The following is a 288,358-nucleotide window of genomic DNA, read 5'->3' as shown; positions in this document are numbered from 1 at the left end:
TTAAAAAGACCTCACCCAGGGCCCATTTACAATGAAACAAAATTACTTACTTTCCTTTGAGAATGCCAGAGATTTTATTAAAATAATCTATCATGTATCTTTTGAAACATATACTTGTGATTTAAAAACTAACATCTCTCTTGATTTCCACTACCCCCCTCAATTTTGAGGACGTGAGAGACGTCTGGAACCCTAACTCCATAATACTTAACTCAGGTTCTTGGAGTTCCTCAGGATGAAAGAGTGTGGGTGAATGTTTATCCAGTGGGTTCCCTGGGGCTAGGATTGGAAAACTAGAAGGCAAGGTGCTGGATTCTCTCCTGGAAGAGAATTCCGAAGATTTTTAAATTCTTCGTAGTTCCCAAGCCAAGCAGCTTCAGGACATCATTGGTCTCTTGGCCAGTGAGCTCTTAGCTTTCCTCCTGCCTGCCTCCGCCAACTTCTTCTGTGATCTGGGCACAATGGGAGATGATTTCTGTATGTTACTCCTTTTGATTTATATAACATCCCTGCAAGGAAGCCCTCCCAGTTTTGCAGACAAAGAAGAAGGCTCTCAGGAGTCTAGGAGCCAACAAATATAGAGCTGGAATATGAATCTGCTGTGATTGGATCTGAAGTCTAAATTGCTAAGAAGCTGACCCTGGGTGTGGAGCGACCCTACCAAGGTATGTCACCCCAAGAAGATCCAGGCTGGGAGCCCACTGTGTCTTATACCTCTTGCACTTTATAACTGACCAACTTGGCTATCATTTGGCTCTTCCCAAAAAGAACTCATTAATTTCTTAGCAGGCCTCTTCTTGAGTGAGACATATTTTTTACTTCCATATATTTACTTAAAACTTCCAAATATCTATCTCTTGCCTCCCCCACCCAGCTCTCCCATAGTCTTTGTGCTCATTTTCTTCTAAAACACACTGGTCTTGCTCCCTAATGGACTCCTCTGGCCAATGCTTTCTCATTCGTTGCCAGTACTGTCTACCCAGGGGCTCAAGCTAAAGGTTTAAATACCATTCTTGTTCCTTCCCTTTTGCCCACCTCTCTACTCCAAGACGCATCACATAAGTCCTGCCCCTTGAACCCTCCCCCCCTTCCCCCCTTCCCCCCACCCCCAACCCCCCCAGCCGATATGTCTCCATTCTGTCTCCTCCCTTCAATCCAACCACCACTGCCCTGGTTCAAGCCATTATTAAGTTTTTTCTGGACGATCCCAGCAGACAGTCCCTTCCTAAATGAGGGGTCTATTTCTAGTTTTGTGCCCTAGGAGCCATCCTCCCCAACACACCTGTTGGAGACAGATCTAAAAATGCGATCTGATTACATCAATTTGAGTGTAAAACCTTACTTTGCATATAGGATCACCTATAGGAAAAGTTCAAGCTCTTTAATCAGACAGCTGCAGACTTTGGGGCTAGCCCCTGCCTCTCTCAGCAGCATTGCTTCCCTCCACGTGTTGACCAACTTTGTGGTCCACAACATGGCTGTGTTCACAGACTCCCCGTATAAATAATGCAAGTGTTCATTTCTTTGTCCAAGGTAGTCCACTTCCTGGTTTGCCCTGCTCTTGACTCACTGAATTGTTATTTCTTTTTGATTGAAGGATAGTTGATGCAAAATGTTACATTGGTTTCAGGTATACATTGTTTTGACAAATTCTTATCCCTCATTTGAAAGTTATGAGAAATGACTAAAGAAAAAGATTACAACATACAAAAATTAAAATAGCAAAATATACCATTAGCAAAGCTAAGATAGATTGGAAGCTATATTTGCAACATATGTAACAAATTAATAGCCATAATTTATAAAGAGCTCTCTAAAAATCACTTAAAATGACCAAACATAAAAGTGGACAAAGGATATCAATAGATAATTAACAGCTGTAAAAATGCAAATGTTTAGAACCCTTCAAAAATAGTGCCCAGACTTTGTCTAATAGGCCACAAAGAAATGCAAATTAAAATGAGAGTCCATTGTTTTTGTTGTTGTTTGGTTTGGCATTTTGAGGGGGGGGTTGTTTTTTTTTGTTCTTTTGCTTATCAGTTTGGCAAACACTAAAATACTGATAATATTAAGTTAACATGAGCACTGTTGGGGCGCCAGGCTGGCTCAGTTGGTTGAGTGTCCAACTCTTGATTTCAGCTCAGGTCATGATCTCAGGGTGGTAGGATGAATCCCCTGGGCAGGCTCTGCATTTGAGGGGAGCCTGCCTGAGTTTCTCTCTCCCTCTCCTTGTGCCCCCCCAACCCTGCTAAAGCACCCCCTCCATGTTCATGCTCTCTTTGGCTCTAAAATAAATAAATAAATCTTTTAAAAAGCACGGGGAGAGCACTGTTATACACCTGTTTGGAAGGCAATTTGGCAGTGAAGATTTAAATGACTCAGCAGTTCCAGGTCTAGAATTTTCTGTCTGTATGCTCCCACTCCAAATAGGTACAGAGAATGTAAGAACAAATGCCCAAGGGTATTCATTACATCATTGTTTGGTGACATCCAGATGCCTGTCTACAGAAGAAAGGTTATACTATAGAATAATCATCAAAAAGAATAAGGGAGAACTATGTGTCCTGACATGAAAATAAATACATTGTTATCAATAGGTGTATGAGTTACCTATTTCTATACAACAAGCACCCCAAAACATAGCAGCTTAAAATAACATACATTTACTTTAGAGTTTCCATAGGTCAGGAACCCAAGGGTGACTTAGCTGAGTGGTTCTGACTCCACTTTTTTCATGAACAGGACAGGGAAGCTGTCACCTGAGGCTGGAGGTATCCGAAGCTCCACTGGGGCTAAAGGATCAGCTTCCAAAGTCATTCACATGGTTGTTAGCAGGCGTCCACCATGTGGGACCCTACACAGGTTGCCTGAGTGTCTCTATAATATGGCATCTGGCTTCCTCCAGGCTGAGCTGACAGAAAGTTCAAGATGGAAGCTTCAGTCTTTTATAAATTAATCTTAGCAAGCGACGCCATCACTTCTGCTGTCTTATTGGTCACACAGACTGGCCCTGGTGCAACGTAGGAGGCATTGACCAAAGGTGTGACTACGAGGAAGCAGGGATCTTGGAGGCTAACCCACCACAATATGCTTTTTAAAATAGTAAATTATACACAAATAGGTAGATATCCTAATTTTATCATTTTTTAAAAGGGGGATTATTTTTTTTAAAATTTTTTATTTTTTTATAAACATATATTTTTATCCCCAGGGGTACAGGTCTGTGAATCACCAGGTTTACACACTTCACAGCACTCACCAAAGCACATACCCTCCCCAATGTCCATAATCCCACCCCCTTCTCCCAAACCCCCTCCCCCCAGCAACCCTCAGTTTGTTTTGTGAGATTAAGAGTCACTTATGGTTTGTCTCCCTCCCAATTCCATCTTGTTTCATTGATTCTTCTCCTACCCACTTAAGCCCCCATGTTGCATCATCACCACTTCCTCATATCAGGGAGATCATATGATAGTTGTCTTTCTCCGCTTGACTTATTTCGCTAAGCATGATACGCTCTAGTTCCATCCATGTTGTCGCAAATGGCAAGATTTCATTTCTTTTGATGGCTGAATAGTATTCCATTGTGTATATATACCACATCTTCTTGATCCATTCATCTGTTGATGGACATCTAGGTTCTTTCCATAGTTTGGCTATTGTGGACATTGCTGCTATAAATATTCGGGTGCACGTGCCCCTTTGGATCACTACGTTTGTATCTTTAGGGTAAATACCCAGTAGTGCAATCGCTGGGTCATAGGGCAGTTCTATTTTCAACATTTTGAGGAACCTCCATGCTGTTTTCCAGAGTGGCTGCACCAGCTTGCATTCCCACCAACAGTGTAGGAAGGTTCCTAAAAGGGGGATTATTATGTATACATAGATATGTAAGAAGAACTTAAAGGTTTGCACCAGGAGCCAGCTCTGTGTAGTAAAGTTGGTGTGGGGTTGGGGGTGAGGGATCTTGAAGTTAGCATGTTCAGTTACTGTTCTAAAGTTTGTTTCTTTTTACATACTATAATAAGAATGGGTTATGTTTGCAATTAAAAACAATGAAAGAAGACCATATTTCCTTCTCCAGGATGTCTTGAGAAAGCTGATTTTATTGTCCTCTTTGTTGCTCCCCTGTTTCTGACAGGAGGCCCCACTGTAGCATAAGGATCATTGTGTTGCCTCACCTCCACCTGTGAACCCCTAAGAACTGAGATGAGTGCTCATCTTTGAATTCTCCATGGCTAACCACCTGCCTGGCCCCAAATACTCACTGTATGTTTGCCAAATGAACGAACTAAAGGATTTACTTAATGCCATCAATATGTATTAAGTAGCTCCAAAGATAATGGAGCTTGATACCAGTAGGTCAAATAGCTTTTTGACCTTCAGATCTACATTCTTGTTCAATTAACCTTGCTAAACATAGTATTCTTGTTTTTCCCATTTTTCTTTAAGGGCTTATCTAGTAATTGGTGTGGGAGATGGTACTAATTTTTTTAAATGAAAGCCCTAATGGAAAAGAATTATATGCAATAAAGTGGAGAAAATTAATTGTTTCATGCCAATGTAGGTTTCCAGTATTAAGCTAAATTTTCTTGCCTAAATGAGAAGGGTAAGATAGCTGAATCAGCCCCAAATCTTTTACCTAATGTTAGGATCACAAATGGAAGCAATTATATTGCTGGCAGAAATGAATCATTCCAAAACTAGGTCTGTGCAGACAGTTCTTTATTGTGTTCACTTAAGGTGGCTTTTATTGGAATGGTCCCCAGAAGCAGAGATCTGTTATTTGCTGATTTCTTTGAAAAGTTAATCTTCAAGTTTCTTAATAATCTGATTATACTTTGTTTATATGCTTATACTACACACATACATGTAACGTTACTTAAGACCCCATTTCCTAAAGAGAGAACATCACTTGAAAAACAGAGTCCATGAACCAGCCAACAGTGTGTAACCATAGCTGTTAGCAACAAAAACAAAGAATTTCCCAGGGAACTAGAAGCCCGGGGTTTGGTAGATTGCTTTCCAGTGTTATTCCTGGAAAGCTGACACACTGAGCCATTTGCAAACATTTTCTTGAGTGTCCACCTGAGGGGGGCAGGGAGGTGGCCCTACTAGGCCTTGGGCCAGACTGGTTGAAACCTAGATCTCTCCCACTAACATGATCTCCCAGCACATGCAAAGCTGGCCCTGAATAAGGACTGCAGTGATGCTGCTAGTCCCTGATGGAAATTATTTTTCTGCTCTGGTAAAAATAATCGCTGCTTCAGTATTCGGGCTGGAAGTGTCGCAGAGAAAACAAAACAATCACTAAAGAAACGGTTCGTGTATATTAGTTCGTGCAGCAGATAAGGGTTAGGAGGTTGGGATCCCCCTGGGAGTGGGTGGCTAGGAAAAGTGAACGGAAGGGAGCGGTGGTGCGCAGCAATTTCAAGCTCTCTTCCTCGCTCCCAAACCCTGGCCAAGTCCATAATTTTAAAGCAACGCGAAAACTGAATGTGTCTGGCTTTTAGCTGCGTCCTCGGCTGAGCGAACCCCTTTGCTGAGTTGCCGCGTCCGGGCTTTACTTTCCAGGGAACGAAATTCAGACCGAAGGGTCACAGAAGCTTTGTGCACGCAGAAAATAAGAATTTACTTTTTCTTTTAGCCAGATGCAGGTGAACAGCTCTCAAGTGCAGGGGCTCCGGGGGGTAAGAGTTAGGCTTTGCTCCCCAAAGCCGCCAACGACAGCCCGGCAGGCTGCGGTCGGTTCCAGAGGTTCCAGAGAAAGCTACACCTAGTCTCGGCGCGGTCTTGCCTGGGAGTTCCTGCCCACGCTACGCCCTCCCCCAGCCCTCCCGGCAACGCACCCCCCTGCAAGTCTTAGCGTGGCCAGTCGCTCCCCGCCCACCTCTGGGGCACTGTCGCCCCCGCGATCCATCAGATCAGTGGAAGGTTCTCCCTCCAGAGACTTTAGCTTTTGCTTTTATGCTTATTTCACATCCTTACCCCACTTGGAACGTGTGTCCCAGGCTCCGCAGTCCGGCAGGGCCACAGAGCCCCCACCCCCGAAACTCCCCCAGAGCCACGCGAGTCATCCCAGTTGCCTCCCTGAAAAGCGCACGGACTGGGGAGCATGTTGCCCGCGACAGGGAAGAGGCCAGCCTTGGCGTCCTAAAGCACGCCGGGGAGGCGTCCTGGGGCTGTTGGTTTCTCCAATATGAGGGCGCGGGCGCCCAAGCATCAGGAAGCCCCGCAGCCCTCTGGCACCGACTTTTCCCCCTCTCCGATCGGGCAGCTGGACAAGGTCCTGCGGCTGTGCCAGTAGGGGCGGCGGACAGAAAAGCCTCTGAAGCTCCAGAAGGGAGGGGCAAGGTTGGGGCGGAGGGTGCTGTCACTTGTTGCCGCTATAAGCTCGACCCTGGAGCGCTGCTGTTTCCACAACCTTTAGCTGTGCCCGGGATCCCCCACCCCGCTCTCCTGGGCTCGGAGCTGGAAGGAAGAGGCCAGCGCGAGCGGCTGACATTGCGGTAGGAGAGGGGAGGGCGCCCGGAGAGCCCGCCTGGATGGGCGCTGGGGTGCGGGAGAGGTGCGAGTGGGGTTCCGCTAGCTGCAGCTGCCCGGGCTTCCAGGTGCACAGCGTCCGCCCTGCCTGGGAAACCGCGCGGGACGCAACCCATCGCAGCTCGTCACATACTTACAAATCGCTGTCGCTAGGTTTCCCGCCACTCCTCTCAGACCAGCCCCCCCGCCCCGCCACTTTTCGGAGTCCCCCGCCCTCATCACTGCCTCCCGGGAGCTGCGGGGCAGTCGGACGCGGAGCCGCGGAGCCGCGAGGACGCCTGGCTGGAGGTGCCCTCTGCAGCGAGCCGGCGCCCCTTGCCCTTCGCCGCGGGGTTGGGCGGTCACCCCCGCCGCCCTCGCTCTGCCGCTCGCGGCTCTCTTCCCCGCTCCCCTCCCGCAGGTCCCGGAGCTCCGCCACCACCGGGTGCGGCGCGGCAGGCGCGATGCGGCATCTGTGCCGGGGCCGCGTGCTGGGCATCTCGGTGGCTATCGCGCATGGGGTCTTCTCGGGCTCCCTCAACATCTTGCTCAAGTTCCTCATCAGCCGCTACCAGTTCTCCTTCCTGACCCTGGTGCAGTGCCTGACCAGCTCCACCGCGGCGCTGAGCCTGGAGCTGCTGCGGCGCCTGGGGCTCATCGCCGTGCCCCCCTTCGGCCTGAGCCTGGCGCGCTCCTTCGCGGGGGTCGCAGTGCTCTCCACGCTGCAGTCCAGCCTCACGCTCTGGTCCCTACGCGGCCTCAGCCTGCCCATGTACGTGGTCTTCAAGCGCTGCCTGCCCCTGGTCACCATGCTCATCGGCGTTCTGGTGCTCAAGAACGGCGCGCCCTCGCCCGGGGTGCTCGCGGCCGTGCTCATCACCACCTGCGGCGCCGCCCTGGCAGGTGAGCGGGACCCGCGCCCACCCCCGACCCAACCTACCCCACCCGACAGAGATGGCGGGGATCACTTAGTGCAAGGCCCTCACTTCCAGATGGAAGGCAGAGAAAGGCTTGAATGAGAGTGCTCGGCTCGCTAACGGGACTTCTGAGACCAAGCCGAGCCTTCCCCAGCACTCCGACCTCCTCCTTCAGAGCGCACCCCTCCCCCCAGTCCAGGCTTCCGACCCCCGCCCCTGCCTAAACCGGCATCTCCCTCTCCGCCTTCCCTTCCCTCCCTCCCCCAATCTCCCCTCTCCTCCACCCTATCTCCCTTGCTCCCTCCAGGAGGGGTGGGGGAGCCTCCAGAGCCTGGGAACTGGAGCCCCCAGGCTGAGTCGGAAGAAGGGGGGCCGTGAACTTCCCTGGGTCACGCGGTGCTGGAGTGATGGGGGACGAGGGACAATGGAAACCAAGCCTGAGCCGCGGAGGCTAATTTGGGGGTCTCTGGCGCCGCGTGAGGTGCTGAGAAGGCGGATTGAGCCCCACTTGAGAGCTGAGCTTGCAGGACTGAACCCAAAGGGAGCCGGCGGGAATGGGAGAAGGGTCGAAAGAGAGAGAGAGAGAGAGAGAGAGAGAGAGAGAGGTTCGCTCGGCGCCCAGCCCGCCCCGGGGTTAGAAGAGACTAGCTGGGGTTCCCTCTTCTTCCGGAACACCACGGAGAAGGCCAGGGTACCACGAGCCTGGGTGACCTCCATGCCTACCCCGGGGGCACTTATGCTCTCCCGGGCCTTTCTCTTGGACAGAACTAGACAGGGTGCCCCAGGATATGGCCCGGAAGGCGCCACCGATTATACCTGGAACTGGGCATTGGCTGAACTTGGCTCTTTTTATACCCGTGGGCAGAGCTGGGACGCGAACCCTGTCTACTTCCCAACCCTACGCGTCGTCCCAGTAATACCCACCCTCGCCAACCCGCTGTCTTCTCTTTTTCCTTCCTGCCCTGGCTCCGCGGTTCTCCTGGGGTGCTCCAGGAGCTGGCGATCTGACCGGCGATCCCATCGGGTACGTCACGGGCGTGCTGGCAGTCCTGGTGCACGCCGCCTACCTGGTGCTCATCCAGAAGGCCAGCGCCGACACAGAGCACGGGCCGCTGACCGCTCAGTACGTCATCGCCGTGTCCGCCACCCCACTGCTGGTCGTCTGCTCCTTCGCCAGCACCGACTCTATCCACGCCTGGACCTTCCCTGGCTGGAAGGACCCTGCCATGGTCTGCATCTTCGTGGCCTGCATCTTGATCGGCTGCGCCATGAACTTCACCACGCTGCACTGCACCTACATCAACTCGGCGGTGACCACCAGCTTCGTGGGTGTGGTGAAGAGCATCGCCACCATCACAGTGGGCATGGTGGCCTTCAGCGATGTGGAGCCCACCTCTCTGTTCATTGCCGGGGTGGTGGTGAACACCCTGGGTTCCATCATTTACTGCGTGGCCAAATTCTTGGAGACCAGAAAGCAAAGCAACTACGAGGACCTAGAGACGCAGCGGGAGGGAGAGGAGGCACAGCCAAGTGGAGATCAGCTGCCATTCGTCATGGAGGAGCTGCCCGCGGAGGATGGAAATGGCGGGTCAGAAGGTGGCAAGGCAGCAGGTGGCTCCACTCAGAAGAGTGGGCAAGAGGCAAGGGGCAGCCCCAGAGGAGGCCGGCTGGTGGCTAGGAGCTCACACAACACAGCCGCCGGCCCAGAGGAAGTGAGCAAGAGGTCACTGAAGGATGCTTACCTCCAAGTGTGGAGGTTAGTTAGGGGAACCAAGTACATGAAGAAGGATTATTTGATAGAAAATGAGGAGTTACCCAGTCCTTGAAAAGGAAATGCATGTATGTATATATGTACATACACTTATTTTGTATGTTAGAGATACTGTATTTTAATGAGGGGCTGCCTGATTTTATTCCTTGAGGAGTGGGGAAGGGAAGCAAAGAAGGAAGCTGTAACAGACTGACAGTAACAGCATAAGCACCGTGTGAATTATTTAGCGTGAGCTTACCTGAGGCATCACAGAGACAAAAGCTTGTGAAGGTGCTTAATGAGGGAAAGCAGCGGTTCTGGCTGCAGACTCCTGGCACACGAATTGTATGTCTTTAGAACCGTAACCAAATATCTGCATGTACTTAGAATTCCTCAGTCCACCCCTTCCAAAGATGGAGCATAGACAGGATGCCCGCATTTAAAAAGCTCAAAGAGGACCCAGGTACATCTTCAGTGATAGTAGAGCTACAGTTTTTATAGCCAGCTGGCAAGAGTATATTATTGAAATAATATATATATACATATATATGTCTATATACATCTGTATACATGTAGACATCTATATACATCTGTATATAGACATATATATACACTGGATTGATGTTTACTGTTTGTAATCATCTGAAATATGTTTGCTCTGATTTTTCTTCACTTAAAAAAAAGTATTCTATTATTCTATTGTATATTGGTAGAAAATGTTAAAGGTATTTTGAATATATGAGTTCTTAGCTTTAAACCCGAAGTTTAAAGCTGGTTTTTAGTAATTATAAAACTATTTTAAAGGTTGTTTGGGTTCATTGCTTTATAATATTTATTATTGAATGCCATAACCTTTTGAAAAGCCAGTTTTACTGTGTCCAATATTCTTTCAAGCAAATGCAAAGGCTGAACAATAATTCGGTATTAACTGAAGCCCAAACAGAAGTGAATCCGTCCCGTTAAACTAGCTCTTTCGAGTCACACTGCCCATCCCAAACCTGTTACAAAAACAGCAACTGCTATATTCACTTTATGATATTTTTCTATCTTACATTTGTCAAAAATAAAGTATGAGCCTCTCTGCTAAAAGACAAAGTGTTATAAATTTGTTTCAGGCACATTTATGTTCTACTGTTGCTATGTAGGGGGCCACCCCATGGAGAAGTTCTTCAATTAACAGGGCAGTTTACTTTAAAACCACACCAACCACCACAAGGACAGTCTCATTTTCCAGTCAAGAAAACCATTATATAGTAAAACAAAATACTGTCTCAGGTGGCACAATGGGAGCCTCCCACTGCTGACGTCAGTGAACATGGTGCCTGAGATGTAATAGGAGAGTGCACCCAGAGGGAATCCTCCAGAGAGGTAACTTGAGACAAGGCACTTTTATTATTTGCCAGCATGTTCCTGAGATGCTCAGATGGTAGTATCCTATATTTTTCTTCATTTTTCAAAAAATGAAACAAAAGGCAGCGTCAAAAATAGAAGTTTCAGCTTCATCAGTTTGACTCCACAAGCCTGTGAGCAAGTGTGATGTGGCAACGTGATTGGTGCTGGGTTACGGGTGGTCCAGGCAGTTCCTCATTTCCACAGGTACCTCTCCAAGCCATTGGAGATGTAGGAGCCCTCGTGTGTCTGCAGTTAAAAATGGCTGGTGAGGGTTATTACGACTTCCTTAAAAATAAGAATTAATGTTGACACCCACATGCCAGGAGACCAAAACCTGTTGCACCTCTGTGAAGCAGAGAATGAAAAGCAGCAAAGTTAAATAAAGGATATATATTTTTGTTAATACCATTGTCAGAGAAATGGAGAGCATGGTTGTTTTTCATGGAAAAAAAATTCCTTTTAGGCCAAAAATGTGGGTTTGTATTTATTGAAAATAGGTGAACTCTTTCCTGTCTCTGTAGAGACATTGTATTAGAGTTCTCCAGAGAAACAGAACCAAGAAGATGTGTGTGTATAGATAGATAAGTAGAACCAAAGAGATTATATCTCTATCTATCTATCTATCTATCTATCTATCATCTCAGAGAAAAGATTAGGGAGTTGGCAACTGTGGAGGTTGGAAAGTCTAAAATCTGTAGGGCAGGTTGGCAGGTGGGAAACTCTGGGTTTTTATGTCACAGTCTTGAGGCAGAATTGCTGCTTCTGCAAACCCCAGTCTTTGAGCTGAAGGCCTTCCACTGATTAGACAAGGCTCATTCACTTCCTGGAGGACTTTCTCCTTTATTCAAAATCTACACCTTGTAAATGTTAATCACATCTAAAATATGTCTTCATAGTAACAACTAAACTACTCTCTGAGCAAATACCTGGGCACCACAGCCTGGCCAGGTTCTCACATCAAAGTAACCATCACAGACACTTACAGTGTGAGGGGACAGTGGGGAGTGTGCAAGGATGGAAAAAGCCCAGGAAGATCAAAAGTGGAAGTTCTGTCACATCCATTGGTTTGGGCCAAGCTTGGGAGTCTCTTGATGGTTAAAGAAAATAAGTCCAAAGGCAGGTCAGAAAGTGAGTCAGTGCAGGGAGCTCAGGCACAGGAGGACATGAGCAGAGGCAGGCCTTGCCTGGCTTCTAAATCCTTCTTCTATTGGCAGTAGCACTTATGTCCATCTAACAGATGCAGGTCCACTCTGACTTTTGGGCTCTGCCAAGGCCTTGAGTCAGGAAGGGAATTTCTGAGGCACTCCAAGATATTACAGTGGGAGGAATTCAACTAGAAGTCACCACTGTTGCTTGACTGACCTGGAATTTTGCCCCATTTTGGATGAGGTGGAGTCTCCTTTTCTCTGAGCTTATGCCCTCACCCTGCATGTAATTGGGTGTTTGATCCCTGCCTGGACAATCTGTTCCTCTATCAACTCCTCACACACTCACTTGCCAGTTATTGACTGGAACCTGCCTGTGCAACACAGCATGATGTCACACAGACCTCAATGCTCCCTTCCCTGCTGGCCTTGTCCTCTAAATGCTGTCTAGCCCTCTATTCTTAATTGAGTCATAGATGGAAACACTGGTGGGAGTCATTGCCCAGAATGTGCCAGTGTGTGTGTGTGTGTGTGTGTGTGTGTGTGTGTGTGTGTGTGTGTATGCACTACCGTGAGTGGCTGAGCTGTTCAATGAGGGTCCTAAACTTCTGCAAGATTACCCATCCTACAAAGGTGGTCCCGTGTTGTCAGAGGGCCTTGTCATCTCTGTGATTAACAGCAATACTTCATGCAGACAAAGCTGGGTAAGACTAAGAAGGCCTCGACAGACTGACAGTTTAGTTTGGGAAGTTTCTATTGACCTATCTTCAAGCCCACTGGTTCTTTTTTGGGATGTGTCCAGTCTGCTGATGAGCCCATCAAAGGCATTCTTTTTTTTTTTTTTTTTTTCCATCAAAGGCACTCTTCATTTCTTTCTTTCTTTTTTTTTTTTTTAAGATTTTGTTTATATACTTGTCGGGTCGGGGGGTGGGGGGAGAACTAGCACAAACAGGGGGAGCTGCAGACAGAAAGAGAAGCAGTCTCTCCACTGAGCAAGGAGCCCAATGTGGGTCTCGATCCCAGGACCCTGGGATCATGACCTGAACCTAGGGCAGACACAATTGACTGAGCCACCTAGGCACCCTTCATTCTTCACTTCTGTCACAATGTTTGGCTTTTAGAAACTTCTAGAATTTCCTTTTGGTTCTAAGAGTTTCCATCTCCCTGCTTAACCTACCCATGTGCTCTCATATATTGTCCACTTTTACTATTAGCTCCATTAGCACATTAGTCATAGTTATTTTACATTCCCTGTTGAATCATTCCAAAGCCTGTGTGGTATCTGAGTCTGGTTCTGATGCTTGCATTGTCTGTTGAGACCCATTTTTGTCCTGGCTGTTTAATATGCCTTATGATTTTTTTTTTGAAAGCCTGATGATGTATGGGGTAGCAGGACCTGAAGTAAATCAACTTCTAGTGTGAGATTTCATGTTAATATGGCTACAAGGTGCTCTGTTTAATGTTTGCTGAAACCGTGGGTGTCAGAGGTTCCAAATTCTTCTGGTGTCCTTGCTTTTATCTCCTTGCTGTTTTGGGGTTTCCTCCTTACAGTTTGATGCACCTCAGAGCTTTCAACTCTCATCCACTCTTTTTATACAGGAGTCTTGTTGCTGTGCTGGTAAATGGTAGGAGAGGAAAAGTGTTCTACAATCTTATTATTACATCTTGGACTCTTAGTAGTTTAGGTCCCGGGTTGTGACCTTCCTGAGTGTTTCTTAGTCTTTTCCTTTTTCTGCCCTTACATGAGACAGGAAGGCCAGAGGGGCCTACAGGGGGACAAAGGAGAAAACCTTCCCCTGGGATGGGATAAGGCTCTGGTAAGTCTTTGCCTCTGGTGAGTAGGCCTTTGCTCCGAGAACACTCTGGCCTATTTCGCAATTACCCTTTTCCTCCCTCTGCCAGAGTGCCAAGGATTCCTGGAAGTCAAATCCTTGGAATATGGGTGCCCCCCCAACCTGACCCTCAGGTGTTTCTCACTATCATGATAGTTCATATTCAGTCTGTAGGAATTCATAATATTTATTATTTAAGTGGCTTTATCAGTTTACATTTCCAGTGGCTTCTGCTCCAGGTAAAGTCTGCTGTAACTTCCTGGATTTGCCTGTCTCTCCAGATTTGGGGCTGGCAGCTCACCCTGCAACCTCAGCTTTCCCATGGGTCCTAGAAAATAATTTATTTTCCATTGATTGATCTTTTTTTCCTTGTTGTAGAAATGAGAGTTACAACTTTCAAACTCTTTACATGTTAGAGCTGAAACCAGAAGTCCTGCCTAAAGACTTTTGAAAAGCCTGCTCCATTTCTGTAAAGACAGAAGTTTTGAAGGGAAGTTAGACATTCTGAGGAAGGTTCCAAAAGAAAATACAAACATCCAAGAGCAAAGAGTCACTATGCATTCGGACTGGTATGTCGTGACAGCCGTCTTTAGTATCAATCCCCCCTTCAACACCTTGGGGGTGCTTCCCTTCTGTATAACAGAAACTTCTTCCACTTCTCGGTTTTATTCTACCCTGTTCCAACTACCTGCTATGGAACCCATAACTTTCATGTTAACCTCTAAGGGATAGTTGTGGATCTGACTCATCATCTGTTGCCTCTGTCTCTAGAGACCACAGTCAGTCTGCCAGGCTGGACTTCATTATCCCATCTGATATGTTTTCCCTGGCCACACCCGTCACCACCATTTACACTCATAACAAGTACTTCTGATTCTGGGTATATTCCTCTCCGAATCTGTTCTGTCCTGTTCCCAAGAGAAAACAGCAAGGGTTGGAAGAAAGCTGGTGAGCAAAACAGAGTAGAACATAGAATAGCTGGAGGTACAGCTGGTAAAATGAACCTCCAAATCTCCCATGGGGAACCATCCCCTCCTCAATTCTGGTTTATGGAATTCAGATAGTGTTGACCTCATCCTTCTACCCTTGGTGTGTGACTCCCGCCAATCCAATCAAAGCATTTTCTCCATTTGGAAGCACAATTCGTTCAGGATGGTGATGGGACCAGTCAGAGCTGATGCAGTGCAAGGATACTTTTGGCAAGACTTACTTATATTTGTTTCTTACTGGACTTGAACCTAGGAGTATGGAGTGGAATGGGGGCACATTTGCTGTCACCATCTCACCACAAGGAAAAGATATAATGGAAAACAAACAATACAGAGTCCAAGTAGACGAGACAGGTAGAGGAGATAGAGAAACAGTTTTGGTGACCCCAAGTGGCCCTGAAGTTAAGATTTCACTGAGGTTAGCACTGTCCCTCAGATTGTCAGTTCCATGCAACAAAGCCTTTTGTTGCTGTCATTATTTGCTTATGTCATTTCAAGCTGGGATTTTTGCCACTTGCCACCCAAAGAGTCCCAAGTGACACAAACATAAATTAATGATTCTCAGCCAACAGGGAGAGTAAGGACCAAGAGAGAGGTTTTTCATTTGTTGGTTTTGGTTTTGTTTTTGAATTTTCACCACACAATCCTTGATGCCCTGTACGCCATTAAGGAATGGATATGATTTCCTGCAAATTGGATTGGATTGGATTGGATCCCTGATCTCTTGCAAATGATGCTCTAACACGTGTGTCTCCCCCACCGTCTCAAACCACCTATGCTGCCTCCGTCTTTCTCTTCAGTTTACCATTCGGTGGAGTCCCATATTCATGCTTCACAAATTCACCAGATATTGGAAGAATTCATGTACTGCCTACTGTTACAATACTACTACTGATGCCTTTATTTTAGTGCTTCCTATTTGCTAGGTGAGGTTCTAAGTGTCTTACGAGTACCAACCCATTTCATTTGCACATCACCCCTAGAGGTTGGCATTGATATTATCCCAATCATATAAAGGGGTGAACGGAGGCAGGGAGATACTGAGTAACTTGCCCTGAGCTGGTAACCTACAGATCTTGATTCACATGTGAACCCAGGTAGTTGGCTTCGGGACCACTAAGTTTCCTGTTGTGCTCTTCTTGGTGAGGAGCGTGAAGTCTGACATCATGGGGCTGGACTGGTGGTAGTGGGAGTAGTGCGGAGCAGCTATGGTGTCTATTGATCCTGCGACTCAGTGGGGACCCTGACTCTGTCCCTAATTCTTTCCTGCTGTCCTCCAAAAGGAAGAAGATACAACTTTATTTCTAGAACAACCTGTATGTATGTGTATGTATAAATCCTTTTCTGTTTGTGAGCCCTAAGGAACCCACAGAGCTGTTGAAAAGCAAAGTATGAAGAATCCCCAGGCTACCCAGCCTTTGGGTCAATCTCTCTCATAACATTCAAATAAAATCACTTATTCTTCACCTTGAATATAACCGTGGGAAGTCTAGACCTTCGCTTGTGTTTCTGAGGATTCACTGAATATGCTCAGGGAGCTCATTACTTCTTGCTCCCAGCTGCTGTGTGGATCACCAAAAAACCAAAACAAAACAAAACAAAACAAAAAAACACAACTAAACAACAACAACAACAACAACAGCAGCAAATAACTTTATTGAAATATAATTTATATACCATAAAATTTGCTTATTTTATGTTTACAATAGTCCTTAGTATGTTTCTAGAATCATACAACTATTACCATTAGAACATTTTCATCATTCCATAAAGAAATCCTGTCCCCATTAGAAATCACTAGCCATTCCTCCCCAGTTCCCGCAGCCCCCCGCAATCATGAATCTACTTATAGCTTCTGTGAATTTGTCTATTCTGGACGGATGTTTCTTGCTAGCCTGAGAGTGTTTATTCAGACGGCTTTTCCTTACCAGCTCCCACACTCCTGTCCTTCCTTACACAAGGTATGGCTAATATGAAATTGACATTAAGATGCAGTTGACAAGAGGTGAGTGCTGTGAAGTGTGTAAACCTGGCAATTCACAGACCTGTACCCCTGGGGATAAAAATACATGTTTATAAAAAAATAAAAATAATAAAAAAATTAATAAAAAAAATTAGAAAAAAGGAAAAAAATAAAAAAAATACTTTAAAGAAAAACTCTTTTTTCCAGCTTTACTAAGGTATAATCGACAAAAATAAAATTGCAAAATATTAAAAAAAAAAAAAGATGCAGTTGACAAGAGTTACTGAACGCTTGAAGTCAAAGGGGCATTTCAGTGTAAAAAGGAACATTTGAAGGTCACTGTCAGAGGTCCCTGCTCTTGGAATCTCTGAGTGCCCCTCTCTCTCTGAATGCCCCTCTCTCTTCTGCCCCCTCCTGCTAGGTGGTAGGGCCCTCCCTTCTCAGAACAGTACCTTTTCCCAAAGGAAAAGACTGAAGTCCCCCAGTTCCTTGTTTTCACAATATTTTTCTCAAGAAGAATCGGGAAGGACAATAACACTGTTCTATAAAATTAAAACTAAAAAACAATCATTCTCTAATATGGTTCTTCACCACTTCCTAGAATGTAAAAAAGCCAGAGTTATTAGAAAATCCTCCCTCTCCTGTTCCACTCCAGGGAGAGAAAGAGAGAGAGAAAGTTCTGGAAAATTCTATAACTAATGCAAAGTTGGTTGCCTGCCTACCCCTATTCTTCCTTACACAAAGAACTCTACATGTGTTCAGATGAAAGAAGCAGTGTGGTCAGGGAAGGCAGGTTAGTCCCCTACCAGATTAACCATCATTTTTCTAAAGCCATCATGGCAGACTCACATCTCTTTGCCAATCACTGGTTCAGGGGTGGGCCTGTGACCCAGCTAGTGAATGAGATAAATAAGTAACTGTGCTAGGGAAGGGTTCTGGGTAAGTTCTCCATACGATGAAACTCCCTTTTTCCTGTCTTTCATGCCGTTGGTGAGGATGTGATGTCTGAAAGGTAGTCATTTCATAACCAGAGTGGACACAGTCTTAAGGACGATGAAGGGCAATGTGCTGAGGAACCAAGACGACAGGGAAAGAAGGATGCTCGTGTGCTCAGTCCACTAAGTGCGCAGCTCCCAATTTCTGCTCAGGTCGTGATCTCAGGGGCCTGGGATCAAGTCCTGTGTTGGGCTCTATACTCAGAGGGGAGTCTGCTTTTAGATTCTCTTCCTCTGTTCCTACCCATCCTGTATGCTTGCTGGCTCTCTGTCTCTCTCTCTAAAATAAATAAATAAACGGTGGAAAAAAAAAAAAAAAAAGAATGAGGAAAGAGCCTGTTCACTGATGTCTTCATTTCACTGCTGCATTAACAACACTGGAACTGCCTATGTCCACACTTGCTATAGGAGAGAAAAAATTCCTATCCTAAACTCACTTTCAGTTGGGCATTCTTTTTCTTTCAATCAAAAGCTTCCCAACTGTTATAATATCAATTTGATAATCAATTTTGTTTCAAAAAGAAAATAGACTTGATAAGCAACACTTTTTTTTCCCCTTCTAAATTAGTTTTCATCCATCCATTATCTATGCAGTGACTCAACAAACATGTGTTTAGGATATATTATACACTAATTTCTCAACAGTCTATTTCCCCTTTTTAATATTTCTGTATAATAAATGTAACTGGTGGTTTTATATACATGAAGAATTATATCCAAAAGGGCTAGTTTGGTAATAAAGACTCATCAAACATTCCTTAAAAGGACAATACAAACCCTAAAGATTATCTTTTGGAGTTTATCTGATAGACCAAAATGGACAGTGCTTCCTATCATCCCCCCCCAATTTTTTTTAAATTTGTTTTTAAATATTTTATTTATTTATTTTACAGAGAAAGCACAAGTGGGCAGAGAGGCAGGCAGAGAGAGAGAGAGAGAGGAGGAAGCAGGCTCCCGCTGAGTAGAGAGCCCAATGCAGGACTCGATCCCAGGACCCTGAGATCATGACCTGAGCCAAAGGCAGATGCTTAACCCATTGAGCCACCCAAGTGCCCCATTCATAAAAAATGAACCAGATACCTCATAAAAATGGTCACAAGATATGAAAAGAAAAATTTTAGCAAAGAAGATCAAATACTTTTACATGCATGAGAAGATTCTGAACCTCATTTAAATAGGAGAAAAACAAATTAAACTGCAATAAAAATACTTGAGGGTGTAGGGAAATTGACCTGCTCTCATGTGGCTCATGAGTGGGCATGTCGTTAGGACCTCTATAGAAAACAGAGCACTTGTTATGGACTGAATGTGTGTAGGTCCCCCTGCCCCTATTCATATGAATTCCTAATGCCCAATGTGATATTGTTTGGAGATTGGAGTCTTTGAGAAATAGGTCACGAGGATGAGGGCCCTCATAAATGGGATTAGCATCTTTAAAAGAAGAGACGGGTGAGCTAGCTTCCTCTCTCTGCTCTCTGTCACGTAAGGATGTAAAGACGTGATGGCCATTTGCAAACCAGGAATCCAGGTCATGCCAGACACTGGATCTGCCCACTGACTTTGAGAACTGCCCACTGCCTCCAGAACTGTGAATGTTTTCCTTTGTTTTTAAGCTATCCAGTCTGTGGTATTTCATTATGACAGCCCAAAGAGACTAAGACCAAGTTTTAGATAAATACCTTCAGTGGGAACTGCAGTTTTCCCCAGGCATTCCTCCTCTCTTCTTCCTCTCAGTACTGGAGGGCCCAGTGCTTTAGCTGGGTACCTGCTGCCGACCTTGGACTACTCTCCTATCTCTTTCTGGTCAGCTACAGCCAATGGAAAGTGAAGGGAAGGGGTGTGGACAAGGCTCACATCTCTTGGTTATAAGAAACTTGCTTATTGATGAAAAAGTTTTGGAATATAGTAGTGAAGGTTGCACAAAATTGTGAGTGCGATTAGTGCCATTGAACTTTACTTAAAAATTGTTAAAATGCACATTTTATGTTATAACTACATGTCTTAGTCTGCTCAGGCTGCTGTAACAAAATACCACAGTAGTGGCTTAGGCAGCACACATGTATCTCTCAGTCCTGGAGGCTGCGAGTCCCAGATCAAGGTGCCAGCATGATGAGAACCCACTTGCTGGCTTGTAGACAGTCACCTTCTCATTGTGTCCTTACAAGGCCAAGAGGGAGAGTTCTGGGCTCTTCATCCTTATGTATGGGCACTGATCCCACTTGGGGCCTCCACCCATGACATCATCCAAATCCAGTCACCTCCCAAAAGTCCCACCTGCAAACATTACCACATTGGGGATTAAGATCTCAACGTCTAAATTTTGGAAGGACACTTACAGTTCATAGCAATATACTTTATCACGATTTTATTTATTTATTTATTTATTAAGATTTATTTATTTGACAGAGAGAAATCACAAGTAGACAGAGAGGCAGCCAGAGAGAGAGAGAGGGAAGCAGGCTCCCTGCTGAGCAGAGAGCCCGATGCGGGACTCGACCCCAGGACCCTGAGATCATGACCTGAGCCGAAGGCAGCGGCTTAATCCACTGAGCCACCCAGGCGCCCCACTTTATCACGATTTTAAAGATCGATAATGAATAATGAGTTATCCCAAAATCCACTGAGATGTGCGCTCAATGGGTGAATTGTGTGGCATGTGAAGAAAGTACAAAGAAACCTGCTTGTCCTTTCCTTCCTCTCTTTCCAGCCTCACAGCTCCACTGTGGATGAGGCCCTAACCCAGCTGTGACAAAACTCAGGGGAGGCAGAGCACGTGCAGACAAGAATGAGGACCGTGAATAGTCCCATGAGTGAGGCTTTCTGCCACCACAGCCCTTTCCCTTCCTTCAAACCCCTGCAAGAGACTAGCCTTGTTTGTTGAGCTTCTGTACTCTTTGTAGCTCTTTGTAGTTTAGAAGCTTAGCTGCTGTGGTATTCTAACCAAACCATTGCCACCCCACTTCACACATGGAGAAAGACAGTAATTTTGAAAAACAAGAGAGGAGGATTGAAGGTCTCATCCTGTCCTCTTTCTCCCACTTCTTCCTCCCTCATCCTGACCAATACTCATCTTCTAACCAGTGATGCCCCAGGACTCTGCACATCCCGTACCTGCTATGTAACTTCACTCTTAATTTCCAGAACTGCTGAAGGCGCAGTACCATATATAAGAATAAACTACACTATTCAATTTTTTTAATTGATTTCATTAAGAGCTGAGAGCATTTCCGTGGGCACAATATTCTACAGTAGAACTCAAATGAGAATTTCTTTGTGGTTTATGCCAACAGTCAATTTATAATATCAGCTATGTTCAAAGGGCAAAAACAATTTTCTCTACCTGAGTATAGCCTATTTGTCATTTGTTTTTTATTTCGCTAGAGAAAAGATTTCAGAACATGAAAGCAAAAGGAGAAAGAAGCCATCGTGTTCATCGAATCTCTCCTTTATATTGTAAACTAATTCAGTAGAGCTTTGAGGTTTGCAAAATTTAACGATGGATTAACCTCAGTGATATGTTCCAAAAACAGTTCATGAGATGATGCAACAGAAAGAATAATTACTTACTAGCAAAGGGCATGTGGTTGATTTTGTCCCACCACATGACGTAATTCCCAATGTGTTTGATCCTTTCCTGCCTCTGGATCAACCTTCTCTTTGGTATGATAGGAGAGAGAAAGCTTGATTTTTTAAAAAATAATTTTATTTTTATTATTTATTTTTCATTTATTTTCAGCATAAAAGTATTCATTATTTTTTTCACCACACCCAGTGCTCAGATTCTTATTACCTTATCACGTCTCCATTGAAAAGACTGACTTGCATATTTATTTTTACTTTTTTTCATGGCATTTAAAATGTTGGGTGGCAGAGGACAAACATACAGTAATCCTTTGGAGAAAAAAAAAGGAAAACAGTTTATATTTATGAGGTAGAATCAAACTCTGAGAGTTTCATTTTTATTATCATGAAAATATATGAGCTCCACCATGGTCAAGGCTGCCCTCCATTACATAAGCACATGTTTTTCTGGAAAATAAATAAATAAAAAAAATTGGGATTAGAAGGCTATTCTAATGATACTTTGGGCTTCATTTGATGCCAAGGCACCCAGTTGAAAAATTTAAAAAACCCAATCATCTTGATGTTATTGTGCCTTGATGCAGAACACCTAATTTAGAGTTATCTGGACAGTGGACCATTTTTCTTCTTCTTCTCCTTCTTTTTCTTGCTTTTTTTGTTTGGCTATTTGGCTTTATCTAGAATGTGTGTATGTTTTCTTGTTATCAAAGATCTCTTAATGAATAAGACGTGCTGTTGGTCTTGGGGCTGGCTTTTCACACAATTATGATGAGTCTACAGTGCTAATCTATTGTATGACATAATAAAACACCACCAGTTATAAATCTCTGCTGTGTAGCACTCCTGTCTTGGATTAGTGGGAGTTAATACTGTAAGTCAAAAGTCCTGGGTATCTGTAGAGTGCTTACATACTGATTGCCCAATTCTCTGGAGGTCTACCATTTTTCTCTCATCGACAATTTCTGGTTCCACTTACCCTTAAACAGCCCATAATAAGCAACCCAATTCAAATTACTAGTTCCCTATTTTTCTTTAAGGAATAATGTTCAATTTTCAAATGAATTGGGTAGGCAAATAGGGAAACGTTTTATATTTTGCAATTCACCTAGTGGCTGTCTTCCAAAATCTGCAATATATTTTATAAATGATATTACTGACTTGGTGAGTGGCCATTTCCATAGGCAATTACTGTCATTGCAATGGTATAAAGGGAAATTCACTTTGCCCAATATTACCTAAGCTTTCCAGAGCGCTGCTGTAATCATAGGATGGCGCTACCTCTTTCATTTGCCGAATGACTTTTTAGGCAAGTACAATTCCATAACCATATGGAGAGATGATTGCTGAAAGGGAGACGGTAGACCAGAGAACTCACAGCACAAAGGCAGCCATTCCATTGCCTTATCTGTCCTGCTCTTTCCCTCTGCCCAATTGATGCCTGCAACATGGACTAGCACTCAGCAAATACTTTTTGACTGACTGACAAAAGAAATCAAAGTCATGAAATCAAAGTATAACTTCAGTTTTCTCATTCAATTGGAAGCTACAGTGGATTATAAGCTCCTTTTAAGATGGCCTGATAGGTAAACCTCATTTCCCTATAGTGCCATTCTTGGAAAATAAAATGTTGCAAATTAAATCTGCCAGATAAGGAATAAAAGGCAGAGAGGCAGGATGGCTGGGTGTAGGCTGTTCGGAAGTCTACTTGCCTAGGACAAGGGCTCTTGCCAGCGCTCTTGGTGCCCCCAGGCTCCATGCAGTCAGGCTTTAGGACACTTGCTCTGCTCAAGCCAATAAAAATGTTCATAAAGAAACTTTCTTCTGTGTGTGTGTGTGTGTGTGTGTGTGTGTGTGTGTGTGTGTTTTGGCTAGGATGCTTGCCTTGAAAAATGATATAGAACATTGTTAACAATTCAGACAGGGAAGGTAGAAATAGGTCAGACAAAAAATGGAAGGTGAAGTTGTCCTGCCCTTTCTTTAATCTTTTGAACAGTGTTTGAAAGAGCTCTTGGCAGATGAACACATTTTTTCTGTATTGTGGAGTTACTATCTGTGCCAGGATTTCTGTCATCCCTCTGGGGGTGGTGATCAATATAACTAATAAATAGCAAATGACTAGATGGGGCCCACTGGAGGCCAGCAGTCTCCCTGATGGGGTATCATAATAGAAAACATCCCAGGATACTGGTCACGCTGAGTTTGAAGAAATGCGGTTCTGAACAGAACAGTTAGCAGCTACTAAGTTAGCACTGAGTTATCTTAGTGAAGGTAGGCAACACACAAGGATAACATGAAGGAAAGAGACAGCAAGAAAGTGAACCAAGTGAATCATGGAAGAAGGAGCCATAGAAGAGGGTAAATGAACAGACAACCCTTTCTAGACTATTTAGGCTCTATAGACTATTTTTTAGAGCTGTTTTAGATATGCAGTGAAACTGAGAGGAAGTTACAGAGATTTCTCAAGTACCCCCTGCACCCCTACAGGAAGATCCTTCCCCATTATCAACACCTCCCACCAGTCACACAGATGTTAAAACCGATGATCCAACACTGACACATCATTATCACACAAAGTCTGTAGTTTACACTGGGGTTCACTCTTGGTCGTTCTACATTCTGTGGGTTTGTACAAATGTATAGTGACAGGTGTCCATCATTATGGTATCATGCAGAGTATTTTCTTTTTTTTTTTCAAGATTTTATTTATTTATTTGACAGAGAGAGATCACAAGTAGGCAGAGGGGCAGGCAGAGAGAGAGAGAGAGAGAGGAGGAAGCAGGCTCCCTGCTGAGCAGAGAGCCCGATGCGGGACTCGACCCCAGGACCCTGAGATCATGACCTGAGCCGAAGGCAGCAGCTTAACCCACTGAGCCACCCAGGCGCCCATGCAGAGTATTTTCATGGCCCTAAAAATCCTCTGTCGTCTCATTATCCATCTCTCTGCCTCCCATCTCCCAACCTCTGGCAACCACTGATCTTTTTATTGTCTCCATAGTTTTACTTTTTTCCAGAATGTCATATAATTGGAAACATATGGTATGTAGTCCCTGCAGATTGGCTTCTTTCACTTAGTCATATGCATCTAAGTTTCCATGTCTTGATAGCTCATTTCTTTTTAGTGCTGAATAATATCCCATTGTCTAGATGTATCAGTTTATCCATCACCTACTGGAGGACATCTTGGTTGTTTCTAAATTTTGGCAATATGGATAAAGCAGTTATAAACATCTTTGTGTAGGTTTTTGTATGAACACGAGCTTTCAACTTCTTTGGGTAAATACTGAGCAGTGCAATTGCTGGACTGTGTGGTACGAGTATGCTTATTTTTAAAGAAACTGTTGAATTACCTTCCAAAGGGACTGTAGCATTTTGATTTCCACTGACAATGTTTGAGTGTTTCTGGCCTCCATATCCTTGCTAGCATGTTGTGTTGTCAGTGTCCTAGATTTTGTTCATTCTAATAGATGCGTGGTGGTATCTCATTTTAGTTTGAATTTCCATGATGACATATGATATGGAGTATTTTTCATATACTTATTTTCCATCTGCATCTCTTCCTTGGTGTCTGTCAAGGTCTTTAGTCCATTTTGTAGCAGGGTTGTTTTCTTATTGTTGGGAAGGAAGACTTTTTTTTTTTAAGAACCACGAAAAACTGCTGGGTAGAGAGTAAACCAGTGACCTCAAAGATATCTCAGATACATACATAGTAGGGGCATCAGGGCTATGTGGCATGTATCCAGAGCTAACACATCTAAGTCACACCCAAGAGAACCTCTGATTAAGACACAATGGTAAAAAGAAAAATATGTAGTTATTAACTCAAATGCAAGGGGCAAAAAGTGCATATGGCTAAAGATGTTATTTAAGAATCCAGAAGAAGTTCTGGATGCAGGAAGATTCTTTTTTTTAAAGATTTAATTTATTTATTTGAGAGAGAGAGAGCACGTGAGATAGGGGAGCAGGGGAAGAGTTGACCTCAGTTTCCTCTTTGAAAACTGGGATGACCAAAGGGATCCAGAATAAGGTTGTTTTGTTTGTTTTAAGAATAATGTGTACACTAATTACTAATGTTTACTAATGTGTACACTAACTACTGTTAAATTTTTTAAAGCTTAATATATGAAATATAATTAACAAAATAAATAAATGATTTGCTTTATAGGAGTGTTCTGAACACAGTTTCTTTAGGTAGAAAGTTACCATATCTGAAAAGCCTGCCCAACTGCCTCTAAGCTTATCCCAGAAGGGTCTACTTCAACATCTGTTATGAGACTTTCACTCTACATTGTATTTTTATTTATGTTTGCATCCTCACTAGACTCAGCTGTCACAGAGCAGGGCTTGGGTTTGTCTGTCTTTGTATTTCTAGGAACTATGATTTCTAGGTGGACATTTAGTAAGTGCTCGCTTAATGCATGAATCCCTTCTTGTGCAGTGAAAATATTTTATTTATCAGAGAGAGAAAGAGAACAAGCAGGGGGAGCTGCAGAGGGTGAGGGAGAAGCAGACTCCATGCTGAGCAGGGAGCCCAACATGGGGCTCTATCCCAGGATCTTGGGTTCATGACTTGAACTGGAGTCAGGTGGTTAACTGACTGAGCCACCCAGGAGTCCCGCAACTATTTTAGTTTAGTTTAAACCAAACTAAATTTCAACAACACATTTATTATGAAAATAAAAGAAACACCTGTAATGAAGAAGTTCACAGACCCTTTAATGGCAGACCTTGCCAAAAGGTAATGCACTGACATTCCTTCCTGAACTTTCTGTTATGGTATTGTTGTCCAAAATATCAAAACCAAATTATACCACAGACATCCAGTTAATTCTCCTTTTATGAAGTTGACCATTTATGTATTACTTACAAGCAATGTTGTCTTCAAAACCTGGGCAAGTCACTGTTCTGTAAGCTGGACATTTAGGGACCAAAAACTTCCTTTTGTTTTTAGGTTCAGTAATGAAAAAAGATACTTGGGGAGACTAGCCAAGCTGGACCAGTAGGGATAATCCAGCTATGGAAGGATAATAAAGGTGGCTTCCTAAAAGTGGCCTATTTGATGGAGCTATTACTATGTAGCTGAGGGTGCATTTAGATGCCTGCCAGAGCATGCTATTAGTTCTGGATGAACAGTAAGGGCTGTAATTTTTATTGGCTTTATTTTGAGGATTTTCCCAAAGCTGGAGGTACTCCACTGAAATCTCCAAATCTTTTAATTAACAAACATTCCTAAGCAGGCTAGAATTTCTCCTGATTAGATGCTCTGAATATACCACATGGAATTGCAGTATACCCTACCAGATAATTATTTAAATGAGATGCCAATACTTGTGTTGAACAGACACCTTAATTAGAAAAACAGCTATATCCGTATTTTGCTCTGAAAAGCTTAATAATACCATCGTTCAAGATTTAGAAAGACTTTCTTCTCTGAGAAGGTCAACAAGATCCCTCCATTGTTCATCTGCATGCATCTCAAAGTACATTTCTTATTCCTTCTATTCATGCCATGCTTGTGGGTTTGCTTGGGAGAGCTGTTGCTCTTCGGTGAGAGAATGAATTTCATTGTCATATAGAATGACGTTTTTCTGAGACGTTACAAATTGGTAAGGCTGAGAATAAGAATATGATCTAAAATATTCTGTAGAAGCATTTGGCTTGGTTGTGATGGCTCTGTTAGCTGCCCAGAGGCGAAAAGTCTTACCTTTTCTTTTTTTTTTTTTTTTTTTTTTTTTTTTACAGAGAGAAATCACAAGTAGACGGAGAGGCAGGCAGAGAGAGAGAGAGAGGGAAGCAGGCTCCCTGCTGAGCAGAGAGCCCGATGCGGGACTCGATCCCAGGACCCTGAGATCATGACCTGAGCCGAAGGCAGCGGCTTAACCCACTGAGCCACCCAGGCGCCCAGTCTTACCTTTTCAAAGATGGATTATAAGTGGTCCTCATCTGAAGCTATTAGAATTATTATGGAAAAGATGCTGATCTCTCTGAGATAGTCAGCCTTACAGAATGGTTGATTCATTCATTGTCTGCAACACTGGTTTACATTCACAAAAGACTATTTGAGTTTCGATAAATGTAGAGTAAAATTCAGAATAATCTACTGATGTAAAGGTGGTGAGTTAATCACTTACAAATCTACTATAAAGGTTAAAATACAAAAGTATTAAAAATAGGCGAAAATACAGTGATTTGTTAAGGGTTATATAAGATTTAAAAAAAAGGCTCTTTGGATTCATATAATGACTATGACAGATCAAAATCAAGTTGTATATTCCTAAATTTAAAAAATATTAATATGGTCTATTAGGCTTTTCCCTTTTCTCAGACCAAACTTCCAATTAATAAATATGTCTTCTGCAGTATGTTGTGTTAAGACATTTTGGACATATAAAGAAAATATATAGAGAAATATATATATATAAAATATATAAAGAAATATATAAATAAATAAATATATAAATTATATGAAGAAATGTATATAAAGAAATATATAAAGAAAATATATAAAGAAGTATAAAGAAAGTAGTTCCTGCCTTCAAGGAGCTAATATCCTCCTTGGGAAGGTAAGACATATGTACATGGCAAGTGAACTAACATAAGCCAGTATCAAAAACAAAATAAAACAATACAGACCCTTAATTTGCTAACTACAGATGTTTGCTCCAGGGCAGGATAAAGTTAGTAACTACCAAAGCTGGTCTAATTTCACTTCCTCAGTAAGTCTCTAAGCTCAAAAGATTGGAGGCATATAATTTGGGAATGAGAATTATCTGTCTACAGACAGTACAAATCTAGATTATGAGTCAGATCTTTGAGGCAGGTAGCAAGTAGAAGAAAAACTAACTTCCCAGAGATTACATATAATGACTAGATTTACCAAAATTAACTATTGAAAAGAGAACTAATCATTCTAGCAATTCCCAGTCATGCTGGACTGATTGGTTACAAAGTGTGAGTCAATATAAATAATATAAATGAGACCCCTTTCCACATGCTTCAAGAAGCATTATTACTGGGGAACCTGGGTGGCTCAGTGGGTTAAGCAGTTGCCTTTGGCTCGGGTCATGATTCCAGGGTCCGGGAGTTGAGCCCCACATCGGGCTCCCTACTCAGCAGAGAGCCTGCTTCTCTCTCTCCCTTTGCCTGCTGCTCTGCTTGCTTGTGCTCTCTCTCTGTCAAATAAATAAATAAAATCTAAAAAAAAAAAAAGCATTATTATTGGTTCATATCGTTGTGGAATAACCACAATGCCAATGTGCTATAGACATCTTGGGACCAAAATCTTGCACAGTTTAGTCAAACTTTCTTCTTACTCTTCACTCAGAGATTCTCTAGAGTCTACCTAACCCTAGTCATGTAGAGTGTTCTCCCTCCCCTCTTCCCCTTAAGGAGGTAGACTCATAGTCCTCAAAAGGGGCCAGTTGCTTTCCTATTCATTCTTGCCCCAAGAAGAGATCACCTGAGCTGTTTTGAACCATGCCCTTCCAGATTAGAAATGATCTAGAACAAGATCAGACTCTGAAAGGGGTTTTTGCCTGGAGAAAGTTAGAATCTGAATATGGCTTTGTACAAAACATCATTAAGCCTGTCTGCAAACCAAGAATTGAGACTGAGGGCCAATGGCAGCCAGCCATTTGACCAACATGTAACACATGGAGGTTTGCGGGACCACTATAACTTTCAAACACAAGATTTCCCATTGCTACAGAAAAAAGGAATGCAGAAAAAGTTATGGGAAGGGAATGAGGCTGACTCAGAGAACTTGCACAGGAATATTCCAGGTTACAAGCCACGAACAGTTTTAAAATTCACAAGTCTCCATTAAATTGAATTTCAAGCACATCTCTTTTGTGATCTGTTAATGAGGACAGTTTGACATTCTCTCAGGTGAAATAATTTAAGTCGAAACCATGTGACATTATAATCAATTTAAGCAGCTCTTTAACTACTTCAAGTTTGTCAAAGTGTTTTACAGTTAAAGCTATAATTAGCTAGCCTTTCTATATTCACTGTAAGGTAGAGAGTTGAATTTCTAAGTAAGCTTTATAACTGTGGAAACAAAGAACAAATAATTTCCAAAAGGAGTCAACCATTGGGTGCTTGTTTTATGGATGGGTTCATCTTATGAATTTCATCAAGATAAATATTTAGGGTGTGTGCCCTATTGTGAATGTATGTGGCATATCAAAATATTTAAAATGACAAAAACATATATATGAAGAAACCTGGTATAAAAGGAATGAAGAAAAATCTCCTTACTGGTCTAGCTCTTCTGGAACCATTGGGGAAGGGCGTTTGTGTAATGGGCCTTCGGCATGCTGAGCCAGGCACTAAAGATTCTAAAACTAACTCAGCTCCTCCTATGTCTAAGCGCTTGAAAATAATAGAATTGTGTGTTCAGGTGTGTCGATGAGAGTTAAAGCGGCAACAAGAGAAGGAGATGGATTTTCGCATGACTTATTTACCAAGGGGGTTGCTTCTTCCGAGGAACCACTGGGTCCTGACTGCATGGCGCTCCCGAGAAAACAAGTAAACAGTGACTCTGACCTCCCAGGCCAAAGCCTTCATTTTGCTGAGAAGGAAACAGTATCCAGAAGTGAAATCCCTGGAGAATTGCTCTCTCTCTCTCTCTCTCTCTCTCTCTCTCCCAGAGTCTTGGTGTTTCACATCTGATAGACCTGGAACCCAATTCCAGCTCTACCATTTATATACTATGGGCCGTGGGCAAACAAGTGAACATTTGACTTAGTTTCCTCAGTTGTTCTAAGAGAGAAAAAATACGAGTGTCTGTGTTGTGGAACTTCTGGGGTAATAAAAGAAAAAACACAATTTCTGACATTTGGTAAGCGTTCCATAAATTCCTATACCACACACAGCTTTCTTTTAATTTAAAAGCTGAGAAGTGGATTAGGTTACTCCCAGAGTTCTCCTTAGGCAGGAATTAGAAGGCACATTGTTGAAGCAAAATTCAAGACTCTCTCTCTCTCACACACACACACACATACTCCTTTGAACTCTCCTATTTTCTGTCCCTCCTTCCTATGTGGTTTTGCTGTCAAGCCTCTTGAGACTCAAGTCTGCACTGCAGTTTTTGTTTTCCCTTCCCCCACTGAGTGCTCCGTTGAGATCCGGGCTCTACCCAGACGATTCCACTGAGGATGATCTACAAGGATCCTCCGAGATGGCAGATTTACAAAAGCCAAGTCCCTCCTTTCATTCCTATTGGTCACTCTCTAAACACACTCTTCCTGTTGGCTTTTATGAGGCTCTCCTGGTTTCCCTTCAGCCCATCTGTCCATTTCTTCTCAGTCTCCTCCTTATGGCCCCTCAGGTGTTCTCTGGGGTTCCCTCTCCCCTGCCCCCCCAGCATTTCACCTATGCCTGACTTCTGTTACCTGCTGTATGCTAGCCGAATGTGTCTTTCTACCTTGCTCTGACTCTAGATCGGTTGCCCATGGGATATTTCCGGTGACTAAACTCACATCATTTCACCTGTGCCCACCATTGTGGCTCCCACCACTCCCTCCTTCTCCTCCAGGCGGCCCCCCCATTCCTGAGCCCTGAGTTGCACCAGCCTCTCTACTCCTGCCTTCGCTCTCAATCACTTCCGGCATCCAATCCACCAGAATGTTTGGTATCCTCCTTTCACCTTACATGTTTTTCTTGTTCTCACACTCTCTGCTCCAGCTGTACCTTTTATCCTAGTTGGTTTTCCTGACTTGAGTCGTTTAGAGAAGAGTTGGCAGTCTATGCACAACACTGAAGCCATGAGTGCAAGTCCGATTATTCCCTTCTTCACAAGCCCAGTACTCATTTCCCATCTCTTTCAGAATGAAATTCAAACTCAGGATAACCTCCAAGACAGTTTGTGGTTGGCCTTGCTTTCATTTCCAAACTTACCTTTTCTGTTCCAGATCTTCTTTCCTGAGGTGGGACAGTTGGGATTGCCAGAAGTGTCCTTCCCCTTTCTGCACAACTTCCATCCGTCTTTCCGAACACAGTCCACTGTCCCCTCCTCTGGGGAGGTCTCCCTCCCCCTCCACACCCCATCCCCAGATGGGATGGGTGCCTGGCTCATAGCCTCTGTAGACGTTCTGCTCTGTGTTGTGGTTGTCTGCCCACGTGTCTGAATTTTTCGTCAGAGACAGGAAATGTGTTCTTTCCTCTGTTTTCCCAGGGCATATGGCACGATGCCCACACGGACCCACCCCTCCTCAGATGCAATCTGGGAGATGATGAGCGGCTCCAGCAGGTCTGTGGAAAACTTCGCTGTAGCCCTGGAGAAGTGGGGAGGTGTGAGCGTGTGTGAACTGGGTGGCTTGTCAACTCCTCTGCAGTCTAGAACAAGCGCAAAAGTAATTTAAATAAAAAAAGAGGTGTTCATTCCCCCCCCCATCCACCCACATTATCATTTCTCTGCCACCCGAAGACTAAAAACCATATAACTTTCTGTTGCTTGCGTGACCGCGTCAAATGATCTGAAACATGTCACGCGTGAGCAGTCTCTCTCTGGTGGGTCTGACACTTACAGGATCAGATTCCTCCTACCCTTTGCTTTTTCCTCCTAAATTTTTCTGAAACATGTTATATATTCCTGCGAGCTTTTTCATCTTGGAACAATTCTCCTCTGGTGAAAACATCCCCTTCATCTTGTTCCAACCACCCTCCCCTCAATAAGCCTCCACAGATAGAACAAAGGTGATGACTTTTTAAAGATTTTAATAAGGCACCTCAATGAGTGACATAGAATGAGGTTTTAATATTACTCTTAAAAGAAAATCAGACAACTCATTTGAATCTTCCTTTGGAAATGCATCAAAGTAGAATATTTGGCATTTAAACGTAAATTGTAAAACAGAAGACAGTGTCCATTAGAACGAAATGATGTTGAACAGGGATGCCAAAACTCCACAGAAACAGATTTTTGTTCCTTTGAAGAAAACTGAATACTAGTTATGATACATTTTTGACCTCCAAATACTAGATAGAAGATAAAAATCCAAAGGCAAATGACTAATCTTAATCTTATCTATATTCATAAGTCTATTTATTGTTGTTTTACAGCAAAGTCTAGATCAATTTAAGTTACAAGGAAAATGTTCTTTATTTCATGAGACAGTGCTGAAGGAACTCACTGAGTGAAAGCACAGTTACCGGTCGACGAACACGCAGTGCTGAGGAGATTCTGTAAGTTTTCTGGAAATCAGCATCTATACGCAGCTCCCTTACCATTATAAAGTTCATTTTGTCCAGATGAGAGAAAGCTTCTGTGCATTACTGCTGAGTTCCAGAATTCCTCCATTTTTAGCAGATGTTTTACTAATAAAATGGGAATGAGGAGATGATTATTTGAGCAAGATGTATTTAACAGCTGATTGTCAAAAGACCCTTTTTTCTACAGAGTTAAGATCTCTTCAAATTTTCTCTCTCTCTCTCTCTCTTTCAGTTTCAGTAAACATGAAGATTAATGCCTCAGCTGTCGTGACCAGGCCCTCTGTCACCTGCCTCTGTGGCCGCTGCTATTGAGATAATTTAGCAGGGAGGAGATAATGTTGAGGAGGATTGAGGTTGGGCCAAGTGCCAGTAGAGGGTCTCTCAGTAATACAGATCTTCCCTATTGGTTCCTTCACATTTGCCTGAGGTTTAATCCTTCAAAGAGACCTTCTTCACCTCTCCCTCCAACTCCTCTGATCATTTTTCGGTTCTACACTCTCAGCAACTGCATTTAAGTTTCCACTTATTTATGGACTTTTCTCATGTAGTTCTCAGATTATTGCCATCCACATATTTGATTTCTCATGTAATTTGTATATTCTCTAGGAGATCGGGTTTCTTAAGTTGGGAATTGAGAAATGGATAAAATCATCCTTCGGCTGACCATCATTCTCTGTCTGTTAAAGTGGCCTTGGCATTGGGATATTGTATTTATCCTGAGTTTTTATTCTATTGGTTTTGTAGTCTGGACAACACTGTTTTCTGAGGGATTGGGATCATTGACTGGGTCAGTTGTTAGAGGAGAACCTGCAGCATGGAATGCTATGGAAAGTGGAGAGAAAATAGTCCCAGGAAAATTGTGCAATGAGAGTTTTTTGGGGTTTTAACCCGTAGGTCTCAAGATGTCCAGGAAGTAGCTTCCACATGTTGGATCACAAGATGGAGGTGTCCACACAGAACCAGACTGGGAGGAGAGGAAATCATGAGTTTGCAGCTCTGGGTTTGCCTTTAGGTTTCGGTTAGACTATAGAGACTAAAGAAATGCAGAGCACGTTATGCTAAATCAGCTATGACGGGGTCAGATACTGAAGTCCAGGGTCACAGTGTTTGTATGCTTATTTTAGTCTCTGTATTCACTTTCATTTTGTTTTCTGAAAATATTTAGTAAAATCTTTTTGAAAATTTGAGCCTTTTTCAGATAAGCTGGGGGGGGGCGGCTAAGGAAAGGTGCTGGCATGGTTTACTCCTCTGTACTAAGAGTTGGTCTTTTCTCCTAAAGGATCAGATAGTAAATAGTTTAGGGTTTGTGTGCCTGTCAAAATGTTTTCTGTCACAACCACTCAACCTTGCTATTTTAGTGCAAAAGCGGCCACAGACAACACATGAATGAATGAGTGTGTCTGGGTTCCAATAAAACTTTATTTGCAAAAACAGGCAGCAGTCTGGCTTTAGTTCACTGGCCTTAGGATGCTGTAGAGAGATAAAGCGGGTATGACACATCCCTGAGGTCAGGGTAGTGCTGAAGTAACAGAAGAGAAGGGTATGACCGAATAGCTTATGAGATGGGCTGGGATCTCCCTGGCTGCCTGAGCTTTGAGGGTTTGAGTTTTAATTTTATTAAGAAAGACACCTCCCCATCCCAACCTTCTTAAAAAAAAAAAATCATGAGAGTAGGGATCCCCCCCCCCCCCATTTGGCTTCTGCTTTATTCTCTACATCGACAGTTAGCTGCCTGGCATACAGTAGGTACTCTGAAACACTTGTGAATGATGAATATTTGAGTGAGTAAAATTCTCTTCCTTAGTGGGCTTGACTAAACACTTAGCATCTCTGTGACTCTGGGCATGACTCAGGACAGCATTGCAAAAAATACCTGTTTTGGTGTTGTGAGACTAGAGAAAATAAGCAGCAAAGAGAAGAAAACAATTATATTGTCTTAATTTGAAGCTAACCGAAGGTAAGCATCGTGTTTACTCGGGTCTGCATCTTGTACAGAATTGTGCTCTGTGTAGCCCACTCAGTGTCAGTAACGGGTGCTTGCAGGGTGGAGGCAAATCTTGCAGGGGGCCCGACCAGGGAGCAGGACTCTGGTCTGAATGTTTGCGCCCCCCAGGATTTGTATGTTGAAACTTAATGCTCAGTGAAGTGGTACTAGGAGGTGGAGCTTTGGGAAGGTGTTTAGGCCATAAGGGTAGAGCCCCTATGAGCAGGATTAATGATCTCATAATAGAGACCACAGAGAACTGTCTGCTTTCTTGTTTCCTTTCGCCGTGTAAGGTGACAGCAAGGAGACAGCCATCGATAAACCAGGAAGCATGTCCTCAGCAGACATCAAATCTACAGTGGCCTTGATCTGGGACTTTCCATCCTCCCGAACTGTGAGAAATACATTTCTATTGTTCACAAGCCGCCCAGTCTGTGGTATTTTTGCTGTAGTAGCCCCAGTGGACTAAGACAGGCAGAGGAGGAAAAGGAGATGACCAAACTCACTGGGTTTCTCGTAGAATTATCTATCGTGCTCATGGGGTAGCCAACCTTTCTGTACCTTTTAATATCTTCATGAATGATGCCTTTGTAGAGAACATGCTGCTAGGTGGTATTGTACTCGGTTTGAAGTATTATGTGGGCTAAGTGCTTATATCTATGCTTTTAAAACGGGAACGGAAGTTCCCTGCCCTTTACAGATTGGTTTTGAAAAATCAGGACGTTCCTGAGCACAGAAAGGGCACAGCTCAGTGTAAGCAGAGGCAAGAGAGTGGCAGGAGAGGACAGATAGGAGGGAAGGGGTAAAACCTCCACCCCTGCTGTGTGCACTTGCACGTGTGTGTTCATGCGTGTACATGCGTGCTAGAAGGCATGCGCGCGTGTGAAAATACTGCCTCTCCAAGGGCCTTCTAACATCAAACCTCTTGGACTGATAATCCTTAAAATCTTTCGGTGACCACTGTCTTATCATGGATTGGTTTATCAGACACCTGCCTCAGTTTCAGAAAATGTCAGCGGCGATCTGATTGACGACCCCTTTGCCAAGTGTTCTGCATATTCTCTAACCTACCTGAGCACCTCTGTAAAGCAGCATTATTTTCACTGTTTGTTACTGGGAGGACTGAGGCTCAGAGAAACAAAATAATTTATTGTGATTACTCAGTAATAAGTGGAAAGGACTAGGGTGAAGCAATGAGGCACACAGGAAGCAGACTTTAAGCAGGCAAACTCTCAGGTTTGTGCAAGTGCAGGTCGATGCACTTGAACCTGGGAGTAAGCATCTTAACGTTTTGCACCCTCGACGGCCCAGGAATTATGCTTAGGTCTTCCTGACTGCAGAACCTGTGCTCTTGATCACTGTGCCATAGCTGAAAGCAGGACATTCTGGATGGTAACCCTGGGGATGGAAGAGGTGTAGATTGGAATAGGGCAGTCCAGTGGTCTTCAGATCCCCAAAGAGAATTTTCAAAGTCTATTTTGCACCTGTTTAAGTTGATATCTAAAAACTTTCGACTTAAGTTTACATTGTTGCAAAGAATGTAATTTCCACTTTAATTTTATTGGAAATAAACTTGATATGTAATTTTCAATATACTTGACTGAACCCAAATTCCATGGTGATATGAAAGACATGGACATATGTGGGGGGATATTTTACAACACTTTTTTTTCCTTATTCCTTATGAAATCACATGTATATTCTATTCCCTCATAGAAATTTTATCCTAGTGTTTTCTATGCTTTAAAATTTTAAATATATTTTTGAAACAAAAATATGTATATAAATTAAAATTAATTTTTTGACCACAGGACCCTAAGTGTAAAGAATTTCTTCTGCAATTGAGTTATTACAAGTATTATTAGTACTCAATGAGTACTCAACATCATTATATTACAAATTATATTAATAGTTACTAAATATAAAAATAAGATGCTATTTAGAGATGTAGCTCAGTGAGATATGTGGGGTGCTTATAAAGTTATTACACATGTTTATAGATGAATATTACTTATGGTAGAAAAGATAGGGTTCAGCTCCTATTCTTATTATATTTATTATTTTTATAGATGTGTTGAGAAATTTTGGTCATTGAATAAATAGATGGTAATGGAAAGAGTTCTGTTGCAGGAAAGTCACTTGATTCTCCAAAATGTGTTCTAACAAAATCATAGAGTGATGTGTCAAAAAAAAAGATTTTTAATGATTTATCAGGTTTTTTGTTTTGTTTTGTTTTTTTTTTTTTTTTTTTGCAAAAGAATCAGAGGTCACCTAACTTGCAAAAAGGGTTTGGTAGCTGGTGATTAGAGTCTCAGCACCAGTGCTACCAATTTAAAATTGATATTGTCTTTATTGCCTGAGAGAGTGTTAAACCCAAACTATATGGAGTCCTGATAGAGGAGAGGTGGACTTTTATCCTTTTAAGGGAGAGAGGTTGCCTATAAAAGGGGAGATGGGAACAGAGAACCAGAAGGACGCTTGGACCACAGGTTCTTTTTCTGGTAGAAAGTTTTTAATAAAAAGCCCATATGATATGAGGAACTGGGAACTAATTCCCACAATACTACCTGTGCTCATTTGGAGAACCGTGGCATGGGTATGATGAACGTAAGAAAGCTTTGGAAGGATGAAATGAACAAGGGTGGGTGTAGGTTGTTCAAGTGGGAGGTAGGGAGGACAGGCGGCGTGGAGGGAAGAAAGCAGCACCAATCAAGTAGTGAACTATCAGAGAAATGGCAGGGCACCAAAGGATTAATCCACATTTTGAGAGTGGCTGGCCCCACTGTATCATACATTGGGCATTGACTCACCCTCACCCACTCAACATTCAGAACCTAGTGGTTTTTTCTTGCTTGTGTGTGTTGGACAGACTGATTTATTCAGGGTTTCAGCCAAGAAAGGAATGAAGATTAAGATTAGAATGAGATGTTTACAAAATAGGTCAAAATTAGAAGATAGAAAGGGTACCATTTGGAAGAAGGAGAAAGGACTGAGGATAAAGACTGGGCAGGTTGCTTCTGTGTCCCTGGTTTCTGTTTGCACTGTTTTCACAGCAGATGTTGCTTTCTCGTTTCAAATTAAATTAAAATGTCCTTAGAGCTGGAATAATGCAGTTCGGTTATCTTTCAACCAGAGCATACAATCTCTCGACACTTTCAAAACTGCTAAGTGTCTTTATTTTGTGTGTAGCACGCAAACATATCAAGTGTCATTCAGCAACAGGCCACTCGTCAATCAGTCTATTCATCAGGAAATTGACAGATCTGTATGAATCATTTTGCTATGGAGCTTACATTATTATCAACACAATTCAAAATCACCTATGCTAAGATTAGGCTCTTTTGGTGGAAAAGCAATTAAGCTAATTATCTCCCTCCCTCCTTTCTTTCTCTCTCTCTCTCATTCATTCATTCATTCATTCATCCATTTATTTTTAAGTAGGCTCCATGCCAGGCTTGAACTCTGGACACTGAGATCAAGACCCTAGCTGAGATTAAGAGTCAGATGCAGAGCCATCTAGGAGCCCCCAATGAAGCTAATTAAAAAAAAAAAAAAAACTCTTGGAATGAACAGATGAAAAGGAAGACATAACAAAATGAAAGTCAAAAATCTTTGCTTGAGTTCAAAGTTCATGAAACTCTCGCTAACATTTCGATACGTAATTTTAAAACAGAAGAAAATAAAATTAGTATCATATTTAAAATTAGTATATTTTTTAGCACTGCTTTAAACTGTGGTCATTGGAATTGTGCAACTCGTCTGCCTGTCTGCAAAAATTCTGTTTTCTCTTAAGTATATGTATTTATCGAGTTAACATGTCCTTAGGAAAGACAAAGCAAATGTTACAGTCACGCGATTATAAAAGCAGCCTGTGTATATGATTTCCACTTGAAAAATAAGTAAAAAAAGTCGGGAGACAGAGCCTTCCTTTAGGAAATGCTGTAACCTGCTCCTTACTGACCCACCTACATCATATTCCAAACTGATAATCGAGCTGTTAATCCATGAAATAAAGTAGATGAGGAGAAGGTTTCTATTTTGGTTTTGATTGTCATTACTTTAACAACTTTTTTCTTTCTCTCCCAAATACAACTTTTTAGCAAATGCCACCTAAATGGTACTTCCTTTGTGACTTCGCAGCTGTCATGGTTATGCATTCAAGGGGCCCAAGTGTTGTTCTGTATTTCTGGCAAGCTATTCATCTGTTTAAACTTAACAAATGGAGCCGGTTAAGCTGCTAATATACAGTACCGTAGCTATTTGTTTTTTGCCTCTTTAAGTTGCATCTAAATGAAAGGTTCCGGCTAATCGGTTCTAGGAATAGTATAAAAAGCAGTTGTAGAGAATTTCTCCTGGTAATTAAGTGGAATGCACTTGGGGCGTTCTCACCGACCTCACATCTTTCCTGGTGGCTGCCTGTGCTTATCTCAAGCAGCTTGGTGGTAATGGGCTGGCGCGGCGAGGGGAGGAGGAAAAAAGATAAATGCGGCCCAGTGCACGCAGACCCGAGCTCAGGCAGGAAGGAGGTGCTCCCACAGAATGACGAGCCAGGGCAGGGCTGGCTTCGTGGCCATCGTGCAATTCGGATTTGATCTTTGAACTTGCGTTTTTTTTAAGGGAACTCCAGTGGGACCATGGATCATAGCCTGGGAGCCTGGGGAGCATCTCGCCTCCTCCCCTACCGGGAGCTGCCCCCACCTCGGGGGCCCTTCTGTCTCCCCTTCCCCTCGCCCCGCTCTGGGCCTGGGGCGCCGCTTAGGAGTGGGCGCGCATGCTCCGTGCGTGCGTGGAGTCCATCGCGGGGTCCCCGGCACCAGCGCGGGTCTGCGGTCGCCCCGCGAGTTGCCCTGTGCTCTGGGAGGGCGGCAGTAAATAGAATAAAACAAAAAACACCACGAAAGGCCAATGGAACAACCTGTGAGGAAAAGAGAAAAGCTCCCCCCCCCCCCCGTAATTTTCACTACTCCCCCATTTTCAGTAAGGGGCCCGCATTTTCGTTTTGCCCTGGGCCCCAAAACTTAGGCGGCTGGCTCTGAGCCAGGGCACGGAGACACCACCAGAGCCGACTGCGCCTCCCAAAGCCAAAGTAAAATAACCTAAGCAACAACCAAAGCGCTCTGGTTAGGAGGCTGGCATCCGCAGGTGAGTGCGGTTCCCCTGGCCCCAGTAAGGGAGAGGGGGAAGTCATTTAGACGTTAAGCCAAAGCGGCAGACTGGACAGGCGCCCTGAAGGGGCGGGGCAGGAAGACGTGGCCTTGGTTTTTCAGAGAACTTGTGCGATGTAGAGCTCAGACTCCAAAGCCAGGTGGTCCCGGCTCCATTTCGTTCCATCAATTAATTATACTGTTACTCAAGCCAAGTCCCTTGGTGATTCTGATCATCCAGTTCCTCGTCTGGGAACCTGCTCCTCTATCAAGCTGATATTTTGCTTTCTCTGTATCTTTACAATTATTATAAAACATGGGTCTTCGGGGCACCTGGGTGGCTCAGTCAGCTGACTTTCTGCCTCTTAATTTGTGCTCAGGTCATGATCTCAGGGTCCTGGGATGGAGCCTCAGCTCCTGCTCCTCCCTGAGCAGGGAGTAGGTTTGAGGATTTCTCTCCCTCTTCTTCTGTCCCTACCCATGTGGGTGCACACACACACTCTGTCTCTCTCTTTCTCTAATGAATACATAAATCCTTAAAAAAAAAAAAAAAAGTCCTGGGCCTTCAACTTAGTATTTTTATCTCATTCGGTTAAAGAATGCCTTCTTTCCTTAATTGGTATCAGCTCTTCTTAGCCACACCTAAGTGGTTGTGTGAAAATGTTCATTTTTAAAAAGCCTCTTCCTGTAAAGACCAAAAAAAAAAAAAAAAAAAAAAAAAAAGTGAAAATAAAAGTTTTTTAAAACTGAAGAAAATATTTCAATGTCTAATAGCAGACAAAATGTTAATATTGATACATAAATACAAATTATAATCAGTAAGAAAAAGTCACAAACTATGTTAGAAAAAAGCAGGATAAGGCAATTATCAAAGAATTATACACAGTAATTAACTAATAAAGAAACAGTCAATTATTAATCAAAGACATAGAAATTTGAAAAGCAATGTTCCTTTCAGTTAGCCTGAGGAAAATTTTATCAGTGTTGGCAGAAGTGTGAAAGAAACACACTCTGCTGGCTAGAGATCTCCTGGAGAGCAACTTGGCACCAACCTTTGAAAGTTTTAAAAAGTCAGTATTCTTTGATCTGGCATTTTACTTGCAGATATTTATCCTGAGGAAATATTTGGATGTGGATGTATCCGTGTGTATAAGGATGATTGTCACTGTTTGTTACTGTTTATAATGATAAATGGCCTAAACATTCAGCAGCGGGAGGCTGTTAAGTATATAAATATATATTTATAAAGGTATAAATACTACTGTTCTATGATAAATAAGAAATATGAGCACATATATATGAATGGAATATTACTAGGATTATTACATTATTAAATTAGAGATATATATTAAGAACCTGGGGCACTTGGGTGGCTCAGTCTGTTGGGCGTCTGCCTTTAGCTCAGGTCATGGTCCCAACATCCTGGGATCTGGCTTTGCGTCGGGCTCCCTGCTTGGTGGGGAGCCTGCTTCTCCCTCTTCTAGCTGCTTGTGCTCTCTGTCACTGTGTCTGTCAATCTCTCTCTCTCTCAAATAAATAAAATCTTAAAAAAAAAAAAAAAAAGAACCTGAAAAGAATTTTTCATTATATTTTTAGGTGAAAATAACGTGTAGTTTAGAAAAGGAGTAAAACATAGTGGTTTATGTGTGAATTCTGAAGCCAGACTGACTGTCTTTTCTTTCCTTTTTTTTTTTTTTTAAAGATTTTATTTATTTATTTGTCAGAGAGAGAGAGAGAGAGAGAGCAAGCAAGCACACAAGCAGGCAAAGTGGCAGGCAGAGTCAGAGAGAGAAGCAGGCTTCCTGCCAAGCAAGGAGCCTGAGAGAGGCCTCAAAGATCCCAGGACTCTGAAATCATGACCTGAGCCGAAAAGGCAGCACTTAACCAACTGAGCCCCCAGGCGTCCCCAGACTGACTGTCTTTGAATCGTGGCTCTACCCTTTCCTGGCATGGCCCCTAAAGAGCTGTGTGACCATGATTAAATTACTTAATATCTCTGTGGTTTGGTTTCCTCAGCTGTAAAATGAGCTACTCTTGGCAGCCTATCACAAAGTTATTGTGAAAATTAAATTAGTACATGTGGAGCGCTTAGAGTAGTGTCTGGCATGTGATAAATTCTCAACCATTGTTAACTTATATTTTACCATTTTATTAATTGTATATGCATAAAAACTCATAGAGAGAGACATGTGAAATGCTTCCAGTTGTTATTTCAGTTGGGAGTTGAGGAACTTTTTTTCTTTGCTATATATACTTTCTTGGCTGTATTTTCCAAAAACTTGTGATGAACATGACTTGCTCTTGTAATCAGAGGGAACAATGAAGGTAATCCCATTTTTTAAGAAAGCACAAACTTCCTCTTTTTCTAAAAAAGACCAAATGAGGTTGCCTGGATATCCACAAAAGTAGGTTAAGAAACACCCACATTGGAGGACTCAGAAAATCTTCCCTATTACAAGGGATAATAAATGTGTAAAGAAGCATATAACTTCTCTATTGATTGAAGTAATAATCTGAATCTGAATTAACGTGTTTCAGCCACCTTCTGATATTGTATGACAGTTCTAATGTTGTCTTTTTGATCTCAGTTATACATTTTTAATGAAGATGAAGTTAAATATAATGCCTTTGTTGATGGCACAAGAGAGTATGGTGTATTAGTAAGAGTGGCTAACATGTCCCATCCATTTGACATCTTCTATGCACCTCTAAAAGTCGGAGCTGTCATTTCCCCCCACTTTGCACTTAAGGAAACTGAGGCCCAGAAATGTTGAATAACTTGTCCAAGTCACATACAAATAAAAAGTAGAGCTTTCAAATCCGGTCTGAGCTCAGAGCCTGTGATCTGTAGGCTGCAGTGATCAAGAATTCCAAAATAAACAAATGAGAAAAAAAGAAAGACAGATAAACATGGAGTCACGGGGAGGGAGGGAGTATCGGATCAGCTGTTGCAAGCATTTTCAGGGCAAAATTTTATCTTATTTGTCTTAAATTCCTAGAATTTTATTCCATACCTGGTGCATAACAGACACTATGAATGAATGCCTGAATAGCTCATAGGCCTGACACAGAGCAGATATTCTTAGGTTCTTAATAATAGGGACATGGTTGAACACTCAGATTTGTAATTAAAACAAACAAAAAAGCTAGAGACTCTTCTAAAAATGAAAGGAGGACGCTAACGGAGAATGTGGAATATGGCACATGAAGGGGTCTCTTCTTCCAGACCTGTACCCTCTTATCTTTGAGACTACTTGAACTATTTATTAGTGGTTCCTGGGTCTCTAATTAGAGTCCCAAGCATTTCCTTCTGTTTCCCAAAGGGTTGGAGTAGTGCCCTGAGGGCTTGTCACCATCGTTCTTTACCCCTTCTAATCAGCCAGATGGCAGCTGCAGGAAGTGGCCACGAAAGCAGCAATCACAGGGTAGGGTTGACCGGGGACTCGAGGAAGCATATGTCCTAGAGTTTCTGAGCCTAGGCTGCTAGAATTCGCTTTTGTCAGTTAGGCTTTATGTATTAGCTGGGAATATTTAAGCAGTAAGACAACAGCTATTTGATTATGTTAATTTATTAGGCTAAAATGGAAAGCTGCTTTCAAAATAATCCTAGATGGCAATTTCGTGTGAGAAATATTGACAATTTGTCACTACTCTTAATCTAAAATTTTTGCTGACTTTGTAAGTGGCTCAAGGTATGTGTGGCAATTGTACCTGTGTATTTTTTTTTATTATCCTCATGTGGGAAAGTGCATAAAACCCACTCAGACTCATTGGTAGCAACTTCTACACCTCATAATCCCCCCCCCCTTTTTTTTAAGTATGTTCCTCACCCAACATGGAGTCCAACATGAGGCTTGAACTTATGACCCCCAAATCAAGACCTGAGCTGACATCAGGAGTTGGAGGCTTAAGCTGAGCCATCCAGAGCTGCCAAATCTCATAACCCTTTAGGGGAAAGTGACCAGAGAAATGTGACTACCATCAGAGATTTTCCTGGCCATTATAGACCTCAGTGTGGACACTGGCTTCCCTCAGCAAGGGCAACACACTGTTGAGATGTGTTAATAGAGAAAAAGCAGAGAGTCTAATGAAAAGGCTAGTGAGTTCTTTGGGAACCTATCAAAAAAGTGTGCTATGAATGTGGACATGGGCTGCAGAGCCCTCCATTGGCCTGTTATTAGAATAGGGTCAATATTCAGTGGCTATAATTGCTGGAAGATATATACCTGCCACTTAATTTTCTCAGTGTCACCAGTGAATTATGCCTAATATTAAATAGCAAGAACATTTGTTCATTCAGTTATCTATCTATCCATCCATCCATCCATCCATCCATCCAAACAATTGAGTGCCATCATTTAAAACTGTATCCAGCAGGCTTCTTCTGTTGCTACAAATATTCCCTTATGGAAGCCATGATGTGACATGGTTTATGGTCAAATGGATTATATTTTCCTGTTAAAACACCATTACAATGGAGAGCTTGCTTCTGTTCACAATGTCAAAAAATTATAAACAGGACCCAAAATACTTAGCAAAAGCACCAATATAAGTAAAACCGCACAAACCATGATAATCTATAATACAGTAGAAGTATATTCCAAGATACTGAATCTTAGAGATGGAGAGACTGTAATAATCTTTATTTCCAAGAAAACCAACGTTTGGTGAGAGGAAGTGACTTGCCCAGTGTCACCCACTTAACTCAGAAAAGCTAAGACTGTAACACTGATCCTTTGGTTCTCAGATCGGTGTTCCTTTTCTGATACCATACACCCTCCCGCAGAAAAAAGCCAGGATTTATTTAAGATAGTTTAAATATGGGGCACCTGGGTGGCTCAGTCAGTTAAGCAACTGCCTTCAGCTCAGGTCATGATCCCGGCCGGGGCAGGTGTCCTGGAACTGAACCCAGTATCATCATCGGGCTCTCTGCTTGTCAGGGAGTCTGCTTCTCCCTCTCCCTCTGCCCCTCCGCAACTCATGCTTGCTCATTCTATCTCTCAAACAAATAAATAAAATCTTTTTAAAAAGGTTGCTTAAATAAAAGACCACAATATAATGTAAAATGTGCATATGCCCTGAAAAGGTACAACCATATTTCATGTGTCTAAGTTAAATAGTCAGCCAGAATAAATATGATCAAAATAATTAATTTAAAAAATGGTTTGCTTTGTTAAGATTGATTAAACTATGGATGGAACACTGTGGAAGGTCATTTCTCTTAATGAAACTGCTCAGAAACATTGAGTGATTAAGCAGACTCCATTGTTTGTCTAACCAGTGTCCATTCCTTCTTCCTTCCTCCCAGAATCCTGATTTTACTTGGGCTCTTTCCACTCCTCTGCCCCTTTGGATTAATAATATACTGGAGGGAGCAAGAGAGGGAGGGGGAGAGTGAGGGACCAGCTTCAGGGCTAAGGAGGAGTCCATGCCCTTGCCTGAGGTGGTTCGGGAAAAGTCATGGGACTCAGGCAACTTGGCCAAGAAGGGAACATTGTTAAAGGCTCTGGAGGAATTTCTAGAAGATGCCTCTCCTCTGAGATTATTTTGTCAGGGCTGAGATTTCTGAAGCATCTCACTACCTATCCATGAACTGACAGTGAAGTGGGCCAATGGTGTTTATCGTTTAAGCCCATTGAATGTTGTCCCTTGTTTGTAGCTCAAGATGGATGCAAATGCAGGTATATCCCTTCCTCCCCCTCCTCCCCTCTTCCCTCCTTGCCCCTTCCCTCCCTCTCTCCCTTTATTATGCACTGACATTTTTCTCAGCGTGGAGGATATCACAGTGAAGTTTAGAATCCTTGTCCCCAAAGTGCTTACCAGGTAGAGTAGGCTTTCCAACTTTTTTTTTTTTTTTTCATTATCATCCCCTCTCAGGAGCATTTTTAGATACATTTTTATAATGCTGTTTCATGAAAATTTAATACCACAGACATACTCTATATCTGTGTGTATATTATATATATTCTGTTCCTCAAGAAGCAATTATTTCCTCCTTGGGGGTGACATGGTTTAGAGGGAGAGATGGAAGGAGGCCATCACAATGAGACGTGTGTGGGATGTCTCCAGGATGGGGACATCTCCTCATTTACAGAAAGCAGGGGCTTTGCAAATTCTTTACAAAATAGCCACTGTGACACAGAAATAGTTAAAAGAATCACCATGGACTTTATTTGGTTTTAAATTCATTCTGTTCCATTTGTTTCTCTCTTTTCCCTTCAGATTCTCCTGTGGCAGCAGCTTCTAGAAGCCTGAGAAGAGAAAGGAGACAGCCAGGGAGGGTGAGCAGGTATAGTAGACAAGGAGGCCTTAGGTCATGAGCCTCAGTTTTATTGGTAAATCATCTTTTTTTCTGTCATGTCTCTGAAATGTCTTTCCGTCTTTCTGTTCTCATTTTCTTTACCACCATCCTCCAAGCCTGCATTGCCTCTGGTCTGGGCAATCATCGATTTTTTAAATTACTTATTTAGGACCAACTGAATTTCAAGGACTTCCTATTACAATCTCAATCAATACAACAGCCCTGGGAGTTAGGTATTAACTCTTCCATTTTACAGACGAGAAAACTGAGGCTCAAGGGTTTTAGTGGCTTGCCCAATGCTAGACACTAGTGGGAAGAAACAAAGAGAGATGAGCCCTGCACCTGGTGGGGCAACCTATGCTGGTGCTCTGTCTATGGGATTTTTGTAATATATTTTAATGCATTTTAAAATGATACATGTGATAAATGAGTGTATTCTCTTTGCAAAAAATAAAAATATATTACAAGTTGATATTCCCATTAATCATCCTTCTCTGTTCCTAGTCTCCTTGCCCCCATCCCCCAAAGATAGCCAGAGTCACAGTGTGGCATGGATGGTTCTGAAACTTATTCTAGGTATTCCATACAGCTGTTGGTGTCCCACTGTGCTGGAGGGACCAGTAGGGTGCCTTCAGGCCCCGGGCTCCACCACAGGGATGACCCTATGACATACACCAGCACATTGCGTGTGGCCAACTAGCTGTGCTTGGTGACTGCTTGGTGTGCAAATCCTTCTCATGAACTACAGGTTTATAATGTGCAGGGGGTTCTATCCTCTGCTCCAGAGCAGGCTGCAAATATGCTGTACAATCCATTTGGTTTGGGATCTGCCTCCCAACCTGATTCCTCCTCATCACCTTTTAACCGGAACATGTGTTCCCTTTCTCTCTTTAAGACAGCAGCAGTTCTCTTTGTAGAAGGTGCTTTGGTAAATATCACTTTGTGCTATAAATTAAGCTTAATTTAGCACTTTTCTACTGCTGATTAATTTATACCTCCTTTCCCTCAACTTTTTCTTCAGTTAATAGAACTTGTGAGCTAGTGATGGGGGAAAATAGGTTATTTTGAGGTTGCCAAACTTCCTGAAATCAGCCCTGGGGGATTATCACTAAACTAGCTATACACTGTTACCCCTGCTCCCTGCATGCTGATTCTCCAGCCCCTCCGCAGTCCTGCAGTAGGATACTTGGGAGGAAAAGGGACATATTTGTAAGGGGAGTGGCTGGGGTTGCTGATCCTCATGGAGACAGGCATGTGGGGCTTGGAATTTGCAGTGCCCAACCTAGGAATATGTGGTTGTGTGTCTCAGAGTCCCCATCCAGGATGCAGGTCCCTAGGTAGTGCTCTGCGCACAGACCTTAGGTGACACCGATCCCATGGCCACCATGCTAAGGTGGCGGGCAGCTCATCTTCCCTGCAGAGATAGAAATCAGACCTCAGAGGCTTCCTTACCGCACTTAGGACTGGGGACAAAGGCATTTGCTCTTCAGGAGCGTTATTTGAGGCACGGGACCAGGGTGAGGAATGTGGAGACGCATGGGCAAGGAGATGCGAGAGGACAAGCCGCTGTGGTCCTGAAATCGCCCCACACTCTGGAGTCTGAAGAGGGCGGTCACGTGTGCTGCTGCCCTCTATGGAAGGGGTGCACATGATGCTTCCGGGGGCTTGTCTGCCCTATTAGCTTCCTGATTGAGGAGGGCTGAGAGGAAGGTGAGTGGTCTGAGAGATGAGAAGAATGGAGAGTCTGGGTGAAGTGGTCAAGTGTGCTAGCTCCATTAGTTTTCTCTGGGTCAGGACTCCTACTAGGAAAACCAACCAGTATATATTTTATTCAGCGATTCATTTAGGTAAGTCCTGCTCACAGACAGAGGTGTGATATAAATAGCTTCTACCACTAGGTGGCAGCAGCATCTTCTTGGCTGTGCTCACTAACCTAGCCTTTTTCTTCCACTGCGGAGGAGATAGATTTCTCCCTGCTTATAATTTAGAGACAAGCTGCTCTCTGACAAGTTTACGAGCTCCACTATACTTATTACAGGAGTTTTCTTAATGTGTCTTCTTTCTTAAATTAATGTCTGGGAAAAGATGAGGTTATGCATTAGTGGGTAGCTTTTCTGTCTTTTCCTAACAGTAAGTATTTTAAATCTGAAACTCCTGGTGTCTGTGAAGCCAGTGGTTTTGTGACAGGATTAGGGGACAGGGGAAGGTGACCAGATATTCTAATTGAGGCAGACAGTCTCAGTTCTGGCAATGAGCAGGTGCTCTGGAAGAAGTCCCAGGCAGCCTCTGCTGCGCCCCTTATCTGAACTGAGCTGACGAGTTGGCCCCCTTCCAGAGGAGGGTGACCAGCGCAGAGAGGGATCTGGAAACCAGGCATGACAGGGACGTGTGGAAGGGAAGGGATGTGTTTGCTAAGGAAGAGATGATGCAAAACCTGCAGTCAAGTATTTGAAGGGCTGTCATAGAAAAGATAGGTGGTTGGAATAGATTGGTTAAATCCTAGCTATGGAAGGGACCTTAGAAATCACATCAAACACACTCCTCCATTTCCAAAAGGGGGAAATAAGGTTGAGAGGGTGACACTTGCTCAGTGTCACACAAGTGGCTGGTAACAAAGGACTACAACACAGACCCTTGACTATACCCAAATATGGTCACCAATCAGGTTGTTAAGGGATAAAGGTGATGGGGGGAGGGGAGGGTGGTGGTCTCTATTTAGTGTTGAAGGAGAAACTGGATGTCCATGGAGAGTGTCCTGAATCCCTCAGAGAGCTGGTCATAGCCCTGTCAGTAGAAGACTTCTGGGTTTACTTCTGAGACTCTCTATTTCTGTTTGGTTGCTACAAGACTCTTAATAACTGGCAGGTAACTCATGGTAGCAGAAAGTTTGTGTGTGGTTGGATGAGATGGAGGTTGGAAAGACAGGCCCTAGGAAAGGTCTGTCTTCTAGAAAGACTGCTTATATGCGATGGCACAACTGGAGCCTAGCAAGGTCTTTGGTCTGGGATTCCCTATTGTCTCTGCCCTTGCAGAGGACTCTGCAAGGCCCTGTCTTGGGGGAAATGAGAAAGAAAAGGACACTGCAACTTCTCTGGGCAGCACCTGGGCCCTTGCGGAGGGAGTGGGTTACTTGTGATCTGAAGGTGGATCTTCTTTTGCCCACTTCACAAACTCCATTCTTGTCTCCACCCCTGAAAAATCACTCATAAGCAGTATAGGAAGACACATGTTTTCACCACCTCTCCCTATACTGGTTTCTTGTCTTTGTCAAGGTGCCTGCATGTCCTGGGAATGTGGTTTCATCACACCTGGTGTGGCTTGGATTATTATTTGGAGGATGAAGAAATGGGGGCAGACCTTTCCCTGGATATAAAACACAATAATTAAACACCTGATGACTGCTGTCATAAGATGGATGGGAGTGGCAGCAGGTACACAGAGGAAAATGAGGTCCTTCTACTGCATCCATCCTGAGAATGAGCTGGTGGTCCCAAAGGAATCGGGCAATTATGCCTCCCCAATGCATCACACGTCCCCCAGGGGAACCAAAATGACTTTTGGTGCAAAGAAGAACATTTCCAAGGGAGTTATGTATATATCCTTAAATGTGTTAGAAATGTCTAATTATTATATCAAATTTGTTTGCTTAGGATGAGGGGAAAGAAATCACTTAAGCTAAAAGGGAAGTAGATTAGAAGAATAACAGCTTTTAGGAAGTGTCACGTGCCGAGGCTCATACGAAGAGCTTCCCAGGTGGTTCCTGGTTTACTCTTCACAACCACTGTAGGAGCTGAACTCCATTTTAGATGAAACCAAAGTAAAGCAAAGAAAATTTGCATAACTTGCCTGAATTCAAACAGTTGAAATGGGCAGGTCTGTCTAGATCCCAGCAAACCCAGATATGTGTGAATTTAGAGTCTGGATTCCCCGGAGATAGGGCTCTATAGAATGCTATTCCCACCCTTCCCCTGACAGAGCGGCTTTGTTTCTGCAGAAGCCCAGCACAGAGTAGGGCCTCAGGAGGTCTTTGTTGAAAGGATGGATACATGAACAAACAGTGTGAAGTAGATGCTGATTCTGGTAAAAAGTCCTATGTTGGTATGAGAATGCCTGATGCTTAAGAAGCCCTGACCTAGTTTAACCATTTCAAAGTGTGTCCTCAGGAACTATCCTGGGATCCAAGCCACAGAAGAGCTTCAGAGTGGGGCTGCTGTGAGGGTTGGAAAGGTCAGGAGGCTGGCTTCAGCCCCTTCTTCCAGCTCCTTCCATAGCAGCTCCCTTGTATCTAGTATGGCCCTTCTTCCCACTTTAGTTTTTTACAAGTCTTTATAGCCGCCACAATTAAAATAAGCAGAAGAAACAACAAAGCCAAAAACCAAAACCAAAACAAAGACCTCCCAGTGATCTCCTGCAATAATGTTACAATATGATGAAGAAATTGGGGACCAGACAAGTAAAAGATTAGAACAAAGTCAGAACGTGAATCCTGTCTCTCTGACCCATTGCCCAGTGCCTCTGTCATGGCGCTGAGAAAATGATGTTGGAAAACACCATTGTCATTCTTTTTTTTTTTTTTAAGATTTTATTTATTTATTTGACATACAAAGATCACAAGTAGGCAGAGAGGCAGGCAGAGAGAGAGAGAAGAGGAAGCAGGCTCCCTGCTGAGCAGAGAGCTGTAGATCCCAGGACCCTGGGATCATGACCTGAGCCAAAGGCAGAGGCTTTAACCCACTGAGCCAACCAGGTGTCCCTGGAATTCTGATGCTGTATCTTGTATGTAGAGAAGCGGTGGTAGGGACCAACCCTGGCCTACATAAAGAAACATTTTAAATGCTGGGTGTTTCCCTTTATAAATATGTCTTAGGTGAGGCCAGTTCTCATCACTTGTTTCTACATAAAGAACAGGTAATTTGGAAGTACAAATTTAGGAGGAGTAGATGGAGTTAGCCCATCTGATTAAAAAAAATGTTTTTAAGGACACAATGTCATATCATATATTGCTCAAATGAATGTGATTTAATAAATCACAATTCAAATCTTGAACATAGATAAAAGATAACATTATTACACAATACATAGGCAGAAAGTGGCAAGCTCGATGGGGGAAAGAAATTATTTCTGACTAGATTGGCTTCAAGGCTCCAAGGTGTCAGGAGCCCTTGAGGGGTCCTTGAAGGATTGGTGCCGTCCAACCACTCCTGACAGAGGGAGGGGGAAGATTTGGGGCCTTTGAGGTAGGTAAGGATTTTGGGAAAACATATATGGTTGGAGCTGGGGCACTGAGCTGCTGGTGGTGACTGTGGAAATATCCCTTTTTTAAAAAAAAATTTTATTTTTTATTTTTTTATAAACATATAATGTATTTTTATCCCCAGGGGTACAGGTCTGTGAATCGCCAGGTTTACACACTTCACAGCACTCACCATAGCACATACCCTTTCCACTGTCCATAACCCCAACCCCTCTCCCAACTCCCCCTCCCCCCAGGAACCCTCAATTTGTTTTGTGAGATTAAGAGTCACTTATGGTTTGTCTCCCTCCCGATCCCATCTTGTTTCATTTATTCTTCTCCTACCCCCTAACCCCCTCCGATTGACTTATTTCACTAAGCATAATACCCTCTAGTTACATCCACGTTGTTGCAAATGGCAAGATTTCATTTCTTTGGATGGCTGCATAGTATTCCATTGTATATCTATACCACTTCTTCTTTATCCATTCATGTGTTTATGGACATCTAGGTTCTTTCCATAGTTTGGCTATTGTAGACATTGCTGCTATAAACATTCTGGTGCACTACCCCTTCAGATCACTACATTTGTATCTTTAGGGTAAATACCCAGTAGTGCAATTGCTGGGTCATAGGGTAGTTCTATTTTCAACTTTCTGAGGAACTTCCATGCTGTTTTCCAGAGTGGTTGCACCAGCTTGCATTCCCACCAACAGTGTAGGAGGGTTCCCCTTTCTCTGCATCCTCGCCAGCATCTGTCATTTCCTGACTTGTTGATTTTAGCCATTCTGACTGGTGTGAGGTGGTACCTCATTGTGGTTTTGATTTGTATTTCCCTGATGCCGAGTGATGTGGAGCACTTTTTCATGTGTCTGCTGGCCCTCTGGATGTCTTCTTTGCAGAAATGTCTGTTCATGTCTTCTGCCCGCTTCTTGATTGGATTATTTGTTCTTTAGGTGTTGAGTTTGATCAGTTCTTTATAGATTTTGGACACTGTCCTTTTATCTGATACGTAGTTTGCAAATATCTTCTCCCATTCTGTCAGTTGTCTTTTGATTTTTGTTAACTGTTTCCTTTGCTGTGCAAAAGCTTTTGATCTTGATGAAATCCTATTAGTTCATTTTTTCCCTTGCTTCCCTTGCCTTTGGTAATGTTCCCAGGAAGAAGTTGCTGCAGCTGAGGTCGAAGAGGTTGCTGCCTGTGTTCTCCTCAAGGATTTTGATTAATTCCTTTCTCACATTGAGGTATTCATCCATATTGAGTCTATTTTCATGTGTGGTGTAAGGAAATGGTCCAATTTCATTTTTCTTCATGTGGCTGTCCAATTTTCACAACATCATTTATTAAAGAGGCTATCTTTTTTTGATTGGACATTCTTTCCTGCTTTGTCGAAGATTAGTTGACCATAGAGTTGAGGGTCTATTTCTGGGCTCTCTATTCTGTTCCATTGATCTAGGTGTCTGTTTTTGTGACAGTACCATGCTGTGTTGATGATGACAGCTTTGTAATAGAGCTTGAAGTCTGGAATTATGATGCCACCAACTTTGGCTTTCTTTTTCAATATTCCTTTGGCTAGTCAAGGTCTTTTCTGGTTCCATATAAATTTTAGGATTATTTGTTCGATTTCTTTGAAAAAAATGGGTGGGATTTTGATAGGGATTGCATTAAATGTGTATATTGCTTTAGGTAGCATAGACATTTTAACAATATTTGTTCTTCCAATCCAGGAGTATGGAACATTTTTCCATTTCTTTGTGTCTTCCTCAATTTCTTTCCTGGGTACTTTATAGTTTTCTCAGTATAGATTCTTTGCCTCTTTGGTTAGGTTTAAAACTAGGTATCTTATAGTTTTGGGTGCAATTGTAAATGGGATTTGACTCCTTAATTTTGCTTTCTTCTGTCTTGTTGTTGGTGTAGAGAAATGCAACTAATTTCTGTGCATTGATTTTCTTTCCTGACACTTTACTAAATTCCTGTACAAGTTCTAGCAGTTTGGCAGTGGAGCCTTTTGGGTTTTCCACTTATAGTATCATATCATCTGCGAAGAGTGATAGTTTGACTTCTTTGCCGATTTGGATGCCTTTAATTTCTTTTTGTTGTCTGATTGTTGAGGCTAGGTCTTCTAGTACTATGTTGAATAGCAGTGGTGATAATGGACATCCCTGCCGTGTTGTGACCTTAGTGGAAAAGCTTTCAGTTTTTCTCCATTGAGAATGATATTTGCAGTGGGTTTTTCATAGATGGCTTTGATAATATTGAGGTATGTGCCCTCTATCCCTACAGTTCGAAGAGTTTCGATCGGGAAGGGATGCTGTACTTTATCAAATGCTTTTTCAGCATCTATTGAGAGTATCATATGGTTCTTGTACTTTCTTTTATTAATGTGTTTTATCACATTGATTGATTTGCGGATGTTGAACCAACCTTGCAGCCCTGGAATAAATCTCACTTCATTGTGGTGAATCCTATTTTAATGTACTGTTGAATCCTATTGGCTAGTATTTTGGTGAGAATTTTCACATCTGTGTTCATCAAGGATATTGGTCTGTAGTTCTCTTTTTTGATGGGATCCTTGTCTGGTTTTGGGATCAAGGTGATGCTGACCTCATAAAATGAGTTTGGAAGTTTTCCTTCCATTTCTATTTTTTGGAACAGTTTCAGGAGAATAGGAATTAGTTCTTCTTTAAATGTTTGGTAGAATTCCCCTGGGAAACCATCTGGCCCTGGGCTTTTGTTTGTTTGGAGATTTTTGATGACTGTTTCAATCTCCTTACTGGTTATGGGTCTGTTCAGGTTTTCTATTTCTTCCTGGTTCAGTTGTGGTAGTTTATATGTCTCTAGGAATGCATCCATTTTTGTCAATGTCAATGTCAAAATTCCAGATTGTCAAGTTTGCTGGCATATACCTTGTCATTTTGTCCAGATAAGAGTATATGAAGGAGCAAATCAAAGACTGAAAGGGTGGCAAAGACCCCAGAAAAATACACTTTAACCAAATTAGAAGAGACCAAAAATCATGGGAGGGAGAAGGGGATAAAGTTTAGAAAAAAAAATTTAAAAAAGAAAACAAATTAAGAAAAAATATAAAAAAGAAAAAAATATATATATTAGATAAACTAGTTTAAAAACGTTAAAAAAGAAAAGGGTAAAAGTTAAAAAAAAACTTAGCAGAAGGAAATTAAATTAACCACAAGACTAAAGAATCATGGGGAGAAAGCCATGAGTTCCATGCTTTGCTTTCTCCTCCAATGGAACTCTGCTGCTCTCCTTGGTAGGTGAACTTTGTCTTGGCTGGATTTCTTGTTGATATTCTGGGGGAGAGGCCTATTGTAGTGATTCTCAAGTGTCTTTGCCCAAGGCAGAATGGCACTGTCCTTACCAGGGGCCAGGCTAAGTATTCTGCTTGGGTTCGCTTTCGGGAGCTTTTGTCCCTGAACGTTTTCCGTAGAGTTCTGGAGGACTAGAATGAAAATGGTGGCCTCCCAGTCTCCGGCCCGGAGGAGCTGAGAGCTCAGGGCCCCACTCTTCAGTGCACCCTCAGAGAAAAGAGCCCAGTCACTCCTGTCTCCCTGGCCTCCAGCCATGCTCTGAGCTCACCCAGGCTGCAACCGGTTCAAGGTAACCCTGAACTGAGAGCTCACTTCTCAGCTCTGTCTCTGTAGCTGGTTTCCTGGTCTAATACCTGCAAGCTCTGTGACACTCAGACAGCCCTGATCCTTCTGTGATTCTGTGGGACCTAGGGCCACACTGGCCTGCGTGGGCTTCACCCCGGTTTAGCCTCTGGAGCAATGTCCCTCAGTGGAGCAGACTTTTAAAAGTCCTGTTTTAGTCCTCCATTGCTCCACCGTTTGCCAGGAACCGGCCCCTCCCCCTGTGGTCTATCTTCCCGTCGCTTTGGAGTCACTTCTCCGCTGGTCCTACCTTTCAGAAGGTGGTCGCTTTTCTGTTTCTAGAATTGCTGTTCTTCTTCTCTTTGATTTCCTGTTGGATTTATAGGTGTTTGCAGTGGTTTGATAAGCTATCTAGCTGATCTCCTGCTACCTGATGTAGTCTTAGCCTGCTACTTCTCTGCCATCTTGACTCCTCTCCACTGTGGAAGTATCCTTGAGGCAGAATGTCAGTTATATCATTTACTTGAAGTAAATGATAGGAAAACATTTTAAATAATGTGGAAATCAAAGACACATGCATTTTTATCAATGATAATAACATCATTATTATTTAAAAATAGTTTCCTTCAACTATATAGAATATGAAAACTTTAATATTCTTTAAGATTGAGAGTATTAGTCCAGTTTTCTAGGATAAATATACATTGTTAAATGTGAATCAATTTTAAATATCTAAATAGTATTTTAAATGATTAACATTTAAAAATTTAAATCTTTAAATTTTATTTAATGTAATTGTATTGTGAATATTTGTTGTTGCTAAGTAATAGATCACTGCATATGTAAAAATTACTAGATTTGTGTTTTGGAGGAAACAGACTTGACACATTCATTCTAAACATAAAACACAGTGAAGAATCATTTAGGGGAATTACTAAGACAATTCAGAAAAGATAAATAATGAGGGAAAGTATTAAATTAAAGTCAATTCAGAAATCTTAACAAATAACATGACAGTGGTATAATAACATGTAAATCAATAGAAGCAAGAAGCAGATATTAATTGAGAAAAGGATTTTATACATGATAAAGAGGGTATATTAGTTTTCTAAGGCCGCTGGACCCAAGTACCATCTTAAAACAACAGAAACTGATAAACTTAATGTAGCCTCAGATAAACTTAATGTGGATTTAAGTTAAACATGAAATACAAACAAGTAAAAGAAAAACAGAAGAAAAAATAGGTGCATATTTACCTCATCATAGAATCAAAACATCTTAACTCTAAAAACAATCATAAATGTTTATAAACATCTAAATCTGCCAAAAAACATTAAAAGTTAAAATGTCAAAATCAATGATAAAACATTTTTATCAGGGAAACATTTACCATAAATATGACAAACATATCCAGAATTCTTCATGCTCAATAAGAAGAAAATACTAAAACATCAATAGAAGAAAAGAGAATGAAATTATGAGCAGTTAACATATCCATTCAGACTTGTGTTTCTAGCTCTCCACTGAAACTCCTCTTGTCAAAATGACCTGTGCCCTTCATCAGGGCTAAATCAGTTCTCGGGCCTCACCTCACTTCACTTATGTACAACCTGTCTGTTGTTGATCCCATGCTCTTCTCTGTAATCTTTTCACTTGGATTCTAGAACTCTGTACCCTCCTAGTTTGTACCCTGGCCAACCATTTTCCCTTATCCTATCTCTCTACATGGTGTCATCTTCTACATGGTTTATACTGGCCCCAAACCTGGGGGTCATTGCTGACTTCTTTACTTTATGCACCAGGATATCCATTCTGTTGGCAAGATGTCTGCCTTCAAAATATATCCTGAATCCCATCACTTCTCCACACCTACACCACCATTACCCCAGGTCAGGTTTCCATCTTCTCTCTGGAGCTGCTGTAACAGCTTCCTATCTCATCTCCCTCTTTGTCTTGTTACCCTCAGGTAAGTCTGCACAGAGCAGCTGGAAGTTGTACCTTGTGTACAAACACAAGGTACAATGTTTTTCTAATTGAAAAATTAAAAAAAACTAAATTAAAAATTTCAATTTTAAAATATAAAATTTTAATATTTGAATTAAAAAAATTCAATTTAGAGGCGCCTGGGTGGCTCAGTGGGTTAAGCCGCTGCCTTCTGCTCAGGTCATGATCTCCGGGTCCTGAGATCGAGTACCGCATCGGGCTCTCTGCTCAGCAGGGAGCCTGCTTCCTCCCCCCTCTCTCTCTCTGCCTGCCTCTCTGCCTACTTGTGATCTCTCTCTGTCAAATAAATAAATAAAATCTTTTAAAAAAATTCAATTTAAAAATTATCTGAAGAGAATAAATAATGTGAAAGCTGAGTCTTTTTTTCCCTTCATTTATTTATTTTCAGCATAAAAGTATCATTATTTTTCACCACACCCAGTGCTCCATGCAATCCGTGCCCTCTATAATACCCACCACCTGGTACCCCGACCTCCCACCCCCTCCACTTCAAACCCCTCAGATTGTTTTTCAGAGTCCATAGTCTCTCATGATTCACCTCCCCTTCCAATTTACCCCAACCCCCTTCTCTCTAACTCCCCATGTCCTCCATGCTTTTTGTTATGCTCCACAAATAAGTGAAACCATATGGTAATTGACTCTCTCTGCTTGACTTATTTCACTCAGCATAATCTCTTCCAGTCCCGTCCATGTTGCTACAAAAGTTGGGTATTCATCCTTTCTGATGGAGGCATAATACTCCATAGTGTATATGGACCACATCTTCCTTATCCATTCATCTGTTGAAGGGCATCTTGGTTCTTTCCACAGTTTGGCAGCACCAAGAACCATAAGATACCTGGGAATAAACCTAACCAAAGAGGTAAAGGATCTGTATTCAAGGAACTACAGAACACTCATGAAAGAAATTGAAGAAGACACAAAAAGATGGAAGACCATTCCATGCTCTTGGATTGGAAGAATAAACATTGTTAAAATGTTTATGCTGCCTAGAGCAATCTATACTTTTAATGCTATTCCAATCAAAATTCCACCAGTATTCTTCAAAGAGCTGGAGCAAATAATCCTAAAATTTGTATGGAATCAGAAGAGACCCTGAATCGCTAAGGAATTGTTGAAAAACAAAAATAAAACTGGGGGCATCACGTTACCTGATTTCAAGCTTTTCTACAAAGCTGTGATCACCAAGACAGCATGGTGCTGACATAAAAACAGACACATAGTCCAGTGGACCAGAGTAGAGAGCCCAGATACGGACCCTCAACTCTATGGTCAAGTAATCTTCGACAAAACAGGAAAAAATATACAGTGGAAAAAAGACAGTCTCTTCAATAAATGGTGCTGGGAAAACTGGGCAGCTATATGTAGAAGAATGAAACTCGACCATTCTCTTACACTGTACACAAAGATAAACTCAAAATGGATAAAAGACCTCAAGGTGAAAGCTGAGTCTTACCCTCTCTGGTCCCCTCCCATTCAGTTCTTTTCTCCAGAAGCAACCTGTTTCTTGCATTTCCTTCCAGCATTATCGCAATATTATATTCATTTCTTTCCACAGATGGCAGAATACTATATACAATACTGTATACATCTTGCATTCTTTTTTTAGAGCTGCTAAGAATCTAAATCAGATCAGTTACTCTAATGCTTAAAACTCCTAATGATTTCCCTAATGATTTAAGGCTTAAAAGCTCCCTAATGATCAGTTCCTTAAAACTAGGAACAAAATCCACATGGTCTACAACACCCTACATGCCTTGGCCCTGGGTCACCCCATCTCTTAACCTTACTGGCTTCATACTACCACGTTGGCTCTCTTGATGCTCTTTGACCAAAGTAGGCCAGTTCTCCCCTCCAGCCTCTACTATCTATGTTTGGGATGCTCTCTCCCCATTTCATCTCCTTCATTTAGTGGGGTTTCTGCTCAGATGTGATTTTACTAGAGAGGCTCTCCCTGATCCCTTATTTAAAATATCATCCTTACCTCTGTCCCTTCATTTGTCTTCAGAACCTTCTTCTATCTTGAGATTATGTTAACTCAGTTATTACCCCTACCTTGAATGAAAGATCTATAAGGAAGGTACTTTGTTCACTATGGCATGTCCAGGGCCGACAACTATCCTTGGTGTACTTGATAAATACTAACTGAAAGGAATAATGAAAACAAGGTATTTTCACATATGAAATTGGCAAAAATTAAAGTTTAAAAAATTGTTAAATATCAGTGCTGATAGAGGCTGCCGGTGGACATCATTGAATAGCATCATTTTTAACTTGGAAAATGAATCAAAAATATGTGTTAAGAACATGAATACTTATGTATCCTTTGGACACATGTCTAGTAATCTATCACAAGGAGACATTTTAAGTGAGATGGGAGGAAAAGTTGTACAGAAGGGTGATCTTTGGGATGCCTGGGCGGCTCAGTCAGTTTGGCGTCTGCCTTCAGCTCAGGTCATGATCTCAGGGTCCTGGGATTGAACCCTGAGTCAGGCTCTGCACGGGGCCTGCTTGTCCCTTTCCCTCTGTTCCCCCCTGCAACTCTCACATGCTCTTTCTCTAAAATAAATAAATAAATAAATATTTAAAAGAAAAATCTTAGTCATTTCAATTTTTTTTTTCTTTCAGATCTACACTAAATTAGTTTTCCAGATGGATGTAGCACAAATCCAAAAATGTCCTAGGGAACTCAAGAGACTGTTTACATGTGGGAGATATATGTGTATAATATTTTTTTTTTCTTTTGCGTATTTCAATGTTCCGAATTTCCTTTTCACAACAAATATTACATACCAGCTTTAGTTTTGAGGCCTGAAATGGGATCTTTAAGTGGCTCAGCTTCCCGAGGAGAGATTCCCTTTGAGAATCTCAGATTATGGGAATGAGTGTCAAAAATATGCAGATGGAGATACAAGGCAGAATTCTGAACTAGGCTTCTAGATAACATCCCCCAACTTGGAGTACCTTTCCTGTACTTCATAGGGCATTTCTCTCTTTTTCTTCAAATTTCAGTTCCTGCCTTTCCAGAGCATATGGCTAGAGTCTAAAAAGCAAAGCAACTAGTCATCTAATCACTGGTGTGGGTCACTGATAGTATTTTAAATGAGTGCTAAGGAATTTGGCTGTGTGAAGCTATGTGTGTGTTCATTGTATAGAGGGTGGGTAGACTTTTTTTCTTTTGGAGGAGAAAAAAATTCCTGGTAATCCTCATTGCTGTTGTACTAATTTTACTCCTCAAAAAATGTAAAGTGTGTCTGGGTGTCTGAGTCGGTTAAGCATCTGACTCTTGTACTCTGCTCAGGTCCTGATCTCAGGGTTGTGGGATCGAGACCCATGCAGGGCATGGAGCCCGCTTAAGGTTCTCTTTCTCCCTTCCCCTCTGTCATTCCTTCCCTTCCTCTCTAAACAAAACAAAACAAAAATTAGTAACAACAACAAAAAACAAAACCAAACCAATAGGTAGGTAATTCTTGGAATCTTGTTGCTTGGAATCACAGTGCCTACACAGTGCCTGTATTTTACAGAGCAGCAGGTCTGGAGTAACTTGATCCCCATGCCTTCTGACATGCAAGATAAAATACACTCTGGGCTTCCTGTGTCTTCAGTTTGCAGTCTCTGATTTGTGACTGAGTTGGGACAGATCTTAATTTTACTTGCAAATGGTCTACTTAATATTTGTCTCTTGAGTTTCATAGTTCTTGCCTTGATAGAATATAATTAATATAGTCAAATGGCATCACAAGGCTAGTTGACAACCTATAAATTGTTAAATACAAATTGATAAACAAGGGTTCATTTTCCCCAACTGGCTCTGCTGTTTTGGCAAGAGAAATGGAATGACCAAAGGTAAGCCTGTGTTCTGAAATCAAGTCAGGCTTCTGGGGTAGAGAAGCTGATTCAGTGGGGCTCAGGAGCAAGCCAAGTATACCCTGGACTAATGGGGTATGTGCCCATATACCTGTTGAATTGCTTCGATTTCTCTAAAGAGACAGGTCTCTCTGGGAGGCTGAAAACAAAATGTCAGGAAAGTGCTGAGTCAAATTATACTGGCCATCTCTACCTGGAAGTGAGTATCTGCAGCCAGTACCTCTCCTCATTCCAGCTCTTCATAGCTCACATGGCCTTATCAGTTTTTCCAGGCTCATGGTTGTGTTGATTGGCTAGGCTTCCAGACAAGAAGAACTTGTGCATTTGTCTCTAGCATTTGTCTTCCTGGAAAATGAGTAACCTGCACAAAACCATGTAAAAATCCTTCCTAAAAATCCCCCAAGGGGATGAGTTTCTCCTAGACTGGATAGTCCAACCATGGAGACCCTCTCCTTGTGTTTACCTTGTTAGTTAACCTGGGCATGGAATTCTGGAGTATCTTTCTCTCTCTCTTTTTCCCTCTTTGTCTCTCATTTCACTTTTCTTCTTTTCTCTTCCTCCTTTCTCAGAAGCTAAACACATGGCTCAACTTGCCTCTTGAATCTCCATTTAAGATTTTTCTCACCGGAAGCATCCCCTTGAGATCCTACCCTCAATCCTCATCAGTTTATTAAAATATTTCTTTCAAATAAAAATATAGCACTTCCACAAAGCTAATCTTAGCGATTAAAAGTTTCTCTATCTCATCTCATTTATGTTATAACCGTTAGTGATGTTACGGAACTTGCAAAGCATAATGTTAAAAACAAAATATCATTTCACTTAGAAGAAACACACACACACCCCATTTATGATGCAATTATTATGTGTTGAGTGATCACTCTTAAGTGATTTCCTTGACTTATCTCACTAACTTTTCTGGCAACTCTATAAATAAATGTTCTACTCCTATTTTTCAGATGAAGAAAATGAGTCATGAAGTTAAGTAGTCTTGGGAATCACGCAGTTAGGGGTGGGGCTGGGGTTTGAACCTAGCAGTTTGGCATACATCAGAGGAAATATAAAGGGAATTGAGTTTTTAACCAGTTGTTGATGGACAAGCAGGAGAGAATAATAGATAGGTAAAATACATTTGGGAATACGTTCTCAGATACTGTTTTATTAATTTGTTACTGATTCTCTGTTTTAGTATTGCTTTTTTATTTGGTATATGTGTTAGTTCAGGCACAGAACAGTTCTTGACTTTGGGTTTGAATTTTTGTCTTCCAACCAATGCAGAGCCTGAGGAGGGTGTTAGGATGGGGGGTGGGTGTTAGGGGTGTCTCTTATACACTGTCCAACTCATCTTTCAGCTCCTAAATGAGGAATGGCCCTTCAGTCTTCGCCCTTAGGACAGGGCCCCACCCTACCCTCTTAGAGGCCCCTTTCTATTGAGATACTCTTATCTCTATCCTGTTATATCTTCTAGCCCCCCTGGTCTCTGCTGCCTCTAGAAAACAACACCACTTACTCCCCCATTGTGGTGGGGGTGGGCTGGAAATGACCTTGGATATTGTATGTGTGATATCTGCAAGACAATCAGAGCACATACACTCTGAGTGGATTTTCTGTGTAGACACTGCTATAAGGCCCTGCACTGACATCTCTGCTCTTCTCTGTCTTCTCAGGTTATCTCTGTTTTTTATAATATCATGCATTATTAAAATTCCTAATTGTTATACATTTTAAATGTTTACAGTTCTAAATTTTAAGGGGTGCTGTGATGCGCATCTACTTACATAAGTATCAGAATACATCTGATAAATTCCTACTAAAATTGCATAACCAGTTTTAAAGCTTTTGATGGATAATGGCAGAAAGTTCCACCAATATATGCTTCCAAAAACATTGCATGAGACTGTATATGTTACCGACTCCTGAACAACACCTTAGGTATAATCAGTATTTCAATCTTTGACTACTTGATGAGTAAAAATGATACTCTAGTACTGTTTTACTTTGTATTTTAATCTCTCATGAAACTGAATGTTTTGTGGGTATGAATTGTCTTTTCACATTCTTTGTTCATTACTTTTTATTGAAAAGCTAATTAAAAAATCTTATAAGAACTCTTTCTAACCCCTTTTCTACTATATATTAGCTTATCATTTGCCTTTTTAATGATGCTTTAACAATTTTTAAATATAAAAATTATGGATAGCTATTGAATTTTATGAAATGTCTATTGATACCTATTGATAATTTTCCTTATCTTAAAGTCTATAGGTGTGATACATTGTAGCAATAAAGATAAACCATACACTGGACTGTCCTTGTATTTCATAAACTCTCCTCAGGCATGATGTGATTTCTTTGAATTTGGCAGTACTTTTCAGGAGAACAAATCATGTCGTGTTTATTAGCGATACCAATTGTTTTCCACTTGGGGATTCTTCCACAACTGAGCAGGTGACTCTGCCTTCCCAATTACAAACATCAGATGACTGCACTAGAATGAGACACTGGTCAGAGTTCCCTCAGTATACTTCCAAATGACCAGGCTGGCCTGTCTGTGAATAGAACCAATGAGGTTTTCCTGTTTGGGGGGACTTGAGAGATTGAGTCAGTCAGTGGTGGGTATGTGAGCTGAAGGTACATTGTGTCACTTGCTGGATGAACAAGCAGATATTCAGGAAACCATGTGGTTTCTGAGAGGTAGAAGGCATAGGTTGGATTCCCAAGGGCACTTGAGTTTCTCAAATTTCGAGTGGGTTTTAGATACACTCTCTGCTCCTTGTTTCTGTGAGAACCTCCAGAGTTCTTTCAGTCATATATCTTCTCCTTTATTTAAGGTAGTTGGAGGTTTTTGAATTATGCAACCAAAAGCTAACATGCGTACATCATCTTGCTGGGTTGAATTTCATGACTATGTAGTACCAGAATGCCAGGAGGTCACTGGCCTCCTAAAAAACAAAGGGCTTGAACTCAGCACTAAAGGATTCAGTAGTTTCCTTTTAGCCATGTAGTTCAACCTGTCTATGAAATTAATGTTACTTTTTATTGGGACATTTTCTAAATCTAGCTTGGTAGAACTCTAGAATGACAAAGATTCAGTTAAGACCAGTGGTCGAGAGGGAATATGTTGAGAGAGACTGCTTAAGACAGGAAGACATTTCCCATTTTCAAAACATTGTGTTTCCTTAAAACCTGAAGGAGAATTTTACTTGTCAGCCATTAAATTGAAAGGGTACCTCTGCTTCCTAAACAGTGTAACTATAGCTGTCTGTGCTTCTCCTCACGTACCTCAGACTGGGCATCTGGCAATGACACGTAATCAAATCATATCAAGGGACACTGAGCCATCTGCCCTAATTTCAGCCTTCAGAAGTGAGCTATTGGAAAGGGTTTCAGCTTTTAATCTTGAGCTTACAAGCCAGTGTGGTCCAATTTTCTCAATGAAAGTATTGATTTAGGCCTTTAAAAATAATTCTCAACCCCCTGATGACATCAAGAGATGACACATAGCATCAAGATAAAAGATAATCACGCTGTGAATAAATCTGTTAAAATTTTTTCCACACACAAAACAAAACTCTGAAATGCATGTCTGAAATAGCCAACAGAAAAGAGCAGCAAGCTAATTAGGACCTGAGGATGGGGGAAGTTCAGTGTTGGGAAGTGATGAGGGGGTTGGGGGGTGATAAACTCTGTCCCCCTGGAGCCAGTGCCACACTGGGATGGTCCTCCCACTAGGGGAACATTTGAAAGCCCCAATTCAACACTTTGACTGGCATAGGTTTTATATTTTGTTCATCTCTTTGGTATCCAGATAGTGGTACTCTCTTCTTATGGTGATTATATTTGTGTTACATTTAAACTGAGAAATATATGTTTATTTGAAGTATCACATTATATTTGAACTATCTGTACCACAAATGTCAGAACTGATTGGCTTTTAAATTACTTTTAGATCCCTAATATCTTAGTCAATTTGGGCTGCTTTACCAACTTATTATAGTCTGAGTGACTTAAACAATGAACCTTTATTTTTCATGCTTCTGGAGGCTGGAAGTCTGAGATCAGAGTGCCAGCAAGCCCAGGTTCTTGGTGAGGGTCCCTTTTCCCGATTATGTTCTTACATGGCCTTTCCTTGGCACAAGCACAAAAAGAGAGGAAGAGAGAGGAGAGAGAGAGAGACTGCATTTCCCTTCCTTTTTAAAAATAAGGACACCAATTCCATCTTGGAGGTCCATCGCTATGACCTAACTACCTCTCAAAGGCCTTAACTCCACATGCCATCGAATGGGGGTGGGGGGTAGGGTTTCAACAAAGGAATTTGAAAGGTATTCAGTCCATACCTGGTAATACCTAGTCTATTCTGTGGTCTTTGGACTGCATCTTAGTTTGGGTTTCCCAGAAGTGGACCTTGAGATGAGGAGTCATGTGACAGTTTATTAGGAAATGTTCCCAGGAAAAACTCGTGGAGGAATGAGGATATGTAAGAGAATCATATATAAGGCCCACAGGGCATAACCCTTACTCAATCCTGCAGTAAAATCCTTACTAAAATCCTGCGGTAACTCTGATTACAGCAAGAGTTACAAATAGCACTCAGGGGATGTACATTCCTATGTCATTAGGGATCTTAAGACCAACACGCTGGTCATATGTGGAAAATAAGAAATAGCACAGAGGATCATGGGGGAAAGGAGGGAACACTGGGAAGAAATCAGAGAGGGAGACAAACCATGAGAGACTCTTAACTATAGGAAACAAACTGAGGGTGGCTGGAGGGAGGTGGGTGGGGGCTGGGGTACCCGCGTGATGGGCATGAAGGAGGGCACATGAACTGATGAGCACTGGGTGTTATATGCAACTGAGGAATTACAGAACTCTACATCTGAAACTGATGTGGTACTCTATGTTGGCTAATTGAATTCAAATAACAACAACAGCGAAAAGACCAACAGGCTGGAAAATCTGAGGGCAGCCCTGTAACAAAGGGTGATAGGTACTGGTTGGTAGGCATGAAAGCCACTTGAGAGAAGGCCCTTGTACGGGAAAGGGATCCCGCAGAATATGTGTGGAGCATAAACAGCAAATTGCAAGAAACAAAAACTGACTCAAACAACTTCAGTAAAAGGTAGCTCAGTTAAGATTGCATTTGGCTGCATGTATTAGAATCCTGACTCAGAAGCTAAGTGAAGGAGGTTATGTTTCTAATATGAGAAGTTTAGAGATTGGCAACCTAGGATTGATGTTATCAGTGATGAGTGTTCCTGCTCTTCTTGCTGCTGTGTGATTGCCAGAGGGCTCTTACACATCCAGCCTCACGCCTGCGTTCCTGGCAGGAAGAAGAAGAGGGATGGAAAGAAGAAAAGCTCATGTATATTAGTTCCCTGTTCCCAGCAACCAGTTCCCAGCAATCAGAATCCTGATGATTTTTCATTGGCTCTGATTTATATGATTACCTCTTGACGTAAGGAATTCTGGGAAGGTGGCACACGGTTCCCCTGAAAAGAACAATTTTTCTTTCAGTAAAAAGAGAATGGGCAATGATGACATCCAGCAGTGTCTATCCAATAGAGGATTTTTGTTTGTTGTTTTTGCAAAAATACAACGGACCATCTTAAAGACATCCCAGGACAAGAAACAAGCACCAGGGATGGTACCAGAAATGATCAATAAGGAGCTTGTGTTTTGTAAGTTAAGTTAGATTGGACAATGGAACATGCACATGCGCAGAGAAGACAGGTAAAAAACAAGTGCTCACACAAATCTGTGCAATGGTGAGCTGTGGGCAACCTGCATGCCTTATAATCACACAGTTAGCTTGGCTGCACACGCCAAGGCTAGGACCTGGGCTGGGATTGGTTGTGGTGATGTGAGGGCAGCCACAGAACCACAGTAGTGGCAACAGTGGCCACAGCCCGCAAGAAAGAAGGGTCCCCAAAGCCAGGATCCCTAGCTGGAGGCTGGTTTGCCTTGCTCTGCATGGAGGTCGTCTCTGGGACTTTGGCACAGATCCTAAATCTTTGGCCAAGAATTCTTGAAGCTCAGGTAGTAAAACTTCATCAAGAAAATTATTACAAAATAAAAAAAGTACCATCGACATGGCCATAAAGCCTACTAGGAAGTAAATAGTATTCTTTATAATTTAAAATCTCTGGTTTTGAAAACTGCAGCAACATTGCAAAACACATATCCATAAGCTTAGAAATAGAAATTAAATTTAACAATTGTCACATTTCGCAGAAAAGAACGCTATTTTCGTATGAAGCATCAGATGAAATAATTATTAATGGAGATGATTTTTAAATTAATTTTCTCTTATAATAGGAGATACAGTGATAGCATGCATAAGCAAGTATTTGAATTATTATAAATCATGAAATCAGTTTCTTGTACAACCTCCAAAAGTTACAGGAAATGTAAAAGGAAATATTTAAATGCCATAGTATAAATTTACATTTAAAGTTAAAGTCAGACTTAGTTGAAACTGATTTGGAGGAAAACAGATTTTTCAAAGAAATCGTTTTCAGGAATCATAAGCTTTAGATATATTAATATTTGTATTTGAAAGTAACGAATCAGAAATTTATCCCAATGTTTTCATAGCCTATAAAATCCCCTAACAGCTCCAGTAACTGTAGCAGCAGCAGATTCTCCTCAAAGGTTAAAAATTCTCAAAAATTGTCTGCAATCTTGAATTTTCCAAGAACAACTCGCATTGCTTTCAATGAAATTGATTGAAAATGAGGTTACTGAGAGTGTAACTTTTGATGACTTATAAATCAAATAAATATATTTGCAGAAGTAAGCCTGAAGTCTTATGATCAGTCCAGCTATCACACTAATGTAGTGTTATTGTATTATAAAGACAGTATATGACACCAAAAATATCTTCTTCACTTTGTAAGTTTATATTGTTACCTATGTATCAGTCTTCCCCCTATTGGATTGTATCCCGATGCCAAATTCATATGTTGAAGTCTAACCTTCCATGTGATTGTGTTTGGAGACAGGGCCATTAAAGAGGTAATTAAAGTTAAATAGGTCATAAGGGTTGGGCTCTGGTCCTGGAGAACTGTTGTCCTTACAAGAAGAAAAGACACTAGACATCTGTGTGTATGGGCATGTGTGTAATGTGCACAGAAGAGAGGTTATGTGAGATATGGCAAGAAGGCAGCTGTGTGCCAGCCAGGAAGAGAGGTCTGACCAGAGCTCTGAGAGCACCTTGATCGTGGACTTCTAGCCTCCAGAACTGTGAGAAAATAAGTTTCTGTTGTTTCAGCCACCCAATCTGCAGTACTCTGTTATGGCAGCCTGAGCTAATACACCCCTATAGATTTTATAATACTGAAGTATTTTTAAAGAAATAGTCCTCATATTTTAGAACCTTTAATGGCATTTCCCCCTTGCTTCTGAACAAAGGGCTCCACATTTTCATTTTGCACTAGGCCCTGAATTATATAGCTGGCTTTTCTTTGAGTTGAGGTCACACTCTGTGCCTCTTCTAGGGCTTCAAATGGTTCTTCTCTCTGTTTCCTTTCTATATATATAGCTTTTCCCGGTTACATATAACCCAACAAGGCCATTTTCATCCTGACTACAGGATGTTTTTTCAAGTGTTCAGCATCAACCCATTCATTCTGCTGGGAAAAAGAATGGAATGGGCTTCGTCCGGCCTATTTTTTGGGCTAAATTGGATGTCATTGGCCCCACAGGGCTGGAGATACACATGTGTACCTGGCCAGGCCTACTTTGCAAGGGCTTAGGTAGCAGGTGATTTCCAAGGAGGTGCTGTGGGCTGGTCTTGTGTTCTCAGTGGAGGCAATTAAAATGCTTACATGGAAGATAATGTAGCCTCAATTCCAAACTCAACTTCTTTTTCCAAGGGTGTTCAGCATCTCCACTCCTAAATATAACCAACCACAGTTTAGAAAGGAAAAGCAGAAACCAGTGCTCTGTGGTGGGAAGTATTTCAGGGCTGGGTGGCTCAGCTCTACATGGCAAAGAACACATTAAGAATAGGATTGGGTGGGGATTTTCAACAGAATAATGCAATGCCCACGCATTTGCAGTTGAGGATACTCTAAAGTCATTTGTACATGGGTTTTGCTATCTCATTTAACATTAAATTGTGTTTGGAAGGGTCAAACAGCAAATATATAAGTAAAAGCAGCAACAAAAGTATTTTCCAGTGAGCTAAATTTCAATAACATATTTTGTAAGATTCATATTTATCATTAAAAAATATAGTAACCTCAAGAGTTGCCACACATTTTCAGAAGCAAACTTGAAAGATTCCTGTTGAAATAAGAGGACAATTTAAAATCACTGATTACAAAAAAAAAAAAAATTATGCAGCAACACCTTAGTTACTTGGAATTCAGGCTTATTCACGGCTTCTACAATCTGGAACACAGCAATGGAACAAGGTTCCCCGAGGTGCTGAAACAGCTCCACAAAATCAGAGCACTGAAGCTCATTTGCTTTAATTGTGGGAGAGGGACCCAGTCAGAGCCTATTCACCTTACTTTATACACTTTCTAAATAACTTTGATGATCTGGTTTGCTAGCCTCAACAGATTAAAACCAACAATTTATTAGGGTAGAGGAAGTAAGTGAGTGAAAAGCAGAGATGCTGCCAAAACATACAGAATGATTATTGACATCAGAGAAGAAACAGGAGAAACTGTAAAATCCCGCTAGTTTGGAGACATGCAACGCACACATATTCCATCTACCCTTCTCACATGCATCATTTAATAAGCACGGGCTGAAGTCCTGTTTATTAAAAGCCTGTTGCTGTGCTAGGCACCCAGGAGACTGAGACTCAGCCCCTGTCCTCAAGGGTTTATGATCTAAGCAGAAAGGTGGATGAAGAAAAAGGCAGTTATGATACAATGGGGAGAATGGTTAAGTGCTGAATAAGACTGAAGCCGGGCTGATGAGCCAGAATGCATTTAAAATATTCCAGGCAAGATGTGATGAATTCCTAATTAAAGATAGTGGCAATAGAAAAGCAGAAATGAGTAAGATGTGAAAGGTAGAATTTCCAGTTCAGGATGACTGATGGGATGTGAGGGGTGAGGGAGAAGGAAAAGTCAAGGATGTCTCTCAGATTTCTAGCTGGTGTGAAGAAACAGAGGCTCCCATGTTTCCAGAGGGCATGATCTTATTGGGGCTGACATTTTAAAGATGACCTGGGACTCACTGGCAAAAGGTCAGAGAAGTGTGAAATCCATTTAGTAGTGATTTTCTCTGTTGGGGAGTAAAACAGCCCATTCTAAATGAATGATAATATGGAGAAGACCTTGTAAGTTCCTTGAGGGCAGGGCCCATGCCATTTCTTCTTGTGTCCCCAGTGCCCAAATATGGTGAATGCTGAAGAGCAATTTATTTATTTGACTTGTAGAAACCAATTAAAATCACATTGACCTTTTCTAACCAACTCCCTTTAGGGAGTAAGATAAGTCTGAGGAAATTTATAGATGTCTTTTGTCCTTGAGCAGATAGCTCTTGGCTCCAGACATATTTCTCTTTCAAACAGAATTTTCCTTACGGGAATCAAAAGGTCTGTGTTGTCTTACTGGATCAGATCTTCTGAAGAGCCTGACAAGCAGCCTTCCCATCTCCTCAGGCTTCTGGGCTTTTACAAAAGTCATGGACACTAGTTGGCTCCCTAATGCTGATGCTGTGGGGTATGGAGGGAGGCAGACAGTGGCACCTCAGGGCATGGAGAATGGCCCTGTGTACACACAGGCACTGCATGTTTCCAGACCCAGGGACGGGTGCGCAGCATTCATTCCCTAAATGAAAGGAGGTCACATTCCACCTACCTTAGAGAACAAAATGTCCCCTAGAACTTTCCTGACCCCTTAGAAGCTTCCCTAGGGGTTTCTCTTCAGAAAAGAAGCTCATCTCTGAGGGGCAACTTTGTAAACAATGAAGTCAAGATGCACTTAAATGAAAAGCTCAGAATTAGGTCAGGTTTGGATGAAGGGAAGAAACAGTCCAGGTGCATTATGGAGCTTCTCTGGAAAAGAACGGTTTTCATGGTTTTAATCACTGACATCTACGGGAGCAATGTTATTTTTTCATTTGAATATTTAATTTTGAAAGCTAAGCTTGAGAAATAGAAGCATTTTTATCCTTTATCAAATAGCCGTGAGTCATGGTTGATATGTCTGGAAAAAAATCAGCTATAAAATCTCAGTTGGCTTCGAAGCAAGAACAAAAACAAAATAAAACAAGAACCAAATTGCAAAAGGAAAACCAGATTCCAAAAACACTTCCAAGAATGCTTATCCTTGCATACAGAATACAACATTATATCAGATTGCCAAATTTGTGCTTACATAGCAGATTTTCTCATTATAAAATCTCTGGTTGGACGAGCATCCTGTTGCAAAGGTACTTGTATTTAAACTAAAACTACACTGGGACATTGGTGGTCTTGGTTCAATTTTAGTTCTCTTGGTTGCAGAGCCATGTGTTTTTTTTTTTTTTTAAAGTTTTTGTTATTTATTTATTTCGGTGTAGAAAGCATCTTTTAAAAATTATTATTATTTTTAAAGATTTTATTTATTTATTTGACAGAGAGAGACATAGGGAGAGAGGGAACATAAGCAGGGGGAGTGGGAGAGGGAGAAGCAGGCTTTCCCACAAAGTAGGAAGCCTAATGCGGGGCTTGATTCCAGGACTGTGAGCCAATAGGCAGACACTTAACTGACTGAGCCACCCAGGTGCCCTAAATTATTTATTTAAATATAAATTCAATTAGCCAATATATGGTACAGCATTAGTTTCAGGTGTAGAGTTCATATACATCAGTTGCAGATAACACCCAGTACTCATCTCATCATGTTCCCTCCTTAATGTGCATCACGCAGTTATCCCATCCCCCCACTCACCTTCCCTCCAGCAACCCTCAGTTTGTTTCCTAGAATTCAGAGTCTCTCATGGTTTGTCTCCCTCTCTGATTACAGAGGAACATTATTACTCAGCCATTAGAAAGGATGAATACTTGTCGTTTACATTGATGTAGATGGAACTGCGGGGTATTGCCCTGAGTGAAATAAGTCAGTCAGAGGAAGTAATCAGAGAATGCATGTTTTTAAAAATTTCTTTCAAATACTCTTAAAGCAGCCATGATTTTCTGCAAACCTCAAAGTTGTTCAGTAAGTGTTATTGACTAGTTGCGTAGATAGCAGACTCCCAGGTGAGCCTCTCCCATTCCAGCTACTTTGTTGGAAGATCATTCTGAACATATTTAGCTGGGAGGGGGGCCATCAAGGAGAGGGTGCACAGCCTAGCTCCTAGGGGCAGTGGGACCCCATAAAGGAATGGGGGCACTTGTCACTTCTCCCTGGACTTGCTGCCCCCAACCAGGATCCAGTCACTGTGAGAAGTCATGGTCAACCCAAAGCCAACCCTGGTAGCAGTGTCTCCTGGAAATAGGCAGGCAAAGGAGATGTGCGGGAGACAGTAGCATATGGGTGGCAATCCTGGGCACAGTGACAGACCTTACTGCATTTTTGAATGCAAGATAGGGGTCACTGATAATGTACTCCCCTGTTAGGAGCAACCCCTGCCCTTAGTGGAGAAGGGTGAAGACATGACAGACTTTCCTCTGGGAAGCCCGTGGCATCAGAACAAGCCATTTTTGGTTATAAATGTCAGTGGCTTCGCCTGCAGCAGCTCACTAGGAAAACATAATTGCTCTGTGCTCCCTCCCTCCACCCTCTTCGTTCACGAGCCACCCACCCTCCTTGAAGCAGATCACAGACTTGAGCAGAGGGAAAGGAGGCCGAGGCTGTACCTGCTGGTTCTTTCCCCCTCTCTCAGCTGCTGTCTCTGACTCTCTGGAATTCTGACCAGGAGAGCAGAGTGGAACTCAAGTAGGCAGAGGGCAGACCATCTGCCATGGGTGTGAAGGCTGCTCAGGCAGGTCTGGAATTGAGGGCAACATATCAAGTAAAGCCAGGAGCTGCCAGAGATGTGCTGAGTTCGTGCATTCTGAGTTAAATCGTGAGCTTCTTGGAAATGTGGTTGGGGAAAGGAAACGGGTCTCAAAATTTAACCCTTAGGCCCTGCCTTCTCCACTTCCTTTGGAAATACAGACCCAGCACGGAGCTATTTATGCTTACCAACTATCCCCTTAAGTTTATGTGAGGTCTTTACTAAATCCTTATAAATTTTGAAACATTAATAATTCTTTTCTGTCATATCTACCACGTTACCTCAAATGTATTTAAAAGGCAGACTTATTGAAGATTATACAATTGCTTATACAATTGCAATTCTTATTTCAGATTCTATACAAACCAAACATGGTAAGCATTGTTCTATACCTATCAGTATTAAAATATTCATAAAATTCATCCCACTTACAATTAGAGTTTACTTTGGTTCCTTTAAACGTTGGGGAGCACATATGTGCTATGGTGAGTGCTGTGAAGTGTGTAAACTGGCGATTCACAGACCTGTACCCCTGGGGCTAATAATACATTATGTATTTATAAAAAAATAAAAATAAATTAAAAAAATGAAATGTAAAGGTTCACAAGGTTGTATACTGTGTGTGTGTGTGTGTGTGTGACTAAGTTGAAGAGCTATCATAATTCTATAGTCATAGTCTCTACTCTTTCCTAATTTCAGGCTGTCACATCTTTAGCGACATCCTGGTTTGACTCCCTTATTTCAAATACAAATATCTTTTTGAATGTTTCTTCTGAGCTGATGTACTGGGTTTGTCCTTATTACATTATTGGAAAGATATCATTCATTTAATTCTTACCATTTCATCCGAATACTTTTTCTATGAGACTGTGTCTTTAAAAATTCAATAGCCTACAGGCCTCTCTGTTCCTGAGAGTGGTGCTGATAACAGAGAGAGTAAATGTGCTCATGATAAAATTTCCACACTTTTCTTTTTAAAATGTCACAAGCAATACATGTCCATGATGAAAATGAAAAAAATATATAAGCTGAAAGAAAAGCTATGCATTTATATGTATTTATAGGGATATATTTATGAGAATATATATGGATCTTTGTAAAAATATGATACATTTCATCACTTTAAGATTTTCCTGGTTTATTATAACATGAATATGTTTCTTCATTCTAATGGCTGCCCAATTTGGCCTTGTATGGATATAATAAAATTAATTTAATTAAACTTTTATTTTTGAGATTCAAATTATTATTATTTTTTAAGATTTTATTTATTTGACAGACACAAATCACAAGTAGGCAGAGAGGCAGGCAGAGAGAGAGGAGGAAGCAAGCTCCTCACCGAGCGGAGAGCCCGATGTGGGCTCAATCCCAGGACCGTGGGACCATGACCTGAGCCAAAGGCAGAGGCTTTAACCCACTGAGCCACCCAGGCGCCCCTGGAGATTCAAATTATTTAAAAACATTTTCTGTGGCAAATGAACATCTTATTTTCTTGTGCATTTGCTCAAATATTTTTGTAAGATAAATTTTCTGGACCCCAATTTTCATTTGGACCCTAGCTCTGCTCATGGCATTAACTTGCCCCCCTTCCATGGGACCTGATTTTGCCAACACGAAAGACAGTATTGCCTCTACTATATTTTTCCTATTAGTTCCTTGACCTTAAGTCTTCATTTTAGTTTCCTTATCTCCAGAAAATTCTCATTTGGGGTTTATTATTCCTTTGCCTGAGATCATAAGGAGCTTGGTCAAAGTTATATTTAAAATTTTTTTGCTCACTCCTATCTCTCAACATTGTTCCTCTTCTTTCTCTTTAAATGCAGCATTTGCCAAGATTCTGTGCTTGGTTTCCCTTTGTAGTCCATACACCCCCCACAGCCAATTCTCCCTCTAATTTCTGAGAATGGTTAATTCTTGAGTTCTATTCTAACCCACAATTCTTCAACATATACTCCCAACCACCACCTTGGCATCTCCATATGTGCGGGTGTCTCTAAGTTAGTATTCACCAGGCTACTCCTGTGTTTTACTCCGAACTCCCAGCAAAACAAAAACAAATACAAAAATAAGAAGTAAAATCAACCCTACCCCCAAAACCCAAACAACTCTCTTTCTGCTTCCATGCTCTCTCTTTTAAGGTAAGGGTGTCCCTTATATACCATCACACAGTTGTTCAGACCCAGTCAGTTGACATTTATTGATGGAATCAAATCATAACAATCTCATGCTTAAAACTCTCTAGTGACTTTCCACTGGCATTAAGGTGTAGCCCAAACACTTTGCAGCCACCATGAGGCCTGGTCTTTACCTGTCCCAACCTTCATTTCCTTCCAGGCTCCTTCTGGTTCATTATGCCTTGCCTGCCTTCTTTCTGACCTTCCCTTCAAGTTCAAGGTTGCACACATCTCAGGGACTTAACCCTTGCCCTTGCCTCAGCCCATACCTCCTTTCTGGATCGTGCTATTGGTGTTAGAACTAAAAGCCCATCCCTGATTTCATGGAGTTTATATTCTAGAAGTGAAGTAATATATAACATATATATATATGTTTTTAGATGTTCTTCACAACTAAGTATAGCATGCACTTAAATTCCTGTGTCTTTGTTAATGTTTTTCAAAGCATTTGCTCTCACAGATTTGAGCTGAATGCTACTCCACTGTGCAAAGTGCTGGGAATTTGAAGATATTCCTTTCCATCCTATCTTTTATTCTGTGTTCACTCTATCTAGTCATTGGAAAAGCTAAATACTATGAGAAATTAAAGGGCACTAGCCCCCTGCACAGTTGAAAATCCAAATATAACTTTTTTTTGAAAAAAAGTTATTTTATTTATTTTTAGTAATCTCTATACACAATGTGGGGCTTGAACTCATGACCCTGAGTTCAAGAGTCACATGCTCTACTGACTGAGGCAGCCAGGTGCCTGTACCACTGAATTTCTGCTACTAAAGAAAAAAAAAAGGGCTAGAGTCCAACAACATTTAACAATATTTTGTCAACATGTTAATGGTACATGTCCCACTAGGGTGATGCATTGTTGATTTTACATGTTAGATGGCTGAAAGATATTTTTTTCCTTTTTAAAAAATTATTTTTGTTATTATTTAATTAACATATAATGTATTATTAGCCCCAGCGGTATAGGTCTGTGAATTGCCAGGTTTACACACTTCAAAGCACTCACCATAGCACATACCTTCCCCAATGTCCATAACCCTACCACCCTCTCCCTACCCCTCTCCTCCCAGCAACACTCAGTTTGTTTTGTGAGATTAAGAGTCTTTTATGGTTTGTCTCCCTCCCAATCCCATCTTGTTTCATTTATTCTTTTCCTGACCCTCAAACCCTCCACATTGCATCTCAATTTCCTCATATCAGGGAGAACATATGATAATTGTCTTTCTCTGATTGACTTATTTAGCTCAACATCATACCCTCTAGTTCCATCCATGTCATTGCAAATGGAGAGATTTCATTTCTTTTGATGGCTGCATAGTATTCCATTGTATATCTATACCACTTCTTCTATATCCATTCAACTGTTGATGGACATCTATGTTCTTTCCATAGTTTGGGTATTGTGGACATTGCTGCTATAAACATTCGGGTGCACGTGCCCCTTCAGATCACTACATTTGTATCTTTAGGGTAAATACCCAGTAGTGCAATTGCTGGGTCATAGGATAGATCTATTTTCAACTTTTTGAGGAACCTCCATGCTGTTTTCCAGAGTGGTTGCACCAGCTTGCATTCCCACCAACAGCATAGGAGGGTTCCCCTTTCTCCGCATCCTTGCCAAGCATCTGTCATTTCCTGACTTGTTAATTTTAGCCATTCTGACTGGTGTGAGGTGGTACCTCATTGTGATTTTGATTTGTATTTCCCTGATGCTGAGTGATGTGGAGCACTTTTTCATGTGTCTGTTGGTCATCTGGATGTCTTCTTTGCAGAAATGTCTGTTCATGTCCTCTGCCCATTTCTTGATTGGATTATTTGTTCTTTGGGTGTTGAGTTTGATCAGTTCTTATAGATTTTGGATACTAGACCTTTATCTGATATGTCATTTGCAAATATCTTCTTCCATTCTGTCAGCTGTCTTTTGGTTTTTTTAACTGTTTCCTTTGTTTTGCAAAAGCTTTTGATCTTGATCAAGTCCCAATAGTTCATTTTTGCCCTTGCTTCCCTTGCCTTTGGCAATGTTTCTAGGAAGAAGTTGCTGTGACTGAGGTTGAAGAGGTTGCTGCCTGTATTCTCCTCAAAGATTTTGATGGATTCCTTTCTCACATTGAGGTCCTTCTTCCATTTTGGGTTTATTTTCGTGTGCAGTGTAAGGAAATGGTCCAGTTTCATATTTCTGCATGTGGCTGTCCAATTTTCCATACACCATTTGTTGAAGAGACCTTCTCTTTTCCATTGGACATTCTTTCCTGCTTTGTCGAAGATTAGTTGACCATAGAGTTGAGGGTCTATTTCTGGGCTCTCTATTCTGTTCTACTGATCTATGTGTCTGTTTTTGTGCCAGTACCTTCCTGTCTTGATGATGACAGCTTTGTAACACAGCTTTTGAAGTCTGGAATTGTGATGCCACTAACATTGGCTCTCTTTTTTGATATTCCTCTGGCTATTTGAGGTATTTTCTGGTTCCATATAAATTTTAGGATTACTTTTTCCTTCTTTAAAAAAATGGGTGAGATTTTGATAGGGATTGCATTAAATGTGTAGATTGTTTTATATGGCATAGACATTTTCACAATATTTGTTCTTTCAATCATGAGCATGGAATATTTTTCCATTTCTTTGTGTCTTCCTTAATTTCTTTCATGAGTACTTTATAGTTTTCTGGGTATAGATTCTTTGCCTCTTTGGTTAGGTTTAAAATTAGGTATCTTATGGTTTTGGGTGCAATTGTAAATGGGATTGACTCCTTAATTTCTCTTTCGTCTGTCTTTTCTTGCTGTATAGAGATGTAACTGATTTCTGCACATTGATTTTATATCCTGACACATTACTGAATTCCTGTACAAGTTCTAGCAGATTTGGAGTGGAGTCTTTTGGTTTTTCCACATAAAGTATCATATCATCTGGGAAGAGTGATAGTTTGACTTCTTCTTTGCCGATTTGGATGCCTTTAATTTCTTTTAGTTGTCTGATTGCTGAAGCTAGGACTTCTAGTACTATGTTGAATAGCAGTGGTGATAGTGGACATCCCTGTTGTGTTCCTGACCAGAGCGGAAAAGCTTTCAGTTTTTCTCCATTGAGAATGATATTTGTGGTGGGTTTTTCATAGATGGCTTTGATGATATTGAGGTATGTACCCTCTATCGCTACATTTTGAAGAGTTTTGATCAGGAAAGGATGCTGTACTTTGTCAAATGAATTTTTAGCATCTATTGAGAGTATCATATGTTTATTGTTCTTTCTTTTATTAAGCTATTGTATCACATTGATTTGCAGATGTTGAACCAACCTTGCAGCCCAAGAATAAATCCCACTTGGTTGTGGTGAATAATCCTTTTAATGTACTGTTGGATCCTATTGGCTAGTATTTTGGTGAGAATTTTTGCATCTGTGTTCATCAAGGATATTGGTCTGTAGTTCTCTTTTTTTGATGGGATCCTTGTCTGTTTTGGGGATCAAGGTGATGCTGGCCTCATAAAATGAATTTGGAAGTTTTCCTTCCATTTCTAATTTTTGGAACAGTTTCAGGAGAATAGGAATTAATTCTTCTTTAAATGTTTGGTAAAATTCCCCTGGGAAACCATCTGGCTCTGGGCTCTTGTTTGTTGGGAGATTTTTGATGACTGCTTCAATCTCCTTACTGGTTATGGGTCTGTTCAGGGTTTCTATTTCTTCCTGGTTCAGTTGTGGTAGTTTATATGTCTCTAGGAATGCATCCATTTCTTCCAGATTGTCAAATTTGCTGGCATATAGTTGCTCATAATACGTTCTTATAATTGTTTATATTTCTTTGGTGTTGGTTGTGATCTCTCCTCTTTCATTCATGATTTTTTTTTTTTTTTTTGGTCCTTTCTCTTTTCTTTTTGAGAAGTCTGGCCAAGGGTTTATCAATCTTATTAATTCTTTCAAAGAACCAGCTCCTAGTTTCATTGATTTGTTCTATTGTTTTTGTTTGTTTGTTTGTTTCTATTTCATTGATTTTTGCTCTGATCATTATGATTTCTCTTCTCCTGCTGGGATTAGGGTTTCTTTTTTGTTCTTTCTCCATCTCCTTTAGGTGTAGGGTTAGGTTGTGTACCTGAGATCTTTCTTGTTTCTTGAGAAAGGCTTGTACCACTATATATTTTCCTCTCAGGACTGCCTTTGCTGTGCCCCACAGATTTTGAATCGTTGTATTTTCATTATCATTTGTTTCCATGAATTCTTTCAATTCTTCTTTAATTTCCCGGTTAACCCATTCATTCTTTAGAAGGGTGCTGTTTAGCCTCCATGTATTTGGGTTCTTTCCAAATTTCCTCTTGTGATTGAGTTCTAGCTTCAGGGCATTGTGGTCTGAAAATATGCAGGGAATGATCCCAATTTTTTGATACTGGTTGAGACCTGATTTATGACCCAGGATGTGATCTATTCTGGAGAATGTTTCATATGCACTAGAGAAGAATGTGTATTCTGTTGCTTTGGGATGAAATATTCTGAATATATCTGTGATGTCCATCTGGTCAAGTGTCATTTAAGGCCTTTATTTCCTTGTTGATCTTTTGCTTGGATGATCTGTCCATTTCAGTGAGGGCAGTGTTAAAGTCCCCTACTGTTATTGTATTATTGTCAATGTGTTTCTTTGATTTTGTTATTAATTGGTTTATATATTTGGCTGCTCCCACGTTAGGGGCATAGATATTTAAAATTGTTAGATCTTCTTGTTGGACAGACCCTTTGAGTATGATATAGTGTCCTTCCTCATCTCTTAAAATAGTTTTTGGCTTAAAACCTAGTTGATCTGATCTAAAGATTGCCATTCCAGCTTTCTTTTGATGTCCATTAGCATGGTAAATTGTTTTCCACCTCCTCACTTTAAATCTGGAGGTGTCTTTGGGTCTAAAATGAGTTTCTTATAGACAGCATATTGATGGGTTTTGTTTTTTTATCCATTCTGATACCCAGTGTCTTTTGATTGGGGGCATTTAGTCCATTTATATTCAGGGTAACTATTTAGAGATATGAATTTAGTGCCATTGTATTGCCTGTAAGGTGACTATTACTGTATATTGTCTCTGTTCCCTTCTGATCTACTACTTTTGGGCTCTCTCTTTGTTTAGAGGACCACTTTCAATATTTTTTGTAGCGCTGGTTTGGTGTTTACAAATTCTTTTAGTTTTTGTTTGTCCTGGAAGCTTTTTATCTCTCCTTCTATTCACAATGATAGCCTAGCTGGATATAATATTTTTGGCTGCATGTTTTTCTCATTTCATGCTCTGAATATATCATGCCAGTTTTTCTGGCCTGCCAGGTCTCTGTGGAAAAGTCTGCTGCCAATCTAGTATTTTTACCATTGTATGTTACAGACTTCTTTTCCCGGGCTGCTTTCAGGGTTTTCTCTTTGTCCCTAAGACTTGTAAATTTTACTATTAGATGACCGGGTGTGGACCTATTCTTACTGATTTTGAGGGGGGTTCTCTGTACCTCCTGGATTTTGATGCTTGTTCCCTTTGCCATATTAGGGAAATTCTCTACAATAATTCGCTCTAATATACCTTCTGCTCCCCTCTCTCTTTCTTCTTCTTCTGAATCTCAATTATTCTAATGTTGTTTCATCTTATGGTATCACTTATTTCTCAAATTCTCCCCTCATGGTCCAGTATTTGTTTGTCTCTCTTTTGCTCAGCTTCTTTATTCTCTGTCATTTGGTCTTCTATATCACTAATTCTCTCTTCTGCCTCATTTATCCTAGCAGTAAGATCCTCCATTTTTTATTATACCTTAATAGCTTTTTAAATTTCAACTTGGTTAGATTTTAGTTCTTTTATTTCTCCAGAAAGGGCTTTTATTTCTCCAGACATGGTTTCTCTAATATCTTCCATGCCTTTTTAAAGCCCTTGAGAATCATCATTCTGAACTCTATATCTGACATATTATCAATCTGTCTTGATTAGGTCCCTAGCCTTTGGTACTGCCTCTTGTTTTTTGTTTTTTGTTTGTTTTTTTTGTTGTGTGTGTGTGTGTGTGTGTGTGTGTGTGTGTGGTGAGTTTTTCCGCCTTGTAATTTTACCCAGATAAGAATATATAAATGAGAGAATAAAATACTAAAAGGGTGGCAAAGACCCCAGGAAAATGTGCTTTAACCAAATCAGAAGAGACTCCAAATCATGGGGGTAGGAAAGGGGGTAAAAAGGTCAGAAAAAAATTTTTTTAATTAAAAAAAAGAAAAAATATAAAAAAGGAAATATATGTATTATACTGGTAAATAGAACAGGGTCACTTACTTAATTTTGGGAGTATTTTGATCTCCTAGAAGAAACTACCTCCCAAAATTTTAAAGAATGGAAAACACATATAAGGATAAACATGATGAAGGGATGGAATATGACTATAAAGATGAAAAATTTTTAAAAAATTTCTAAAAAAAGAGTTGATAAGATAAGTTGGTTGGGAGAATAAAGAAGAATAAAGTCAAGAGAATTTGGCTGGCTGAAGACTAAAACAAAGCCCTGTGCTAGATTTAGGGTATATTTTGATGTATTAGTAGAAGCTGTATCCCAAATTTTTTTAAGAAGAAAAAACCCTATATGAATACAAAAAAAAATAAAGTTAGACACATGAAGGATAAAATATGACTATAATAATGAAATTCAAAAAAGATTTTTTTTTAATGAAAGATATTGTTAAGATAAACTAGTTAAGAAATGTTAAAAGAGGAAAGAATAAAAGTGAAAAAAATTTAGCATAAGAAAGAAATAAAATTTAAAAAAATTAACTTTACAAGACTAAGGAATCATGGGTGGAAAGCCCTGAATTACATGCTTTGCTTTTTCCTCCTCTGGAATTCCGCTGTTCTCCTTGGTAAGTGAACTTGGTCCTGGCTGGATTTTTTGCTGATTTTCTGGGGGAGGGGCCTGTTGTAGTGATTCTCAAGTGTCTTTGTTGGAGGTGGAATTTCGTTGCCCTTACCAGGGACTGGGCTAAGAATTCGCTCGGTTTTGCTTTCAAGAGCTTTCATTCCCTGAATATTCTCCGTAGAGTTCTGGAGGTCGGGAATGTAAATGGTGGCCTCCCAGTCTCCGGGGCAGAGGAGCTGAGAGCTCAGGGCCCCACTCCTTGGTGTGCCCTTGGAGACAAGCGCTCAATTACTCCCATCTCCCTGGTTTCCAGCTGAGCTCTGGGCTCACCCAGCCTATGACCAAGCATCTCTGTCTCTGGGACACAGCCCCGCCTGGAATCTCCGACCCCCGCATATCCCTGCACTCTTCCAGAGGTGTCTCCCCAGATCTTGTGGGGTCCCTTCTCAAAGAGCAGTGGCCTAATTGTGTCACGGATCCCAATTTAAGGTAACCCGAGTTGAGAGCTCACTCCTCAGCTCTGTCTCTGTAGCCGGCTTCCCTGCTCTAATACCTGTGAACTCTGCGACACTCAGACACCCCTGATCCTTCTGTGACCCTGTGGGACCTGAGACCACGCTGTCCCCACGTGGGCTTCCCCTGGCTTAGCCTCTGGAGCGATGTCCCTCAGTGGAGCAGACTTTTAAAAGTTCTGATTTAGTGCTTCGTTGCTCTGCCACTTGCCAGGAGCTGGCCCCTCCCCCTGCGGACTATCTTCCTATTGCTTTGGATTCACTTCTTTGCTGGTCTTACCTTTCAGAAAGTGGTTGATTTTCTGTTTCTAGAATTGCCGCTCTTCTCTTTGATCTCCTGTTGGATTTGTAGGTGTTCACAATGGTTTAATAAGCTATCTAGCTGATCTCCTGCTACCTGATGTCATCCCAGCCTGCTACTCCTCCACCATCTTGACTCCTCTTCCCCAAATATAATTTTTGATTCCCTCAACACTTAACTGCTAATGGCCTACTGCTGACCAGAGGGCTTGCCAATAACATAAACAGTTGAACACATATTTTGTCCATTATATTTATTGTATACTGTATTATATTTTGTCCATTATATATACTGTATTCTTACAATAAAGTAAGCTAGAGGAAAGAAAATGCTATTAATTTCATAAGGCAAATGCTTTTACATGACTGTACTGTGTTTATTGAAAAAATGTGCATATGAGTGGATCCATACAGTTCAAGCCTGTGTTGTTCAAGGATCAACTGTAGTATAATTTTAGACTGAGGCATATCTGAGATTTTGAGTTGTGGTAAGAAATGGGATACAGGCCAAGTTCACAGCTCACATTGATAGTTCCAGAACATAAACTCCATTCCAATGTTTAATGGCCTTGGGGTTTTTTGAATAACTGAGAGGAGAACAGATAATATTTATTCAGATTAAAGAGTGATATAGACAATGGTGTTTTTTTTTTTAATTTTATTTACTTATTTGAGAAAGAGAGTGAGCACTAACAGGAAGAGAATGAGCACTGAAACAGAGGAAGAGGGAGAAGCAGGGTCCTTGCAGGGAGCCCAATGACCAGACTTGATCCAGGATCATGATCTGAGCTGAAGACAGACGCTTAACCCATTGAGTCACCCAGGTGCTCTGGACAATGTTTCCAAAATGTGAATTGCTCTTTCCCTATCACTTATTTGAATTTCATAGATATATGTATTTGTCGTAGTAATATCTGGTCCTGGTCCAGAAGTCAGAAAGAGATTTACAGAATCAAGTTGTCTTCTAAGCCTTATTCGTGTGCAGTATTCTCTCTTCTGACAACCCAAAAACTTAAGGAAAAAAGTAACAAAAGATACTTGCTAAGCAGGATAGCAGTTAAAATGGTAAATACAAAAAACAAAAAAAATTGCCATTTCTAGGCTCAATCTAATTTGGAGCAGGGGTGAGGGCTCAGAACTGTCTGTCTACCGGAGAATTTCTAACCTCCTTATATCCCACTGAAGCAAATGTTTGGCTCCCCTTAGCTACACAGAAAGGGTAGGTGTATGACGATTTTTGAAAAACAGAGTTACTAGCTAGTGAACTAGCTGGCAGAAAAAGGAGGAAAAAGAGGGGGGTGCAAATAAAGCTTATTCTAAATATTGTTTTTCTGTAGTAAACATTTGGGGGTGGAAGAGACATTAGGGACCATCTATTCCAATCTCTGTGTCCACGGAGGGATCCCCTCTGTAGAAGTCTCAGCAGAAACCAGTTTATGTTTGAACCCTCCCTGAAATAGGGAGCTAAGTGCTTCATACAGTTAAGCATTAAGAGCTGCCCATTAATTACAGAAAGCACTGAGCTGAGCTCTGTCTTCTAGCAAACCCCTGTTCGTGTTTTAATTCCATTCTTTGAAGCAACAAATACCTGTTTAATATCCTCATTCATAGGAAGTCCTCTGCATATGGTAGAGCTCTGGGCTTCACTGAAGCCTGGATTCCCCCCAGACTTCCCCTTATGTCCTGCCTACCAGACTCTCTTTGAGGTGTTTTCTGTTTTTAAAGCCTTTGTTAAAGCACAATGCTCAGAATGAACAAACGTTCCAGATTTTGAGGGTTCAAAAGAGGTAGGTTGCTAGGAAGAAAGATCGACAAACGTCTTTATTGTACTTCTGTTTGTACTTTTTTGGGGAGTAAAGTTAAATGTTTAAGGTTCATCATTATGCCTGAATGAAAGGTGTTTCCACTTGAAAGTGTTGTTTAAATCTGTAATTTCATTAATCGTTCATTTTGGAAGCAGGTGGCAGCAAGCTGGCAGGAAATATGGTGACTTAGGAAAAGCAAACACATTCTATTTGCTAATGATCACTAAGCATTTGTAATCAAGGTAAGCTTATTACAGAAAGGAACAGTTAGCTCAAGGGTAAAGGCAGAGCGTTTAGAAATCCTAATGTTCTTCCTTGCATGCTGAAGTCAGTTAGCAGAGATCAACTATTAGCTGCTACATAAGGAAGGGATTTGTCTACACAATGTAATTTTTGTTATTGGGACTGCCTGCCTGCCTGAGATCCCATTACTTGTTAATTCATGATTTCCCCATGAGTAGGAGAAGGTGGAGCATTTCTAAAGCTTGTGTGAATCACATGTCCTTTTCACTTCCTGCCAGGTCTCAGGTATTCGTCTTTGAGTAATATATATACTCCTTTTAAAGAAGTATAATCAAAAGGCAATATTGTTTTTCTGAAAATAAATAAATTGAAAAAATTAAAAAAAAAGGCAATACCCAGTTTCTCCCACGTTTAAAGAACATATTGAACCAAAGCCCTAGTGAGCCCCCTGTGTTCCCATAGCCTCCCATTCTCGGGGGAACCATGATCCTGAACTTTCATATTAATCATTTCTTTGTCTTTTTCTTTCTTTTCCTTTTCCTTTTCTTTTTTTTTCTTTCCCTTCCCTTCCCTTTCTACTTCTTCTCCTCCTCCTTTTCTTCTTCCTTCTCCTCCTCCTCCTTCTTCTCTTCCTCTTCCTCCTCCCTCTCCTTCTCCTCCTCCTCTTTTTAAAGTAAGCTAAGTGCTTCATATGGTCAAGCATTAAGAGCTGCTCATTAATTACAGAAAGCACTGAGCTGAGCTCTGCCTCCTAGCAAACCCCGGATAGGTGTTTTAATTCCATTCTCTGAAGCAACAAATACCTGTCTAATGTATTATACACGCCCTGATGTGTGTATGTTTAGTAAAAACAAAACGATAACTGAGCCCCAGAGTCCCCGAATTCTGTGTCATGCTCATGGGTTCCATAATCAGTGTCAGCTTCATACCTTTGGTCAAGGCATTTGGAATCTGAGAGCTATTAGACATTATCGATTGGAAGTTAGAAACAGGTACACGTACAGTCAGTAAGTGTTTCTTATTGTTTACAAAGCTTCTTAATTTCCAATGTTTTGATTATGTCCAAAATCCAAACCTGGAAAGAACCACTGACAAATTTTTTTAACCTGGGTTTACACAGTGAAGGGCATGTGCTGAAAACCTTGGCTTTGCTGAAAACCCCTCTTCTTCCTTCTCCTCCTCCTCCTCCTCCTCTTCCTCCTCCCTCTCCTCTCTCTCCCCCTCCTCCTCCTCCTCCTTTTTTTTAAAGTAAGTTCTTTGCTCAACCTGGGGCTTAAACTTGCAGTCCCAAAAAACTCTAACAATTTGATAAACAAAGAAGGGGCACCTGGCTGATGATATATATATATATATATATATATATATATATATATATATATATAAGAATAGTGTTCAATTTTGTAAGTTTTGGGCCTTTATGTAAATGGAATTATCCTCTGCATTCTTCAGGGAATCACTCTTTTTGCTTAACATGTTTGTGAGACTCATTCATGTTTCATGTATAGGTGTATACTTGATTCATTTTCATAGCTTTTTCCTGCCGATAAATATTGGTGCTTTTTTGAGGTCTCTTTTTTTCAATGAATAATTGTCACCTTTGTGAGGTGGGGATCTTCATGATTGGAGCCGAAATGATGGGGGGGGGGGCTACCGCTGATGATCAGTAGACGACTTTATTTCTTACAATCACTTTGGTACTTTACACAAGATCCGGTTACAAACAGGATATAGATTTACGTGCAGGACGTGAACTGCATGGGAGATGTGAGCTACGTGCAGGTCATGGGCTAGTGTAGGCAATCAAGTGTGACAAGTGAACAACAATGATGATCTCTTAGCTTGAAGCAACAAGAGCAAGTTAAGGATTCTCCACACTTAGCAGATCTATCTAAAGGAGGATATGAAAGCACTCCAGAGATCCTCCCATTTTTATTCCGGGCGTTGGCCCAGGAAGACTCTTGCCCTCCATCTCCTGGAGTTTTCTCACAGGATCCGACAGGACCCCAGTCACATTGGCGAATTCGGGTTGTGTTCCAACAATAATGCTTCTATGGAAATTGTTATATATGCCTCCTGGTGCTTTTCCCATTGCTGACATTTTCAAGTACTCGTTTTGTGGCAGGTACTCCTCTAATCACTTTAAATGTATTGATTCATTTAAACTTCCCACAACCCTATGAGGTAGGTACAATTATGATTCCCATTTCACAGTTGAGGGAATTTGGTCCAAAGAGGTTAAGTAAATTGCCTAAGGTGACAAGCCTAAGAAGAGACGGGGCTGGACTTTGAACCAAGCTTTGTAGCTTCAGTTTGTACTTACAGTCAGTATACTACCCTGATTGATCTGTTAACCAATCACTCAGTCAATAGGATACATTCCAGGGCTTTTTATTCATTTGTCAGTATATACCTTTTTTAGTCAAATTGTTAATAAGTTAGTTAATTGTTAGTTAATTTTGTTAGTAAATTCTTTTAGAAGCACAAAGCCAATAAATCTAATAAAGATCCAATATCCCATACCTCCTTTTTGGGATTAGGATTAAAATTCCCATGATTTCTGGTCCTCCTTACATCAAATATTCTGAAGTATCTGCATTTTGAATCAATTTCAGAAAGGGTAAGGAATGCAATTCATGAGAAGAAAGAATATTATGTAAACTATCTTAACCATATGAGCCTTTCAAGAGCACTGGCTAATTTGTATGTCCCACAGATCAGTTCCAAGGACAGACAAATGGTGGATAGTACTTATCCCTGTCAGTATTCATTGTCTCAGTGACCTGTGTATGAAAACATAAACATGAGGCATATGTCCATTTTCTGAGTTTGTGGGAAGCCTCCAACCACTACCTAATCCGGAGAATGAGAGATTGAGAAATCAAAAGAAATCTGTTGAGGGGTATGGGAGAAAATACCTCATCTGCTACCAAATTTAGCAAAACACCAGAGATAGGTTTTAGGTAAAAACATGGATGGGAGCCATCCCTGAAGATAGAAGGAACCCCTCTCTATCTGCACAAACACAACATAACACACTAGTTCTCACCTCTTTCTGAACAGAGCTTGGGTTGTAGCAATAGAAACATTAACCTGGCATCTTCTCTGGCATTCAGAAATGAACACCAACTGGAAAATCTGTTAAAAACTAAAACTAACAGAGTAAGAAAGAAATCTTGCAGCTACTGCAGGTAAATGAGTCTGGAGGAATATCAGTGATAAACATGAATGTTTATCCAGGATTTATGGTGTAAGCCAACGTTGCTTTCAAGCACCTGTCACTGAAGATCCCAAAGACTGTAGGAGGAAAGTAATAGGAACTAAGTACAGGAGGACAATATCTCACAGAGAAATAAGTGACCACCTAAAAAAATAACATTTTGGAGAGGTTCAGTTATCCATAAAGGACTGACAGCTCTTTCCTCTTAATAACTCCAATTTTGGTCACTATTCAACAACAACAAAAAATTTAAATCATTAAATTTAGAAAAAATAACACATAATCTGCCATTTAAATAGTTCTAGTTTCATTAAAACTGAGGCTTCATAAAGTTAATCTAAGTATAGTTAAAATAAGAGTTTGTTACATTTTTTGAGTGAAAAGAGCAAGTTATGAAAGAGTTCAGTGTGATCCCTCTTTTTGCGAAAAATATACACATATACACATTGAAAGTATCTGGAAAATTCTACCAAGTAATCAACCTAGGCACTATTGACATTATGGACAAGAGAACTATTAGTTATGAGGGGCTTCCCTGTGCATGTTAGGATGTCAAGCAGTATTCCTGGCCTCTCCTACCAACCTCCACACTAGCAGCACCTTTCCCCTTGAGTCACGACAATCAAAATTGTCTCCAGCCATTGCCAGATGTCTGCTGGGGTGAAAAATCACTCCCTGTTGAGAAGCATTTCTCTCCCTAATGTGTTTGCAGTGGTTAAACCTGGGAGGGGGTCTGGCAGGTAATTTTTATCCTCCTCCCCTTCACTTCTAGTTACTTTGCAATGAATATGTCTACATTTATCTCCTATACTAAAAATAGGAGCAATTAAAATACCTATGACTGTAGCAGTCTTGAGTAAAAGAACAAGAGGCATGTGCGTTTTTGCACAGTTTTAGGAAACAAAAACAACAAAACACCAGTAGATAGAAGGTTTTTGGAAGATATCATGAAGGGAACCACAAAGAAAACAGGGGAAACCACTTCTTCCAAGATAGGTTAGCAAAGATTCCCATCAAGATGTGAGGGCTGTAATGTGTGGGCCAGAAACAATGTGATTTATGATCCAGGTTCACTCATCTGTGCTGATGGCGCCCTCTGTTTAATGTTCTCATCAGATTTACCATGCTGGGCATACTTGCACTCCGGGATGTACAAATAGTTTTTCTCTGTATCGATTTCCTGGGAGTTGGCTCAGCCTGGGGGCTTGTAGGCTGGTAGGGGTCAGTGTCTCTCTTCACATCCCTCCTTCCCATGCACATGATATGACACTAGGCTTCACTCGCTTTGTAGTGGGTGTGTTTTCATTCCCCCAATGTAGAATTCGTGGGGTCCGGAAGTGGGGTGACGATTTGATGCTTTCACGAGGAAACCCTACCTAATGTGGAAGAGGTAGAAGCAACACAACTTTTGAAATGCTCAATACTCCTGCCATGCTTAGAATAACAAGAGATGTAAAAGCCACTCAGAATTAGATTCCCTTTTCCAAAACCATTGGCGATTTCAGTTTGAAGGCATCAAGTAAGAAGTAAAGTACGATGGTACTTTTGGGTAAGAAAAACCAGGTGAGGCACACGTCGGCTTTGAGTTGAAATAGTCATGTCCAAAAGGCCTGTCTTTCTGGTATTAAGCACCATGCTCTGGCCATTAATAACAATAAACACATGGCACTCACTATGTGCCGGACACCGTTCTAAGTGCCTTCTGTATTCCAACACTGTTCATGTCAAAACAGCCCTGAGCGATTAGTCATCCCTTTTTCATAGGTGAGGACACTAGGACACAGCAGGTGCTCAAGTAAATATTTTATGACTAAAACAAGTAAGCCAAACTATCAGCAATCACTTTGTTTTCTCTCTGCTCTTAATAACGACTTGTTCTTTCCCTCTTCTCAACTTCTTTGAAGTTCGTGTTATAAATTTGTTCTTCAAAATGAGCAGAGTCATGTCTACCAAGATTAAGAGGAACAGAACACTCTGGTTAATGTAATTATGATCTAAATTAAGTCTGTAAATCAGAAACGGTTTGGACTTGTGGATACTCTCTAAAGACCACGACTCCAGAATCCATCTCTCCTACCAGGGGTGTCTGCCTGTGCCAAAATATAAATGAGGAAAAACCAATGTTACCTGTTTTCCTGCAAATGTATCAAAGGATCATGAGTACACGATTAAAACAAACATATACTAAGGCCAAATAATATGATATTGCTGGTTCAGCAAATATCAATAATTTTCTGTGGTTTAACTTAGAGATTTTGTTATATATTCATGCAGTCAGTAGAGATGACCTTTCTAGGTGAATGGTGAAGGAGATGAGATGAGTTGCTGGAAATTACCTAGGATGGTGTTGTTTATGGTACACTTTAGTTCCCACAGTGAATTGTGGCAAATTTTCATACATTCTCCTGTACTTATTTGTTTAACTTCTTTCTTTTTTGCATCCTTGTTTATAGATTTAAAAATTCTGTAGGTGAGACTATTTATTCAGACATATTCCATGGAGTCTTTCCGCATTGCTCATTCAAATAGAATATTTAGTATTATAATAGTAACATAGTGTTTCAGCGGATAAATGCATTCTAGTCTATTGACTATTCAAATATCTTTCTAAACACACATACCCAGACATAAATGTACTATTCTATCACAAAAGGTGGCATTTCCTTTCAGGTTATCCCCCTACTAAACGAGCCTACTATGTTATTGAGAGGACATTTTCAGATTACAAAACAGTAATGTCAATTTAGGTCAACACTCCAGAAGTTCTCATAAAATATTAATATGACCACTTTAAATAGTCATACTTAAATGAATGAGGGGCTCATTCAGGTCCCATACATCGTTGCTTTTTACCCTTACATTTACATCCTGATGAGAAGTGTTAGAATCCTCCACAATATTGAGGGTGATAAAATTAAGCACAATTTTTTCAGCAGTTACAAAGAATCTTTTTTCAAATTCATTTCCATAAATCAAAATCTATAAAGAGAGAAGAGAATGGTTTTCACCTTTTCACTTGAGAGAGACATGAAAAACAGCTGTTAAGTAGAACTTATACTGTCATCACATAGTTCTAAAAGCCTATTCTTACCAACTCATGGAAGTGACAGTTATTCTTGGAATAAACAGAAAGCCTCATTCACATGGAGGCAAGAGACCTGAGACACGTACACACAAAGGCTTATGGAAGTGAACAGTGGTCCCTGGGGGGGGGCGTGGGGGTATCCTGTCCTAGGATCAGGGTAGACTGCTCCCTCCCCTAACTGGCCCAGGGAATTCAGGGCACTTATTCAATTTCTTGAGCCTCAGTTTTTAATTGTGTAAAATCAGAATTTCTGCCACATGAGAAGTGGCAAGGGCTGAGGGAGAGAGTTCGGAATTCGCTTTGTTAATTACTGTTGACCACGTATTTGTCAACTAGCAGTGGTTTCCTGGACTCCCAGGCCTGGCTGGGATACACCCTACCCTGGACATGAAATGTGGATGGGCATGCAAACTGGATGCAAAGAGGGAAGGAGGCACGTGAGTAGGGATGGTTTCCCTCACTTCCCCCATAGCTATCTAATCCAACTGTAATGGGGCCAAAAGGGAAATCCACCTGCCTGTTCATGGTTGATAGAGAAACTCTCAATCATGTCAGGTTTGAGATTAACATGGTGGTAGGGATATGTGGAAGGTGTCTTTTGTGATGCCCAGTCATGACTTAAGTTTGAATCCTCATTGTCCACCCCATGATGTGAGTTCAATTAACATTTACAAAATAGGGTATGTTCTTTAGCCTCATTCTCCCATAACATTTTGGTTTCAGAAAGTCTCACGTGCTCAATTCTACAGTGAATGTTCCTTCCAGGAATGTCTTCTTGGGTGAAAATCACCTGCACCTATGTAATGCCACAATTCAGCCTAGTCCTCTGAATACAGTCTCTGGTCTCTGAACTTGCCCTACTTAAAACGTGCCATGACAACTGATGGCACTCAGCATACAGCAGGACATGTCTGCATAAGCCTAATAAACTGTAATTGTATTGTCGTAATGGGGGACTGTGGAGAGAAGGAATATTTCTGGAAGATGTCCCAAAAGAGGTGGCCCAGCTGGGCTATCAAGGAAAAGTTCAGAACCCAAAAAGATATGTCCTTATTTTGTCACCTCTTCTAGACTAGTGAGAAAGTTGGCTACATCTCTTACTGGGAAGTATTTAATGGAATCCGTATTTGAGTTGCTTTCAGTGAACCAACTGCTTAAATGTTCTCCATTGGAAATTGATTCCTACCACTTGGCCACTGATCAAGCTGTAAACAGAGCCCTTTTCCAAATACAGAAACAATTTCTTCAGTCTGCTTTGTTTTGCATTTGCTTGCTCTGCATTTCAGTTTTATTTGACATATGGCAGAGAACCTTTCATTTTAGGGGAAGGTATGAAAACAGAGATTCAAAAATACAGCTTTTCACTTATGAAAATCACAAAATCCCCTTTGGATTCCTTAGGGCAATTTCAACTTGTGCTCTGTGCAGCGTGAGGGAAGAGGAAAGTGGGGCTCCTGTCACCATGGCCATCCTATAGCTGGCGATGGAACCATTGCTGGCTAGGGGAAGAGGGGTTCCATTTGTCTTGGGCCAGCAGGTTTGGAAGAGGGAGATGGAAGAATAATGGATGAGGGGCCATTCGAGGAAGGTCAACTTTAGGGTTAATTTTCCATGTTCAGGTTTTGAGTGGAAAGTCCTCTGACCTTTGGGGAAGCACAAATACACAAATGCCAAGCTCCTAACCCTATGTTTCCTAACAGGAATGAGCCTCTTCAGCCAAGCTCAGAAAACAATGTAGAAGCAATGTAAGTGGAGAAGTAAGTGTGGATTTGCTGATCCCAGACGCTCATGCAGCCCATGAGTGATAGCTGAAGGCAGCTTGCAGAGCTCTAATTTGTACTCCTGGGGGTGAGCAAAGCCTGTTGTCTGTAAGTGTTGTTAGAATAGTGTTTTGTTTCTAGCACTAACATTTGACATTCTTGAAGACCACAGAACTTCTCTTGATGAAAGGGACCATAATTAAGAAATAAAAAGATATGTGTAAAATTCTACTTGCTTTTTTTCCCATGGAAGAAGCTTGTTGGCTGCAGATATCAGGACAGGTGCTGAGAGTTCCTTGAGAAGATGCAAACACTCTCTAATGGTGGCCAAGTTCAACGGCAGAGTCCCAGGCTGCTCAATGCATTTATGGTGATGATTGTTTCTGCCTTTGTCTCAACCTGTTCCTGGTAGGTGTGGATTTACCCAAACCTTGTTTTTAACTGCCACACTTCTCCTAGTTTCCTTACAGTTCCCACCGCAGACCAGCTGAGACTTTTTCAGCTTACCTTTCAAAGTACAGACACACAGCTTCTCAGAAGGTCGAGCGAGGCGAGGAGGCTCTGGGACGAAGGACTCCACGTGGACGCAGTACAGAGTGTCTGGCTCCAGCCAGCCCAGCACCAGCGTGTGGTTGGTCACACACTGGGACCACTAGGGCAGGGGATGGCAAATAGCAGTTAGAGCCACGGAATTCCAGTACCAGACAGACAGCTCTAGAAGGAGATAGAACACTGAGATACCACTAAATCCTTCTTTATTGCTGCAAGCTGGGCTTTTTTTTTTTGGTAAAGTTTTATTTAAATTGAATTTAGTTAACATATACTATCATGCATTTTTTAAAATTTAAGTAGAATTATGAACATTTTTTCCATATTAATAAATGGATATTTGAGTTAAGATTTTTAATTTTTTTTCCCTAACAACAGCTTTAAAATACCCTTTTCCTTTAGCTCAGCAGAGCATGATCAGGAATTGGGACCATTCTGGGGACAATTCTAAATAAGAACATAAGGACGGATTTCTTGCTCATCTTGCCCTGTGTCCTTGCTGACATTTTTTCTCTTTTGGAGAATGATTGACAGATGTCATGCAAGTCGAAACTTTCCATCAGAGTGAGGTGGACAATTGTTCCACACCCAACAGCAACATCAGACCCCAGTGACGGAGAGGGTCTGTAAGGGAAATCCGAAGGACATTGTTGAGATGTCTATGTATCAGCTTCCACTATACCTTGCCCAGCATGTCTTTGAATATCACCCCTTCGCAGATGCCCTGCCCCTGGGCTGCTCGTTCCAGCACTAGCTGCAGGAAGGGCACAGATTCAAGGTCCCTCTTCCATCCCAGGCTCACCGTTCTATTAGATTGAGTATTATATACGGACACATTATACTTCAGATTAGAGTATATCTGTTGCATGGAAAGAGAACTGTCTTCTGGATTTCTCTTCCACTTCTCCGGAGCCGTCAGAACAATGGAAATGGATCTCTCATCTGTCGTCAGAGCGATCCCCGGTGGGCCAATTTGTGCTTAAAGGGGAGGGGAGAGGGAGTTATCATACTCAGATGTCGAAATCACCATGGATAACACTACAATATAACCCTACTGGAATCAAAGTCTAAAGCCCCCCTCTTAGTTGAGATGACTCAGATTGTTCTCAGGTGAGTCTGAGTTATGCCACATCTTGAAACAATCATTTCATACTCCCTGATACAATATGAAAACAGAAAATTTCAAGTCTTGTATTTACTTGGTGCCTAATCTTATGGGTAAACTGGTGGTAAATACAACTAAAAGTGTTTACAACACTCCTGTGACTTGAAAAGTTGGTGATAAATAACATTAACATGATTTGATGTGTGGTGGAAATCAGCCATGGAGGAATGAAACAGTGTTAAATAACTTAGAATGGTCTAGAACAGAGGTTCGCAGACTTTTGCTATAAGGTTCAGACAAGAAGTACTTTAGGCTTTACAGGTCATATGATCTCTGTTGTAGCTCTTATTTACGTAAATGAAAAAGCATTCTTAGCTCTCAGCCGGTAGACAAATGGAGAGGGGGCCGCGGTGTATTTGATCTGAAGACATAGTTTGCTGAAGTCTGATCTAGAAGGGCACCACTGGAGAGATTCTGGCTCCAGTGAGAAGCTCTTGTAGAGTTCATTATGGCAGCGCTGAGTGGGTGCTCTAGGGCTGAATCAGCCATAGAACAAGGGGTGTAAAAGTGAAAGAAGCAAACATCAGGAAGGTGTTGCCTGAATTCTGAGTTACATCTAGAAATATGTCATCACATTACCATGTTCAGAACAAGAAGACACTTAGTTTGACAATCACAGTAATCTTGAACCAATCTTGTGCACCTATATCCATGGTTATAAACCCACATCAATAAAAAAAAAATCTGTCACTTACTCATTACATAGTCTAGGAAATAATGAAACAAAAATGAATTTTGATACTATTGGCATCCACTGTTAATTTTGGCTCTGGCAGAGATCTTAGTGTTGATCAGAGGAAACTCTCTTTGTAAAGATGAAACTCAGAGATTCAGTGAGGTGGAGCATCGTGGGCTGGTTCACCCAGCGGCTGAGGGACAGAGCGCAGAACAGATTTCTCAGGAGGCCTGTCTGTATGTATTGTATTCCTATATGTCTATGGGAATACCGAGGCTATAAGGCTGAGGCAGTCTACTCGATAGTCGGAAGAATTTGGTATTTATCTGTGTTTTCAGACAGTTCTGTTACTTTCTAAGAATAGATAGATTTATCTGGTTTCTGCCCATTTGGAATAATTCATTTCCCAGATGGCCTTACCTTTGGCATGATTTTGATGCTTGTAATCAGAAGTTTCCACAGAGAGATCAGAGTAGGTCCTATTGATATTTCTGCAATCATATTTATTCAACCAAATTTTTTTTTGCCCATATCTGGTGAGAAAGAAACTGAATTAATAATGAGGTGCTCTCTTATGCTTTCCAGTAAGAAAAAAAAAAACAACAACAACGATTATTATACAAACTGAATGTGGGCACTTGAGAGACTTGGATGGTTAAGGGTCTGATTCCTGATTTTTGCTCAGGTCATGATCTTAAGGTCCTAAGATGGAGCCTCTCATAGGGCTTCACACTGGGCATGGAGTGTCCTTAAGATTGTCTTTCTCCCTCTGCCAACCTCTGCCTCCTATTCTCAGCTCCCTCCATCAAAACAAACAAACAAATAAAATAAAATAAAAAAATTAAACACAAACAATGACAAAAAAGTCAATGGAAGTTCAGACCTTCACTGCAGAGCAACAAAAGTGCTTGTCATTGAGTTAAAAAAGAATCCACGTTTGCTGCTGGCAACATTTTTAATTACCACTCAGGAGCATGAGTCAGAGTTTCTACAATCACCTCTCCTTTTTGTGAATTATAATGTGGGTAGTACATTTTGAAAGAGTGTATTGCTTTTATTATTCTTGGTCTACAGTAAAAATTTTACATACCATGTGATTAATACTTCTAGTAATTATTTATGTAAGATTTTAGTACACTATGCCTATGAAGGTCAATTTGATGGGCTATTTTAAGAAATATTAGTCATTTTTTTTCTTGGAAGGAAAAGTACCTTGACATTTTCATAAGATTTGAAAATCTACTTGCTCTGAAGTGTCTAGGGAAAATTCAGTAGTTGGAGTGCATGCCACAGTAATTATAGTGATGGTGATGATAGCAACTAGGTCATTGATACTGATTTCTCCTTTCTTCTATTAAAGACACACACCTCTAGCAGGTAGAGGGGGGAAATATTTTTAACACTTTTCATGTGGGAAACACTGAAGTATAGAGAGTTGAAGTGCCCCAGGCTGAGCCTGTGAGAGAGGGTTGTGTGGGAGGCTAGGAAGGCATTAAAGCAGGTTTTAGAAAAGCAGGGTTTTAGAAAGCTAACAGGTGTAGCATGGAGAATGCAGAGAGGTAGGGGTGGCAGTACTGGGGCACTTGGAGAGATACTATGGTGGTCCAGCTGGGAAGATGTCGGTGGCTTGAACAAGGACGGTGGTAGTAGAACAAATGGCAAGACAAAAGGAAGAACTATTAGGGGAAACAGAACTTGGTGACTGAGTGGAGGTAAGAGATGAGAGAGATGAAGGTGTTCAGGATGGTGTCTCTTTCTGTCTGGGATAGTGGTAATGTTTCCCAAGAGAAGGAATATCGAGGAGTACGTCTGGGAAATGGGGTGAAGTGGGGAGGAAGGAAAGGTAAAAGTTCAGTTTTTTGCACATTGAGCCTCAGGTATGTGAAAGACATCCAGCTGCATGGATGCCCAGTAGGCCCTGGGGCTCAGGGAAGAGGGCTGAGTGGGAGGCAGTGATTTTGAAATCAAGGACACAAAACTGTTCATTGAAGGCTTAGGTATGAATGAAATGATCCTGGAGCCAGAGCAAAGCTTAGCATAAAATTCCAGGATCATCAAGATTTAAAGGTTGGATGCAAAGTACAGTTATAAATAGCAATTAAAGGGGCACCTGGGGTTCTCATTCAGTTGAGCATCTGACTCTTGGTGTCAGTTCAGGTCTTGATCTCAGGGTTCTGAGTTCAAGCCTTGTACTGGCTCCTCACTAGGAATGGAGCCTACCTAAAAAATAAAAAAGAAAAGAAATGGCAGCTAGAGTGGGAGTAGGAGAAGCAGGCATCACGTAAGTCAAGGCAAGAGCATGTCTTGAGAATGAGGAAATGTGGACTTTATCAAGTATTATTCAAGCTTAAGGGGATCTTCTCCTTTCAGAATATGGCAACAGATCTCTGAAGGCCACTGTCTCCTGCTTCGTAGGTACCATACCTGCCCGAAAACCTTAGAAATTCAGTTAAGACCTTGTCCCCATTGCCTAAGGGCTTTCATACATTTTTTGTCTGTGAGCTGAAAGATGTAATCCATTTTACCTTGTGAGCCAGCTCACAGAAACATACACATATTTAACATATTAAAACAAAGGTTTCACAAGATTCTACTTAAACTGTAGTGCATGCCAGTTCAGTTATTTTCCACTCCAGTCTACTTCACTCCATTCAAGTCCTTTCCATTGAAAATAATGCTAGCTATGTCCATCAAAACTGATTTCATGGTCCAACAACAGCTCCTGACTTAGGGTTTGGAAAATACGACCATCACCCACTGGATCCCCTCTCCTTCACTTTCCTCACTCCTGCCAGGGGCAGGGCAGCTTCCCATGACAGAGGTTGATGGAGGAGAAAATACACTTTCTGGATTCTGAACTACTTTTCAGAGCTTATGCCAGAGTTTGTGTTTTCAGTTTTCTCTATTAAATTCTCTTGGCAGGTAGAGTTTAAACTGTTGTTAAAATGTCATCTTTTACTTGGAAACAAACTTCACTCCAAAGTGTAAAATCATAATATGTAAGTTGCCCAAGGTTACCTGGCTAGGATGACAGCCTGGCTGCAAACCAAGGACTGTTTGGCCTTGGAGCTGAGCTTGGAGCCCTGTCAGTGACAGACACTGCTCTGTATTTCTGTCCATCTTGGACATGCACGAACATGTCAGACCTCTGACATGGTGAGTTTCTTAATTCATTTGGGATGTTTTACCATATAAGTTATTTGTTCTCACAGAGCAATTTTTGTTTTCCTTTTCTTTTTTTTTTCAATGTAAATTTTAGTTAGTTAACATACAATGCAATACGAGTTTCTGGCAGAATTCAGCATTTTATCACTTGCAACGCCCAGAACTCATCCCAGCAATTGCCCTGTGGATGTCTTTTTTGGAGATGACATATCTATTCTTCTCTTCTGTCCGTTTCTTAACTGGATTATTTGTTTTTGGGTGTTGAGTTTATAAGTACATTATGCGTATAATATATAATACATATATATTCATTACATATATAGTGAATATAAGTATATAAGTTCATTATAGATTTGGCTACTAACCCTTTATCAGATATAATGTTTGCAAATATCATCCCCTATCTAGCCCATCTCCTACGAACCTCCCTCTACCCACCTTCAGTTTGTTCTTCTATGGTTAAGATTCTCTCATTGTTTTTTTTCTCTTTCTCCTTTTTCCCTTTCCCCTGCTCCTATATGTTCATCTGTTTTCTCTCTTATATTCCACATATGAGTGAGATTGTATGGTATTTCTCTTTCTCTGATTGTATGGTATTTCTCTTTCTCTCATTTAACTTAGCATATACATTGTAGCTCCATCTGCATCATTGCAAATGGCAAGATTTCTTTTTTTTTGATGACTGAGTAATGTTCCATTGTATGTATATATGATATCTTCTTTTTCTGTTAATCAGATGATGGACATTTGGACTCTGTCCACACTTTGGTTATTGTTAATAATCCTGCTTTAAACATTGGGGTGCATGTACCTTTCAATACTGTATTTTTGTATCTTTTGTGTAAACGCCTAGTAGGCAACTGCTAGATCATAGAGTAGTTCTACTTTTAACTTTTTGGGGAACTTCTATGCTATTTTCTCAACAACAGTGCATCCTTACCAATACCTGTTGCTTCTTGTGTTACTGATTTTAGCCATTCTGACAGGTGTGAAGTGGTAACTCATTGTGGTGTTGATTTGTATTTCCTTGATGATTTTGATGTTGATCATCTTTTCATGTGTCTATTATCCCTCTGTATATCTTCTTTGGAAAAGCCTTCTTTCTGTCTTTTGCCCATTTCTTAACTGGATTATTTGGTTTTGGTGGTTGAGTTCGATAAGTTCATTATAGATTTTGGATACTAACTTTTTATCAGATATGATGTTGCAAATATCATCTCCCATTCCATAGGATGCCTTTTAGTTTTGTTGATTTCCTTTGCTTTGCAGAAGCTTTTTATCTTGATGAAGTCCCAATAGTTTATTTTTGCTTTTGTTTTCTTTGTCTCTGGTGACATGTCTAGTAAGAAGTCACTACAGCAGAGCTTAAACGGCTTGCTGCACATGTTCTCTCGGATTTTGAAGGTTTCCCATCTCACATTCAGGTCTTTCATTCTATTTGAATTGATTTTTGTGTATGGTGTAAGAAAGTGGTCCAGTTTCATTCTTTTGCATGTGGCTGCTCAGTTTTCCCACCACCATTTGTGGAAGAGACTGCCTTATTCCCGTTGGCTATTCTTTCTTGCTTTGTCAAAGATTGGGTGACCAAATAATTATGAGTCCATTTCTGGCTTCTCTATTCCATTCCATTGATCTATGTGTCTGTTTTGGGGCCAGTACCATATTGTCTTGATGACTACAGCTTTGTAATATAGCTCTTTATTCAGAATAGTGATGCTTCCAGTTTTGTTTTTCTTTTTCAGGATTGCTTTGGCCACTCAGGGTCTTTTGTGGTTCCAAACACATTTTAGGATTGTTTGTTCTAGCTCTGTGAAAAATGTTGGTGGTATTTTGATAGGGATTGCATTAAATGTGTAGATTGCTTTGGGTAGTATAGAGATTTGGACAAAGTTTTTTCTTCTGATCCATGAGCATAGAATGCTTTTCCATTTCCTTGTGCCCTCTTCAATTTCTTTTGTAAGGGTCCTATAGTTTTCAGAGTACAGATCTTTTACCTCTTTAGTTAGGTCTATTCCCAGGCCTCTTTTATTGTTTTTGATGCAATTGTAAATGGGATTGATTTATTGGTTTCTTTTGCTGCTGCTTCATTATTGGTGTAGAGAAATGCAACAGATTTCTGCACATTAATTTTATATCCTGTGACTATCGCTGAGTATTTGTTCTAGCAATAAGTTTTGTGGATTATTTTGGGTTTTCTACATAAAGTATCATGTTGCCTGCAAGTAGTGAAAATTTGACTTCTTCCTTGCTGATTCAAATGCATTTTATTTCCTTTTGTTGTCTGATTGCTAAGGTTAAGACATCCAGTTCTATATTAAATAGTAATTGTGAGAGTGGACATCCTTGTCTTGTTTCTAACTATAGGGAAAAGCTCTCAATTTTTCCCTCTTGTGGGTGATACTAGCTGTGGGTCTTTCATATATGGCCTTTATGATGTTGAGGTGTGTTCTGTCAGTTCCTACTTTGTTGAGGGTTTTTGTCAAATACTTTTTCTGCTTCTGTTGACAAGATCATATGTTTCTTATCCTTTCTTTTATTAATGTGGTAAATCACATTGATTTATTTATAGATATTGAACTACCCCCTGTAGCCCAGGAATAAATCTCTCCTGATTGTGGTGAATAATTCTCTTAATGTTCTCTTAATGTCCCTTCTCTTAATGTTCTAGTATTTTATTGAGAATTTTTGCATCCATGTTCATCATGAGTATTAGCCTGCAATTCTTCTTTTTAGTAGCGAGTTTGTCTGGTTTTGCAATCAAGGTAAGGATGAATTTGGAAATTTTCCTTCCATTTCTATTTTTTTGGAACATTTTGAGAAGAATAGGCATTAACTCTTCTTTAAATGGCTGGTAGAATTCCCCCTGGGAAATCATTTGGCCCAGAACTTTAGACTACTGGGAGGTTTTTGATTACTGATTCAATTTCTTTGTTAGTTATGAGCCTCTTCAAATTTTCTATTTCTTCCTATTTCAGTTTGGTAATTTGTACATTTCTAGGAATTCATTTCTTCCAGGTTGCCCAGTTTGTTGGAATATACTTTTTTGTAGTATTCTCTTACAATTGTTTGTATTTTGGGGGTCTTGGTTGTGATCTCTCCTCTTTAATTCATGATTTTATCTATTTGAGTCCTTTCTTTTTTCTTTCTGATAAATCTGGCTCGTGTTTTATCAATTTTCTTAATTCTTTCAAAGAACCAGCTCTTAGTTTTGCTAATCCTTTCTACAACCTTTTTTTGGTTCGTTTCTATAATGTTCATTTCTCCTCTAATTTTAATTATTTTCCTTCTTCTGCTGGGGTAGGCTTTATTTGCTGTTATTTTTCTAGCTTCTTTAGGTGTAGGTTAGGTTGTGTACTAGAGACTTTTCTTGCTTCCTAAGGTAGACCTGTATTGCAATATACTTCCCTCTCAGGACGGCCTTTGTTGCATCCCAAAGGTTTTGGACTATTGTGTTTTCATTTTCATTTGCATCCATGTTTTTTTTTTTTAATGTATTCCTTAATTTCCTAGTTAACCCATTCATTCTTTAGTAGTATGTTCTTTAACCTCCATTTACTTTAGGTCTTTCCAAAATTTTTCTTGTGGTTGACTTAAAGTTTCATAGTGTTGTGGTCTGAACGTGTACACAGTATGATCTTGATCTTTTTATAACTATTGAGGGCTGATTTGTGGCCCAGTATGTGACCTATGCTGGAGAATGTTCCTTGTGCCCTCAAAAAGAATGTGTATTCTGCTGCTTTAGGATGAAATATTCTGAATATCTTTTCAGTCCATCCAGTCCAATGTGTCATTCAAAGCCATTGTTCCCTTGTTGATTTTCTGCTTAGCTGATTTGTCTGTTGTTGTAAGTGGGGTGTTAAAGTCCCCTATTATTATTATATTATTATCAATGAGTTTCTTTATGTTCATTATTAATTGATTTATGTATTTGGGTACTCCTGAGTTGGGGGCATAAATATTTATGATAATTATGTCTTCTTGATGGATAGACTCCTTAATGATGATATGATGTCCTTCCTCTCTTGTTATACTCTTTTTTTTTTAAGATTTTATTATTTGTCAGAGAGAGATCACAAGTAGGCAGAGAGGCAAGCAGAGAGAGAGAGAGAGAGAGAGAGAGAGGAGGAAGTAGGCTCCCTGCCGAGCAGAGAGCCCAATGTGGGACTCCATCCCAGACCCTGAGATCACGATCTGAGCTGAAGGCAGAGGCTTAACCCACTGAGCCACCCAGGTGCCCCAATATACTCTTTGTTTTAAACTCTAGTTTTTCTGATATGAGTATGGCTTCTCCAGCTTTATTTCCTGGGAGATTGTTCTCCATTTCCTTACTTTCAGTCTATAGGTTTTTTTTTTTTTTTTTTTAAGATTTTATTTATTTATCAGAGGGGGGGCAGAGAGCAAGCACAGGCAGACAGAATGGCAGGCAGAGGCAGAGGGAGAAGCAGACTCCCTGCTGATCAAGGAGCCCGATGTGGGACTCGATCCCAGGACGCTGGGATCATGACCTGAGCCGAAGGCAGCTGCTTAACCTACTGAGCCACCCAGGCGTCCCTGTAGGTGTTTTTTGTTGTAAAATGAATCTCTTGTAGGCAGCATATAGATCAATCATGAGTTTCTTTCTTTCTGTCTTTTTAAAAAATCCCTTCTGATACCCTATGTCTTTTGTTTGGAGCATTTTGTCCATTTACATTCAGAATGAGTGTTGAAAGATATGAATTTAGTGCTACTGTGTTACCTGTAGAGTTGGTGTTTCTGGTGATGTTCTCTGGTCCTTTCTAGTCTGTTGCTTTTGGACTTTTTCTCCTCTCAAAGAGTCTCCCTTAAAATTTCGTGTAGAGCCAATTTAGTGCTCATGAATTCCCTTAGTTTTTGTTTGCCTGGGAAGCTCTTTATCTTTCTTTCTATTCTGAATGACAGTCTTGCTGGATAGAGTATTCGTGACTGCATATTTTCCCCATTCAGCTCATTTATTATTTCCTGCCACTTTCTTCTGGACTGCCGAGTTCTGTGGACAGTTCTTCTGTGAACATGATCTGTCTCTCCTTTAAGTTAAGGATCACCCCACCCCCTTCCTGCTTTCAGGATTCTTTCCTTGTTCATGTATTTTGTGAATTTGACTATGATATGCCTTGGTGATGGTTGGCTTTTGTTGAGTTTAATGGGAGGTCTCTGTGCTTCCTGGATTTTGATGTCTATGTCCTTCCCCAGATTAGAGACCTTTTCAGCTATAATTTGTTTGGATCAAACTTCTGCCCCCTTTTCTCTCTCTTCATCTTCTGGGACTCCTTTGATACAAATGTTATTATGTTTTAATAAGTTGCTGAGTTCTCTAACTCTACCTTCATGATTCATTACTTTTCTTTCCCTCTTCTTTTCAGTTGCATTACTTTCCTTAAAGCTATCTTTGATGTCACTGAGTCACTCCTCTGTTTCATCCAGTCCATTTGGGTTTACATCCTGGTTATAGGATTAATTTCAGCCTGACTAGACATTAGTTCTTTTATCTCTGCAGTAGTAGATATTCTCTAATATCTTCTATGGTTTTTTCAAGCTCAGCTTGTATCTTTATAATAATTGTTTTAAATTCTAATTCGAACATCTTACCTATATCTGTATTGATTAAATCCCTGCCTTGTGAGTTCTACTTCTTATTCTTTCTTTTAGGGTGAATTTCTCTATGTTGCCATTTGTTTTTCTAGAAAAGAAGAAAGAAAATAAAAACAAAACAAACAAACAAACAACCCCAAGAAAGCTAGATTCTGGGTGTGTCTTGGTCTGTTTGTTAAAAGAATCTAGATCCAAAAATCAAAAATAAAATAAAATGAAATGAAAACAAACAAAACAAAAAATATATATGCAAAGTGTATATATGTATATATATAAATTTAAAAATAATAAATAAAAAAAGAATTGAAAAATTAAGAAAATATAGGAAAAAATAATACTAAGGACATGAAGAATAAAAGTAGAAAGGAAGCCAGATCCTATTTCCTGTAGAGCTAAAACTTTGCAGCACTGTATGCTCAGTAGAATTGGTACCTGCAAGGAGTTTGTGCTGGTCTTCTGTAGGAGAGGCCTGCTGTGCTGATTCTCAGGTGGCTTTGCCCTAGTGGAAATGTGTCTTTAGTGTGCAGGGAGGTGGGGCTTGGTTAAGAGGCTCTGGTCTACATGAGATGGCACAGTTTTTCTCCCTGAAGGCTTTTCAGCATGGATGGGTGGGATGAGTATGGAGGCACTCTTCTCTGTAGTTCCAGAGCCGAAAGTTCATGTCCCCACTTCTTCACTGAGTCCTCACAGAAGAGTAATAAATCACCCCTGTTGTGTCCCTGGTTTCGTCTGAACACTCTGTTCTCCCTGCCTGTTTCCATGCTTTTTTTTTTTTTTTAAATATATCTCAGGCAGGTCACTGAATTTCAAAACTCCAAGTTTTAGGGACTTCCATGGTGAGGACCCACACTGTTCCTCTGGGGAAGGGTCTTGCTGTGCTTTTGCCATTTCCCAGCTGGCCCTGGGAGCACAGTTCCTTGTGACTGCACAGTGGTTTGCAGTTTATGGCAAAACAGAGCAGAAATCTGGCACCAAGATGCACTGCTCTCAGCTGCCTTCCCCATGCCCATGCCTGGAAATGGGGCATCATGCTGGTACCCATTCTTCTTGCAACCCAAGGGATCCTCAGACCACATTGTCATTCCTGGCACTCTGCACTCTTTGTCACCTGAGCACCTTTAAACCAGGCATGTCACCCCCCATAGCAGGCTTTTCAAAGTTCAGATTTTGCCCCCCGCTGCATATACTACTTTGTAGTAGCCTATATAAGCAGGGCTTCCTACCTATAAGGCACCCACAGTATATCTCCCCCAAGTCAGTTCTCCACATCTCCTACCTTCCAAGATATGGTTGTCTTTGTACTTGTAGACTTGTAGTTTTTGTTCTCTCAGAGCTCTGATTGATTTCTTAGGTGTTCAGAATGATTTGATAAATACCTCCCTGGGTTTGAGGATCAAAACAAGCTTAGAGTCCCTGTATTTTCAGCCATGTAAACTCCTAAGACCCATTAGTTATATTTTTTGAGTGAAAATGACAATCTATAGAAGAGTTCAATATGATTCCTCTTTTTGGAAAAAATATATAGTGAAGCAAGTCAAGCAGAGAAAGTAAATTATCATATGGTTTCACTTACTTGGGGAGCACAAGGAATAATGAGGAGTACATTAGGAGAAGGAAAGGTGAATTGTGGGAAATCGGGGGTGGAGAAGAACCATGAAAGACTCTGGACTCTGAGAAACAAACTGAGGGTTTGGATGGGGGGCTGTTGGGTGAGCCTGGTGATGGGTATTAAGGAGGGCACATATTGAATGGAGCACTGGGTGTGGTGCATAAACAATGAATCTTAGAACACTGAAAAAAAATAAAATTAAGATGTCTAAAAAAACAAAAAACAAAAAACAAAACAAAATAAAAAAATATATATACATATATACATTGATAGTGGAAATTTCCACACCAATGTTTGTCAACGGAGACATTATTTTTAAAAAAGTCTTTGTTTAGGAACACGTGGGTGGCTCAGTGGATTAAAGCCTCTGCCTTCAACTTGGGTCATGATCTCGGGGTCCTGGGATTGAGCCCCGCATCGGGCTCTCTGCTCAGCAGGGAGCCTACTTTCTCCCCTCTCTCTGCCTGCCTCTCTGCCTACTTGTGGTCTCTGTCTGTCAAATAAATAAAAAAAAAAAAGGCTTTATTTATTTAATAGAGAGTGCAAGTGCCAGTGGAGGAGGGGCAGAGGAAGAGAGAGAGAGAGAATCCTAAGCAGAATCCACTCTGGGCCCAGCATGGTGTAGGGCTTGATTTCATGACACTAAGACCATGACCTGAGCTGAAATCAGAGTCAGATGCTCAAGTATTATGTCACCCAGGTGCCCTCAGTCTAGGCAGTACTGACATTATGGACAAGAGAACTATTTGTTATGAGGGGCTGCCCTGTGCATGTTAGGATGTCTAGCAGTATTCCTGGCTCTCCCGCCAGCCCCCACACTAGCAGCACCTTTCCTCTGAGTCACGACAATCAAAAATGTCTCCAGGCATTGCCAGATGTCTTCTGGGGTGAAAAATGACTCCCTGTTGAGAAGCTTTTCTCTCCCTAATATGTTTGCTGTGGTTAAACCTGGGAGCGGGTCTGGCAGGTAATTTTTATCCTCCACCCCTTCACTTTTAGTTACTCTGCAATGAATATGTCTACATTTATTTCCTATACTGAAAATTAAGAGCAATTAAAATACCTATGACCATAGAACTCTTGGGTAAAAAAAACAAGACGCACGTGCTTTTTTGCACAGTCTTGGAAAAAACAGAAAGCACCAGTAGATAGAAGGTTTTTGGAAGATATCATGAAGAGGACCACAAAGAAAACAGGGAAAACCAGTTCTTCCAAGATAGGTTAGCAGAGATTCCCATCAAGATGTGAGGGCTGTAATGTGTGGGCTAGAAACAATGTGATTTATGATCCAGGTTCACTCATCTGTGCTGATGGCGCCCTCTGTTTAATGTTCTCATCAGATTTACCATGCTGGGCATACTTGCACTCCGGGATGTCCAAATAGTTTTTCTCTGTATCGATTTGCCAGGAGTTGGCTCAGCCTGGGGGCTTGTAGGCTGGTAGGGGTCAGTGTCTCTCTTCACATCTCTCCTTCCCATGCACATGATGTGACACTACGCTTCACTCACTTTGTAGTGGGTGTGTTTTCATTCCCCCAATGTAGAATTCGTGGGGTCCGGAAGTGGGGTGATGATTTGATGCTTTCACGAGGAAACCCTACCTAATGTGGAAGAGGTAGAAGCAACACAACTTTTGAAATGCTCAATACTCCTGCCATGCTTAGAATGACAAGAGATGTAAAAGCCACTCAGAATTAGATTCCCTTTTCCAAAACCATTGGCGATTTCAGCTTGAAGGCATCAAGTAAGAAGTAAAGTACGATGGTACTTTTGGGTAAGAAAAACCAGGTGAGGCACACGTGGGCTTTGAGTTGAAATAGTCATGTCCAAAAGGCCTGTCTTTCTGGTGTTAAGCACCATGCTCTGGCCATTAATAACAATAAACACATGGCACTCACTATGTGCCGGACACCGTTCTAAGTGCCTTCTGTATTCCAACACTGTTCATGTCAAAACAGCCCTGAGGAATTAGTCATCCCTTTTTCATAGGTGAGGACACTAGGACACAGCAGGTGCTCAAGTAAATATTTTGTGACTAAAACAAGTAAGCCAAACTATCAGCAATCACTTTGTTTTCTCTCTGCTCTTAACAACGACTCGTTGTTTCCCTCTCCTCACCTTCTTTGAGGTTAGTGTTATAAATCTGTTCTTCAAAATGAGCAGAGTCATGTCTACCAAAATTGAAGAGAACACTCTGGTTAATGCAATTATGGTCTAAATTAAATCATTAGATCAGAAACGGTTTGGACTTGTGGTTACTCTTTCAAGACCACGACTCCAGAATCCATCTCTCTTACTAGGGGTGTCTGCCTGTGCCAAAATATAAATGAGGGAATATGGATGTTACCTATTTTCTTGCAAAAGCATTAAAGGATCACGAGTTCATGAATAAAACAAGCATACATTAAGACCAAATAATATGATATTGCTGCTTCTGCAAGTCAAAAATGGTCAAATATCAATAATTTTATTTGGTTCAAATTAGAGATTTTGTCATATATTAATGCAGTCACTAGAGTTGAACTTCCTAGGTAAATGGTGAAGGAGATGAGACTAGTTGCTGGAAATTACCTAGCATGGTGTTTATGGTACACTTTAGTTCCCACAGTGAATTGTGGCAAATTTTCATACATTCTCCCGTACCTATTTGTTTACCTTTTTTCTTTTTTTGTATCCTTGTTTATAGATTTAAAAATTCTGTAGGTGGGGCTATTCATTCATACATATTCAAAGGGGTCTTTTGGCGTTGCTCATTCAAATAGAATATTTAGTATTATAATGGTAACATAGTGCTTCAGCAGATAAACACATTCCAGTCTAGTGATTATTCAAATATCTTTGTAAACACACATACCCAGAAATAAATGTTCTATTCTATCACAAAAGGTGGCATTTTCTTTCAGGTTAGCCTCCTACTAAACAAGCCTACTGTGTTGTTGAGAGGACATTTTCTGACTACAAAACAATAATGGCAATTTAGGTCAACACTCCAGAAGTTCTCATAAAGTACCAATATGGTCACTTTAAGTAGCCCAAAGTGTGTAATATCAAGAACTGTTCTTGATTTATCCATTCTGAACTTGGATTATTGTGATTGAATTGTGGGTTGGGTTTAAATATGACCAGATTACCACTAATTCAGTGGTATTTGTATGTTTTAAGTATCTCATCACTCTGAAAATAAACCAAATCCTAAAAAAAAGGAGTATTTAAAAAATGGTCTCTATAAAACATTTTTTACAGTGCTTACACTTGCTAAGTGCCCCCAAATAAATGTAGAAGTAGGCTTGTTTGAAAATAGTCAACCAAGAGAGACAAGATGGCAGGAAACTAGGAGGAGGCACCGTTTTAACCCTAAAGTGAGCTGATTACCTACCAAAGAACTCCGATCACTCATGAAATCAGCCTGAGATCAGAATTACACACGTCTGCATCTCTACAGGGGCAGAAGATGCCAATGGGTAAGTAAAGCGGAGTGGGAATGTCGGACTGATATTGGAAGAAAAGCAAAAGGGAGAGGGAGCCACCAGAGGTGACTGATTGGAAAGTAATACCCCTAATACGAGAGTTCCCTGCATCTGGGGACCAGCATTAACTTGGAGACTGGTTGAAAGCACTCAGAAAGAGCAAAGGATTTCGGGGAGTGGGGGGAGGAATTGTGGGAATCGGGGCAGCTAGGGACAGGGGCTTAAGTCCCCAGACCCAGGACAGCCTCCCCTGGTGCTGAACCAGAGAGAGTGCGGTGGAGAAACCAGGTCTTGGCCCCTGAGCTGCCAGTGCTCCTGAAAACACATGGGGTCTGGCTCCTGTGAGGGGCTGGGAGCCTTGCCAGACGGCAGAACGCAGAGCTGTACTACAGAGCCTGAGACGCACGTGCCACTTACCCTCCCCTGAGAGAGGTGCGTGAAGGCCCAGCCTGGTGCTCTGGACCGGCTCCCTGGTCTCAGAGCCTGAGATGCGCCTGCAACCCACAGCCTCCCCTGAGAGACGTGCGCACAAGCCCTTCACTCTTAGACCCCGAAAGACCAGGCACTCCCAGCCGGGGCCAGCGGGAAAATCTGTGTGCAATCGCTGCTTGGAACCTCTCTGGTGGTCTGGAGCTGCCCAGACAGCTGCTTCTGCTGTGGTTTTGGGTACAAGCAGATGATCCTTCGTCCCCAGGGACCGGAACTCAGAACCTGCTCTGTCAGAGGCCAAGGGGGAATTTATATGGACTCTGCAACACCCACAGGGGACCAGATTGAGGCTTCTCTCTGAGAGGGGGCGTCAGGGTGCAATTTGCTTTCCTCTAAACCTACAAAAACCATCAAAAGCCGTCAAGGCAAGAGAAAAAAAAGTGAACAAACATTAAAAGCCTCCAGAAAACAAAAGCCTGAAAACAACCCGTTTCCTCAGAGCCCACCCCCTCGACGGGGGCGGGAGGACTTAACTCAGGGAACATCATTGACTGAAAACCCACGTGGCAGGCCCCTCCCCCAGAAAACCAACCAGGAAAGGAAAAAAAAAAAAAAAGACTGCAAGAGAACAACCACCACTACTTCATAGGACAACTTTTACTTTTAACTCATTCCCACTATTCTGGTTCATTTTTTTCTTATGTAGATAATTTTTTAACCTATTTACCATCACAGTGAGATGTCCAGTACATCAAATTCCATAATATCCTTCTAACCTGAACTTTTTGATACATACACCTGTGGTTTTCTTTTGCATTTCTATTTTTAAATTTTTTTCCCCTAAATTTTAGTTTAGCTTAGTCTAGCTTATTCATTTTTTATTTTTATTTTCTAATATTCATATAGAGTTAAACTTCAAGTAATCCCCTTTCCCCAATCAATGCTACCCCTATAGGTAAACCAATTTTTAATCCCCCTTTATCTTAGGAAAGTTGAGTCCTTTATCAAAGATATCAAGATACATCCAAGAAGAATCAAAACAACCTTCCTCGCCCACACTGAGAATTTATAACCACTCTCCCATCTTTTTCTTTTATCAGTCTTTTTGTTTGTCTGTTTTTGTTTGTATACTTCATCATTCTTACCTTGTGGCCCATTTGGGCTGAACCTTATCTTTATCTTCCCCCTTTTTTCCCTGTTTCTCTCTCTCTCTCTCTTTTTTATTTCTTTCTTTTTCTTTTCTTTTTTCTCTTGTTTGGGTGGGAAACACTGATTGCTCAGAAGTGTTCCAGGGTGCACCTTGACTGCACCACAGTTGATACATCCAGTTACATCCATTCAGTCATCTCTCACACAAATGACTAGGAGGAGGAATGCTCAACAGAAGAAAAATATAGACGATGGGCCTTCTGCAACAGAGCTAACGACTATCAACATAGACAATATGTCGGAAGGAGAATTCAGGCTAACAATTATCCAGGCAATAGCAAGGTTGGAGAAAGCCATGGATGATCAAATGGAATTGATTAGGGCAGAACTGAAAGTGACCAGGGATGAAGTTCACAATGTTAGGGCAGAGCTGAAAGCTACCAGGGATGAGGTTCACAGTGCTCTCAATGAGTTCCAATCTAATCTAAATTCTCTAAAAGCTAGGGTAACTGAGAGAGAAGATAGAATTAGTGATCTGGAAGACAAACAGATAGAGAGAAAGGATCAGGAGGAAGCCTAGAACAAACAGCTTAGAAGCCACAAAAACAGAATCAGGGAAATAAATGATGCCATGAAACGTTCCAATGTCAGAATTATTGGAATCCCTGAAGGGGAGGAGAAAGAAAGAAGTCTAGAAGATATAGTGGAACAAGTTCTTCATGAAAAATTGCCCAATCTTGCGATTGGAACCAGCGTTCATGTGCTAGAGGCCAAACGATCTCCATCCAAGATTATAGATTCCAAAAAATATCAAGGCACCTCATAGTCAAATTGAGGAATCATAATTGTAGATACAATCTCTTGAAAACTGCTAGGGCAAAGAGACTCCTTACTTACAGAGGAAAGCCCATCAGAATAACGTCAGACCTGTCCACAGAGATTTGGCAAGCCAGAAAGGGCTGGCAAGATATATTCAGGGCACTAAATGAGAAGAACATGCAGCCAAGAATACTTTATCCAGCAAGACTGACATTCAAAATGGATGGAGAGATAAAGAGTTTCCAAGGCCGGCAAGGCTTAAAAGACTATGCAACTACCAAGCTGACACTGCAGGAAATATTAAGGGGGGTTCTATAAAAGAGGAAAAATCCTAAGAAAAGCATTGAACAGAAATATAGAGATATCTACAGAAAGAAAGACTTCAAAGGTAACACGATGTCAATAAAAACGTATCTATCAATAACACTCTCAATGTGAATGACCTAAATGCACCCATAAAATGACACAGGAACCATCCATATGTTGTCTATAAAAGACCCATTTTGAACCTAAAGATACACCCAGACTGAAAGTGAAGGGATGGAGAAGCATCTTTCATGCCAATGGGCCTCAAAAGAAGGCTGGGTAGTGATTATCATATCAGATAAATTAGATTTTAAACTAAAGACTGTAGTCAGAGATACAGAAGGACACTACATAATTCTTAAAGGAACTATCCACCAAGATGATCTAACAATTGTAAATATCTATGCCCCCAATATGGGAGCAGCCAATTACATAAGAAAACTGTTAATCAAGATAAAGAGTCATATTGATATGAATACATTAATAGTAGGAGATCTTAACATGCCTCTCTCAGAAATAGATCATCGAAGCAGAAAATCAATAAAGAAACAAAAGCATTGAATGACACATTGGACCAGATGGACCTCATAGATATATACAGAACATTCCACCCTAAAACAACAGAATATTCATTCTTCTCAAGTGCACATGGAACCTTCTCAAGAATAGACCACATACTGGGTCACAAATCAGGTCTCAACGTATACCAAAAGGCTGAGATTATTCCCTGCATATTCTCAGATCACAATGCTTTGAAACTGGAGCTCAATCACAAGGAAAAGTTTGGAAGGAACTCAAACACCTGGAAGCTAAAGGCCACCTTGCTTAAGAGTGCTTGGATCAATCAGGAGATCAAAGAAGAACTGAAACAATTCATGGAAACCAATGAGAATGAAGACACTTTGTTCCAAATCCTATGGGATACAACAAAGGCCACCCTAAGAGGGAAATACATAGCCATCCAAGCCTCCCTCAAAAAAAATTGAAAAATCCAGAATACACCAGCTGTCTCTACATCTTAAAGAACTGGAGAATCAACAACAAATCAAACCAACTCCACACATAAGAAGGGAAATAATCAAGATTAGAGCAGAGATCAATGAGGTAGAAGCCAGAGATACAATAGAATGTATCAATGAAACTAGAAGCTGGTTTTTTGAAAGAACCAATAAGATTGATAAACCATTGGCCACACTAATCCAAAAGAAAAGAGAGCCCAAATTAATAAACTTATGAATGAAAAGGGAGAGATACAACTAACACCAAGGAAGTAGAAACAATCATCAGAAGTTATTATCAACAGTTATATGCCAATAAGCTAAGCAACCTAGATGAAATGGATGTATTCCTGGAAAACTATAAACTCTCAAAATTGAACCAGGAAGAAATTGACAACCTGAATAGACCGATATCTAGTAACGAGATTGAAGCAGTGACCAAAAACCTCCCAAAAAAACAAGAGCCCAGGGGGCACCTGGGTGGCTCAGTGGTTTAAGCCTCTGCCTTCAGTTCAGGTCATGATCTCAGGGTCCTGGGATCGAGCCCCATATCAGGCTCTTTGCTCAGCGGGGAGACTGCTTCCCCCTCTCTCTCTGCCTGCCTCTCTGCCTACTTGTGATCTCTGTCTATCAAATAAATAAATAAAAATCTTAAAAAAAAAAAAAAAACAAGAGCCCAGGACCTGATGGATTCCCTGGGGGAATTCTACTAAACTTTTAAAGAAGAAATAACACCTATTCTCCTGAAGCTGTTTCAAAAAATTGAAGCAGAAGAAAACTTCCCGACTCTTTCTATGAAGCCAGCATTACCCTAATCCCAAAACCAGGCAAAGACCCTACCAAAAAGGAGAGTTTCAGACCAATATCACTGATGAATATGGATGCTAAGACCCTACCAAAAAGGAGAGTTTCAGACCAATATCACTGATGAATATGGATGCTAAAATTCTCAACAAGATCCTAGCAAACAGGATCCAAAAGCACATTAAAAATATTATCCACCATGAGCAAGTGGGATTCATGCCTGGGCTACAAGGATGGTTCAACATTCTCAAATCAATCAATGTGATAGAACAAATTAATAAGAGAAGAGAGAAGAACCACATGGTCCTCTCAATTGATGCAGAAAAGGCATTTGACAAAATCCAGCATCCGTTTCTGATTAAAATGCTTTCAAGTATAGGGATAGAGGGAACATTCCTGAACTTCATAAAATCTATCTATGAAAGACCCACAGCAAATATCATCCTCAATGGTAAAAAGCTTGCAGCCTTCCTGTTGAGATCAGGAACACGACAAGGATGCCCACTTTCACCACTCTTGTTCAACATAGTATTAGAAGTCCTAGCAACAGTAATCAGACAACAAAGAGAAATAAAAGGTATCCAAGTTGGCAAGGAAGAAGTCACTCTCTCTCTTCGCAGATGACATGATTCTTTATATTGAAAACCCAAAAGACTCCACCCCCAAGCTACTAGAACTCATACAACAATTCAGAAACGTGACAGGATACAAAGTCAATGTACAGAAATCAGTGGCTTTCTTATACACTAACAATGAAAATACAGAAAGAGAAATTAGAGAATTGACTCCATTTACTATAGCATCAAGAACCATAAGATACCTGGGAATAAACCTAACCAAAGAGGTAAAGAAACTGTACTCGAGGAACTACAGAATGCTCATGAAAGAAATAGAAGAAGACACAAAAAGATGGAAGACCATTCCATGCTCTTGTATCAGAATAAACATTGTTAAAATGTCGATACTGCCTAGAGCAATCTATACTTTTAAAAATGCCATTCTGATCAAAATTCCACCAGTATTTTTCAAAGAGCTTGAGCAAATAATCCAAAGATTTGTATGGAATCAGAAGAGACCCTGAATTGCTAAGGAAATGTTGAAAAACAAAAATAAAACTGGGGGCATCACGTTACCTGATTTCAAGCTTTACTACAAAGCTGTGATCACCAAGTCAGTGTCAGCATGGTACTGGCATAAAAACAGACACATAGACCAGTGGTACAGAGTAGAGAGCCCAGATATGGACCCTCAACTCTATGGTCAATTAATCTTTGACAAAACAGGAAAAAATATACAGTGGAAAAAAGACAGTCTCTTCAATAAATGATGCTGGGAAAACTGGACAGCGATATGTAGAAGAATGAAACTCAACTATTCTCTTACACCGTACACAAAGATAAACTCAAAATGGATAAAAGACCTCAAGGTGAGACAGGAATCCATCAGAATCCTGGAGGAGAACACAGGCAGTAACCACTTTGATATCAGCCACAGCAACTTCTTTCAAGATATGTCTCCAAAGGCAAAGGAAACAAAAGCGAAGATGAACTTTTGGGACTTCATCAAGATCAAAAGCTTCTGTACAGCAAAGGAAACAGTCAACAAAACAAAGAGGCAGCCCATGGAATGGGAGAAGATATTTGCAAATGACAGTACAGACAAAAGGTTGATATCCAGGATCTATAAAACTCCTCAAACTCAACACACACAAAACAGACAATCATATAAAAAAATGGGCAGAAGATATGAACAGACACTTCTCCAATGAAGACATACAAATGGCTATCAGACACATGAAAAAGTGTTCATCATCACTAGCCCTCAGGGAGAGTCAAATCAAAACCACATTGAGATACCACCTTACACCAGCTAGAATGGCCAAAATTAGCAAGACAGGAAACAACGTGTTGGAGAGGATGTGGAGAAAGGGGAACTCTCTTACACTGTTGGTGGGAATGCAAGTTGGTGCAGCCACTTTGGAAAACAGTGTGGAGATTCCTCAAGAAATTAAAAATAGAGCTTCCCTATGACCCTGCCATTGCACTACTGGATATTTACCCCAAAGATACAGATGTAGTGAAAAGAAGGGCCATCTGTACCCCAATGTTTATAGCAGCAATGGCCATGGTCGCCAAACTGTGGAAAGAACCAAGATGCCCTTCAACGGACGAATGGATAAGGAAGATGTGGTCCATATACACTATGGAGTATTATGCCTCCATCAGAAAGGATGAATACCCAACTTTTGTAGCAACATGGACAGGACTGGAAGAGATTATGCTATGTGAAATAAGTCAAGCAGAGAGAGTCAATTATCATATGGTTTCACTTATTTGTGGAGCATAACAAATAGCATGGAGGACAAGGGGAGATGGAGAGGAGAAGGGAGTTGAGGGAAATTGGAAGGGGAGGTGAACCATGAGAGACTATGGACTCTGAAAAACAATCTGAGGGTTTTGAAGGGGCGGAGGGTGGGAGGTTGGGGTAACCAGGTGGTGGGTATTATAGAGGGCACGGATTGCATGGAGCACTGGGTGTGGTGTAAAAATAATGAATACTGTTACGCTGAAAAGAAATTAAAAAAAAAAAAAAGAAAAGAAAATAGTCAACCAAGAAGCCAAACACGCTCACCTGAGTAAATTCTTCATCCAATGTGTCAAAACTTTTTTTTTAATTTAGTTTTATTTTTTCAGTGTTCCAAAATTCATTGTTCATGCACCACACCCAGTGCTCCATGCTATACGTGCCTTCCAAAGCTTTTTGAATGCATACAACCTAGTGGATCAGCCCCTACATTCCAGATGCCCACCATCATCACGAGAGACCCACATGCATGAACCAACCCCCATTTGAGGCAGAATGAAACAAGCGCTTTGAGAATATAGAAGAGATAAGTAATTCTCACAGACACAGAAAATCAGAGTCAACTTCTTTCATCCCACATCCTTTATTGTTTGGTCACTCTTATGTACGCACTCATGTGCCTCATAACAGCAGGGGTGTGGCAAAGGAAAGTTCAGGTGTTAGTCCTCCATTTGCACATGTAATCCCCAGTCCTCCATAAATTTCAGGAGATAGGCTTTGTTTTCTTCTGATGACTCTTCTGGAGCCTGATCCTCATAGAGTCTACACAAGAGGCTTTCTTCTGTGAGCTCCTTGTACTTAGGCTGCTCACATCCCTCAGAGTCAAGTTCAGAGCCAGAGAAGGACGGTATGCACAGCCTGCCAGTCTGAGGGTCCCAGTCCACTAGTGTGGTGGATGCCTCTTCACCTGGCTCCTCTTCCGCTTCCACGTGCTTCGGCAACAGCTGGCCCAAGTCTCGCAGCTGAGGGGCATAGGGATACAGTGGTGTTGGAGAACCCAGGTCTGCCAAAGCTGCCTGTTGCTCCAAGAATTGTCCTTGAAGGGATGCCTCTTCCTGCAGTCTGAGCTCTTGATCTCCAGTCCCCACACAGATATCAGCAGTTCTTACAGCCTCTTCGTATCCAACGGCGGCTTTATCTGTGGGCATTGTTTCACCCAGGGACCCTTGCTGGGTTAGGGACATACCCTTGGAGCTTTCCTCAGAGTCACAGAAAATGTCCATCCAATGTAAAGCATACCCTGAGTTCTTCACCTCCATTTCCTCCTGATGTGGCTCCTGGTCCTCGAGGGGCTCATTCAGGGCCCATACATCATTGCTTTTCCCCCTTACACTTACATCCTGATGAGAAGTGTTAGAATCCTCCACAATATTGAGGGTGATGAAATTAAGCACAATTTTTTCAGCAGGTACAAAGAATCTTTTGTTAAATTCATTTCCATAAATCAAAATCTATAAAGAGAGAAGAGAATGGTGTTCACCTTTTCACTTGAGAGAGACATGAAAAACAGCTGTTAAGTAGAACTTATACTGTCATCACATAGTTCTATAAACCTATTCTTACCAACTCACGGAAGTGACAGTTATTCTCGGAATAAACAGAAAGCCTCATTCACATGGAGGCAAGAGACCTGAGACACGTACACACAAAGGCTTATGGAAGTGAACAGTGGTCCCTGGGGGGGCGTGGGGATATCCCGTCCAAGGATCAGGGTAGACTGCTCCCTCCCCTAACTGGCCCAGGGAATTCAGGGCACTTATTCAATTTCTTGAGCCTCAGTTTTTAATTGTGTAAAATCAGAATTTCTGCCACATGAGAAGTGGCAAGGGCTGAGTGAAAGAGTTTGGAAATTGCTTTGTTAATTACTGTTGGCCATGTATTTGTCAACTAGCAGTGGTTTCCTGGACTCCCAGGCCTGGCTGGGATACACCCTACCCTGGACATGAAATGTGGATGGGCATGCAAACTGGATGCAAAGAGGGAAGGAGGCGCGTGAGTAGGGGTGGTTTCCCTCACTTCCCCCATAGCTATCTAATCCCACTGTAATGGGGCCAAAAAGGGAAATCCATCTGCCTGTTTATGGCTGATAGAGAAACTCTCAATCATGTCAGGTTTGAGATTAACATGGTGGTAGGGATATGTGGAAGATGTCTTTTGCGATGTCCAGTCATGACTTAAGTGTGAATCCTCATTGTCCACCCCGTGAAATGAGTTCATTTAACATTAACATTCCTCAGCCTCATTCTTTTATAACATTTCAGTTTCAGAAAGTCACATATGCTTAATTCTCCTGTGAATGTTTCTCCCAGGAATGTCTCCCTGTGCCATTAGGAACCTACCTCTAATGTCTAAAAGCAGGCAGAATAAGAGAAACATTTAAAACCGAACTAACAGGAATATCTTATATATGTGAATATATATTTTAATACTTTGCAAATAAATCACTCTTATTGTTAAAATATGCCCAGCCCTTCTAAACCCTCCAGAACCATATTTATTCCTTCTTAATATTTTCTTGCTGTCCTTGCTCTGAATGCTTGTCCTGGCCATTTCCCTCCTAAATGTACTCCACATTCCATGCCAGTCTCAAGCTCTACATCCCATTCTCCTCTTTCAGATGCTTCCTTTCTTGCTCTGGACAACTGGCACAGTCTTCTAGCTTCTTTTTCTTTTTTTAAATTTTATTTATTTATTTGACAGAGAGAAATTACAAGTACACTGAGAGGCAGGCAGAGAGAGAGAGAAAGAAGGAAGCAGGCTCCCTGCTGAGCAGAGAGCCCAATGCAGGACTCGATCCCAGGACCCTGAGATCATGACCTGAGCCGAAGGCAGCGGCTCAACCCACTGAGCCACCCAGGTGCCCCAACTTCTAGCTCCTTTTATTGCTTCTAGTCTTACTCGCTCCAGCAGTGTACTAGAACCACTATCTAACTGGATTTAAACACGATATTGACCTCAACACTGCCTATTCAAAACCCCATAGAGGTTTCTCCTAGCCAAGACAATAAAAAGCCCAAACTGCTTGAATAACACCCGATTCTCCTGTTACCTGGCCCTCACACCCACTCTCTGATCTTACTTCAGTAACTCCTTTTCAGCAACCTGTTGTCCAGCAATGTCACATGGTTTTCCAAACATCTACGCACCTTGACCCTTCTGGGTTTTCTGCCAGAAGTATGTGCTCTAACTCCTCCCCTTTCCTAATCATGGCCAGATGTAAAATTTCTACTGGTCCCCTACGCAGGGTTTCCATGCTCTCCCTGTTTCTCTCTGTACATCTACAGTCCTAACTGTCTGCTTTCATCGTAACCTTTAAGTATCGTTTTGAAATTCCCATTCCCAACTTAACTTGAACTTCCGGAAGGGCATGGATCTGACTTAAATTTATTTGTGTACCTCAAGACCTAGTCTAATCTGCTCATGACATGTGAAATCTTTGTCAAAGCTGAGGAATCTCTTTGCTACTAGAGACTAGTAGCAAAAGTGTTTTCTTATTCATCCACTCTTTAAACCCGCCTGTAAAAGGGAGTTGTGTCTGCTCTAGAGCTTCCTTTTGTACTGGCCTGGAAGGGAGGGTTTATGATCATTCCTGCCACACTGAGCACTCACCAAATTTGCTGGGTGTTTCTCTTCACCAACATGGATATATCTGTACATGGAGTAGCCCATCACAGAAAAAAGAAACACAGTGACAGATACGGGCAAAACATACCAGAAGATGATTTTAACCTTCACTGCTGATGTTTGGTCTGTTAAAAAAAAAAAAGAGAGAGAGAGAAATAGAGCGTTGTGATTCAGTGTGGTGGTAGGAAAACATTGGTAATGTCAGGAGACTTTGGGTTGATTACTTACAAGTAGTAGCTCAGTTTTTCATTTATAATTTGAGAAGCTTGAAGGAAAAGTGATAAGGGGTCTCAGAATTCTTACTCTCTGACAAGAGCTCTTCTTCAGGACTTATCTGGACTTGTCACAAACCTTACAGTGTGGATGCATCACCAACCCAATCAGCAGACATTCCAACATTTTTGTCTCACCGTGAGATTCATGCAGGTTCTTATATTTGAAGCTAAGTGTGTCTATTATTCCAGCAACTTACACACTTTAAACCAAGCAACAGAACCCTCTTGATAAGATCCTATTAAGCTGCCCTCACTTTTCCATACTGTCATTTAACTCAACCATTTCCAAATATTCAGTAGAAATCAGGAATGTGTGGCGTCACCTTCTGTGCGGCTAACAGAACCATCTCTGAGTGCGTTGGCTAGACTTTCTGGGTAGATCTGGAATTTGGGATGTGTGTAGGAAGTGGCTAAGCTGGTGTTGCTGAGAATGGCAGTGACTCCCCTCCAGGTCCTGTTGTACTGTGGGTTCATGACAAGTAAAAGTTCATAGAAGAATGAAAAGACTTGGTGAACAGCTTTTAAGAAAGCAGTGCTGGCCCTCCATTCATGAGACTATACAGTTGTGAATAGGACTCATGTGACTGATTTATATTTGTTGGGCTCCTCTAGGATACTGGAAGTTGTAATAGTTAATTATCTGTGCCGATTGGCTAGGCCATGGTACCCAGATATTCGGCGAAACATGATTCTAGATGTTCCCGAAAGGCTTTTTTCGATGAGATTATCATTTAAATGAATGGACTTGAGTAATGCACATTACTCTTTATAATATGGGTGGTCTTGTCTAATCAGTTGATAGCTTTAGTAGAAAAAATGGTGACCACCTTGAGAGATTTCTGCCAGCAGATAACCTTCATAAAAGAAGTGTAGCATCAACTCTTCCTCGGAATCCAGCCTGCTGGACTGCCCAACAGATTTTGAGCTCACCAGCCTCCACAGTCATGTGAGGCATCTGCTTAAAATAAATCTTTCTGTCTTTCTACATATGTAATATGTTGGTTCTGTTCTCTGGAGAACCCTGACTAATACAGCAGTAGAAAAAGAGGTTTAGTGCACATAGCAAAAATTCTAGTATATTCCTTACATACTGATGAATTCAGTGAGAGTGTCATGGGAGCTCTTTCATCTGTACAGTTGTTTGGATACTCTTGATGCCTAGGACAGAGCAATGTCACTCTCCAGATAGCTATCTAGTGAAAGAGGGGAAACAGAAGTGTCATGGACAATGAGGGAGGTCAACAAGAGCCAGTGAGAGAAGTATAGGTACAGGGCTCCAAGGGAAGCCTCTTCCACCCCAAACCACTCCCAAGAACCTGTCTTCAGGTTCTACAGGGAAAGGTGGCAAAACACAATGCAGGTGGTGCAGGTGGCCAACATCACCGACTGCACATGAGGCCACGATGCAGCCTAGTCCTCTGAATGCAAACTCTGGTCTCTGGATTGAACTTGCCCTAGTTAAAACATGCCATGACAACAATGACCAATGACACTCAGTATACAGCAGAACATGTTTGCACAATAAACTTACAGAATAAAATTACAGAACTGTAATTGTATTTTAGTACCAGGGGATTATGGAGAGCAGAAGTATTTCTCGAAGATGGTCCCAAAAGAGGTGGTCCAGCTGGGCTATCAAGGAAAAGGTCAGAACCCAAAAAGATATGTCCTTATTTTGTCATCTCTCCTAGACTAGTGAGAAAGTTGGCTGCATCTCTTACCGGGAAGTATTTAATGGAATCCGTATTTGAGTTGCTTTCAGTGAGCCAACTGCTTAAACGTTCTCCACTGGAAATTCATTCCTACCACTTGACCACTGATCAAGCTGTAAACAGAGCACTTTTTCCAAATACAGAAACAATTTCTTCAGTCTGCTTTGTTTTGCATTTGCTTGCTCTGCATTTCAGTTTTATTTGACATATGGCAGAGAAACCTTCATTTTAGAGGAAGGTATGAAAGGACAGAGATTCGAAAATATAGCTTCTCACTTTTGAAAATCACAAAATCCCCTTTGGATTCCTTAGGACATTTTCAACTTGTGTTCTGTGCTCTGTGCTCTGTGCAGCGTGAGGAAAGCAGGACTCCTGTCACCCTGGCCATCCTATAGCTGGCGATGGAACCAGGCTTGGGGATGCGGGGTGGCATTTGTCCTGGACCAGAGGGTTTGGAAGAGGGAGATGGAAGAATAATGGATGAGAGACCATTCGAGGAAGGTCAACTTTAGGGTTAATTTTCAATATTCAGGTTTTGAGTGGAAAGTCCTCTGACCCTTGGGGAAGCACAAATACACAAAAGCCAAGCTCCTAACCCTATGTTTCCTAACAGGAATGAGACTCTTCAGCCAAACTCAGAAAACATGAGAAGAAGGCAAAAGGAAGGAGAGAGAAGCAATGTAAATGAGGGAGTAAGTGTGGATTTGCTGATCCCAGACGCTCGTGCAGCCCGTGAGTGATAGCTGAAGGCAGCTTGCAGAGCTCTAATTTGTACTCCCAAGGGAGAGCAAAGCCTGCTGTCTGCAAGTGTTGTTAGAATAGTGTTTTGTTTCTAGCACTAACATTTGACGTTCTTGAAGACCATAGAACTTCTCTTGATGAAAGGGACTATAATTAAGAAATAAAAAGATGTGTGTAAAATTCTAATTGCATGGAAGAAGCTTGTTGGCTGCAGATATCAGGCCAGGTGCTGAGAGTTCCTTGAGAAGATGCAAACATATTCTAATGGTGGCCAAGTTCAACAGCAGAGTCCCAGGCTGCTCAGTGCATTTATGGTGATGATTGTTTCTGCCTTTGTCTCAAACTGTTCCTGGTAGGCGTGGATTAACCCAAACCTTTTTTTTTTTTTTTTAAAGATTTTATTTATTTATTTGACAGAGAGAAATCACAAGTAGATGGAGAGGCAGGAGAGAGGGAAGCAGGCTCTCCGCTGAGCAGAGCGCCCGATGCGGGACTCGATCCCAGGACTCTGAGATCATGACCTGAGCCGAAGGCAGCGGCTTAACCCACTGAGCCACCCAGGCGCCCCCTTTTTTTTTTTTTAATAAAGATTTTATTTATTTATTTGCCAGAGAGAGAGAGAGAGAGAGAGAGCACAAGCAGGCAGGGTGGCAGCAGAGGCAGAGGGAGAAGCAGGCTCCCCACCGAGCAAGGAGCCAGATGTGGGACTCGATCCCAGGATGCTGGGATCATGACCTGAGCCGAAGGCAGCCGCTCAACCAATGGAGCCACCCAGGCGTCCCCCAAACCTTGTTTTTAACTGCCACACTTCTCCTAGTTTCCTTAGAGTTCCCTCCGCAGACCAGCTGAGACCTTTTAAGCTTACCTTTTAAAGTACGGACACACAGCTTCTCAGAAGGCTGAGCGAGGCGAGGAGGCCCTGGGACAAAGGACTCCACGTGGACGCAGTACAGAGTGTCTGGCTCCAACCAGCTCAGCACCAGCGTGTGGTTGGTCACACACTGGGACCACTAGGGGAGGGGATAGCAAACAGCAGTTAGAGCCACGGAATTCCAGTACCACCCAGACAGCTCTAGAAGGAGGTAGAACACTGAGATACCACTAAATCCTTTATTGCTGCAAGCTGGGCTTTTTTTAAAAAAAATGTTTTATTTAAATTGAATTTAGTTAACATATACTGTCATGCATTTTTAAAAATTCAAGTAGAATTATGAACATTTTTCCATACTAATAAATGGATATCTGAGTTAAGATTTAAAAATTTTTTTTTTCTAGTAATGGCTTTAAAATACCCTTTTCCTTTAGCTCAGCAAAGCATGATCAGGAATTGGGACCATTGGGGGACAATTCTAAATAAGAACGTAAGGACGGATTTCTTGCTCATCTTGCCCTGTGTTCTTGCTGACATTTTTTCTCTCTTGGAGAATGATTGACAGATGTCATGCAAGTCGAAGCTTTCCATCAGAGTGAGGTGGACAATCGTTACACACCCAATAGCAACATCAGACCCCACTGACAGAAAGGGTCTGTAAGGGAAATCCGAAGGACATTGTTGAGATGTCTATGTATCAGCTTCCACTATACCTTGCCCAGCATGTCTTTAAATATCACCCCTTCCCAGATGCCCTGCCCCTGGGCTGCTCGTTCCAGCACTAGCTGCAGGAAGGGCACAGATTCAAGGCCCCTCTTCCATCCCAGGCTCACCGTTCTATTAGATTGAGTATTATGTACGGACACATTATACTTCAGATTAGAGTATATCTGTTGCATGGAAAGAGAACTGTCTTCTGGATTTCTCTTCCACTTCTCCGGAGCCGTCAGAACAATGGAAATGGATCTCTCATCTGTCGTCAGAGCGATCCCCGGTGGGCCAATTTGTGCTTAAAGGGGAGGGGAGAGGGAGTTATCATACTCAGATGTAGAAATCACCATGGATAACACTACAATATAACCCTACTGGAATCAAAGTCTCTAAAGCCCCCCTCTTAGTTGAGATGACTCAGATTGTTCTCAGGTGAGTCTGAGTTATGCCACATCTTGAAACAATCATTTCATACTCCCTGATACAATATGAAAACAGAAAATTCAAGTCTTGTATTTACTTGGTGCCTAATCTCATGGGTAAACTGGTGGTAAGTACAACTAAAAGTGTTTACAACACTCCTGTGACTTGAAAAGATGGTGATAAATAACATTAACATGATTTGATGTGTGGTGGAAATCAGCCATGGAGGAATGAAACAGTGTTAAATGACAGAATGGTCTAGAACAGAGGTTCGCAGACTTTTGCTATAAGGTTCAGACAAGAAGTACTTTTGGCTTTACAGGCCATATGATCTCTATTGTAGCTCTTATTTATGTAAATGTAAAAAGCATTCTTAGCTCTCAGTCCGTAGACAAATGGAAAGGGGGCCAAGGTGTATTTGATCTGAAGACACAGTTTGCTGAAGTCTGATCTAGAAGGGCACCACTGGAGAGATTCTGGCTCCAGTGAGAAGCTCTTGTAAAGTTCATTATGGCAGCTCTGAGTGGGTGCTCTAGGGCTGAATCAGCCACAGAACAAGGGATGCAAAAATAAAAGAAGCAAACATCAGGAAGATGTTGCCTGAATTCTGAGTTACACCTAGAAATATGTCATCACATTACCATGTTCAGAACAAGAAGACACTTAGTTTGACAATGAGCAAAACCAGTCATTTTCATGATGAAACTCTGAGATGCAGAGAGGTGGGGCACCATGGGCTGATCACCCAGCAACTGAGGGACAGAGCGCAGAACAGAGTGCCCAGAGCCCTGGCCTCCTAGTAAGGCTGTCTGTGAGGCTGATACTGTACGCTCGATGGACAGAAGAACTTGCTATTATTGGAGTTTACAGTGTGTTACTTACTTTCTAAGAATGGATAGAATCGTCCAGTTTCTGCCCATTTGGAACAATTCGTTTCCCAAATGGCCTTAACTTTGGCATAATATTGATGTTCGTAATCAGAAGTTTCCACAGAGAGATCACAGCAGGTCCTACTGATATTTCTGCATTCGGATTTATTCAGCCACTTCTTTTGCCCATATCTGCTGAGAAAGAAACTGAATTAATAACAAGGTGCCCTCTGTGCTTTCCAATAGGAAAAAAAAAAAACAGTTATTACACAAAACTCAATGGAAGTTCAGACCTTCACTGCGGAACAACAAAAGTACCTGTCACTGAGATAAAAAAGAATCCACATTTGCTGCTGGCAATTTTTTTCATTACCTCTCAGGAGCATGAGTCAGAGTTTCTGCAATCACCTCTCCTTTCTGTGAATTATAAGGTGGATAGTACATTTTGAAAGCCTGTATTTTTTTTTATTCTTGGTCTACAGTAAAATTTTTACATATCATATGATCAATTCTTCTTTTAGTGCACTATGAAGGTCAATTTGATGGGCTATTTTTTAAAAAGATTTTTATTTATTTATTTGACAGACAGATCACAAGTAGACAGAGAGGCAAGCAGAGAGAGACAGAGAGAGAGGAGGAAGCAGGCTCCCCCACCCCCAACCCCCGAGCAGAGAGCCCTATGTGGAGCCTGATCCCAGGACCCTGAGATCATGACCCGAGCAGAAGGCAGAGGCTTTAACCCACTGAGCCACCCAGGCGCCCCTGATGGGCTATTTTTAAGAAATACTAGCCATTTTTTTCTTGGAAGAAAAAATACCTTGACATTCTCATAAATTTAATATCTATTTTCCATGAAGAGTCTAGAGAAAATTGGTTTGGGTAGAGTGCATGCCAACTGTTGCATGTAGTGATAGCGATGATATTGACTCGGTTGTTGATACTGATTTCTTCTTTCCTTTATTAAAGACACACACCCCTAGCAGGTAAAGAAGGGAAAATATTTTTATCAATTTTCAGATGGGAAACACTGAGGTATAGAGAGTTGAAGTGCCACTGGCTAAGCCTGTGAGAGAGGGTTGAGTGGGAGGCTAGGAAGGCATTAAAGCAGGTTTTAGAAAAGCAGGGTTTTAGAAAGCTAACAGTTGTAGCATGGAGAATGCAGAGAGGTAGGGGTGGCAGTCCTGGAGCACTTGGAGAGATACTATGGTGGTCCAGCTGGGAAGATGTCGGTGGCTTGAACAAGGACGGTGGTAGTAGAACAAATGACAGGACAAAAGGAAGAACTATTAGGGGAAACAGAACTTGGTGACTGAGTGGAGGTAAGAGATGAGGGAGATGAGGGTGTTCAGGATGGTGTCTCTTTCTGTCTGGGATAGTGGTAATCTTTCCCAAGAGAAGGAATATCGAGGAGTACGTCTGGGAAATGGGGTGAAGTGGGGAGGAAGGAAAGGTAACAAGTTCAGTTTTTTGCACATTGAGCCTCAGGTATGTGAAAGACATCCAGCTGCATGGATGCCCAGTAGGCCCTGGGGCTCAGGGAAGAGGGCTGAGTGGGAGGCAGTGATTTTGAAATCAAGGGCACAAAACTGTTCATTGAAGGCTTAGGTATGAATGAAATGATCCTGGAGCCAGAGCAAAGCTTAGCATAAAATTCCAGGATCATCAAGATTTAAAGGTTGGATGCAAAGTACAGTTATAAATAGCAATTAAAGGGGCACCTGGGGTTCTCATTCAGTTGAGCGTCTGACTCTTGGTGTTAGCTCAGGTCTTGATCTCAGGGTTCTGAGTTCAAGCCTTGTACTGGCTCCTCACTAGGAATGGAGCCTACCTAAAAAATAAAAAAGAAAAGAAATGGCAGCTAGAGTGGGAGTAGGAGAAGCAGGCATCACGTAAGTCAAGGCAAGAGCATGTCTTGAGAATGAGGAAATGTGGACTTTATTATTTAAGCTTAAGGGTATCTTCTCCTTTCAGAATATGGCAACAGATTTCTGAAGGCCACTGTCTCCTGCTTCGTAGGTACCATACCTGCCCGAAGACGTTAGAAATTCAGTTAAGACCTGGTTGACCAACTTCTCCAGGAAGCAGTCCCCATTGCCTAAGGGCTTTCATACATTTTTTGTCTGTGAGCCGAAAAGATGTAATCCATTTTACCTTGTGAGCCAGCTCACAGAAACATACACATATTTGACATATTAAAACAAAGTTTTCACAAGATTCTATTTAAACTGTAGTGCATGCCATCAGTTCAGTTATTTTCCACTCCAGTCCACTTCACACCATTCTAGTCCTTTCCATTGAAAATAATGCTAGTTATGTCTGTCAAAACTGATTTCATGGTCCAACAAGAGCTCCTGACTTAGCGTTTGGAAAATACGACCATCACCCACTGGATCCCCTCTCCTTCACTTTCCTCACTCCTGCCAGGGGCAGGGCAGCTTCCCATGACAGAGGTTGATGAAGGAGAAAATGCACTTTCTGGATTCTGAGCCACTTTCCATAGCTTGTGCCAAAGCTTGTGTTTTCCATAGTGCACTATATATTTTCTGCACTAAATTCTCTTGGCAGGTAGAATTTAAACTATTGTTAAAATGTCATCTTTTACTTGGAAACAAACTTCACTCTAAAGTGTAAAATCATAATATGTAAGTTGCCCAAGGTTACCTGGCTAGAATGACAGCCTGGCTGCAAACCAAGGACTGTTTGGCCTTGGAGCTGAGCTTGGAGCCCTGTCAGTGACAGACACTGCTCTGTATTTCTGTCCATCTTGGACGTGCACAAGCATGTCAGACCTCTGACATGGAGAGTTTCTTAATTTATTTTGGAAATTTGTACCGTCTAAGTTATTTGCTCTCACAGTGCAGTGATCACTCTATTTTTTTGTTTTCCTTTTCAGAATCAAACACATAAAGGACATTGCAGACTCTTTGCTTCACTTAATGGAAAAAGAGGCCAGGGCACATTCAACAGCCGCTTCCTCTTTGTAGAGTGATGTCTCCTTTCCTAAAACACCAGCTTCCAGAGAAACCCTTCAAAAACGAAAATGAGGCTCTAGATAAGTGAGGTCATTGTGAATAGCTGTTGAAGTATTTCCCTGCCTTAGAGGTCAGAATATCTTCTTCATAGAGAAAAATGACTTTGTTCTTTTTGTTGTGGCTAATAGGGTACTTTTTTTTTTCTTTAACTCAGAAAATCAGAAATGTGTTATCAACAGAGAAGGAAGTCACTCTAAAACCCATTAGCCTAAAACATATGGCATACATGATTCTGGACATCTCATTATGCTTCTCTATTCACCCAGGAATGACTAGTTGGCTGCATATACAGACAATAACTAGATTATACCATACATATGGTTTTAATCAAGGTTGCAAATTTAGCCTGATTTGAAGTTTATTTAAGATTTATTTATTTATTTATTGAGTGCAAATTGGGAGAGAGAGAATCCCAAGCAGACTCCACGCTGAGCTCCGAACCCCACCCCGAGGCTCAATCCCAGGACCCTGAGTTCATGACTGAGGTCAAAATCAAGAGTAGGATGCCTAACCAACTCAGCCACCTAGATGCCCTATGATTTGAACTTCAACAGAAAAAGAAATTGAAGTGAGATTAAAGGAATTGTTGTAGTTTAAGTGTTTCATCATCACGAGTTAGTGGTTTCTAAAAGATCTTTTCAAGTAAGAAAACGGTTCATGAAAAATATTGAAAGTTTGGTTATCAAGGTGATGAAATATTTTCATTTTAGATCACATTTAATGGCTTCTTGCTATGAAACTCAGTACACTTATCGATATTCCCCACCTTCTAATTTGTTATATCATTGTTTAGCTTTCAAACATTTATAAGAAATTCTGATAACCCCATTCCCCATCAATACTTTGTCTCAGTTCTTCACTTAGATAGTCTCAGTGCATGTACCAGTCTTTTTACAATGACAATTAATCTTGTCAGTACTAAGTTCTTCCTTCATCTTCACCTCTGTCAGCTGGATATCATCTTTAGTTAGTGGTTTTCTCCCCCTCAAGAAGATCTCACGGGAGTGCTCTCCCGACATCTCACTTGCTTGAAAATATGTCTATTGAAATTTGGTAAGCATTTAGATCACACCTATGTTTTCCTCAGAGAATGTATCACTTTCTTCTGTTGAGTGTCAGCAGACAGAAATCATCCCCCTACCCCTGCGTCCCTCGAGCACCCTGCTCTTGCTATGACAGTCATAAAGTACTTCCTCTTCCTAAAGTTCAAGAACCTCACCAGGATAAGTCTTCCTATTGTTTTTATTACATTTTCCTAGATTGAGCATGTACTCATTATGCACAACTCCAGACATTCTCACTTGTTCAATTACTATCAGTTAGCCATAGAGTTTTCATCTCTATATAGCATTTTTATTTTCCAACTCTTCCGTAAGCTCTGCCGCCTGCTTAAAAATTCTTCCCCTTGTCTTAGAATCTTTTCTTTAACTTCTTGCTTGCTTTCTTTTTCTCTCCCCTCTCTCCCTTCTTTCCTTCTTCCTTTCTTCCTTTTTTCCTTCCTTCCTCCCTCCCTCCCTCTCTCTCTTTGGATTTACCATTAGAGATCATGTTGTATAAAGACTCAAACTATGAATAGTTATTTGTCTGAATTTTTTCCCTGGTTCCATGAGAAAGCTTTTTTTTTTTTCTTTCATTTATTTATTTTCAGCATAACAGTATCATTATTTTTTCACCTTTTAAGGAACTTTTCACTTGTGTGTGTGTGTATGTTTGTCTTTCTTCCTTCTGGTAATAATGGAGAGGGGCTATGCCAGATTCTATGGACAAATGGGTATAGGACAGAGGGTATGTCACACACTTGCTCTCCAAATCATGTTATTCCCTTTTCTGGAGAGCCTGCCTACCCTCACGTTTGGCAACTGCTGGAGGCTGATGTGCTATAAGATACATTAGTAAAGTCGTAGTCCCCCTTGGGTGCCTCCCAGCCAACATCACCTTCCCTCCCTCCTGCACCCACCTCACCGGGGCTACTGGGCCTTTACAGTGAAAGTGTCACTTGACCATGACTTCTCTTTCAGCTTCTTTTTCTCTGACATTCCGTGGCTCCAAACTGGGGCTCATGGGGACATTTCCTCAATTTCTAGTGGCAGAAATCCTTAAGTTGTTAGGTACACCTTTTAATGCTATGACATTTATTCTTGTAGAATTATTTTCTACTGTTGGAGTTTAAGAAGGTATAGATTCATTTTAAGTTTCTGCAGTTGTTTTCCTTCAGACTTCACAGTATTTCGTTTGTACGCTCCATGGCTTATGGCTTGAGGTTTGGCCATTTCCTCGGTTTCCTTGAGCATGGGCATCATCTATACGTCTTGCATTCTTTCTTGCTTGCCATGAATTTTTTAAATTTGTGTTATTTTAGTCACCATAAAAATAGATCATTAGTTATTGATGCAGTGTTCCAAGATTCATTGTTGATGTATAATGAGTTTTGGGGGACAGGTGAAATGTGGAAATGTCCATTCACTATCTTCAATAGGAAGAGCTAATGGCACAGTAATCTGCACTCAGTTTCACTTAAAAATGTCTGTAATTCCAATTAAGTTTAGACATTTCAGAGACAAGGGATTTCCTTGTCTTCTCAGCCACAGAATAACATTTTGACCAATTTCTCCCCACTTAACATAACTTTCCCTCACCTAAGCCCCTAATGCTTCTGTCTACACCAAGAAATGGTTTTCTAATTTAATCTCACAGAACAGTTCAAGAAAATTTAGCAGGGAATACTGAAAACTTTTCTTTTTTCCATTTAGTACAGTAGATGGTTTATCTTTGCACATTTACTGGGTGTCTGAATCTTGGGTTTATAAACCAGCCCGAAGCAAAAGAACCAACTTACATGAAATACTGCACAGTGTAAGTAACTTCAGTTCCTTGTAGGCCCTCTGGTGGGCTCCACTGTAGGATATTCCTCATATTTATGGATAAGAAGGTGATATTTGTAGGCTTGGGTAAACCACCAGAGATGCAGAGAACTGAAAAAGGAGTAGAGAAGAAACAAGGTCTTAATGGAGAAAAAGGAAAACATAACTCCTGTGGTAGTTGGTCTTCAGACATGGCCTTAACTAGCCGCACCTTCCAGTATTTATGTCCTATTTCCTTCTAAACCCGAGCTGACTCGATGACTTCAATCAATGGAATGTGGCAGAACTAACTATAGGACTAAGTCTTTAGAAGGTCTAGCATTTTTCTACTTTTGCCCTTTTGGAAGTCCTCAGCTGCCATGTAAAAAGCTGGGCCACTCTGCTGGAGGCCACGCAGAAAGGGAAGTGTTCAGCTGTCCTAGTGGAGCCAAGCTTTCCAACCAGGAGGCCAGAAAGAAGGCACCCTGGACCCTCCAGCCCCATCTGCCATAGACTGAAGCTGCATGAGAGACTCCAGATGAGACCAGAGGAAGAACCATCCAGTGGAGCCCCCGTTAAACCTCAGATTTGTGAGAGATAATAAAGTGATTGTTTTAAACCATTTGTGGGTAGTTGGTTAATGCATCAGCTATTAACAGAAACAATCCCCTTACCAGATACAGAAATAAAATTTAGGATAAATGGCCCCGAAATGCTCAAGTTTTGGAGACTGGCAATAGGTTAGCTTTGCTAAAGTATATAATAAAGCAATAATTAGAAAAGAAACCACTGAAAGATGACAACATATTTAATTAAATGCTGATATGGTCATATAATTGTGCTCTAAGAAAACTGTATCCTAGAGGTTTAATTTGTAGAAATCTTCTGTTGAGAAATGCTAAAGAATTGAGATACTACCAACAAATGAGAAAAAGACAAAAGGAAAGTGGAGGACAGTTTCTTATAAAAGAAAACAAAGATGATCCTTGAATTAAAATAAATTTTAAAAATCATTGGTAACGTGTAAGAACCAAAATGTTAACTTAAAATATTGGAGAGACCACAAAGCCCTGGCTTATAAACAATTAGATTTTACGAAGGACACATCTCATCCTAAATACACATATTTTAGTCAATGAACTTGGAAAATAACAAATTTTGATACTGCAAACCAAACTTAGAAAATGAAATTTAGCTAAGTCACTGAAGACTGGTCTAATTTTAGCTACAGTCCCATGATTCTTGTGTAAATTGGCTGGGGCTAATGTCGGAGAAAGAAGTTAGTTTTATCCTTGGGGTAATCCCTGGCTAAGAGTAGCTCTATATGATCTATTGTAATTCCACAAACCAAATGAAAAGAGAGAAAAAAGTCCTTTGCTTTAGAATTAAACGTTGTAACTGCAACCCTAAAATTCTAAGCCAAAAGTTCTTTCACATGCAGCAGAGTAACCAAAATATAGGTGGCTGAGTGTGTTTTTAGGTGTGTGTGCACATGCTATATTTGTAATGGCTCCTACTTTCAACTTGATCATCTTTATAAAATATCTCAGTTTCATTTTAAGAAGAAAGTTAAATAAGGAGAAGCTGATCACTGTATGGGTATATATGTAGTAGGGGCAGAGAGATCTCAAAAGGATACAACTTGCCCAATGTCTGTCTCGATTTTTATCCTTCTAACTCTCTGGAACCATTGTGTATCAAGGGTATTAGTCTTTTTATCTGGAGATCATATGCCATGAATAATTATCATTGAATTAATACTGCTCTGTGCTATCAAGAAGTTCTGATTTAAAAAAAAAAAACTTATTTGACAGACATAAATCACAATTAGGCAGAGAGGCAGGTAGAGAGAGAGGGGGAGGCAGGCTCCCTGCTGAGCAGAGACCCCCCAATGTGGGGCTCAATCCCAGGACCTGGGGTCATGACTTGAGCAAGGCGGAGGCTTTAACCCACTGAGCTACCCAGGTACCCCAAGTTCTGATTTTTAATAAGAGCTTTGAGGATGAAACTGAGAACATGGGGGCAGGGTTAGTCCCATGAAGCATCCTGTTTTCCAACTCTTCCAAAGTAAGCAAAACTTTTAACATAAAAAGTTCCAAGGGTCTTTCAGATCTAAAATGTGTGGTCTCCATGTTCATATGACATGTGCATGCGAAGAATGGTTAGCATCTTGTAAGAATGAAAATTAAAATAGACTGTGTATTATAATATCACAGATGGAAGATATTACCAAAATATATTAGCTCCATAGAACTAACTGATCAGAAACTGAAACATTCCAATGTATGGCAACTTAAGTTTGGAGATCTAAAACACAAGTTATGTTAGATATTAGAGTCCAGACATATATTCCAATGTTTGATCTATATAAATCTTTATCTTCAACAACTCTGATTTCTGCTCGTTTTTAAAGAAGATTTTATTTATTTATTTATTTGAGACACAGAAAGAGAGCATGAGAGTGTGCTCAGTGGGGAGGAAGAGAGGGGAGAGAGAGGGAGGAGGGGAAAGAATTTCAAGCTGACTCTGCACTGAGGGTAGAACCTGATGGGGGTGGGGGATCTGTCTCTAGAGGCTGAGACCATGACCTGGGCTGAAACCAAGAGTAGGTTGCTTAACCACCTGAGCCACCCAGGTTCCCCTTCTGCTTATCTTTTAATATAAGTAAACTGACAGAATTTTCAAGTGCCTAAAACATACCCAAAACAGTTTTAAGAAATAACCCGGAATTAAAAAAAAAAAAAAGTGTTGCTCATGTTAATGTAATTTAATTTTCTTGGTCATTGTTAAGAGGAAATAAAGCAGTTTTACTATTCTGAAATGAACCATTCTCTGGAATGTGCTGTCAATCATTAATCTTCATTGGTTCAACCAACATCTTGATTCATGTTTTATAATTTTTTAAATGATCCTCTAGAAATTCTATGTCACAGTAGTGTATGCACAGTAGTGTATGCATTCAGTGAATGCCACTGAATGCCACTGAATTGTTCACTTTAAAGAGGTTAATTTTGCCTCATTAAATTATTATTATTTAAATAAATAAAGTCTATTTTGTCTGATTAAAAAATGCTATTTCAATTATCAAAATAGGTTAAAGAAAATTAATAGTGTGACAATAAACTAAAACATTAAACAGTTTTTTTCTCATGTCATTCTACTTTCTAAAAAGAAGATATATTTAATCAGAAATGTTGTGAAATGCATATGCACCTCCTCCAAAAGTCTGTGTTATGGGTAAATCCTATGTATCACCACAGTTTTGGTAGCCAGCCTCCAAGGTGGCGCTCAATAATCTCTTCCTCCTGGCATTCACAGCCTGTATATCCCCTTACACGTTGTGTCTGGATTGCTCTCTATGTTTTAATAGTTTGATTTTACCTTTATAAAAAATGAAAAACCCAGTGAGAAGACTGGGAACTTATTTGCCTTTTAATAGCAAGTGAGGATTGCAGTGACAACTTTTTGGATACATTATTTTAAAAAGATAAATTCTTAGTTAAGTTCGTTGTAAATCCACTGACAAGGACTCAGAGTAGTAAAACCTTTAATAGAATTCCATTAAAAAATGGATATTAGGGTTTGGCACACTATTTCTTTTTCTTTCTTTTTTTTTTTTTTAAAGATTTTATTTTTATTTATTTGACAGATCACAAGAGGGCAGAGAGGCAGGCAGAGAGAGAGAGTGGGGGAAACAGTCTCCCCGCTGAGAGAGAGTAGCATAGAGCCCGACGTGGGGCTCAATCCCAGGGCCCTGGGGTCATGACCTGAGCCAAGGCAGAGGCTTTAACCCACTGATCCACCCAGGCGCCCTTGGTACACTATTTCTGAGGAAAGAACATTCCAGCTTTTAGCCTACAGAGCCTTCATTTCGATTGACATTGTTTATTTGAATACATAGGCAGAAAAGATATCAATTTGGAGTCATTCCCTTGTATCATATTCCTTGTCAAAGTATTACCAAGGAGCTGCCCTACCATGAAAAAGGAGGTCACGTTCTGATATCAGCCCATCTCTGTCACCCCAGCACACAAAACAGAGCTTATAATGACAAGGTCTGCTAGTTTCTGAACCATTTCTTATCGGAGCAAAATTAAGCTACGTAATTACCTTTCTTCCCATCTTGTCTCTGTGCATGTATTTCCAGAAATGTATATTCATCATTTTGGGGGGTTCATAGTAGTTTATTTACTTGTATCATTTATAACATTTGTTAATTATGGAATTTTAATAATTTATCTTTGATCAATGGAAAAAGAGGTCCCTTGGCACAGTGAGGTTTGACCTTCCTGCAAAGAAGAGTTATATGGACTGTCTGCTTGCTAGCTTCAGTTAGTTTTGGTTTCAGTAGAATATCTTTTGGCAATATTAAAAATTATGTTGATTATGAGATCCATTCATGACAGGCTAAGAGATTTTGTTTTAATAGTAGATACAGTATGTGAATAAAGTTAATTTGTGGGGCGCCTGGGTGGCTCAGTGAGTTAAAACCTCTGCCTTCGACTCAGGTTATGATTCCAGGGTCCTGGGATCAAGCCCGGCATTGGGTTCTCTGCTCGGCAGGGAGCCTGCTTCCTTCCCTTCTTTCTGCCTCTCTGCCTACTTGTGATCTCTGTCTGTCAAATAAATAAATAAAATCTTTAAAAAAAAAAGTTAATTTGCATAAGAATTTAAACATTGTGAAAACCTTTACATGTTATCATATTTAGTTGAAGTGAGGCAAATGGCTAGCATATATTGAAAACTGTAGCTAACATTTATTGAATTCTTACCATGTAGCTGACACGATTCTATGCACTTTATACAACTAAATCCTACAATTCCCATAACAGTCCTATGGACGGTACCCTATTATCATCTCCATTATACAGATGAGGAAACTGAAGCATGGAGAAGGCATACAAGTTCACACACCTGTTAAGTGGAGGAGCCAGGTTCAGAACCCGCACTCTTAACTTCCTCACTCACTGGCTACCCTTGCAAACTAATCCGTATCAGAATTTAAACAAAGACAAGACTGATGTAAAAACACCTATTATCCTAGCTATTCATATATAAAACCATGTAAGTACTAATAAATATTAGATATAGATGCCATTGATTTATTTCTATAGATCCCACCACACACTGTAGTAGGAGACCATTTTCCTTTCCCTGTCAGAGTTTTGTTTTGTTTTTTGGTCCATATCTGATCCTGGAGAATGCAAGTAGGAATTCTATTTCTGCTTTGACACAATCTTCGGACAATGTATGGTGACTAGAAAATCAGGGGTTCTTAGAAGGGTGTGTTTGAGTCTATTCTGGTGTCTTTTTAGTTGCTGAGTACAGATCTTCTGTCAGTCTGGAACCATAGCAAAATGTAAAGTTGTAGAAATAACATATTTTGCCTTGGCCTTGGGCTTTAGCTCTTTGTCTCCTATACAGAATACACTACAGTCAATTCCATTCATATTAATGAGAAACATCAACTAATATTTGTTAGGTGCTATTATGAGTTGAATTGTGCCCTTCCCAAAAAGATATACTGAAGTTCTAATCCCTAATCTCCAAAATGTTTCCTTATTTAGAAAAAGGGTTGTTGCAAACATAAGTAGTTAAGATGAACTCAAACTGGACTAAAAAGGACTTCTTGACCCAATATGACTGGTCTCCTTTTAAGATGGCCAGATGAAGGCACAGTGACACAGGCAAAATGCTATTTGAAAATGGGGGACTGGATTCCCTACAAGCCAAGGAATGCCTGGGACTCCCAGAAGCTGGAAGAAGCAAGGAAGGAGCCATCTCTAGAGCCTTCAGAGGGAGCACAGTGCTGCCAACACCTTGATTTTGTACTTCTAACCTCCAGAACTAAAAAAAATAAATTTCTGTTGTTTTAAGCCACTCATCCTGTGGTACATGGTGAAGGCAGCCGCAGGAAGTGAATGTAGGTGCTACTATGTTGATATCTAATGGGGAATACAGCTGGGTTCCTGCCCTTCTGTAGTTCCCACACTAGCAGGAAGAGGGACACAGTTCACAAGTAAAATAAACAAACAAACAAACAAATAAGGACTTATAAATTTGGTGATTCGGCTATGAACAGGAATAAGGTTGGAGGACTGGGTCACAGAACTTACTCAGATAGGGTTTTGGGAGTCAGCTTGGGGTGGGAGGCAGGGTTCCAGGCAAAGACCCCTGAGACAGAAAAAAATCTCATCCAAAAAGACAGTTCCTTGGAACTGTTAAAAGCCCAGTGTGTTTGGGGGGGCGGGGGAGTAAGGAAGAGGAGAGTGGCCAAGAAGAATTTGAAGAACCACATAGAACTGGAGTTCCCATCGCTATAAGCCCTGGGAAGGAATCTGGATTCCGTCTGAAATTCAGTGGGAAAGTACTGAAGCCCTTTATACAGGGGACACCACAAACCTATCTGTATTTCAAATAGATTGATTCATTACTGAAGGGAGAAAGATTGGGTGCGGGCAGGAATAGAACCGGAGAGACCAGCAAGACCGTAATTACAGCAGTCCTGGTGAGGAAGGCTGGGCTTGGGCCCCGATGCTGGCTGTGTATGTGAAGATGGGTGGGCAGCTCACAGCTCTGTTTTCAAAGGAGAAGCAACAGGCAGACCTCCAAGAGTCTCAGCAACAGAATTCCTATATTATGAAAGCTAACAGACAAGGATTTATCAAGAAATATTTGTCCTTTTACCTGTTTTGATAATGCAAAGGAGCAATAAAAAAATAGAATTAGCAATTTTTTTAAGGAAAAGAAATAGCACACCTAAACAAAGATAGTTGTTGATAACTAAGATTTTCTTGTGGTTTTTAAATGTTTGTAAAGTTTTTAGGCACTATGTTTCAAATTTGGGAAAACATAATGGAAGACATTCCTGCATAAACATTTAAATTGAGATCAGTCATTTTTCTAACCTGTCAGTACTGATAAGATAATTTATTCAGCACTGAAGTGAAAATATGTCACACCCACATCGATGTCAGGAGTCATGTGCCAACTTATGAGTAACAAAAGCATTTTTGTTCCCATAGATTTATGGCCTGTAAGTACAGCTCTGATTCTCTGATAGTCCATCCATTTCATATCCTAAATCATAGAGCTGTTGGATTGGCGCACAGAGTTTTGTTTCTGGGAGTGCTGTAGCATTACAGCTTTAGTTTGGAGCATGAGATTCTTCATGATCTGGTCTGAACTTCCCTTTTGCAATTCTGCCAATTCCACCAGTTCACCAGCCACACCAAATTACCTGTGGTACCCTAACCTGTTCCACTGTTCTATGCTTTTATGATTTTGGTGCCCTCCTCCTACAGCATCTTTTGGAACTGAAAGAACCCTCATTCCTCCATGTGTGTATCCATTTAATGAATATTGGCTTGGACTATTTTAATGATGTGATGTTGCTATGATGGTATATAAGCTATGCTTGGTCGCCGGTAAAGGATGCGGGGGAGCATTCTTGATGACAGTCATCTGGGTAAGTGCTGGTCTTTGAAGAAAAAATGGAACTCAGCAGACCTCAAAAAGGAGTGGGAACTCGGGGCTCATTTTGAGCTTCCCTGACCAGGTATGGGCTTTGAGCAATGGAGGGCTACTTAATGGTGCCCCCTTGAGTTATGATTATTTAAGATGGCCTCTGGCTTATCAAAGCTGTGAAATATCAGCAAGGAGGTGTCTACTTAATGAACTTCCAAATAATGATTGGTTAGTTCTATCTGTAAGCCACATCATTCAGATTTGTGCCCACTCTCTGTGTTTATTTTCCTTTTGTAATATCTTGGCCTTTGGGAAAGATTTTCTAGTCCAGCCTCATTTATTATACACCATAAGGAGAAAGTCCTGTCTCTGTACCTGGGTCATTCTGTTAGGAAAAAAAATAGATAATGACATGGGTAAATTGAAATGGGTAAATCTATGACAACATCATTGGTGAAATATTATAAAATGTGGCTACTACATTTGTTCCAAGAGTTACGTTGTATAAACACAGATCTCTAGGTGTAGCGAAATGGTAGGGAGCATTTTCCTAGTGGCCTCAAAGCTAATACTACCTCCTCCAAGAATGTTGCAGTTTTAATTATATGCCTGACCCTCAGAGATATTTCCATTTCATTATACTGTGGGGAAAGCTCATGTATAAATTAGTACTTAATATACACCTATAAAAAGTGGTGAGGTTTTCAGAGCGAACTCATGAAAGGTCAGGGTAATCAGTCTTGTGGTTTCGCAAACCTCTGTCTTTGGGGCTGAGGCAATTTGATTTTCCTATTATGGACTGTATGTTCATCTACCAGTGAGGAGAACAACCAGGCTCTAAGAGGCTCAACAGTCAAATGTGTCCACCTCTGGTGACTTCCCCTTTGGGGCTATTCAAGTTTCTCAAGCTCAAGACCAACTAGGGAAACTGGGCATAGAGGAAACCCTGCCCAGCTTTACCCAGAGAAGGTCTCTAGCCCCCAGCCCCTTCTGTCCTTCTGAAGCTAGAGCAGAGTTAAGGAATCATGAGGTTCTGAGCCATTTGAGATTGGGCTTCACATCTTACAGTCTTTGTATCCCCAGCACCTGACAAATACATGCTTTTGAACTGAACTAACCAGGGGCTGATGGGCCTCACATAAATCTTGGAGGCAGGGAAGGACCCAGATTCACTTGAGGATTCAATGGGGGTGTGAACTGCCTGAACTGCCAAGTCTTGGTAACTTGAAACTGCCTTGGTCAATTTACATTGTACACAGGGGATTGACACAGTCAAAAGACACTCAACAGATGTTTTTTAATGAAGGAACAGTAGCCCACACACGGCAAGTGGCTCCTACATATTGCAAGTGTCTTTTGAAATAGGGAAAATATCTTTATATGCTTGTATCGGTTCTTTATTGTGGGCAATGAGGTTAAAACAGTTAACAAAAAGCACCAGAGGGCAATGAACCTATTCCAGAAAGCAGGAGCTGTGCAGGACTCCTCCTAACCACCGAATGAGAGCCCAACCATATTGCTACCTTCAGATGGATCGACTTTTGTCTTGTTCTAACTTCCTCACGCTGAAAGGAAAAGCAGATTTTCTTTTGTTTCAAGTTGTAAACCAGTTCTCTTGAAAAATATTAACTCCTCTTTCTCCTCTTCTCTCTAATTACATATCAAGGGCCCTTAAAAAACAAGCATCTAAAAACAGCCCCGAAAATGTGATTCAGGAATGATTCACCTAAGAAAAGATACACAGCTGTGTTCTCTAAAGGAGAGAACATGGGTTGACGTTAACATTAGTTCCTGTAAACTTGATGGTCTTCCCTGAACCACCATTTCCACAGTTATTTCTCTAATCTCTCTTGGCAAACTCACTGCTGTATGTGTGTGCTGCCTCCATGTTCTCTCTAATAATACTGGACCTCACACAGGCCTGCCCCCTGCCCTTTCTCACTGGCTTTTAGTCATTGTTTGTGTGAGTGGGTCAGACAGAAGCTCTAAGAACTAGAGTTCCAGAGCCACCCTGGAACCCACTCCCTGCTTTACCACTTACCAGCCATGTGCCCTCGAGTCAGTCACTTAACCTCTGCACCTCAATTTCCTCTTTGTAAAATAAAACAATACTATGTGCTTCATAGAATTGATGGAATGATTAAATATGGTTCTTTACATAGACCTCCTGGAACAGTGCCCGGGACAAAGAAGAGCTCAGTCAATATTTGTGAAGTGTTGTCCTCCCTAGTTACTATTCTTACTTTACAGCTGAACTGAAAGAGCCCCAGAGAAGCTGTATGACTTGACCATGGTTGGACTCAGCCATTTGGAGGATACTTGACTGATACCAAGGGTTCTGACTATGACAGACTTCCTATAGTAGGATGCTCACCTACCACCTTTAAGAAATGCTCCTAAGAACACTGACGTGGGAAGAAGGGATGATTGTATGATCATTATAAATTTCCTGTGTGATGGATGACTGCTTCTAAGGAGAGAGAGAAGAAACTCAATGAGGAAATCCCAAGTATTTCTTCTTCATTGAAGCTTTTCCTGGTGGAATTGTATACAATCACATCATTCATACATAGTCACTGAATGCCTACTGTGTGCTAGAAATAGAAACTGATAGGCACTAGGGGACAGCAGAGCCCAGAAACACACAGAAGGCCCTGCTCTCATGGAGCCAGCAGGCATTGTCTGAATCTGGGACATAGCCAATCAGTATATGCTTTCCCTGCCAGGAATATGAGCATTTATGTGGATAAGTGATGCATGAGTCATACAGAAAAAGCAGTGCTATTTCTTTAGAGTCACACCTCAATAAATAAATTTATGTGCTTAAACATGTTTTTGACTGTTGCTGTTGGTTCCTAGTAGCAAGCAAGAGCTTAAAGTCGAGACTACTTTTTAAAAGAAATATATTAGGGGAGGTGAACCAGGAGAGACTATGGTCTCTGAAAAACAATCTCAGGGTTTTGAAGGGGCGGGGGCTGGGAGGTTGGGGTACCAGGTGATGGGTATTATAGAGGGCACAGATTGCATGGAGCACTGGGTGTGGTGCAAAAATAATGAATACTGTTATGCTGAAAATAAAAAATAAATTAAAAAAAAAAGAAATATTGAGTTTATGCATCAAAGAGAGAGTGCATCTTCCATTTAGTTCCCAGGGGAGGGTTTATAACTCTTCCTATGGTGCTGCTCAGCTTGTGGCATTTGGGGCATGCTTCCTTTCAGCTACAATCGTTTTCAGAGGTAGCTTCTAAACATGCAAGACATTCCATCTCATTTTTTTTTTTAGTCGTCAACCTTGTTTTTGCCCAATTATAGCCTAATGTCCCAGCTTGATTACCCAAGTTTGTTGGAGATGGCTTGGAATGCTTTTGAAAATTAAATCATATCTCCAAGATGAAGGTTTGGCATTTAAAGGGCTATTCTGACCCACATGTGTGGTTTCTACTTGGAACTCTGAAAAAAATGAGTTTAAGAAATACATTGTGGTGAGATTTCTGTGCATCTCCTTCCAGAAGGCCTATTTTGAAGATGCCATTATTAACTTGTGTATGTCAGCCCCACTATTAGAAAACCAGTTGTACTATCTTATGCCATCTCTTATATCAATGTCTTCCTTTCCCTTTTGGAAATTAGCCCTTTGAGGACAGGAACTTGACATTCTCTATATTTTGTGATCTCTAAATTATCTGGATTTGTAATAAAGAACATCATAGTAACTGTGAAGAAGTAGATTTGAATGTGGGTTAGAGCCTCTACTATTTAATAACTTGTCTTAGAAAAAAAAAGATGAAAGTAAGAAGAAAGTTAAGGGCAGCCCATTTGGGACCACTCAGGTATTGAAAAGAATAGCTGTTGGGAATTCCAACTTCAATCAACAGGTATTAATTAAATATCATCTATTTTTCAAATCATTTTCACAACTAGTACTTCTTTTTATCCTTATAGAAGCAAAGCCATTCTTTTATTCATAACTCTATCACTTAAAATTTTCAGAGGGAACGTCAACAACACAAAAATGTGAGAAAATAATTAATTAAAAAAGTAAGAGTTTTAAAAATAATTATGTAGTGGAAAGTAGCTTGGAAGTAATAATTTAGTGGTGATTTTGATGTAATTAATATTACACTTCTTTAATATTTGCTTCTTGTTCATTTTTGACTGGGATTTTGAGGTAAATGAGGTTATTGGTGCGATCACCGTTGTAATCTGAGACTTTCCAATTGAACAAGACCAAGATGGAATTGTATACTGTCAGAAAGGTAAAATTTTTTTAATAGGCTAACTCTCCTCTGTAGTGACAAGTAATTGCTTTGATGTTTTTGAGGGTGACCAGGACTACGATGAGACCTCTTTGGGGCTGAACTGTGGCTTGATGGAATTATGTAACTAAATCCAATAAAATGAGCAGAAGTCCCACATGCTGCCTGGGCCACACCGAAGATCAGCTATTTAAGTTTCTTAACTGCCACCAAGATGTAGAAAAGCCCAGGTCATGAGAAAAGCAAAGCAACAATGAAGAAGCCTCCCATGTAGAGAAGTCAAGAGCACTGCTGCACTGACAGCTTTGGAACTTCTTCAGGGACAACTGAGAGAATGGGCCCATTAAAACAGTCTCTTTGCTGGTACTCACTAACACCGACAGAACCTCCAAAGGGCTGTGTTGATTAAGGAAGTGGGAAATAACACCTAGGACACCAGCCTTATCTTGCAAAACCACAACTGTAACAATTGTGCCTTTTGATAACCGTGTGTGGTTTGCTTCGGTATAGCAAAGAGCCACGGACCGCCGTGACTCGAGGCTGCCAATGACCATGAAGTCAGGCTGTCCTAGAGCTACTAAGCTCCATACTCCTGCCCCCATTTTGTTTGGTGATTTGTAGTTTTATAAGAAAGAACCGTAGTTGTGAAAAGAAATATTAACTACCTGGTAATTTATAGAGAGAATGCCCTCGGAGCGGGACTTGGCTTCACAGCTATACCTTGAAGACTGCAGTTTCATTTTAGCCCACTGTACCACGGTGAGTATCACAATAAGTGAGTACGATGAATTTTTTGGTTTCCCCGTGAGTACACAAGTTACGTTTACACTCTACTGTTGTCCCCTAAATGCGCAGTAGCGTTATGGCTAAGAAAACAAGGTACATAACTTTATTGAAAGACACTTTATTGCTAAAACTATTAACCATCCTCTGAACAGTCATCAAATTCACAATCACTGATCACAGATCACTGATCACCATAACAAATATAATACTGATGAAAAGGTTTGAAATAGTATCAGAATTACCCAAATGTGATTCAGAGACACAACGTGAAAAAATGCTGCTGAGGACAGTGGCGCCCACAGACCCACCTGTTTGAGGCAGGCTCGCCACAAATCTTCAGTTTGTGAAAAACGCCCTACAGACAAAGTGCAACAAAATGAAGTACGCCTGTATTTTCCTGCTAATATTTTAAATGAAAAGGAGCTGAATTTATATTAAGTTATCATTGTTTTATGAAATATGGATAACAGCCTACCTATAACTATTTATTAAATTTATGTTTTTTCCTAAAAGCATTGCAAATATTTATTCATAGCAAGACATTTACTTCCACACCTCATTGCTTATATAATGCATCTTTCCTCCTCAAATAGGAAGAATGTGATATATGTAACATTTTTATGTATCTAATATACATATATATGTATATACATATATATACATATACAAAGGGTTCTTTAAACTGAGATTCATAAGAGCTACTGGTATGTGTGTATATACATATATATGTGTATATACATATATATACACATATATATGTATATACATATATATACATATACAAAGGGTTCTTTAAACTGAGATTCATAAGAGCTACTGGTATGTGTGTATATACATATATATGTGTATATACATATATATACACATACATATACACACATATATATGTATATACACACATACCAGTAACTCTTATGAATCTCAGTTTAAAGGACTCTTTGTACAGGAAGCCCTGCCTGCCTTCTAGATTCGATTGGTTACCTTTTCCTGTGCTTTCTAACGAAGCGTGGTTTTCTCAATTCTGGCATGTATACTTTACATAATTACCTGCCTGCGACTAAAACTCCATGAAGAGAGACACCTTGTTTTCTTGTTACCCTCAGTGCCTACAACTCTTCTTTATAGATATGAATGAGTGACTTTGAATGAATGAGAAGTGCTCAAATCATACTGTGTCAAGGTGTATAGCTAACTTCTGAAAACTCAAAATGGATGCCTGGTGTGTTAAGGTAATTCTTCCTTAAATCTGATCACCTCCAATACCTTATTCCCCAAAGTTATTTGCTCTGGAGCTGCATGTCATATTCTATTTTACAATTAGAAATTATGAGCTAACTTTTAAAATAACAAAGTAGAGCGTTCAGTAGATAATTTAGTGGACTTTTTGCAATACCTGTATTTTAATCTAAAATGGAGGAGGAGGGCTGGCTTGGAATTAGATAGGTAGTTAGCCTCCAGTGTGAAAATGGTCCTGTTGGAGCAAGAATGAGGATTTTGCACTGGAAACGCCCCTCAGAGAAGCTGAGGCAGGCAGGGGAGGTCTGAGGAGAGTGAGCCCCTCTGCTGAAGAAATTTAAACTGTGCTGTCTTTATTATACAATACTGATGGCTCTCCACCCCCTTGTTTAAATTGAGGTAGAATTGACTTAGAGCATTGCATTAGTTTCAGGTTTATAAAATAGTAATTCCATATTTGAATACATTACCAAATGGTGGCTCTCTCTTATGTTCATGTTACAGAAAGTACAGGTGAAGACCATATCTCTGCCCTCAATTTCTCAAGGAGAGACTTTCAGCCATGACACTGCTATGTCCTTTGGCAGTGGAATAGACTATAAACATGCTGAGCCACCCCATGAGGCGGAGAAGGTAACTTTTCTGCACTTCAGAAGCCAGGCTCATGGATCCTGCCCTATGAGCCTGTGAGGTGTTAGGAATTCAACTGTGCCTCTCGAAAGAAGTATGTTGAAATCCTAACCCTGAGTACCTCATAAAGTAGCCTTTACTGGGTATAGGTTCTTGGAGACGTAACCCATTAAAAAGAGGTCATTAGGGTGGACCCTAATCCAATATGACTGGTACCTTTATAAAAGGATGAAATTTGGACCCAAAGAGAGAGGGGCACAGAGGGAAGATTATGTGAAGTAACAGGGAGAGCACCATGTAAAAGCACAGAATTAGAATGATGATCAACAAGCCAAGGGAGGCCAAAGATTGCCAGCAATCACCAGAAGCTAGGAGAGAGGCATGGCCCCTCACATCCCTTAGAAGGATTCAAACCCACCAATATCTGAATTTCAGGCTTTGAGCTTCCAGAGCCGTGAGATAATAAATTTACGTTATTTTAAGCTACCCAGTTTGTGGTACTTTGTTACGGTGGCCTCAGAAAACTAATACAGGAGGTGTCTGCTCGCTTGTACCTTTCTTCAAAAATGAACACAGTGTTCACTGAGGAGAACAATGGATGCTTTAAGGGCTGCTGAATCCCCAGAAAGTAAAGATGAGGGGATTGACGCAAGAGGCAAAATATCTGTGAAGTTGAGGAGAAAATTTAAACAGTGGAAATAATGTAAGCAAATGCTTGAGCTAGGACAAGGCAATTGCCAAAACAAAACAAAACAAAACTCCTATTACCAAAATACAAATGCAACTTTATGGGATGGAACTTTAAGGACGTTAGATGAAAAGCATATATGTTGAGAATCAAGAAGTATGAGGACAAATGGGGTGCCTGGGTGGCTCAGTGGGTTAAGCCTCTGCCTTCGGCTCAGGTCATGGTCTCTGGGTCCTGGGATCGAGCCCCGCATCGGGCTCTCTGCTCAGCAGGGATCCTGCTTTCCCCTCTCTCTCTGCCTTCCTCTCTGCCTACTTGTGATCTCTGTCTGTCAAATAAATAAATAAAATCTTAAAAAAAAAAAAAAGAAGTATGAGGATAACTTACTGACAAGTCTGTATAGGAAAAAGTATGCAAATTTTCTGGGACTGGAGGCAGAGTGAGCATCTGAGAAAGCAGCACGTAAAGGGATTGAGGCAGCTGTGTGGGAGCCATTTTGTGGCCCAATGTGCAACACAGTCACCACCACAGTCAATAAACAGAACTAGAGTTGTATAGATAATCAGTAAAAAAATTTTTTCCAGGGTGCCTGGGTGGCTCAGTCAGTTAAGCGTCTGCCTTTGTCTTAGGTCATGATCCCGGGGTCCTGGGATCGAGTCCTGCATCGGGCTCCCTGCTTGGGGGGAAGCCTGCTTCTTCCTCTCCCTCTGCCTGCTGCTCCTCCTGCTTGTGTGCTCTCTCTCTCTCTCTCTATTGTTAAACAAACAAACAAACAAACAAATACATAAATACATAAAATATTAAAAAAATTTTTTTTTCCTAGAGAAGACTATCTTTAATTGCATCTAGACCCAAGCTCAAGATAAAACATTATACCCTACGTCCATCCTCTATCCTTCGAGAAGCAAACAGAAAGAAAACTACCTCCACCAAGTGAAATTGTCTTATTATGAAAGCCTGAGTTGAAATGAGGGTCCCAAGTCTGTGTCTCTGAGGAGAGGACAACAAAGAAAAGGAGGGCAGCTTTCAGGCATCAGGAACCCTATGTTCACTAAGAAACTGATGCTGAATCATTTAAGGATAAACACGCCAGGCGTAGTGCTTGAAATCTTAGTAGACTGGCTGTCTCATCAGGATCTACAGGGAGGCAGCTTGGGAGCTTGCAGAGAACACACACATGCTAGAAGGACGAGGAGAGAGGCTGGCATGACGTAACTGGGAAGGTGGTTGGCTGAGAGGGGGGAAGACATAGGTGAGGCGTTCAATTATCTGCATATCCTGTTCTGCATAGCTTCCACAGCAGAGACTGAGGAACGACTATGGGAGAAGATGCAAGAGAGTAAGCTCTTAGCGCATTACATGGAAAGACACTGTAATAATTGGAAGTCTGCAGTGACTGGACATCCTGCCTTGGTAGGCAGTGAGTGTCCCGTGATGACAGGTGCTCAAACAGCAGACAGGTAATGATCTGGAAGTAATGCTTTAGAGCTGATTCATACGAGAAACACTTGGATGGGACTTTAATAACGTCCTGTCAACCCCAGGTTCTTCTAGCCAAAGGAATTCTGAAAACTGGAGGATGTATTTAATTTCTCCAGCTGGCAATTTTTTCCCTAAAGTTTTCTTGTTCTCCAATTTTATAAGCAATTAACATTCCTTGGAATTGATTATAATGATTTAATTCATTTTTCAGGTATCAGCTTTTGTGTCAAATAATCATAAATAGGGACCAAGAAAAATCAGAATGCTTTCAGAATATCACACTCATAGCAAAAGTGTAATGTTAATAAGATGGATAAAATGATTTTACTTATTAAATATATATGCTACATTAAACTGCAGTGGTTTCGAAGATGTCTTTTTTTTTTCTTGATTATCATGGAGATAAGTGTCAATGATACTGGTAAAGCTGTACAAAGAAGAAAAAGATGCAAATAGAAAATCATTTTAAAAAACATCATGTGTGTAATGAAATGTGCTTTTAAGCAAAACCCTGCAAATTTGCTGAGTAGTATTTCGTGAAAAGCACTAACAAAGGCAACACACAGATATGCAGTTTTATTTATTTAAAATATTAGAGTGGCACCTGGGTGGCTGAGTCGGCTTGGCGGCTGACTCTTGATTTTGGCTCAGGTCATGATCTCAGGGTCATGGAATCAGGTGCCATGTTTGAGCACCGGGTTCAGCACAGAGTCAGCTTGTCCCTCTCTCTTCTCCTCCCCTCCTGCCCCCTGCTCCCATGCTCTCTCTCTAAAATGAATTTAAAAGTCTTAAATAAAATATTATAAAAATAGTTAACCTTTTTATATTGACATGCTTATCCTAACATATTCATTTTATAACATGAATAATTCCATCTGCCTATTCCTTTGTCCAAAGTTTTTGCTTAAATGGGAAATATGTGTCCCACCCATGGCTCTAATAGTCAGAGCTGTAGCAGAAGGTATACTCAGAGAACTGTCGGTCCCTCCTCAACCCTACCACGTTGTTCCTATACCACGCCACCTCCCAGAGGTAATGAATATCCTCAGTTGTTCTGCCTTTCCTGGACTCATTCTGCAGGAAGCTCAACACATAGTTACAGGCAGTAGGTACATTCTGAAGAGAGAGGCTGGTGATCTTATACAACACACTTGGATCTGGGATACTCAATGACTTCTAGACAGGCTGGGGAAGTGCCTCTAGCAGAGAGATGTGGAAGCCATGCAAATGTACAAGGAATGACCTTATGTCTGCTCCAGGTAATAGTAACTACACAATGAAAATCCCTGCAGACACCATCTTAACCAAGCGATCAAGGTTAACATCACCACGAACAAGACATATGGATATCATAAATCCTTTGTTATGACCACTGAGAAAGACAATATTGTAAGGGCCTATTTAGCCAGAGCGACTCCACTGTGGTTAAAAGACATTCTGTTGTTTGTGCAGTAAAACTTAAACTGACCCTGCCACCCTGCCCCCTCCCCCTGAGAAACTTACTTAGAAGCAAGTCTGGGAAACCAGTAAAATATGGTTGGCTAGTTCTTAATAACAGAGCCCAGAATACAAGGCCAGGTCGTCCAGTTCCTGATAACAGAGCCCAGAATACAAGAACGAGTCAGGCCAGGTGGAGACAATCAATCAGTAAAAAGCACACATATTGTCTCCCTAACCACCAAAGAATGTAAACCCCGCCTTTTGGGCGCCAAACTTGAGCGCCAATTCTGACCAGAGTAATAGGTTAGTTCAAACAGCTACGAAAGGGTAAATTGTAATTCAATTGGTCACCTGCGTGTGGCCTAACATGACTATGCAATGTTAAAAATCTCATTGGTCGCCTATGTGTGGCCAGGCTTTTGCTCTATAAAAGTTAATCTGTGAAGATGGAGAGGGGTTGCTGTCTTCGGAGACAGCCCTGGCCAGTCATTCTGACTTCTAATACTTACCATAAAATAAAGCTTTAAATAACTTTCACTTTGTCTCAGTCTCCTTTCATTTAATAACAAACCTAACAAGTATTATTTGCTCAAAAAGGATAACCTCACTCTCATCGTGAAGAAACACCAAATGAACCCAAATTGAGGGATATCCTAAGAAGAGATGACACCCCAAAGTGTCAAAGACATGAAAGCAAAAACGGGCTGAAGAACTGTCATAGATTGGAGGAGATGAAGGAGGAATCAGAATTGACTGTAAAGCGGGATCCTGAAAGAATAAGAGCCTTAGTGGAAAAATGGCTGAAATCTGGCAATGTCTAGAGTTTGGTAAGTATATTATACCAGTGTTAATGGCCTGGTTCTGAATATCGTACTGTGGTTAGGTAAAACGTTGAACTTGGGAGAAACCAGTTAAGGGATTTACGGAAAGTCTACTGTTCCTGAAACTTTTCTGTAAGTTTCAAATTATTTCAAAATTAAAAGTGAAAAAAATAATGAGGGGAGCTTAATTAGCTCACTGAAACCATTTGTGAGTGTACAAGTAACTACTCAGTGAAATAGAATATCCAAACGCTGCTGTGCTGATATCAGAGACGTTTGAACAAATGCCTTCACTGTGTGAGTTACAGTAAATTAGTTCTAATAAGCATACATATAGTAGGAATATTTAGACTGTGTTCTGAGACCTCCAAAAACTATAGCAAGGCTCATTTGTTCCTAGACGTAATAAACACCATATTCTTTTTTTTCTTTGGGGATTTTGGGCAGATCTCCTTGAGGGAGGCATATGGGAGGTGAGATGCCAAGTCTGAGCAGGAGTCACAGCGGGGGGTAGAGCGGGTAGGAACACTTCAGTGGTGGGAACTCAAGTATGAAGTCTTGGAGATGGAAAGTGGTTTGGTTTGCTCTCCAAACTGGAAAAAGGACGGTGCAGGAAGTAAGTGGTGTGAGGTAAGCCTGCACAACAGGGAGGAGTGGTCCGCAAGAAACCTTGCAGGCACGTGCAGAATTATACTATGGCAATGGATACTTCTAAAAGGCTTGAGGAGAAGATAGATCACCGTAGGAAGCCATCTTCTCTCACTTTCTCTAATTGGCTTCAGATGCTTGCTTATATAATGCTGACCACATCTCCTTATCTTCACTGAAGAATATACATGTGAATGGGCCAAAAAGGCAGAGTTTGATATGCAACAGGGATAAACTCCCTGGAGAAACTTCTGTCCCTGAAGAATGTAGAGAATGACGGTGAATGTGGGTGTCATACCCATCTTGAGGGAACGTCACAGATGTTCTGAATTCCATTAAAAGCTTACCTGAAATTAAATATCAATATTTTCCTAGAATGTTGATGCTACGTTGAATTTTTTTTCTTTCTCTTGGAATGTTCGGTTTATATTGCCTGATGCAAATACTGAGTTGGGTGACTGAATATTTGTGTGAAAACATTCAAAGAATTAAAGTATTCTTCCTGCCCAAGAGTGGTAATATCGTTTAACCCTTAGAAAGTCGGCATTGTTTAGCAGATATTGTAGCTGACCTATCAGGATAGAAATCACTTTCTTTTAAGAGGTAAGTATGGTATTCCAGGTAGCTTCTAACCTGGTTCTTCCAGCAGTCCTTAGGTTGCCTGAAGACCCAGAAGAAAACAGCAATGCTTAAAGAAGAGCTAAGAAAGTACCTAGATCTTGTGGATCAGGAAAGGGTTTCTTCTGTTTTACTTCCCCCAAATTTTGCTCTGATGCTAAGAATATTACTACTTTCTAATGTCAGCCCCTAACCCAATTATGGAGCAAGCTTTTTATTTCTCTCTCTGATTAAATATAGAAACAAGCAAATTCATATGTTAGTTGAAGGCTCAATATCTGCATAAGTCAGGAGTAGTCTCTTCCCACTCAGCATATGTAGGAAAGAACTAAAAAATCACAATATATTGTGAATATATTTATAAATACAAAATTAAAAACTATAATTTTTTAATAAATGTAGGATTTAGAAGAGAAACATTTTTGGGAGTATAATATCTATGGTTCAACGATCTTTCTGACATCTATATACACACTTCATAACGTTTGGGACGGTATTGAACTTATTATTACTGTGTTTTTATTTTTTATTTAAAAGATTTTTTTATTATGTTTAATTAGCCAGCATATGGTACTACATTAGTTTTTGATGTAGTGTGCAACGATTCATTAGTTGTGTAAAACACCCAGTGCTCATCACCATACGTGCCCTCCTTAATAACCATCACTCTCTTACCCCATCCCCATGCCCCTCCCTTCTGTAACTTTCAGTTTGGTTCCTGGAGTCCATAGTCTCTGTCTCCTTCCCTGATTCCTTCCTATGGAAGCATAGCTGACACATGATGTTACATTAGTTTCAGGTGTACGACATAGGGATCCACAAGTATAGTTATGTTCTGCTTACATATATACCTACTACCACCATACAACACTATTATAAAGCTGCTGACCATAGTCCCTGTGCTGTACCTTTTATCCCTAGGACTCACTCATTCCAAATCTGGAGGCTGCCACTCCCACTCCCCTTCACACATTTTGCCCATTTCCCAACCCCCACCCCATTCCCTCCGGGAATCATCAGGTTGGTCTCAATATTTATGGGCCTGTTTCTGCTTTTTGTTTGTTTATTCATTTGTTTTGTTTTTTAAACTCCCCACATAAGAGAAACCATATGGTATTTGTCTTTTTCTGCCTGACTTATTTCACTTAGTATAATTCCCAAGTTGTTGCAAATGGCAAGGCTGCATTCTTTGCTATGAGTGAGTAATATTCCCATATGTGGTATGTGTGTGTATCACATCTTCTTCATCCATTCATCTTCAGACAACGGGGTTACTTCCAAAATAACTGCATCAAATTTAAAACCGTTTTCTTTGACTACTAAGAACACTGCACTTTCGAGGGCAACTTTCCTTCTGCATTCACTGTGGTTCAGCTTTGGGTGAAAAGTCATCAGACATTAAAGCCTGAACCGCGTTCTTACAAAGTACAGTATTCTGGGAAGCTCTGCTGGTTTTAATTAAAAAAAAAAAAAATCCCCGATTTCTTGCTTTAAAAGAAACCTTCTTCTTACATACCAGAAGAAAAAAAGAAATCAGGTTAATGAATCATCCTGGCTTACTGGATTCCAGTTGATAGAATTTAAACTGAACAACACAGCAAAGCAAATTTCAGTTACCTGATGTCATAAATCAGTTAAAAATTTACTTTTAATATAAGAGTTAAAAGTAAAAATCAAAGAGCACGTATCTATCGGTACACGGTCCTAACTGCAAAGGAAAAACAATGCCGTGCTCAAGAGAGGCGATCTTAACACGAGAAACGCCGCCTCTTTCTAGACCCTGTTCTTTCGGAGCAGAGCGTTCCTGGGACTAGGTATTTTCATGCAAGTAGAACCGTCACCGCCAGCCGCGGGGTTGGTCCCGGTTCAAGGGCGGCGGGTCGGTGCGGCCTAGGGCGCTGCGCACGGTCACCGTCGCCAACCGCGAGTTCCGAGCTGCGGGTTCTCCTTAGGGCGACCGCGGTCACACTCCCTCCGCCTCCCTGCAGCCCCGCGACGGGCAGAATGAAACTCTCAGTCCCGCAGCCTTGACGCCGCAGCAGGTGCGCGCCGACCCTCGCACCTCCCGCTCCGCGCGCGCGAACGCGAAACCCCCGAGCGGACGGACCCCGGCGGCGCTGGGCAGGCGGCGGGCCGGACCCGCTCGCGTCCGCGTCCCGCACCAGGCGGCCCGGCCGCCATCCACTTACCTGCGCGGCCCGAAGGCGCGGCCGCGAGCAGCAGCAGTAGCGGCGGCAGCAGCAGGCGCAGGGCCTGGCGGCGGGGCTCCTGGACCCCTCCGGCCGCCGCTCCCGCGGGGGGTCGGCGGGCCCACATGGGCGGCGGAGCCGGGTCACATATCGGCGGGCGGCCCGCAGCGCCCCCCCCCCCTCGAGCCCCTTCGTCTGCACCCCCGGCCCTCGGCTGGGGCGGCGAGCGACTCTCTCTCCGCGGCCCGGAGCCCAGGGAGGCGGTACCCCGGGTGCGCCCCACCCGCGTCCCGCGGCCGCCCAGCTGGATGCCAGCGCGAGGGGAGGGACCCCGCGATGTCTGCTCCCCAGCCGCGTAGTTCCGAGAGTCTGAGCGAGTGTCCACGTCCCCACCCGCGAGGTCACGGGTGCACGTAAAAGCCCCTCTCCCGGGGAAGAGAGAGTGAGGTGAGCACGCAGGCACGTGAGTCTGGTATTCAGGCCCGAGAGTCGCTCCTCCGCACTTCTGAATGTCAGAATTCGGTGCGGGAAGAAGGAGATGGCTCTTTCTTCCTCAACAGAGCGGCAGGCACTCTGCCATGCGTTGCTTGATTTCACGCAGTCTTCTCCGCCTGCAACAGGTACTGTTCCACTGCACAGAAGAGAGAGGGAAACGCACCAAGGCGAGGCGTCTGCTTGAATGAAGTCCCCCGAGCTTGTGAGCAGGGGCCTGCGGACTTCCACACGGGCCCGCTTCTAGGTTCCAGGCTCTTCAAAACGGGACCGCGGGGCTGCAAGGGAAATGATGTGTTGAAATCATTAAAACGGAATAAAGAAAACCCGAGAGCCAGTCTCAGCCCTGGTCCCTTGAGAGGGACTTCTAAAGGCTGGGCACCGCCTTAAAATAGACCCCTGGTGTGTTCCCTCTTTTCCTCACCCCAAGGGTACAAAATTAAAACGCTGAATTTAGCTCAACTACCTTCATCTTACAAAAAAAGAATCTAAAGGAATTGAAAAAGAAAGAAGTCTTTTTGCTGGGAAGGAGTGAGAGGACGGGCAGGATTTTTCAAGAGTGCCCTAAGTATGCTATTTCCTTCTCCACAGAAAGACTTAGGAACAGAGAAGAAGTCCCGCTCGGTTGTCCTTTTGGCTGGGCTCTGTGTTGGGACGCCACAGTGGGACTCGACAAACATCTGTCAGCTGGCTCCTTTAGGTTCCATCCATAGGGGGCGCTGGATGAACGCTGACAGCTGGAGGAGAAGCCAGGGGACTGGGCTTCCTCTTTGCTGTTTTCCTTAGCTATGCCCCACAGTGTCCCCTCACCTTGGCAGGTGTAGCTCGTTCCATACTCCCAGAATCAGCTTCCCTGTGCCCCCTCAGAGACACCAGCAGTGGGCCGGCCGGGTCCATTCGCAGAGGCCAGAGCTCCAGCTTCCTGGGTTCCTCTGCCAGGATAGAACCCCCACATCTTCCCTTTGTTCCTTCAGCCCTGGGGAGGAGGGTTTGCTTCTGGTAGTTACTTCCCGTTTTCCGGCTGGGGTCTTACTGGTTCAGTAAGCGGTCGGAAGGACTGAACATTTTAGGAAGGGCGCTATCGTAGATCATCAGCATTGTGGTGAATTATTATTGTTTTAACTGACTGCCAATTTTATGAGTAAGGTTTTATCCTTATCATTTTAAATCTAGTAGGTTAAATGTGACATATATTTGCCACAAAAGTATTTGGGGCCAATTATTCTTGGTATCTAAACTTTAGGACTTATTTGCGTTTCTATTCAAATAGGAATCATTCCTGGCCCCAAAAGAACTAAAGCAGACATGTCCAGAACCCACCTCCCTCCCTTATCTCCTACCCTTCTTGACTTGGGGAGTAACAGTTCTGTTCCTTCTGTACACACATCTTCCGTCTGTCCTCCTCAAGTTCCCCTTTGCACTTGTCAGACAGCATGTCAGAATTTCGCCATCTCCTACCTGTAACAAATTCACCTCTCTGTCCTCCCCAGATGCCTGTGGTTCTTGTAGGATGAGTGGGACCTAAAACATTGCTAAGTGTTCAGTTGATGTTTTCCATGCATTAAATTCAAGAGTGTATTCATGACTTCTTTTGCTTTTACCTATGACCTGGAACTCACCTTAGGGAGTTTCCTTTGTACCTTTAAATTCTGCCTCCTTCCCCACCCTGTGAACTGCAGGAAGAAGTAGTCCAGTTCTCTCCCAGTCTAAACTTTCCCAGTCAAAATAAATCCTAGTATATCCTTCAGAAGATTTTTGAAATGACTCAGCACATTCAAACTGATGTTTTCTTCTGTCATAAAGATTACAACCATTCTTTCTTTTCTTTTTTTCCTGATGGGTGCCTTATTTTTCTATTAAGTTTTTAATTTTGGGGTGCCTGGGTGCCTCCGTTGCTTAGGCGTCCGCCTTCTGTTCATGATCCCTGGGTCCTGGGATTGACCTGGCGTTGGGCGCTCTGCTCAGCAAGGAGTCTGCTTCTCCCTCTCCCTCTGCTGCTCCCCCTGTTTGTGCTCTCTGTGTCAAATAAATAAATAAAATCTTTTTAAAAAGTTTAAAATTTTAATTCCAGTGTAGGAAATATACAGTGTTACATTAGTTTCAGGTGTACAATACAGTGAGTCAACATTAGGCATTGTTCAGTGCTCCTCAGGATAACTGCATTCTTAATCCGCCTAACCTCTTTCACCCATCCCCACCCACCTCCTCTCTGGTAACCACAAGTTTGTTCTCCATGTTAAGAGTCTCTTTCTTGGTTTGTCTCTCTTCTTCCTTTGCTCATTTGTTTTATTTCTTAAGTTCCACATATGAGTGAAATCATGTGGTACTTGTCTTTCTCTGACTGACTTATTTCGCTTAGCATTATATCTTCCGGATCCGTCCATGTTGTTGCAAATGGCAAGATTCATTCTTTTTACGGCTGAGTAATATTCCACTGTATGTATATACCCCATCTTCTTTACCTATTCATCTATCTGTGGACACTTGGGCTGCTTCTATAATTTGGTTATTGTAAATAATGCTGCTATAAACATAGGGGTGCATGGATCCCTGTTAATTACAGTTTTTGTATTATTTGGCAAATACTGGAAGTAACTACCAGTAGCATGATTATGCAATGTTAGGGTAGTTCTATTTTTATCCTTTTAAGGAACCTCCCTACTGTTTTCCACAGTGGCTGCCCCAGTTTGCTTTCCCACTGACAGTGCACGAGGCTTCCTTTTTCTCTACCTCCTCCTCAACACTTGTTGTTTCTTGTGTTTTTAGTCTTAGCCATTCTGATAGCTGCAGGTGATATCTCATTGTAGTTCTGATAGGCACTTCCCTGACGACAGATCATGTGTCTGTTGGCCATCTGTATGTCTTCTTTGGAGAAATGTCTAGATGACAATCTTTCTTGCCATGATTTACCACCTGCTGAGATTTTAATTTTGTGGGATCTGATGTATGGATTTTTGAGCTTTTTGAACAGCAAGGCTGTAAACAAATACCTTCCACCCTCAACCCCAGCACTAATACTACTAACAAAAAATACAAAGCTTATCCCATGCCAGTTGAACTCCTAACAGTTTCCAGGAATGTTACATCTTGATGATCATCACCATCATCCCATCATGTGAGGTTACTGAATTCTTACTTAGAGCTAGGTATCATGCTAAGAATTTTACATTTACCACCTTCTCAGGCCCTTACAACAGTTCTGTGAGTTAGTCACATTCTCCCGAATGACAAAATGAGGAAACATGCCAGGTCATGTTGTCCACTTAATAAACGACAGAACTGGGATCTGAAGCCCGGTTAATCTAATTCCAAAGTCTGTGTTCCTAATGACTTCCTTATAGGCCTCTGCACTTAAGAAAAAATAAAGGAAATACATTAATGGGGTGAACTGCAAAATAACACACTTATGAAGATTATACTTATTATTTTACCAAAAAATGCAACATTGGTGTGATTTCCATATTTTAAACTACTGATGAACTGATGCTCATTCCTGGACACACAGGTATAGTCAGGGGCAGGTTGAGAATATACTAAGCTTCCAAAAGTAAACCTGAAGATTAGAGGGCAGATGAGGGCTGGGGAAAAGGGGGAAAAAGAAAGAGTCCTGGAGGTAATAAGCATCCAGTTTTAGGAGATTTCCAAAATCCTTTTAGTCTACCCTGCCACTCGTTATGGATATTTGGGACTCCTAACAGTGTTTACATTATGCTGTCTGCTCAAATCTAAATAACATCAAAATAGTTAAAACCTGGGGCGCCTGGGTGGCTCAGTGGGTTAAGGCCTCTGCCTTCAGCTCAGGTCGTGATCTCGGGGTCCTGGGATCGAGCCCCGCATCAGGCTCTCTGCTCAGCGGGGAGCCTGCTTCCTCCTCTCTCTCTGCCCGCCTCTCTGCCTACTTGTGATCTCAGTCTGTCAAATAAATAAATCTTAAAAAAAAAATAGTTAAAACCTTATGGAATCCTATCTCATCAGACCTTCTTCCAATTCTTCCAGAAATGTTTTGGAGAAGTGGTCCCTGCATTTAAACTTTTTAAAAATTGTTAAGTATAATATACATACAGAAAAAAATGCACCAAGACAGATGTTACAGCTCAGGGAGTTATCACTAGGGGGAATGCATTGACAGGCATCACCCAGTCCAGAAACAACAGAACAATGTTAACCCTACAGAGACTGTTCTCTTTCCCCTTCCCTCCTCCCCAGAATCATTCAGTGTGTATTCCATTGTATCTGGCTTCTCTTACTCAACATTAAGCTAAGAATCATCTGTGTAACTGCCTAAAGATTTAGTGCAACTCTGTAAAGTTATCAATTATGCTATAATTTCTTTATACATTTTATTTTGATGACATTTGGATTATTTCCAGTTTACAGTTATGAGCAATGGTGCTTCTTGGAACATTCTAGTTCATGTCTCTTGACTAGGTGCATATATTTCTGTCAGGTACATACCCAGAAGTGTAATTACTGGGTCATAGGACAGACATATTTCTGCTTAAGTAAATAATACCAAACCTGTTTTCCAAAATGGTTATAACAATTTACATTTCCATCAGCTGTAATGACACTGAGAACTTTTTCATAAGTTTATTAGCCATTTGGATATACCCTTGTGTCAAGGATCTGTTCCCATTTCTTGCCTATTTTTTCTATGAGGTCATCTTTTTATTTTATTTTTGTTTGAAGAAATTTGTTACATATGCTGAATATGAAACCTTTGGTAGTTGTATATGTTGCCAACATTTCTCCCTTTATTGTGGCTTGCCTTTCTGCTCTCTCAATAGAGTAAGGAGTTTCTAAGTATAATATAGTGTAACTTACCAATTATATCTCTTATGTCTCTTATGGTCATTTTTTTTTTTTTGTGTGCCCTGTTTAAAAAATGTTATCCTACCCTAGGATCATAAGGTATTGAGTAAATAATTTTGCCCTTTGTATTTTCATATGAATTTTAGAATCACTTGTGAGTTCCCACAAAACAACTGGCTGACTTTTTTTTTAAGCTTTTCTTTTATTAAGTCATAGCATACACAAAACAAGGTACCTAAAGCACACTAGTCTTAACCTTTTTCATAGATACACAACCATGTTACCAACCTAAGATCAAAATATAGGGTATTTCCAGCACTCCAGAAGATTCCCTCATGCTTCTTCTCATATACCTTGAACACAGGAACTCACTGTTTTGACTTTTTTAAAGAAAAGATTTTATTCATTTATTTGACAGAGAGATAGAGTGAGCACAAGTAGGCAGAACGGCAGGCAGAGGGAGAGAGAGAAGCAGGCTCTCCACTGAGCAGGGAGCCTGATGCAGAGCTCGATCCCCCCTGGGATCATGGCCTGAGCTGAAGGCAGCTGCTTAACCAGCTGAGCCCTCCCGGGGCTCCTGTTTTGACTTGCATTACCATAAGATTAGTTCTGACCCTTCTTGACCTTCCCACTGGTGGAACTATCCAGTAGGTATTCTTCTGTGCCTAGCTTCTTCTATTCAACATAATAATCTCTTTGAGGTTCATTCATGTTATTCCATGGATGAGTAGGTTTTGCCCCCCTCCCCTTTTAAAAAATAATTGTTAAGAGTGTTCCATGATAAGTTTTTGGTATCTGTTCATTTTTATGTCAAAAGCAAATATGAGGTTTCCAGGGCAGAGATCAGATTCTTAGGATTACCCATAGCAATAATTGCATCTGGCCCCTGGCTTCCATTCCCCTTGGGGGTGATGTGATGAGAGCCAGGTGAATCCTGTGGATGCACTCCAGGAGAGGAAACCCAAAATTATGAATCTAGAACTTTAGATAGGCTACACACTGCTTAGCTGCTCCTCTGTCTTTCTGAGAGAGGGACAGAAGCTCTATCTCTCTAATGCAAACTAATGCTTTGGAAAGTAAATGAATGCTCTCAGGAAGGCAAAGGGGAAAGTTCCTACCCTGGACTGCAAACACTGGGCTCTGGGGGAGATAAGTTTTCTTGTTTTTTGAACGAGAACATAGGGCTCCAGGTTAACCCCCTGCAGTGTGAGGAGCAGAAAAGTCAGGGAAGAGAAGTTTCCTTTGCTTAAGGAGGCAGATTGTCCAGAAACATGAAAATACTCATGGAGCATTGTTTCCCTGACATTCCATTATATGAACGTATATAACCTTTGATTTATCCATTCTGTGGATGGACATCTGGGTTATTGCTTGGTATTGAGTTTTAAGAGTCCTTCATGGATTCTGGATACAAATACTTTGTCAGTTATATGTATTGCAAATATTTTCTCCCAGTTCATGGCTTGCCCTTTGATTTTTACAATTATATCTACAAGAGCAGAAGTTTTTAATTTTGATAAAATCTATTTTTTCCATATTTCCCCATTGATGCTTGTGTTTTGGTTTCTCATCTTCAGAAATGTTAGTGTATTCCAAAGTTGAAAATGTTTTCTTCTAGAAATTTTATAGTTCTGCTTTTTACAATTAAATCTATAATACATTGTAAGTTAATTTTGATATCTGGTATGAGGAAAAAGGAGAGATAAATTCTTTTCCTCAGGCAGCTGTCCTGTTGTTTCTGGGCCATTCGTTGGGAAGATTTTCAGTCTACATGAAATTGCATCAGCACTTTCTAGAAATCTATTGACCATTGATGTGTGGGTCTATTTCTGGATCTCATTCTTCTCATTGGCCCATTTGTTTATTTTTGCACCAATACCACAGATAAAAAAATAAACTTTATAAATTTTTATTTGTGTACTTTTGTACAGAAAATTGCCAAGGCACTGCAGAGAATTTCTGCATACTCAGTTCAATTAGTAGGGTAAATTTTCTAAACTAGTCAAGTTAACATTGGCACATTATTGTTAAGTAAACTTTAGACTCAATTAGATTTCTCTAATTTTTCTATTTCTGTTCCAGGATTCAGTCCAGGGTGCCATATTGCCTGTTGTTTCCATGTCTTCTCAGTTTTCTCCGGTCTGTGACATTTTCTCAATTTTTTTCTGTATTTTTCATAACATTTATAGTCTTAAGGAGTATTGGCCAGGTATCCTGTAGAGAAAAAAAAAAATCCATGGATAAATTTAAAATATTAATATGGGAATTTAGCAGGGCTTCCAGGCATGAATTCAATCTCCAAAGCACAACTGTTTATCTACACACCAATAGTAAACTATTAGAAAATGAAATAAAAGAATCATTTGTAGTAGCATGAAAGATACATAGGCCATATGAAAACTCTATGGGAAAATGGATGAAATGCTAGCAAGTGGTATCAAAAATATTTTTTTTAATGGGGAAATATGGATTGTAGTTATGGATTGAGAAGTCAGTATATGTTAAAATGGAATTTTAACATGGAATTTAAATGGAATTGTTATAATGGAATTTCAGTGATGGGGTGCCTGGGTAGTTCAGCCAGTTAAGGATCTGCCTTCAGCTCGGGTCATGATCCTAGGGTCCTGGGATAGAGCCCCACATCAGATTCTTTAATCAGCAAGAAGACTGCTTCTGCCTCTGCCTGCTGCTGCCCCTGCTTGTGCTCTCTCTCTGTGTCAAATAAGTAAATAAAATTGTTTTATAAAAGAGAGAGAAAGGAAAAATGTTTTAGAAAAAAACTACAATTCCAGTGAATATTTTAACAGATTTTTGTGAAAGGTGATTATAAAATTCTTGACAAGGTGATTATAAAATTATGTGTAATTTCTAAGGTCCAAAAATAATTAAGGCACCTTTTAAGGGCACCTGGGTGGCTCAGTGGGTTAAGCCTCTGCCTTTGGCTCAGGTCATGATCTCAGAGTCGTGGGATTGAGCCCCACATCGGGCTCTCTGCTCAGCAGGGAACCTGCTTCCCCCCACCCCACCCCGGCCTGCCTCTCTGCCTACTTGTGATCTCTCTCTGTCAAATAAATAAGTAAAATCTTAAAAAAAAAAAAAAAAGACACTTTTAAAAAGTTCAGATCAGGGGATGCCTAGGTGGTCAGTTGGTTAAGTGTCTGACTCTTAATTTTGGATTAGGCCACGATTTTAGGATCATGGGATTGAGCCCAGCATCAGGTTCTGTGCTCAGCATGGAGTCTGTCCCTTTCCCTCTGCTCCTCACCACTGCCCCCCACCCTGCAGGTTTATGTGCCCTCTCTCTCTCTCTCTCAAATAAATAAATAAATATTTTAAAAAAATAATAAAAAGTTCAGATGGGAGCAGATGGGAGGACTTTCCCTTCCACATTTCAAGAGTTGTTATAAAGAAACAGTAAGACCATGTAGTAGAATAAAGAGGCCAGTGAAACCGTATATACCATCCAACATTTACAGACGTTCAATAAACGAAAAAGAGGGTATTTTAGATGAGTGGGAAAAGAATGAGATTTTCCGTGAATGCTTCTGGGAAAACTGGGTGTTTACCGTTTGCCATTTTGTTTACAAAAATAATTTGAGGCGGATTAAGGGGATGTTTTGGGTTAAATGATATCTTCCTCCCAGTTCTCAGAAAAGTGAAGTCACAGGTGAGGTCACACTGGAGTAGGTTGGACCTTTAATCCGATATAACTGGTGTCCTTATGAAAAGAATTTTGGATGCAAAAATGCACACAGGGAGAATGCCATGTGAACAAAAAGGCACAAATTGGGGTCATGCATCTTCAAGCCAAGAAATACCAACGGTACTGGTAAGCCACCAGAAGCTCAGGAGAGAGGCCGGGAACAGATTCCCCCCTCATAGGTCTCAGAAGGAATAAACCCTGCTAATTCTTGGATTTTAGATTTTTAGCCCCCAAAACTGTGAGACTACTGCTGATGTCATTTAAGCCACCTTTTTTTATGTTTCTCCTAGCAAACCAATCCAAGAGCTAATTTTGAAGGCAAAGCCAGGAAGATTTTAGAAGACAATGTTGTAGAATATCTGTATGAACTTCGGGTAAGAAAGCATTTCTTAAGCATAAATAGCACTAACCATAAATAAAATAGATTGATGTCTGACTGCATGAAAATTAAGAATTTCTGCTCATCAAAAGACAACAAAAGAGAGTTACGAGACAAGCTACAAACTGGAAGACACTACATTCACCATATATCACATATATTATGCAGACATACACACATATATTTCTGTGTGGCAATTTTCATTTAATTTCAAAGAATATTTTTAATTAAGGGATTCGTGGTATTGTTTTGGTCATTTCTATTTTGAGTTTCGGAATTACTGTGGAAAATGGAACAGTACTCTAGCAGAAACAATGGCTTCTGGAAGCGTTTATAAACGGCCACAGAAGTTACATTAGTACCATAAAGAATGTTGTTGATAAAGAAGATGAAAATCCTTACAAATATTGAATGACTTTGGCATTCATGATCACCAGAAAGTTCTCAATGCAACAACTGTTAGGTATAATAAGTCAGCTGGTGGTTGTACCTGCTGGGGATGCTAATTAGCCAGAGTGTGTGAAAAGAAACTGAAGATTCCTCTTTTCTGGTATGGAAAGACAAAGCACAACATTAATAATTTGCATTGGTCCAAATTCAGAGGTAATGTGGTTTTACTCGGTTGTAGTATAGTTTCTTCTGCTGGGTAATTTAAAGAATTTAGATCTGAAGACTTCTGAAAATGCCAGGTCATCACATAGGGCATTCAGAGTTTTTATTTAAAAAAAAAAAATGGTCATGATAATAGTGAAGAAGAACGAAGCTGGTCAGCTGAGACCAAGACAGCAAAGCTTACTATAAAGCTGTAAATTGATACATAGAATTAATTAAAATGAACTGCTGTTTATAAAAAAAAACAGTTAAGAGAGTGAAAGAGTACAGAGAAGTTATTTGCAATATTTCTGCACATGGAAAGAATGCAGAAAATATGAATAACCCCTACAAATCAATGAGAAAAAGACAACCCAGTATAAAAAGGGGCAAAGGTTCTAACAGGTAGTTTAGCAAAAGGAGCTATCCAAGTGGAGAACAGGCCTCTCCACATCAGCATCATCAGCCATCAGGGAAATGCAAACTCGAACCAGCATGAGCTACTAATCCACTCCCAGTAGGATGGTAAAATGATAGCAAGTGTCCGTGAGGAGTTCAAGCTCCCAGAGCTGTCACATGTTGCTGGTGGGAGTGTTAGACTGGGAAAGCTGCTTTGGAAAACGGTTTAACAGAACTGATTGCAAACAGGGCCTACTTTGGGGAGAGATGGCAGGTGTAGTCCATCACTCAGGGCCCAAAACTCATCAGGGCTCTGTGCATGGCTTAATGTGCATCTGGCCACATCTTGACATTCTGAATGATTTTCCCTTTTAATGTGTTTTTTGTAACAAGTGCAGTCTTGTTCAGAGTGTGGAGCAGGGGCCTGAGCAGGGAGCCAGGAGCGACTTGTGTGCCTGCCACTGTTCTCTGCTGTCCTGTGTGCATACAGCACACGCCATGCCCGCAGCACCCCCTTCTGTGCACGCTCCTGCATCAGAGGTCAGTGAGGCTCAGAGGAGTACAAGGTGCGTGGGGGCCACTGACATCCCTGAGCAACGTCGGCTCCACTCGAACCAGAACTTGCACTCACTGGAGAAAGAAGCCAGTGCTGTTTTAGAAAACCTGAAAGCTCAAAGAATCCTATCCTATCATTTCTTTCTTAAGTTACTTCACTGCCTTAGCCAAACACTTATGCTTGAAATGAGAACATGGAAGGAAAGGAAAAGAGAGGTCAACCTACAGTTCTTTTTCCCTTTTAGTCCTTCTTTCTCATTGGTAAGCTGAGGGTAGGAGCATTGGTATAATGTGCATGTCACAAGAAACAAAATTTAAAACATTGATTTAGCTCAATGCAGTATTTTCACTGTTTTGTTAAGAAAGGAATCTATGGGGAGCCTGGGGGGCTCTGTGGGTTGAGTGCCGACTCCTGACTTTGGCTCGGGCTGCAGTCTCGGGATGGAGCCCAACCTGTCCACCTCGGGCCCCTGCTCAGCAGGGAGGTGGCTTGAGATCATTTGCCTCTGCCCCCCACCCTCTCAAATGAGTAAGTAAATAAGCCTTTAAAAAAAAAAGAAGAATGGAATCCATATGCATGTATAAGCTATGAAATACAAATTATGTAATTGAAGTGTTGCCCTTACATGTGCATTTAAAACTGCCACTGCCGGGCGCCTGGTGGCTCATTGGTTGAGCGACTTGAGTCTTGGTTTCTGCTCACATCGTGATCTTGGGGTGGTGGTATTGAGCCCTGCGTGGGGCTCCACACTCAGCTGGGAATCTCTGCTTGAGATTCTCTTTCTTCATCTGCCCCTTCCATCTCTCAAATAATAAATAAATAAGTCTTAAAAAAAACTGTCAATGCACAATATAAAGGTGAATGGGAAAATACATGCTGCTATCTAAACGTTCTAATTTTTCTTTAAAGTGACATTGAAGAGCAAAGAAAAGAACTCTATGACAAGTTTAGAGAGATTGTGGAAAAAAGGAAAGAGTTTTGTATTTTAGTATGTTGGTGGCACTTTTCCCTTACTTTTTAAGCAAGAGGAATTGCATTTTCATTTTGCACTGGGCCCTGCAAATTAGCAGCTGGCCATTTACGAACCAGTTATTTTGATCCTGGAGACATACTCAACGAAGGTGAATACTTATTTTTGCCAAAAGACATGTGCAAAATGCTAATAACAGATTTATTTGTAATAACCCCAATCAAGAAATGACCCAAAAGTTTGTCAACAGTGCAACTTATCCACTATGTATGTATATATTTATACTAGAATACCAGACAGCAATGAAAACAGATTATTGTTATGTATAGCAGCATGAATGAATCTGACATTGTGATGTTGAACAAAAGAACCCAGATATAAAAAGAATAGATACTCTGTGATTTCCTTTATAAGTTCAAAGAACAGACTGAACCAAATAAATTCATAATGACTGAGTGAGAATAATGATCACCTTTTGGGGGTTGTGGGAAGGAGGGCAAAAGAGAGTCTGAGGAGCTGGGAATGTTTTACATGTTAATCTGGTAGTTAAATTTATACATATGTAACAGATGTAAAAATTAAGCCAGTTGTACCCTTAAAGATATGTGTATATCACAACTCGAAAAAGAGGGAAAAGAAATAAGTTATCTTTCCCAAAGTTGCATTTTACTATATTCCATGATGAATGTGGATCTTCCCATTGTGTGTGTGTCGGGGGGGGGGGGGTGGACAGAGAGAGAGAAAGGTAGTGGCCTTCGTTACCATTGGGTGGCCTGTGTTGTTATGTTCCTTTTGAGTGTACTCCGGTAGGGAAGGGACTGAAGGAAGCAGGTGTCTATCTCCATTTCTAACCTTTTGCCTTTTCATTGAAATAAATTATTGGTAAATAGTGGCATTTTGTTGTTTTAGGGCGCTGCTTTACTTTGGATCTGAATTCCTAATTCAAAGCTTGACTGTAATTAACTTTTGTACTCTTCCATCTGAGGTGTGAAAGTTGAGCTTAGGCTCATAGCTTAGGCTCTTATGTATAAGCATTTTTGTTTTGACACTGAAGATCTCATTTTTAATTTTCTCTAGAATCTTGATTTCATACGGCAGTCATTTTTATTACTTGCTTTTTTCTATGTTTAGAATAGAAAAGTTCTGATACATACATTATCTGACCCTTCCGTTTAGTTTGCTGCTCAAATGTGCTCAGAGAGACCTTGTATAGTCACCATCACAAGTAACATTTTGTCAGATTCCTTGTTTTTACCTTGTTTCTTTTTCTTTTTCTATTTTTTAGCACGTATCATGACTCCACATGTCTGTATGTGTGTATGTACAGTTTACATACATTACTGTCTGTTTTCCCCAGTAAGAATATAACCTCCTAGAAGGTAAGAATTATTTTTTTGCTCACTGCTTGGCACCTAGTTGGCACACAAACCTTATTCTGAAAACTAAGAACAAATGTAATTTTGGAATTTTACATTTTAAGTGTCGAACATGAACAGTTATTTAATTTTTGATGCCATTTAAAACATGGCAACTCCAGAGAGAGAGATGAATGATTACTCTGAAAGAAAAAAACCCAGAAATATGGAAGAATAAATATTCCTGGTAGAACCTGGTTGGTCTGCCATCAGAATTTCCCTGAAGTGTCCCAGGGTTCCCAGGTTGGAAGGACAAAGCAGAAGCCAGCATCTCTAGCAAAGAGAGAGCACCCCCTTCGCAGTCTGTGTGGCACCGCATGTCAGAAATACACCCAGCTCACCACTGGGTGTCACTCTTCTCTCATGCTCCAGAGTCTGGGTCCCCTAACTGGTTTCTCCGTGTATGAATATGCAGTGTCCTAGTTTACAATCGTGACAGAGGGCACAGACACACCTGTACAGGCCTCCTCAATATGGGACCACTTACTGTTCCTTCATAAAATTGATTTTCAGTTCTGAGCTGCACAGAAAGGTTTAGATGACAGGAGTGATCTCAAGTGCCGCGCTCAGCCTCAGACTCAGCCCTGAAACAAGGCTCAAGAGAAGACACAGCTGCCAGGAGGAACAGAACTGCCATTTTATCTTGCAGTCAAGTGTGATGGAGTCTTCTACAGGCCCAGTCTTGGAAGCAGGACTGGACATACTCTGGATTTCACAGCTAGATGAGATTACCTTCAAAGATAACACTAAAATCCTTCCATGAAAACAAAACAAAACAAACAGGAAATGACAAACATGGCAGAATGACCAGTTTATGTTGAAACATGATGATTGCTCTCCCGTTGAAAGAACTTCTTCACAGCACAAGGTTACAGCTTGACTCAGAAGTGTACTTCACCCAGTCCCATTAAGATTTCAACCTACAGGCACTACCTGTTTGCCTCCCATACTTACCCACACCTGTAAAGATAACAAAGCAGGCAAGTTGCTATAGTCTGCTCACCCAGTCCTTCTCTCCTACACCTTTAAGCCTGTGCTCACATTTATCATTCAGATCAAGGTATAGATGTAGGAATTTGCTACACTCTCATAAGGAATATTTCCTTTAAAAGTTATTTATCCAATTTTCAACAACTATTTATTGAGTATCACCTTTAAGTACTGAGCACTCTTCTTTTAAGAGCTGGGGACATAGCCGTGACTGATAAAGTCCATGTTAACAGTGGAGCCCACATTCCAGTCAAATAGAAATTAAAATCTTAAACAAAAGGGAAATGGCCCAAATTGCTTCTGGAGACATCAACCAGTAAGCAGAGGTGCACCGGCCTTCCCACCAGCGAGATGGTGTTTGAGAGCTCAGTGAAGAAACAAGGGTCCGGTGACAGTCACCTCCTCCCAGTGTGGGCCACTCCAACAGCCTGTAGGAGGGCACAGACTCACCTGTCCAGGCCTTTTCAACATGGGATCACTTACTATTCCTACATAACATTGATTTTTAGTGCTGAGCAATCCAGAAAGTCTTGCCTTGTGTACATTTTTGTTCTCGTACATCAGTTCGGAAATAGCCGAAGGGATCTTTCTTAAGGCAAATCTGATCTTGTCGCTTTCTTGCTCCCAATCCTGCAGTGATTCATCATGGCTGTGCAGTAACAACAACAATCTCGACCATGCTGTGACTTGGCCCCTACCTGGGCCTCCAGCGTCATGAGACACCTTCCCTCCCCAGTTTCACTTCCACTCTCTGGAGAGTTGACCCTCACTCTCAGTTCCCCTCCTTCCCAGGCACTTTTCTGTATCAGAGGTTCTGTCAATGCTATTTCCTTTGCAGGGGGAGGTGGGGAGGCTCTTTTGTAATCATTCCTCCCCCTCACATATGCACTCACCTTTCAGTGTTGGCTTGAAGTCCAGGCATCTCTGCAGTGAAATCTTTCTCCATGATTAATCAGGTTTCCCCTATTCCATGGTCCTGATAACAGCGATGCCCACGGCTCCTCTAGGATGCCTGAGCCCGTGCACTGCCTTTCCTCTAATTCCATCTCAGTTCAACAGCCGCTGAATGCTTGGACAGCCAACCCCTATAATGTGTCAGGATATCAGTTCTGTGCTTCCTGCCCTCGGTGGGGTCCTCATTGTCAGGAAGCCAGTGGGCACTCTATCACCAAAATCCCATATTTAGAGTCTACTTCCTAGGGCCCTTTCTGTAGCCAACTTTCTGGCTGGGTCCCCTGGAAACCGCTTGTAATGGAGGTTTATGGCCAGTCATTTGTTGGTGAGTGCTCCAAGGATGGACATGGGTGATGGGCTGAGGGAAGGAGTATTGGTAGACTGAGGTTAAGCTGAGGTTGTAAAAGAAGCTTCAACCAGTTGCTTAAGGGGCTCTGGGGCCGGGGTGAGAGCACAGGCTTCAGAGTTGTCTCAGTTGAGGCAAGGCGCTGCTGGACCTCATAACTGTGCATGCCTCAGTGCCTGAGCACCAGCTGCTCCAGGAAAGAGGAGCACAAACTTGGGTGAGGCAGAGCTCCCTTTAGCCACAGGCAGTTCCCTGGGAAGGACATACCTGTATCAGCCAACACTTCTAGCAGCTGGAAAAGGATTATGTCCTTTTGAATTGAGGATATGGTTGGTATAGTTCAGTATCCGTTATGGCAACCCAGACAGGCTGTTCCCACATGGGACTTTGAGAAATTACTGACGGGCTCTTTTATATTTCTATAAAACATGAACCTACTGCTAACCTTGAACTGATTCTACTTTGCTGCTCTCTCTGCTTTCAGATTTCATCTTTGTTGATGCATTATCGCTGCTTTTTATTCTTCAGAAACTAGAGTACACGTTCCCCTGGCAGAAAAGGAAAACTTGCCTAGAAAGCTTCCCACAAGACACAGTGCTGGGAACTTTATGTAGGTCCTCTTTTCAAATACTAAACTTTATTTGTATTTTCTTTCAAAATTTGTTGAATCCTTGAATTACCTTTTTTTAAAATTTTTTTAAAAATTTATTTCTTTGACAGAGACAGATCAGAAGCAGGCAGAGAGGAAGGCAGAGAGAGGAGGAAGCAGGCTCCCTGCCGAGCAGAGAGCCCGATGCGGGACCCAACCCCAGGACCCCGAGACCATGACCCGAGCCGAAGGCAGAGGCCCCTACCCACTGAGCCACCCAGGCGCCCCTTGAATTACCTTTTTGTTTCGCGTTTTATTTCTGAGATTTTCATGAAGTCTTTCTAAAATTTCACTTTTTAAAAAAGATTTTTTTAATTTATTTGTCAGACAGAGATCACAAGTAGGCAGCGAGGCAGGCAGACAGAGAGGAGGAACCAGGCTCCCTGCTGAGCAGAGAGCCTGATGTAGGGCTCGATCCCAGGACCCTGAGATCATGACCTGAGCTGAAGGTAGAAGCTTTAACCCACTGAGCCACCCAGGCATCCCTAAAATTTCACTTTTAAATGAAGACTTCTAGGGATAGGATATACATGAAAAATAGACAAAAAGTGAAGAAGATATTTTACCAGTATACTTAACTATACTATGAGTTAATTTATTATCTTCTAAGTTGCTAAAACTGATGCAGCCTTACTATTTACCATGAACTTTGCCAAGTAAAACCTTTTAAGAACTGCTTTGTATATTAATGTATATATTTTATCTGTAGATTTCTGCAATCATTGCAAACAAGAGAGGATTTTTAAATGAATTAGTCCACAACTCTCCACAAATAATGCTAAAACCTATACCTTGCATTCTGTAATTCTTAATGAGAAATTTATTTCTAACCCTCCATGGTCCCAACTATGTAGTGAAAACTGAAATGCATACCACCTGGGTCGCCGTAATATTCTTTCGTCTACTGACTTCATAGCTTTAAAAACCTTCATCATCGTATTTCGATCTTCAAGTCTGTTCACCATTTTCAGCTATATTCAATCTGGTGGGATTCACGCAGGCTGAGAAGTAGCCTGGGTAACTAGGGTCTAGTGTGGGTTCTAGAATGAGCCTCGGATTCTCGTACGTGAAAAGGAGCTTGTGGTTCTATCAGATACTGCTGTGAGATACGCTGATAAAATCTGTGTAGAAGAGCTTTGAAAGCAGTGAGATGTTTTTAAAATGAAAGCATTATTACCAAAAAGAAAAGATGGAGAAAGAAAGGTCAAACACATGAGCTGGTGGTGTGCCATGTTCCAGGAACTTTCTACAGGCTACTTCGCAACTATGCTAAGAGGCAGGTGTTACTAGCCCCATCTTAAGGATGAGGACACAGAAGCAGCGAGAGTAAAATAACCTCTTAAGGCCACTGACCAGTAGGTATCTGAACCATGATTAACACTTCTTTTGGATTCCAAGCCCTGCCTTCTGTTCACTTCACCAAAGCTGGCTTTTAATGAATCATGTGTAATCTGTGGAGACTGGTTTGCTTTTGTGAGTTTCCCTACTTGTTCTCCTTCCCGTCTCTTTCCTGGTCATTTTTAGTAGTGGCCCTTGAGATCTTAGGGAGTCAGTGGATTATGATTTGTTTTTAATGTGTCAAGACTTTTTCTTTTTTTAAGATTTTATTTATTTATTTGACAGAGAGATCACAAGTAGGCAAAAAAGGCGGGGGGCGGGGAGAGGAAGCACGCTCCCTGCTGAGCAGAGAGCCCGAAGCGGGGCTCGATCCCAGGACCCTGAGATCATGACCTGAGGCGAAAACAGAGACTTAACCCACTGAGCCACCCAGGTGCCCCTATAGTGGATTATGATTTAAAATCTCCTGCTTTTGGCATTGCAACTTGTTTCTCATATTTGTCATTAGATCAAGAAATCTGAACCTGAACATGCATGTTATCCCTGCTAGTTACGTGTACCTTTCTATATCTAATTTCTAATGTCCTTAGGGGGAAGAAACTAGTTTCAGGTATCTGAAATCTCGCTGGTATCTCACAGGTCAGTTCCAGAAGGTCAGGAGGTGCAAATGAGCTGAGCTGTTGATTCCGTTGAAGTAATTTTGATGAGCACATGCTTGTATGTAGGTCTATAATGTGGTTCATCTCCATAAAATCCCAAGCTTTATGGGTTTGAAAGCATTAACTCATGTCTTAGGAACATCCCGCATAGATTATTATAATTCTTGGTATGTTGCCTGACCATCTGCTTACCTACAGGAATTACAATCAGATGGAATGGCCCTGTTCAAATCTAGGCTAAGAGAAGAATTATGAGAATACCTGAGTCTTTTAGTTTTGTTGAAGCAGCACTATTTTTTTTTTTTTTACCCTGCCCAGCATAATAATAAAAAGTGTGTCAATTTGTGATTTTTCTTGCTTCACATTGATTAGGGTAGAAAAATAAAGTTATCTTCCCCCCTCTTGTTTTTTTTATAGGAATGTGTTAGTGATCTCATACAGCATGCCTATAAATTAGTGATATTTAAATGCTTGCTGCCTTGTATTCTGTAAAGTTGTCCACCTAATTTCCATTTGCAGATTTAGCCAAATCACAGGGAAAAATATACAGCAGCTCTGTAGGGTCACCTAGTGATCATTTTAGTGGAAAAAAGGAAAAATGTGACAAAGAATGATCACATTCTCTTATTTTCCTTCACCTCTGATAATAAAATGTTAATTTTTTATGCACATTGCTAGCTGAATGGTAGCTGACAGGAAACACCCAGCACAATCTAGCAAAGAGTTTGTAGGGCTTAAAGAGTGTCATGATCATGAAGACCATAATGAGATTTCTGTGAAAATTATAATGATAGTTACGTGTACCTTTACATGTACAAATACTCATTTCTTTGCAGGCAAACAGTATAAAAATACTACATTTCAACTCCCCCCATCCATTGCTTTCTTCATCAGATTTCATATAGATCACGTGACTCTATCCAGGTGTAAAATCCAGATGGAATCCATTTAGTATGAGAACTACATCTTTTTCTATTATTCTATTATTTTTTCCTACTATTGGAGACACTGATCGGAATATAAGTACACATAAAAGTGTCATGATTTAGTGCCTATATGGATTCATTATCTCCTATTTCATGGCCATAGATTATACAGTTAACCTATGTGACCACTGAAGGAGCCAGGCAAAAGAGTGGAAACCCACAATCACTCTGGGAAAGCAATCAGACCTCAAAAATATCACACTCTTCTTCTCTTGTTCCCTCCTGCCCTCTCTCACTTTCCAAATTTCCACAAATATTTTATTGGTACTTTCTAAGTGCTGGTGCTGTATTACTCTTGAGGACGGAGAGATGAACAAGCAGAGACAGTACTTTTTCTCAGGAAGATCACACTCTAGTAGGTGAGACAGATATTAAACCCATCACTTCACCACAACCCGTGGCATTACAATTACGGTAAATGTGCTGTGTGGAAATTCCTGGATGTTCTGGAGGAAAATGTGGTATTAGTATTTTACTTTCTTTTTATCAATATTTTCTTTTTATTAATATTTTCTTTTACTTTTTCTTTTATCATTGACATGTGCCAATAGATTAGTTTCAGGTGTACAACGTAATGATTTGTTATATGTATATATTGCAAAATTATCATTCCTATTCGTCTAGTTTACATTGATCACCACATGTAGCATTTTCAGAAGTGAGATTATTTTCTTTGTCACTTTGCTGTTAAGAAGAAACATTCTGGAATTCAACAGGCCATTTCTCATCACTTTCTTTTCTATTCTTCTCTCTACTTCTTGACCATTCCCAACAATTGCTTGTTGGTGTTTTGAGCTAATGTAATTTCATGAGAAAATAGTCATAGTTCTAACACCTTTGCGTAGCTCAAACACCATTACATACTTCTGAAAATGACTATTCAAAAATCACTTTCTATGTTTTTACCTATTTTTCTTAATCATGCCCCTAATTTTGTCCTACTTGGGTACGTGTATTTTTTCAAATATTGCTAGCTTCTGTCTAAAGACAGAGGTTTGTCTTTTACTAAGGCTCAAAGAACTTCAAAGTATTTTGTCTTTAAAACAATGCTGATAGATAACTAGAGTGGCTGTGGTGGGCATTGGAAGGGAGGGGAGTTATGGTGTTTGGACAGAGCACTTAAAAGTAGGAAATGGATTGGAGCAAACAGTAGGGCCCAGAGTTGTGTGTGTGATTCTGGCTCTCTAAAGTTTGGCTTTGAACTATAGTTATGGAATTTATTATCAGTTGTTTTATCTCCCTCTTAGTTTATTTATAGAAGTTTTCCCAAAGTGTGCCTGTGAATACTTGTTCCGTGAGATGTTAACAAATGTTAACGAGGGAAAAAACAACAACAACAAAAAAACAAAATAAACCTGCCCATGATCAAATAAATTTTTTTACTGCCAGACCCCTCAGAAATTTTAAAATCCAAGGCACATTGTGAGAAAGGAATCATAGACAGTATATATTCAAATTTATTTGATGATGAACCTCATTTTTACAGAACATCTCATAAGAATAGCATTGCTTGGGATGAAGTTTGGGAAATATAGGCTTGATTACTTTCTGAATAAATTTTTTCTCTTGAGGGTACCAGTGGATGGCAAGGAAGATCTTTCATAATGTATAGAAGAGTAAAGAATAAAATAAGTTTGGGCATAAAGTGTTATTATAGATAATTTACAAAATGGCTAATTCACAGGGATAAAATCATTGAGGATTGAGAGTCAGTATGATTTAACTTCCTAAGAGAATGATGAAGATGGACACTAGTGTAATTTTTTAGAAAGATATATTTATTGGGGTGCCTGAGTGGCTCAGTCAATTCGGAGTCTGCTTTCTGCGCAGGTCGTGATCCCAGAGGCCACATTGGGCTCCTTGATCAGCAGAGAGCTTGTTCCTCCTTCCCCCTCTGCCTGCTGCTCCCCTGCTTGTGCTCTCTCTCTCTGTCACATTAAAAAATAAAATCTTTAAGAAAATATTTATCTATTTTAGAGCACGTGCGCCTGCGTGAGCGAGGGCAGGGAGGAGCAGAGGGCAAAGAGAGAGAAACTCACGCTGACCCCATGCTGATGGTGGAGCCTGATGCAAGGGCCCTGAGATCACCACCTGAGCCCAAACCAAGTGTCAGTCGTGCAACCAACTGCATGACCCAGGTGCCCCACTGGTATAATTTTTATATACACTGTGAAATTTGGCAATAGCAAATTGTTTCTAGGTACTTTAGGATCAATTATGTAAAGTTAGAATCATTTTTATTTCATTTCTTTCTTTCAATCCACCAGAATTGACTTTTAAAAATTCTAGGTTCACTCATTTCATTTAAGTAGCACTGGTTTATAGTATTTCCATTCTTCTTTATTGGAAATGAATTTCCTGGTGAGGATATGGCTTCGCTGGAGATAAATAAAAAGCAAACAACTGAATGCTGCATGATTTCATAACTCTGTAAAAACATATCAACCAGTTTGAATTGGTCTATGAAGATCTCTTTCTGTTTATTTCAATACCAGCTTTCCTAATTACTCTAGCTCCTGCATTCAGTGGGACTTTACAGTGTCTCTTTGGATTCTGAATTCCAAATTCCACTTCCTAATTTATTTGATAGATAAAAACTACAGTTGTGTTTTTTGCTCTCTGGTATCTGAAAAAAAAAAAAAAAAAAGTTTGTCTTCTTTCCTGAAACTAGGTTCTTTTTTTTTTTTTTTTTTAAAGATTTTATTTATTTATTTGACAGAGAGAGAGAGATCACAAGTAGGCAGAGAGGCAGGCAGAGAGAGAGGGGCGGGGGGAGGCAGGCTCCCTGCTGACCAGAGAGCCCTATACAGGGCTCAATCCATGGACTCTGAGATCATGACCTGAACTGAAGGCAGAGTCTTTAACCCACTGAGCCACCCAGGCACCCCAAAACTAGATTCTTAAATCTGTCTTTCTTTATCATCCTTTAATTCATCGGCCCTATAGTAAGAAACAGATAAAGTAGAAACATATTTCAGCTAGTTGGAACTGTCCCTATTTGGGGTTAAAAGGAGGATCCCAGCTTACACTCCTGTGTGAAGGTGGGAGTTTCTGAAACAATAGATTTGAGGAGTGGGTTTTGATTTAGACATCAAAATTTTAAATTCTATCAGTATGTTCAAATAGAAATCTTGTCTCAAAAGTTAAAATGCTCTAAGATCTTTTCTCAGAAAGTATACCAGGTTAATAAACTGTTAGAAGGCATTTGCACATAATGTTACATTGTTTAACATCAAATAATGATGCAAGAGGAGTGGAGCTTAAGGTCTCTTCTTCTCTATTACGTCCTCCTATCAGCACAGCTCCTGGGACACTCCTCATTGTCAGATTGGATTTCATAGTTTGAAAGAGGGATTTCTTTCTTTCCTTTCTTTCTTGGATTTCTTTCTTTCTTTTTTTTTTTTTCTTTTTTTAAGAAAATAATGGTCTATCATCATGACGTAATTATGATTATAACATCTTGTTTTTTTTAAAATTTTTTATTTCTTTTCAGCACAACAGTATTCATTGTTTTTTGCACCATACCCAGTGCTCTATGCAATCTGTGCCCTCTCTAATACCCACCACCTGGTTACCCCAACCTCCCCCCCCCCCGCCCCTTCAAAACCCTCAGATTGTTTTTCAGAGTCCATAGTCTCTCACGGTTCACCTCTCCTTCCAAAGTCCCTCGACTCCCTTCTCCTCTGCATCTCCCCTTGTCCTCCATGTTATTTGTTATGCTTCACAAATAAGTGAAACCATATGATAATTGACTCTCTCTGCTTGACTTATTTCACTCAGCATAATCTCTTCCAGTCCCATCCATGTTGCTACAAAAGTTGGGTATTCATCCTTTCTGATGGAGGCATAATACTCCATAGTGTATATGGACCACATCTTCCTTATCCATTCGTCCGTTGAAAGGCATCTTGGTTCTTTCCACAGTTTGGCGACCGTGGCCATTGCTGCTATAAACATTGGGGTACAGATGGCCCTTCTTTTCACTGCATCTGTATCTTTGGGGTAAATACCCAGTAGTGCCATTGCAAGGTCATAGGATAGCTCTATTTTTAATTTCTTGAGGAATCTCCACACTGTTTTCCAAAGTGGCTGCACCAACTTGCATTCCCACCAACAGTGTAAGAGGGTTCCCCTTTCTCCACATCCTCTCCAACACATGTTGTATAACAATTCTTTCAAGAATTCTATAATGTTTTGTCTAAGGGTTAAAGAGAGCTTCATTTTTTTAAATACACAAGTATGTAAAAATTTATTTTTATTTTTTATTTTTTTAATTTTAAATTTATTTTTTATTTATTTTCAGCATAACAGTATTCATTATTTTTGCACCACACCCAGTGCTCCATGCAGTCCGTGCCCTCTATAATACCCAGCACCTGGTACCCCAACCTCCCACCTCCCACCCCTTCAAAACCCTCAGATTGTTTTTCAGAGTCCATAGTCTCTCATGGTTCAGCTCCCCTTCCAATTTCTCCCAACTCCCTTCTCCTCTCTAACTCCCCATGTCCTCTATGTTATTTGTTATGCTCCACAAATAAGTGAAACCATATGATAATTGACTTATTTCACTCAGCATCATCTCTTCCAGTCCCGTCCATGTTGCTACAAAAGTTGGGTATTCGTCCTTTCTGTTGGAGGCATAATACTCCATAGTGTATATGGACCACATCTTCCTTATCCATTCTTGATTTTTAAAGATGTAAAGGAAGCCAGACATTTATTCAACAGTCGTGGGTAGTTGGATGCCTGACATCCACAGTGTTGTCTTTATTTTTCGCCTATCATCTCAGCCAGAGAAACATGTCAGTGCACAGGAAGGCATCCTCTTGGTATTTGGATGAGCAGGAAGCTGATTGAGTGCATGGTTTGGGACTGTTGCTTGGGAGGACTAAGGTTCACACAAGGTGAAAGCTCAGCTAGCTGGATATGATCATTCATTAATTCAGCTACTCATTCAGTAAAGATTGAGCATCTACTGTATGCCATCTACTGTGGAAATACACTTGCACGGTCAGATCCCTGGACAATTTGACATTCAAACTGACATTGAAATTGCAATCCAGTGCTAGGAAGACAAGACGTTGCCTCATGAATGACTTAGAACAGATAGAGGGTTTTATAATAAGGTCCCAAACCTGTTTTAGTTCTCCCCTGAGGTTGAAGCTTCTAGGTATTTAAAGAGCTGGTGCTTTATGGTCTGGGTAGAGGTTTTAATTCAACTGGGATTGTAGTTGCAGTAGTTCATGGGCGATTGAGGATAATGCTAACAATTTCCTACAGTTAAAAAAACATTATACCTTAGGAAGAGCTCTCATAGGAATTAGCTAATTTAACCATTATAACTCTGTAAAGTAGAAGGCTGTGACCTGTCAATATCACATATGCAGTAAAGATCAGGAGAGTCTGACTACATGACTGTTCTCACATCTTTCTCAAGCTTGCCTTCCCAGGGCTTAGACATGGGGTTAGCAAACTCTAGCCTATAGATTACATCTAGTCTTTGGGCCAATCCAACTGTTTGTGAATAGCCCATGCACTAAGAATAACAATTAAAAGGACTGTAAAAATAAAGGAGAATTGGGCACCTGGGGGGCTCAATTAGTTAAGTGTCTGACTGTTGATTCCAGCTCAGGTCATGGTCTCAGGGTCTTGGGATTGAGCCCTGCGTCAGGCTCCGTGCTCAGAGGGCAGTCTGCTTGAGATTCTCCCTCTTCCTCTGTGCAACGCCTTCCAGCTCTCTCTTAAATAAATAAATAAATCTTAAAAAAAGAAAAAAAAATATGCAACAGAGACAGTATTGGCCTGAGAAACCAAAACTGTTCACTGTCTGGGTGTCTCAAGTCCACTCAGGCTGCCACAGCTGTATACCGCAGACTGGGTGGCTTATAAACAAGAGAGATTCATTTTTCATAGTTCAGGAGGCTGGAAGCCCAAGATCATGGTGCTAGCACAGTCATGTGAGGGTTCTGTTCTCAGTCACAGATGTCTCCTGTGTCCTCAGAGGACGGCAGTGGTAATTTAGCTCTCGGACTTTTTATAAGGGCACTAACATCATGTATGAGGTTCCATGAATCCTCCCAAATTCATTCAACATATGAATTTTGGAGAGGACAGAAACATTCAGACCATGTAGTGCTGACCCTTTATTTAAAAGGCTGGCCAGCTTTTGGCTTAGTGGCTTATACATGGGTCTTCATGCTCTCGAGGGACTATTAGTATAATTCACATTTGGAAAAATTAATGATAATTTAAAAACTTGTCAAAATTCTTGTAACGTATTCTTAAAACCAAAGCAGTTTGGGTTTACTCAAGCGTATGAAGAATAGCAGCTTAAAAATGGGTAATACCTGGCCCTGGACCATTAATGTGTCAGAATAAGTTTGCAAGAGCTGATTGTGCACATCGGTTCCCAGCTCCAAATCAGCTTGGTAGCTTGAAATGGCCAAGATGGACGTAATTCCACCATAGAAATGGCAAGATCTACACTTTAAGGCCTTTTGTCCCTAGAAGGCTGGTTTTGAGACATTTATTAGTATACCACTAAATACATGTATGCCATTTGATGACATACATATATATATGCATATATATGTTGTTTGATGTCTGAAGTCATTTATAACCCAAGCTGATGTACTTATTCTAGTAATAAAGAGATCTGAGGGTTTTAATTTCATAGAAACTATTTTTTGATATGATACTGATAAATTTTCATATAACCCAAAGCCAAGGGCATATATAGATAGAAATCATCTTTATAAGGGAAATAATGCAATTAACTATGTTATTGGGTTGTGAGAATTAAGTATATTAATACTGGTAAATATTCAGTTAGCTTTTAGAAGTAAAACATTTAAAGCAATGCCAACACAAGCTTGTTATTCTATTGTGTCTTCATATATCCATATCCAGATTCTAGTTCTGTGGAACAGAGCACATTCAGACAAATCCTGTCTAGGTCCCATGTAGAGATAACTTTGGGCTTGGAGTTAGAAGAATAGACTATCCATCCTGTCCCCCTTGTCACTGCTTTGCACCTCAGGGAAGTCAACCTCAGTATAGCTGGCTCTACTCATCTGCATAAAGAGCTTAACATCACCAGCTTTAGTGGGAGGATGAGACAAGATAATAGATGGGAAGGCCCTTTGCTAATGGTAGCACATCACACAAACATAAGGTATTATTATCTTACAACAGTAAGATCTTGAAATATGCATGGTTAAGACTCAGGTTGACATTCTCTTACAAAGAAGAAATAAATGAGTCACATCTTCCTTTGCCTTTCACCCTCTTAAGTCAAAAGTGATGAATCACTGGCCCAAAATGTAAATGAGACTTTCATAAAAACTCATATGAAAGTTTTTATTCCACTTCAAGGAGCTCTGTGTTGTAGTAAAATCAGCCTATTGACTAGAAACCAAGATATTGAACTCTACTATGGTAGAAAATAAACATGAATCTGCTCAGTCTAGCTCATTTATTTTTCTATTATGAGAAATATATTTTTATCAACGTATTTTACTTATCCTTTGAAAATGTTAGTTGTGCTATGTACTTACAAAAGTGGTTTTATATTGATGTAATTTTAACACTATAGCAAAAGTTTGTGAAGAAATTTGTTGTAAGAAGCCATCCTAAAAATAATAAGATAATTAAAATGATTAAAAAATAGATAAAATAAATACAAATTAAGTTCACAGTGTACAATTGGGTTGGGAGAGAGCAATAATTACCCTTCTTAATATTTGCTATTAGCTCTCTGGAATCTTGCTACTCAAACTTTAATGTATATTTGAATCATCTTGGGATCCTGTTAAAATTCAGTTCCCATTGCAGAAAATGTGGGGTGGAGCCCTGTGTGGAACCCATTTCTCACAATCACCCAGGTAATACCCAACATTTTTCTGCAGACCACACTCCGAGTAGAGGTAGAGGCTATGCGGTATTTAATGGAGGAAACAGCTTTTGTGCCTCTGTTGTTTGACTGCAGACTCTATGCCAGCTGCCAGTTGAGGTCCTCGGAGATAATGCCGCTCTTTTTGCATAAGCTTGAAACTACTTGGAAAATGAAACAAGAAGGTAAATATTGAAGCAAAAGTAGTACCTTTATTACTAATGGAAGTCTAAAGTAAAAAATGTAGCTTCACATAAGAGGTACGTGGGCTTATTCTAGAAGATGGCAAGCCAGCTTACCCACCTGCACAGCACTGCTGGACTGATGCTGTGTCCTAGGAGAGAAAATCATCTGCTTTTTGACCTAGCTCACTCCCCAGAGGAAGAAGCCAGAGCAAGGGTGAGAATGCCTTGTTATTCTTCCTAAATTGACCAATCATATAGTTAAAGGGATGGAGAGCAGTCTGGAGTTATAGATCTTGAAAGGAAGTAATCACTGCAAAAGAAGCAGTTCCCATGCCCACCTGCTTCCTTCGAACCAGGCAGCTGCAGATCAGCAATGTCTCCATCTTTAACCTTTAGGGAGAAAATGCCTTGGAAGAAGGCATACTCCCCAGGAATCATCAGTAGGCTTAGGGATTTGGGGGGCAGTTTGCACCTGTTTTCATCAGTATGTCACCTGAGCTGTGCTTTTGTGCTGCCCAGATAGAACCCCCTTGGAGGCCAATACTGGAAACCAGCTGCAGTTAGTTGCACAGAAAAAAGGCAGGCAGGAATTGACATAGGACAATGAGGGGACAGCAAGAGGAACTCTTTAAAGGTTTCTTCCAGAGTCACTGCTTCTACTAGATGCCCTGCTTCTCAATGTCATATAGATAGTGGGCAGAAGACACCAAGGTAAGAAGTAGAGCCTAAATTGACATAAAAAAAAAAGACAATAATTGTGGGGAAAAATCCAGAAAAGATGTTGGAGGGTCACCAGAACCAACTGCAATTGATAGGTCAGAGATAAAAAGTTAGATATATCAAAGAAGATATGGCAAATAAGCATGGAAAAATGTGTTCCACATCATTAATCATTAGGGAGATGCAAATTAAAATGAGGAAATACCACTACACATCTATTAGAATGACTAAAATCTAAAATGAATAACAATACCAACGGTTGCTGAGGAGGATGGGGCAACCAGAACTCTCTTATGCTCTTGGTTGAAACGTAAAACGGTATCATCACTATGGAAAATAGTTTAGCCGATCCTTAAAAAGTTAAAAATTTACATACCATAGGATGCAGATATTCCACTCCTACATATTTACCTAAGAGAAAGGAAAGCATATGTTTTTGCAAAGACAAGGTCACAGCCGATTCATGTTCATGGCAGATTTATTTGTGACAGCTCCACACCGGAAATAATTAAGTGCACATCAAAAGACAAATGGAGGGACACTTGGGTAACTCAGTAGATTAAGTGTCTGTCTCTTGGTTTTGACTCAGGTCATGATCTCATCTATCGTGAGATCAAGCCCTGCATGAAGCTCCATGCTCAGTAGGGAGTTTGCTTGAAAATTCTTGTCCCTCTCCTCCTCCTTTGTCACATGTGCTTGTTCTCTCTCTCTCTCTCAATCTCTCAAATAAATAAATAAATAAATGATTTTTTAAAAGGCAAATGGATATTTAAGAGACCAATGTATTTGAAAGAAATATTGGTTTATATTTTGGGGCACACAATGAGACGTAATTTTATGATATCAGCAATCAAAAAAAGTGAGAATGGAACTGTAAAGGAGCAGAGTTTTTAATGTTATTGAAGTTAAGCTGGCATAAATTTAAATCAGAATAATCCCCATATATTTTGTGTTTGTGTTGGTAACCACACACACACAGTTACGGAATATGCACAGAAGTATAGGCTCTGCTCAAGGCCGAGTCTGGTTGAGATTCTCTTCCCCTCTCCATCACCCTCCCCATCATGTCCTGCTCCTGTTCTCTCTCTCTCTCTCTTTAAAAATAAATAAATAGGGGCGCCTGGGTGGCTCAGTGGGTTAAAGCCTCTGCCTTGGGCTCAGGTCACGATCCCAGGGTACTTGGATTGAGTCCCGCATCAGGCTCTCTGCTCAGCCAGAAGCTTGCTTCCTCCCCTCTCTCTGCCTGCCTTTCTGCCAGCTTGTGATCTCTGTTTGTCAAATAAATAAATAAAATCTTTAAAAACAAACAAACAAATAAATAAATAAATAAATAAATAAAATCTCTCTCTCTCTCTCTCTCTCTCTCTTTTTTTTAAAAGAATATACAGGGGTGCCTTGGTGGCTCAGTCAGTTGAGTGTCTAACTCTTGGTTTCGGCTCAAGCCATGATCTCAGGATCGTGAGATCAAGTCCTGCATCAGGTTCTGCACTCAGTGGGAAGTCTGCTCAAAGATTCTCTCCCTCTACTCCTCTGGTGCAACCCAAATTAATAAATAAAATCTTTTTTAAAAATGACTATTCACAAAAGGAAATGAGAAACTTAAATGTCTCACCACAAAAAAGTGAATTAAACATAGAAAAAGATAGTTATGCAGGAAATGAGGAACAAAAAAGCTATAAGGCATATAATTAACAATAAAATGACAGAGGTGAGTTCCTCTTTATCAGTAACAATTTAAATATTAATGAATTAAAATCTCTAATCAAAAGACAGAGATTGGCAGAATGAATAAAAATATAGGATCCAAATCTCTGTTGTCTTACAGTGGACTCAGTTTAGATCTAAAGATACAAATAGATTGAAAGTGAAAAAATAGAAAAGGATATTCCATGAAAATAGCAACCAAAAGAGAGCAAGGGTAGCTATACTAGTATCAGACTAAATAGTTAAAGTAAAAAAAAAAAAAAAAAACAAGAAAGAAGGACATTATATATTTATAAAGTTTCAATACAGCAAGAAAATATAGCAATTATAAACATTTATGCACCTAATAGCAGACCATCGAAACATATGATGCAAAACCTGACAGAATTGAAGGAAGAAATAGACAGTTCTACATTAGTAGTTGGAGATTTAAATATCTTACCTTTAATAATGGATGGAACTGCCAGACAATAAGTAATGACAGAGGATATAAGCAACAAGATAAGCCAACTAGATCTAACAGACATATCCAGAATGCATACCCAACAATAGCATATGCATTCTTCTTAAGTGCACATGAGATATCTCCTAGGATGGATCATATTTTAGGCCACAAGTAGGCCTCAAAATAATTACAAAGATAGATATACAAAGTATCTTCTCTCTATAGCAGAATTGAGTTAAAAAAATCAATAACAGAAATAAAACTAGAAAATTCAAAACTTTATGGAAATTAAACTACTTGCTCTTAAACCAGCAATGGATCAAAGTATTAGAAAATACTTTGGGCTGAATGAAAGTGGACATACAACATACTAAAGCTAATGGCACACAGCAAAAGTAATGCTGGGGGACATTTATAGCTATTAGTGCTTACATTAAAAACAGATCTCAAATCAACAGCATAACTTTATAATTTAGGGAACTAGAAAAAGAAGAACAAACTCAACCTAAAATTAACAGAAGGAAGGAAATATTAGAGTTTAGAGTGGAAATAAAAGTAGTAGAGTAGAGAAAATCAATGAAATCAAAAGGTGTTTCTTTGAAAAGTTTAACAAAATTGACAAACTTTAGTTGGATGGACTAAGAAAAATGAAGGAAGACTCAAATTGTCAAAATCAGGAAATGGGGACATTACCTCCAATTCTTAACAGAAATAAAAAGAATTTTAAGAGAGTACTATGAATAATTATATGCCAACAAATTGAATAACCTAGATAAAATGGACAAAAACCTTTCAAACCTAAATCACAAAGAAATCTGAGTAGATATATAACTAATAAGGAGATTGGATCAGGAATCAAAAATATCCTGACAAAAAAGCACTGAACTTGATTGCTTCACTAATGAATTCCACCCAACATTTAAGGAATGTTGGGTGGAATGTCCACCATGGAATGTCCAAGAATGTTGGGTGTTTAAATGTCCACCCATTTAAAGAAGGAAGATCAGTCCTTCTCATACTTTTCCAAAAAGCTGAAGAGGTGGAAAAATGTACTAACTCATTCTATGACGTCAATAATCCCGATGAAATAGTCAAAGACAATCCAAGATAGAAAACTACAGACTAATATCTTTTATGAACATTGAAACAAAAATCCTCAACAAAATACTAGTAAACTGTATTCAGCAGCATGTTATAAGGATTAAACACCATGATCAAGTTGGATTTATTCTGAAATGCAAGGATGTTTAAATATATGAAAATTTATCAATATGATACACCGTAGTAACAGATGAAGAAAAAAAAAAGGCCTATGATCATTCAAAACAGAAAAATCATTTGACAAAATTCAATGATTTAATGATAAAATCACTCAATAATGATTTAATGATAAAATCACTCAACAAACTAGAAATAGAAGAAACTACTTCAACATAATAAAAAACATATATGAAAAAAACAATAGCATACATTATACTCAATAGTAAAAGACTGAAAGCTTTTTTTCTCTAAGATCAAGAACAAGACAAGGATGTCCACTTTCACCATTTTTATTCTTCCAGACTAGAACTTCCAGTCAGAGAAATTAGCCAATAAAAAGAAAGAAAAGGTATCTAAGTTCGAAAGAAAAAATAAAATGATTTCTGCTCACAGATATGATCATATATGTACAAAACCCTAAAGATTTCACAAAAAACTGGTAAAACTAATAAATTCAGCAAAGTAGTAAGACACGGTCAACAGAAAAAAAGTCAGTTTTACATCTCTAACTGTGAACAATCTGAAAAGGTAGTTAAGAAACTGTTGCATATGCAATAGCTAAAAAAAAACCCAACAAACAGGAATTAACAAAGGAGGTGAAAGATTTGTACAATGAAAACTACAAAACATGGTTGAAAGAAATTAAAAAAGAAACCAGTAAATGGAACCATATCCCGTGTGGCATGGAACACTGGGTGCTATACATAAACAATGATCATGGAACACGACATCAAAAACTAATGACGTACTGTATGGCAACTAACATAACATAATAAAAAAAATAAAAAAAAAACCCCAATGTTTTTGTAGAAATAGAAAATCCATCTTAAAATTCATATGGAGGGGCACCTGGGTGGCTCAGTGGGTTAAAGCCTCTGCCTTCGGCTCAGGTCATGATCCCAGGGTCCTGGGATTGAGCCCCATGTCCAGCTCTCTGCTTGGCAGGGAGCCTGCTTCCTCCTCTCTCTCTCTCTCTGCCTGCCTCTCTGCCTACTTGTGATCTTTGTCTGTCAAATAAATAAATAAAATCTTAAAAAAAATAATAAAATTCAAATGGAATCTCAAGGACCCTGAATAGTCAAGACAATCTTGAAGAAGCAGCCCAAAGCTGGAGGACTTGCGCCTGCTGATTTCAAAACTTACAACAAAGCTACAGTGACCAAAACTGTGTGTTAGGACTTTAAAAAAAAAAAAAAAGACATATAGACCAATGGAATAGAATAAAGAACACAGAAATAAAAACTTACATATAGGGCCTAATGACTTTTGACAAGAGTGCCACAACCATTCAATGGAGAAAGCACAGTGTTTTCAACAAATTGTTCTGGAAAACTGGATATTCACATACAAAGGAATGAAATTGGAGGATTACCTAACATTGCATAAAATAATTAACTAAAAATGGAGCAAAGACATAAATGTAAGACCTAAAACTATAGCTGTCTTGGAAAAAAAAAACAGGATAAAATCTATACCAATGATTTCTTGGATACAACACTTAAGGCATAGGTAATAAACGAAAAAAATAGACAAATGGACTTCATGAAAGTTTAAAAATTTTTTGCATCAGAAGACCATTTTAAACAGGTAACCCATAGAATAGGAGAAGATATTTGCAAATCATCTCTTATAAGGTATTAATGCCCAGAATATATGGAGAACTTCTCAGACTCAATAAAAACAAAAATGTGCAATCCAATTAAAAAAGTGGACAAAGAACTTGAATAAGCATTTCTTCAAAGGAGATATACAACTGGCCAATAAGCACTATAGAAGAAGCTTAACATCACTGATAATTAGGGACGTGACTCTCAAAACCACAATAAAATATCACCTTGCAGCCGTTAGGGTGGTTGGTATAAAAAAAAATCAGAAAATAAAATTTGAAGAGATTAGAACTGTTGTGTCCCGCTAATGGGTATATAAAATGGTATAGCCAGTGTGAAAAACAGTATGGCAGTTCCACAAAAAATTAAAAATAGAATTACCACATGATCCAGTAATTTCACTTCTGAGTATATACGCCAAAGAACTGAAAGCAAGATCTCAAATATTTGTAAACCCATGTTCTGAGCAACATTATTCATGGTAGGTACACTTGGAAGCAATGCAAGTATCCATGTGTGGATGAGCAAAATATGTATATACATACAATAAAATATTACTCAGCTTTAAAAAAGAAGTAAATCTTGCATAGGCTACCACATGGATAAACCTTGAGAACGTTATGCTAAGTGAAGTAAACCAGTCACGAAAAGACAAATACTGTATGACTACACTTATATGAGATACTTAGTCCAAATCATAAAGATGAAACATAGAATGGAGGTCGCCAGCAGCTGGGGGAAGGCAGAAATGAAAGGCTATTGTTTAGTGGATATAGACTTTCAGTGTTATAAGATGAAAGTGTTATGAAGATGGATATTGCACAACATATGAATGCATTTAATACCACTGAACTAGATGCTTAGAAATGGTTAAGATGGTAAACTTGATCTTATGTTGTTTTGCCACAATTAAAAGAAAATTGGGAAAAGAATCCAGGTGAATGGATAAACGAATGTGGTATACCCATGCAATGGATTTCCACTCCGTCGTGAACAAAAAGGTATACTGATACACACAATTCTGTGGACAAATAATTGTGTTTAGTGAAAGAAGGTAGACAAAAGAAGTATATACTGTAGGATTTTATTTATATAAAATTCTATATGATGCAAGCTAATATATAGTGAAAGACAGCAGAGCAGATTGTTGGTAGACAGAGAGATAGGAATAGAGGTGTGGAGGGAGATAACATGAAGGGGTAGGACGAAATGAGACCTTTGCAGAGATGTGAGCTCAGTAACTTGATTGTGGTGATGGCTTCGTGGTTGTATGCTTTTGTCATAAGGTATCATGTTGTGTACTCTAAATAATACATACAGGTTTGTTGTATATCAATTATATGTCAATATAACTATTAAGTTTAAAAATTCTTGCTAGCATTTTGGGGATACTCTGTTCATTGTGGTATATGTCTGACAGCTGGTAAGCAAGCCTCACTTAAAGGTCCAATGTGGTGTGGACCATCATTGTTGTTACAAATGTTTGCTGATGGCATGGCTCCCTAGACCATGTGGGCATCCTGGGTGATACAGAGTGCAAATGAGAGACAGCCAGAGTTACTGCTTCTGCACTTTGGGAGTTCTGTACCACATCCCTCCTTCCCAGCTTGTTGTAGATGCTGGCCACCCTCCCAAGGGCCTGGAGGAACTTCTGTCATCACTTTCTCCCTCTTCCCCACCTTTTTTCAAAACTGAGGAGGGACTCCCAAGTCTCAGTGCTCAGGTTTGCATTCAGGCTTCAGGCTTCTGTCTAGCTGTGATGTTAGAAAACTGTTACCATTTTCCTAGGGCTTCCTAACAAAAATACCGCAATTGGGGGTGCTCGGAACAACAGACATGTATAATCTCATAGTTCTAGAAGATACAAGTCCAAAATCAAGGGTCAGCAGATTGGTTTCTTCTGGAAGGTACAAGTCCAAAATCAAGGGTCAGCAGATTGGTTTCTTCTGAGGGCTGAGAAAGGGGGTCTGTTCCAGGCCCTTCCTCTAGCTTCTGGTGGTTTGCTAGCAATATTTGGCCTTCGGCTTGAGGCAGGAGAACTCTAATCTGTACTCGGCATTCTCTCTCTGTGTGTGTATATGTCTCTTTTTAAAAGGACATCATCATACTGGATTAGGGACTTACCCTTCTGCAGTATGAGCCTATCTTAACTAATTACATGTGCAAAGGCCCTCTTTCCTAATAAGAACACATTCTGAGTTTTAGGGATTAGGACTTCAGGATATGAATTTTCAGGAGATATAATGCAATTCATGACAACAACAACTTGAACTTCTCAGTGCCTTAGTTTCTCTTCCTGCATCACATGGATATCAATAAACCTTCCATCGTGGGGTTGGTATAAAGATTCCATCATCAGAACATGGGAAGCACCTGCTCCCTAACACACAGTGAGCAATTGCGAAGTGTCGTGACCACTGCTGTTCTCTCTCACTGCATGTGCAGATTTTGACCCTGCAAAGAATTTCTGTTCTGAATTCACAAGTCTACATCTCCTCCCAGCTAGTCACCACCCAAAGTTTTTAATAGCACACATAAAATAATACAAAGCAGAATATGCCAACTATGGAGGTCCTGAGGGGGTGATAGTTCCATCTGCCAGGTAGTAACAGGAGTCTTCATGGAGATGCTAGCAGACTTTGAGGACAGGGAGAAAGATTTGAGTCCTTTTTTTCCAAGAGCAATTTTGTACTTCAGATTTTGGGGGAAATCACTGATCTCCAAACTTCAAGGTCTCATTTGTAAAATGAGAGTACCATAATTATTGCAATGATTACATGAGACATTGTAGCTAAAGTGCCTTTCTGATGCCCCAAACATAATAGGTTCTCAATAAATAAAAACAAATAAACAAAGATAATTCCACATCTGAGTACAACCACAGACAGTTCCCCAAGGATGATACGGGAGCACAGGGACCACATTAGTCAGGGAACCTCTCCGGCAGCAGCTGGTTGTAAGTTGAAGAGGGCACTTTGAAATATAGCCACAGGGGATCAGTGGTGTCCTGTGGGTCAACAAAGAGGCAAAAAACTCAGTCCCCTGTGCTATTTTTAATTCATAAATTCCTTATTCTAAACTAGGAGTTTCTTATTCCTTTTGTATAAATTGACAGGCTAGCTTGAAGAAAGCATGTTTGCAGGTTATAAAATAGAATAGGCATTAACCTCTTCTTAAAGATTCATGTGCTTGAAGTATTTGAAGAAATGATATTTTTATTAATCCTATGTTTGAGTTAAGGGTGTGACCACATATATCACATTTATATCCCACCTTTTCAGAGAGAGGAGACTCAAACACATTGACCAATGGAACTATAGTAAGCATAATTTCAGATTTCTTGATATTTGGGATGGCACTTCCTTATCTTGGATTTTGTCACTATGGATACTTACATTTCTTTTTTGAGCCTCAATTCTTCATCTTTACAATGGGATGATACAGTTATTATAATAATTAAATGAGACAATATAGGTGAAGGGCTTATTATAAAACCCTTAAATTTGTGGTTCTGGATGCCTAGTGTTTTTCCTGTTTTGGGAGAATCCAAAAATTGATGGGAGACAGGGCTTGACTTACCCCAATAGAAATCAAAGGGAGGCAGATTCGTTTTCTAATATTGACCCTTGACTGCTAGAGCATGGATGGGTGGCCAAGGGGTGGTCAGTCAGATGTTCCCAATGGGAGCATTCAAAGGCTCAGGGCCACTTAGATATTATCTATTTGTGGTAGTGGCTGTGATGCCAATGGCACAGAAGCAAGGACCCAGGAACAGCAGATTCCAGCAGGGTGTTGGCTGGCTGGGCTTTGCCGATGTTAGTTCTGCTTAAACACAGCTCCCCCAGTGATCCCGGGAACTAATTTCTATCCTTTGAACAAATTCATGTTTTATTTAAATTAGCTGGAAATCTGTTTTTTTGTTTGCAACCAGAATCACTTTTAATTTTACAGCAAATGTGCAAAATTACCAGTTAAAGAAGGATTATGGCTCGTGGATGGTTGAGTTTCTCCTGAGTTTTACTTCACAGAAAACCAGGGTAATTCAGAAGAAGACTGGTGTCTTGATATTCCAATATAAATAATATTCCCTAGGCACCGAAAGCAGGCTTTTAACCGTACTGTTGTTGTAAGTCAGGAAGTTGTTAGTCAGTACCTGAGAATTGCTGTGGGTACTCACTGTCCCAGACTGTCTAGATGAGTTAGCTGGGTTCTGAGTGGCTTCTCCTCCTTCTTATTTAGGAGGCTGCAACCCAGCTCAGTTTCCCATGGGACCAGTGACTTCCTCTCTCACTTCCAATCCCCACCAGATCTCAAGGAGACTAAATGAAAATGCCTCTGAAATCCGCTGGTAAGAGAGCAGCAGACACATTGTGTATGTCTGTGTGTGCAGACATGCCTCTGTATTAACAGATAGACTCCTGTGTGTAAGTCATGCAACAATACCATTTGGCCACCAGCCGTTGTGTCAGAAGGTATTTTCTCTTCAGATAATAATGAGGATCATTCGTTCAGTTTTTAAAGTTAAATGTCATCTGTCTTTTACATTTTCATTGTGATTGTAAGCTGGTAACTAAAAACAAACAAACAAACAAACAAAAAATCCCAAATGAGCCCCAAACCACTGCTTTTTGTCACAACAAACTGTGCTTATCACCACATGAAAACTCACCAAGACAATTTTCTTGACAGGAGAACTTGCATTTTCTTCCTTCGTGTTTCCCTTCCTCTCTCCCCTTTTCTCCTTCTCTTTTTCTCTTTCTTTCTCATGGGAAATACATAATGTTTGGTTTAAGTGTTTTTAATGCACTTCCTTGCTGTCCCCCCCCCCCCCACCTCTTACCCCAGGAATGAAGAGGTAGGATAGAATGATTTCCTCATAAATGTCTGAGGAAAATAGGTTTGCCATCCCATAATATGAAAAGATATTTGTATCATTTATATTCCAGGTCGATGATAAAACCATCTTATAAAATTGGTTAATTATTCTGAGGTTCAATGGTTTATCATGTTAGAAAAGTGGGGTTTGGGGAAAGATCCAAGATAAAGACAGTGATGGTAAGGGAAGACTCAATTTATAGCTTTTACCAGCAGTAAAATCTGAAGGCTTGCAAAATCTCGACAGGGCCCAATTACATAAAACCAAGTTAATTTTCCTTGCATGAACGGTATTTAAAAGCCATTTGGTGAGCCATGTTGGGACACCCATGTTTTAAAGCATGTAAGGAAACAGCTGTGGTCACATTTATAGGAATCTATTGAATAAGATGCTTCCAATTCAAGCCATGTGATTTCAAATTTGTGATGTTTACAGGTATCTCTGCATCAAGAGTACATAAAAAATGAGGTAAAATCATAGAAACTAATTTTCCTCCTTTCTTTTGCTTTTTACAAACTCTCTTTTTAACTAGTGCTTTTTGCATGATTGCCTTTTCCCTCTAATTCTTAAATATTTTCAAAATCATGTGCAATTCTTCAATGACTCCTCTCTGTGCCAAGCAGAGACCTACTTTGCATAACCCCCTTTCTTACTAACTTCAACACAAAGTATGTATGTCTGGAAAATGGTAAAAAGGATGTTCCCTTTCAAAGATAAACAAAAGGGAAATGCAGGTAACCAAATCCAATAAAAAGAATGCATGTAACATCATGGTATTGTAGAAAGAAACAAGTTACGTTTTCAGCATCACTGATATTTATAAGTCACTCGATGAGCCATTGTGAGACTCCTCTGTTTGCAGTGTGCTAAGGTAACAGCTGGGTCCCATTTATAACATTCCACTTAATAGGTATCAGAGTCCAGGTTTACAATTTCAGATTTGCAATTTACAGGCATACTTACCTGCAGATATCGGAAGACAATTTTAAATTGGGTAAAATCATTGAGGAGAAGACAGATCATACTACTGCATTACTACATCATTAGTATGATAGGTTTTTCTAATATTGCTTTAGTTTTGAATCATCTTAAGATCTTAAATCATTCCCCTTCCTACCAGAGTCATACTTAGCAGCCTCTTTCCATACCTATTCTGCAGTATAAAACTAATCCTCTAACCAATTGAAGATGACTTTTTAACATGGAATGTTGGATCTTATGATGAGTCTTATCGAATTCTCTAGTCTTTGGAGCATAATATTTTGAAAAAAAAAAATGCATGGTCTGTGGAGGCTGACTGATCTGTGTTCATATAGCTATTCAGTTAGAACCCCTGACTTGACCTCGCTGAGGCTTGCTTCACTCTCTTTGTTGAAATGGGCAAAAACATTGTCAACTTGCCAGACTTGTTTCAATGACTGAATGAGAATGACAATAATAGCTAAGATTCATGAAGGAATTTCTATGTGTTAGAAACTGCTGGGGGAGGAAAACACTTTTCCTCTACCATCAGGTTCATTGTCTGGGGGTCTGTGAATTTAACTGACAAAATACAGATTAAAATGAGAGAAGGAATATCAATTTATTAATATGTTTGCACACACAGGAATTCACAGAGAAGAAGTGAAACCCACAGGAGTGGTTAGACTTGGGATGTTATATACAATTTTAACAAGGGAAAGAGGGTTTAGGCTTCAAGGAACTGTAAATTGTGGGGAAGTAACAAGGAAATACGTGGCAGAACTAATAAAAGGTTATTTTGTAAAGCTTCGTTTATGCAGACTCATTTTGGTGCTGACTCTGTCTCTTGTGATACAGGGTGCTTTCTTCATCCTAGTACAGGAGGGTGGGGACATCTTATTCCAGCTTTACAAAGGGAAATGCACGCCTTGCACATAGGCAGGAAAGGGGAAGACAGAAAACTCTTCTTGTATCTGTTAATTCTTTTTTTTTTTAAGATTTTATTTACTTATTTGACAGAGAGAGATACAGTGAGAGAAGAAACACAAGCAGGGGGAGTAGGAGAAGGAGAAGCAGGATTCCTGCTGCGTAGGGGGCCCAATGCGGGATTTGATTCCATGACCCTGGAATCATGACCTGAGCCAAAAGCAGAGGCTTAACAGACTGAGCCACCCAGATGCCCCCATCTCTTAGTTTTGGCTCAAGCCCTTATCTCGGGGTCCTGAGAGCGAGCCCTGCACTGGGCTCCACGCTCAGCATGGAGTCTGTTTCAGTCTCTCTCTTCCTTTCTCCTTGCATCTCCCATCACTCCCTTCGACTCTCTCTCTCTCAAATAAATAAATCTTAAAAAAAAAATCTTTATGCTTAAGTGGTATATTTTGGGATAGCATACCCTGATCCTATCAGTATCCTACTTTACATTGACTTGATAATTCATGCAGACCAAGTGCACATGGAAAAGTTACAACATTGAATAGGCCAGAGAAATGTGAATTTATTCCCTCTTTCTATGTCATTATAAATTTTTGTAAGAAATTTTTACATAGTACACATAATAGCCTAATGGACACATCTTAATATACTTTGCCATTTCCCTCTAGTTGAAGAGCATTTAGATTGTTTCTACTTTTTGTTTTGTTATTAAAACTTATACAGCAATGAATATTACTGTGTGTGAATTTGTATTTGCATTTTGAATTTTTCACCCTTAGTACAGAGGCCCAGAAATATAATTACTGAGTCAAGGGATATGAACACTTTAAGGTGAATTTGCTTTCCAAAGTGATTACCTTAATTTATCAATCTCATCCTCTCCTTATTATTTATAATTTAATCATTTTCTGGTTGACGGTTATAGAATGGTACTTTGTTTTACTTTAACATTTTAACATTACTAATGAATTGAATAATAAAAATATTTACTGGGAATTAGTATGTCTTCTATTGAGAACTGTTTATTTGTGCTTTTTTCCTATTTATCTATGTTTTGATGTATTTCTTATTGATCCCTAAGAGCTCTTCATATATTAAGAGAAATGCTTTGTTCATTATCTGTTAAAAAAACAAAACAAAAACAAAACAGCCACACCCTGCTATTTGTCTTTTACTTCAGCTTATGTTAAATTTTAAGATTTAGTATAATTTTAGGTTTTATGGGTAAAAATCTATCAATCTTTTTCTATTAAACCTTCTTCCATTTTTTCTTTTTATAATCTAAAACTTTTCACCTTCCAGAGATCAGGAAAAAATGTGAAGTGTTTTCTTCTAAGTTTATTTTTGGTTTGAGGGTTTTTTTTTTTTCCAATTTAATTCTCTGGTTTAGAATTTGTTTTGATGTGTGGTATGGGAAAAATATCAAAGTAATTTTTCTATTATAGCACAAAGATAGGCCCTTGTAATCTGGTCTCCATTAAAATTAAATGAACAAAGACATCTAAAGCAAAATACCCAATGCCAAAAAAATCAATTAATGGATTTTTTTTGGAAAACTATCTTTACAAAAGAAAGAAACTTAGAAAACTGTTATGTAAGATTTTTAAAACACAAGAAAAATCTCTTTTCATCTTAATTATTCAAGGCATACAAAATACTGCTTTCCCCTTATTTTAGAGTACAGTGTTCATATATTTTTCTCTTGCTATATAAAAATGTTGAGTCTTCTGTATCTTTGTCCCTATGTCTACCTATGTACATATACATGCATGCATTCCTCATGTGGCCGCTACTTACCTCCTAAACCTCATAAAAATGAAATGATCCTCCAGGTGAATGAGAACTGGTAGTTGTGGTACAAAGAGACTGCTGGATTAATTCTCTGTCACACTGCAAGTTGAGACCTCAGGAGGGTATCTTGATTGAGATTGAAGCATATACATAAATAAATCCCCAGCCATTGCTTGATTTGAATAGATATATGGGAGCTGGGGACAGAATTGACCAGATGCTGGACCATATGATAAACACAGAGGGTCATGGTGTGGTATAAAAACTGGGCATTTATATGGTACAGCTGGCCATGCATAATCTTCTCCTAATTTATAAGCAGGAGCATCTGTTCTCTAGCTGCCACTCTTTCCAATTTTCTAACGGCCTTCTCCTTGAGTCTCTTGTTTAATCGAGCAGCTCCCCCATGCTGTGGGGAAGAAGGTGGGGGTCCCCAACAGGGAAAAATGACATGGCCTTGAATCTGCCTTTCAGAGAAGAAAAGGAAAAATATCTCCAGAAACATTCTTGGTCTCATTCTCAGTAAGATTTCTTTATTATCCAATGGCATTTTGAAATGGTCTTAAATGGAACATCTTGGGCTGCCATCATTGGGCCAGATCATTATAAATAGAAATTTCTCTCTGCCCCTTAATAAGAGAACTCAGGTCAAATTATCACCTCACATTGCTTCCAGTCAGAGAGTTAGTATCACTTTTTGTTTAATTTGGATCAGCTAGCAGTCCAGGAGACTACACAGGCAAAATCGGGAGGCAAGAGCCAAGATGTCCTTGTCATCAGGCAACTTACTTCGAAAAAATGAAGAAAAAACAAAACAAAACAAAAACAAACCCAAAACCCCAAAAAGCTTTTGAGAAGGACTATCTCCCTACTCACAGTTCTTTTCTTCTGCTACCATTTTTTTTTTCTGCTTCCTGCCAGGGCACGGTGGGGTTGTGGTGGTGGTGGCGGCGTGTCCTCCATTACCCACTAGAGGAGGTCCAGCTTTCCTGCCTCTCTGTTCAACCCCACTGATGTCATAGGTGTTGGGAACTTAGAATGTTTTTATTTCAAAAGGGACTTCTACCACTGGTATTAAAAAAATCAAGGAAATAAACATTTTAGTGATGAAATTTTGTTTTTTGGGGGACATATAGATAATATAGTTTAAAGAGAGGGAATACTTTACTTTAAAATAAGACTATTTTGGAAGAAACTCATTGGTCTAGGGCTTAGAAGAGTCTTTAGCTCTTATTCTGCCCCTCCAAGTATTGTGATGTTGGTCCTGTCACTTAGCCTCTCTGAGGCTGTGTTTCCAGAACTTAACAATGGGGATAATAAGTACTCCAATTCATTTTACTAAAATACCTTTTAAGTTAAAAGACATGAGACAAATAGAAGTGACTATTATTAAATCCGTGGTCAAGTGGAATTTAAGAGCTATATGAATTTTTCTAGTTAATATAAGTTACATAATTTATCATCCAAACCAGGATACTTTGAAACATTTTAGGGGTGAGAAACACACAGGAAGCTGTGATAATAGTAAACTGTCCTGGGAAAACCTGGACATATGATAGTCTTGGCCATAAGAGGCTCTAGAAGCCATATGCTTTAATTATTCATAAGACCAGCTTTGTCCCTGGACACTATACACTTAAGAGAGGATAAAATCCTAAATAAGTAAAAGGTCTTTCCACTGATATGTTGTTATGTGTTAGGGGAAACTAAACACATTCAAAACACTCAATGATGTTATATGTGATGATCATCTAATGTTGCCTTTTGACACAGTATCACCTTGGCCATTTGTACTCCCAGAAGCCTTCTGCCTTCCCTATCCAATAGTGTTGATAGAATAATATAGAACCATGCCAAATGGTTGAGATGATTTCTGCAGTGCTTTGCACACAGTGGGCAAGGGTGAAGGACAACTGTGACCCTGATGATCCCTTTTCACTCCCACCATCAACTTTACCTATTTCTTCTGTGACATGCATGCTGTCCTTGAATGCCTATGACTCCCCACCATGTCCTGCTCCAACCTAAGACCATATACACTGATGGTGTTCTGTGTTTGAAATAATAAAGTTTTCCCAAATCCTCTGATCATAAGAATTACCTGGGGTGCTCTCATGGTGACTCTGAGTCAGTAGATTTGAGATAGGGTCTGGTGATCTACATATTTAACCAAGTTCCTGGGTGATTCTTATGATCACATGAGTCTGAAATACACGGATATAATAAATTTGATGGAAAAATATGCCTTCCAGAACTTTTGAACCAGTAGTTATTAAAGTGTAGTTTTCCAACCAGCAGTATCAACATCACCTAGGGACTTGTTAGAAAGGCAAATTATTGGTGCTATATTGAGTAAGAAGTCTGGAGTGGGAGGGAAGTGATCTGTATTATACCAGACCCTCCAGATGATTCTCATGTAGGCTAAAGTTCCAGACCACTGATTTGGACCAATCCTTTCTTCTTGTCCTCCATTTTATAGATTAGGAATGTTGGCATGCTCTTCTCTCACTTTGGGACCTTGGGTATTGAGAGAAGGACCTATAATCCTCATATGATAGGGAGCACGGTAGAAAAGAGATGGTAGGGGGCTACTGAGGATAGGCATGGCCCTCCATTCTGTCTCTCTACTCCCAGAGTGAGGGGTCTTGTATGTGTGGATAAAGACTCTTGTTTGCCAAGGAACTCTTAAAAGACACAGGTTTCTGAAGAGCCACACCCCTGTGGTAAACCAGAGCCTGGGTGTTAATGGTGACGCCCCACCTAAGAAATCCCCTGAGAACCCAGACACCAAGAAGCCCCAGTTCCTTACAGAGAAAGACATGTTTCACTCTTGGTGAAGTTTCAGCTCTGCTTTTGGTGGTTAGTCTCTGTTTATTCTCAGGGTGGTTGATGAATGACTCTTCAAATTAGTGCTGCGGAAGAATATCTGAAATTGTAACCTATGGACAACTATTGATGTGGTTTAATTACACATCTTCCCCTGTCACACTGAATGAGTGAGTATTCAGACATCTCTCATATACTCAGTGTTCTGAGACTTCTGTCATTAACTATAATTTTCACAATGTTTTCAATATTCAAGTACAATATGTGCTATTATTTATTTAATATTTTCCACTTATTCTACTTAACAACTCTTTCAGAATAGTTCTAAATTTCTAAAAGATTTATGAAGATAACAGAGAGATTTTCCCATTTTTATACCCTTCACTCAATTTTCCCTATATTAACATCTTACATGTTAATAATATACATTTTATTATAGAATTTTATACTATATATTATATTTATCAATTATACTATATTTATCATAATGTATTAAAGTATATAATATATATACTATGTATATAGTATATATATTTATTATATGATATATTAATAGTATATAGTATAGTTATCATAATTATAGTATATTTATCACAATGAGTTATATAGTATATTTATCATGAATTAATACTGATGTATTATTATTACTAAAGTACATACCTTATTCCAGATTTCCTTAGGTTTTACCTAGTGCCCTTTTTCTGTTTCTTGATTTCATCTAGGGTATCACTTAATTAATTACTCAAATTATATTTGGTTTTTAACCCAGACCTTTGATCAGTGAACTAATGTGAAATGATGCTACTCTAGCAACTGCTTTTGCTATGAGTATAAAAGCCCTTTGTCTCTGACCCAAGTGTTTCCTGTCTACTGTCAGCATCAAAGAAACTTTGACAGGCTAACTTGTTATCTTACAATACCAGATCTCTCAAAGTTCCTGACAGTTTGTCATACAACTGAAGTGGGGCTTCTGGGTAGTTCAGTAGGTTGAACATCAAGCTCTTGGCTTTAACTCAGATCATGATCTGGTGGTCAAGGGATCAAGACCCGAGTAGGGCCTCACATTGAGTGCAGAGTCTCCTTTGGATTCTTTCTCCCTCTCCCTCCTCCTCTGCTCCGTCCCCCTTCCCCACACTCTCTCAAATAAATAAAATCTTTAAAAAATAATAATTCAATTCAGTTGTGAAAGCCATCTTAAAAAGTGATTGTTAAAAGTTGCTAGATTTATAAAGAGTAATAAAGTTTATGAGTTGTACTGAAAAACTCAAGGAATATCAAGGGATTTGAATTTGTAGATTTTGTAAATTAAAATATTTATATAAAACATTACAACATTGCTAGAGTAAGTTTTCTGGCATGAAGGATGTCATAAAACTTCTATAAATAATACTCTACTGGACTGTCTCATCTTGGATTGCTGTCCTATGAACTTGCCCAGAATGTTTATAGCCAGGAATGAAAAGCTTTACTGCCTCAGGGCATTTCACATAGGACAAAGAGCTTAATCCAAAGAATGAATCTCTAATGGTGGAGTTTGGGCACCAGTGTGGGACTAACATTCCTCAAGTCATATTATGAGGCAGAGACTTATTTTGCGTATTCAAAGGTTGGAGCAAAAACCTCCTATCTTGATCTCTGCTGAATACTCATGACCTAGAACAGGCACATCATTTGTGCTCTTTAAACATACGTTAAAGTATTATGATTGAACTAATTAATGGTTTTAAACAAGAGATAGCCATGACCAGATTTTCATTTTAGAAAGGATATCCTTTCTAAAGAATATCTGAGAATTAGATGGGAGGAGGCAACTCTAAATAGAAGACCGAAAAGGAAGTGGCAAGTGAGCTTGATAGTAGACACACAGCTGAGACTTCTAGGGTTTTGGAAAAAATTTTTACGCTTTTCAGCAAATAACTAGTCTGGTTCAGGAAAACAGTTATTGGCTTATTACCAGGCCCTTAGTGAAGCCAAAAGCCTGACCAAGTGTAGCTCTGTGACCATGTGACCTAAGCTCTCTTCATTAAAGGGTGTTCTCTTGGACCATCAAGCTGGAAGGCAGGAGAGGCTTAACCAAGACTAAACCCAAACATGTTCTTAGGGCACACATAAGTTGCAGAACCTTGAGAATCAACAGATAAGCTGACCCATTCTGTGAATATGTGACCTACTCAACCTCTTTCCCAGATACACCAACTTTCTCAGTGTGCTCATGAGCAAATGTCCATGCAGTAGAGAGGGAGGCTATTAAACATAGCTCAAAAGCGTGAGATTCCTCTCACTGAAGCTGGCCTGCCTTCTGCCATTCTGAGTGCCCCTACTGGCAACAGCAACAAGAAACCTATAAACACATTGTATGTTACCATATCTTGGAGGGAGCAGTGATATGTACGCCCTGGTGTAGGCCCATCTAGATTTAGGTTTGCTTTGCTAGCCCACCAGGCTTCTGTTTGGCACAGCATCTGTGGATTTACTGAGTTTTTTTATTGTCCATCATGTTTTGTCACACAGTATTGCTTCTCACAAACATAGTCTCTTCATACAAAACAAAGTAGAGTGCATATACCAAACTACCTTACTTGGCAACTCTTTGGTGATGTTTTAAAGGCACTTCATACTCAACATATCCAGACCTGAACTCCTGATCTTCTCAACCACAACCCAGTGCTTGTGGATCAGTTTCTGAGTGACTGGCTCTGCCGTCTCTCTGGGTACCCAAGCTGGAAGCCTCAGTGTCATGCTTACCACCTCCTCCTCTTTTATCCTTCATATCTAATCTCTTATGTTTGCTTCTGGACAGTTCTTAAATTAATCTACTATCTCCATTCTTACCATCCATGCTGGATGGCACTTTCAAGAAGAGTTTAAATTATGTTATTAAATAAAGACTACCACAGCTTCTGTTCTTGCCTCTGCTTCCTTGTTCCTGATGGCTCAGTGGATAGGAGCCCTGGAGGGGCAGAAAGTGTCTTAGAACCATGAGATAGCAAGAATGTCGACAAAAGCCAACAGGCTGAAGAATGGCAAAGTGGAAGAACAAAATGAGCTTGGATCCCCAAGGACTTGTTGCACTGCCATGATGTCTCAAAAATGGAGAATCTTTGTGAGAGGAGGGGATATGGGTGAAAATGAAATGTACTCAGCTTGTGATTAAAAACTCAGGTTAAAATGGCCATGGACTGTGTAACCCCCAAATTTGTGGGTTCTACCCCAGAACCTGCAGGATCAGCTGGTCTGCGATGCTTTTTGTCCGTCCTACCTTCCTCCCTTCCTTCCTTCCTTCCTTCCCTCTCTCTTTCTTCCTTCTTTCCTCCCTCTTTCTTTCTTTTTTTTCATTCTCTTTCTTTATTTCTTTCCTTCCTTCTTTTAGATTTATTTATTTGAGTAGAGAGAGAAGGTGTGTGTCAGAGAGTGCGCATGCATGGGGCAGAAGGCCAGAACGAGAGGGAGAAAGTCTTAAGCAGATTCCCTGCTAACCATGGAGCCCAACACCGGACTCCATCTCAAGCTCCTGAGATCTCGACCTGAGCCAAAACCCAGAGTCGGTGGGTTAACTGACTGCACAACCCAGGTGCCCCATCCCTTTGTTTTCTTTAGGTCCAGTAAGATTATTAAAATCCTAAACAAGTTATAAGGCAGTAGTTGGCAGGATTATTGAAACCTCCAGAAAATATAAAAAGTGAAAGCCTCAGAGTTGTCTGGGTGGCTTGGTCAGTTAAGTGTCTGACTCTTGATTTCAGATCAGGTCATGATCCTAGGATCTGGATGTTGAGTCCCACATGGGGGGCTCTGTGCTCAGCACAGTGTCTGCTTGTTCCTCTCCCTTGCCTCTGCTCTCTCAAGTAAATAAACAAATGAATGAATAGATACATAAAAAATTAAAATCTTAAAAAAATGAAAGACTGGGAATGTGAGGGATAAAAATAAAAAGTTTATGCTATAAAATTATTTTGATATAATAGTTTAAATCAATTTTATAAACTTTGCAATAGTTAGTCTTCTGTGTATTTCTTAAGAGATTTAGAATATTTCTGAGTCTTTAAAAGGTCTTTGATTAAGTTTTTATTAAGTGTTTAAATGTTTGGATAAATCTAATTGGTTAACCTCACTTTTTGATTACTTGTGTAAGTAATATATGGTTAGTTAGGAAAATGCTTTTGTAAAGAATGTCACTTGGTAAACAGATTCATAAATGGAATGCTAAATGATATATTACTATTAACATTTCTTTCAGGGTGCCTGGGTGGCTCAGTGGGTTAAAGCCTCTGCCTTTGGCTCAGACCATGATCTCAGGGTCCTGGGACTGAGCCCCACATTGGGCTCTCTGCTCAGCAGGGAGCCTGCTTCCCCCCTCTCTCTGCCTGTCTCTTTGCCTACTTGTGATCTCCGTCAAATAATAAATAAAATCTCAAAAAAAAAAGCACATTTCTTTCATAGGCTTAAACCTCTTGAACATTAAACCATCTGTCCATCCTTTTCTGCTCTGGGTTCCTTGACTTCTGTAGCCCGAGATCCACTCTGTTAAGGTGACCTAACTAAACACGGGTTCTTTGATTCAATACAAATATATTGAAAATATTCTGCACACCACATGCAATGTGCTGACACAGTCCCACACATAGCCCTAAACATCTGTTCTCTGGACAGATACCAGTTAAGACATGGGATGGCACTTATTTATACTTCCTGCTCTATGTCTGGAAACAAAATAGTGTGTAGAGTGGTAAGTTCTGTTCTCAGTATGCCAGAGCAGACAGCTTCAGATCACATTAGGAGGACTTGAAAAGCAGACCTACCTAATAAGAGAAAGCACAAATCGATTTGCCACTCTTCCTTTCATTACACCAATTAAACTAACCAATGTTTGCATCCAAAGCATCATTTTCCAAAATCATTCATTCTCTTCCTTTGTTCATACTCCAAAACATCTTTCCAGAAGTGCTCACAAATTAGTGTTGGATACACAGCTGTTGCATGTAGTAGTGGTTAAGACACATTTTGTGGGACTGAACACTTTTTTTTTCAACTTAATACTGTATCTCTTAGGTGTAGTTGGAATATCATGAAAGGTATTGCTTTCTATTGCTTCTATTGCAATCAGAAGGAAATGGTACCTTAGAATTGTGAGTTGAGTTAATTGTTATAGAATATGTAATATGATTTCATTGAAATTTCAAATCATTAAATTTTCAACTTAAATACTTTTGGTATTTAAATCTCCTTAATTATAAGCTTTACTTTATTAATTATAAAGTGGTCATTAATTATCTCCTTATTTTGTTATTTTTACTTTTAATTTAAAATTTTTTTTTCTTTATAGAGAGAGAGAAAGGAAAGGAGGAGCAGAGAGAGAGAGGGAGAGAGAATCACAAGCTGGGCATGGAGACTGACATGGGGCTTGATCTCACAACCCTAAGATCATGACCTGAGCTGATATCAAGAGTCAGATGCTGGACCAGCTGAGCCTGACAGGAACCCCTTTTTTGCCTTTTTAAAAGAAGATATCATGGGGATGCTTCAATGCTCAGTTGTTGAGCGTCTGCCTCAGGTCAGGTCATGATCTCAGGGTCCTGGGAACAAGCCTCGCATTGGGCTCCCTGCTCAGCTGAAAACCTGCTTCTCCCTCTCTGGCTCCCCCTGCTAGTGCTCCTTTTCTCACTGTGTCTCTCTCTGTCAGATAAATACATAAAACCTTTAAAGGAAAAAAGATATTTTGGATATTTTAATGGAAAATAACTTTTTGAAAACAATATAATAACAATATTTATATTTTATCTTAACATGTACTTTAAAAATATATTCAAATTCAAGTCCATACACAATATTATATTTTTAATCCTTAATTATTAAGAATAGCTATAAGTCAAGAAGATGGTAAGGATTGAATTTCATAATATAGCATAATATAATTTCTTCATCTGCTTATATATAGAATAGTTTGGTGAAACACATAGCAAGAAAAAAAGGTGAAGAGAAAAAGACATAGAAAATCTTGAAATAGGGGCGCCTGGGTGGCTCAGTGGTTAAGCCGCTGCCTTCGGCTCAGGTCATGATCTCAGGGTCCTGGGATCGAGTCCCGCATCGGGCTCTCTGCTCAGCAGGGAGCCTGCTTCCTCCTCTCTCTCTGCCTGCCTCTCTGCCTACTTGTGATTTCTCTCTGTCAAATAAATAAATAAAATCTTTAAAAAAAAAAAAAAAGAAAATCTTGAAATAAATGGTCAGCTTAACTTAAAATCTGGAAACAATGATAGAAACTAGACTTCACAAACTATTTAATGAAATTGTAATTACTGGTTAAAGCAATGAAAATCACCTCAAATACATGGTTCCATCATTTCAGATGGAATCCCTATGATGTCATATTCTTTATTAAATGAAGATTTAATTATAGATCATAAAACTATACATGCAAAAAGCACAGACGCAATCATTCAGCTGGAAAGAAAGACTGAATAGATAGCAATCAACAGTATTTGAGAAAGGCAAACTAACACCACCAGAAAACATTGATGTCATGTTTGTATAGAATAATACTATATGTCCAATATTTAACCAAGCATAGTGATTTTTTTTTTTGTAAAAATAGCAAAAGAGTTAAGGAAAATGATGTGAAATTTCCAGGTTCTGTAGAAATATTTTTGAAGTTTGATTCAATAATGGGCCAACATGTAGGACTTTCTAAATACAAAAGAATCCCTTTCTAGGATAGGGAATTCAAACTGAGATCATTACTAAATATATAATAAAAAGAAAGGATAAATCATACATAAAAATTGAAAAGACAAACATTTTACCTTTACCTAGAGCAAGGACAAAGCTCAATGTTTTAACAAACAAATATTTATCATAAATATTGCTGAGCTAACATAAAAAGTAAACAAGGAAGTTGAAATATAATGATTACTTCACTATCTTATACCTCATTTTAAAAAAGTAGAGGTTTGAACTGAAAAAAAATTTAATCTTGAAATTTTAGTCATTGATTTAAAAGATTTTCCAAAGCACACCATGATAATGGCATTAACATGATTGGTAATGAAAATGGTAATGAAAATGGAAATGGAAAAAGCCAGAATTTTGGCTAAAAATCCAGAAGCAGTCTTTGTGCCTTGTATGGTGCAGTTAGAATTTGTTACCAAGAGACAAGGCTGATAGTAATGAAATTCTTTGGAACAGTGCAGAGATTATATAAATATTTTCATCTGCCTAAAGATGAAGCAGTTTGATGAAGCACATATAAGATTTGACCTCACAGGGATACCTGGGTGTGGCTCAGTGGCTTAAGTGTCTCCCTTTGGCTCAGGTCATGATCCTGGAGTCCTGGGATCAAGCCCCGCATCAGGCTCCCTGCTCAGTAGAAAGTCTTCCTCTCCCTCTGCTCCTCTCCCTGCTTGTGCACATGAGCGGGTTCACAAACAAACAAACAAACAAATAAATTTGACCTTGCAAACATTCTCAAAGGATAGGCATGCTGAATAAGTGCTGTAAAATGAGCTGGTTTTTCATTCAGGCAAGACACAAGATGCTTTGAAAGAGAAGCATTGGACAGCTGTTCTCCAGAAAGGAAATCATGGTCTTTGGTGGAATATCAAATTAATTTTTAATTTTTTTTCTCTACAGTTGTTTACGGTGAGCCATTATTCCCTATTAATAAAATAAGCAAAACCTTCAAAAAATAAAATAAAGACAACAAAACCAACTTGAGTTTAGCTATTTCACTTTTCCAAAGCAGTCTGTGGAAAACTTCTCCAAAACGAAATCAGTAAAAACCCTATCAGAACTACGGTGTCTGTAGGGGGGGTTGTTTATTTTGCGTTACTGCCAGCAGAACACAAGATAAGTGAAAATCTTGATTCCAACAACACAATTAGTAATTGTAAAATGAGGCAAATAGAAGTGAGGGCATGAATAATTAGTATCATGAAGTAAATAGATAATGATAATAAACAGATAATAATGTACGAATTACATGCCTCTCTAGTTTGTTACTCCTCTGAATGTCAATGGCCCATTAGCAGAACACTCAGACATATGTAATAATAACAAATTTAGTCATCATGGATATTTGACCAACTTTAAGCCACATAAAAACCATAGTTTTCCACACTTCTCAATTTTATGCTTATGAAGGCATATTTGTCAAGATTGCAGGATAGGATTTTTTTTTTTTTAAGATTTTATTATTTGTCAGAGAGACACAGAGAGAGAGAACACAAGCAGAGGAATGGCAGGCAGAGGGAGAAACAGGCTCTTGCTGAGCAAGGAGCCCAATATGGGCCTCGATCTCACGATCTGGGACAATGACACAAGCCGAAGGCAGACACTTAATCAAGGGTGGCATCCAGGCATCCTAGGGTAGGATGTATTTTATTTAACAGCTTGTTTGTTTTTAAACAATTAGTTTCTGAAATGTGAGCCTCATTTATTTCTGACCTTCCCTTAGTTCCTGTAATGTTGGGAACAGTTTTGCTCTTCACAAAGGGTTAGGCCTCCAGCACACAGGGCCTCCCTGAGGCTGACCCTCACACCCTACCACACACCTATCAGAAAGAAAAAGGGACCTCTCCCTTCATCTTAGAATTGCTGCAAATGACCAGAGCTGAGACCCACACGGGGTGAGTATCTGCAAAGTTAGAGTACTGCCAACTCCTGTCAGTTATTTTTCTCCTAAAATGTCAGTTATTATTCTCCTAAAGTGTAAAGTGGAGGCCAAGCTGGTCCTTTAGTCCTCGTTCCTATTCCTTCTGGTGGTACAAGTTTATTGAAAAGAGAGAAATTTAGGGGAACCTGGGTGGCTCAATCAGTTCACTGTCAGCCTTTGGCTCAGGTCACGATCCCAGGGTTCTCGGAAGGAGCTCTATGTCCGACTCTCTGTTCAGCAGGAAGTCTGCTTCTCCTCCTCCCTCTGTGGCTCACCCTGCTTGTGTTTTCTCATTCTCTCTGTCTGTCAAATAAATAAATAAAATCTTAAAAAAATAAGAAAGAAAGAAAGAAAGAAAATAAAAAAGAGGAATTCATAGGAGACTTGGTGCTTTCCCCACACTGACATCTGAGGGGAAGTCCAGGAGGGCAAATCCTGCCTCAAGGAGAGCTTGGCGTCTCACCCCCATCTGGTGTTTGTTGACTTGCCACCACTTACAGGCTCTCCCGAATGTTCCAGAGATAAGGTCGATGAGAGAGCTCTGGCGGGGAGCATGGTGGCTGAGAGTTCATGACTCACAAAATTAAATATGTTCCTCAGATTTTTGAACATACATACTGGTGCCTGCCTTCCTCCTGAAGAATTCTGATAGTAGGAATCTGGCTAGAGTAGATTTGAATGGCTGCACAAGGCAGGAGGGAAGCAGCAGTAAAAGGGGCTTTCTCCCATTCAGTATGGCAAGGAGGTGATTTTCCCAGAGACATGAGGGTTACTGGGTTTGAGCTGTCTTGGGACCCAACACCAGAGGGTTGCTGGAGCAGAGGACTCAAGGACTAACGTGCTATGAGGTGGTCTGCTGAGGGCAGAAAACTGAGGGGATTTTAAAAGATCAGCAGTCATAATGGTCAGATTTCAAAAATGGCCCCCAAGGACCCCTGTATCCGTTTATAACCTTGGGTTGTCCTCTCTCAGATTGTACCTGACCTGACCATTATGGCAGAAATGAGGGCATGTTTCTTCTGAGACATAAAAGACCATGCTGGTTCCATCTCTTTTTTCCTCTTTCTCTCCTTCTTTCTCTTTTTCCATCAGATCATGTGCTTTGGGGAAGCCAGCTGTCATGTCATGAGGAATCCTATGGAGAAATCCATATGGCAATGAACGGAGTGAGGCCTTCTGCCAATAGCCACCTGAATGAGTCTGGGTTTCTGTCTACATTCTCCAGCCTCAGATTAGCCTGGAGATGACTCTCTCCGCAGCTGACTGTTCATCCTCAGATGGGAGTGTGTGTGTGTGTGTGTGTGTGTGTGTGTGTGTAAATGGCAGGAGAGGAGAAGCTTGAATTGGGTGTGGTATTATGGTTTTGGTTTAGCCTAGACTGGAGTTTTCAATACCTAAAATTGGAAAGTTAGTTTACCGGAGATGCCAAGAGTTAGGGAAGGGAAATCCAACATTGCATGATGGAAGCTATGACGAGAGACACTTAAAGCCATTTCCTCTTTATTTATTTATTTATTTTTAAAGGTTTTATTTATTTATTTGACAGAGAGAGATCACGAGTAGGCAGAGAGGCAGGCAGGGGGGTGGGAAGCAGGCTCCCTGCTGAGCAAAGAGCCTGATGCGGGACTCGATCCCAGGACCCTGAGATCATGACCTGAGCCGAAGGCAGCGGCTTAACCCACTGAGCCACCCAGGCGCTCCCATTTCCTCTTTATATTCCCCCATTAGATCAGCCCATTCCATCGAATGGGAACAAGTGAGGTGGATGTTTGTGTGTATGTGTGTGTCTCCTATGATATAGAGAAGAGGTAGGCAATGATTTCTGTAAAGGTCAAGATAGTATTTTAGGCTTTGTGAGCCACATATGGTCTCTGCTGCAAAGTCTTAAAAAAAACACTCTTAGCAAATGCAAATACACTCAGCTCATGGGTTTTACAAGAATACAAAATTCAGGACAAGGTCTGAATTTTGCTCTCGAATAATAGTTTACCAACCTTTGATATATGTGATATACAGGAACAAAGAAAGAGACACTAAGAGAAAACAGTTATCAGTGATAAAATGAAAGCTGTTCAAACCTAGGGATGGCATGGCCAGACGACCTAAATCTATACTGAATGAGTACTGTGAATCTTAAAAGCTTAAAGATTTAAAAGACTCTAAATAATACTCATTTCATAAAATCCAAACGTCCTAATTGCTCATATTGTCTTTAGTGAATGTCTTCATACAGGGTCACCTATGGCTCTGCACATGGGTCTGAGCCCCCAACACTGGAGATTCTTTCAATGGGTCTAGGGGAGGAATTCACAAACTTTTCCTATAAAAGGTTGGAAGGTAAATATTTTAGGCTCTAGGCCACATAATAATTTGTCATGAAGGAGACTAGAATATGTCACTCAAAAATTGGTCTCTTTGATATTAAAAAAAAAAATACTGTGAGCTGAAGGCAACAAACACAGGAAAAGTCTCGATACTCTCTCCCTTTTCTGTCTAAAAGCGAGTTATAAATTCTCCATTCACTGGAGACAGATGTCTTCAGCCCAGGATGGTACCAGAGGAGTCTGCAAATAAACCTTCTTTCACTAGTTTTCTCCCATATATTGACCTTACCTCAGTTTGCCACCACTGGAGACCTGAAACAGCTTTCCTGGGTCCCCGGTCAGTACCCCTGAATGCTTCATTGTTTGTTAAGATTCCAGATAAGCTGGAATACTAAGCTGCCATCTGAGTCACTCTTTGCTTAGCTTCCTCCCTCATGATACCTGCCCCATGTGTTAATAAAAGATTTGTCTTTCTCTTGTTAATCTGCCTTTCTGTTAATGAGTCCCTGCTGAAATCCTTAGATGGGGCAGAGGTGAAGTTTTCCTTATCAACAATCACAACTACTTAATGGGCCATTCCAGTGCAAGACCAGCCAGAAACAGTATGTTAGAAAGTGAGCACTACTTCATTTACAGGGTGGATTGGGTCCACAAGCCTATTTTTTGCCCATCTCTGATGCAGAGTTTGGCCCAAGTATACTGTATTCGGAAAAGCACTATGTTTTTTATAAAGTGCTCATAAAAATTTGTAAAAAAACATAACAAAACAAAACTCAAAACCCAATAGAAAACTGGCAAAAATTTAGAATAGGCAGTTACAAGGGAGAAAAAGAAATAAAATGATTTAATAAAGAAAGGATAAAAACAATATAATTAAAGAAATGCAAAATGAAACAGAACACCACCTGTTCCCCTGCTAAATTAGCAAAAACTAAAAGATCAGAAAAGATGCACTTCTGTCAGGTTGTGGGAGAGCAGGAGGGTAAATTAGTCCATCTTCACAAGGCAACTGAACAATAGCTATCAAAATTATTTATAAAGAAGTTTTACAATAGCAATAAATTGAGAACCATTTAAAAACCCACCAAGAAGGACATGGCTGAAAAATTCTGTTATGTTTGTTCTTTTTTTTTTTTTTTTTTTTTAAGATTTTATTTATTTGAGAGAGAGCATGCACAAGAGTGGGGAGAGGGGCAGAGGGAGACAGAGAAGCAGACTCCCCACTGAGCAGGGAGTCCAAAACGGGGCTCGATCCCAGGACCCTGAGATCAGGACCTGAGCTGGAGGCAGACACTTACACAACTGAGCCACCCTTGTCTGTTCCGTCTTATACTACATAAACATTATGTAGAATAAGGTACAGCAGTCTGCTACCTATGGCAGGCTGTTGATTATCCTTCCAATTCATTCTCTCCCTTTGTACTGAAGGGGGCCACCCTCTTTGAGACATTCCTCCAACTCCCTCGCAACTGGATATAGCCATGTGCCTAATTCCTCACCAATGGAGACTGCAATTGATGTGTATAATTGCCAGCTCATTTTCTTAAAGATGTTTCTTTTGAATCACTCTTCCTTTTTCTATTTCTGTGGCAGCCTTAGAAAGCTATATGTTAGAGATTACCCACCTGCCTTCTTTCCAGTGGGCTCCTGATTTCATTCCAATGATTCAAATCATTTCAATGATTTCCTGGAGCAGAACCCATTTTTCAACCCTGCACTGTAATGTGAGAAAGAAATTAAGAGCTATCATACTTCAACGAGGATGTTTTGGATTCTCTTTACAGCACTTTAGCCCTTGCCCTAACACAGAAATGGGAAATGGTGCTTTCATAGCTAAAACATAAAATGTGGCATTGGTATAATGGGACAATGGTGGGGATGGTGTCCCTACTGCATTTCAGGCTCAAAGACTGATGACCTTTGTTCCAGTTGACACATGCATTTGGAAAATTAATCAACTACAGTAATAGAGAAAGCAGACCCCTTCAGAGGAAGCTCTTAGAAAGAGTCAGGAAGCTCTTGGTGATTGCTGGCAATCCTAAGCATTCCTTGTATTGTGGCTTTGTAACTCCAAACTCTGCTTCCAGCTTCACATGGCCGCCTTTCTTGTGTCTGTGTCTGAATTTCCCTAGTTTTATATGAACATCAGTCACAAAGTTACTTCTGGATGAGTTAAGTTTTCTTGCAATTTTGTTACCTTTTGCTATGTTGATTTTTAAATGCTATCTGATCACTTTTACCAATAGGTAGCCAGACTACCTACTATGGTCATTCTCTGACCACTGATCACCAGCACTTGCATTATAGAGCCAAGTGAGCTCCTTCTGTGTTAATTTTATTGGTTTTGTCTTTCCAAGGTCAGATCTTGGATGCATAAAAATATTTTTTCAAGATTTTTACAAATAACCTATTACAAACTGTGGTTCCCTGGAGGTCCTCCAGGCAAGAGATGTTCAGTGTGTGTGTGTGTGTGTGTGTATGTATGTATGTATGTATTTAACTTTATTAAAAGAAGGATGCTAAAAATAATTAGCTTTGGTGTGGCCCATATTTTTTTACTTAGCTCAACACTCTTATAAGAGCGGTGTGGGAAAAGTTGTCAAAGAAAGAGAGGCTCAGCCTTTTTCGTAGGTTAATTCTGTATTGGTAATATATTACTGATAGATGTGTTTCAGAGCATGGACAACATTACAGGATAGGCTGGAAGGTCCTGGGAATTTGTGAATGCCTTGGCTATCTACAGGCCATTCTTACCTTCAGGGGAAATATTGATCAGATCCTCTTAAAGTAAATATGTACTATACCCTGATAGAAAATTTTGGTTTCCTCCATTCTGATATTAGTGGCAATTATAACAAATTAACTGCAGCTCATCTGCCTTCTCATAGATAAATGGTTTCAGTCTTCCTTCCATATTTGCCTGAGGGTTCTGTCATAAGCTATCACTATAAAAATGGATCTTTAACAGAAAAAGATGGTTTCAGGGGTGCCTGGGTGGCTCAGTCATTAAGTGTCTGCCTTCAGCTCAGGTCATGATCCCAGAGTTCTGGGACTGAGCCTTGCATCAGGCTCCCTGCTCAGTGGGAAGCCTGCTTCTCCCTCTCCCACTCCCTGTGCTTGTGTTCCCTCTCTCGCTGTCTCTCTCTCTCTCTGTCAGATAAATAAATAAAATCTTAAAAAAAGAAAGAAAGAAAAAGTTGGTTTCAGAGACTTAGTGGAAAGGACTCTACCAGATATATCTGCATCTATTGTTACTTGAAAGACCAGACTCAGAATAGCATAGTTTCTGTGTGAAACTATGAGCACAGACTATCTACCTCCAGTATCTAGGCATGCAAGAATTCATCAAATAAAACACAGTGAACTGAGGAGAAACATCTAACTGATTTTTTATTGAAATAATGTATAGTTGTAATATTGTATTTTGATAGATATATGCTAGATATTGCTACTTAATCTATCTCAACGTCTTGCATCTCTAATCTTAATTAAGTAGAACATTTTTGAAAGGTTATCATTCCCACTGAGTCCTTGGAATTCAGAAACAATTATTGCTAGTGAAGCTTTCCCCCTTTAGTGACTATGTGATTACTTGTACAGAGTCAATTAATAGCCCTTTAAACCAGAATATGATTTGAAGAACTGATTGTGCAATCTAATTGATTTTTTTAAACGGTCAATAACTTTTAAAAGAGATTTTATTTACTTATTCAGAGAGAGAATGAGAATGCACACATGAGCAGGGAGGGGGTAGGAGGAGAGGAAAAGAGAGAATCTCAAGCAGACACCACGCTGAGCATGGAGCCCCACTCAAGTCTTCATCCCATACCTCCAGATCATGACCCAAGCTGAAATCAAGAGTCAGACCCTCAACTGAGACACCCAGGGACCCCAGAGTCAATAAATTAAAAAAAATAATACGCTCCCACCATTATGGAATAAGGGTTGTACTTTACATATAGGACCAATGGCTAAAAAGTCCCCTAGTAAATGGTCTAGTACCTACTTTGATTTACAGAGATCCAGCCTTTCATACTAAGGAGGGTCAATTCCTGATGGGCTTAGTGTTTGTTTCCTTGTATGTTTAAGTAGGCTTTATACCCAACGTGGGGCTTGAACTCACAATCCCAAATTCAAAAGTTGCATGTTCTACCACTGAGCAGGCCAAGAGCCCCAAGCTTGGTGTTTTAAAAGATTTTGAAGACTTTGAAGAGAGAGGAACTCACCCACATTTATAATAACTACAGGTAAAATCTGGTGGAATGTATTTCTTGGGTTTAGTTTTCTAAACTTGGAATAGAACAATTGAAAATACATCTTTGGAGAGATGAAGACTATTGAAAATACAATTTCTGCAAAATTTTGATATGGAAGTTAATATTCTGGTCTTAGTAAATGCTTAAATAGGTACAGCTCTAGATCTGATTATACAAGTTGACTTCTATATGTTAAGTAACAGTTGTATCTATGTAAGTGTACCAGGCTGAAGTACACGGTTATTGATGATAACAATGAGGCTAGGGACCTAATCAATACAGACATCGGTAATATGTCAGATCTAGAGTTCAGAATGACAATTCTCAAGGTTCTAGCCGGGCTCGAAAAAGGCATGGAAGATATTAGAGAAACCCTCTCGAGAGATATAAAAGCCCTTTCTGGAGAAATAAAAGAACTAAAATCTAACCAAGTTGAAATCAAAAAAGCTATTAATGAGGTGCAATCAAAAATGGAGGCTCTCACTGCTAGGATAAATGAGGCAGAAGAAAGAATTAGTGATATAGAAGACCAAATGACAGAGAATAAAGAAGCTGAGCAAAAGAGGGACAAACAGCTACTGGACCACGAGGGGAGAATTCGAGAGATAAGTGACACCATAAGATGAAACAACATTAGAATAATTGGGATTCCAGAAGAAGAAGAAAGAGAGAGGGGAGCAGAAGGTATACTGGAGAGAATTATTGGGGAGAATTTCCCCAATATGGCAAAGGGAATGAGCATCAAAATTCAAGAGGTTCAGAGAACGCCCCTCAAAATCAATAAGAATAGGCCCACACCCCGTCACCTAATAGTAAAATTTACAAGTCTCAGTGACAAAGAGAAAATCCTGAAAGCAGCCCGGGAAAAGAAGTCTGTAACATACAATGGTAAAAATATTAGATTGGCAGCTGACTTATCCACAGAGACCTGGCAGGCCAGAAAGAGCTGGCATGATGATAACAATGAAGGATCCACTAATAAAGGATAAAAGGGATTTTATTTTACTTTTTCTTCCTTTAGAGATGTATGTGATTTTCAGAAGACAACCTTAAAGTTTATAGTTTCATTGACCTCTAGGACATTAACCAGGTTTGTGTCCAACATTCTTTCTTTCAATGACTATAAATGCTTCTCTGTCTCCTATATTCCTTTGAATAAGATTTACCATTCTTCTGGTACTCTCATTCATGAGTGAAATCTCTAATACACACTCATTTAAAGACACACACACACACATATCACTGAAATATGACTAAATACCCACCAGTAGGACAAAAATTTAAAATATTAACAATACCAAATATTTACAAGGATATAGAACAACTCAGATTGTCATGTATTGCTGATGAGAATACAAATTAAAATACTTTGAAAAATTGGGTTTGTTAATATCCACTAAAGCTAAACATACTTACACTTAATGACATACTCCTGGGTATATATCCAACAGAAATCCGTGAGTATGTCTGCCAGAAACACACATAAGAAAATTTGTAGAAACTTTGTGATAATGCCAAACTAGAAGCAACCCGGTGTCCGGGAATGGAAAAGATAAACTGTGTTTTAAATATACAATGGAAATTTACCCGTTAATTTAAAGAGATGAACAATTGATACATGCTACAACATGGATGGGTTTTACATTACTGACATTAAATGAAAGCAGATGCAGAATACCACATGCTGTACAATTTTATTTATATGAAGTGCAAAAACAGAAAAAGTTTGCCTCTGAGACAGAAATCAGGATGTGGGTATCCCTTGGGCATACTAAGTGGGAGGGCTAAGCAAAGAAGCCTTTGGATGTTGGAAGTATTCTATATCTTGGTCTGAAATACATACAGCATACCTATGTAAGAATTACTGACCTATATCTTTAACACTTGTGGGGGTTTTTGGCATATAAATTATAACTTAATTTTAATAGAAAGAAATAAATGTACTTGGAATACCTCACAGGTTCTGGAGGGTGGGAGTGGGCCAGGGAAGAGAAAGTCATTTGGAGGCTGCAAAGCCAGGAACAATGTCCAAGTTGTGCTGCAGACTGGCCCATTAAAGCCTCCTGTGCTGCAGTGGGCATGCGGGTGCCATTCATACCACTTAAAGCTCAAACACCAGCATCAGGTGCTGCCACCAAAACTGCAGCCACGACTATCTCTGTGCCACTCTCTCACCACTCTGGCTGACATGGATTCTGTATAAGACTGCTCATTTGAAACCTATTTTGGGATTCAAAGCCTGGGTGGGGCTGTCAGTTTAGGAGAGCTGCAGTACAAGGTGCAGGGGAAATATGGAGAGAAAGCACCTGCTGTTATTTCATAAACTGGGGGTTGGGGGGAATTCCTGAACATAAGACAGTGGTTCCAACATGAAGCAGCCTGAAAGAATAACAAATGTCTGTATAGGGTATGTAATTCAATTAATCAACAAGCGCTTAAAGTGTGCCTGTGTTGTACCAGCTGCTGTGCTAGTGAAGGGAATCCTTAGGCTGCTCCCTGTTAGATTATTTTTCCTCACTTATTTGCGGAAAAGAACAGGAATTGGCACCCATTCAGGGTGAAGGTGCTGAGAGATTAAGTTCAGATCTTAATAGTAGATCTTTTCCTTCCAGAACAATGTGAGCTCACTTTTCTTTTTATAGGTTTATGAAAAAAGTAATGATCTCAACTACCTTTTCCTTAAAAGAATGAGATTTATTACTTTTAATAATGAACTTGAATGATTGGAGCACTATATATTGATGGCAGTGGGTCCCAACCTGTGGCTTGGCGGACTGTCAGTGTCTTTTTTTAAATTTATTTGACAGACAGAGATTACAAGTAGGTATCGAGAGAGACTGGGGGAAGCAGGCTCCCTGCTGAGCAGAGAGCCCAATGCAGGGCTCGATCCCAGGTTGGAGATCATGACATGAGCCGAAGGCAGAGGCTTTAATCTACTGAGCATCCAGGCGCCCCAGACTGTCAGTGTCTTATCTCCATAGCTCCATTCTTACCATTGTGGCAAAACCATCGATACCTAGGATTGTGCCCTGGGGTGCCATATAACATCGAAACTAAGAACAGAAATACACTTGTAAGCTGGAGTTCTGTTACAGAGTTGACAAACAATGTTTCTGGAAACATTCTTCTTTGCTAAAATTACTTTGAGAAAACAAAAAAATAGATAAACTTTAAACACCCCCAAATATTGTTCTCTTTGTAAATATGGAAGGTAGTAGTAAAGTCAGGTCTTAGCTAGAATTTAGACAGAGTAACAAAGCTCTGTTCTCAAACCAGTAGAGATGACATGCTATAATGGCAACTGCTGTGTGTGTGTGTGTGTGTGTGTGTGTAAGACAGAGAGCAAGAGAACTGTAAGCATTTGAAACAAGTACTGAAGACATTGTAGGTGTGGTACATGGAAAAGAGTCACTAGTACTGAGAGGGGCATTACTAAGATATCAACAAATACTTGTGGCCTGAATGTGGAACATTCTAAAAGGACCTTTTGACCTTGAAGATTATAGTAATAGACCAAGAGGGAAATATTGGCCCTTTGGTTACAGTATTCATACAGCCATATGATTTCTGAAGAATATCACATGGGACGTTGATTTGCTGTTATAAAAATGAGTAGAAATGAAAGTTACATGTATTGAGTGCCAAGATAGTGGCAAATTGAACCAAGTGGTATAACCAAGTTAAATTTGCTGAACATGTAAGGCCGCGGCTAACCTCATCTTTGATAAAACCCTGAGAAGAATAATACACATTTGTAGGGCTTTCCCAAGCCCAAACTGCATTAATTTTATCATCTGTAGAAAGACACACTTTCTAGCAATGTTCCTCTCAGCATTTAAAGGTTAGAGCAGACACAGAGAAAGTTTACTTACAGCACACAATTCATGCCATACAGAACTTGTTGTTTTATTCTACTAGTCAAGGATCTCTGGGTTGAAAGCAATAGAAATTTAGTGAAAAGTAAGGGGAGGGGAAGCAAATTATTTGCTCACTTAAGTCAAAGTTCAGCAGGATTTACCTGAAGAGCACAGAAGTCTTTCTCTCCATCTCTGCTCTGCTTTCCTTGTGTTCACTTCAGTCTCTAATGGGCTTAATCGGGTAGGAAATTTGGTCGGTGGCAGCTCCACATTTAGCTGATCCTCACAGTGTGTGATCCCAGAGGAAAGAGCAGAGTGCTCTCCTCTGCTCTCAATATTTGAGAAGAACCCTGTTTTCCCTCCTAAGTCAGATCCCAGCAAGTGGAGGTGCTGTGGCTGTAGGGGATGAGGAAACCCCCTTGATAAGGTGACAAACCAGGGCAAAAAAGAAGAGCAGAGCTATGGGGGCCATTATGTGGCAATCTTGGAGTTGGTGGATGATATGAGATGACTGGGAAGCAAGGACCAGCTCTGCAGTGATCGAACTAGCTGCCGTGCTTGCTGCCTTTTCCAACCATCTCCCACCTCCCTAGTCCTTGAACAGGATTAAACGGACCCATCTCCAGGATCATCAGCCTTGGTATGATTTCAAAGGCAGGGAGCAGGCCTTTTCTACCTAAAATATGTATTTCCAGTTGCACAGTATGTCTAGAATTAATTTTACTCAAGGCATAGTATATCGTTCCAGAATAATCTTTAAAAGATAAAAAGCCTCAATGCAAATATCTGGCAGAATTGGCTCATGGTTGTTTTCTGTCACCAACAGGGGGTCAGAGAGGAGGAAGGCCTAGACAGGGGAAAGAATGCCAATGGACCAGCTCCTGCCCACAGCAGGCCCAGGAGGTAAGTAAAGAGAGGCTAGCTATCACTGAAGTGCTGAAAGGGATTGAGGTCTTAGCTTTTATTTATTTATTTATTTATTTATTTATTTATTTATTTTGAAAATTTTTTATTTTTTATAAACATATATTTTTATCCCCAGGGGTACAGGTCTTAGCTTTTAAAAAATTTTTTTGAGATCTTTGGGGCATTGGGTTCAAGGTCCCTCTCTTAGGATCACTCCTCTTCTGTAGAGATTAGTTTTTGCTTTTCAGTCCAGACAACACCAAGCACTGGGTTTTGTAGTAAGTTCATTATTGTTAAGACACACAAGTCCACTTTTCTTTCTGGAGAATGTGATCCCAAAAGCATGATAAAATAAACAAAAGAAAATCCACTGAAACAATAAAAAACGTTTTATTCACCAAGTTCACTTTTGCCTCTGAGTAAATGGCATATAGTTAAAGGGAATCATACAGTTTGATGTAAGAATTTCTATGGTATAATTTTAAAAGGCTTCATTCTAAAACAGTTCATTCTAAATCAGCTTTTCAACTCATTGGGTTGTTTGGTTGCTATTGTTGTTGATTTTGGCTTTTGATGTTTTAGATTTGTTTTTTGCCTTGAAAACATTGAGTCTTCAGTTATAAAATAAATTTCTGAACTTCTTGAAAATCAAGATACCATAGAAATTATTGGCACTAGCCTTCGAGGCAACTTGGAGATGGGTTTTGCCAACAAGGGAACATTTGCTAATAACTGCATAGACTTAGATCTTTCTAATACATACTTTCCAACCATTCAGGACAAACAGGAACTACTGGTGCTGCTCTGTTTGTCCCTAAAAGCAGATGGCTACCCACCAGCTGCCCAGCTGTACCATCGAATCTTCCTGCCTCTACTGCTCTCTTGTCCTAAAAGTCAACACTGTTCTTTAATATAGCAGCTAATATTAAAGAAAAAAATGAAACCAACATATAGAAAAGGAATTCTGAGGGCACTTGGATGGCTCAATTGGCTAAGCATCCAGTTGTTTGTTGAGGCTTAGGTCATGATCTCATGGGATCGAGCCCTAGTTTAGGCTAGGCACTCAGCAGGGAGTCTCCTTGAAGATTCTCTCCCTCTGCCCCTTCCCCCGGCCCTTTCTCTTTTTCTCAAATAACCTTTTTTTTTTTTTTGTAAATAAAAGGAATTTTACTAGGAAATTAAGGGGCTATCTGTCTGTACAAAATCCCAGAGTAAGTTCTAGAGGGTCTGATAAAAGTGCTTAAGCTGTGGAGCAGATAGATGTGGTCTTGGCCCTTGTCAAATCACAATCTCTCAGAGGCTCCCCTGTAAAGTAAGTGACCATCTATTTCAGGATAATCATGAATGCCTTGTGGCAGATGTGAGGGTTAAAGATATAACGTATATGCAAATGGACACTTGTACGGACTGAATCCTGGCCCTGCTGAGGGATGTACCTGGAGAAATGGTCACCCCTTCATCCATTTTTATGTTAGTTCTCCATATTGGGTTGAGATTATCTCTGGAGCTATGCTCAAATTCATTTTTTTCTGGTCATATCGAAAAGCAGTGAAACTAATTCTCTAGCTTTTGCTTTGTTTCTTACTTTCTCCCTCCATGAAATTCTGAGTAATTTTTAGTCTATCTATTATTGTGTGTAGTTGTATATAACAAGAAGCATTTACTATATCTTTATTACATTTTGGAGCAGTTTTAATGAGGAACTGTACAACTATTCTCTGATATATAGCTCTTCACAAGAAAGACAACCTTAAACACATATACAGGATTAAGCCCAAAGTGGAGAAAACAGCTTTTTGTTCCCTCACTGAGCCTTAAACCACAGACCTTTGCTCAGGGGACAGCGGAGCTGCTGGAGGGTCTCTGATGGGTTTTCTCTGGCTCTATAATCTCTGTTTACTCCAGTCCCTCTCCCAAATAAACCTACCACCCATTGTGTGCTTTCAGCTCCAAGCCTACTTCTCTATCTGGTTCCCAACCACCATCTACGTCCATCAGTCAAAATGTCATTCATAACATCCTTGAATATAGAGAATATGAAAGTGCCACCAGCAAGAGACCCTTTGCCCAGGATGATTGAGTAGTGAGTATGGTATAAATTGGAGTCAAATTTCTTTTTACTTTGTTGCTGAAAGATATTACTCGATTTTGAGAATAAGGATAAGTTATTTTAGGGCAATATCAAGAAACAAAGCCAACACAGAAAAGAAAACCTTAATCTGAGTATATATTAAATGAAGGAAATTATATTGCATAGGATTCCTTTGGTGCTTAGATGTTATTGTCAATATTAATCTAGGTATTAATCCAGAGATCATGAGAAGTTTTTTATTTCAAATATTGTTTTTATTTACATAGAATTTAAAAGAAAATATTAGTTCACAAAGTAGAAATATTTTATAATAGAAATGTATGAAAAAGTATATTCATATGAAATAGGAAATGTACGGGAAAATATTCATTCATGTAAAAGTACCATTTATGTAAAAGTTGGCCTATGTATGTCAAGTTAACTGTCTCAGTAGAGACTGAAAAAGGATTGCTTCAGAATTGTTTTTGCCTATAACGTTACCTTAAAAAAATGAATCCAACAATATTTTGTTAAATAAATGTCTGCTCTTACTTTGGCCCTTGAGTATTTATTTAGCTGTCTTAGAGCAATGCAGATTGTTGTTAGAATGTTACATTGAGAAATAAAGTTCTGTATTTCAGAGAGCCCTTTATTCCCCATCTCCTCTTTTAATCCCAATTTTTTAAAAGATTTTATTTATTTATTTGACAGACAGAGATCCAAGTAGGCAGAGAGGCAGGCAGAGAGAGAGAGGAGGAAGCAGGCTCCCCACTGAGCAGAGAACCTGATGTAGGTCTCAATCCCAGGACCCTGAGATCATGAACTGAGCTGAAGGCAGAGGCTTTAACCCACTGAGCCACCCAGGCGCCTCTAATTCCAATGTTTGGAGTGGTGTTGCCTAAATCAGTTTATAGTAAAATGTAAAGGAAGAAAGAATGGATAAGCAAAGCGCTCCCCAAAGTGTAATAGTGAACACCGCATCAAGGAAATATAAACACAGCTTTCAGTAAGATGCTTCAACAATGAGTCATCCCACTCTCAGAAAGCTTTTGATTGCCATGTTGTGGAGCACTCCATACCCCTTCAATGAAGTTCCACACATCTTTCTTCACTTCTCTGACTTCTTCGGCCTAGCATGGGTTGATAAATTTCAGCCACCGCACAGTAAGCAGAGCCAGGTGTCAGAGCTCCAATTTCGACAACTCTGCTAGCTCCTTCATATACCTTTTGCTCCTATAGATAAAGGGGCAAAATAAGATGATAAATAGTTTCTGGTTAGTCACTGATTTGCTCTATTTTTTATAATATTAGTAAGCTGTCCATAGTCTTGGCAGTAGCTAGATTATAGGGTTTCTTCCCAGACACATAGTCCTCCAGAGTCCTCATTCAGAGCTTAATAAAGGGAGAGATCATGGTTGTGTACATGCAACATGAGGGCTGCTGACTGGCTGACCCAGTGGCCAGAGTCTCTTTTCCAAGAATTTGGACTGTGAAGAGAATGGTGGAGACATGGAGACCACTGAAGACACAAAACATGTGGCCAGAGGGATGAACTTAGATCCTTTAAGACCCACTTCTCCATTTGTCCTTCCCAGACTTCCAAGCCTGGCAGCACTTTCTTTTTTGCATCTGTCTGTCCCTAAGTTCACTTGTTACCTCCTAATAGCTGCCCCCCCTCCCAGATGAACCAGTTCAAATAGGTATCTGTTGCTTAGAACTAAAGGAACCCTGCCTTAAATGCGTACTGAAGAGGAACATTCAGTTAATCATCAAACAAGATAAAGGCACTGAAGGTGGATTAAAATATTATAGCAAAGTTGGCATAAAGACATAATGCTATGATGCAAAAGTCACTTCAAACGTGTGCCCCAATGTTCATAGCAGCAATGTCCATGATAGCCAAACTGTGGACCGAGTTTAGATGCCCTTCAGCAGACGAATGGATAAAGAAGATGTGGTCCATATACACAATGGAATATTACTCAGCCATCAGAAAGGATGAATACCTACCATTTGCAACGACATGGATAGAACTGGAGGGGATTATGCTGAGTGAAATAAGTCAAGCAGAGAAGTACAAATATATGGTTTCACTGATATGTGGACCATAAGGAATAGCTCGGAGGACCACAGGGGAAAGGAGGGAAAACTGAATGGGAATAAATCAGAGAGGTAGGGAAACCATGAGAGACTTTGGACTTTGGGAAACAAACTGAGGGTTACATAAAGGAGGGCAGTGGGAGGATAGGGTAACTAGGTCATAGGTATTAAGGAGGGCACATGTTGGGATGAGCACTGTTATACACAACTAGTCAATCATTGAGCATTAAAAATAAAAAAAAACCAGTTTGTGTAAAATCCATAAAAATGAGTATGCATGGTCATCAAATGAAATTAAATATAATTAACAGTAATCTTTAGATATGCAAGCAAGATTAAGTGGACGGACACCAGCTGAACAAAGGCACAAACACAGATAGACATACACAAGAGTTGTAATGGTGATGCCAAGAGCTAATTATTTATCAGTGATTGTGGAAGTGAGAAGGAACTTAAAAAAAGGTTAAGAAAAGTAAGAGGGGATTGAGTGGCAGAAGAGAAGACATACTTTAAAGCTAAAATGTTACCTAAGTGAACACAAGAAAAACACCAAACTTATCTATTCACCTGAACTTACCTTTTCCAGTGAATTATTAATTATAAAGACTCGGTATACTAGCTTGTAATAATCTTCTATTGATACATTTTTTCCTTTTTGGTCTCTATATGGTAAATCCGGAGCATGGAGAATCACCAACAAAGATCCATTAACTTGGGTCATATTCATGACTGGAGGATCTATTCTTGCTGGAGAAAGAATAGGAAAACTTGACAAATCATTCAAAAAATATAATATTTCACATGGACACATTGTAGATAACAAGTCACGATTAAATTCAGAGATCTGGCTGAAATCATTATGAAGGGATACTGCTGAAACCTAAAATAGGAATGTCTGAGAAGTTTCTTTAAAGATAATTTTTTCTTTGCCAAGACCCATACCTTCTGGTTCAGCTTTAAGGAGAAATTGATCAGTCATTTCCCCAGCGCACAGTGATTGTTTTGGGAAATGAAGTGTAAAAAGTTATTTGGGTGGAGATCTTAGAGTAGGGCAAATATTTTGTAGGTTCTTTTTTTTTCTTTAAAGATTTTATTTATTTATTTGACAGGGAGAGGCACAGCAAGAGAAGGAACACAAGCAGGGGGAGTGGGAGAGGAAGAAGCCCCCGATTGGGGGCTCTATCCCAGGACCCTGGGATCATGACCTGAGCCATACGCAGCCCATTAACGACTGAGCCACCCAGGTGCCCTGATGTTTTGTAGGTTCTTAAAAGATGCAAAATTTCATAGTAGCTTTAAAACTGTTTGAACATGTTGCTATAAAATTCATTCTACAAGATTATGTTATTCTATACACAATTCTATACATTAGCATGGGAATGATCCAGAGAGAGAATTTTTGGTCCTTTTATCTTAATATCATTAACTAGATCATTATGAATTATCTTAATATCATTAACTAGATCATTATGAATTATGGATAAATTAGTGGTCACTTCAGTTTTCCTCAGATTAACTATAATAATCCTAAGTGGAATTAATTGTTTGATGGATATTGTTGTTGTCGTCTCCTTTTATATTCATTACATATTTTTAGTTTATAGATTCATATCTTTTATAATTCTTAAAAATTAACCATTCTTGATAGATAAGAAAGATAATATAGACAGATAGGTGAATAGAGAGATATTTATGCTCATCTTCTGGAATTTCAATTCAACTTCTGTTAGAATTTCTTATTTTCAGACCTATTTTCCAGCCCACCAATTTACTTTTCAGCCATGTCTGAACTGACTTTTAAATTCCCCAAATTACATTTTCTTTTAGTTCAATGATTTATTTTTCATTTTAATGAGCTCTATTTGGGTCTTTTACAATCTGGTCCTTAAAAAATGTTTTGTACTTTGATTATGCTTTTATTTCCTCTGCTATGTCTTTATTTACTTTGCTATCGGCTTCCACTATTATAAATACCTGAAAGGGTAGTCCACTAGGTGACTGTTCGTTCCAAGTTTGCTTATAATGATCTGCTCCCTTGTGTTTTTATTGTGAGCACATGTCTAAAGTTGATACTTTCTTTTTTGTTGCTTTTGTTTGAATTTTTAAAATTTAACTTAAAAATTTTTTAAAATCAGAGGAAAGCCTGAACACAACCCCCTACCACCAGAAATTGTGCAGTGGAGTTCCCTGTGCTTGGGGAAGTTGCAGGGGTCAGAATGACCTGGGTACATCCACCTTCATGATCATGCTATCTCCCCAACCAGGAAGTATGAATTTTTAAATTTTAAATAAACTTTTATTGACCTATAAGAGATATTTACAAATAAATAAATCCTATATAAGTAAGTCATATGGCTCAACCAATCTTTACAAATAAACACTCCTGAATAGCTTAAAAACAGGACATTATTAGCACTCCAGAAACTTCCTTCATGTTCTTTCCCATTACTTAGCCCCAGATGATGACCACAACTGTCCTGATTTCATCACCATTTAGTTGTTTCTTTCTTTTTTTTTTTTTTTTAAGATTTTATTCATTCATTGAGAGAGAAAGAGAACATATGCATACCTGAGCAGGGGAGGGGCAGAGAGAGAGAGAGAGAAAATCTCAAGGAGACTCCATACTGAGTATGGAGCTTGCTGTGGGGCTCGATCCCATGGCCCCAAGATCATGACCTGAGTCAAAATCTAGAATTGGATGCTTAACAGTCTGAGTCACTCAGGTGCTCCCATATACATTAGTTTTTGAAATCATGCAATACATACTATTTTTGTGTCTGGCTTCTTTCACTATAGATGTATACATGAAATTTCATATATACATATATGTACATATGCAATTATGGGCTGAATTGTATCCCCCGAGAATTCATCAGATGAAGCTCTAATCCCTCATACCTCAGAATATGACCGTATTTGGAGATAAGCCCTTTAAAGAGGTAATTAAGGTAAAATGAAGTCAGACTGACTTCATGGGTGGTATGGGTGGGCCCTAATCCCATATGGCTGGTGTCTGTAAAAGACATCATGGGCATGCATGAGCAGAGGGAGCTGGCTATGTGAGGACACAGAGAGAAAGCCAAGGAGAGAGGCCTTGGAAGAAATCAAACCTGCTGACACTTTGGCCTTGGACTTCTAGCCTCAGAACTGTGGGAAAGTAAATTTCTGTTGTTTAAGCAGGCATTCTGTGGCATTCTGTGGTATCCTGTGGCAGCCCTAGCAACCTTATATATATGTGAATATATATGATATATACATATTATATATTATATATATAGGAATCTATGTAGATTATATATATAGGAATATATATAGATATTCATCCATGTTGCTGTATTAAGAGTTTATTCTTCTGGTTGCTATGTAGTATTTTATTAAAATCATTAAAAAAAATTTTTTTCAGCATAACAGTATTCATTCTTCTCTGTATCGTTCCAATTTTAGTATATGTGCTGCCGAAGCGAGCACTGCCATGTAGTATTTAAATGTATGACTATTGCAATTTATTCACAGGCTTAGGTTGTTTTATATAGGTTTAGCTCTTATAGATATTTCCATGTTTCAGTGGACACACCAATTTATATTACATTAAGTGGTATATGAAAGTTCCTATTTTTCACATTATAACACTTGACAATATTATTTTTTACAAGTTTTAATTTTGGCCATTCTGGTAAGTGTATAATACCAATTCATTGTGTTTCTGAGTTGCCTTTTCCTGAGGACTAATGGAATTTCATGTGTCTATTGGCCATTTGGATGCCCTTTTTTGCAAAGAGCTATTCAAGTATTTTGCTCATTTTTTCATTGGTTGTCTGGTCTTCTTCTTATGGATTTGTAAGAGTTCTTTGTACATTCCAAATATAATCCTTTATCAGGGACATTGTAAATATCTTCTGTGACTTGCATTTTATTTATTTTAATGGTATATTTTGATAAATAGAAATTCTTAACTTTAGTGTAGCTTAATTTATTAGTCATTTCCTTCAGCATTAGTACTTTTAGGAATCTGCCTATCCCAAAGTCATGAAAATATTCTCCCACGTTATCTTATGGAATAGTAGTCAGCAGACATTTTCTGTAAAAGGTCAGGTGATAAATACTTCAGGCTTTTGGGCAGTATATGTGTCTGTTGTAACTACTTCACTTTGCCATGGCTTTTGAAGCATGGAAGCTGTTGCAGGCAAAATGTAAATGAATGGGTGTGATTATGCTACATCAGAATTTTCTTGACAAAAATAGAAGCAGGCACTTTGGCCTACAAGCTACAGCTGCTGAGTTTTATAGTTTTTCAGCCAGCCAGACTTGATTTTGTAAATGGATAGGGGAACAAGATTTATTGTCTTATTGAGTCTCAATTAGACCATAGATAACTTCACTGAACTACACTGTGGACACAGATCAAATGACCCTATTCATGTTACATTCCCTCTGAACTCTGACATTTGGTTTTGTGTCTGCAAGCTGTCCTGAGGCCATGTCAACCTGATTCAACCTCAAGTTGGTGTTTTCTGAAACAGAAAGTTGGATTATATTTAAATCTCAAGGCTTTATGAATTTAGGAAATACCTAATTGGTAACAGAGTCAATACTGAAACATACGCCCTCCTTTGTTTCCTCTTTCTTGGATGGGCTTTTCCTAGTCCGCTCTTTTATTTATAGGAGCCCTTCAAGTGCTCAAGGTTTTGTGAGGGTACTAGTTGTAACTCTCCACCTTGTGCTCGCCTACAACCTGGTCCTCTGCCCCAGGAATGGCTGTTACCACTCAGGGTCTAGTTCCCAAACTAGAAAAATACTCTCAGGACAATAAGGCTTTACTTTCTTTATCCTCTGGTTTTCCTTCTGGTTTCCAGCTACTTTGTTTTGGCCCCTGGAAATTTCCTTTCCTTTCTCTCATGTTCTTCTATAAGAGAATGTGAAATATTTTATCCAGACTTTAAAAGCATTTTAGAAGAGGACCGTTTCTACCCACACAAATCTGAAACCAAAAGTTGTTAATCCACTTGTCAAATGTCAGAAATTTTGCCAAATTGCTTAGTGAAGGATTTCCCCTTTGTTTACACTTTAATTCTGTGAAGTGGTTGGTATTTAATCCTCTTTGTGATTTCCATGTTCCAAATTCTAGTGACCACAGACCCTTTGTCTATCCCTGGCAAACTGAGAAGAGAGTTATTGCTTAGTTTTGTAGGCTAGTTTGACGTATGTTTAATTTTCTTCTATATAAAAAATGTATTTCTAACATTCTTGTCACATATCTAGCAACAAAAAAACCAAAAACCAAAAAATCCAGTCCTTTTTTACTAACATGTCTCAGAGTTTAGACATACTTCAATTGGCAGACATTTGTTAAAGATGAATACTGGTAAGATTATATTATCTCTTTTTCACTAAAATATTTTTGTGTAAGCTGACCAGTCTTTGCCCCTTCTAGCCCAAGTTAGTATTACTGAAGAATTGTCTTTTAATCATATGCATGTAGAACCTGTCCTTTGAATGTGTACCTTCATCATCTTAGATTTGGTTGCTCAATGTGATACTTCATCTTAATCTTAAATACAGGTGAAGTATATACTTTAAGTATTGGCCTAGGATACCAGTGAGCCTGGCTGCAGACATCACAGGAGCTTCTGGGTGCTGAGCTTTGTAACTGAGTGACCATTCTTAGCCTTTGCCCTCAACTGTGATTGTGTTACAATGGACAGTTTAAGACTACTTGACCCTACAAGGCCATTTTACTCGAGTACTCTCTCCTTGAAACACTATCTTCCCAGAGCATATATCAGTCCTCTGGTTTCCTCCTACCTTGTTGGCTATTTCTCCTTGTGAGATACCTACTCAGGCGTCATTTGTTGAGATTCTTTCAATACCTGACATTACCAACATTCCTTCTCAATACTTCTTCCTGCCTAGGCAGTCCTATCCATGCCCATTGTATTATATGCAAATGTATGTCTTAGAGAGCTGGGGATATATGCATAGATATTTCCCTTGGATATCTGAAAAACATGTTAAACTCAACATATTCAAAATTGACCTATGATCTCCAATACTTTGTACCCCATCAAAACTGGTCTTTTTTCATCAAACCTCATAAAAAAAATCTCAGGGATTTATCCAATTATGCAAGCCAGAAGCCTGGAAGTCATCTTTGACATGTCCTTCTTCCTTATTTCTACATGCAACCCATCACCAAGCCCTACCAATTTTTCTTACCAAATGTCTCTTCAATGATAAATTTTCTATAGTCCTTTCCATTATCCTAATTCAAACCAACTCCTGACTCTTCCAGACTATTACAAGAACTCACTAACTCAATTGCTCTTCTTTTTCTGATCTGTACTTCCAAATATAGCTGAAGTCATCTTTTCAATACATAAGTCTGATCATGTAATTCCTGATTAAAATTACCTTATATTTTTCCAGGGACGCCTGAGTGGCTCAGTCAATTAAGTGTCTGACTCTTGATTTTGGCTCAGGTCATGACCTCCGGGTGGTGAGATCCAGCCCCATGTCAGTCTCCGTGCTTAGAGGGGAGTCTGCTTGAGATTATTTCCCTCAAATCCTCCCTGACTCATGTATGCTCTCTCTCTCTAATATAAATAAATCTTTATTTTTTAACGATTTTATTTATTTATTTGAGAGAGACAGAGCGAGAGCTAGAGAGAACACAAGTGGGGTGAAGGGCAGAGGGAGAAGCAGACTCCCTGCTGATCAGGGAACCTGATGCGAGACTCGATCCTGGGACTTGGGGATCATGACCTGAGCCAAAGACTGAGCCACTCAGGCACCGAAATAAATACATCTTTAAAAAAAATAAATCACTTTACATTTTTATGGAAGAAGTCATAACTCCTTAATAGAAAATTTTCATTCTTGGTCTATCTCTCCAGTCCCCTCTTTTTTCGCATCCCTCCTGCCCGCTCTTCTTCAGCATGTGTCTGTCTTTCAGACTCTTATACTTGGCCTGCTTCCTCCTGCCAGAGATCCTTTGCCAATGTTATTCCCTTTGCTTGGAAATCCTCCAACTTTTTTTTTTGTCTAGTTAACCTCTACTCATCTTTAGATATCAGCTCAAGTGTCATTTCTCCAGAGATGCTCTTCCTAACATCCCTGATCAGGTCCCTCCTTGACGAGGCTCTGATACGACTGTGGATCTCCTTTGTACCACCTGCCATTAGTATCATGTGATGTTTATTTGAATTACTATTTTATTAAAGTCTGTCTTCTCCATTAAACAGAAATCTCTATGAAGAAAGAAACTTCTTTGTGTCTGCTGTGCTTGCTGTTTTCTCCCCAAGACCTAGTATAATGCCCGGAACATAGTAAGTGCTTCATAAATACTTGCAGAATGAATGGAGCCAAGGTAATTATTTAATCTGACTTTAAGTCACTCCATTAGAAAATCAGGTCTACTTCAAAACTCCACAGCTCATTCTAATTCAAGAAAATATGGTTTTAAAAAATACTGAAATCATACTGAGCCTCAAATGCTGCTATAACTTAAGAATTTCTTTTAATGTTGCTTTGTCCCTAGATAGATACCAGGAGCCAGAACCCTTTAACCTAAAACCACACCCGAATGTTCAGAAGCAGATCTCAGGTGAGTCAATGCAGCTAGTTGATTCATTAGGCCTGTATCACAGACTCTAGGAACATGCTGTCCTTATAGCCTAGCAACGTGTTTTTCAAAACATTATTTTCAGAAAGCCTCAGGACCTGTGGCAAGAGAGGCAAAGCTGGAGGTAAGGAAACAGGCAAGTGAGCAGGGGTCTCATTATCTCTTCCACAAGAGTCGCTCCAGTTTTGACTGTGTTACAAATTGCTTTCCTATTCTTCTTAAGAAGTCCTGGCAGAAGGCTTTTTTAGTTTGGGGGCTTTTATCCTTCATATGAGAGTCATATAGAAAGAACACAAACCCTTCTCAATGCAACACTATTTCAATTAAAATATAATTGAGTTGATGCTCATCTCAGCCAATGTCTTTGGCTAATCTTATCAACTAACCTAATGGCTCACACTCAAGAAAGCTTTGTTTGAGGAACAAATTTGAACTTGACCTATTTTCTAGTCTTGAATATAGCAATTAAACTACACTGCAAACTCCCTCTTTGTCATATACCAGCTTGGTCATAAAGTCTCTTTTTCCTCAACCAAAGAATTGGTGGAGTGTATTGGGCTTGAATCTCGTGTTATTCCAAGAAATACTGTGCTGGATGCCATGGATAGTTTGCTCAATTCCCATTCCACTCTTCTACTAGTTGAAGATTTGCAAAACTAAAGATGCCTTTTTTCTAAATTCCAATGTATCTAACATTCTGGACATGATCTAATTAGTTTGGGATTTAATTAGACATTGCACTAGTTAGATCTCTAGGGTAAGATTTGGAAGGCAAGAGAAGTAATAATGATACTAGTTTTATGATAAATCTTTCATCTTTACCTAGAGAATAATTGTGAATTGGAGAAAGGTAAGTACAGACTCTGGCCAGAAATGGGACCCTGATTCTGAGTTGATAATTATCTCTGCAAACTCAGAATGCCTCTTATAGTGTGTTCTTATAGTGGTCAGGTAATAAAAGTAAATTTAATGAGATAATACACAACAACTGACAGATATCATTTCCATTCTTGTTCCCTGATCCATGGAAGTTATTATGGGATGGAAGGTCAAGTGGAAGTCAATGGAGTTTCTCTTTTGAACAAAATTTGTGCATCAAAACACCTTGAAAAGTGCAGAGGTAGTGAGATGTATCACTTCCCCGCTTGACTCATTTATTTTAATTATACCCTCCTCTTCCAAAAAAGACGGATCTTGAATGATAAAAAGGAAAATTGCAAACCTATTCAGGTGGTGACCATGGTATAATTGCAGTATCTCTGTTCTGGAGTCAATCAATATAGCTATTGGCTGGAGAAATTTTTGCTGCCTTTGTTCAATAATTAGAAAGCACCAGAACAATTTCCTTCCACTTGGCTTTCATTGTCATCTGGATCTCTGTCACATATAATCTACAGGGTCTTTGATCTTTGTACCACAGGATATCATGTCGGTCCACTAAACTGCTCATACAATACTGATTGAACTTGATATCCTAAAGTCCTATGCACTATAGATGTTTAAGGAAGATACACTGAACCTGAGTGTTGGAGTTAAATTTCCTCTCTGGTTTGTTGAGACATTTCCTCTCCAGTGAAAGGCAAGTTGCTTCACTTTGCATCCTCTACTGCAAAGAAAGTTTCGCTGGGTTTGTTGGGCCTCTATGCATTTTGTAGGAGACACATACCACATTTAGTTGTGTACCCATTTGCAAAGTAATCCATAAGATTTCAAGCTTTGAGAAGGACCCAGACTAAATGACAGGCTTCTCAACTAGTTCATGTTGCCAACAAGCAGCTCTGCCACTTTTATGATCCGGGAAATCTAACAATCTTCAAATTATCTGTGGCAGATCAGGATGCTATTTAGAGACTGTGGCAGTTCTGAGTCCTGGGATTTTTGGTACAAAATTATTCCCTCTTTAGAAAATAACTGTTTTCCTTTTGAGAAAAATTTCCAGACTTCCTGAGCTCAGATAAAAATGGAACACTGGAATCAAGTGATACCAAGGAAACATGTGACCTGAATTTCCTATCATGAACTGGGTGTCTTCTGATGTAGAACATCATAAAGTGACAGCATTAAGTTGGAAGTGGCTTCTAGGAGTCCAGCTTTTAGCAGGTCTTACCATCAAATTAGTTTGTGAAAGTAGTTCAGTGCAACTACATCTACTGCTCTATTACTTTTTCTTCCTCTATAGTTATGGCATCTTGAGGAGTCCTACATGACTACTTAAGTAAGGAGGGGGGAGAAAACTGATTCCCAGAAGGTTCTGCATGACATGAGGGTACTGGCCAGAACTGGACTGCTATAGCGCTGTACACACTCAGTTGGTGGCAGGAGGTCTGGATAAGAAGTATATGGATGGTCCTCTGAGCAAATATTTCTGTGTTCAGATTAATGCAAAGCAAAAATACACTTACCAAAAGGAAGTTTTCAAAAATCTAGGTGGATATAGAATTGCAAGAGACCAGAATAGCCAAAACCATCTTGGAAAAGAAGAACAAAGTAGGAGGGCTCACACTTTCCAATTTCAAAATGTACCACAAAGCAGCAGTAATCAAGACAGTGTGGGGTTCCCTGGGTGGCTCAGTCAGTTAAGTGTCTGCCTTCAGCTCAGGTCGTGATCCCAGGGTCCTGGGATCAAGCCCAGCATTGGGCTCCCAGCTCAGTGGGAAGTCTCTCCCTCTCCCTTTGCCACTCCCTCCCACTTGTTCTCTCTCACTCACAAATGAATAGATAAAATCTTAAGAAAAAAGAAAAAAAAGACAGTGTGGTACTGGCATGAGGAAAGACACATTGATCATTGGAAACAAATTGAAAGTTTAGAAGTAAACACACAGGTCTGTGATTAACATATTTTCACCAAGAGCACCAAGATCATTCAAGGGTAAAAGAATAGCCTTTTCAACAAATGACACTAGACAACTGGATGGCCATTTATGAAAGAATGAGGTAGACACTTACACCATACACAAAAATGGACCAAAATGAATCAAAGACCTAAATATAAGAGCTAAAACTGTAAGACTCATTTTAAGAAAACTTAAGATAAACCTCTATAGCCTTAGACTTGGCAAAAGATTTTTTAGATATACCAAAAGCATGAGCAACATGGAAAAATAGATTGGATTTCATCAAAATTAAAAGCTTTTGTGCTTCAAATAACTCCATCAAGAAAGTGAAAGGACAAACCACACAATGGGAGAAAATGTTTGAAAATCATATGTCTGACTAATGTCTGGTATCATAATATATCAAGAACTCTTATAATTTAATAATAAAAAGACAAATAATCCAACTTAAAAATGGGCAAAGGAGTTAAATAGATAATTCTCCAAGAGAGATACACAAATGGCCAACAAACACATGAAAAGATACATAACATCCTTAATCAGGGAAATGAAAATCAAAACCATATGAGGAGGGTGCCTAGTTGGCCCACTCCATTAAGTGTCTGCATTTAGCTCAGGTCATGATCCTGGAGTCCAGGGGTCAAGGCCTGTGTCAGGCTCCCTGCTCAGTGGAGAGTCTGCTTCTCATTCTCCCTCTCTCCCTGCTCTCATGCTCTCTCGCTCTCTCTCTCTCTCTTTCTCTTTCAAACAAACAAAACAAAAAACATGACATACATACCACTTCACACCGACTAAGATGCTATAATCAAAAAATCAGACAGATGTAGTGAAAAGAAGGGCCATCTGTACCCCAATGTTTATAGCAGCAATGGCCACGGTCGCCAAACTGTGGAAAGAACCAAGATGACCTTCAACGGACGAATGGATAAGGAAGATGTGGTCCATATACACTATGGAGTATTATGCCTCCATCAGAAAGGATGAATACCCAACTTCTGCAGCAACATGGACGGGACTGGAAGAGATTATGCTGAGTGAAATAAGTCAAGCAGAGAGAGTCAATTATCATATGGTTTCACTTATTTGTGGAGCATAACAAATAGCATGGAGGACAAGGGGAGATGGAGAGGAGAAGGGAGTTGAGGGAAATTGGAAGGGGAGGTGAACCATGAGAGACTATGGACTCTGAAAAACAATCTGAGGGTTTTGAAGGGGCGGGGGGTGGGAGGTTGGGGGAACAAGGTGGTGGGTATTATTAAAGAGGGCACGGATTGCATGGAGCACTGGGTGTGGTACAAAAACAATAAATACTGTTACACTGAAAAGAAATTAAAAAAAATAAAAAAAGAAATAAAAAAAAGTCAGGGAGGTATTGCTAAGGATGTGGAAAAATAGGAAACCTCATACATAGCTAAAGGGAATGTGCAATGGTTCAGTGGCTTTGGAAAAGAGTCTGGCAGTTTCTATAATGATTAAACACAGGGTTACCATGAGACCTAGAGATTTCACTTCTATGTATGTACCTAAGAGAAATAAAAACATTTGTTTACACAAAACTTGTACATGAATGTTTATAGGAACCCTATTTATAATACCCAAAATGTAAAAATAATTCAAATGTCCATCAACTGAGGAATGGATAAACAAAATCTGATACATTCATGTACTGAAATATTATTTAGTCACATGCTGAGTGAATCTTGAAAATGCTAAGTGGCCAGTCACAAAAGACCACATATTACATGACTTCATTCATGTGAAATGTCAAGAATGTTTGAGTTCCCTAACTCTGTACATACAGAAAGTCGATTAGTGGTTGCCTTGGGCTAAGGGGCTGAGAAAATGAGAGAATAAGAGGGCGATAGCTGGGGCGTCTGGGTGGCTCAGTGGGTTAAAACTCTGCCTTCGGCTCAGGTCATGATCCCAGGGTTCTGGGATCAAGCCCCGCATCAGGCTCTCTGCTCAGAAGAGCCGCTCAGCCTGCTTTCCCCGCTCTCTCTGCTTGCCCCTAAGCCTACTTGTGATCTCTCTCTCTCACTGTCAAATAAAGAAAGAAAGAAAGAAAGAAGGTGATAGCCAAGGAATATGGTGTTTCTTTTTGAGGTAATGAAAATGTTCTAAAATTGACTCTAAGTGAAGGTGGTAATATCTATTAATATACTAAAAACTGCTGAATTGTACCCATTATATAGGTAATTGAAATTATATCTCAATTATATAATTATATATCATCCTTTCTGATGGAGGCATAAAAAATATAATTACATCTCAATAAAATTGTTTTAAAAACTCTACATGGAGGCAGTGAAAGCTTATTTCTCCAGTGTCTCATACTTGCTCTTCGGGCTCAGGAAAAAAAATGTCAGTGTGAGGGGGATGGAGACTATATAGAGACTCAACATATGGACTTCCTTTGGGCAAAGCTGGGCTGACAGTACTGAGAGTCTAACTTCCCTGTAAGGAGGACCAATGCTGAACCCCTAGTATAGTTCACTGTATAGAGTAGATTTTTTTTTTTATCCCTTCTAATGGTGAAGGGACAAGAGACAGGGGAATGGACACTTTCCTGATGCTAGACTTGTCTTCTCTGCTTCAGGGCTTTTATCAACATTCCTGCTGACTACCCTACACTGAATATAGTGATATTTTATTCATGAGCATAATATTTGAGGATATATTGCTTAACTAGAGAAGAACCAAGTTAACGTGGAAGAGGTGAAGTCAGTCTCATACCCAAAGGAATATTTGGCCTTCTGCTATATCCCATCACTTAGAAACCTCCACTTCACAGAAAGATAAAGTGGCTAATTGAAAACTCAGTTTGAGAGACAGGACCTTGGGAGCTGGTATATGCTCTAATCTTGTGACCAATAATATATGGCGCTCTTTCTTTCATAGACATTCACTGGCCTAGGATATAAGAAGTAGAAGTGGGAGGGCTGATTCTTACTATTAAATATGATGAACGACTCATGAAATGATTTGTTTCCCATACACTTGATTATAACAACAGTGGTTTCAAAGAATTGGAAGTCGAAGCTGCCTTCTGACTATGAGGAGCTTTTCATGCCATTTAACCAACAAGGAGAAAATGAGGTCCTTGTGTGTTGTCTGGGCCCCTGGTTCTGAGTATCAAGGAGAAGCAGAGTTGCTATTTATATAACAAGGGCCAGGTAGAAGTATGCTTGGTATCCTCTGTGGTGCGCCTTACAGCTCCTATATTCAATGATAAAAATTAATGTAAGGCTATGTTAAACTAACACAGGAAAAGACTAAAAGGACCCCAACTCCATTAGAATGAGGAGCTGAGGTACTGGCTGGAATGAAAGTGAACACTGAGTTAATAGTGAGAAAAGTTGGGGCATGTGGGTGGCTCAGTTGATTAAGCAACTGCCTTCAGCTCAGGTCATGATCCTGGAGTCTCGGGATCGATCCTGCGTCAGGCTCCCTGCTTGGCAGGGAGTTTGCTTCTCCCTCTGACCCTCCTCCTCCTCATGCTCTCAGTAAATAAAATCTTTTAAAAATTTTAAAAAATATTGTAAAAAGTTATAAATATTAACTACCTTCATGGCTAATGGTGATTATGAGGACTGCAGTAAATACCCATATTTTCTTTCTTGCTTTGGTATGCATGTCTTTTTATATATATATATACATTAAACACTTTTCTTTTTTTCTTACCCTTTTGTCTACTCTTACATGGTAATGGTTTATTTTATAATTTACATTTTAGATATTATTCTAGGATTATGACTACCTTAGAAAAAGAATATATGTCATTGAGGAATGGATATAAGTGCAAACTTCTTTTCTCCCATTTGGGGGGAATGAACAGAAGTCTTAATTTCTTTTTTTTTTTTTTTTTTTTTTTTTTTTTAAGATTTTATTTATTTATTTGACAGAGAGAGATCACAAGTAGGCAGAGAGGCAGGCAGAGAGAGAGGAGGAAGCAGGCTCCCTGCTGAGCAGAGAGCCCGATGCGGGACTCGATCCCAGGACCCTGAGATCATGACCTGAGCCGAAGGCAGCGGCTTAACCCACTGAGCCACCCAGGCGCCCCAGAAGTCTTAATTTCTGAAGTGTATTTTCAGGAACTTCACTCCCATGCTTGGGAAAAGCATTAGGACTCCTTTTTTCTGCTGTGTAAAACTACTTCTCCTCGTAGGAGCTGGCAGTCTGGCAGCAGACTAGACTGTGGCCCTGCAGTCAGATGCAGCAGAATGGGAATCCTGACTTGGGTGGTATAAGCCATGAGACCGGCCAACCACTGGACCCTTAGTGCCTTGAGTTCATGGGCTATAAAACAAGGTTAGTCAAAGCCATCTTCCAGGGATGTTCTGAGAATTAGGTCAAATAACGTGATGCCTAGAGTTCAGCAAAGCACTGAGCTTGCTCCATGGTTTTACTCAGGGGCAGGAAGAGCAAATGTAAAGAAACTCCACGGGAACTCACTTTCCCACCAGGGAGTGAAGCGCCGTGTCATGGTCCAGCCCGAGTGGATCCCAGCCGAGGTGGTCCTCACCCGCCCATAGTAAGGTTCCTGTATATCTGATGTTTCATTGGTAAGGTCGCAAAAGGATTCTAGAATACCCCAACAGTTCTCTTTATTTTTCCATTGTCTCTGTCCGTACCTGCAGAAGGGAAAAGAAAAGGATCTGAGGGTTGATGTTGTTGTTGTTGTTGTAGTTCTTTTCCCAATTGAAGACGTTTTCCATTTTTTCAGTCTATTACTTTTTTAGACCGATTGGGATTTGTCCTCCAATGTCAGTACCCCTGTGAAAGCTTCCGGCTGTTCTCTAGTATCTTTAAAAAAGTTCTTATTCTTGTTACTCAAAGCGTTATCTTGCTGAAAGATAAACTCAAGCCTGACATCTTCTGTATTGTAGCAAAAGGGTTTTGGGTTTTTTAATACTTAGTGAAGTTTTTCTTCTGGTATATGAACCAACTGCCACTTTTCAGTACTAGCTTCCCACATCCTTAATGCTTCTGAGGTTTCAACCCTGTGGTTTTCTCCACTTCTCATCGGCCTGCTGTTGAGTAATGTGGCCAATTCTGAGAAGTCGCTACCAATTTTCATCTCAGGTATTGCTTACCCAACACATCTGGTCAATCTTTTTGTTGAAAATGGAGTGGGGGTTGCAGTGAGGGAGCCCTGAAATCAGGAACTAGGAGTGAGGGAAGGGAGCCCATGAAAAAAGCCCATAAAGATGCAGATAGGTTGACTCAGCCCAAGAGTAGGAGACGGTACAACGGCAGAAGGAAGAGGAATGGCTCCCTTTGTTTTCCGTCACAAATCAGAGGACACAATAAGTGATGGTGGGAACAGAGTAGAAATGAGAAGCTGGGGCAGAAGTCTTCCCAAAATACTTGTGGAAAGACCTGAAATCTAGCTTTCCAGCCACATAATGAGGAATACTTCCAGTGTCTGTACTTTGTAAATTTTATGGTGACAGCAGCGGCATTTTATCAAAGGATACCGTGAGAGCAAAACCTGTTACATATATCGGGCACAATTTGATGTTTTTAATTGTTATTTATTGTTGATATATGGTCTTAGATAGCTGAATTTAGCTATCGTGGCTAGTTTCTCTTGGTAATGTGATACCTCATTTTTTGTCCTATCTCAAGTGGGACGGATATTAACAGTAGACCCACATGAAAGGAATAGAATAAAGTGAGAGGCTTCAAAAATATAAATGTGCATTGTGCTCTTGAAAATATCATACAGAGAGCAATGGATCCAAGTAATCTAAATCTCATAAAGTTGAGGAGCCCTCTTTAAGAATAATTATGAGTATAAAATTCTCCCACAGGGTCCTAAAGTTTAATCTTCATTAAACAACTTCTAATCCACTGTCAACACTGGACCACTGATAGGCCCTATTTATATTACCTAAGGTGAAAGTATAAAAAAGACCCACCAAGCCTTACATTCTATATGCTGGAATAGCTCCCACTATGCACAGATCTATTTTTAGAACAGAGAAAGCTTTATTGTAAAAATGCATACATTTTACAGTTGCTATGCAAAATCTGTTGAGAAAAGCAGCAACAGTTAAAGACTGAAAGACTTCTGAAAATGGTTCTTGTGACATTAACAGGAGGTTAATTAATGGGAAAATCTGACCTTGAACCTACTCCCGTCTAGAGAGACATGGATTTGAAGGTATGGAATAAAAACTGCTATTTCGGTCCACAGCTACATCTGATTTCTGAGCTTTGAATGAAAAATCATGAATGTGGAACTGTAATATCTGCTGTCTCAGGATCTCTCAGCCAGCATCTCAAAATATGGAAGAGAAGGAGGAGCCCCAGTAACCCCCAGAAATGGATGAGTGGGAATACCCACCATTAGCAAATCAGGAGCTTCGATCTCCTGGCCTCAATCCTGGAAGGGAACTGATGATATCTGAACTTTGGCAATGATCCCCCAGAAGCAGCCCACAGAGCACAGGGAGAAGCATGCCATAGCACGTTCTAGGAGCCACTTGTTTTTGAAAAGAATTTTCTAAGTTTTCAAAAGTGACTGTTGAATTAAAAATCTCTTTTGTGCACTCATCCGCATGTGTCCCGCAGCGGCTTCTTCAACTGTCAACAGCGTCAGCTTGGTTGAGTACCTACTACGTGCTAAGCACTTTGTGCCCAACATTCACTAGATAAATATGTAGAGACCCCCACCGTGTGCCAGGCTCCACTGGGAAGTCAGAGGCTCAGCTCGTAAGGTGTCGGTGCTACGTCTCTGAGGGGTGAAGCGTGTCCCCAACAGACTGCTCATCATCAAGACTTTTGTGTCCCCAGGCAGCATTTAAGAAGACAAGGCACTCCTGTCCCTACCCCTGCTTCTTCTTAACCCCTCAGAGGCTGAAAAAAAAGGTCCTAACACTCCACTGTCTTCTAGAGCGTATATTCCCGGTGGCCATCTTGATCCCAGCTGGAGGAAGTTCAAATTACTTACGTTTTATATTGCACGAAGTAGATACTGCTGTTGCTGGTGCAAGCCCTCCCAGGCTGCCAGTGCAAAACATTGTGGAAATTTCGAGACTGGAAATGTACTCTCTGAGGCTTCAGAGACTCATGGGCTGACTGAGTTTCTAAAATAAAGGAGAAAGAAAAACTTTGAACATGAACACGGGCATGGTTGTTCTTAGCAATACTTGGCAGTGTGATGCCTGCATCAGGATTTCCTAAAGGAGTTGCTGGAAGTGCAGATGGGAGAGGTGAAGCCCAGAAGTCAACTTCTGAATCTGGAGTGTGAGGATTTTTATTCACAGTCAAGTTCTAGAACAACTGTGTTCCTGACTGTAAAACCTCAAGCGATACTCTCCCATCCCATTGCCGAGCTCCAGAGGAAGCAAATGGTAGTGGAAAAAAAAAAAAAATAGCATTTCAGTGCCTTCCATGATGTGGTGATGGAATGTAATGACCAAGATGAAAAGCCCGCACCAAGGCCACTCACCCATCTTCCCAGGAGCCATTATATGACTGCTACACTGAGGTGAAATTTTGTCTGGGATCCATCTTGGTTCCAGGCCCTCAGCCCAGCCCTAGGTTTCTCCTTCCTCAGGATATGAAGTTTCTTGAGTGTCTCCCCTTTCGTAGCTACTTATTAAGTCCACCTGGAGTTATGCAGGCTGCAGAGAGAAACTGACTCTATGTCTGTTCTGACCATTTCATGTCAGAAGAAAGCTCAAAATTTGACAAAGCCAGGAAAAGTAGAGCCATTTTCAACAGTCCCTTGAGCAGACTCGGATGACAAAGTCGTGAGCAGTTAAAGAGAAGTGAAGCACTTACCTACGACCCCAGTCGGAAAGAAACAGATGAGGAAGCCTAGAAAGCAATGTTTGGGCGGCATGGCTGGAGTGCGACCGGTCAGGCAACCAATGGCTCCTCACTGAGAGTGCAGCTCTGGACAGAAGAGGAAACTGAAGAATCCTCAGGCTGGACATCCCCTCGTGGGTTTAACCATAGTTCCTTGAGGCCACTCCGATTTCACTTTGTTAAGACACTATGTTGTTTATTATTCTAGGGTTATTGTAAAAGTATAAAAATCACTTCAAAGAATATTTGCCATAAGTCACTTCAACGTGGAAGCTTGTTTTTTTCGGGACTGGGACTTTGTTAGCTCCGAAAAGGCAGAACACAGAGGATTGGCAGACTGCAGGGCAGGGTAGAGCAGGAATTGTGCAAGGTACTAGAAGGTGAGGGGAGTAAAACACTCCTGAGGCCCTCAGGGAAGGTAGCCCTGGGAGGCCAAGGTGCTGGCTGGCAGACTGATTCTGAGAAATGTACTCGGGAGTTACAGCTACCCGGGCTCCTGGCTGTGGTTCAAGCTGGTAGGGTGTCTGATTGAGTCTTCCTTTTCCTCCCTTCTTGGAAGCTCTCTGACTAACTTCCTGGGTATACCTCGTACCCTCCACATCCTCTGGCTCTCCACAGGGCTTCCGGGCCCTACTCATCCCTCTTCCCAGTCCATGGTGGCCCGGGGCCCCACTCAACTAATGTTCTTCCTTTTCCATTCCCCACCTTCGTTTCCAGCCATCTGAGAAAGATTTTGAGCTGTCAAACTGCAGGAGTCCTTAAAACGTTGAACGGTGGAGGGCAATCGTGTGGAGCTACATTCTCTCTATTTCATATCTTCTTTGAAATTTGATTGAACTAGGTCATCTGTTCTTTGCCTATGATACATTATATTCATTTTTCTTACCGATTTTTTTAACCACATGTTTGTAGAGGCACTAAAATTGTACGTTAAAGCACAAGAAGAAAGTCATAATTTTTAAAAAAGATTTTATTTATTTATTTGACAGACAGAGATCACAAGTAGGCAGAGAGGCAGGCAGAGAGAGGGGAGGAAGCAGGCTCCCCGCTGAGTAGAGACATTATTTTTTTTTTTTTAGATTTTATTTATTTATTTGACAGAGAGAGATTACAAGTAGGCAGAGAGAGAGAGGAGGAAGCAGGCTCCCTGCTGAGCAGAGAGCCCAATGCGGGACTCGATCCCAGGACCCTGAGATCATGACCTGAGCCGAAGGCAACGGCTTAACCCACTGAGCCACCCAGGCGCCCCGAGACATTATTTTTTTAAGTGAGGATTTTTAGGTCATAAAAGGAAATACCTGTAGTCTCTTTTAAGTCCTTGGTAGAAAAACCTCTGTAGTAAGTACTAGGTAGGGCTGCTAAGCAGTTCTCATTCATTCCTTCATTCAGTAGCATACACCAGACATTTGCTGCCTGGTTATTCTCAGCAGCAAGGGTCCAGCAGCGGTTGAGACAGACATTGCCCCTGCCTCCCAAAGCCTATTTGTACGGGGAAGTAGATATAACTTCCAGAGCAGTACGGAGGGGTCTGTGAAGATAATGCCAGGCTTTCCAGTGCCTCTATGCTGTGTCCAGCTTCCGAACCAGACCCCGCATCTCCTCCAGGTAGGATTTCCACTACTTAAAAGCAAACCAAGGCTTTCAAGGAAGAATAATGCAACGGATCTTAGGCTCCCTTTGTACCCTCTTGGTGCTCCTTGTCCTCTAAGCTTCTCAGCAGCATATACCTACTCACTGCTATTCTATTACCCAGTGAGCTGTAGACTTTGCATTCACCTTGGGTGTTTGTTTGTTTGTTTGTTTGTTTATTTATTTATTTTTAAGTAGACTCCATGCCCAGCATGGAGCCCAGTGCAGGGCCTGAACTCTCAATTCTGAGATCAAGACTTGAACTGAGATCAAAAGTCAGACACCCAACTGACTGAGCCACCCAGGTGCCCACATTAACCTCGGCTTATAAGTTGGGGGGGAGGGAGTGATAACCTGTGCTTGAACTACTGATGTTCCCTATCTTCCACACAAATAGTTCTTGTTTCAAAGCAGCCCAATTATCCCAAATTCCAGTTAAGAGAAAAAGAAAACTATTTTAATACAAAGTTTAATAAGTAGTGCAGCAGACAATGAAATCCATGTTTCCACTGGGTTACTGATTTTTGTAGAGCAAATAAGGGACAGTTAGAGGGGAAAGGAGATCACAGAATATACTAAGTACTGAATTCTCTCGAAGATGTGTGAACTTTTGTACTATGTCAAATTGCAGGAAACAAACCAGTCCTGTAAGCATTCAATGAGCTCTCTAGTTGTGTGGTATCATAATCTGCCTAAAAGCCAGTTCTGCCACAACACCTCAGGTAGATGAGAAGGTCAAGTTCAATTCAAAATCCTACTAATTTGAAGCAGAAGAATTTATACAGAAATATTTTCAATGAAAATACATTTGCTTTGGGAAGTAAGAAAATTACAGATAACAGGAGATGTCTGCTCTACTTTGCTTCAAGTATGGAATGTTGACTTCCCACTCCTCATTACCTGTCTTTCCCGGGTACCCTCCTCCTGTCTAACTCATGGGCAGGAAGAGTCCATCTTGGAAGTGACAAGGGCACCTCCATCATGCCGGGTCTGGATAGAACTTGCCTATCCAGGTCTGCCTTGGACAGACCTAATTCTTTTCTTTTTCCCTATGGCTTTCCACAAACCAAAAATTTACCTAATTAAGAAAATATTATTTTTAAATGTAATATGGGATTTGGGTTATCATTATTATTATTGTTAGAAATATATATTGAAGTATTACAGATAACATGACATGATCTCTGGGATTTGTTTCTAGGTAATCCAAGAGGTCAAGAAGAGGGTGACCAGCCGGCCACAAGCTGGTAGTTATTGAAACTGGATTTTGGGTACAGGGATCCTTATTATACTTTTTACTTGTATATGTATTTGAACTTTTTCATAACAAAAGGAAAAGGACTTTAAAAGTTTATCTACAAGATGCCATCTTTATAAAACTTTTGGTAATTTGAGTGCCATTTTAGTGTCGGTAACAGGACCTAATAACTATGGAAGACTGTGTTAAATTCTTTTCATGCATTATTTTAGTTAATTTTCAGGACAGGTCCAGGAGGTAATAGTATCCTGATATTACAGTTGAAGAAAACAAGACATAAGCTCAAAGAACCTAATCAGCTTCATCACATGTAGTGACAAAGCAAGGAGTGAAGTCAGGTCTGGCTGACCTAAAGGGTCTATTACAAAATCACTCTGAGTTATTCTTCAGCTGTAGCATTTATTTCATAAAGGGATAGAATCATATCAGTGAAGATTTGGCCATTCATTCCTTTCATTTTTGATTCACTCAACTGAATGTTTACGGAGCACGTGCAGTTTCCTGAGGCACTGTGTTAGGCATGCAGTGATGAACAAGAGGGCAGAGCCAGTCCTGATGGCGCCAGCTTCATTTTCTTCAGCCACATCTTATAGTAAAAGGCCACATATTCCTCATGCTCCTTCATAAAAGTGTTTAAAAACTGCCTCAGTGGTATATATCCAAGATGGACTGGGTTTCTGCTCCAGGTTCTTTCCCTCATTCTACGATTTGGTAAGCAGCAGGGCCTCTTTCTAAAGCTGACTTAACAGAGCACAATCGTAACTTGCAATCCACTCTTCTCTTCTTCGGAACTAGAGAGAACCATATACTTGTAATACCAGTAACGAGGAAACGATTTGTTTTCTCTTTTGCACACTGCCCTCAATAACTCTGAATAATCATGACCTTTAAGCACTTCTGCATTCTGGAAATAATTGGCATGCATTTCAAAACAGTTCATGGACTAGAATCCAGGAAAAAAAAAAAAAAAAAAGAACTTCGTTGTTCAAGTACATGCAATCAACACATGACCAATCTGATTAAGTTTAGTTCTGACTAATTTTTGGACCACGAACACTGATACATTATTTAAAATCTCTATTAATATGACTGAGGGCTTCCTTAGGGTAACTTTCTGCTCTTCATGCCTGTTACTGATTTGGTTTTGACTATTCTTGACCAAGGTCTTTTACTGACCCAGAGCACCCCACTGGATATAACCAGTCATTATGCCAATTCCCCTAACATGTGTCTGGGCATTGTTCCAACTTTGGAAAGATTTCCATGGCATAACCAGAATCCACCCCGTTGCCACCCCTTCCACTGCAATCACTTGGGTCCCCCCTACTACCATCTGTTGCTCGGGTTGTGGCTGTAGCCTCCTGTTCATTTTCCCTGCTGTTGACACTGTCCTCTGCATCGGCAGGACAGTTTTCTTTAAAAATATTCAATCCAAGCCTTTGCGTAGAACCTTCTAATGTCTTCACGTCTCTTTCCAAATAAAAGTCAATATTTTTATACTCACCTATAAGGCTGTGGGCAATCTGGCCCCATTACCCCTAACTTCACCTCCTACACTTCTAACCCATAGTGCTCTGGCCCTAATGGGGGCATGCCAGTCTTACCCCCTCACTAAGATCTTTGACTCACTGTCCTCTCTGCTTGCACGCTTTTTGAGATGTTGAGACACACCTGTCACTTTCTTTCTGTGTCTACTCAGATAGCACCTTACCAGTGGATTCTTCCATGACCACCCAACATGGGTGCACTTCTCCTCCCTGGCCCACCATCTGTCCACATCTCCTTTGTCTGGTTAATTTTCCTGCATAAATTTTATCATCATCTGATAGATTGTTAATTTTTTTCTTGCTGTCTATCTTCTCCACTGGAACAGAAACTCTAGGAGTGACCTCCTGATGTTCATGTGTTGTTCGCTGTTTCACTATGGGCCATGCTGGGCACATAGCTAGTGAACCAGTGAAAAGGAATGTGTATTAGCAGCTGAAAGGAATTTACAATATTTAAGCCAGAAGAACATGAAGATGCTTCTCTGCTTCTTATAGCTGAGGGTGGGAGTCCTGATGACATGGGACTGAGATTGTTGGATCTGTGAGGTCACTGTGTTTCTTTAGACACATACAGACAACTCAGGCTCTGTAACACCAGGTGGCACCACTGCCAACTCTCCAGCCTGACCATGTAATCTGTGTGACCTGAGATATAGCTGCTTCTTGAGGGTTGGAGACATTTCCTTGATTAATCACCTGGGTGCTTCTCTGGGTGAAGAATGGGTGTGTATGTGTGTGTGTGTGTGTGTGCAATTCTTTGGCAATTTTCTAATTCGAATTCTCCTAATTAGTGTGTTCAGATGTTTTCTCTCTTTAAGGTTTGGATTCAAAAAATTATATTTTCTTTAGAAGAATGTCCATTTCATTCACACTTTTGAATTTATTTGCATGGAGTTATACAAATTATTCGCTAATGATATCCGTATTTGATTTCCCTCGTTTCTGCCATTTCTTTTATAATTTCCATTTTGAGAAATGATATTTTCTCCCTTTTCTAAAATTTTATTCTTAGTTAAGTCAGCTAGTTATTTGTCTTTAAAAATTTTTCAAGGAACCAGATTTTGTGATTAGTTGTACCTCCTACTTTTTAAAAAAATTTCATGTTCTTTTGTATCTCCTTTTGCTTTTTAAAATTCCTTCCTACTGTCTTCTACTTCATTTGTTGCTTATTTTTATAAGAACTCCTGGAGTCAGATGTTTGTTTCATTTGTTTTATTTATTTATTTATTTTTGGAAAGACCCCAAATTTCAATAACAAAACACCTCACTTTTGTATGGAGTTATAAAGGTTTCAGGGAACAATTATGCATGCAATCACTTATTCTGCTTTAAAAGAAAATTTGTTATTGATGTACAATTATATTTGTTCCATTCTTTATTTTACATCAATACAAGTAATTTACACTAGAAATTTACTCTGAACTACATCCCAGGGGTCTTTTGCTGTGAAGTGGGATATTTTCCTCTTTAACAATTCTGTAGTTAGATCGCTTTTTCTGACTCATGGATAAAACTTTTTAATTCTCATTGTTTTTTCATGATTCTCAGAGAAGAAAAATGTTGACTTACGCAACCATGTGCAGTTTGGAAATCCCCTCTTATTGTTTTGTTTTCTGGGAGTTGAAGGGCAGGAGGATGGATTAGTATTCATTCATTATTCACGAACAAAAATAAAATGTAGCCGCACAACTGCTTAGGTGTAATGTCCCTTCAACAAGATGCACACTGAGCTCCTAAACAAAATTTAGAAATCCTCCTAAACCTCAGAGTAAGGACTAAACCTCAGAGTAAGGAAAGTAACTTTTGCATTTTAAAGTAATGACTTTTTGTCTTATTTTACTATAGCACTGTAACCAACATAAGTAGCTTATTAGTTTTAGAGTGTATTTCCAGCCGCACTTAAGGCTATTTCTGGAGGGAGCTGCCTAGTTATCAAAGTTAAAGCAGGACTTATATTCAAAGACAAATGGAAGGAGCCTGCACTTTGGAGACAGATAAATCTTGAGTTCGAATCCCTCAAAATAGATCTTTCTCAGTTTCCCACTTGCGATGGGTTTCCCATCCTGGTACTCAAAGGCCTGAGAATTATTCCCCCAAATGCCCAGACAAACCTAAAGGACAGACTAAGTTCATTTGATTTCTGGGATCTCTAGATTCTTTACTGAACGCATTTATACATCCCATATTGAAAAGATACAAACTTAGGGTTATAAGTCCGGGGGATGTCACCTACAGCATGATGACTAGAGTTCACGAAACTGTACTGTATAAGTGAAAGCTGCTAAGAGAATAGATCTTAAACATCCTTAGGACAAGAAAAAAAGTTTTGTAACTATGTGTGGTGATGAATGTTAACTAGACTTGTTGTAGTGATTATTATATAACATGAACAAACATTGAATTGCATATCTTAAACTGATACAGTGTTAAATGTCCATTACATTTCAATTTTCTAAAATAGAAAGTAAGCACCTTACTTTCTCTCCACCTGTGCTCTTCTGTCAGCCAAAGACGACTCCAGCAGAGGTTTCTGGGCAAGGCTGCAGGCTCCAGATTCCCATGTCACAGCTCTTGGCTGACTCCTTAGCCTTGAGGTGCACCTTTTCCCAGGCTCTGTGGCATCCCCCCAACTTCCCTGGCTCCCCATTGCCCCAGTCCTGCCATCCTCCATGTTGTATGTACATTCTGAGTTCCTACTACGTTGTATTCCCAAGATATACCTCTTTGGTTTCTCGTTTACCAAAAAACAACTACTTTCCTGTGGCCTTCTTTCCTCATTTGGAAAAAATGTATAATGTCTGTCTCCCCAGACAGCAAGGAAGGTCAATAAGAGAAATTTGCCAAACATCTGCCTATAGTGGAGCCATGATAAATATTCATCCTCCTTCCGGGTTTGGTGAGTTGGGACAGCTGCCATAATGTTCCCCAAACACTCAGGAAGGAGTCAAAGAGGAAGAGAGGATGGCCACAGGTCTAGAGAGGGAGGGGGTCATATCGGTTTCCATGCTGGCCCTATCTGAGCGCTACAGAAATGATGGCAGCAAACAATTCTATAGATGGTATAACACGGGTAGACTCATTGAGGTAAAAACAGTTCACTGAATTTGGAAAGCTATTACAGGACACAGAGGTTAATACCCTTCAAAATCAAAGAGCTGGGCTTGGGGGGATTTTGCAGCTTGTCGAATTTTTTTTTTTTTTATTAAAGATTTTATTTATTTATTTGACAGAGGGAAATTACAAGTACACTGAGAGGCAGGCAGAGAGAGAGAGAGAGAAGGAAGCAGGCTCCCTGCTGAGCAGAGAGCCCGACGCGGGACTCGATCCCAGGACCCTGAGATCATGACCTGAGCCGAAGGCAGCGGCTTAACCCACTGAGCCACCCAGGCGCCCCAGCTTGTCGAATTTTTATCATCCAACTATAATCCCACACCTTTATTTCATTTATTCCATAGATTTGATTGAGTCAGTTCCGGTTTGCAAGAATTTCTGCATTTCTGTACAAGTTTTCAAATTTTCTGGAATGTCAGAAACAGACATATTCTCTATCTCTACACACACACACACACACACACACAGCTGCAAAAAGAATAACACTGATATGGGCATGACGATAAGCCAGATAGGAGCGGTTGCATAGAGAATAAGACAATTCTGCGAGTTAGTGTTACTGAGAGAACTTGCTCCACTTCAGGCACTGTCATAAATTCTGGAAATATACAATGGGTTAGGCAAGCTCTGGTTTACATACAGCCACATTCTAGCATGTGTGTAGAGGGAGGCAGACAGTGAGTAGTCACAGGGATCAGTGGGATCAGTGCTGTGGAGACAACACAGGGTGCGGGGACCAAGAAAGCCAGGCGGATGCCTCAGCAGAGGGCGAGTGAGAGAAGGCTTCGCTGACCAGGTGCTACGTAGACGGAGGTCTGAGCTGGGGAGGCGGGGAGCCATGCAGACCTCAGAGAAGCACAGTTTGAGAGAGGGAGCCACAAAGTCCAGATGAAAGAGTGAGAGGCCACACGGTTGGAGGGGAGGAAGCAAGGGGCAGAGTATTTACGATGTGGTCAGGGACACCCAGCGGGGCCAAAGGCCTTAGGAGCCATGGCAAGGATTCTGGATGCTTTCTGAGAGATGGGGAAGCCACTAGAACATTTTAACACAAAACATCTGAAATGAGACTGACAATAAAATGTCAATGTTGAAGTAGTAGATTGGGAACACGAGATGGGAGAGTTCTGACACCCCATTCTTGTTCCTTGTCAGGGTCAGTGCAACACAAAGCCATTTATCTTTTGCCTCTGAGTGGCAACACTTCCTGTGGAGAGTTCTGGCTCTGCTAGACAGCACTTCTCAGCTATGAGAATGACGAGGACATTTTGAAATGGGCAAGAAGCTGAATTAAAATACTATCCTTATGTACGTTTAAATATGAAAAAAAATTTGCAACTCAGGATGCTACATTGTTTCTTAGATGTGGAAGATTCTTCTCAACTAGTTCCCTCTACATCCACCACCCAATTTATACTTAAATGTCACTTACTCAAGAGGCTCATTCCCAATGTCAATGAGGTCTGCTTGTTATGTGGCAGGTGCACCCTGGCCTTGTCCTTCACTATACTCCTGAGTCTGTTTGTAATTAAGAATGTGATGATCTGATCAGTTTCCTTCCCACCCATGGGGAGCCGATCTTTATGAAGTCTTGCATTTGGCCCTGGCAGGGACAGCGTTAAGGGCTGCGGGAGCTCATCTCTTAAGCATTGCTGTCATCCTCCTGCAGGGTAAACGTGAAACCAAGTGACTTGCTCCAAACCACCTGATGAATAGCAGAACTGGGGCTCTAGCGCAAGGGTCTGATTTCAGAGATCTTAGCCAGTCTCTCCCCAACACACACTCGAGACTAGGGGCTACCGGTGCGGGCCTGGCTCTCAGTAGGTGAAAAAACATTGACCAAAAGAAGACTTTTCTTAGACCAAATCCTCATTTGAAATCGATCCATCTTTGAGATGTGAATTTAGAGTGCCTTTCTAAGTCAGGCCGGGTTAGTGTCAGGGATGCCTGTTGCTCAGGCCCACACACTTCACCCTGCCCACTGTGGGTACCATGCCATTGGTGGCCTCTTCCCAGCAGGAGAGAAGGGCCGTTCAACCCTCTCCTCAGTGGGGTTCTAGATTCCCTCTCCTTCCTGGAGTCTCTCATCTGGCAATCTCATCCTCACACTCCTTATTCTGAAAGAAATGGCTTTGTGGGATTAGTTATGTGACCCAGAGGTTCCTCTTCCTCTCCAAGCCTTAGTCTCTTCACTTAAAAACATGAGTAACATGGGATTTTAGCAATGAAGTGTGCAAGTGAAGCCCTAGGCAGAGCTCCCGGCACACAGTGAGGACTCAGCCAGTAGGAGTTGGTTATGCCTTAGTTCCTAGTTACGGAGGCTTCTAGAGACTCTCAAATCAACCCCCACACTGAAGCATTATTCTTTCGTGGGGAACTCAGTGCAAGCTGGCCACCCTTTTACAACCTCGTTGGCACACGTAAGTCATCAGACGTCTATTTCTGACTTGTTTTTCCCCTAGCTGCTTAATTCCTTCTCCACCCTTTGGTTTTTAATGAGTCTTCTTTTATTGCCTCTTAACACAGCTTTAGCATCCCAGAAAACATCCCCAACTCTAAAGTCTCTTTACCACCAAGCTGCAACAACCACTAGCAGGCAGCTGAGATTTATTGGAAAAAGCATGGGAGACAGAATTTTTTATCCCACCAGTCACTGGGTATGGCACTAACCCTGCTGTCATGCTTTCTCATTTTAAATGGGGACAGCAATTCCTCCTCACAAGGTGCTGTAAAATGAAACGAGGTGGGGTATTTTTTCAAGCAGTTCAATAATTACTCATTTGTTCTTTGTTCATTCATTCATTCCTCCCTTCATTCTCGATTAGCAGTTCTAGTTTAAAGTGGGCAAGAGTCCAATTCCAGAATCTAGAGGCAGAGAAGGAGAAATGTAGAGCAAGTATCTCACCTCATAAATGAAGCTAACTAATCACCCTATAAAAGTGGAATTCGTGATCTAAGACATCTTTCCATAAGCTTCTCAGGTATAAATGCCAGTATCTTAATGGGACACAGCCAGTAATCTTAGACACTTTAACTTGGCATGAAATGATGCAAAGAGTGTTGGCTAACCAGTAATTAGGAGAAAAATTAATTTAAGAAGCAGAACTGTGTCAGGAAGAAGACCCCTTTATGGGTTAACCTAACCTAACCTAACCTGGGAGAGAGGCGCACACAGGCCCACTGAGTCTGCGGGGTCCCCGGGAGCATGGTGGCCTGCTTCCTTTCTGGACCATGTGCAGGTTGGGAGACAGAGGAGACAGTGTGGCCCAGGGTGGTAAGACCTGGGTTTGACACCTGGCAAGCCTCATCTGGAGCCTGACTTCACCCTGCACTCGACGGGTGACTATGGGAAGTTGCTTCACTTCTCTGAACCTCTGAACCACCCTCTCTGAACCAAGAGTAAGTGGAAACTTACTCTTAGAGCCAAAAGGTAGAATTTAATTCAACTCTCAAGAGGCTAAGTAATTTACTCACATTCAGCAGCAGCTTTTGACCTAAAATTTAGTGGGTATATTGCCCTAGGAAACAGACCCTACCAATTCATCAAAGTTTGAAGACAAGGGAATAAAATACAAAGTACAATATTAGCAGCAAGGCAATATATCCTTGTTTATAGATGAGATAGTTGCATACTGGCACAGCCAACCAACTGAAAACTCAAAAGAAATAAGTTTAGATGTTGGCTATATCAAAAATAATCTGTAACAATAGCTTCTTGTTTTTACTTTCTACAAACAGCCATTTAGAAACCATAACGTCAAATATCAACTAATAAACTTGGTAAGAAATGCCCTCCCTCTGCCACTCTCATGATGGATATAATACTTGAAAACAGAAATAGTCTCCATTCTTGTAGAACATTCAACTTCATAAAATGTAAGATATTCCTAAACATTGTACAGGGCCAATGCAATGCCAATACAACTCTCAAAAGCCTTCAAAACTTGGGGGGAAACTTGGTGAACATTCGTATAGTTCACCTCGAAGAACAACTGTTGAGGAGAAATATGACCAACAAGCAATGACTTAAAGTATTAAGAAGGGTCTCGGAAGTTAAAATATTCCAGTATAAAGCTCTAACAAAACAGTGGACACAGAGCCACTTGGCTGGTTGGCTGACAGTGGGCAACTGTTGATCTCAGGATTCTAAGTTCAAGCCCCCTGCTGGGTGTAGAGATTTCTTAAAAATAAAATCTTTTAAAAAAGAAAGGAATTAAAAAAAGAAAGATATTTAAATAAATAAATGATAGGCTGTAAATATAAGAAAAGACAAAACAATGGAAGTCGTAGAAGTACTGAGAATTTGGTATGATACATGTGATTTTTGAAATCAGCAAAGAATTGAGATGATTTATTTGTACTAGGGCAGCTAATTTGTCATGGTAAATATGAGTTGAATTGTATCCTCCAAGAAGATAATAAAGTCCTCACCCCTGGTACCTAAGAATGTGATCTTATTTGGAAATAGTGTCTTTGCAGATCTACTTAAATTAAGATGAGGTCATACTGAATTAGAGTGGGCTCCAATCCAATGACTAGTGTCTTTATGGAGACAAAAGATTTGGACACAGAGACACACAGGAGACAACACTATGTGACATGAATCTGAGGCTGCAATGACACAGCTAAAATTCGAGGAAAGCTGAGAGTTGCCAGTTACCACTGGAGGCTAGGAATAGGCAAAGAAGGATCCATCTAGAGCTTTCCAATATAATGTGGCCCTTGCCTCAGAATGGTGAGGGTATATATTTCCATTGTTTAAAGCCATCCGAGTTTGTGCTATTATGGCAGCTCTAGAAACCAAAATAATAAAGCTGGATTCCTACTTTCCCACTTGCACAAAAAGAAAAAAAATCTAGAGGGATAAAAGAATTCAGTGTAGAAATGAAATAAACAATGATCCCCAAATAACGTAAGAAAATGTGGGTAGAAGTTTGTATTTTCTAGGGAGTTTCTTTAAAATGGAAGGAAAAGATGAATAAATTGGACTTTATAAACATTTTAAACACATGCAGGGTAAGAGATAAGAAATTATTAAATAAATATGTAACTCACAGCAAAAGATACAGTCAATAAAAAAAAAATAAACAGCCCCCAAAGAAATGCACAAAGAACAAGATTAGGCAAACTCTTGTACCTGTCTAAAGTCTAAATACCTAACACATAAAACATGCTCAACTTTACTAATTATTAAAGAAATGCAAACAGAAGTATTAAAATGGCTACCTATACAGCTGTTAGAAATTAAAACGACTATTATCCTAATTAGCTAGGGCACGAAAACCATGTACACATGTGGCTGGAATGTCTATTATTAGCACAATCCTTTTGGAAAGCAGTAATTTGTCTATTTCAATTATTCTCATATTTTTGCTTTTTCCTTTTCTAACTTATACGCTTTTATCTTAAAGATTTATTTTTTACAATTTTGATACAAAAGATTAAATTCTGAAAAGGATATGTATTTTTATGGAATATATGTACTCATATATTAGTTAAAAACTGTAAAGACACTGTTCCCCAAATAAGTGAGTATACTAGTTTTACCAAAATCTCACTAGTATTGACTACAACATTTTTTCCCCACAATAGAATAACATAGCACCTCATTTTAATCTGTACTTTTAAGTGAAGGGAAATGTTTCTCCCTGGTTAACTTACTCACAGAAATTATGTTTAAAAAAATTTTTTTTTGGTCAGTTAATTCATTTGAATCTTGAAATTACTGTCCTCTTTGTAATTCCCAAGAATTCCTTGTGTAATATACAAATTAACTCTCTTGTTAATTTGTTACCAAATTGCCTCTCTTGGGGACTCTCTCTTCACACATGCTTCTCAGGGCTCCCATCTACTCCAATGGCTTTGACCACTGTCTTTATGCTAGAGGACCCCTCAATCCCCATGCTCTCCAAAAAATCTGCTTTTTCCCCCTTCCCAAACAGCCTGGAACAGTGTTTAATACAGGGATAAGTACTAAAATACAGACATAAAAGGACCACTTTTATACATTATTTTTAGGACTGTTTTAAAGATTAGATATGAATAATTAGAAAATAATTCTATAGTCTTAATGCATGGAAGCGAGCAAATGATTAAAAAATACTAGGTTACTGCCTGAGTGCTTGAATAAATAAGTACAAAATGAATTTTAAAAATACTTTATTTATAAGTCTCCAAATGCAATGTTCCATAAAAAGACATATATGTTTCTATTTACATATTCTTTATTAAGTCTATTGATTTGAATTAGAAATTACATTCAATATGGGGAAGTTTTCAGGATTTCTTCTGAAAGTGAGCATTTAAAAATACTATGTATTAAAAAAAAAAATACTACGTATAAAAAAAATACTATATACATAGGGGCGCCTGGATGGCTCAGTCCATTAAGCATCTGACTCTTGATTTCAGCTCAGGTTATGGCTTCAGGGTCATGGGATCAAGCCCCACATCAGATTCTGTGCTGGGTGTGGACCTTGCCTAAGATTCTCTTGCTCTCCCTCGACCTCTCATCACCCCTTACTCCTGCTCTCATGCTCTATTAAAAAAACATATATATATGTATATATATATATATATACACACACACTATATACATAGACTTCCAAAAACAAATATGCTGAGGTACAGAGAAGAAAAAAAATCTATTCTAGGTCTTGGAAGTGATTGGAAAGGACCCTAGGCTATCTCACCTACTATCATAGGAAGGAGGGTTCTTACAAGTTTTCACTAACAGCCCACCTAGATGGAAAATTCCAACTGTGACAATGTGTTTTTTTTTTTTTTTTTTTCCCAAAGCCTCTGCAGTTTTCAGACCAATTATAACAGTGCCACTTTATGTAAACCCAGATACTTTATGTAAACCCAGATACTCTTCTTTGGTTAATATTGACAAAGATATAATTTCTGAAAGGTGATCCTTTCAGGAAATAAAGAGGAAAACCTACATGGGAAAAGCCGATTCTTCAAAGTAGGCACATCTTCGTTGATTAGGAAAACTCTTTGGAATCTGCTGTCGGTCTATAACCAATCAAGGACTCCTTACCACCTTCATCCACAAGCAGATCCACTAACACATGCGGCTTATCGTAACCAAAGGAGGTGGTAGTGTTTCTCAGCACTACGGACTCCTGTCCTTCAGTCTTTATTTCAGTTTTATTATTTGGAGGAAATTCTGAGTCAGATAAGAAGCTGTCAGATTCCACAACGCCACTATCGGAACCATTTCTGGAGTGATAGGAGTTTAAGGTGATGACACAGGGTTCAGACTGGTTACTACTTGTATGGACAGAACTCTCTCCCATTCCTGGGGTCAGAGGGCTACCAGAAGCTGTGTCAGGATTATTTTCTTCAGCGGTGACCACTTCGATTTCACTGGAAACGTCTTCTCGGTGTTCTGTTTTTCCTAGGCTGTCTTCAGTGGGCATACTTATAATTGTGGCTGGAGACAACTGGTCTTCCCAGACCATCTTCTCATTTTCTGGGACAATTGGCTGGTAGGTGATGGGTGATACACATTTTGGTTCAGACCTTGCCTCTGAAGAGGCATTTTTTACCACAGACAGCTAAGGGAAGAGAAACCAAAGATTAAAAATAATAAATTATTAAACTTAAATGCATATCCTTAAAAAGATACTGTCTAAAGGTAATTAATGGGCAATGAAATATACCACTAAATGGCAGATTTACGGTAACAATGTAATAGCATCTGGTGGTTGTCTTTTCTTGCTTTTAAATGAAAATATACTATATTAAGAGCAAGGTTTTTTTAGAATTTTTAAAAAGCCATCCACCATCTAACCATAGGTGTTGCTTTTTCTCCATTCAATTAAAATTAAATAATTAAATCAATTAAAATTTAAATAATTTTCTCCATCACCTCCACATGTATGCATGTCACATGTGTAATGGGAGTACACCTACTTACATAATATTTCACCATTTGCCTTCATAATTATAATTTTTATTAGAATTTTCACTGCCTCATACAATTTTATACTGATGATTAAAGTAATTTCTCTAACAGTGCATATTGAAGTGTTTCTAATTTTTACTAATTCTAGAACATGCTGAAGTGAGTATCTTTACATATCTTTTCATTTAGGAATTTTTTTTTAAAGAATAAATTCTTTTTTTTTTTTTTTTAAAGATTTTATTTATTTATTTGAGAGAGAGACAGTGAGAGAGAACATGAGCGAGGAGAAGGTCAGAGAGAGAAGCAGACTCCCCGTGGAGCTGGGAGCCCGATGCGGGACTCGATCCCAGGACTCCGGGATCATGACCTGAGCCGAAGGCAGTCGTCCAACCAACTGAGCCACCCAGGCGTCCCTTAAAGAATAAATTCTTAAAAGTAGGATTACTAAGTCAAAGGCTGTTGCACTATTTATGGCACTACTACACATTATACCCATTACATGTTTACCTTCCCACCAGAGCTGAATTACTTTTACTAGTATACACCAATTTGACTACTACTGGTACTACTGGATATTCAGGTTCATTTTTCCTTCTCCAGTGGGTATAAAACTGCATACTGCAAGGTTGGTTTGTGCTTATCTACTTACTTATCCTTAATTAGTAAGGACAAATACTACAATTCATACATGAGTTACCTACCACCAATAGTTCTTATTCACTTTACATTAAGGTAGTGTTTTCAAAACAAATTGAAATGTGTCCTTTACACATTATAGATATTATTCCTGTCCTATTTGATTCAAATAATTACCATTCTGTTAGCTGGAGATGTTCTTTTCATCATACAAAGGCTTTTAGATGTTAGACATTAAAAGGTCAAGCTTCTGGGGTGCCTGGGTGACTGTCAGTTAAGCATCCAACTCTTAATTTTGATCAGGTCATGATTTTGGGGTCTTGGGACTAAGCCCAGCATCAGGTTCCACATTCAGTGGAGAATCTGCTTGAGGATTTCTCTCCCCCACCCCCTGCTCATGCTATCTCCCTCTCAAATACATAAAAAAATCTTTTTAAAAAACATCAAACTTCTGGTCTCACTTGTGGCCACCTTTCCTTCTACACTCCAACCATAATGGTGCTTCTGTATTTTAGGATTTTCAAAAGCCACACTTTCTTGATGCTGGGGTTTAGCACAGACTGTCCCTTAATACCTCGATAAATGTCTGTCCCTCAAGAAGCTCCTGTATCACTGTCTCTGGAAGGGCCACAATGAAATCCCACCCTCCAACGGTGGACAAAGTCCTCACTGGCACAGATGAAAACCTCTGTGTTTGAACACCGTACACCCACTGAATACTGATCTTCTTCTCCCACTAAACTTTAAACTCCTTAACAGACTTATCCAATTATGCTCTTGTTCTATGCATAAAAAGTACATGATGTGTAGTAAAAAATATGTGGGTTTGGATGTGTGGTAGATCAACCAATCTATGACAGGTGACATGCTGCTGAACGTCATTCTACTTTAAAAAAAATAAGAAAATTATCAAAAGAGTCCAAATAAATGCTTTAGTATATATAATTAAAGAAAAATATTAAAATATGTTACCAAGGACTTGGGTAACATGATGCTTTCCTTCTTACATGGATTCATCTTCTTAGTGTAACAACATACAAATACCAGAATAAGTCCTGAAAAAAGCAGAGTGGCAACAATTGGAACCCAAACATAATCTAAAAGAAGGGAAAAAACAGCAAGTTAGAATTAAGACAGAATACTGTTATATCCATGAAATAGTTATAAAGTCTTACTGCTGTTCTTTAATAGATTTGCCCACTGGGTAATTAATACGGTCAGAATCGCAGAGAACCCTTGCCACAGAAGTTAGGAAAGATGAAAAAAGCTTCAGTGCACCTGTCCTAGAAAACTAAAAAGGCTCTTCCCAGCTCTGCAATTTCCTACCTTCTGCACCTACACGACACGAAGTAGCTAACACAGACTTTCATAACAACTTCCTTAAAGCCTCCAACATAGGGTGTTTCCCTAGTTACATTTTTCTCTCCATTAAAAAGCAGAAGAAATTTTAATAAAAATCCATTCTTTCAGAAATAAATTGACAATGTTTATAACTCTTAAAATCATTTAATCCCACTCCTCAGAATTTTGTTTCATTTTATATTTATTTCAAGACTGCAAATACTTGTAAAGGTAACCAGACATATACACAACACACACGGACAGGAAAGCTGCAGGAATTACGTGTGTGCCTTTAAACGCAAACCAGAGATTATAATTTAGAATAGGAAAGATCTGTTTCAGAGCACATACATCTATAATCACTACAGTGTGATTAATCACTATAGCTCTAATTTTGCTTTTTATTTTCAAAGCACAATCTTCAGTATTCTATTTTCACAGTCCTCTCTTCCAAATGATCATGGTGGTGTTTAGCCTCCTTACTGGCATTTCATTACCTTTCATTTCTATTCCAAAGTTACTTTTTTGAAATAGTCGCTCTGGAAATGATGACTAAATGAGCGTGAGTATAACAGCTATTACAGGATGCAGAAAAATATGAAGTTACTACGACAGTAAAGACATAATCACTGTGATGAGAAGCAGGGCCTGCTCCTGAGCGTCAGGGCCACCACCATGTGGCCACAGAACCAGCTCAGTTTGTAATTCAGACATTGAAGAAAAAAAAAATCTGGGCATCTGCATTATTTCAAATTTTACGTATTAACTAGGATTTTATTTTTTCAAAATAACCCAATAGCAAGTTGGCATAAAATGCACTGCATTATTTTAAGTCACAAACTATTTGAAACCCTCATGATAATAGCCTAAAAGTTATTAAGTTTTAGGCATTTGGTCTAATTCTTCAGCCTAGATTCCCATTCTTCCAGAAGATATTTGTAGGGACACCTGGGTGGCTCAGTCAACAAAGCATCTGCCTTCGGCTCTGGTCATGATTCCAGTGTCCTGGGACTGAGTCCCAGTCCCTGCTCAGCAGGGAGCCTGCTTCTCCCCTTGCTTACACACACTCTCTCTCTGGCAAATAAATAAAATCTTTAAAACAAACAAACAAACATAACAAAAAAAAAGAAGATGTCTGTATCATAAAATTTTGGGAGGCATCTGGGGGGTCCAGTTGGTTAAGGATCCAACTCTTGGTTTTAGCTCAGGTCATGATCTCAGGGTTAGGAGATAAAGCCCTGCTTCAGGCTCCATGCTCAGCGTGGAGTCTGCTTAAGATTCTCTCTCCCTCTCTGCTGCCCCTCCCATTCATGCTCTCGTCTCTCTCTAAAATAAATAAATAAATTTTCAAAATAAACAAAAATAAAATATATTATAAAAACAGCCTAATTGGAAAATACACCTATACAGAGAGTTATCAAAGCATGCTATCACAGAGAAAATCATAAATAATCTACAAGTCCCAAATTGGGGAACATTAAATAGAATACAAATTCTACACAATGAAATAGCGTGCAGAGATTAAAAAACAATATTAATAAAGTATATGAATTAAAATGGAAAAATATCTTAAAATATGTACTTAAAGCATTACATAAAATTTTATATACTATATAATACGATCATGGCTATGTAGAAAAAGAGAACAGAATGAGAAAAAAAAACCACCAAATTATAACAAAATATTTGGATGGCAAGTCTACAGATAATTTTGGTTTCTTTTCTTTTTTTTTTTTTAAAGATTTTATTTATTTGACAGATAGAGATTACAAGTAGACAGAGGCAGGCAAAAAAGAGAGGAGAAAGCAGGCTCTCTGCTGAGCAGAGTCCAATGTGGGGCTCAATCCTAGGACCCTGGGATCATGACCCGAGCTGAAGGCAGAGACTTTAACCCACTAAACCACTCAGGTGCCCCAATTTTGTTTTTTTCTAGAGTTTTATATTTTATAAATTATTTATAATGACCTTTAAATTTTGTTAAGTGCCAAGAATAGGTCAAATTTTTGTTAAGGTACCTACCTGCCACTTGAAAATACCAATTCTAAAGTTCCATCATATGTACACACCCCCCCCAACACACACACAAAGAAAAGATAATGAAATAAAAGTATTTTTAAATGTTATAAAAATGACCCATAACCTATCAACATTTATTTTCAGATACTAATTTCCAGTGTTTGTCCAGTTCACATCACACATGCCAATGAATATTTCTGCTATTCAGTTTTTAAACTCACCACCCCAACAGAGAACATTCTAATGGATACATAACATCATGCTATACTGAAATAAGTTGCTTTTTATCACTATGTGTAATCCTGAAATGCAGACATCTATGCATGGAATTTTAGATATTATGTTTCTTTCTTCTCTGGGTCATCACACAGCTTTCCAAATTGGTTGTTTTAGATCTCTTAATGCCTGAGAAATGAGTTTATTTTTGCTTTTGGAATTCTTTGAGAAATGCAACCACTGACTATTTTTTTAAAGAACAGAGATTTACTGAAACTGCCTCTTTTCAATTACTCTAGTTCTGTTATCCTTCCTTATATTTAGGAAAAAAACGGCAGAAACTTGCCTTTTCTGTGGTTATCATCAGAAGTGGTAATACAAAGTTCATCAGACATCTCAGTTTTAACAGACCAATCTTCTGAGAACCCTTCTGCTGAAATACAGTAGTGCGAACTCAGAGAGGACACTGGGATAACAAGGTGGCACTGAGTCTCATTGCAATCATCCTCATTCTCTTCTGACAACTTATACTGAATCTGTATGGGGAAAACAGCAACAATGAAAATGTATGGCTTCTTTTATTCTGCAAAAACAAAACCAGACCCAAAAAAGCACCATTTTTATCCTGATCAAACACTTGAAGGAAACCTATTGGTCAAAGTTGAACATGTCTGCAAACAGTTGATATCCAATAAGAAGTCAATTTGTTATTTTAACACAGCATTATGCTACATATCCATTAAGATGTGCTTTGTAGGGATTACAGATTTAAAAACTCAAATAGCAGTAATGTTCATTGTTAGCTGTTAAAGCAACCAGCAGTCATTAGTCTTGTTCTAATAGTGCTAGAAACTTAGCTGATGAGAGATAAAAGTACCCGTAGAAGAATATGAAAGGGATTTTGCCAAGATCATGGTATCTCCTAGTAGTAGTACACTGAAGGGACAAAGGCAGTCTCTGACAGTTTGTCATTCATCCAACCAGCCAAAGGATGTGCATCCTCTGTGCCAGGGAGTGCCTGAACACGTGAAGGTAGGACAGTGGGGCTGGACCTCAAACAACGTCCCCCAGAGCAGAAAGAAATGTGAGCCAGGAGTCCTGCAAGGGGGCTATTATACGGAACTAGGAATGATCAAACCACAGGGGTGCAAAGAGTCTATGGTGTCAGAAGAGAATTCAAAGGGGGAGATGAAATGCCCGCTCGATAGAAGAATGAGCAGAAATTTGCCCAAGTTGAGAAGGTGGAGAGGACATTCTGTGAGACAGCAATGGTACCTGCAGGGAACAAAGAACCAAAAGCACTTCACCACAGCACAAATAAAACTTAGGTTGGAAAAAATGGGGAGAGGAAGCTGAAAGGACACAAGCGGCTAAATCACGACGGCCTGGTAGGCCATGCCACGGAAGGGAATTTAGGTATGATTTTGTAGCTCTTAGGGATTTGTGAAAAGATTTTAAGGAGTGAAGGAAGGGTAGATGTGTACCTGAGAAGGATGACTCTGCTAAGCATCCAGAGTGATGTTTTAAAATCTAAGTCAGATGTCGCTCTTCCTGCTAAAATCCTTCCAGAGACCTAACACCTTCATCAGCATAACGTCAAATCTCTCCAGTGCCCCCAAGAGATGTGGCCCTGGTGACCTCTGACCTCATCTGGGCCTGCACTCTGCCTAGCATGCTTCTGCCAGATTCTCTGCCTAAAACAATCTCCCCATCTAGATCCATGAAGCTCACCTCCTAGAACCCTCCAGACCTGGCTTCAGTAACACCTTCCTTGCTCTGACCATACTACTGAAGATCACTACTGCCCCAACCCCACTGCCCATCCCCTCTCTCTGCTCTGTTTTTCTCCAATGCACGAAGCACTGGAGCAGGGTCTGTACTGCTCACTGCAGTCTGCTGGTCCCAGGGACACACGGTGCACGTGCCTGACAAATACTATTTAATAAAGCAATGGCAGCGCTGCGGAGAAGGGATGGATTAGAGTCATTCCCATCCAAGTGTGGTCTGTACATCAGCGCCAGAAGGCAAGTATATCCCCACGGCAGAACCACTAACTTTCTCTTTCAAAAACAAGGATTCCAATTATAGCTTCCTATTATTTTATACCACTACCCATGAGGAAGATAATATTAAAATCATCTTTGTCTTACCAGTGGAGAAATAGGAATAAACAGGTTTAAAATCCTAAAATAGGGCCATGCTGTTAAATGAGGCCAAGGCAAAACTTAAATGTATTCACTTGCCCAGCATTAGTAATTAACTCCAACAGCAACTCCCCTCAACAACATTTATTTATGTGGTTTTTTCTTACCAACACTGAAGACATGTAAGTCTTGCCTGAGTGTTCATAAGCATTTCACTTTAATTACACTATAGATAGAAACAACTTAAGCTAGCAACAGAAAAACAGAACAGAATAAAGGAAATAGAAATACCTACCTTACTTCCATTTATTTTTAAATACACAGTATACGTAAATATGTGACAATAATTTTCATCATATATGGGTACTGGCTTTTTTTCACTTGTATTAACTAAAGGGTGAAATATGTCAATGATGATTTGGTTTTCCTTCTTTCTAATACCCACTGCAGGTGGTCCAATGTTCCCTGTGGCAGGGTGGGAGGGACACAAAAAAAAGGAGAATCAGCACTGCCCTGGAACTTTATGTGCATTACACAAAACTGCCCAATTCAATCCGTTAACATACTCTTTCAGTTGTTCTAAGGCAGATCTATGTTTAAACCACTCCACAAATATCTAGAAGATATTCTAAATGTCCTTAATAAAGAAATACTAAATTAATCTCAAGCAGGATGTATTTTTATCTAATAGAAGCTCTCCTTTAACAGCTTAAATGCACTTCTAGTGCTAAAAGTCAACAGGTCACAAATCCTGTTAAAAAACCTTCATGTAACAGAAGCTCTATTAAGTTTTTTCCTTTTTCTGTGGGTCTGCTTATTACAAAGAAAACCTATTCTCTAAAAAATGTTTCAGAAAAGGCATTTCAGTCACCTTTGAACACTCACTGAAACTCTCTGTATCACCAATGCTTACGGATGGCTGGCATGAAGGCTCTTAATGAAAGTTTGCTAAATACACTCAATTTTTTTTTATTTAATTTTTTATTTTTTATAAACATAGATTTTTATCCCCAGGGGTACAGGTCTGTGAATTGCCAGGTTTACACACTTCACAGCACTCACCAAAGCACATACCCTCCCCAATGTCCATAATCCCACCCCCTTCTCCCAACCCCCCTCTCCCCAGCAATCCTCAGTTTGTTTTGTGACATTAAGAGTCACTTATGGTTTGTCTCCCTCCCAATTCCATAATACACTCAATTTTTATGGTGAAAATCAAAACTAGATATTCATTCATTCAACAAATATTTATTATGTGTCACTCATGCTTGAGACTTTGTTGGTGAACTGTTTGCTTATTCTTCATGTTTTTACTGCCCACTACATGCCAGGCAGGCCTATTTTTATTTGCTAATTTACCCTCAGGGCTTGGTGTACTTCCAAGCACACAGTATGCCCTTGATAAATCTGTATGGGGAAAATCTGACATACAGGTGGTGCAGTTAACAGATGACAAAGGCATGGACTTGGGCATAAAACTATTTCAAGGGCAAGTAGAGTAAGGGCGTGGAGTAGGCAACTATCTGAAGAGCAGGAGAAGCCAGGCTGTGGTGAAAGAAACCGCATGTGGAGGCTGAACAAGGAAGGAAGTGGAGGTGGATGGCAAGGCACAAGGCCTAGAACACGAGGGAGGAGTCAAGGGACCAACTGCTTCTTCACCCGGGCGTGAGGCTGTGAGAACTACAAGGCAGGATTTCAGTCACAGAAGAACTGGCCATGATGATTTTGGAGCCTGAGGTGATAACTAAGGTCAGGTATACTGTAGGAATGCACTGCTGGCAGAAGAAAGGGCTAAAAAATCACTGGGGTTGAGGAGATTATAGAAATCTAAAATTTGTTAATGTATTAAGCTGAGGCCTTGGGGAGCAGGGAGAGGGTCGAAGAGGGAAAGCTGTCCTCAGTGCGCATAGCTCAGCAGCGAGTGATGGAGCTGGGGCGGGCGGCGGGGGGTGGTGGTGCGCAAGGGGAAGACCAGCACAGAGTCCACCTAGGCAGCACCAATCCGTGCTTGTAGGGAGTGGAACTGTAATGGTTTAGAAGGGGCAAAATTGATGGGCACCTCATAGCCCTACTTTGTGAGGCCCAGCGAAAGAATAAGACACAGAGTCCCTAAAGTCCTCCAAAAGTTTCTTGGGCATTGTGATAATTTTTAGCAAGTGCTAATGAAAGCAAACATATACAGAAGATATGTGTAAGTATTTTCAAACTTAAAATTTCAAATTTAAAAGTTCTACTCACCTTGTTTACACAGAATAAATTCTTTTGACTCTACATAGGCCGATTCTTTTTGTCCAAGCCTAGCTTTAATTCTGGCCCAGAGAGAAAGTGATGGATCATTAATTACGGAAAAGATATTACAAAAGTTCTGAGAGGTATTGCAGGCATCAATCCACACTGCATTCCTAAAATGAAGAGGAATAAAGAAGCACAATAATAACTTTTACTGTTAATTTATAAACTCGAATCATCTCTGTTTCTGCTTCATTTTTTTCATTTACAGCATGGGACTGGTAGAAGGAGCTGAACAATAGGCTGAAGAAGCCAGACAAAGTAGGAAGTCCTTACTCTGGTTAGAAGTACTAGAAATTCCTTTACAATAAAGAAGCTCAATTCAAAATACAACACTTGAACAAAGTACATTCCCCATACAATTTTTAAAAATCTTATCTTTAAATAACTCTAGATTCTATTAACATAAATAATCATTACTTGACTGCAGAATCTAAGACATTGCACAGACTCCTGACACTTGTCAGAAATATTTTGAAGATTTTATCTTTCTACTCAACAATACATTCACTATGGAAAGTAAGAGGACATCATTTTATTTTTTTAAACATTTTGTTTTGAGAGAGAGAGAGTGGGGGTAGGAACAGTGGAAAAAGGACAAGCAAACTCCATGCTGACTGCAGAGCCCAACGTGTGGCTGGATCCCAGGACCCTGAGACCATGACCTGAGCCAAAATTAAGAGTCAGATACCCAACCCACTGAACCATCCAGGCGCCTGGCATCATTACTTTTAATACAGAATTGTAAGGTTTATTTGTCATGCCTTTAAAAAAAAAAATCTCTAATTCCTGGGCCACCTGGGTGGCTCAGTCAATTCAGTATCTGACTCTTGATCTGGATGTAGGTCATGATCTCAGGGTCGTGGGATTGAGCCCCAGCCTCTCCCTGTCTGCTGGAGAATTCTCTTTCTCTTTCCCTCCCTTGGTTACCACCCTCCCCCCCACCCGCTCAGATACACACGAGCACTCTCTCTCAAATAAACAGACCTTTAAGTCTTAAAAGTTAGTGAGACTCCCCTACTTCAATTATGACAGGAAGAAGAACTAAGAGGCAGGAAGTGCTCTGAAAATAATTAATTTGCCTCCTCAGCACTTCTGGAAATCTACAGTTTAAGAAGTCCTGCCACATGGGAAAGGAAAGATGATGGGAAAGGAAACATAACTACACAGAGTTATGGAAAGTAAAGAGACCTAGACAAAAACAGAATAAAAAAGATTAAAGAGTAGAACTTACCCATAGGTTTTTACCTGTACAGTAAAAACAGGGGTCTGTGGCATGGTTGGGTAGTCCCAATATAGGACAGTATTAAAGTTATAGGCCTTAATGTTAATATTGGTTGGTACTGGCACTGTAAGAGATTCAAAAAGTAAAACGGACAATTGTAAGAAACCATCATTAACATTAGAAAACCCTATAAAGAGCTATGTTAGCCAAATATGTATTTTGAAGTAAAATTCAAAGGACAAATAATATAATTATTTAAATTGAGATTTATAAAAGTTAATTTTATTGGAAAATGCATAGCATTCTTATTCATTTTAAATTCCTGAGACAATACTGCAGTATGAGGGAAATACAAATATAGTAGAGGCAATAAATCTCTTATTATGTTTTAGGAATTTTTATAAATAAATACACTGCCCATTGTAATAATAATCCTCAATTCATTTAATAAGCAGAATTTCCTATATTTGATACCAGAGATTGCCTTACAAGGCTAGAGGAGAACTGGCTACCCCAGGGATGGTCAATTTCATTCTAAAATACCCTATAAGCTCATAGCCCTTTGCCTGGTATCATCACACACCTTAGCACCTTTTCTGTAATACAGGAATAGAAACCTAACTTGCCTCCAGGAGCCATCCACCTTGTCAGTTTCATTAACATTTTACTTTCTGGGGTGTGCAGGGCTTTTTACAAAACATAGTCAATATTCTTACCTTTGCTCTTTTAAAGCATTTCAGAAAATGTCTACTGAGATGTGAGTCACATGAGCGAATAGGCTGAAGTCACTTTAACATCTTGTAACTAGTTATTAAAACTAGCCATTTATTCCCCTGCTCAGGGTAAAAGGTTGTTGTCCACCATCTCTTGGAAAACAATCACACACATACATCTCCCTTTCTCCTTTTCTCTTTTTCTCTCTCCTGCCCTCCCTTCCTTCCCTTCTTTATCAATGAACACGAAGATAAAGAGTTGGCAATCTGACCTCAATTTTAAGATGATTCAATCCTACCTGAAAACCATTACACATAATTTACAATTACAGTTAAGATAAATGAATGAATGGCAACACAGTCAGGTAATATGGCTTCCAAACATATCATCAGCCTCAAAAACTCTGAGAGAGGCAAAAGTTTATTTATTTATTTTTTTAAAGTTCCCCAGCACAGGACGCCTGGGTGGCTTAGCTGGTTAGGCTTCCAGCTCTTGATTTCAGCTTAGGTCATGATCTTAGGGTCCTGGAATAGAGCCCAGCATTGGACTTCTGTGCTCAGTGGGGAGTCTGCTTGAGATTCTCTCTCTCCCTCTCAAATAAATGAATATTTTTTTAAAAATGTAAGTAAAAAATAAAAGTCAAAGTTCCCCAGCTATAATCATGATTACTTGGGGGTTATATAAACTGGAACTCTAATAAGAAAAATATTCCCTGGATTGGACATTAAAGAATGTGGGTTTTCCTGGTTATACAACTTGTCACTTCAGATTTCCTAATTTGACACATGAGGTGTTAATTTCATATACCTAAGGTATTTGCTTACTGTTGAAGGAAACACCTACTATATTTTTTCCCAAAACAAAAATTTCAATTTTCAAACCCAAACTGGTACATTCTTTTAATTTATAATTATTTTATACTTGTATTATCTTTTTAAGGCAGAACACAGATCCAGAATTACTTAGGTAAAAATAGGGACTTGGGAACAATTATTCTACTGCCTTTTTCCTCCCCTTTCTAGTTATTTTTCTCCTTTGTATCAGTGGTTTTCAACAGGAGGTGATTTGTGCCTCAGAGGGGACATGTGGCACTGTCTGGAGACATTCTTGGTTCCCACAACTGGCTGGTAGTGGTAGGGTGCTGCTGGGATCTCAGAAGAGAAGCAAAGGTTGCTAAGTATTCCATAAATGTCCAGGATAGCTCTCCACATTTTGGCAGTCCAAAGTGCCAATAGCACTAACGCTGAGGAACCCTGCTTCATACGTTCATAACTTTAGGAATGTTTTTTTATTATTTAGGAGGAAAAACTAACTTAAAAACATTTTTTTTTGATAAGCCAATATATTTCATGGCTTGCCCACAATGAATAGCTTTGGTTACTGCCCAACTATCTAACTTATATAACCACCTACCAAAGAAATGAAATGTGATGATTCGTGCCAAAAGGTTGAGATTATGAAGCTGGGAGGACATCTCACAGATTCAAACACTACACGCATATAATACTCTCTTTCTGCAGCCAGTGATCAGACACCTACAAGTTTTCTATTTATTCTTTCTGAAATAGCTGTTGGTACCTAGCATCTTTGGTTCTCTAAGCAATTTCTTTCCAGGTGAGCCAAAAAGCACTGGTCTGGGAAGATTTAGCCCTAATTCTTCTCTTTTGGTTTTGGTAGAGTTCCCATGGCCTTAACTTAGCAAGGTATATTGGGGCCTCCTTTTTCTAGGTTTCTTTAGGTATGGTTTTGTATGGTTGCACCTCAAATTCATGAAATGATCTAGTCTCAAAGAGTTTATACCTGTGAGGAAGGAATACAAGCCCCCGCCCCCGCCATTTCTCTAGCTTCAAGTCAACATTAATATCAAATAACATTCACACAGGGGCACCTGTGGCTCAGTCAGTCAAGTGTCTGCCTTTGGCTCAGGTAATGATACCAAAGTCCTGGGATCAAACCCATGGCCCCCCTGCCCCATCCCCTGTTCACATCTGCTTGTGCATGCATGTTTTTCTCTCAAATAAATAAACCTTTATTTAAAAAAAAAAATAGTAGCAGTCACAGATAAACATTATTTTCTACCAGATAAGAGAGGAAACCAATGCTAAGAAAACTCACAATGAATGTGAACTTCTCTCAAAAGTCATCTCTTAACTTTAGCATCTTTTGCCTCTCTAGAGGGTGATTATTGTCAAACCTCCTGGTCCTGGTTTCTTTTCGTTAAACAGTCCTTCTCTTGGTTCCTCTTTCTAGCTCAGGTCATGATCCCAGGGTCCAGGAATCGAGCCCTTAGTCGGGATCCCTGCTTAGTGGGGAGACTGTCTCCTCCTCTCTCTACCTGCTATTCCTCCTGCTTGTGTGCGCTAATAAATCAATCTTAAAAAAAATAAAATAAAATAAAAAGGGCAAGAAGAAACCACATGGCACCTTCAGCAACAATGGCAACCTCCCTGGCTAGGTAGCTAAGCTCACCAGGCAATTTCCTACTCTTCCTGTTACCAAATGCAACAGTGTTGCTAAACTTTCTGCCTTCCTTGCTTCCAATAATGAGGAGTTCTTCAGTCTTATTTAAGTCTCTTTAAAAAAAAGAAAAAAAAAAATCATTCCCCACAGGAGTTATGTTTTTACTATATAGATTCAGGTTGAGATTCCTATATTTGAGGAAAAGGCATATAGAATATTAAGTAAAGTGCATTTACATTTAAGAGGAGATTACTGGGGACGCCTGGGTGGCTCAGTTGGTTAAGCAGCTGCCTTCGGCTCAGGTCATGATCCCAGCATCCTGGGATCGAGTCCCACATCAGGCTCCTTGCTCCGCAGGGAGCCTGCTTCTCCCTCTGCCTCTGCCTGCCTCTTTGTCTGCCTGTGCTCGCTCGCTCTCTCTCTCTCTGTCTCTGGCAAATAAATAAATAAAATCTTTAAAAAAAAAAAAAAAAAAGAGGAGATTACTGAATCATGGTTCTAAAACCACAAAGTAGGCTTGCACATTAGATTTGTTTCTAATGTGAATCAAATGATATTTCCCCTAGTTTAAATTAAAACTTGACCTGGTTAGACTAGAACTGGGTTTAAATCACAGCTTTCAAAGTAATCAGAACAGGTCGTGGGAGGAGGAGGTCTCAGTGGATACTTACAGACTTTACCATTCTATTAAAGGAGAAACTTCGAATATACACACCAAAGGATGTAACCTGTGGTTTTAATGTTACCAGAAGAGAAACCATGTGGTTATTACACATCTGCCTTTGTCATTATTTGACAAACTCACAGGATAGAAAAATTTTCTACTGTTTTACAATTTTGTGACCTAAAGTTTAATTTGTTTTGTATTCAAATTAAAATAATTAAGGCTTACAGCAAACTTCTATTCAAAATAAATTTACCTTATGTCAATAAAAATATATGTAGAAATAGCAAGAAAGGATTAGCTGTGGAGTTTAAGGAAAGATCCTACTAGAGTATCTCATCAAATAAAATAATCTTACAGATTTCTCCATCTCTTGAAAATGATACAGATAGTTTTCTGTAACTCACAGTGCTTCAGCAATGAGTTCCGTTATTTGGTGGTGCATGCTACCTAAAATAATAATTCACTGTTTTCAAATCTGCTTCTCAGAATGTTTCTAGAACACAGCTGAGGTTTAACAAAACCAAACACAGTAAAGAACAATCAGTTTTTTGTAACACTCTACAATGCAGGCGGAGAAAAAGGAGAGTTCTGGTTACAGCCAACTGTTTCCTCTTGATAAACCCGGAGAGACAGGATGTGAAAAAAAAAAAAAAAAAAGAGCAAGGAAGAGGACAAAAAGATTGATGAAGATCAGTATGTGAGATGAGGAAGCAGTGCCACAAGACAGGGCAATGGCGATGTCGCAAAAGACCAGAAAACCTCAGCCAGAAAGAACAGCTCTGCTGTAACTGCTGGGGAAGCAAGGAACCACGGACATCTCCAAATTCCCTCAGCATGCATGATGACCAGAGTATGCGCTGCTGCATGTCCTCCATCCCATTAACTACCAAAGGCACCTGTGCCTCTACTGGAAAAGGGACAGCCACAGAACTCTTCCCTCAATTTTAATAAAATCGCCTACAAAGACTGGATACATCTACCGCAGAGCAGAGCTCTGAGGTCTGGAGACACCATCTGACAATCCACTTACCCACTTCTCTATGGGAGGGACAAGGTGAGAGGCATAAAGATGTTAACAATAAAGAAATCGAACTGTTTTGGGGGACTCTAAGCCATCTGACACTACAGCTCAAAAACAAATGCTCCAAATTAAAGCATCCAGACCCTTTTGGGAATGAACAACTCCGAGAAAAGCTCTACCACCTTTCCCCTAGTGAAAGATGCAGGCAGGGACATTGTTTTTATAAAGGCTTCTTCTTCCATTGCAAACTGAGAAATGGCATGAGAAGTCCAGGGAAGAAAAGGGGGAAATACCAAACCAAGACTTCTGCAATTTCTTTTTCCAAATATATTTATGATCACAATCCATACCTCCTGAATGGTTTTACAGGATTGATAAAATGGCTCTTTTTCTTAATGCCTTCTAAATTTTTCTCTTAGCAAGATGCAGTGTCTTCTAGATTTAAGATGAATAAAGACATTTTGAGAATTCTTGCACATATTTCAAATGTTTCAAATGTTCATGAAAGTTTTTTCACTGAAACACTTCAATATTTTGGGGCTTTGAATCATCCATCACATTTTGTGAGATGATACAAAAAGTCTACTTTCTACTTCTATTATTTTCTTACATCTTTACAAGAGATTCAGAGCTAAAGATTCAAATAATAATATTACTATCATAAATAATAAAATAATAAAATGAGTACTCTTCATAAAATAGTTCCTTAGCTGGGTCAAAACTGTTAATATGTCTGCTGTCTTCAGAATCTATTTGGATTTTATCACTCACTCTCTCTCCTAAGTTGTGGAGCCCAGAATAGAAGAGACATGAATGAAGTATTTTCCTTCCTCTTTTTTTAAAAAGAGATGGACATATCAAATAGTGCCTTATATGGAATTTGTAACTAACTAAAAGCCCCCCAGATCTTTTACTCAAACCACCACCAAGTTACAGCTTATCCAATAAACATCTGCTTAGCTACTTTCTGACCTAAAATGTATGATTTTTATAAGTGCTCCCATTAATTCATTTTATCTAGTTGGGGGGGTGTGCTTGGCACGCCAGTAAACTAATTGGAACAGACCCACCTAGTCCCCAAGAAAAGTCCTTTCTCAAGACTAATTCCCATTTGGACTAAGTAACTGCAAGTTGAGAAATGGTTGAGAAATAGGAACTGAAAAACTACAGTCTTTTTTAGTCTATGAAGAACAGGGAAAAGGTAGAACAATTTAGTTGCTGAACCTATTTTAAAATTTCTCATGCTGATTTGGAGGAGCTTTTTTTTTTTTTTAAAGGCAACACAATCTCTTCTATACAACTGCAACAATTTAATATTTTAAAATGTATTTGTTAAAATAAGTAACAGTGGATATTACTGAATGGTAATCATTAATGTGTAAACATTTACTACAAGACAAGCAATATGGGGCGCCTGGGTGGCTCAGTGGATTAAGCCGCTGCCTTGGCTCAGGTCATGATCTCAGTGTCCTGGGATTGAGCCCCGCATCCGGCTCTTTGCTCAGCGGGAGCCTGCTTCCTCCTCTCTCTCTGCCTGACTCTCCGCCTACTTGTGATCTTTCTCTCTGTCAAATAAATTAATAAAATTAAAGACAAGCAACATGATCCACATTGTTACACACTGTCTCAGCGAACCAACATAAACCATTCTACGAGGGAGGTGGTATCATTATACATATCTTTACCAATGAAAGAACAAAGCCTTAGAGAAGCTATTTAAAAACCTGGCAATCTAAAAAGTTTTGTTGGTTTTTGTTAACCAACACAAAAAATGTTACTTAGGCATCATCTTTGCGATAGTTTAATAAGTTAGAAAATGACCTCCACATATTAATGGGAATTGGAAATTATTATTTTTGGATGACTTCACAAGCATCTAATTCAAGTAGTTTTGCTTGATTTATTATACTATCACAATTATATGATGACCACTGCAAAAATCTGAACAATGCATTAAAGGAAATCAGTTCTTTGGAATGGACATGACTGAAATGGGTATCAACATTCTGATTACTATGCCTTTGGATAATCTAAAATAAAGAGATTCCCTCAGTAAGAAAATTTCAAATAAACTGATTCCCTCCTATCAGGAATTCATTTAATTCTGGTTCAATTCTCATTCTGTTTCTCTGTCCAATTACAATGGAACCATTAATTATTCATCAAGTTCACATAACAACTGCACTACTGCTGTATGCTGCCAAATTTTATGAGTGCTCTTTACAAGGGTTATATTTCTCTTTCTTAGGTTTTCCTCTATATAGAACTAAAATGAGGACCTTCTAAAGTCCATATGAATTATGGATCAGAATAAAATGGAAAAAAGAATAAAATGAAGAGGAAAATTATGATTAATAACTTGTTAAATAAAATAAAAATGCACTGTCTTAAGTATTTTGAATCTCTAAATACAGAATTCATATAAAATAATGAAAAGTTTAAGAACACCCAGCGCATTTCCTTAAAGTCAGAAAAAAGACTTTCTCCACTTTATCAGTGGAGAAAGCAACTTAAGAGACCCACGTCTATGTGAAAAAGTACAGTGTGCTCTTGGATACTACTAACACCCAGTGTGGAAGAGCAAACAGCTGAAGGCAGACACTGCTTCACTTAAAAATACATATACTACTTTTTACAAATATATATACTACTTTTATACACTTTTTTATATATACTATTTTTATAAAAATATATATACTACTTTTAAAAATATTTGTACTACTTTTGTAATAGTAGTATAAAAGTAGTATATATACTACTTTTCATCCAGGTAAAACTGGATGAAAAGCGAAATACCTGATTATTAGACACATGAGTTTATTTTTTCCTATCCAATCACTAAGAAATACTAACAAAAGCCTATCACTGTAGCACAATACATTCCCAACCACTTGGGATTTTGCAGAGACTACGTTCTCCTGCCTACTTCCCTGTTCCTACCAGGTTCCCTCATATAAGATGAACTATCAAGCATATGTGAAACCCAGCACAGTGAGAGTGAACACACTGAATGCCTTTTTTAAATGTCAGGCACTAGCGAGACAAGGAAGCTGGCAAAGAGCCAGGCATAGGTTATCCTTGTGGGTTTTCAAACTAACTTTAAAAGCATAGGAACCACAACACAAACTAGAGAAATACACTGAAAAGCCTGGACAAATGTACTGAAAATAGAAGGTGCGGGGGGAGGGGGGGTGTCCCACTGGCACTTCTGTTTACAAAATGCCGGGAGTACAAGAGGCCATAGTAGATGTTCCCAGGAGAGCAGACAGACAATACTCCCAGAGCTGGCTTCAAGTATGTGCACACTGTGTAATCACAAGGGGCCCAACATTGTTTCAGGTGCTGGGAATACAAAAATGGAAGGTACTGTTTCTGCTTTCAAGGATCATGATTATGTAGCTAACAGTTACTAAGTGCTAGGCACCACTGTTAACTTATCGCATCTCATCTTCACAACTGGTATCTCCATTAATGGATGAGAAATGGAGGCACAAGAATGTCTACCCAGTTTGTAGAGAGGTCAGTGCTAGGACCTGACCTAGAGGTCAGTAGGGAGCCTGGCAGGTGGGCTCCAGAATCCAAGTTCTTAACCACTCTGCAGACTGACATTACCTAAAGCAAGTTAGTCATCTACAAGGGCAATTACGGTACAAGGACAACTGTGATAAGATCCTGGACTTTTGCACAGGTAGGGGTACCTGGCTTAGGAGGACCCTGCCTGCACTTAGAAGGGCATGGCACATGGTTTAATGCTCTACCTAAACCAGGAAACCGGGCCATCTGCTCTTCTCACTTCCAATCACTAACTCCTGCTGACTCTGCCTTTTTTTTTTTTTAAGATTATTTATTTATTTATTTGACAGACAGAGATCACAAGCAGGCAGAGAGGCAGGCAGAGAGGAGGAGGAAGCAGGCTCACTGCTGAGTAGAGAGACTGATGTGGGGCTCAAGCCCAGGACCCTGAGATCTTGACCTGAGCCGAAGGCAAAGGCTTTAATCCACTGAGCCACCCAGGCGCCCCTGCTTTTAAAGGTTTTTCAAACTGCCTTCTCTTCTGCATTTCAACTGCTATTTCCATCGATTCATCCCAACTTAAGCAGGGTCCTAACTGGCCTCCTTCCTTTGAGTCTATCCCCAAAGTACTGTGTAAGATGAACGGGCTTTCTAAATGGCCTAACTGATCCTGCATAAAATCATTTCTTCTTCAAATAATCCATGACCGTCCACCAACTAGAGCAACATATAGTGAGCATATTTATTTTACTGGTCTAGCACCTGTACTTCCTTCAGGAATATTTCTCTTCTGGAAACTACCCTACTGCCACTCCTGGAACATGGTCCTTCCCCTGCAAGCTGGTGCCTGACCCAAGTGAGCAAATCAGAGCCTTCTCCTGGGATTTTGTTAAGACGGCAGAAGCTGCAAGATGCAAAGCCCAAAAGCTGTCCACATCCATGATTCCTGCCAAGTAGGAAAAGCTGCCCGCACCCAGAGTCAGAAATAAGAAATAGTCTTTGCACTTTTGAGTTACTGGTTCAGCTTTCTCAGGCCCAGGGGGCATCTCTACTCTAACTCCTGCTTGGATTCTCTAAGCTAATAAATCCCCCAATTTGCCTAAATTAGCCAATGCTATGTTGCTCTCCTTTGTTGTCTGTTACACATGACAAGCACTTCATTTACTGGGTTCGTAGCTCTCTACATTATCTTATTTCCCCTTATAGCCTCATACATATATTCTACAATGAAACCCTTAGTATTCCATTAATTCAATGTGCTGTTTCACACCTCTCCCTCTGTACACACAAATCTGTACCTCCAGCTCCAACTCTGGGGTTATCATCTTTCTCTGTGAAGTCCTTCCTGATTCCCCCGGTCATACCCAGGTACCCCCTATCTTGCTTTCCAGTAGCCTGTGCAAAGGTCCAGGCTCTTATCACAATGTACTGTAACTGCCCTTGTAGATGACTAACTTGCTCTAGGTAATGGCAGTCTACAGAGTGGTTAAGAACTTGGACTCTGGAACCAAAATGCAGGCTTCCTACTGAGTAGCTGTGACTTCTCTAAAAACTGGGCAGATGTCCTTGTGCCTCGATTTCTCATTCCATAAATGGAGATACCGATGAGCACCTACTTTATATGGTTGTGAAAATGAGATGTGATAAGGTAACAGCAGTGCCTAGCGCTTATTAGGTATTGGCAATAGAATCATGATCCTTGAAAACAGAAACTGAGGAACTCCCATTTTTGTATTCCCAACATCTGGAACAATGTCCATCCCAAGTAATGACTATTTGTTTGCCTGCCTTTTAAGAAGCAAGCCAAAGGACAGGTGGATATGAATGCAGCACCCCTAACTGGAGCTCACAAAGGCATAATAGAGAGTTTCGGACCCAGATTTTGCCAAGGGTGCAGAAGGCGGGGCCTCTGGCAACTGCTTACTGTGGATACTGAGCAGACACGCAAGACGATGGGGTTTCCTATGATTTAGGTTTAACACTCTTGAAGAAGAGAGTCACTGATCTCACTGGAGCGCCTAATCACCAGGACTACCAAACTTTGGAAAACATACTCCCTGCATTTATTTCCGGGGAAATCTCAGTGAGCAGGCAGAAATAACACGCTCCGAGGAGCTAAGCTAAGATGCACAGCCTGACAAATCTGCTCCCGAAGGCAGCACTGCACGGCGGCCAGACTTAGACAGAAGATGACCAACCACTGCCACTTACGGATTCTCATAATGGGGGAAGAACAACTTCTCTCGTAAGGATTTGGGGTTTACTCTAAGAATATTTAAGTCACGGGGGCTGGCCACACTGTCCAAACTCAATTAAAAATGAATTAAAAAGAACTGGAAGACCAAGCTGTTTTGTTTCGGCAACAATGGGAGAGGCGAGAGAAAGGGAACCGAAGTCCGCGGACCGCCGACGCCCGGAATGGGCTCCCCGGCGGCCGCCCACGCAGACGTCCCGGGGCGTCCGGGAACCCCGCGCGAGGTCCCCGGCCAAAGCGGACGCGACCCCGCGGGGCCGTGCTTCCAGACCCAGGCGACTCCCTCCCTCGTCCTATCCCCACCCGGCCGCCGCCCCGCCGCGAGCGACGTACCCGAAGGCAGTTCCAGATCCGCGGGGCTCAACTCAGCCCAGCTCACGGCCTGCAAGACGAGGAGGAGCAGAAGTTGCAGAGCCATGCTGCTCGGAGGCGACTCCGGGAGCGGCTCTGAGAGAACGCGGCGTCCAGCCTACAGCCGGGGCCTCGCGTCACTTCCGGACCAGCCGACCAGCGCTGGGAGGGACCGCTGGGCGTGCGCCTAGTCGCGGGGCCGCGGCGGGGAGGTGGGGCCAGAACCCGGAGGCGGGGCCAGAGCCGGGAGGCGGGGACAGACGGGGAGGCGGGGCCAGACGGGGACGAGGGGACAGAGCCGCGACCAGGGCGTGATCTCGGGTCTGGGGGATGGAGGCTGGGAACCCGGACGTGGGCTGGAAGACAGGATGCGGACTGCCAAACCCGGCGTGGGCTGGGAGGCGAGATTAGGACGGGAAGGCCGGGAGGGGCCGGGTCCAAGGCCTCACGGAGTTAAGGGCGTGAAAGTCTGTGGTCGTGACAAGGCTCACAGGTTTATGAGGAACTTGGATCCAAAGGTTAGGTTCTTTCGATGGGGCACCACCTTCCGTGATGATTCTTCCTGTGTTCTGGGGTTGCAGAACCTTCCTTGAAGCCACAACCGAGCCATGGTCCTTACTTTAACCCTGTTCGACTTTGTCATCAACGCGCTTGATAGTTTAGAACAGGAAGAGCCCTAAATGCCTTCTCGAATCCCTGCATTTGTATTTGCAGAAACTGAAGCTTCAGTGGTGAAACGGTTTGTGCAGCCTTCCACAGCCTACATCGAACTAGCTTGGCCAAGAAGTACTTCATCCTTGGAGGAAAAGCAACTTGTGTTATCTTTTTAGCAATTAAATATCACGAAGCGATTTATTAAGAACGTCCTCCTTCCTCCCTGACCATATTAACTCTGCATTTCTCACATTCCTCTTCAGCCAAATGGCCTTTGCCTTCCTAGGGCACTCTAGGCTGTACTCAGATATGTATATGGCTAACTACCTCAGCTGTTTCAAGTATCTTGTTATCATGGCTCTGCGGAAATTTAGAATCACAACCCAGCTTCTCACTTTACCTTACCCTGTCCTACTATTTTTTCATGGCACTTTCCTCCCCCCCCCCCCCCATGCTCTGTTACGAGCATATCAATGTTTATTTTCTCCTCCTTCTGGAATGTAAGCTCCATCACCCTGAAATCTTTGGCACTTCGTTGGCACTTGTTGAACAAAAGAATGCATGACTGCGTAGCATTAAGCAAAATTTTAGAGGGAAAAAATTTAAGATGCTGTACATTCTAGAAAGGAATTATTAAAAGGATCATTTTATTTATATTAATAAATCTCTTAGCTCAGATTTGGGCTTGTCCATTTCTTTAACTGAGGCATTATCCAAATAATGCTGACAATAAGGGTTTTCTTTTTTTCCCAGCACGGTTTTTTTTCTGAAACTTCAATGAATATATGAACCACTTGAAGATCTTGTTAAAATGCAGACTCTAACTTAATTGATCTGATACAGTTGGGCCTTGAGACTCTGCATTTGTAATGGTATACAGAGAATGCCAGTGCCCTTGGCTCTAAGACCACACTTTGAATAGGGATGCTTTACCTCTATGTAGATCAAGGTTGGGGGAATACGTTGGTATTTATGATGCCCACTGTCTTAGTCTGTTTAGGCTGCTTTAACAAAATACCACAGACTGAGTAGCTTATAAGCAACAGAATTTCATTTCTCGAAGTCTGGAGGCTTGATGTCAAAGATCAAAGTGCCAGCATTATCAGGTCAGGGCTGTCTTCTGGGTTGGAGACTTCTAGTTGTGCTCTCACGTGAGGGGAGAGGGAGTGAGCTCTCTGGAGCCTCTTTTATAAGGGCACTAATCCCATTCATGAGGTTTCCATCAGGACTCAAGCATTTCCTAAAGGCCACATTTCCTAATACCATCCCCTTTGGGAGTTAGAATTTCAACATATGAGTTTTGGGGGGACACAAATATTCAAACAATAGCACTCACTATATGAAAGACACCTAGTCATTGCAAGAATGTGAGGGTGAATAAGAATTGATCTTTGCTGGAGTAGGACAGAACACGATATTCAATTCAGTTCAGTAAATATTTTTTAGTGGCTAACATGGGTTGGATTACTCATGAAGTAGACTCTGCAGGGGAGTTTAGCATGTAGGACATACTGTTGTGCTCAAGGGTTGAGCAGAGGGAGACACTGATCGTGATGTCATCCTAACAAAGGCTTCAGCTGGTATGTGCTATGAAGTATGTAAACCCTGCGATTCACAGACCTGTACCCCTGAGGCTAATAACACATTGTATGTTAATTTTTTTAAAAAAGGGCTTCAGCTGTCCGCCTGGAACTGGGATAATCTTTTAGAGGTATCATGAGATGATGTAAGTGGCTGGCCCTTCAATTTCCAACACTGGTTATTGGATACAAAAAACCCCTGTAAGGGGACATGATTTGGGCTTGTCCATTTCTTTAACTGAGGCATTATCCAAATAATGCTGACAATAAAGTTTTTTTTTTTTTTTTTTTTTTTTTTTTTTCCCCAGCAGTACTCCTAACAACAAGGAATGGATGGGGCTTAATCTTCTGTTCTTAAAGGGTATTATGGGAAGAACTTCACAATCTGCATTCACAATAGTGTCTGTCCTTCTGAGGCACATTGTTAGTCACTTGGAGACTAAGGATGTTTATTAATTTACTAAATATTATTGAGAGCCACTATGTATATATAACCCTGTTATACATTGAGATAAAGAGCTAAGTAAGACAGATATGGCCCCTGCCTCCATGGTGCTTATAGTCTATAAGGGATTAAACAAGCCTTCATCAAACTATTACATAAATAAATACTGAAATTGTAGTGATCCTCATCAAGGAGAACAATGGATTTATAAGAGAATAAATTGCAGTTTAGTCTAAGTTTTAAGGAAAATCTTTCTTTTTTTTTTTTCTAAGATTTTATTTATTTATTTGACAGACAGAGATCACAAGTAGGCAGAGAGGCGGGCAGAGAGAGAGAGGAGGAAGCAGGCTCCCCGCCAAGCAGAGAGCCCAATACGGGGCTTGATCCCAGGACCCTGGGATCATGACCTGAGCCAAAGGCAGAGGCTTTAACCCACTGAGCCACCCAGGCGCCCCTAAGGAAATTTTTTCTTAAGGCATTTATAATTATGCCATGACCTGAAGGATAAGAAGCAATTAGTCTAGACAAAATTGAGAGATTGGTGCTCACAAATTAGTAAGATTAGTAAGTAATGAGTAAGGTAGGAGGTTGATCAATAAAATATATTTTAGGCTCCAATATACAAATCTTATATAGCCACACAGAAAGCAAATGAGCAATGGCAGTTGCCTTGGTAAAAATCTTGTGCCTAAGGGCTGGAGAATATCCCAGTATATGGTGGTTTCTTTATATCCTCTGGTGATATTTTAAAACCAGACCAAACCAAAGCAAACAACATACAATGTAGAGTAAGAGATGGTTAATCCCAAAGCTAAGTAAAAGTTGAAGTGCCACTCGGAGCTAAGGCTGCATTTTGTAGGCTATACTCAACACAGGAAAGTAATAGGACAAATAAAATAACTGAAGATATTAGACAATGATCTAATGAGAACAGAGACTGTGTGTGTGGTACAAACTATGTACTTTTGGCTCCTAGCTATGTGTATTTCCTTCCCTTTTTCTCTAGAGCAAAAATGCCAATTTTCCTTTAAAGGCAGCAGGCTGAAAATTCTGTGGCCAGAGCATTTAGTTCTGAAATCTAATTATTCTATAAATTATAGTTCATGCTCCCCTACCCTCTCACACTTTACCCATACTTCTACATTGCCTCTTACTTACATTTTCACCATAGTATTTATTACCATCTAAATATAAAAGTAGTGAAATTGTGCTAATTTTTACCAAAGAGAGCAATCGGGTTATTGGAGTATAAGTTCTCTCTCTTTTCCACTAGGAAGTAAGCTCCTTATATTCTTCTCCACCATATCCCCTATACCTAGATAAGTACCTATCATTACACCAATATTTATTGAATAAATATATGAATGAACCAAGCAAGCTTGTGAATAGATGGGGGATTGTGGCAGGTACAGTTAAATTTGTGGCTGATTAAGCTATAATTGGGCCACTGATGAGAACTGAGACATTTGTATATCATACTGTTACCAGAGGACTATTAGTTCTTGCCCTTCATACAGCCCTCTTCCAAGGAAAGCTGTCATGCTGACATCTGATCATGTAATGTCATCATATCATCTGATCATATACCTCTGACTCAAAGACAGTTATCCATCAACTGCAAAGTCTTTTAGCAGATAGCTTCTCTCAGAGCATTTCCTAAGGTAGATGCCACATGTAAGATGTTGACTGTGGCAGACCTTGTTCATTACCTGACTGCTAATAACCTTGCTCAATATCCTTCTGCCTTGCTGCCTTCCCACGATTAGAGACTGTCAAAGCTCAATACTCACTTTCCCAACCTTCCTGACAGCTACACGTCATCAGATGACACAGTTCTGGTCAATAAGACTTAAGCAGAAGTGTGTGTGTGTGTGTGTGCGCACGCGCACACACACGCGTGCATGTGATAGATGCAATGGAAAAACTTGCTAGACTTGACTCTCCCCCAATCTTCTTGCCTTGAATGTAGACACATGATACAGCAGTCACCTTGCAACCATGAGGCAACATGACTGAAGATAAGAAGCCAGCAGCTAAAAATGGAAGAATAGAAACATAGAAAGCTTTGGGAGTCAATGTAAGCATTGAGCAGCTGAACCAATGTCTGCAACCACCTACTTCTGGACTCTTGTTATAAGAGAAAATTGAAGTCCTATTGATTTAGGCTACTGTCAGTCTGGTTTTCTGTTAATTAACATGAAATTTTCTCTCACTCTCTGTCAGGTCAACCTAAATCTCTCTCAAAGAGCTGGAATGGACACCACAATGACAAGGAGAATGGCTGGGGGTAAGGAGAAATTAAAAAAAAAAAAAAAAAAAGCAACAGACTCAAGAACAGAAAGTCTAACTCCATACTACTAAGCAAAGAAAATCCCTTACTGAGGGGAGAACAAGAGGCCCCAGTCTGAGAGCAGCAGCAGCGGCCAGAAGCTTGCTATCAAGGCTGTGTACCCTGAACTCTTCTCCCTCACTGTGGCCCCTGAGGACTGGCTCACAGCTGACTATTTCCTCTTCTGACTTTGCAGCACATCTGCACCAAAATCAGTGTCTCTGTCCCAGTCATCTAAAAAAGCTCACTTAAGATCATTTCAAGCCATATGTTGTCAGCCTCTTAAAAGACAGATACCATTTTCTTTTGGAAAAATTTCCTCCACATCATACAAAACACTAGTGCTTAACTGCTGTTGGAAAAACAAAACAAAACAAAACAAAACAAAAAAAACAAGTGACTTAAAGAAGCATGGAGTTTGTCCCCAGGGCCTCCTTCTACTTCCTCTTTCAGTGTTTCTTCCTCTTGAAGTGCTTTCCTCACCTCACTAATGCCCAGTGCCTTCTTGCTGTTCTTTCCATACTAAGAGACCTCCCATGCTGAGAAATCTCTAAAACTGCCCTGCCTTGATCTTTGACCAACATTTAGGTAAACCATTTGATAATGCACAGACAGATATTCTTAGCTTTTTGGGAGTAAAGATGAACGAACAGCTTACTTTAGATGTATTAGCATTTGGTATTTTTGGGGGGGTTAGCACCTTTAGATATTTTAGCATTATAACAGCTCCTAAGTAGCAAAACAATACATTTGCAACAGTGATGTTGGAGGTCTTGAGGTCTTGACAAGTACATAGAGACCACAGTATTTGCTCTGGGAAAAGGAATCTTTTGAGTACCTTTCAAATTATGATATAACATCATAAAACAGTTATTTTACTAGCAGAACGGGTTTTATTTGGAAATGGAAAGGAATTGCAATTGCAAACTGTGGTGAACCAGAGACAAGTCCAGAGAGACAAAGGAAAGGGCAGCTTTTATTAGGATTTAGGAGGAAGCTGGTGAGGGTTTTGAACAAAAGTTCACTGGAGAAGAATAAGAGTTCAAGGTTGTGACAGTTTCTCATTGGCTGCATGGGGTGATTAGTGCATTGTTGCTGAGCAGAGAGGGATCGTCCTTCTTCTTAAAAGCAGGACATAAAATAACTATGTGAAAAATGTCTTCCCTTGTCATAATAATTCTTATCTTTTTTTAGTACTGGTTCTTCAGGTTCCTAAGGGCTCTTCCTTCAGCGCTCTGTGACTCCATGTTAAATGAGGTTCCCTTTTTTATTTTTGTCGTCCCAAACACAGCACACACCTGATACTAGCTTCTGTAAACTAACAGCTCATGGACTGAATTTCAGCAAGAAAGTTTTATTTGCATTGGTTCTAGGCAGAGTATACATTCCTTTTAAGTTTTTAATATCTATATTGATTAATATTATCCTGTATGCCAACACAGAGTTTCTAGAGCAGAGCAGAATATTATCTACATAGAGCAAATAGTCATCCCATCTCTCCTTTGTCTTAATTCTTCTCCCCTGGAGCCATGTGATGAGAATCAGATATCATAACGGTTTACTGTGGGGAAGGAAGCTTTTCCCGCAAAATGTATCTGTACATCCCTCCCCTTCTGAGAGATAAAAAAGGGGAATATTTATATTTATTTGAGATTGAGAGCATGAATGGGGAGGGGGCAGGGATAGGGAGAAAATCTCTAGCAGACTCCCTGCTGAACACTGAGCCTGCCACTGAGGCTCTATCTCATGACCCTGAGATCAGGACCCTAAGAGCAGGACCTGAGCCAAAATCAAGAATCAGATGCTTAACCTATTGAGTCACCTAGGTTTGTATAGGAAGGAGGGGAGACAAATAAGTTATTAGCAAAAGAAAGGAAAGGATTGTTTCAGGCAAGGTTAAATTTTCTTAGGGGAAAGGACAGGGGGTCTTATTAGATGGATTCTCTCTTCCTCCTTAGAGGCAAGGGGGTTGGTGGGGCATGGAGAGGGTCCGTGTGAAAGATTACCTCTTTGGTACTGATCAGAAAAATTGCTGACTGACTGGTAAAATTACATTTCTGGGGGAGGTTGAAACTGCAATCAGTTTACATATTAAGCCCCAGTTTGGTGACTGGCCTAGCATAAGCAGCTCCATATTGAAACCTCTACCTCATATCATCCTTTAATTTAATTAACCTTGAATGATACCTTGCCAAGGTCTCATAATCAATAGTTTGATCAAAGAATGTGTAAGTGCTATTATCCAGGCCTCTAAAAAGAGAATTGAAAGTTTGTGTAAATGAAGAAATTATAATATGATTTTTTTTTGACTAGAAATTAAACCAGTGAAAGGATAATTATTTTTTTTTACTTGCTATAAACTGAATGACAGTGTTGCCCTGCAATATTAATATATATTTATTTGAGATTAATATATATTGCAGGGCAACACTGTCATTCAGTACATATATATATAGATGTCATTCAGTACATATATACATATTCAGTATATATGTTTGTGTATATATATATATATATATATACTTGTTAAAACCACAGCCCCAAAATGGAATCATTAGTTGAATTGTCAAACCCTGCTACTGACAGAATTGCTTGGTGTTGGGAAGCACCCCTCTACACAAAGAAACCTAATTAAGGGCCTTAATTTGGTCCAAGAACATAGTTTACCCCCCCCCCCAACACACACACACTCATATGTTAAATCCTAATCCATTTTATTGGTATTTGGAGGTGGGGCCTTTGGGAGATGATTAGGTCAGAGGGATGCACCCCTCCCCCTTGAATGAGTTTAGTGCCCTTGTAGAAGAGACCCAGAGAGGTCCCTTGCCCCTTCCATCTTGTGAGGACACAGCAAGAAGATGGCTGTCTATGGACCAGCAAGCTGGCTTTTGTCAGACTGTTGTCAGCTGGTGGCTTGACCTGGGACTTCCCAGCCTCCCACACTGTGCAAAATAAATTTCTGTTGTTTACAAGCCCCTCAGTCTATGGTATCCTGTTATTGCAGCTGGAAGAGATGAAGACGCTTCCAATTGTGCAGAGAACAATTGCATTTACATGGAAATGTATCATGTAGGAAAGCGCTAATCCTAGCTGCTCCTTAGGAGTGAGCAAGACTGAGTCAGTCCATCATCAGACATTTTGAAGAGAAACTGCATAGTGCAAGGACAGGCATGAAACCTCCGAAGCTGCGCAACCTGGGCCTAATGTATCCGTTACCATTAATTAGCCACATGACTAGGAACGTGTTCCTTAATCTCTCTGTGCCTCAATTTCATTACCTGTGAAGTGGAGATAGAATAATGTATTGTACATAGGGTTATTGTGAAGGTTCAATGAGGTCATTGTGAACAGTGCTTAGTCCTATGCCTGACAGGTAAGTGGATAAACATTAGCTGTGTATTAGTATATTCTAGATACCCCCTGCCACAGTAATTTAAAGAATAAGCTATGGTTAATTCTGGATAGAACTTATTCTATGAGATAGAGGATTGTAAACAAGAAAATGCCATTACACGAGACACCTGGGTGACTCAGTTGGTTAAAGCTTCTGACTCTTGGTTTTGGCTTGCGTCATGATCTCAGGGTCCTGGGAAGCAGCCTGGTGTCTGGCTCCCTGCACTCAGCATGGCATCTGCTCACAATTCTCTCCCTCTCCCTCTGTCCATCTGCTGTACCCCCCCAACTCTAAATAAATAATAAGTAAATAAAATCTTTATAAAAAATGGCACTACATGGACACTTGGGTGGTTCAGTCTGCTAAGCATCTACCTTCCGCTCAAGTCATGATCCCAGGGTCTTGGGGTCAAGTCCTGCATTGGGCTCCTTCTTCAGCCTGCTTCTCCCTCTGCCTGCTGCTCCCCCTGCTTGTACTCTCTCTCTCTCTTTCCGGCAAATGAACAAAAAAAAATTTTTCAATGGCATTACAGCTTTGTATTATAATAAAAGTTTGTGTTAGCTGTGGTGAGAACATAGAAGGGATGTTAGTTCTATTCAAAGAGATGGAGAGTGACCTGGTGGAGAGCGATCTTGAAACTGGTTTCTATTCTCACCTTGGGATCCAGCAACCACCAACTAGTGGTAGAGAAAATAAAATAGAAAATTTTAACAGTATGTGGGGGCTGAAAGCAGGATGTCCCAGGATGTGCCACTTGGACATGGAGACTATTTTGGATTAAAAAGCAATCAAGACCCAGCAGATTCAGAAAAGTCTCTTTCCCTCCGTACAACTGCCTACAAGAATTGAGACAGAGGATCTGCTCCAGGAAGAGAGCTATCACCATAAATAACTATGTCATGACATCAGCCCGGTGTGGAGACAGGGAGTAACCTGTTTGATTAAAGTCCTTTGTGTCCCCTTGCTTCTGAGAGTCCCAGCAAACATTTGTCTACCATTTACTTTTTTTTCATTTTCCTGGGGATTGAATTCCTTCCCTTTGAAGACCCCGACCCCTACCTCCTTTCTTTACTTCAGAATGACATGCATACCTCATTTTGCTTGACTGCCTTTGGAATTTTTTTTTTTTTTTTTTTGAGAGAAAGAGTGTATGTGTGTGTGTGCGTGTGTGTACGTTGGCAGGGTGGAGTGCAGAGAGAGAAACTCAACAAGCTTCGTCCTCCATGCACAGCCCAACAAGGGACTCAATTTCAGATCACAATCTGAGCAGAAATCAAGTCAGAAACTTCATCAACAGGGCCTCCTAGGCTTATGTCTTTGGAATTTCTATGTCTGTGTGAATGAAATGAAATTTTATTTTCTCCTGTTAATCTGTCTCATGTCAACTTGATTCTTTGGCTGGAAGGATCTTGAAGGGGACGAGAAATTCTTTCTTCCCAACAAGTATTATTTCCCTATAGACTAATAGGAAATGACTATGTCTTTGACAAAAGTGCTTAGATTTCAGCGAATGGAAATAACAAATCTGTAAGCAACACCACTTGCATTCCCCCTGTTTTTGCCTTTATAGCTCCAGCATATCCGAGCCCACAAACTCTGCACCTTCACCACACCCCTTTCCTTAGTCATTCGGGTCAGGTTTAAGTACATCAGCAAGTTGGTAGAATGTCATAACAAGAGTTTGCTTTTTTCTTTAATTGAGGTATAATTGATACTCAATGTTTTATTAGTTTCAGGTACACAGCATAATGATTCCATATTTGTAAATATTGTGAATAATCACCACAATAAACTAGTATCTGTCACCATACCTAGTTATAGTTTTTTTCTTATAAAAACTTTTAAGATCTACTCTCTCAGCAACTTTCAGACACAGTATTATTAACTATCGTCACCATGCTGTATATTATAGCCCCATGATATTTCTTTTATAGCTGGGAGTTTATACTTTTTGAACCCCTTCACACATTTCACTTCCTCTGCCCACCCCACACCCAGTATAGCTACCTATCTGTTGACTGCATCTATGAAGGAGCTTGCTTATTAAAATTAAAATATAATAAGGCCAACATTATCCCTTAAACCAAAAGATGGAAGAACAATTTAATCAAGACTTAAGTGGAGATATTAATGTATTTTTAAAAAATCACATCAAAAGAAGAATTGTTATAATGGAAACACAGAAAAATCATGGAGGTCTGGGATGCAAAATTATTCAATGTGTCTCCAGTAGAATCCTGGAGAAAGAGAGGATATCCTTTCCTGATCATGCTTATATTCAGTCCCTTTGCTAGAAAAAACAGAGGTGGGAAGCCAGACTGCCTGGGTTCAAATCCTAGACCCATCTAATAGCTCTGGAACCTTGGGTAAGTTAGTATAGCTCCGTTTGCCTCATTTTCCTCATTGGTAAAATGTGGATAAAGTCATACTTACCTCAACATGGCAGATGTGGGAATTCAGCAAATGTGTGGGGCAGAGTAGTGTGGCGCTTGACACAGAGACAGTGCCTGAGACATCACAGGCCACCTTTCTCTTTTCTCAATATCAGCAGATTTCCTCTTTCCTCTGGCCCTCCGTTCCATTACACTCTAAGCTCAAGCCAACTCCATTCTGACATTCCTGACATTAACTTTGGTTATGTAGTGGGATGGAAGCTGAGACACTGGCTGGTGGTGTTAGATGAAGCCACACATTACAGCTCCTCAGAGTGTACAGAAGAAACAAGCTGAGGATGGTCACATGACATGGGGGATTTGTTGACTGTCATGAAATGTTGAGGAACCTTAAACAGGTGCTGAGCCACATCTCTGATTTACCGTAGGACTAGCAACCTCTTGATGACCTCGAGCCCTGCCTGACATTGGGACTCAGAAACATAGATACTGATATGAGGCACTACAGGGATAAGCAGTAGACCTCTGGGAGAAAATCACTCTGAGTGGGAAGTATGGCGCAAGAATGCATTTATTCAGTCAGTAGAGATTCAATCAGTGGAAGTGTCATTCAATCAGTGGCCAGTCCTCATAGGACAATGACTGACCGCCTCCTGCAAGGAGGAATTCTGCTGGCAGACGGCTTTTGGACTTGAACTGCAACATCAGTTCTTCTTTGGGACCCCAGTCTGCTAGCCTACCCTGCAGAGCTTACACTTGTCAGCCTCCATAATCATGCGAGCCAATTTCTTAAAATAAATCTCCCAGGGTGCCTGGGTGGCTCAGTGGCCTAAAGCCTCTGCCTTTGGCTTAGGTTGTGATCTCAGGGTCCTGGGGTCGAGCCCCACGTTGGGCTCTCTGCTTAGCAGGGAGCCTGCTTCCCCCTGTCTCTCTCTCAGCCTGCCTCTCTGCCTGCTTGTGATCTCTGTCAAATAAATAAATAAAATCTTTTAAAAAAAAGTGTATATACATAACATGTATATAAACATAATATATCATACACTATATATACATATGTTGTATATACACACACGTACACGAACACACACATATCCTACTGGTTTCATTTTACTGGAGAATCCTGATTTATATAATCATGTTCAGTGTTTCTCAAGCTTAGTTTGTGATTTCATAGACCATGCTGCTAGCCTTTCTAACCAAGCTAGGAAAGTGTGAGGACCTGCTCTGAACATTATGGTTGTTTCTTGCAACATCCATATCGGCCTTCCTTTGCTGCATAGAGCTCATGGGCTTTGGGTAGATTACAGCCTACCCCTCACTCTAGGCCAACCTATTGACCTTCTGGGGCAATATGCTTTACTCAATGTACACCAATTTAAATGGAAATATCATCCCCAAACACCCTCACAGAAACATCCAGAATAATGTTTAACCAACTATCTGAGCACTGTGGCCCAACCAACTTAGTACAGCAAATTAACTATCTCAGCCATTCTGTTGTTTCTGCAAAAGTGAAGATGTCCATTTTTTTGACAAGACAGACACTAAATATGAAGACAGACTGAGCACTTCCTCAGGATAATACCATCCATGGGCACATAGGTTTTTCCCACTC

General features: G+C 40.3%; 5 protein-coding genes and 2 long non-coding RNA genes across 10 annotated transcripts; 3 read left to right on the top strand and 4 right to left on the bottom strand.

Moving 5' to 3' along the window:
* The first annotated feature begins 4,153 nt into the window (after positions 1 to 4,153).
* SLC35D3 (solute carrier family 35 member D3) lies at positions 4,154 to 10,275 on the top strand. Of its 2 annotated transcripts, none has more exons than XM_082731413.1 (3): positions 4,154 to 6,506; positions 6,941 to 7,422; positions 8,430 to 10,275. In XM_082731413.1, the coding sequence occupies exons 1-3, from the start codon at positions 5,965 to 5,967 to the stop codon at positions 9,260 to 9,262; spliced, it is 1,857 nt and encodes a 618-aa protein (XP_082587539.1). In that variant the 5' UTR covers positions 4,154 to 5,964; the 3' UTR covers positions 9,263 to 10,275. The 2 variants fall into 2 exon arrangements, with proteins under 2 accessions (XP_082587539.1, XP_082587540.1); XM_082731414.1 differs by having other exon boundaries at positions 6,068 to 6,506; positions 6,694 to 7,422.
* An 80,105-nt stretch (positions 10,276 to 90,380) lies between these two features.
* LOC309864120 (interleukin-20 receptor subunit alpha-like) lies at positions 90,381 to 94,684 on the bottom strand (the record flags this gene model as incomplete). The annotated part of the gene is made up of 4 exons (XM_082729451.1): positions 90,381 to 90,451; positions 92,825 to 92,969; positions 93,669 to 93,844; positions 94,675 to 94,684. The coding sequence occupies 4 exons, from the start codon at positions 94,682 to 94,684 to the stop codon at positions 90,432 to 90,434; spliced, it is 351 nt and encodes a 116-aa protein (XP_082585577.1). The 3' UTR covers positions 90,381 to 90,431.
* A 21,292-nt stretch (positions 94,685 to 115,976) lies between these two features.
* On the bottom strand, positions 115,977 to 152,995 carry IL20RA (interleukin 20 receptor subunit alpha). Of its 2 annotated transcripts, XM_082730374.1 has the most exons (7): positions 152,783 to 152,995; positions 130,518 to 130,653; positions 124,663 to 124,841; positions 123,480 to 123,655; positions 122,641 to 122,785; positions 119,033 to 119,172; positions 115,977 to 116,874 (listed from the first exon to the last, which is right to left on the bottom strand). In XM_082730374.1, exons 1-7 carry the CDS (start codon positions 152,907 to 152,909, stop codon positions 116,083 to 116,085), a joined length of 1,695 nt encoding a protein of 564 aa, XP_082586500.1. In that variant the 5' UTR covers positions 152,910 to 152,995; the 3' UTR covers positions 115,977 to 116,082. The 2 variants fall into 2 exon arrangements, with proteins under 2 accessions (XP_082586500.1, XP_082586501.1); XM_082730375.1 differs by lacking the exons at positions 130,518 to 130,653; positions 152,783 to 152,995 and adding an exon at positions 124,968 to 125,057.
* A 7,014-nt stretch (positions 152,996 to 160,009) lies between these two features.
* Positions 160,010 to 239,702, bottom strand: IL22RA2 (interleukin 22 receptor subunit alpha 2). Of its 2 annotated transcripts, XM_082731086.1 has the most exons (6): positions 239,618 to 239,702; positions 238,782 to 238,917; positions 236,279 to 236,457; positions 221,952 to 222,121; positions 220,354 to 220,507; positions 160,010 to 160,300 (listed from the first exon to the last, which is right to left on the bottom strand). In XM_082731086.1, the coding sequence occupies exons 1-5, from the start codon at positions 239,676 to 239,678 to the stop codon at positions 220,358 to 220,360; spliced, it is 696 nt and encodes a 231-aa protein (XP_082587212.1). In that variant the 5' UTR covers positions 239,679 to 239,702; the 3' UTR covers positions 160,010 to 160,300; positions 220,354 to 220,357. The 2 variants fall into 2 exon arrangements, with proteins under 2 accessions (XP_082587212.1, XP_082587211.1); XM_082731085.1 differs by lacking the exon at positions 160,010 to 160,300 and having other exon boundaries at positions 219,528 to 220,507.
* LOC309865018 lies at positions 229,073 to 239,903 on the top strand. Its single transcript, XR_014311909.1, has 2 exons — positions 229,073 to 229,116; positions 238,026 to 239,903. It is a non-coding gene; the product is annotated as an uncharacterized lncRNA (long non-coding RNA).
* Positions 239,904 to 253,328: 13,425 nt separating this feature from the next.
* On the bottom strand, positions 253,329 to 276,149 carry IFNGR1 (interferon gamma receptor 1). Its single transcript, XM_082731083.1, has 7 exons — positions 275,931 to 276,149; positions 264,978 to 265,092; positions 263,693 to 263,856; positions 261,750 to 261,919; positions 259,657 to 259,846; positions 256,710 to 256,834; positions 253,329 to 254,751 (listed from the first exon to the last, which is right to left on the bottom strand). Exons 1-7 carry the CDS (start codon positions 276,013 to 276,015, stop codon positions 254,176 to 254,178), a joined length of 1,425 nt encoding a protein of 474 aa, XP_082587209.1. The 5' UTR covers positions 276,016 to 276,149; the 3' UTR covers positions 253,329 to 254,175.
* Positions 276,150 to 276,213: 64 nt separating this feature from the next.
* Positions 276,214 to 277,280, top strand: LOC309865015. The gene is made up of 2 exons (XR_014311906.1): positions 276,214 to 276,466; positions 276,663 to 277,280. It is a non-coding gene; the product is annotated as an uncharacterized lncRNA (long non-coding RNA).
* The last annotated feature ends 11,078 nt before the right edge of the window (positions 277,281 to 288,358 follow it).

The sequence above is a fragment of the Mustela nivalis genome (assembly GCF_964662115.1).
Source record: "Mustela nivalis genome assembly, chromosome: 5".
Taxonomy (NCBI): domain Eukaryota; kingdom Metazoa; phylum Chordata; class Mammalia; order Carnivora; family Mustelidae; genus Mustela; species Mustela nivalis.
The sequence above is the reverse complement of the archived record's forward strand: the minus strand, read 5'-3'. Positions and strand labels throughout refer to the sequence as shown.

What these genes read in the sequence shown, in the direction of transcription:
- SLC35D3 (XM_082731413.1), top strand. Translation starts at nt 5,965, where the DNA reads ATGCTTATTTCACATCCTTACCCCACTTGGAACGTGTGTCCCAGGCTC. An exon ending in CGCGAGCGGCTGACATTGCG is followed by an intron (nt 6,507 to 6,940) that starts GTAGGAGAGGGG and finishes CCCCTCCCGCAG; the next exon opens with GTCCCGGAGCTCCGCCACCA. An exon ending in CTGCGGCGCCGCCCTGGCAG is followed by an intron (nt 7,423 to 8,429) that starts GTGAGCGGGACC and finishes GGGGTGCTCCAG; the next exon opens with GAGCTGGCGATCTGACCGGC.
- IL20RA (XM_082730374.1), bottom strand. Translation starts at nt 152,909, where the DNA reads ATGTGGGCCCGCCGACCCCCCGCGGGAGCGGCGGCCGGAGGGGTCCAG. An exon ending in TACACTGTGCAGTATTTCAT is followed by an intron (nt 124,842 to 130,517) that starts GTAAGTTGGTTC and finishes CTTTCTCAGCAG; the next exon opens with ATATGGGCAAAAGAAGTGGC. An exon ending in AGAAACACCCAGCAAATTTG is followed by an intron (nt 116,875 to 119,032) that starts GTGAGTGCTCAG and finishes CTCTCTTTATAG; the next exon opens with ATTTTGATTTATGGAAATGA.
- IL22RA2 (XM_082731086.1), bottom strand. Translation starts at nt 239,678, where the DNA reads ATGCCGCCCAAACATTGCTTTCTAGGCTTCCTCATCTGTTTCTTTCCG. An exon ending in CTTTCCGACTGGGGTCGTAG is followed by an intron (nt 238,918 to 239,617) that starts GTAAGTGCTTCA and finishes CCTTTATTTTAG; the next exon opens with AAACTCAGTCAGCCCATGAG. An exon ending in CTTCACTCCCTGGTGGGAAA is followed by an intron (nt 222,122 to 236,278) that starts GTGAGTTCCCGT and finishes TTCTTTCTCCAG; the next exon opens with CAAGAATAGATCCTCCAGTC.
- IFNGR1 (XM_082731083.1), bottom strand. Translation starts at nt 276,015, where the DNA reads ATGGCTCTGCAACTTCTGCTCCTCCTCGTCTTGCAGGCCGTGAGCTGG. An exon ending in GTACAGGTAAAAACCTATGG is followed by an intron (nt 263,857 to 264,977) that starts GTAAGTTCTACT and finishes TCTTCATTTTAG; the next exon opens with GAATGCAGTGTGGATTGATG. An exon ending in TAAAAATAAATGGAAGTAAG is followed by an intron (nt 259,847 to 261,749) that starts GTAGGTATTTCT and finishes TTCCCCATACAG; the next exon opens with ATTCAGTATAAGTTGTCAGA.